The sequence below is a fragment of the Erythranthe guttata genome, chromosome 3 (genome assembly GCF_056151865.1).
Source record: "Erythranthe guttata isolate IM_541 chromosome 3, IM_541, whole genome shotgun sequence".
NCBI lineage: Eukaryota > Viridiplantae > Streptophyta > Magnoliopsida > Lamiales > Phrymaceae > Erythranthe > Erythranthe guttata.
Genome location: NC_142535.1, coordinates 14,935,715 through 15,211,940, shown reverse-complemented (window position 1 = coordinate 15,211,940; position 276,226 = coordinate 14,935,715). Strand labels below are relative to the sequence as shown.

General features: G+C 35.8%; 38 protein-coding genes, 5 long non-coding RNA genes and 5 other non-coding genes across 75 annotated transcripts; 26 read left to right on the top strand and 22 right to left on the bottom strand.

Moving 5' to 3' along the window:
- Positions 1-3,850: 3,850 nt before the first annotated feature.
- On the top strand, positions 3,851-5,870 carry LOC105966012 (plasma membrane fusion protein). Its single transcript, XM_012990557.2, has 6 exons — positions 3,851-4,183; positions 4,275-4,382; positions 4,498-4,631; positions 5,122-5,222; positions 5,317-5,376; positions 5,505-5,870. The coding sequence occupies exons 1-6, from the start codon at positions 3,952-3,954 to the stop codon at positions 5,587-5,589; spliced, it is 720 nt and encodes a 239-aa protein (XP_012846011.2). The 5' UTR covers positions 3,851-3,951; the 3' UTR covers positions 5,590-5,870.
- Positions 5,871-6,524: 654 nt separating this feature from the next.
- Positions 6,525-8,541, bottom strand: LOC105966002 (Leucine carboxyl methyltransferase). Its single transcript, XM_012990548.2, has 2 exons — positions 7,757-8,541; positions 6,525-7,339 (listed from the first exon to the last, which is right to left on the bottom strand). The coding sequence occupies exons 1-2, from the start codon at positions 8,139-8,141 to the stop codon at positions 6,711-6,713; spliced, it is 1,014 nt and encodes a 337-aa protein (XP_012846002.1). The 5' UTR covers positions 8,142-8,541; the 3' UTR covers positions 6,525-6,710.
- Positions 8,542-10,802: 2,261 nt separating this feature from the next.
- On the top strand, positions 10,803-14,632 carry LOC105966348 (methyltransferase, putative (DUF21)). Of its 2 annotated transcripts, none has more exons than XM_088815627.1 (12): positions 10,803-11,188; positions 12,075-12,151; positions 12,258-12,341; positions 12,453-12,566; positions 12,661-12,747; positions 12,827-12,966; positions 13,074-13,161; positions 13,264-13,337; positions 13,556-13,677; positions 13,828-14,042; positions 14,137-14,183; positions 14,299-14,632. In XM_088815627.1, exons 1-12 carry the CDS (start codon positions 11,011-11,013, stop codon positions 14,411-14,413), a joined length of 1,341 nt encoding a protein of 446 aa, XP_088671753.1. In that variant the 5' UTR covers positions 10,803-11,010; the 3' UTR covers positions 14,414-14,632. The 2 variants fall into 2 exon arrangements, with proteins under 2 accessions (XP_088671753.1, XP_088671754.1); XM_088815628.1 differs by having other exon boundaries at positions 10,861-11,193.
- A 917-nt stretch (positions 14,633-15,549) lies between these two features.
- LOC148771904 (S-adenosyl-L-methionine-dependent methyltransferases superfamily protein) lies at positions 15,550-20,216 on the top strand. 3 transcript variants are annotated; one of them, XM_088815625.1, is made up of 9 exons: positions 15,576-15,963; positions 16,066-16,988; positions 17,071-17,220; positions 17,371-17,641; positions 17,717-17,809; positions 17,922-18,096; positions 18,730-18,972; positions 19,081-19,275; positions 19,772-20,216. In XM_088815625.1, the coding sequence occupies exons 2-9, from the start codon at positions 16,128-16,130 to the stop codon at positions 19,968-19,970; spliced, it is 2,187 nt and encodes a 728-aa protein (XP_088671751.1). In that variant the 5' UTR covers positions 15,576-15,963; positions 16,066-16,127; the 3' UTR covers positions 19,971-20,216. The 3 variants fall into 3 exon arrangements, with proteins under 3 accessions (XP_088671750.1, XP_088671751.1, XP_088671752.1); XM_088815626.1 differs by having other exon boundaries at positions 15,620-15,959; XM_088815624.1 differs by having other exon boundaries at positions 15,550-16,988.
- Positions 20,217-20,508: 292 nt separating this feature from the next.
- Positions 20,509-22,959, top strand: DIM1A (Ribosomal RNA adenine dimethylase family protein). Its single transcript, XM_088815630.1, has 3 exons — positions 20,509-21,176; positions 21,489-21,816; positions 22,022-22,959. Exons 2-3 carry the CDS (start codon positions 21,514-21,516, stop codon positions 22,769-22,771), a joined length of 1,053 nt encoding a protein of 350 aa, XP_088671756.1. The 5' UTR covers positions 20,509-21,176; positions 21,489-21,513; the 3' UTR covers positions 22,772-22,959.
- A 48-nt stretch (positions 22,960-23,007) lies between these two features.
- On the bottom strand, positions 23,008-27,285 carry LOC105966337 (Peptide chain release factor 2). Its single transcript, XM_088815629.1, has 7 exons — positions 26,769-27,285; positions 25,947-26,159; positions 25,259-25,360; positions 24,929-25,066; positions 23,700-24,004; positions 23,451-23,604; positions 23,008-23,368 (listed from the first exon to the last, which is right to left on the bottom strand). Exons 1-7 carry the CDS (start codon positions 27,159-27,161, stop codon positions 23,240-23,242), a joined length of 1,434 nt encoding a protein of 477 aa, XP_088671755.1. The 5' UTR covers positions 27,162-27,285; the 3' UTR covers positions 23,008-23,239.
- A 1,069-nt stretch (positions 27,286-28,354) lies between these two features.
- Positions 28,355-33,988, top strand: LOC105965981 (flavodoxin family protein / radical SAM domain-containing protein). The gene is made up of 8 exons (XM_012990527.2): positions 28,355-29,791; positions 30,239-30,354; positions 30,741-30,916; positions 31,077-31,267; positions 31,379-31,465; positions 32,356-32,513; positions 32,613-32,823; positions 33,539-33,988. Exons 1-8 carry the CDS (start codon positions 28,889-28,891, stop codon positions 33,683-33,685), a joined length of 1,989 nt encoding a protein of 662 aa, XP_012845981.2. The 5' UTR covers positions 28,355-28,888; the 3' UTR covers positions 33,686-33,988.
- A 2,654-nt stretch (positions 33,989-36,642) lies between these two features.
- Positions 36,643-40,781, top strand: LOC105965965 (Erythronate-4-phosphate dehydrogenase family protein). Of its 4 annotated transcripts, none has more exons than XM_088815633.1 (3): positions 36,643-36,816; positions 38,057-38,832; positions 40,293-40,781. In XM_088815633.1, the coding sequence occupies exons 2-3, from the start codon at positions 38,128-38,130 to the stop codon at positions 40,524-40,526; spliced, it is 939 nt and encodes a 312-aa protein (XP_088671759.1). In that variant the 5' UTR covers positions 36,643-36,816; positions 38,057-38,127; the 3' UTR covers positions 40,527-40,781. The 4 variants fall into 4 exon arrangements, with proteins under 4 accessions (XP_088671759.1, XP_012845964.2, XP_088671760.1 ...); XM_012990510.2 differs by having other exon boundaries at positions 36,767-37,286; XM_088815634.1 differs by lacking the exon at positions 36,643-36,816 and adding an exon at positions 36,926-37,248.
- Positions 40,782-42,729: 1,948 nt separating this feature from the next.
- LOC148771903 (uncharacterized) lies at positions 42,730-49,180 on the bottom strand. 9 transcript variants are annotated; one of them, XR_016030348.1, is made up of 8 exons: positions 48,862-49,180; positions 48,667-48,751; positions 47,736-48,545; positions 46,453-47,585; positions 45,537-45,720; positions 44,902-45,385; positions 43,327-43,509; positions 42,730-43,175 (listed from the first exon to the last, which is right to left on the bottom strand). It is a non-coding gene; the product is annotated as an uncharacterized LOC148771903 (long non-coding RNA). The 9 variants fall into 9 exon arrangements; XR_016030352.1 differs by lacking the exon at positions 44,902-45,385; XR_016030353.1 differs by lacking the exon at positions 44,902-45,385 and having other exon boundaries at positions 47,492-47,585; positions 48,862-49,177.
- A 2,323-nt stretch (positions 49,181-51,503) lies between these two features.
- Positions 51,504-53,428, bottom strand: LOC105965958 (uncharacterized). The gene is made up of 4 exons (XR_001173504.2): positions 53,194-53,428; positions 52,999-53,083; positions 52,064-52,866; positions 51,504-51,913 (listed from the first exon to the last, which is right to left on the bottom strand). It is a non-coding gene; the product is annotated as an uncharacterized LOC105965958 (long non-coding RNA).
- Positions 53,429-54,773: 1,345 nt separating this feature from the next.
- Positions 54,774-56,650, bottom strand: LOC105965927 (uncharacterized). The gene is made up of 2 exons (XR_016030357.1): positions 56,035-56,650; positions 54,774-55,924 (listed from the first exon to the last, which is right to left on the bottom strand). It is a non-coding gene; the product is annotated as an uncharacterized LOC105965927 (long non-coding RNA).
- Positions 56,651-63,465: 6,815 nt separating this feature from the next.
- Positions 63,466-63,538, top strand: TRNAK-UUU (transfer RNA lysine (anticodon UUU)). The gene has a single exon. It is a non-coding gene; the product is annotated as a tRNA-Lys (tRNA).
- Positions 63,539-65,703: 2,165 nt separating this feature from the next.
- On the top strand, positions 65,704-68,666 carry LOC105965919 (glucan endo-1,3-beta-glucosidase 7). The gene is made up of 5 exons (XM_012990472.2): positions 65,704-65,928; positions 66,048-66,712; positions 67,396-67,719; positions 67,966-68,263; positions 68,351-68,666. Exons 1-5 carry the CDS (start codon positions 65,868-65,870, stop codon positions 68,386-68,388), a joined length of 1,386 nt encoding a protein of 461 aa, XP_012845926.2. The 5' UTR covers positions 65,704-65,867; the 3' UTR covers positions 68,389-68,666.
- Positions 68,667-69,695: 1,029 nt separating this feature from the next.
- LOC148771901 (uncharacterized) lies at positions 69,696-70,901 on the bottom strand. Its single transcript, XR_016030548.1, has 3 exons — positions 70,861-70,901; positions 70,665-70,742; positions 69,696-70,258 (listed from the first exon to the last, which is right to left on the bottom strand). It is a non-coding gene; the product is annotated as an uncharacterized LOC148771901 (long non-coding RNA).
- A 9,132-nt stretch (positions 70,902-80,033) lies between these two features.
- On the top strand, positions 80,034-87,374 carry LOC105965910 (Sugar isomerase (SIS) family protein). 2 transcript variants are annotated; one of them, XM_012990460.2, is made up of 24 exons: positions 80,034-80,283; positions 80,757-80,807; positions 80,897-80,973; positions 81,068-81,149; positions 81,235-81,282; positions 81,854-82,009; positions 82,089-82,185; positions 82,312-82,354; positions 82,982-83,049; positions 83,156-83,240; positions 83,388-83,436; positions 83,898-83,970; positions 84,050-84,110; positions 84,540-84,606; positions 84,964-85,020; positions 85,119-85,172; positions 85,276-85,404; positions 85,702-85,765; positions 85,876-85,949; positions 86,088-86,141; positions 86,228-86,296; positions 86,583-86,672; positions 86,800-86,907; positions 87,097-87,374. In XM_012990460.2, the coding sequence occupies exons 2-24, from the start codon at positions 80,757-80,759 to the stop codon at positions 87,145-87,147; spliced, it is 1,707 nt and encodes a 568-aa protein (XP_012845914.2). In that variant the 5' UTR covers positions 80,034-80,283; the 3' UTR covers positions 87,148-87,374. The 2 variants fall into 2 exon arrangements, with proteins under 2 accessions (XP_012845914.2, XP_088671749.1); XM_088815623.1 differs by having other exon boundaries at positions 80,141-80,283; positions 80,740-80,807.
- Positions 87,375-89,697: 2,323 nt separating this feature from the next.
- LOC105965902 (GYF domain-containing protein) lies at positions 89,698-98,558 on the top strand. Its single transcript, XM_012990450.2, has 11 exons — positions 89,698-89,908; positions 91,068-91,156; positions 91,318-92,217; positions 92,295-92,412; positions 92,520-92,696; positions 93,072-93,220; positions 93,312-93,822; positions 93,946-96,604; positions 97,441-97,631; positions 97,728-97,787; positions 97,968-98,558. The coding sequence occupies exons 1-11, from the start codon at positions 89,860-89,862 to the stop codon at positions 98,342-98,344; spliced, it is 5,280 nt and encodes a 1,759-aa protein (XP_012845904.2). The 5' UTR covers positions 89,698-89,859; the 3' UTR covers positions 98,345-98,558.
- A 249-nt stretch (positions 98,559-98,807) lies between these two features.
- Positions 98,808-100,355, bottom strand: LOC105965893 (uncharacterized). Its single transcript, XM_012990441.2, has 3 exons — positions 99,875-100,355; positions 99,367-99,590; positions 98,808-99,106 (listed from the first exon to the last, which is right to left on the bottom strand). The coding sequence occupies exons 1-3, from the start codon at positions 100,310-100,312 to the stop codon at positions 99,046-99,048; spliced, it is 723 nt and encodes a 240-aa protein (XP_012845895.2). The 5' UTR covers positions 100,313-100,355; the 3' UTR covers positions 98,808-99,045.
- A 4,250-nt stretch (positions 100,356-104,605) lies between these two features.
- Positions 104,606-105,232, top strand: LOC148771900 (uncharacterized). The gene has a single exon (XM_088815281.1). The coding sequence runs from the start codon at positions 104,606-104,608 to the stop codon at positions 105,230-105,232; it is 627 nt and encodes a 208-aa protein (XP_088671407.1).
- A 1,437-nt stretch (positions 105,233-106,669) lies between these two features.
- On the bottom strand, positions 106,670-106,755 carry LOC148771899 (small nucleolar RNA R38). The gene has a single exon (XR_016030581.1). It is a non-coding gene; the product is annotated as a small nucleolar RNA R38 (small nucleolar RNA).
- A 275-nt stretch (positions 106,756-107,030) lies between these two features.
- Positions 107,031-107,114, bottom strand: LOC148771898 (small nucleolar RNA R41). The gene has a single exon (XR_016030580.1). It is a non-coding gene; the product is annotated as a small nucleolar RNA R41 (small nucleolar RNA).
- A 339-nt stretch (positions 107,115-107,453) lies between these two features.
- On the bottom strand, positions 107,454-107,539 carry LOC148771897 (small nucleolar RNA R16). The gene has a single exon (XR_016030586.1). It is a non-coding gene; the product is annotated as a small nucleolar RNA R16 (small nucleolar RNA).
- A 60-nt stretch (positions 107,540-107,599) lies between these two features.
- On the bottom strand, positions 107,600-107,680 carry LOC148771896 (small nucleolar RNA R16). The gene has a single exon (XR_016030585.1). It is a non-coding gene; the product is annotated as a small nucleolar RNA R16 (small nucleolar RNA).
- Positions 107,681-108,836: 1,156 nt separating this feature from the next.
- On the bottom strand, positions 108,837-111,600 carry LOC105965876 (DUF620 family protein (DUF620)). The gene is made up of 3 exons (XM_012990423.2): positions 110,919-111,600; positions 110,047-110,385; positions 108,837-109,515 (listed from the first exon to the last, which is right to left on the bottom strand). The coding sequence occupies exons 1-3, from the start codon at positions 111,276-111,278 to the stop codon at positions 109,009-109,011; spliced, it is 1,206 nt and encodes a 401-aa protein (XP_012845877.1). The 5' UTR covers positions 111,279-111,600; the 3' UTR covers positions 108,837-109,008.
- A 5,302-nt stretch (positions 111,601-116,902) lies between these two features.
- On the bottom strand, positions 116,903-123,674 carry LOC148771895 (uncharacterized). Its single transcript, XR_016030344.1, has 4 exons — positions 123,419-123,674; positions 117,428-117,510; positions 117,262-117,346; positions 116,903-117,163 (listed from the first exon to the last, which is right to left on the bottom strand). It is a non-coding gene; the product is annotated as an uncharacterized LOC148771895 (long non-coding RNA).
- Positions 123,675-124,348: 674 nt separating this feature from the next.
- Positions 124,349-125,374, top strand: LOC105966624 (uncharacterized). The gene has a single exon (XM_012991221.2). It carries the CDS (start codon positions 124,399-124,401, stop codon positions 125,167-125,169), a length of 771 nt encoding a protein of 256 aa, XP_012846675.2. The 5' UTR covers positions 124,349-124,398; the 3' UTR covers positions 125,170-125,374.
- Positions 125,375-125,406: 32 nt separating this feature from the next.
- On the bottom strand, positions 125,407-130,385 carry LOC105965867 (uncharacterized). 3 transcript variants are annotated; one of them, XM_012990416.2, is made up of 6 exons: positions 129,737-130,385; positions 127,179-128,701; positions 127,011-127,089; positions 126,193-126,605; positions 125,894-125,992; positions 125,407-125,756 (listed from the first exon to the last, which is right to left on the bottom strand). In XM_012990416.2, exons 2-6 carry the CDS (start codon positions 128,634-128,636, stop codon positions 125,595-125,597), a joined length of 2,211 nt encoding a protein of 736 aa, XP_012845870.2. In that variant the 5' UTR covers positions 128,637-128,701; positions 129,737-130,385; the 3' UTR covers positions 125,407-125,594. The 3 variants fall into 3 exon arrangements, with proteins under 3 accessions (XP_012845870.2, XP_088671747.1, XP_088671748.1); XM_088815621.1 differs by having other exon boundaries at positions 127,179-128,691; positions 129,737-130,152; XM_088815622.1 differs by having other exon boundaries at positions 129,667-129,810.
- Positions 130,320-132,465, top strand: LOC105965857 (outer envelope pore 24B-like protein). The gene is made up of 3 exons (XM_012990407.2): positions 130,320-130,620; positions 130,897-131,256; positions 132,183-132,465. Exons 1-3 carry the CDS (start codon positions 130,420-130,422, stop codon positions 132,261-132,263), a joined length of 642 nt encoding a protein of 213 aa, XP_012845861.1. The 5' UTR covers positions 130,320-130,419; the 3' UTR covers positions 132,264-132,465.
- An 859-nt stretch (positions 132,466-133,324) lies between these two features.
- LOC105965850 (DNA ligase-like protein) lies at positions 133,325-137,126 on the top strand. Its single transcript, XM_012990400.2, has 11 exons — positions 133,325-134,062; positions 134,184-134,238; positions 134,351-134,450; positions 134,555-134,783; positions 135,017-135,070; positions 135,167-135,309; positions 135,556-136,129; positions 136,229-136,343; positions 136,425-136,474; positions 136,555-136,695; positions 136,783-137,126. The coding sequence occupies exons 1-11, from the start codon at positions 133,493-133,495 to the stop codon at positions 137,029-137,031; spliced, it is 2,280 nt and encodes a 759-aa protein (XP_012845854.2). The 5' UTR covers positions 133,325-133,492; the 3' UTR covers positions 137,032-137,126.
- Positions 137,127-145,437: 8,311 nt separating this feature from the next.
- Positions 145,438-155,770, top strand: LOC105966318 (Protein kinase superfamily protein). 3 transcript variants are annotated; one of them, XM_088815616.1, is made up of 17 exons: positions 145,438-145,992; positions 147,314-147,405; positions 147,501-147,710; positions 147,895-149,127; positions 150,076-150,248; positions 150,335-150,578; positions 151,253-151,345; positions 151,576-151,716; positions 151,797-151,889; positions 152,624-152,813; positions 152,951-153,036; positions 153,702-153,790; positions 154,195-154,246; positions 154,344-154,400; positions 154,574-154,717; positions 154,985-155,059; positions 155,504-155,770. In XM_088815616.1, the coding sequence occupies exons 1-17, from the start codon at positions 145,773-145,775 to the stop codon at positions 155,609-155,611; spliced, it is 3,300 nt and encodes a 1,099-aa protein (XP_088671742.1). In that variant the 5' UTR covers positions 145,438-145,772; the 3' UTR covers positions 155,612-155,770. The 3 variants fall into 3 exon arrangements, with proteins under 3 accessions (XP_088671742.1, XP_088671741.1, XP_088671743.1); XM_088815615.1 differs by having other exon boundaries at positions 154,982-155,059; XM_088815617.1 differs by lacking the exon at positions 145,438-145,992 and adding an exon at positions 146,271-146,317 and having other exon boundaries at positions 154,982-155,059.
- A 221-nt stretch (positions 155,771-155,991) lies between these two features.
- Positions 155,992-158,415, bottom strand: SIC (hydroxyproline-rich glycoprotein family protein). 3 transcript variants are annotated; one of them, XM_088815618.1, is made up of 3 exons: positions 158,225-158,415; positions 157,309-157,613; positions 155,992-157,115 (listed from the first exon to the last, which is right to left on the bottom strand). In XM_088815618.1, the coding sequence occupies exons 2-3, from the start codon at positions 157,574-157,576 to the stop codon at positions 156,349-156,351; spliced, it is 1,035 nt and encodes a 344-aa protein (XP_088671744.1). In that variant the 5' UTR covers positions 157,577-157,613; positions 158,225-158,415; the 3' UTR covers positions 155,992-156,348. The 3 variants fall into 3 exon arrangements, with proteins under 3 accessions (XP_088671744.1, XP_088671746.1, XP_012846656.2); XM_088815620.1 differs by having other exon boundaries at positions 155,992-157,100; positions 158,225-158,385; XM_012991202.2 differs by lacking the exon at positions 158,225-158,415 and having other exon boundaries at positions 157,309-158,185.
- Positions 158,416-159,058: 643 nt separating this feature from the next.
- Positions 159,059-165,872, top strand: LOC105965838 (alpha-1,6-mannosyl-glycoprotein 2-beta-N-acetylglucosaminyltransferase). The gene is made up of 16 exons (XM_012990391.2): positions 159,059-159,315; positions 159,742-159,953; positions 160,356-160,492; positions 160,583-160,693; positions 160,806-160,907; positions 161,063-161,171; positions 161,344-161,544; positions 161,920-162,088; positions 162,473-162,554; positions 162,649-162,742; positions 163,256-163,352; positions 164,239-164,332; positions 164,534-164,606; positions 164,770-164,943; positions 165,091-165,213; positions 165,574-165,872. The coding sequence occupies exons 1-16, from the start codon at positions 159,303-159,305 to the stop codon at positions 165,745-165,747; spliced, it is 1,965 nt and encodes a 654-aa protein (XP_012845845.2). The 5' UTR covers positions 159,059-159,302; the 3' UTR covers positions 165,748-165,872.
- A 5,821-nt stretch (positions 165,873-171,693) lies between these two features.
- Positions 171,694-174,978, top strand: LOC105965830 (zinc finger protein GAI-ASSOCIATED FACTOR 1). Its single transcript, XM_012990384.2, has 3 exons — positions 171,694-172,713; positions 172,821-172,981; positions 173,997-174,978. The coding sequence occupies exons 1-3, from the start codon at positions 172,175-172,177 to the stop codon at positions 174,737-174,739; spliced, it is 1,443 nt and encodes a 480-aa protein (XP_012845838.2). The 5' UTR covers positions 171,694-172,174; the 3' UTR covers positions 174,740-174,978.
- Positions 174,979-176,827: 1,849 nt separating this feature from the next.
- LOC105965800 (inositol-pentakisphosphate 2-kinase) lies at positions 176,828-182,225 on the top strand. Of its 3 annotated transcripts, none has more exons than XM_088815612.1 (10): positions 176,828-177,041; positions 177,755-177,922; positions 178,185-178,289; positions 178,944-179,080; positions 179,424-179,571; positions 180,053-180,099; positions 180,229-180,339; positions 180,483-181,085; positions 181,430-181,609; positions 181,875-182,225. In XM_088815612.1, the coding sequence occupies exons 4-9, from the start codon at positions 179,042-179,044 to the stop codon at positions 181,601-181,603; spliced, it is 1,122 nt and encodes a 373-aa protein (XP_088671738.1). In that variant the 5' UTR covers positions 176,828-177,041; positions 177,755-177,922; positions 178,185-178,289; positions 178,944-179,041; the 3' UTR covers positions 181,604-181,609; positions 181,875-182,225. The 3 variants fall into 3 exon arrangements, with proteins under 3 accessions (XP_088671738.1, XP_012845812.1, XP_012845819.1); XM_012990358.2 differs by having other exon boundaries at positions 176,844-177,041; positions 178,877-179,080; XM_012990365.2 differs by lacking the exon at positions 176,828-177,041 and adding an exon at positions 177,220-177,463 and having other exon boundaries at positions 178,877-179,080.
- A 1,795-nt stretch (positions 182,226-184,020) lies between these two features.
- LOC105965791 (Protein phosphatase 2C family protein) lies at positions 184,021-188,479 on the top strand. Its single transcript, XM_012990350.2, has 5 exons — positions 184,021-184,416; positions 185,389-186,239; positions 186,516-186,840; positions 186,973-187,122; positions 188,008-188,479. Exons 2-5 carry the CDS (start codon positions 185,512-185,514, stop codon positions 188,308-188,310), a joined length of 1,506 nt encoding a protein of 501 aa, XP_012845804.2. The 5' UTR covers positions 184,021-184,416; positions 185,389-185,511; the 3' UTR covers positions 188,311-188,479.
- Positions 188,480-189,372: 893 nt separating this feature from the next.
- LOC105965772 (arabinosyltransferase RRA3) lies at positions 189,373-191,465 on the top strand. Its single transcript, XM_012990334.2, has 2 exons — positions 189,373-189,754; positions 190,134-191,465. The coding sequence occupies exons 1-2, from the start codon at positions 189,593-189,595 to the stop codon at positions 191,244-191,246; spliced, it is 1,275 nt and encodes a 424-aa protein (XP_012845788.2). The 5' UTR covers positions 189,373-189,592; the 3' UTR covers positions 191,247-191,465.
- A 3,259-nt stretch (positions 191,466-194,724) lies between these two features.
- Positions 194,725-197,136, top strand: LOC105966308 (ricin B-like lectin R40G3). The gene is made up of 4 exons (XM_088815614.1): positions 194,725-195,427; positions 195,517-195,639; positions 196,495-196,723; positions 196,838-197,136. Coding segments are annotated over exons 1-4 (789 nt in total). The 5' UTR covers positions 194,725-194,992; the 3' UTR covers positions 196,840-197,136.
- Positions 197,137-198,315: 1,179 nt separating this feature from the next.
- LOC105965756 (uncharacterized) lies at positions 198,316-204,657 on the top strand. 2 transcript variants are annotated; one of them, XM_012990326.2, is made up of 14 exons: positions 198,316-198,626; positions 199,657-199,790; positions 199,907-200,034; positions 200,841-200,879; positions 201,073-201,165; positions 201,280-201,396; positions 201,596-201,691; positions 202,512-202,625; positions 202,731-202,784; positions 203,084-203,131; positions 203,393-203,543; positions 203,706-203,871; positions 204,018-204,087; positions 204,183-204,657. In XM_012990326.2, the coding sequence occupies exons 2-14, from the start codon at positions 199,709-199,711 to the stop codon at positions 204,432-204,434; spliced, it is 1,410 nt and encodes a 469-aa protein (XP_012845780.2). In that variant the 5' UTR covers positions 198,316-198,626; positions 199,657-199,708; the 3' UTR covers positions 204,435-204,657. The 2 variants fall into 2 exon arrangements, with proteins under 2 accessions (XP_012845780.2, XP_012845776.2); XM_012990322.2 differs by having other exon boundaries at positions 199,901-200,034.
- A 667-nt stretch (positions 204,658-205,324) lies between these two features.
- Positions 205,325-209,536, top strand: JAC1 (J-domain protein required for chloroplast accumulation response 1). Its single transcript, XM_012990316.2, has 9 exons — positions 205,325-206,392; positions 206,546-207,108; positions 207,209-207,528; positions 207,606-207,717; positions 207,801-207,868; positions 208,045-208,107; positions 208,204-208,281; positions 208,391-208,567; positions 209,196-209,536. The coding sequence occupies exons 1-9, from the start codon at positions 205,926-205,928 to the stop codon at positions 209,238-209,240; spliced, it is 1,893 nt and encodes a 630-aa protein (XP_012845770.2). The 5' UTR covers positions 205,325-205,925; the 3' UTR covers positions 209,241-209,536.
- Positions 209,537-214,461: 4,925 nt separating this feature from the next.
- On the top strand, positions 214,462-218,128 carry LOC105965738 (PPPDE putative thiol peptidase family protein). The gene is made up of 4 exons (XM_012990309.2): positions 214,462-215,128; positions 216,788-217,069; positions 217,226-217,513; positions 217,629-218,128. The coding sequence occupies exons 2-4, from the start codon at positions 216,847-216,849 to the stop codon at positions 217,877-217,879; spliced, it is 762 nt and encodes a 253-aa protein (XP_012845763.1). The 5' UTR covers positions 214,462-215,128; positions 216,788-216,846; the 3' UTR covers positions 217,880-218,128.
- Positions 218,129-218,373: 245 nt separating this feature from the next.
- Positions 218,374-222,173, bottom strand: LOC105965725 (lysophospholipid acyltransferase LPEAT1). 3 transcript variants are annotated; one of them, XM_012990303.2, is made up of 10 exons: positions 221,432-222,098; positions 220,761-220,886; positions 220,595-220,632; positions 220,306-220,370; positions 220,033-220,101; positions 219,514-219,647; positions 219,236-219,376; positions 218,873-218,936; positions 218,483-218,551; positions 218,374-218,436 (listed from the first exon to the last, which is right to left on the bottom strand). In XM_012990303.2, exons 1-9 carry the CDS (start codon positions 221,939-221,941, stop codon positions 218,532-218,534), a joined length of 1,167 nt encoding a protein of 388 aa, XP_012845757.2. In that variant the 5' UTR covers positions 221,942-222,098; the 3' UTR covers positions 218,374-218,436; positions 218,483-218,531. The 3 variants fall into 3 exon arrangements, with proteins under 3 accessions (XP_012845757.2, XP_088671739.1, XP_012845752.2); XM_088815613.1 differs by having other exon boundaries at positions 218,379-218,440; XM_012990298.2 differs by lacking the exons at positions 218,374-218,436; positions 218,483-218,551 and having other exon boundaries at positions 218,624-218,936; positions 221,432-222,173.
- A 2,250-nt stretch (positions 222,174-224,423) lies between these two features.
- Positions 224,424-225,603, bottom strand: LOC148771894 (putative late blight resistance protein homolog R1A-4). The gene is made up of 3 exons (XM_088815279.1): positions 225,481-225,603; positions 225,285-225,340; positions 224,424-225,204 (listed from the first exon to the last, which is right to left on the bottom strand). Exons 1-3 carry the CDS (start codon positions 225,601-225,603, stop codon positions 224,424-224,426), a joined length of 960 nt encoding a protein of 319 aa, XP_088671405.1.
- A 3,180-nt stretch (positions 225,604-228,783) lies between these two features.
- On the bottom strand, positions 228,784-230,056 carry PEX11A (peroxin 11A). Its single transcript, XM_088815611.1, has one exon. It carries the CDS (start codon positions 229,899-229,901, stop codon positions 229,119-229,121), a length of 783 nt encoding a protein of 260 aa, XP_088671737.1. The 5' UTR covers positions 229,902-230,056; the 3' UTR covers positions 228,784-229,118.
- Positions 230,057-231,185: 1,129 nt separating this feature from the next.
- LOC105966597 (uncharacterized) lies at positions 231,186-232,605 on the bottom strand. Its single transcript, XM_088815610.1, has 2 exons — positions 232,379-232,605; positions 231,186-232,161 (listed from the first exon to the last, which is right to left on the bottom strand). Exon 2 carries the CDS (start codon positions 232,128-232,130, stop codon positions 231,357-231,359), a length of 774 nt encoding a protein of 257 aa, XP_088671736.1. The 5' UTR covers positions 232,131-232,161; positions 232,379-232,605; the 3' UTR covers positions 231,186-231,356.
- Positions 232,606-235,443: 2,838 nt separating this feature from the next.
- LOC105965714 (DNA glycosylase superfamily protein) lies at positions 235,444-237,767 on the top strand. The gene is made up of 4 exons (XM_012990289.2): positions 235,444-235,982; positions 236,423-236,564; positions 236,673-236,814; positions 237,460-237,767. Exons 1-4 carry the CDS (start codon positions 235,571-235,573, stop codon positions 237,730-237,732), a joined length of 969 nt encoding a protein of 322 aa, XP_012845743.2. The 5' UTR covers positions 235,444-235,570; the 3' UTR covers positions 237,733-237,767.
- Positions 237,768-239,597: 1,830 nt separating this feature from the next.
- LOC105965704 (protein BRASSINAZOLE-RESISTANT 1) lies at positions 239,598-241,793 on the bottom strand. Its single transcript, XM_012990278.2, has 2 exons — positions 241,234-241,793; positions 239,598-240,578 (listed from the first exon to the last, which is right to left on the bottom strand). The coding sequence occupies exons 1-2, from the start codon at positions 241,525-241,527 to the stop codon at positions 239,865-239,867; spliced, it is 1,008 nt and encodes a 335-aa protein (XP_012845732.2). The 5' UTR covers positions 241,528-241,793; the 3' UTR covers positions 239,598-239,864.
- Positions 241,794-243,830: 2,037 nt separating this feature from the next.
- Positions 243,831-247,074, bottom strand: LOC105965696 (NEDD8-conjugating enzyme Ubc12). Of its 2 annotated transcripts, none has more exons than XM_012990268.2 (6): positions 246,795-247,074; positions 245,543-245,656; positions 244,686-244,794; positions 244,514-244,592; positions 244,287-244,403; positions 243,831-244,205 (listed from the first exon to the last, which is right to left on the bottom strand). In XM_012990268.2, exons 2-6 carry the CDS (start codon positions 245,649-245,651, stop codon positions 244,068-244,070), a joined length of 552 nt encoding a protein of 183 aa, XP_012845722.1. In that variant the 5' UTR covers positions 245,652-245,656; positions 246,795-247,074; the 3' UTR covers positions 243,831-244,067. The 2 variants fall into 2 exon arrangements, with proteins under 2 accessions (XP_012845722.1, XP_088671735.1); XM_088815609.1 differs by lacking the exon at positions 246,795-247,074 and adding an exon at positions 246,448-246,697.
- A 4,593-nt stretch (positions 247,075-251,667) lies between these two features.
- Positions 251,668-252,661, top strand: LOC105965676 (pathogenesis-related thaumatin-like protein 3.5). The gene is made up of 2 exons (XM_012990248.2): positions 251,668-251,775; positions 251,857-252,661. Exons 1-2 carry the CDS (start codon positions 251,724-251,726, stop codon positions 252,549-252,551), a joined length of 747 nt encoding a protein of 248 aa, XP_012845702.2. The 5' UTR covers positions 251,668-251,723; the 3' UTR covers positions 252,552-252,661.
- Positions 252,662-252,869: 208 nt separating this feature from the next.
- Positions 252,870-259,483, bottom strand: LOC105965686 (metalloendopeptidase / zinc ion binding protein). Its single transcript, XM_088815608.1, has 16 exons — positions 258,822-259,483; positions 257,903-258,268; positions 257,658-257,798; positions 257,411-257,543; positions 257,105-257,292; positions 256,870-256,944; positions 256,608-256,700; positions 256,267-256,327; positions 255,789-256,121; positions 255,207-255,333; positions 255,015-255,114; positions 254,858-254,927; positions 254,603-254,755; positions 254,417-254,512; positions 253,534-253,853; positions 252,870-253,388 (listed from the first exon to the last, which is right to left on the bottom strand). The coding sequence occupies exons 1-16, from the start codon at positions 258,906-258,908 to the stop codon at positions 253,206-253,208; spliced, it is 2,526 nt and encodes an 841-aa protein (XP_088671734.1). The 5' UTR covers positions 258,909-259,483; the 3' UTR covers positions 252,870-253,205.
- Between the last annotated feature and the right edge of the window lie 16,743 nt (positions 259,484-276,226).

The window sequence follows — 276,226 nt, the reverse complement described above, 5'->3', positions numbered from 1 at the left end:
AAGCTTTCGATGTAATTGTATACGAAAGTGAGGGTGTAGGGTTCCTGAGAAGCTACCTAGTTACCTGGATGGGTATCAGGCTACAGGAATACTGGATTATCTCCGAGGAAGAAATCGAATCTATGCTTCAGGGGGCAATTGATTTCGCCATACGGTGGGCGGCTGATAATCCCGAAGAATTCTTTTTTCCGGTGGTGGTGGATTTGGACATTTGCACGGTGCAGCTAGAGAGAGAAACAGCTGAAGAGGCGTACGATAGGGCGATTAGGGCGGAGTTCATGTATCCGGTTTACCTCTGGGCGAACCATTCCGGTAGGAACGATGAGCTGCACAAGAGTATCCACCCTAGGCTTAGGGATTTTTTGATGTTTTATTTAGCAAAGATTAGGGTTGAAGGTGTTGATCAAGGGTTGAGTCTTATGGAGATGTGTTCGATTTGCTTGCGGAATCCCACCGTGGGATCTCGGGTTTCTGTTCTTCCTTGCGGTCATGCTTTTCATTACCATTGCATTGTTCGGTGGTTTATCAAGAGCAATTCGTGCCCCTTTTGCCGTTTCCGGGGACATGATTTCCCTGTTTGTAATAATTTACCTTGTCTTGGTTAGTGTGCCGACTTTCAATATGCTAAGTTTCGATTGTGCTGGTTAGTGTGCCGACTGTCAAGCTAAGTTTCGATTGTGCTGTTCTCCAATGCTAAACTCAATCCCCTAATACTGTCATTTATGATTGATTTGTGATTTTAGAGATTCTTAAAATGACACTCTGTAATCTCCCAACTCATCATTTAATACAATTTTTTCTTTTAATTTCTATTACAAAAATTGAGATAATTAATTTATTTTCAAACTCTAAATGAATTTCACCATAGCTAAATGAACATATATTATTGGAGTTCTATGTTTCTTTTAACATTCGACCTAAAATAAATGAATTATACGCGTGATCTATAAAAATTGCTAGTTTGTATACAATATATGTTTGCTAGTTTGTATACAATATATGTTCATGATTTAACGAAAAGGAAAAATATAAATTTAAAATTTGTTCATAAAAAATGTCACTGTTAATGTTCATAAAAAAATAAATCTCTCTCTAAAATAAATCTAAATAAAATCAAGAATGAATTCGAAAATGATTTTTTTTTTCCTCTTTTTGACGGAATATTTATTTTAATAATTTAATAGTTTTAATTTTAATTTTAAAACCCAATAATAAATTACACCTAAGAATTTTTTTTAGTCATTGGAGAAGACTATACACTGAATACAGTGTCGGATCGCGTACACATGATTTCTAGTTTTTCTAGAGAAAAACAAGACTGGGAGAAAGTAGTGGTCCGATTTCCGATAATCATACTTAGATTTATGTTCTTCGTATTCGTAGAACTTCTTCGCCATATTCATATTCATTTCTATGATTTCTAGTTTTTCTAGAGAAAAACAAGACTGGGAGAAAGTAGTGGTCCGATTTCCAATAAGCATACTTGGATTTTTTGGATGGTTACAAAAGAACTGGCTACTCCTATTTCTACTACGTCACCTCCTCAATGAATGGTGGATGTTTATTTGTTATAAGAGCTAAGAGTTGTTCACTATAACATTTCAAAAAGTTCACTATAACATTTCAAAAAAATCCTACAAAATATCTACTAAGGCAAGTATTATAGAATCTAAGAGTTGTTCACTAGAGCATTTCAAATAATTCCTACAAAATATCTACTAAGGAAAGTATTATAGAATCCTCTAAGGATCTCTACTAGACCTATTTACATTTGGGCCTAGATACGACTACAGATGGGTCGAGTTCGGGTCCGAGTCCTACATTTGAGGGACCCAAAACATACCCGTGGGGATCGGCGGCGGATCCGGGTCTAGGTCGGGTTCAAAATTAAAAAAAAAAAAACAAAATTAATTGGGGTGGCCCGACCTCGGGTCGGTTCCTCAGGTCCGGATCCTCAGGTCGACCTGCCGGGCAGGCATGTCGGGTCTCGGGTCCCCAAATACAAGAATCGAAACCGACCCATGCAATTTCGGGTTCGATTTCGGGTCCTCGGTCAACGAGGTGGGTTCGGGCCGATTCCAGATTAGATCCAACCGGTGGTCGAGTCTATTTGAGACAAACAGTTGAGCCAAAAATGACGGACGGTGGGTTCGATCCCAGCGATATTTTATTTCCGTTTGGGCAAATTACGGTCACGCCCCTAAGGTAAGGTCAAATTACGAAAAAATCTCTATTGTTTGCTTACTTACAACCATTCCTCTCAGCTATATTTTCTTACACGTTCAGCCTTACATTATCAAATTTACATAGGGTGTTCATTTGATCGGTTTATTGACCGAATCGAACCGAACGAAAATTTGTACATGCCGATTACCGAACCGTTAACTCGGTGTGATATTCGATTTTATCTTATATATATATATATATATATATATATATATATATATATATATATATATATATATATATATATATATATATATATATATATATATATATATATATATATATATATATATATATATATATATATATATATATATATATATATATTTAAAATTAATTAAAAATAAATAAAAAATAATCAAAATTTTAAATATTTTTAATAAAATTTGGTTTATTCGAACTAAAATGGCATACCACAATTTTTTGAATAATTTTATCGAATAAACTCCCATAGATTTATCAACTAGAAGGATATTTTTGTAAAAAAATACATAGTTAAAGAGTGCTCGTAATTATGCAAAGGCAACTAATATATGCAAGACGAAAATTACTAAGTGCAAGACATTACTTCATGCAAGACCAAAATATAAATAAACTTACTAAGATCAAGACTGAAAATTACAAATATAACCCCAATATTAATTTAGATATTATTAATTCAAATTAGGCTAATTGCTATTGCAAGACAAAAAAAACAAAAAAAAAAAGGAATAAAAAAAAAGGAAAAAACGGGAGGGAACTCACTCCCCCAACAAAACCCCAACATCTTCTTCTCCACACTCATTTTACACACCTTTTTCCACAAAAAAATATTCCATATTCCCCAAAACCCTCATCACACAAAACCCTCAAATCTTACTAAAACTTGAAAAGAATGACATTATGGATACACAAGACATAAATATGGAGGATTCCAAGGTCGAAGAACACAAAGAGGTAAGAAATATTGTACTTTGTGATCGTTTTTCTCGTTTTTCGCACCTCATTTCACGTACAAAAAATTCGACGTGTACAGGTCGAAATATGCTCCGAATATCGACACACTATCGTCGAAAATTTCAACATAAATCGACACTCTTTTACTGTCGATTTTATTGAATTTTTCGACATTCTGGTGTCGATATTCGGTGCATATTTCGACACTAGTGTGTCGATATTCGGAGCATATTTCAACCTGTACACGTCGAATTTTTTGTACGTGAAATGAGGTGTGAAAAACGAGAAAAAACGATCAACGGTGACGACTGCAACGGCGACATTGGATATTTCTAGTGTTTGTCGACTGCAACGGCAACGGGGGAGGTGGCGACGGCGACGGCGGCGGGGCGACGACGAAGGGCGGCGGCGAGAGTGCTGCAATTGAATTTTTTTTTTCTTCCCTTCTTCCCTCCTCCTCGTTTTTCAATTCTCGTTTTTCGATTTGCTTTTTCATTCTTTTTTATTAATTTTTCTTTTTTAAATTGGTCTTGCAAACGTAAATATTTAATAAAAGAATTTTTATTTTGTTTGTATTTTATTAAGGTTATTATAGTCTTTTTATACTAATTTGATAAAAAAAATTAATTTGGTCTTGCCCTAAGTAAATTTGTAATTGCAAATAGTCGCTGCCTTATGCAAATCTCGCAATTTGAATTGGTTGTAATTTTCCCTTTTCTTTTTAATGATTTTCAATTGCAATTCGGATTCTGATACCCATCATCTTTACCGTTAAGCCACACAACCACCATGTCGAAATTCCTCACCTCCCTAATCTCCTCCACCCCCGCCCCGTCTTCCGCCGCTCAGCCGCCGCTAAATTCTCGTAGTTCACCGCCGTCTCACTATCCCCACAGCTCGTCCTACGATATAAACCCAATCTCCCGCCGAAACGCAGCCGTTTTGCTCTCGTCAATCATCACCCCGCTCCTCCCTTCTCTCCTCCAGCCACCGCTCGCCTCCGCATTCTCAATCGGAATCTGTACTCAATTTCCTCTCATCTCCTTCGTTTCAATCTGCCCTAATTTGTGTAACTGAATTTTCTCATTATTTGCTTCTGAAATTTGATTTAGCAGGACCGAAGGAATGGCTGAAAGAGCAAAAGAAGAAGACCTACAAATTTCTCTTAGCTCCGGTCGATGGATCTCGCAACATACTTCAATCTGCTTATCTCGTACTAAGTAACTTTTTTTCGCCTTTTTTTTTCGCTTCGATTATTTTGACAATTGGTTATTTGTTCAGGAGTTAGTACTTTAATTTTAATTTAGTACAAAGCGAATGCAATTTGTGGTGTAGTGAAGAAAAGTGAGGCCGAGTTTGGCGAAGATGACTTGGCGGAAGTTCAAAAGTTGTTAGTGTCTGCCGCTAGAGATTGTGTTCCTCTCGATAGGAATTCTTTCGTCGAGTTCCAATCCACCACCGGAGTGGAGGTAATCAGCTAATCATACTAATATAATAGCGATGAGATTGCATTTGCACAACTATTTATAAGCTAATTAAATTTCTTTGTTATCCGGCATTATGTTACGTCTGTAACATTTCGTAGGACTAATTACAGACGTTCTAACTTCTGTGTACTCTTCAATCTGTTATGTTAATCAAGTTGATCTTAGTTATAATAATACCAAGAGATTGATTATGATCTATAATTCTATGTGTGATGTGTTAAAGTGAAATATGTTCTTGATCTGTTTGTGTAAAGTAGAATTTGAAATTGATCTGCATGCTAAGAAGTAACGAGGTTTAGTTTAACTGAAGCTGCAGTAGAATTTGAGATTTTATTAGATTTTGAATCACAATATTAGTCAAGAAAAAGCGGATGAATAAAAGACAATGGAGAAAGTCGAAACTTATTCATGAATTGTATCGGCTCCCGAATGAGTTACTTTTGTCATCTGACTTTCGTATACTATCTTTTAGGTCTGCACATTCCGTTTGATTGTAAAAAATGCATCGTCTTTGCTTGATGAAAAAGATCCAATCAAGTTAGAAGCTGAAGCCAAGCTCGATGATCTCATAAGGTACTTTTCTAGCTTGCTGTTGCTATTAGATACTTTAAATCGTGTCACTGGCCCATTATATTCAATGGCTAATTTATTTGATTTTGAATTGCAGATCATTTTCTTCTCTCAACGGCATGGTAAGGGAAAGAGGTATCGAACTTACTTCAAACAGGTATATTAAGCCTACCCGAGTAGCTTTCTAATTCAAATAACTAACCAAGTAGTTTGTGTTTTTTTTTTTTGTATATCCATATGCTATTTTTGACTCTCGATTTTGTTCTCTTGTCGTTTGTGATGCAGGCAAAGAGTTGCGGATGCACTTAATGATACAATATCTTCACTGAACAACTTGGAGCAGGGAATCAAGGACTGCCTCCAAATTTGATCTCTATAATTCCGGCATAAAGGTTTTAACCACAATCTTTTTGGAGATGTAAACGAACGAGTCGTAAAATAGATGCCGTTTTCGTAATTAATATATACCAACGTTGTTGATTGCCATTCTTGTGCATTGTTTCGAGAGATGGGAGACATCTATGGCAGTACTAGACATTAGTTCTCTAAGGTAAACAGCCTCGATCATGTGATGATGTAAGCGACTTAAAAAATAGTGTTGACTTCACCATTTTTTTATCATATATGTCAATTATTTTGGTTGTACTAAAATTTCGAGTCGTTAGTTTCTCTTTCTGCTTCATCTGCTAATTGCTTAATATTTCGTGTCTGTGAATTAAGAATGAGAAATATCATTTTTTTGTACATTTTCCACAAACATTACTTTTAACTTCCTGGAAATGCAGTTGATTTAAAAATGATATACAAGCTGCTTTGTAATAACAAAGAAGCTGAATCTTCGTCGATATTTCTTGCACGCATAAATGAGGTAAGAAGATTGCGTTTAATTTGCCTATGCAATGCTGAAAATTATTTCTATTACATCTTCGATTGAAAAATTCATACATACCAAGACCATCAAACTATCACCATCCACTTTTTAGAGGTTGTCTAATAAACATTGCACTTAGATAATTGAATGCGACGGGCTTCTGAATTGCAGGAAAGGTCATGTATATCGTGAAAAACATTTAAAAGTATTCCTGCAAGCTGAATAATGACTGTTTATTTTAGTATCATTTACGAGATTTAACGATGAAATGGTGTCTTTGTACTTTGAAGTGTATTCGTAAATCTTTTTTCAGCTAGCCGTTTCTTTTGGTTCTTTTTTATAGTAAGGATTTTTTTAAGATGCAATAGCAAAAGAAATTTATATGTGAAATAAGGAATCTGCATAAAGAATTCTATATGTACCCCGAAAGAATATTTACAGCTGAAAACACCAAGGTAAGGTATCTGATGTTTTCCCCCCTCATATTTGATCTCGTAATGGAATTATAAACTTTATTATTGTGTTGTCACACGAAACAATACCTAACGCCTATAAAATGTAAAAAAAAGCCGGAAGTTGATATGTATATAGCATATATATGCACTATCCGCTACCTGGCCTCATGAAGCAGTTTGATTGGGCGAACCAGAAGCCTGCAACAAATACAACCGCCCGCAAGGCGTCCCGTCGTCCGGGTGAATCTGTACCGTTCGAGGCAAGTTCCTCAGCTTATTGAACAAATTCATCGGATCTTGTAACAACCCAAAATGCGCATCGGGATCTCCAATCTGCGAAAGAGTAACATCTGCGAATCCAATCGAAGGCAGCAGTTGGTCCGGCCAATCACAGTAGAATCGAAAAGTGGAGCTCGATAACGTGGTGGCTTGCTTGTTCATGAAGTCAGCCAAGAGCACTGTTTTGGTGAGGTTGCATTTCTCTGCAATGATGTTGAGTACTTCAGCTGCGTGCGCGTGGGAGAGGTAGTACAGGATTCCTTCCAATATCCAGACTGTGCTCTTCTTGGGCTCGAATCCCGACGTTTGGAGCTTTTCGAGCCAATCGTCTTCTGCCAGGTCAGCTGCCACTCTTGTCAGCGATTTTGCCGTCATGATTGGGTGGTGGTGCTCCTCGCTCGAATTTGCTGCTGCTTCTAGAATGGTGGCTTTTGCTTGCAGTACTTCGGGGAAATCGACCTCGAATACGCTGCTTTCTTTCAAGCAGCTTAAGCGGTACGATCTTGCATCCATTCCTGTATGTGTGAGATAAATTCTTAAATATCTATCTATTTATATATCTGTTTTTGTTTTTCTTTTCCTAAATAAATTAAGAATATTTGATTTTTTGTTGTAAATATAGCTAGTATACTTGATAGTTAGGATTTCGGGTCGAATTTGAGTCCGTAGAAAATGGACACTATGCAATTTTTATGTCTGCTCCACATTTTCTAACCGGGAAGTAGAAGTAGAGGATCGATAGGTAGGGCCTTGGAAAAAAATATTTGTTTCTATTTTTTTTTTATTATTTCGGGATTAGTGACTATAATCGTGCTTAAATTATTTGGACGTGTTTTTCGCAATTTTTCAAAATTGTAGACATGTAATTGTTATTATAGAAAGCATATTTAAATGTTGCTTAATTAACACTCGAAAAATTGAATTATACTTACCTGCACCTAGCAGAACAACCTGAGATCCTCCACCATCGACGGAGCTCAGAGCCGCCTCGAGTTTCGAATCGAACCAAAGTGTCCGAACAGCTAAAATCACCCCAGAAATTTCCTTGGCATTGTTAAGCTTATCTTTCTTAATCTTCTCGTAAATATTCTTCAGGTACGTCTCCCCGGCAAAAAGCTCAGCCAGCGGGTCCCGGATCACCTGCCTCCACAATGCTCTCCCGGCAGCAGTCTGGCAGGCCGACCGCCGGAGTAAATCCCAGTCGCTCTCGATGGCCGCATGAAGATCTCTTAAGGTGTCGCTGCTCAGCAACTCAGGTAACTTAAACTCCGGCCAAGGCTGGTGATTTTCCGGGACGCCATTTTCGTGTTTAGACATTATTATATGATCAGATATGCAACGAATATGCTGAGGGAACGAAATGAATAGTTGAATCTATTGAACACATATGTAGCTAAAGAGGGGGGGTGGGGAGGGGGTTGGAATTGTTGTTAGTTAAGGATAAGGAAAGAGAGCCACACACAAAAGCAAATGCTCAGGTGCAATATCTTCTTACAAGAGGGGGGAAAAAGAGAAGGTGATGAGAGAGTCCACGATTACCAACAATTCATACCCTTTCGTTGCGATGGAATTAAAAAAAAGGTGGCTGAAAAAAATTGGATCCCACATCGAAAATAATATATGTCTTGTTCATATCGTGGTTCCCACTGCACTTTTCGAAGCGAACCCTTTCGACTTGTACTATACCAAGTACTTATTTTGAATTCTTGTGCTATCTATCTGTCACATGATTCTGTTGCTTGCATGATATCTTGATGCAGCGAGATTTCTCCAGGGGTAATTTAGTCATTTCACATTTCATTTAGTTTTTTTTTTTTTTTTTTTTTTTTTACTTACCTAGTTTATAATTGGACCTTAAAATTTTGAACATGTTATGTTATAATTGGTATGTAGTCAGATGCTCTGCATGTTTTGTCCATCTCAATTAGGGTATTCACTTGGTCACAAACAGACGGAACTTTACCGAATCGAAAATTTGGTACGTGTCAAACACCAAACTGAAAATTCGGTTCTTTATTGGGTTAATATTTTTGGAATTCCGGTATACGGTATTGATATTCGGTATACCAAACCGTGTCGAATACGGAAATATATAATAAATATATTTTTTTTCTTTTATTTTAAATTATGTAAGGTTATAACAAATTGTAAAATACTTTTACATTGATAATTTTTTTTTAATTATATACAAATTAGCCTCTATTGATAATCACCTTTTGTTATGACGACCGATTATTTAAATCTGAATGTCAAATTCAAGAAATTAATTTGTTTAAATATATTCTTTTTACATTTTTTAAAATACTAAATTATAAGTTTGGTTTCACCGGTACCGTACCGAAAAAAAACTGAATTGATCGGTAAAAAAGGGTACCAAACGGAATAGTTCGATACGATAAACGGTACAAATATCCGAAGTACCGAAAATTCCAATACGGTTATATGCACATATCATTTTTGTTATATTTATATAATTTATATACATACATATATCATTTTTGTATAAATAAAACTCTGAATTGTTGTCCAATGGCTATTGGCTATCACTTCAAAATTGGTATCAAAGCTTTCATATGAACCAATGAGAAACGACTATTTGGGAAATTGCAGCCACATACAAATATGTGGCCCACGTAAGGCCGACGTCATTGGTCGGTGATACAAATATGGGCATTTGATTTGAATTTTTGGATTATTTTTGTAAGATTAGTTTTAAAATAAAATAATTTAAAACCCATTAAAGACTAGTGAATTCAATGTGGAATTGTCTGAGTTGAGTTTCAACTGGGGTTGCACCAATTGCAAGTGGGGTCCGACACAGCATATTCCACCCCACGACCCATATTCTCCACATGCACTGCAATGCAATATATACACACCCACTCATATTTCCAAATCAAGAAAATTAATTATCCCAATTCCCAACCACCATTAATTTCTGAAACAATCAATAAAAAAAAAACAAAATTGGTAAATATTATTCAAGGGTGTAAATGAGCCAAGTCGGCTTAATAAAAGCTCAAACTTTCTGACGAGTCGAACATGAACTCATTTTTAGTTATTCGTGAGTTTGCGGGCCGGTTCGCATTTTATATCATGTACTTAGTTTTTAGCAGGGGTAAATTACAAACACCCCCCTGTGGTATGGTCAAATTACAAAAACACCCCTCTTGTTTGGATAATTACAATCACCCCTTTTTTTTTTTTTTGATAATTTACAACCACCCCTCAACTCCTCAAATTTAGTGGAATCTTCGAGATTATATGCAATATTATCACTTTTGTGCCCGTTTTATCCCATTCAAACTCTACATTATGAAGCAAGATGATCATAATATGTGATTTTTAGCTTGTATATATCAGTTTGTGATGAATCGGAAACTGTATTTTTACACAAAACGAGTACAAACAAGAGCACATTTCACGGAATCTAGATGATTATGTTGAATTTGTCACCATAAGGGTGGCGGTGTAAGAAAAAATCATAGTTGAAGGGTAGATGTAATTATCCAAACAAGAGGTGAGTTTTTGTAATTTGACCATACCTCAGGGGGAGTATTTGTAATTTACCCTTTTTGACACACTAGTACAGTAATAAGCATATATGCTATCTACATTCATTTATTATATTAATAATTAATCAAGAAAAGAAATAATGCATCATCCAACGGAGGGGCATAATTACAGTATCCAAAATGGACGGTTTAAAATCTCAGAACTAAATAATTCATGATAATCAAATAAATAACTAAATTCAGCACAGTGGCAAATTTTGTAATAATAACCTAACAAAGTGGTCATATGGGCTTCTGACCAAAACCAATGCTTATCAACAAAAACGAATAATAAAAAATTAATAATTCAAATTCGATTTCCTCTTTCTCTTTTCTTCTTTTTGGATTTGTTGGCTATTATTTAATTTTGACATAAAAAATAATAATAATGGAATTAAAAGATTTGAAATTAAATATTAATTTTATAATAATAAATATCAAATTATAATTACAAAAAAGAAATCCACAAGATTTTCCACTGTGAGTCCAAAATGTGGGCAGCCAAATAGGATACAGACAGGCGCATCCGCACAAACTGCGAGATTTTCCTGAATAAACCTCCTTCCTTTTCAGGAAGCCACTGTGTGTGTGTGTGTGATTGTGTGTGAGAGAGAGAGAGGAGAGAGAGAGAGATGGCGGATGATATACCGTGTTGCGAGACAAAGTTTTTTCTGTTTGTGATAGTAATCATATGTCTGGTAATCTTCGCCGGTCTGATGGCCGGTCTAACTCTCGGTTTGATGTCTCTCGGCCTCGTCGACCTCGAAGTTCTCAGTAAATCCGGCCGCCCCCAAGATCGTATACATGCCTGTACTGTATTACTCTCTCTCTCTCTCTCTCTCTCTCTCTCTCTCTCTCTCTCTCTCTCTCTCTCTCTCTGTATTTGTGTGTGTTTTGAGTTTCTGAGCTTGTTACTTTAATCACTCAGTAGGAAAAATTTCTGATCATTTGGGTTTTTTTCTAGCATTTTTTTTTTCTGTTTAATCACTTAATTGGGATTTGGGAGTGTGTAATAATTATGTTGTGGTTTTTATTGATTAGATGTTTTTGTTTGATTTTTTTTCAATTTTTCTCGAATTTTTTCGAATTAGAATGTGTGAGGTACATTTGATGTTTGCCCCTTTCTTGGAATTGTTGTTGATTGTAATTTATTGCATGCTTGTAATTTTTGATTTGATTCACTTTTAGGAATGTTTTTTTTTTTTTGCAGCTTCTGTCATGAAATTAGGATATAATTAATTTGACTAATTTGTTTTAAGTATTTGGGATTAATAATTTTCTTAAGGCCCCGTTTGGTTGGGGAGATTAGCCATGATTAACTAAATAATAGGCCTTTGTTTGATGTTTGGTATCCCCAATAACTTGCTGGTTGACCCGCAAATATTATGTTTCAATAATATAATTGGGTTTCATTAGATTATTTAATCGTATATTGGCTAATCTTATCTTGGCAACCAAACGAGGCCTTAAGGGATTAGCGGTAAGTGCTAATCTAGTTGCTGCTGACAATTCGAGCATAATGTGTTTTACAATTCCATAAAAGCATTCGACATGTTTATCCAGCTCTAATCGTTTTACTTTGGATCCTTCATTAGTATAGTTGTACTTCCATTGACATTACCGCCGCACACGTTTCCGATTCTCTCTATTTGCGTTTGTCTTAGAGTGATATTCATTTTTTTTTTTTTTCGAACAGCTAAAATACTTCCGGTGGTGAAAAATCAACATCTTTTGCTATGCACACTCTTGATCGGCAACTCTCTAGCGATGGAGGTTTGTCGAATATCACTTACACGAGACTAATTTATTTCCTCGAACAAACAATTATATGTTCATTAAGTTTACGAGGCTTTTACGACTGTCTTTATTTTGCTTGTAGTCATTACCCATATTCTTGGACAAGCTCGTCCCTCCATGGGCAGCAGTTCTGCTATCGGTCACACTCATCCTCCTGTTTGGTGAGGTTGGTTAAATCCGACAACAACTGAAACGAAACAGTGTTCGATTTTATTACGGGTTTCTTGTTTTTTTAATGTAGTAACTTAATTTTCATCTCACAATTTCTTAATTGAAGATATTGCCTCAAGCAATCTGCACTCGCTACGGATTAACCGTGGGAGCAACTGTGGCGCCCTTTGTCCGCCTTCTCCTTTGGCTGTTCTACCCTATTGCTTTTCCGATTAGTAAGGTAATACAAAAAAAAAAAATTGATTTTTACTATGTTATTTCTTGATTGTACGAAAAAAAAAATGTTGTCTTAAAAGGACTTTTTTTGCTTGTAGTTTCTCGATTGGATGCTAGGTAAAGGGCATGCTGCATTACTTCGTAGAGCCGAGTTGAAAACTTTCGTTGATTTCCATGGAAACGAGGTGAAGTATTGAGTCTACGAGTTTTGTAAATTAGTCCAATCCTATGAATTTAATTTAATATATTTATTTCCGGTAGTAGGCTGGAAAAGGTGGTGATTTGACGCACGACGAAACAACGATAATTGCTGGGGCATTGGAGTTGACCGAGAAGACTGCAAAAGACGCAATGACCCCTATTACGAAGGCATTTTCCCTCGATTTGGATGGAACTCTTACTTTGTGGGTTTTTATCATTTTTACTATAAGTATTAATTTTTACGCATTACTATAATTATTTCTAATTTCCCGTCTCAGAATTTACTTCCTCGTATGTAATCATTTTACAGGGAGACGTTAAACGCTATAATGACAATGGGGCACAGTAGAGTTCCCGTTTACTACAAAAATCCGAATAATATCATCGGACTCATATTGGTAAGTTATAGTTCTTCTTGCTCAAAATATTCGATTTTTTTTGGAATCATTTCAGAAATGCTGATGATTTTATCGCTTTTTTTTTCCATTTAATGTGTGCAGGTAAAGAATCTTCTGGCAGTTGACCCTGATGATCCGGTTCCTCTAAGAAAAATGTTAATTAGAAAAATTCCTCGGTGAGTACAAACTTTACTCTTTGTCCTAATTATAAATTCTTGATATTTCAAGATACCGAAATGGTTTTCTTCGACTGAGAAAAAAAAATTATTCTAAATATAACAAGGCAGTATTTGATTCTGCTATTATATGCTGCTCTTTATTGTGCATAGATTTAAGGAGAATCTATATTCGTTCCCCGTTTTTTTATATCTATTTTATCTTGTATAATTCTCAGGGTGTCGGAAAACTTGCCCCTTTACGATATCTTGAACGAATTTCAAAAGGGTCACAGCCACCTTGCCGTTGTGTATAAGGATTCGAAAGAAACGAAGGACACTTTGCAGAAAGCCAAAGAAGGTATAGATGTTGTCGAGAATCTGCCGAATGATTCTATCTTCTTTTTTTTTTTTTTTTTTTTTTTTTTTTTTTTTTTTTTTTGCATTTTTGCATGAAATTCGTGCTTACTATCTCTAACGAGGACGTGATATATTTATTATCTTATCGCAGATTATCAGAATTTTTCGGTCTCACATGACGCTGACTCGATCTTGAAAAAGGCCGACGAACAAGTGAAGAAAAGCTCCCCTGCTTTCAAGAAAAGACATAGGGGCTGTTCTTTTTGCATTTTAGATCTCGATTTATCTCCGATTCCCGAATTTTCACCCGATCAAGTAGTAGTTGGTGTCATTACCATGGAAGATGTTATTGAGGAACTTCTTCAGGTATTCTTATAAATTTACAATTTAATCCTTAAATAGTAAAGTAATTATTTTTTTCGATTTTCATTAAGAACATTGCCTCTGTTTCTTTTGCTAGGAGGAGATACTCGACGAAACTGATGAATATGTGAACATACACAATAGGTAAAAAAAAAAAAAGTTATAATTAATACTTTGATGCAAAAGTCAACTACGCGGCTGAAATTTAAATTCCGTAATCGGAAATTGGAAAATTCATCGTTCGGGTTCTTGATTGCAGGATAAAGATAAACATGAACGCTTCTCAGGATCAGACAAATTCTTTGCAACCATTACCTACAGTTTCAAGTCCTCCAGTTCATACAGTTGCTTCAGCACTCCACAGTAGCAACTAATTGGTACTGTGAATAGAGTCTCGTGATATCTCGTACTGTTATTTCGTAGAAACTATGATATTCGAAACAAAATCGAGAGAGCAAAACTTGGTTTTATAGTTACGGTATAGAGGTAAATAGTGGCCGTTTGAGTTTGTCGAGCAGCCAAGATGTGCTTATTATTATTTATCAAGAATCTGCCTTCAACTTCATTCTGTTATAGCATGAATTATTAGATCATCTCCCAGTATTTAGGTTGTGTTTGCAAGATTTTTTGGTTAGACGCATGGAATTGGCTAAGCATTTTCTTCGAACCAATATAGAACCAGAATGGATGGTTTTGTGTCTATTACCAGTTCTTCCTCCTGAGTTAAGTATTTAGGTTGTGTTTGCAAAAGATTATTTAAAAACAAAAATTAGTAATTTTGAGTTTAAGCTGCTATTAAGTGCTTATTGAGTTATTTCTAAAAGTTGGGGTGTTTGCTTATATTCTAAAACAACTTAAATAGAGAAAGCACATTTAAAGAAATTTTGGAAAGTAAATAGTTCAAAGCAACTTGTTTTATGGGCGAATTATAGCCAATCCCCTAAGGTAAGGTTAAATTACGAAAAAATCATTTTATTTGCATAATTGCAACCACCTCCTTAACTATATTGTTTTACGAATAAACCCTTTCAGTTGGTAAATTTACAGGTGTTCATTCGGTAAAATCTTAATGAAATTTCGGTACGTCAAATTTTCATTCCATTATCGTACTGTTCGATAAATAACTGAATTATCGAAATTTAATTAAAACTATTTAAAATTTTGTTTTTTTTTAATATTATTTTTTAATTAATTTTAGTTTAAATACTAATATTTAATATATATATATATATATATATATATATATATATATATATATATATATATATATATATATATATATATATATATATATATATATATATATATATATATATATATGAAATAAAAAACTGAATATCAAACTGAATTACCGGTTCGGTAATCGGCATGTACCGAATTTTCAGTCGGTTCGGTTCGGCAAGTTTACCAACCGGATGAACACCCTTTGACAACATAAGGGTAAACGTTTAAGAAAAAATACATAGTTGAGAGGTGGTTATAATTACGCAATCAAGAAGAGTTTTTTTCGTAATTTGACAAAACCAAATGAAATTCACACAGTAAACACACGTTTGTGTGTGTGAAATGCCGACCAATTTGAGCATATTAGTTAATCCAAAAACCGAAAATACTTTCCCAAATTGGTCTGATCGGCGATGACAGAATCCGACCATTATAAGCAGCTTTTGCAGTAATCTAGATTGAATTTTTTTTTTTTTTTTTTTTTAAATAAAAGTATTCTTACTTAATTTCTACTTCTTTCAAGAAAACTTCAGATTAGGTGGAGTTGGGGCTGAATTACAACAAAACCCTCACAAAAAAAAAATAATCACTTTTCCTCAACTTAAATCCAACATGGGTTTGATTGAATTATTTCCATTATTTCGTGGGGTTGATTGAATCTGATTCAAACATCATTTAAATTCAAATTAAAAATCAGTGAGTAAGTTCCTTCACTTCTACTCTCTCTGTTCTTTCACAATTATTACATTCATTAATTTGTTCAGCTAATCTTTTTTTTATTAACTGAAAATCGATTTTGAAGTTGCTATTTTGGAAGGAAGATTTGTGGGATATAGAGATAGATAGATACATATAGATACAGATATGGCAATATCAAGATTAGGGCGCCAAGTGAAGCGCTCTTATCAATCATATGGGTTCTGTGTGAAGCTATCAGCAGTTGTAGTATTAGGCCTTTGTTTTATATTTGTATGGTCAATCTTTTCGAGTTTCTCCGTAAATTCTCGAAGGGAGAGCTTCGACGATATATTAGCTAAGTCGGTATCCGATTTGCCAGTTCATCCCAGCAAGAAAGAACCCAGAGATAAAGATCAAGAAAGGGAGCTTGAACACAGATTCAACTCTAGATTGGGCGATAAAGACGATAATGCCCTTAACGTTTCCGCCCCGATGAAACCCGAAAAAGGGCAAGAAAATGATGGGGATTCGAAGTTGTCGAAAAGGGGTGGTGGTGGAGAGAAAAATCAAGAAAATGATGGGGATTCGAAGTTGTCGAAAAAGGGTAGTGGAGAAAAAAATCGAGAAAACGGTGGATCGGAGGAGAGAGAGGACAACGATAAAGAAGGCGAAGAAGCTGATGAGGAAAATAGTGACGGCAAATCGGATGAGTCTTTGGAAGAAGATTCCGATTCGATTAATACGGAAGATTCGAATATTGAGGCTGATGAACAAGAAGAAGGAGATAATGGAGGTGGTTTACGAAAGGCGAATAAGAAGAAATTGGGTCCGGTTTTCGATCCGAAAAGGCGCTACATTTGGAAATCGTGCAACACGAGAAGTAAGCATAACTATATTCCTTGCATCGACATTGAAATTGCTACGACTAAGTTGCATAGTTATAGGCACCGTGAAAGGAGTTGCCCTAAATTGGATTTTACGTGTCTTGTTCCTCTTCCTCGTGATGGTTACGGCGGTCCAGTCGCTTGGCCCGAAAGCAAAACGAAGGTATATACATATATAACGACGAAGAATTTTTATTTTGTAATACGATTTTTTTGAAAGATGTTGATATCGTTAATTTTTGCAGATAATGTACAGAAATGTGGCGCATCCGAAATTAGCTGCGTATGTTAAAACGCAAGATTGGTTAGTTGAATCTGGAGAGTATCTCGTTTTTCCGCAGAATCAATCTTTATTCAAAGGTGGAATTCAACACTATTTAGAATCCATAGAAGAGGTGAGTTGTTCTTTCTATTTTCTCGTCGTATAATAAATTTGTCAAATTTGATTTCATTGTTATTCGGTTATAAGTTGCATCGCAATGCTGCAATTTTAACGCAGAATTATTAGTACATGGTATATTTATTTTAAACATTTGATTGTTTAGATGGCGCCCGACATTGAATGGGGAAAAAACATACGGATTGTTCTAGATATCGGATGTAAAGATTCGAGCTTTAGTGCGTATCTACTCGAGAAGGATGTTTTGACTCTCACTCTCGGATTGAAAGATGACCTAGTTGACCTAGCTCAACTAGCCCTCGAGCGTGGTTACCCTACACTAGTTACCCCTTTCGCAAATCGGAGGCTCCCTTTTCCGAGTGGAGTCTTCGATGCAATTCATTGCGGCGAATGCAGTATTTCTTGGCATTCAAACGGTTCGTCCGGTTTTTTTTTTTTTTTTTGCCTTTTTCGTTTATTAAAGATTTTAACTTTTAATTAATTGATTTCAGGTGGTAAACTTATACTCGAGATGAATAGGATATTGAGGCCCGGAGGGTACTTCATTATGTCGACTAAGCATAACAGTATCGAAGGTGAAGAAGGTTAGATATCTTCTTGATTTTTCGCGTGTGCGAAACACTTGCCTTAGAACCTTTGACCAATTTTCGACACTTTTTGATGATGTTTTTTTTTCTTTTTCTTTTTTATTGCCAGCTTTGTCGACGTTGACGTCATCGATTTGTTGGAACATACTGGCGGATAAAACCGATGATGTCAGCGACATAGGTGTCAAGATATACCAAAAGCCGGAAAGTAACAGCATATATAATTTGAGACGAAAAAAGTTCCCACCTCTATGCAAGGAAAACGAGAACCCCGATGCTACTTGGTAAGTGTGACATCGAGAATTTTACATTCAAACTGCACTTGTGCAAAATAAATTGGATGATGCTGAAATATTTACTCGAGGGAGGTCTCGTTAGCAATATTTCAAAATATTGCTTCGATTGATTTAAGCTGCTCAGCCACTCGATAAATTCCCTAATTTATTGAAAAAAAAAACTATGATCTCTAAATGACTAAATGTAGATATATTATTGATATAATAGCAGCTTCAATGGGGTTCGTTTGGTTCATAAGATACGATTAGTCAACATAAGATTAAATAATCCAATTAAATTGTTGGACGATGGGCGATCCAATAAATAATCTCACAGTTAGCTACGATTAGAGCCATTTTTTCGACAATTGTGGCCCGGCCCGGCCCGAAAATTTATTGGACTAACAAAACGTCCAATAAATCAAATTATTTAATTAATCATAGCTAATCTTACCGACCAAACGAGGCCAATAAATTGCCTAGTGATTTCATATCTTAGATAGTGGTCAAGTCTTGTATCAATCTTTAGCTGCGAAATTAAGTAAAAACCCGATTTTGTTTCTTATATGGCATTTTAAACATAAGATAAAATCATAAATACCACATTAAAGTTTTCAATTTTTTTTTTTTTTTAATTTGCAGGTATGTTTCGATGAAGACTTGCCTTCACCCAATTCCCGAGGCTATCGAGCAACACGGGACTGAGTGGCCCGCAGAATGGCCCAAAAGGCTTCATACATTTCCCGATTGGACAAATAATCGAGAAAAATTGATTGCCGATAGTGAACATTGGAAAGCTATTGTCAACAATTCGTATCTCGAAGGAATCGGCATTGACTGGTCAACTATCAGGAATGTTATGGACATGAAAGCCGTAAACGGAGGGTGAGCTGTACTTGAATAATTTAAATAAAATTTTAATTATCGTAATAAGTAATCATCCAAAACAAAATGTAATAAAAGACTGCTAATATCCGATTGATATTTTTACAGATTTGCAGCTGCGCTTTCGGAGCAGAAGGTTTGGGTAATGAATGTGGTACCTGTACATGCACCAGATACACTCCCGATAATTTTCGAGCGCGGCCTTATCGGCGTTTACCATGATTGGTGTGAATCTATTGGCTCTTATCCAAGATCTTACGACCTTCTGCATGCCGATCATCTCTTCTCAAGGCTTAAGAACAGGTTCGAAAAAAAATTCTAACTTCATTTTTTTTTTTTTTTTTTCTTTTTTTGGAATTAAATACCTGTTTTAGGTGGTTGATTTATCGCTACTATTGGAAATATCAAAATTGGTGTAGCGCGCCAATGTTTTTATTCCGATTATTTTTATATATTGAGGCCTCGTTTGGTTAGGGAAATTAGCCCATAATTAATTAAAGTAATTGGAATATGTTTAATGTTTAGTAAACCCAATAAATTTCCGGGTCGACCCGAAAATAATATTATTTTATCATGGTCCAATCGTATAATTGGGTTAATATTATCTTGGAAACCAAACGAGGACTGAAATAATTATCAAGGTACATTTTGTTGTTATATTATTGTGAATTAGACCATGATAAAATTGCAAGTATCTTATTCTTGGCTAATCTCATCGTGGCAACCAAAAATCATTCAAAAAGAAGCTCGTTTTTTTTTTCGTGTGTGTATTAACTCGATATTATATATATATTTTCAGATGTAAGCAGGCAATAGTAATTGTTGTGGAGATGGATCGGATACTAAGGCCTAACGGATGGGCAATTATTCGCGACAAAGTCGAAATTCTAAATCCTCTTGAAGAGATTCTGAGAAGCCTTCATTGGGAGATTCGTATGACTTTTGCGCAGAATCGAGAGGGTATTCTCTGTGCACAGAAGACCGTGTGGCGGCCTTGATTTGCCTTTCGTTAATCCCCACCATTTGTACATTTTTTTAGAGCCCTTTTAGCACATCTTTTTTTCTCATCCAGCCTCAACAAAATTTGTTCATTAGAGCTTTTTTTTTTCTTCTTTTTTTTGTATCCTCATTTTTTTTTTCCTGAATTCGGAGAAGATGAATACTCGATACACATTCAACATTGTATACTAAATTTCTTGAATCACACTCGACACTATTGAGGGGTGAATTGATTTTTTTTTTTTTTTTTTTTTTTTGTGTATAGAAAGGTTTATGTATCTCTTTTATTTTCATGAATCTGCATAATTTAAAAAAAAATAGGGTAAAGTACGACCACCTCTGAGAAAATGTCAAAATTATGAAAAAATCTCTAATATTTTGGATAATTATAACCACCTCTTCAACCATGAATTTTTTTATACGTCCACCCTTATGGTATCAAATTTAGTGGAATCTTCTAATTTCGTGGAATATTCTCAAGATTGTACTCGTTTTGTGTAAAAATGCAGTTTCTGAGCACTACAATCTGATATTTACAAGCCAAAAGACATCTTATGATCATCTTGTTTCAAAATGTGGAACTCGAATGGGGTAAAACGGGTACAAACTGGAGAATATTCCACATAATCTAGAATTTTCTACTGCAAGGGTGGACGTTAAGAAAATTCATAATTGAAGGGGATGAGTGCGATTGATTAAACATGAGAGATTTTTTCATAATTTGACTTTTACCTCAGGGGTGGCCGTAATTTACCTCTATTAAAAGGACAAGGGGGCCATGTGCACAAAATTCAAACTACATGTGTTTATATTGAAAAATCAAACCACATTGGGTAAATTGCTATTTACCCTTTTCTTTAATGGGCTTGTATTGGACCTACTCATTACTATATGATTTAATTTTGGATCAAAATATAAAAAATAAGCCCATTATGAAAAAATATACAAAACCCTTGCAAAAACTATAAACACCATTAATTTTGTCACAAAATCCCCATTATACCCTCAAACAAAATATATACAGGATTCTAAAATCTGGGCTGTTGATTCACTTTCAAGGTTTATAAGAAAATCAACTAGTACTGCGGCGAGCGGCGGCGGCTTAGGTGGCGGTGGTCTGCAGGAAGAAGAAACACAAGAGATTTAGGGTTTCGGATTTTCTGGTTAATTTTTCCGTTTGCTACTCAGCTTTCGACACAAAAAAGGTACCTTTTTTTTTTCCTCACCTTATGACAGATTTTGTTGTGTTTTTTCATGTATTTTGATTGATTAGATGCAGCCATGTAACTTAATTTAATTTTCATTATTTGATTTTTCAGAATGTTTTATGTTTTTCAATAATTTCAATTTTTCTTCAGAAATTGCTTGTTTCGAGATGCATGTGTAGTTAATTCGGTTGATTAATCTTACGCGAGTAATCGGAATTTGAAGAATTTTCAGTTATTCGGAGAATTATTTGAAATCATGTGTTGGAATTTAGAACTCATATTAGCTTTTCTTGCCCTAATACTATCAAGGTTGTGATTGTGCGGCTGTGTTACTATGGCTGGAGGCAAATTTAAGAAGGAGAAGCCGCCCGGCGGCGCTCATTTTCAGGGAGGAATTCCATTCCACAAGTCGAAAGGCCAACACATACTGAAAAATCCACTCTTGGTTGACTCGATTGTTCAGAAATCCGGCATTAAATCTACTGATATTATTCTCGAGATCGGTCCGGGTACTGGTAATCTCACGAAGAAGCTTCTAGAAGCTGGAAAATCCGTGATTGCTGTGGAGCTCGATCCACGTATGGTGCTCGAGCTGCAACGCCGTTTCCAAGGAACTCCCTTCTCCAGTCGGTTGAAGGTGATTAACATTTTTATTTATTTATTTTGCTGAAATTTTTTGTTGATTAAGGTTTGATGGTCTATAGGTGTGTTTAACTGAATTGAATTTATAGAAATTCAAGTGTTGTTCTGTGAAAGTTACGAGAGCCCGATTCTGCGTAAAGGATTCGATTTTATTGAAATTGGATGAATAATCATTTTACTGAAAAAAAATCCTTCCACAGGTTATACAAGGAGATGTCCTAAAATGCGATCTCCCGTACTTCGACATTTGCGTAGCAAACATCCCGTACCAAATCTCCTCCCCGCTCACATTCAAATTATTAGCCCACCGCCCTTTATTCAGATGCGCAGTAATCATGTTCCAACGCGAATTCGCCATGAGGCTGGTGGCTCAGCCGGGCGATTCCCTCTACTGCCGCCTCTCGGTCAACACTCAGCTACTATCTCGAGTCAACCATCTCTTGAAAGTGGGGCGGAACAATTTCAGGCCCCCACCGAAAGTCGACTCCTCTGTGGTCAGAATCGAGCCACGCAAGCCGCTCCCTCCGGTCAACTTCAAGGAGTGGGATGGCTTGGTTCGTATATGCTTCAACCGTAAGAACAAGACTCTGGGCGCTCTGTTCAGGCAAAAGACCGTTCTTAATATGCTGGAGAAGAATTACAAGACTTTGCAGGCTTTACAGCTCACGCCTGAAGATTTTTCGGCCGACGCAGAAATGGCCGTTTGTGTGTCTGCTTTAGGCGACACACTTGGCGACATGAATATGGATAAAGATGAAGACGAAGATGATGATGAAGATGAAGAAATGGAGATTGATGATAAAGATGCGAAGTCGAATGCTTTTAAAGAGAAGGTTTTGAGCGTACTCAAGCTAGGAGGTTTTGAAGATAAACGGTCTTCGAAGCTCGCACAGGCGGATTTTATGCACCTTCTTTCTTTATTTAATAAGGCTGGTATTCATTTTTCTTAGTGAGTTTCACCAAATTGTTTGGTATTATCCTTTTTTTTTTTTTTTTCCCTCCTCAATATAATGACTTATGTTTTTTACTTTCTTTTTTGAAGTATTTATTCCTTAATTTAATGTATTTGAAGTGTTCTATGATTTGATGTTGTTGCAAATAGTTATTTTCTTAGAAATGCAACCAGCTTTTGAAGAAATTTTCATTTTCTTGATGGGGTTGCGGTTTTGGTTGCGGCTCGTAGAACTGGATAATGTTTACGCAATGTATAAATGTTGTCGTAAAATTTGAAGCAATAACACAAAAAAGCACAAAATACGAAATAAAACGAAATTATAAAAAAATTAACCAGTATAATTGGTTGCTATTTCATAATATTAACTTCACCCTGTTAACTGAGAGAGAGTTCATATTGCTATTAGAACAAGATCTAGTTATTCCAAACATGATCAATGTTAGATTAAGAGGTGGTCTTGATCTTAATCTTCGTGTTTGTCCAAAGCGGCAGATAGAAAACTCAAGATAAAGCCATCAAGATCACCTTCAAGGACAGAATCGGGATCAGAAACCTCATAGTCGGTTCGATGATCCTTCACCATTCTGTAAGGCTGCCAACAAAAAATACGTAAATTAAATAACGGCATTTGTAAAGTATTTTAATAATAACTAGAGGTCGAATGCAATACATACATGAAGCACATAAGACCGTATTTGGCTGCCGAAATTTATATCTGTGAGGGACTGATTGTGCTCTGCGTTTATCTTGGCTTGTCTTTCCATTTCAAGTTGGTCCAAACGAGACTGAAGCACAGCCATTGCAGAAGACCTGTTCTGATGCTGTGACCTGTTAAAAACCAAAAACTGGTGAGTTTGACCTATTAAATATTAATGGTTTTTTAATTAAAAAAACGAAGAAAAAAAAATAAGGATTCGGTTTACCTTTCATTTTGACAAGAGGCAGTGACTCCAGTAGGAATGTGAGTGATCCTGATAGCACTCTCGGTACAATTGACACTCTGACCCCCAGCCCCACCTGACCGAAAGCGGTCGATCCTTAAATCAGACTCGTTTATTTGAACATGGGAAAATTCATCTCCAAGAATTGGAATTACTGCTACAGAAGCAAATGAAGTGTGCCTGCGCTTATTGCTGTCGAATGGAGAGATACGTACTAAACGGTGTGCACCAACTTCTGCTTTCGCATATCCAAATGCATACTCCCCGTCAACTCTTATTGTAGCTCTCTAATACACCAAAAATGAACATCATAACATAGGAAATAGGTAAAATGGTTCAATAATTTTCAAAAACAGGTCAAGGTATGTAATAATGAAGTGATTCACCTCAATTTTTTTAAATGCACATCTTGTAACATTGTCCAGCAGTGTATGTCTATTTAGCAATGAAGATATACGACATGTATATCGTATCGTGTATAAATTTATCATATGATAATTTTTGTATAACGACTAATACTAAGGCCTCGTTTGGTTGTCACTTGTCAAGATAAAATTAGCCAAGATAATATTAAATAATCTAATGAAAACCCAACTGTTTTATTGGAAGGTCCAACAAAAAAGCTCACTAAAAGGCATGATAAGACATGATAACATAATATTTATGGGTCAACCCGGGAAGTTATTGGGTTTACCAAACATCAAACAAAGTTCAATTATTTAGTTAATCATGGCTAATCTCCCCAACCAAACGAAGCCTAAAGCCTTGTTTGAGAATTATGATTATGCTGATAAACAATATAATCAAGTTTTGTCGATATTTGGGGTTTAGGTTTCAGCCCATGATTAAACAAAACGGGCCTGGGTTTTGATCGAGCGTATTAAGGATATCTAGTCCAAACTCAACCCCTATTATTAAACAACCCTGTGAAGGATATTACCCAATATAAGGATTGTATAATCACAAATTCCAAACATGAGGTAGTTACATAATAAAATTATCACGGTCTTAACAAATTCAATCAATCTTATCAATCCCATCAACATTCTCAAACGAGGACAAAGGATAACAAGAATCGAGAGCTGATACTAAGGAGACTTATTGGTTGGGCAGAAGCATGTATATGTGTTCACACACACACTTCTCATGATCGAAATTATCAGTAAAAAACAAAAGAAAAAAAAAAGAAACGGGCTTTTAAGAACATGTACCTTGATTCCTGCCAACTCACCAGGCATTTCATCTACAATGGTAACCCGAAAGCCACGACCTTCAGCCCACTTTTTGTACATCTGCATGACCATTGAAGCCCAGTCCATACTCTCAGTACCACCAGCTCCAGCTTGAACCTATAGTTGGTCGCAAAAAAGTGGTATGAACAAATAGGTAGACTGAAATGAAACCCCATCAAGAATTTGTAGTTTTTATCCAACGCTAAGCAAAGGATAAATACAATATATATATATATATATATATATATATATATATATATATATATATATATATATATAGTGGACTGAGATTTGTAATGTATAATTCACCTCTATGAAGCAGGAGCAAGGGTCTTGCTCCCCAGATAACAACGCTTCGAGCTCTTTTTCTTTGAGGTGTCTTCTTAGTGTAAGTAAAGCTTCCAACGATTCCTGAAATTTGACGAAAGTTTAGATTATCCCATATAAAAACAAAACACATGTAAACATATTATAGAGATTGCGGATCAAAGAGATGTTTCCTTGTCTCCCGTCAACTTGAAACTCACAAGATCAACGGCTTAGAATGTTACTTCCATATGTGACTGTATTTAAGAAAAAAAAATAGATCATGACGGAAGTTTTAAAGCTTCATAACCATGAAGAACGCAATTTTGCTCATTTGTGACAAGCATTACCATTACCATATATCATATACTTTACTGCACATTAGATTGCTACCAAAACATATTAACAATGTATACCCTTCTTAAGAAATATCTCCATACATTCAGGCCTTATTATTAACGAAACCCTCATCAGAAGGTGGAAACTCTATTTTAGAAATAACACATTTCCATTTCAACAGTTGTTTTCGAGATTTTACCAAACATAGGGGAAAAGTCTAGAAATTCCATTATTAGAAGTCAAGAAATATATATAAATAGAACAGCATCACACTATCCTGGAGTAGGACTAATGCAAAAGCACTTGAAAATAGGAAGACGTGCCTAGAAAGAGAAAATTTTGGGGGGCCCACCGATTCCAATTCAGCGTCGTTCTCTTCACGAGAAAGCTTTATCATATCAATATGTTCAAATAGCTGTTGCTCGAAAGCATTGACCTCCTTCATTTTCCCCATAATTGAACCGTGCTCGCGGCTTATCTTTCCAGCATGTGCGGGGTCGTTCCATAGGTCAGGCTTATTCAACTGCTCTGATAATATCTCCAGCTTAGGAATCAACTTTTTCCACTGCACCCAAAAAATAAAGAGAAAATCAATTGTCATTAAGAACCTATACTTAACTGATAACATTAACTTAGATCAGTACAAAACCACACAGAAAACCAATGTCAAATACTTAAACTACTTAAATATCTTTAGTGTTTCATTTTCCACCACGCCACTCTAACAAGCAAAGCAGAAGTTTCTGCCATAACACGGTGAAATTTCAAACCTACATCTATTAGGAGCCGTAAAGCTCTTATACCCTACTCTTCCATTGCATCCATTCATTCATTCATAATTACGTACAATTAGAAAATTCTATAGATGTATATAAAGCAAATCGTACTTTTTTTATTAAGAGAGGAAGAACACGACAACAGCTTGGCATTCCAAGAAAATTAAACTCCACTAATCAAAAAACCACAAAAGCACTGCAACAACTTACACATTCCCAAATAATTAAACTTTTAATCGTCAACAAAGACAGATGGGGCATTGCGGCAAATATCGTACACGCATATATACAACACCAATAACAATTATGATCCATAACATTTTGTGAAACTAAAAATCTACGAAACATCAATTAAATCCGATCACACAGGGTAAGATATTCGAATCAGGAAAACGTACTCGAAGACGTTTCTTGATCAAGTGAATTGACTGAGCAATGGAAGAGGCGTGGCTCTTCCAATCACTCTCTTCTTCTTCATAAATAACCCAACCATTTGCAATAATTCCTTCCACCGTCAGCCCATCGGAATTGGATGCCTCAACAGCAGCTTGTGAGCTCCATAAACGTAATCCACATCGAAACCTCCAATTTTCATCGTAATACGAAGGAAAACCCTTGTGTTTCTCGACCAAAGATGTATCTGAAACTGATTGATTATGAATTGGAATCGAGAACTTGCGAAAATGGGGATTGGAGAAAGATGGGAATAATCGGTTGAATAAACGGATTCGGAGGGTGGGATTGTGGATTGAATTGCTACTGCGTAATCTTTTCAGAATCAGAGATGACATTTTTTCGAATGATTTTTATGCAATTGATCATGAAATCATTTTGGGTGTGGAATTTGGGATGGTTTGAGGTTCAGGAAGGGTTTATGGCAGTTGCAGAATTGGGCAGAATAGGGCAAAATGTTGTAATGGAATTTAAATTCGGGAACAAATTCAATTTTCATCCCTCAAGTTTGCACTGATTTCACATACGGTCCCATATGCTTATAAAAACACATTTGGTCCCTCGTGTTTCAAAAATTCAACACTTTTAACCCTTTTCGTTAATTTTCTGTTAATCAAGTTTGTGCCATTTACTGCCTTAACTGACGGACTAACGGTAAATTGACGGAAATGACAAAAAATGTTGAACTATTGATACATGAAGAACAAAATGTGTTTTTCGTGAATATGGAGAACCAAATGCGAAATCGATGCAAAATTAAGGGATGCAAAACTGTATTTTTTTTGTTTAAATTCCGATATATATTCGCAAATTGAATGACAAATTGATTTTTCTATTTGCCAAGGAATTGTAAATCGTAAAAAAACAAATATATTCAAGATTATTAAAATAGAAATACACACACATACATAGACAATGATATTATTATAAGTAACAAAACATCTTTTTTCTCATTAAAAAAAAAAAAAAAAAAAACATCAAAATTTTATATTTTGTATTTGAATTATGTAAGGAAATATTTATATATTAAGACTCTAATCTAATATATAAATTTATATACATACATATATATGTTTTAATAATTTCCAAGAACTATAATTGCGATGAGTGGCAGTTCAATTATTACTTGGTGAGTTTCATTTATGTAATTATTTGGTTAGTGGAAATTATGTAATTACTTGGTGCGTGACAATTATATAATTACTGTAAAATGCAGTCGTATAATTATTTGTTGAGTGACGGTTTTGTAATTACTTATTGAGTGTCAATTCTGTGTTATGCCATTGTTAGTGCCAAGACCCTAGAATAGTGAACATCAAGTGAAGAGCCACCCTCCGGGAACGTCGAATTACTTAATGAGTGTCAGATATGTAATTATTGTCTGTGTGTATATGTGTATACATATATGTGTGTTAAAAATGTGAGTATGAGTTGTGTGAAAAGTGTGTGAGCGTGAAAAGTGTCTTAGAGTGTGCGCGTCAAAAGTGTGTATGAGTGTATATGTGTGTCAAATGTGTGGGTGGGTATGTTTGTGAAAATGTGTTGGAATGTGTATGTGAGCGGCCCTAAATATGTGTTAGTGTGCAAGTTAAATATAATAGAATTAGAATTACATAAATTAAGATATTATGAAATGTATCAATGTGGATCATATCTAAAACGGTCCAAATCCGATTCACTTTGAATTCGTTCATTGATTTTTGTTACAATTCTTTTTTAATTCGATCCACATGGATCCGCACCGGATCCAGTCCAAGTTGAGTAAAATTGCCTCCCCTAAATACGATGGAGTAACTCTTTTTTTTACGAACATGGACAACCAAATGTAAAATCTAGGTAAACTTCAGGGACGAAAATGTAATTTTCACAAACAATTTCAGAAAACAATCAAAAGAAAAAACAGCAGCAGCTAAAACGGGAAGCGCAAACGGCAAAACCCCAACGCCGCCAGCGATTGAAGAACAATCAAAAACCTCCCCACCTTCATCACTCACTGCAAATGCCGGCGACGATTTTCTCCTAATTCCCGCCGGAATAAAAAGAAAATCGGAATCAATTTCCAATCATGCCCCTACCCACCCCACCCTCCCGCCTCACTATCTTCACCCTCCTCTCCGCCACAGCCACCATCTACTTCCTCTACAAGTCGCGCCACCGCCAGCGCAAGCTCCTCACGCGCCTCCGTCAGGTCCTCACAAAGCCGCAGTCGGGAAACCCTAACCCCGCCACTCCTCCGAAGAGAGGCAAACTGTTCTTCCTATCCGAAACCAACACCTCCAAACGTCTGGCGCAGCGCCTCCACGAGCTCCTAACCCTCAACGGCCTGTCGTTCGATCTCGTCGATCCTAAAGACTACGAGCCGGAGGATTTATGCAGAGAAACCCTTGTTTTGATCGTTGCTTCCACCTGGGAAAACGGTGGCGCCCCTGGAAATGGGGCATTTCTGGTGAATTGGTTGGCCGAGAGCGCGGAAGATTTTAGGGTTGGGGCGCTTGTGCTGAAGGAATGCAGATACGCTGTTTTTGGGGTTGGGAGTAGGAGTTATGGGGAGACTTACAATGCCGTGGCGAGGGGCGTTTCGGTAAAGTTGCGGAAGCTTGGGGCTGGTGAGCTGGTGGAGTTGGGGGAGGGGGATGTGGATGAAGGAGATTTGGATGAGATTTTTGATCAATGGAGTAAGAAAGTTGTTGGGGTTTTGAATGGTAATTTAGGCGAAAATGAGGGGCCTTCTGATAATTGTGAGGTTGCGAGTGAAAGTGAAGGTGAAGAAGGTGAGTATAGTGAGGAAGATGATGAAGATGAGGAGGTTGAAGAGAATGGCGTTGTTGATCTCGAGGACATTGCTGGAAAAGGGCCTTCTAGAAAATCAGGGGCCGTAGTTAAGGCTAATGGAAAAGTGAATGGACAGGTGTCAAATGGGGTGAAAGAAATGGTGACGCCAGTCATACGGGCGAATTTAGAGAAACAGGTACAACGTGTTGACTAATTCAGATAGCTTAGCAACTCTATGTTCTTTTTATATGTCATTTATATTGAATTGGAGTTGATGGTGTAAATGCAATAAGGTTTGTGTGTAATGGTGATCGTAAAAATAATTAGCGGTTAGCATATTATTGCCTTGATATCTTATTGAACTCTAAAGTGTAATCTTCTTATATTCCTCTATGCGAGATCATTGAAATTATGTCATGTTCTGTTTGTTCCCTTCTTTATTTTTCTCGTGTCAGGAAAAATCAGATAGTTTAATGCCAAAAAAAATTACGGGGAACTGAATGGGATTTAACTTAGAAACCAGACAACTTAGTAGTTTTTAGTTCCCTATTTCTATGCCGACGCTTTATGTATTATGGTTGTTTCTTGCACCGTACTTATATTCCATAGGCAATTTTTGTTAACTAGCTGATGTTTTTGACAGGGCTATAAAATCATTGGCTCTCACAGTGGGGTTAAAATCTGTAGATGGACCAAGTCTCAGCTTAGAGGGCGTGGAGGTTGTTATAAGCACTCATTTTATGGCATTGAGAGCCACAGGTATAAGTTATCTTGCTTGTGTTATAGGCTTATATCATAAAACATCGAGTAACTCTGTAATTTTGGTGAGTATTTGTATGTTCTGATGTTAAGTTCTTTATCGTTACTATTGATCACCAGTAAGGTTACAGCTATTTGATTTGCAAATGTACTTTTATTTGTTCATTCTTTCAGTCGAAAAAAAATTTAGTTAATAGGTCTATTTACTCTGGAAAAGAGTTGTGGCATTACATACAGCTCTTATTTAAGTCAGAGTAGTTGTACAAATAGGTGGCACCTGTATCTTTGTCTGATATATAACCCTCTTGGCTTTTTATTATTTTAACAATAAAATTAAAATATCTTTTTTCTCCATTTTCAACCTGGATTACCTTGCACTTCTGTAGGTGCATGGAGGCAACCCCAAGTTTAGCATGTGCCAACAAATGTGTGTTTTGTTGGAGACATCACACAAATCCAGTGGGGAAAAATTGGCAGTGGAAGATGGATGATCCACTGGTCATCGTCGACACTGCAATTGATTTACATACAAAAATGATTAAGCAGATGAAAGGAGTTCCAGGTATTTTTGATAAGTTCGTTTTGAAGCACCAATTGCTTTCAACAAAATCTTTCAATTTCGTATTATACTTTTCAACTGAAATTAGTTTTTTTTTTTTTTTTTTTTTTTTTTAATATTTATTTTTTCTGCTCATTATTCATGTTTTTTCACAATTATGCAGGGGTAAAAGCAGAGCTTTTAGCAGAGGGTCTTTCTCCTAGACATTGTGCCTTGTCACTTGTCGGTGAACCTATCATGTACCCGGAGATCAATTCTCTTGTAGATGAGCTACACAAGAGGCGAATCTCAACTTTTCTCGTGACAAATGCACAGTTCCCTGATAAAATTAAGTTGCTAAGACCTATTACACAGGTCTGCACTTTCTTTCTTTCTGTTGCAATTAAATGTGTATTAAGAACATAAATGTGAACAGCATGAAAGCCTGGAGACTAGTTCTAACACATCTCTTTGTGGATCATGCAGTTGTATGTTAGTGTAGATGCTGCAACCAAGGATAGCTTGAAAGCAATTGATAGACCTCTGTTTGGGGACTTTTGGGAGAGATTTGTCGTAAGTAACTCTCTTAAAACAGGCACAATTATCTCATTTACAGTTGTCTTACTATGATGAATTCTGGTCTGGCCTTTTAGACTGCGAAGACACTATTTGGGATTTACATTTTCCACTTAACACTTAACTAGAAGTGGTAATTATTCCACGTAACACTCCCATCCTGGAACTATCTCGTTAACGTTCGATATCTGTTTCTTATATAGGATACTTGTATATGCAAATATATGAATAACATTAGTAGTTTCATATATCCATTAATGTAAACATTTGAAGAAAACTTTTTAGATTTTTTAAAAATCATAAATGGATCTACGGTTTAAGGCCCACACATGCTGGGTTTCGAATAATTACGGATATTGAGATTTGACCCACACCCATCGCCCTGTCTGCTTGAAACAAAAAGCGGAGGTTCTTTCGGATAGTAGTTATTGATAGTTAATTTTTTCTGTATAATGAAGTAAAAGTACAAAAAGATTCCGTTCACAAATTTTTGCTTTATACAATATGGTTTCAGCCTTTTGTCTTTATTTTGATTTATGTTGGTATCACATGAGTCAAAATGATTTAGAATAATAACCTTGCCTATCACGTGATTCTTCAGATGATAGATTTTGCAGCTTCTATTTCATAATCCACGTCATGTAATCAACCATTATTTTTTTTCCTTGCTGTGTGCACACACTCTTTTTGCAATAAGGAATATCTGTCTAGTATGTTTGTTCTCCCAACATTACTTGAAAGTTGCTATATGTCCATGGTTATAGATCGTCAAGTCATATTTATAGGCAATGGGCCTTATATTTATAATATTCTTACTTTGCTACGTTTTACTTTATTCAATCGTATTTTGGTTGGCCTAGCATGTCTAAGTTGAGGTACTTAATCAGGACTCTTTGAAAGCCCTAAAAGATAAACAACAGCGAACTGTCTATCGCTTGACATTGGTCAAAGGATGGAATACAGAAGATCTAGATGCCTATTCCAGCTTATTCGATGTCGGAGTTCCTGATTTTATCGAAATCAAAGGTGTTACATACTGTGGATCGTAAGATTTCTTGCCTGCTATTCATCTTTCATGTGTCTTTTCTTTTCTGTTTTCTAAATTTGTGATGCACTGGTTAAACCATGGTTAACTCTGTCACAGGTCAGCAACTTCAAAATTAACCATGGAGAATGTACCATGGCATGCTGATGTAAAAGAATTTTCCGAAGCGTTGGCTCAGAAGAGCAATGGGGCTTATGAGGTTGCTTGTGAGCACGTACACTCATGCTGTGTTCTTCTGGCTAAAGTTGAGAAATTTAAAGTCGATGGTGAATGGTATACATGGATAGACTATGACAAGTTCCATGACCTGGTTTGTGATTTTCCTCTCTTCTTTTTTCCTTTTAATGTTATTTAACGTCAATGTAGTTAAAATCGAGATCTAAATCGTAAAATCGTAAGACTTTAAGATTTTAGACACTGAAAGGGAGTAAGATCGCACTAAAATCGCAGGTGCCTTAAAATCGTGAGAAATCGCTTCAAAATCGTTAAAATCGTTAAAAACGCGATTTTAGTGCGATTTTGGCGATTTTGGTTTTTGTCAACAATTGGGCCGAAATTTTGGATTTTGGCCTCAGAAATTCAGTTTTTTAACTAAAATTTTTTAGCCGATTACCAAATAATCCAAAATATATAAAGCCCAGCCCTGCCCTAAAATAACAATCTATCACGACGAGAAGAAAATACTTCTCTTCTGCTAAAAAAACATCCAGCGGTTGTGAGTGTCCAGTTTCAGTTATCTTATGTTAGACTATGTTTAATTAATGTTGGAATGTTTTATATTCTTTAGGACATTTTATGTATATTATGACTTATTTTATTTGTGTTACGGGTGTTTTCTAAGTAGTAAGTACTAAATATATTTATTTTACAATACATGTAAAATCTTACGATTTTACGATCCGATTTTACGTTTCCGATTTTACTACCCCTCTCCGATTTCACTTAAAATCTCGATTTTGACTACCTTGTTTAACGTTACTCGTCGTTTGTTGATTTTATTTTATTTTTCGATTTTGAAACTGAAGGTGGCAGCTGGAGAACCTTTTACGAGTAAGGACTACATGGCTCGTACACCATCATGGGCAGTGTATGGAGCAGAAGAAGGTGGATTCGATCCACAGCAATCTCGTTTTAGAAAAGAGCGTCGTCATCCTAATAAAACTGCAAACTGAGCAGGTGTGTTTTTTTTAATTTTGCCTAGATGAGATATTTTTTTAATGGCTCAAGTGGCTAAAACCATTTTATCTTATACGCGAGATTTTGCTATTTTATCTACTAGGCATAGTTGTTGGTGCTTAATTTTTCTTCTCTTTACCTGTTGACCCCGAAGGAATTTTGTTATTTTTATATGTTGCTGTATATTGGTATTTCTATGTTATATCTACTTGGAAAACCATGAATTATGTATCGGCTATTTCTGCTCCTTTTCAGAAGGACAGTTTCGAACTTATATAGAAAAATGATGCTTAGTATAATCGAATATGCAACACTTGTCTGTTTATTTTTATGTTTTAGATGAGGTGATAAGAGAGAGTTAATGTTTGAGATGGTTGAAATAGTGAACTCATACTTTTTTGTATCAGTACTTATTTTTTATATTTATTAAATATTTGATTACTAGTGTGGTTTTTTTAGAATGAAAAATGCCGCACATACAGAAATACCAACAACATACAGAAAATACCTTTAGGCCTTGTTTGGTTGGGGAGATTAGTCATTATTAACTAAATAATTGGACTTTGTTTGATGTTTGGTATCCCAATAATATGCCAGGTCGACCCACAAATATTATGTTATCACGACTTATCTTGCCTATCAGGGAGTTCTTTTGTTGGACTTCTCGGGATTCAATAAAACAATTGGGTTTCCATTAGATTATTTATCTTAGCTATTCTTATCTTACCAACCAAACGAGGCTTTAGAGTTGTTTCCCCCCTCCTTTTCTAATTGCAAGAGTCAATCATTGACATCAATCCTAGAACCCATACCACTATTCATTTACAATATATACAATAGATATTAAAGAGAAAAAACAGATAAGAAACCATATATAGTACAAAATTACAGTATTACAAGATGATAGTTAACCTATATCAGCTGCTTTTTGTGGGCTTGCTTTTCCTCCTAGTTCTGCTTCTCCTTTGTGCAAACTGCTTCTGCTTTGTTGATACTTTATCTTCTAATTTAAAATTCTCTTGTTTATCTAATTTTGATGATGGGCCCACCATTTCTTCTGTTTTCTTCTCTTTATTATCTCCTTCTTCTCCACAATCACTAATAGGTTTTGCTGCTTTCTTGGAATTAGGGCTAACAAAATCTTGAAACTGATCAATCTGTGTTATTTGCTCTTCATCTTTTTCATCTTCACTTTTTTCTGTGTTTATTATTTTACGGGGTCTCCCTCTTTTTCGTGGAGTCTGTGCTTCTGTTGCTGTTGTTGTTGATGGTGATTCTGCTAATAATACCTCTTCCTTTATCTTCTTCACACCCTTCTTCTTCCCCATCATATTTTTCTTTCACCTGTGCATAAAGTTTTTGGCAAACAGAATTGCCAAGCTCTGTATATGAAAACAACTAATCACTGATACAGTTGTAATAATCTGTTTTATCGAAAAACACTTCTATTTAGGTTCTTGTGTGTTTTTGTGAGTGTTTATGAGAGAGAGAGAGAGAGAGAGAGAGAGAGAGAGAGAGAGAGAGAGAGAGAGAGAGAGAGAGAAGGGGTGGCCGAGACTTTTCATCTAACTCATATGGTTAACTAAGAATATTTTTGTACTGTGTGTGTGTGTGTGTGTGTGTGTGTGTGTATAATTTGTGTTTATATATTTAAAGTGTAGAATATGGAATTTGGTGAAGAGGAAAAATGTGGGATTATCGAAAAAAATTTTACTGGTTTTTACGTGTGGTGATGATGAATGGTTAGGTTATGAGAAGTGGGGTATGGATTTTTCCAGTGTGCAGCGTCGCAGTCTGACCCACTTGTGTCTTCTTCGCAAGCTCTAGCTCTTCTCTGTTGTGTGTATATAATTTATTATGTATCTATATATATACACACACACATACATTTCTCTTTATTTTTTCTTCTGTTACTTGGTGGTTCAAACCTCAACCCCGAGTTTATTAACTTAAACCTTGATTAATAATTACATTTCCGGAACTTCCTCCGGTCCGAATGAGCTTGTCGGCGGACCACTACAGTATTCTGTTGGCTTTGGTGCCTCAATATTATGGTGGGAATCGAACCGATTGCATCAGAATTGGCATTTTCCGGAAATTTCAAAAAACAAAATTGCAAGTGCGAGACTATTTCCAATTTCGTTCCAGAAAAAGGTAGGGAATTAGGATGATTTTTTTTTATAATAATATTAGAGAGTCGAATTTTCGGATCGAAATGGTGAAAATTTGAAATTTTATTTTGACAATCCATTATTAAATTTGTATTGGTAATTATGTTCCTTTACAATGTCAATCCAACAAGCTTAGATAATTAAAACTCGACTTATTTGACTACGCGCTATCTTACTCCATCAACAACCAGTTCACTTCTACGACTTCTTTCATCTTAACTTCTATAAAAAAGGCGATAAGTCAATACCTACGACTTGTTTGGTCGGCACTATTAAGTAATATAAGTTATATTGACTAAATAGTTGAAGATAATAACATTTCGATTGACAAGATTCATAGTTAGGCCAACAATAAAAATAGAAACTCAAGTCTATAGGCTATCAATGAATAAATTTAGTAACTACCTTACCCTCTACAATTATTTTCGTTTTACAAAGAACCTTAATAAATTAATATTCGATAAATTAATAACCTCGCTTAAATAATAATTTCTTTCAGTCCCAATTCAGTAAAAATGTATTAACTTGTTAGTACAATAATTTAATATTTCGCCAAATTAACAGAATTTTGTTAGTCTCCGCTGTATCAATTTATAAAGGTTTAACTATAATTACTAAAAGGAAAAGAAAATTATCCTTGACATACTTCAAATCATTGTATATTATTGCTAAAAATAGGAGTTGTTGAAAATTCAAATTTAGTACATATATTATTAACTTGGTCTACAAAACCAAAACCTTGGGCTATGTTTGGCCCAATTTAAAAGTTCTCCCATTTCCTTGTCTAAAATATAAATATGTTTACCAATCTTTTTAAATTGGATATTAATATATTTTGTGAAATAAAAAGCAGTTGTTCATAATTTCTGCTAATTAATCTCAAGTCTTGAACATCACTTTCATTGTAATGAAAAATACACGCCGACCTCGTAATCTGCAAATATTTTTCGGATAAGGTCAGATTAACCCACCCCCAATCTCCATCAGAAGTTTTACAGGCCAACAAAATTAATCTATTATTTGCATGTATGTATATATATATACATACATAATTAGGAGCAATTCTTGTGTACGTATTCTTGTTAGAATAGTCAACCCACCCCTAATAAACAATTCCAGATTTTTACTAATTCTGGAATCTTCTTCCCAGATATATTGCAATTGCTCTGCAACCCCAAAAAGAAAAATCCAATCTTTTTTCTTTTTTTTATTTTATTTTTATTAATCTGTGTTGATTGTGATATTTTACCCAGAGAATTTGAAGGGGTTATTTGTATTTAATTTTGGGCCACAAAAAAAACTGCGTGGGGGAGATCAAAGATCCGATTTTTTTTTTTTTTTTTTTTTTTTTTTAATTCTGCAAGAAAGCGATTTTCAGGAATCATAAGGTGATTGGACTCTGATTCTTGAAGAGAGTGATTTCTTAGTAAGTTATTTATCAATAATTATTGTTAAACCCCCCTTTGGCATTTTAATTTTGATTTTCATTTTTTTCAATTAGGTTTTTGTCCTTTTCTTTCTCTGAGTGTTTTAAGTTGGCTTGCTGGATTCTTTGACATGTGTATATATTTCTCTCTCCCCCTCTCTCTCTCCTCTCTCTCTCTCTGAGTCAGAGAGTCTGTGACTGTTGTTCATATACTGTATTTATAATCAGTTAGTTCTTTTGCTTCTGAGATGGATTTTGGTATAAATTTCTACTCTCTTCTTTTTTAATGATTGTTTTGCCTATCCATTTAGGACTGTGTTTTAGGGTTCTTGATAACTTCACCAGATTTATTTTTTTGTTGGGATTTTGATTCTAATGCTGAAATACTATTCTTCCCTTTATAATTTTGATTCTGTTCTACTTTTCAGGGGCAAAAACCCCCCTTGGGTTGATTTTTTTTTTTTTTTTCTTTTTTTGGGTGAAAAGATTAATTAGTAAATGGAATTATTTGATCAACACCCTTGTAATTAGGATCCCCTTTCCTTACAAAATGGCAACATTAACTAATATTTCTATTACAGATGTAACTGTATGCACAATTTTCTGCTGTAGTAATAATCTGTTGGAAAATATTCATGTCTGCTTTTTAAGGCTTTTATATAATAATTATTAATTACTCAGTTTCTTATCAAGATGTTGTTAAAATGATTCTTGATACAGCACACTTATGTGATAATTCTAACACGAATATTACCTCGTATTTTGTTCAGCTTCGTTAATCTCAGCAAATTGATGTCCTTAAAGAGAATCCATTTCGAAAAATTAGGTTTCTTTTTCAAGAATGGATAATTCTCATCAATATCATAGTAACGGGCATGTAACCGATCCAGGCCTGCAAATTATCAGACATCCTAAATTCGTTGTGTCCTGGTTCGACATAAGAGTGTTCTACGTCAGAATCAGCAATTTCACCGTGGACGATTCTACCCCCGAATGCCTCACGCTCAGCCACATCCCCGTGGGGCCCGACACAGTTCTCGAAGTGAACGGGGCAAGGTGCTCGATGAATTCACAAGGGATCTCATCCACTCTCAGACGTGACAGAGTGGACAGGAAATCCGAGGAGGCCACTTTTGTCAGCACGGATAGCGTGAGGTTAACGGACAGTGTGAGATTCGAGGTTTTCGATAAGGGCGATCTCGTAATTTCCGGTGTTCTAGAGAGTTCCAGTAGCAATGGATGCGTTGGTGGCGGTGAGTCGTATAATAATGGTGCGGCTAGGAGATGGAGTATGAGTTGCGAATCGGTGATTAGTGCTGGCTCGGGATTTTTGAAGGGGAAGCAAATAGTGGGGCCCGATTCTTCTTCTTCTTCGCCTACGATTGAAGTCTATGTGGCAGGTTGTTTTTCGGGTACTCCGATTATACTGACCAAGACTTTGCAAATTAATCCAAGAAAGAAGCATAGGAAGGGTATGCTGAATCCGATTCCAGAGTACGATGCTAACGGGTCCCACGAAGAAGTTGCACCGGGGCATGATCTGCAGGTAATAATATTCTTATGTTGATTTATTTTTCTTGCATGCTTCCATTTTGTTTGTAAAAAACCCTGCATTTTATGAATTTAAATTTAGATTTTATTTAAGCCTGAATAATAGTTAGATGTATCGATATCCCTTTAATCCCGTCTGAGTTATGTTGAAGATAAAATTTTGAAACGAATGTTCGTCGTTATAGAAGTGAAGCTACTTCTTTAGTTCGAGATCCTAAAATTAAAAAAACCCTTCTTGGATCAAGAAAAAGGATTGTCCATTTTTTAATGAATGCTAACAAATTAAAGTTGTCTTTTTTTTTTTTTGCCGACTACTACTAGTTAAATCGATTAATGAATGCACTTGGTTCGTCGGAATAAGTTTCCCATTCCTCCACGGAACAAAATCTTGAATAATGGGAAATGGCAATCACACAGGATAAATAATCTTATCCAATGGGTTGTGTCTCATATGCATGCTTCCTCATGTGAAACATGTGTTGTTATTTGGGACTGAATCCTAGGCTAGCAGTCGAATCTTATCCAGGATATGTAATGAAGGTATGGGGCAGAGGCACAGATATTAAAGAGATGGGCTAATTATATTGTATATTGTCTTCTCCCTTTCTCTCTTATATATTATCCATATCCTGCTTTCCAAACAGACAACATTGGACCATCATCACTGAATATATATATATAATATACTATATATATATATACAGGTAGGTAGATTGCAAATGTGGGGCCCTTTTTGCAACTTTTTGAGGATAATAATTATATCTTTAAGGATAGGAATTAGGATAGGGTGTGACCATAACTCTTAAAAGTTTTCTTGAAATAAAAATAAAAAATAAAAAGAATATGATTTATGATTGTGCTTCTTGTAATAAATAATATCGGCTCTTCAACTTGTCTGGTAATATATAATCAGTTTTGTGTCCCGTTTTGATTTGCATTGTTTGGAAAAGTGTGTGCATGCGTGCATTTAAATTTTGAAACGATACCCCATGTTATATTTATCCTTTTTTTACCTTAGAAATTATGGAACTCAACCAATTGACGTAGTTAGTTGTATCTCGTAATGTATGATAAATCAACCATTGATTCGTAGAATTAAGATACGAGTCTAGGTAAGTTTAAAGATAAACTCGAGGGCAGAGGCAGATTGTAATTTTCCCTAAAATTACTTTCTGCCAGTACAGAATTTGTTTAAATAAGTTTAAAAAAAATCGGGTTTTTTATCAGAAATTTTCTTGCAGTTATTTCTACACTTGTGAAAGGTGACAATCACTACATATGAGTGATGTCACGCTCTTATAATTTCATTTAGAGATCTCGTTTTTTCTAGAAATTGATTTGCGTAAGTTTCGACGAGAATAACTACCTCGATTTTGTATTTTATGTGTGCGTTATGTGTTAATGGTTATAAAATAAACTTATTTTACGAGTACCCTTTTTTTTTCTGTTTAATAGGTTGCGGAATACAAAAATTATAAACCAGAAAGTGAAGAAGAATACGACAGTTTATACTGGAGACAAACGGAATATGTAGAAGGTGAAGACGGTGAGCTGTCGTGGTTCAATGCCGGAGTTAGAGTGGGCGTCGGAATAGGGCTCGGCATTTGCCTTGGCGTCGGAATTGGTGTAGGTTTGCTCGTCCGTACTTACCAGACAACCACACGCACCTTTAAGAGACGCCTTATATAGTTGTTGTTTGTAAACGTCTCGTTTTTTTTTTCTTCTTTCGTAGTGTTTACATTTCAATTGAGAGAGAGTTTTGATGCATTTTGTTGTTTATAGGAGAGTGAGTGATGGAAAAATAATTGCATTTTGTGCACATATGTTCTTGACTGCATCTCTCTGTGAATAACATTTTTTTGTTTTTGTTTTTTGTATTTAGAAAAATCGAATAAGGTGTTTTTACGTATATCGTAGAAATTGGACGTGTGTTTCTTCTCGTAATCTGTTTTTTAGGTGTTTGCAGAATTATTTGTTCGTCTTAAATTAGTTGTTTTAAGCTATAAAGTTGAAAAGCACCTCTGTATAAGTTGATTTCCAACGTATTTGCAAATACTCGTTAACTTTTTGGAATAAGTACTTAGTACTAACTTAACGCACAAATATTAACTTCTGTTTTTAAATGTATTTTTACAAACACCACCTTAAGCAATAAAGAGTTGGTGAATTGTCATTTGACAATATATTTGCAGTTTTGCACATTCATCATATTTTGCATAATTCCTCTTTGAGCATCTCTTGTTCTTTAATCAATAAAATTCAAGAACTTACCGTATTTCGGAACTTCGAAACAACACGAATTTCATTTAATTATAACTTGATAGTAAAAAAAATTCGTCTCAGAAATAATGTATTAAGTTTAACAATTACTTTCAATATTCTCCAGATATATACATATAATAAAAATTAATAAATAAATAAAAAGTATCATGCTAAACAATGTTCTAAAAGAATTTACATTCTCTACTATTACAAACAACATGCCTTTGGCTCCAAACTAAGTGTACACAACACCAATTCCCTCAAACTAAGGGTGAAACCCATTGGGTTTTCCGATATCCGATTTGATCACATTACGACGAAATATATTAAAAAAAAAATTATAATAAATAGGGTAAATTACAAACACCCCCCCGAGGTATGGTGCAATTACAAAAACACCCCTCTTGTTTGAATAATTACAACCACCCCCCTCAACTCATCAAATTTAGTGGAATCTTCGAGATTATATGGAATATTATCACTTTTGTACCCGTTTTATCCCATTCAAACTCTACATTATGAAGCAAGATGATCATATTATGTGATTTTTAGCTTGTATATATCAGTTTGTGTGCATCAGAAACTGTATTTTTTACACAAAAAGAGTACAAACTAGACCACATTTCACGGAATCTAGATGACTATGTTGAATTTGGCACCATAAAGGTGGAGGTTTAAGAAAAAATCATAGTTGAGGGGGGTAGATGTAATTATCCAAACAAGAGGGGGTTTTTTGTAATTTGACCATACCTCAGGGGGGTATTTGTAATTTAACCTAATAAATAAATGTAAGATGAATACATCCATAGTAGTTAAACTCGCGAGATACCGCGATATATATCGCGAGACGGTACGGTCCCAATCAAAACGATACAACTCATAATATGTATCGGCTATGCATAAATACCGTTAAATATCGCGAGATATCGTATCGTATCGCCATATCACGATACGATACGATATTTACGATATTAGTCAAAATATTAAAAAAAAAATTAAAAAATTTAAAAAAATTTAAAAAAATTTAAAAATTAAAAAATAAAAGAAAAAAAGAAGAAAACGATATATTCACATTATCAGGGTCTGAAAACGAACTTCAATATTATTTAATATTTTTTCAATATATTAGATCCTAGAAATTTACACGCCAAGTTTTATATTGATAAGAGAAAATAGGAAAATGCCAAAGTTGGAGTTGATGAAGTTAAAGAGATTGATGACCATGAGGAAGAAGACACTCATTTGAAATTGGTGGGTGAAAAAAATTAAGTTACATTGATCTTGAAGATTATGAGTGATAGATTAGTTTTTTACAAATTAGGGATCAAAATTTGAACTTTGTTGATGTTATTTTTATGAGTAGTTATGACTTATGTCCCATTTTATGATATATTTTATGATAGATTATTTTTTTAAGAAATTAGGAATGAGTGGTTTGATTTTAAAATATTAAATTTTACATTTTTATAGTATTTTTATTATGTTGATATATATATTTTATTATTTTTAATAGTTAGTTAAATATCGTACGATACGATACGATAACGATACGATACGATACACGGAGGAAAACGATACGCCGATATTTTCCGATTCGATAACCATGAATACATCTGCTCCAACAGAGTCGAAGGAAGAGTAACCAGTCTAATTTTTATTTTATAGATTCCATCGAAATAAATTACAATTGAAGTGCCGCCATTAACATAAGACGGAGCGAAAAAAATAAAAAAAGGGAACGACACACTCAGGAGAGAGCCGAGCAAATCGCCTGTGCCATCTCCCCTCCGACACAAAAAATAATATTTTATTAATGCGGTGACCTGCCATGCGAGTTCATGGCAAAGGTCGATCGTAGAGACAACCATACGAGTCTCTCTCTCTCTATCTCTCTCTCTCTCTCCCCAAACTTCTCTATCTCTCTATCGGTCTCTCTCTCTCTCTCTCTTCTCGTTAAAATTATACAAGAAAAATACCTAGTTACATGCTCTAGAAGCTTCTTCAACCATTGTCGAGACTTCGCTTCAACAACCATCGCCATCAGCTAATAATACTTTAATTGAACACGTACCACACCTGAACCAAAACTTAATTAATAATTAGTCAGCTCGTGAACTCATAATCGAACATCTTATATGCAATTTCAAATACGCAGTCAAAGCTTCAACTTCGAGGACAATGCACATGCGAAAATTCAAAAATCTAACACTCCGGATTGAGAACATACCTCTGAAAACAACTACCGAACAGAATCTCTTCTCCAGCATAATGGCATAGCAGAATCTTCAATCGCCACCAGCACACGTAAGCACAAGCTGCCACATCATCAGGCTCTCGATCGGAAACCACGAGCACGGGCTTCAATCTAACACTAAATAGGTCCGGCTCCAATGATATAATTAACCAGAGTCTACATTAGAAAAAAAAATTACAATAAATAAATGTAGTCGAACGAAGAATAACCAGTCTAAATTTTTATTTTATAGATTCCATCGAAATAAATTAAATAAATTATAATTGAAGTGCCGCCAATAACACAAGACAGAGTGGGGAAAAAAAAAAGGAAAAGAAGGGAAACGACACACTCAGAGGATAGAGCCGAGCAATCGCCTGTGCCATCTCCCCACCGACACAAAATAATGTTTTATTAATGCGGGGACCTGCCATGCGAGCGCACCCTTCATGGCAAAGCTCGATCGGTAGAGACAACCATAAGAGTCTCTCTCTCTCTCTCTCTCTCTCTCTCTCTCTCTCTCTCTCTCTCTCTCTCTCTCTCTCTCTCTCTCTCTCTCTCTCTCGTTAAAATTATACAAGAAAATACCTAGTTACATGCTCTAAAAGCTTCTTCAACCATTGTCGAGACTTCACTTCAACAACCATCGCCATCAGCTAAAAATATTTTTATTGATGCGGTGACCTGCCATGCGAGCGCACCCTTCATGGCAAAGGTCGATCGGTAGAGACAACCATACGAGTCTCTCTCTCTCTATAAAAAATTATACAAGAAAATACCTAGTTACATGCTCTAGAAGCTTCTTCAACCATTGTCGAGACTTCACTTCAACAACCATCGCCATCAGCTAATAATATTTTTATTTTTATTGATGCGGTGACCTGCCATGCGAGCGCACCCTTCATGGCAAAGGTCGATCGGTAGAGACAACAATAAGAGTCTCTCTCTCTCTCTCTCTCTCTAAAAAATTATACAAGAAAATACCTAGTTACATGCTCTAAAAGCTTCTTCAACCATTGTCGAGACTTCACTTCAACAACCATCGCCATCAGCTAATAAAATTTTTATTGATGCAGTGACCTGCCATGCGAGCGCACCCTTCATGGCAAAGGTCGATCGGTAGAGACAACAATAAGAGTCTCTCTCTCTCTCTCGTTAAAATTATAAAAGAAAATACCTAGTTACATGCTCTAGAAACTTCTTCAACCATTGTCGAGACTTCACTTCAACAACCATCGCCATCAGCTAATAATATTTTTATTTTTATTGATGCGGTGATCTGCCATGCGAGCGCACCCTTCATGGCAAAGGTCGATCGGTAGAGACAACCATAAGAGTCTCTCTCTCTCTCGTTGAAATTATACAAGAAAATACCTAGTTACATGCTCTAGAAGCTTCTTCAACCATTGTCGAGACTCCACTTCAACAACCATCGCCATCAGCTAAAAATATTTTTATTGATGCGGTGACCTGCCATGCGAGCGCACCCTTCATGGCAAAGGTCGATCGGTAGAGACAACTATAAGAGTCTTTCTCTCTCTCTCTCTCTAAAATAATACAAGAAAATACCTAGTTACATGCTCTAGAAGCTTCTTCAACCATTGTCGAGACTTCACTTCAAAAACCATCGCCATCAGCTAATAATATTTTTATTGATGCGGTGACCTGCCATGCGAGCGCACCCTTCATGGCAAAGGTCGATTGGTAGAGACAACCATAAGAGTCTCTCTCTCTCTCGTTAAAATTATACAAGAAAATACCTAGTTACATGCTCTAGAAGCTTCTTCAACCATTGTCGAGACTTCACTTCAACAACCATCGCCATCAGCTAAAAATATTTTTATTGATGCGGTGACCTGCCATGCGAGCGCACCCTTCATGGCAAAGGTCGGTCGGTAGAGACAACTATAAGAGACACTCTCTCTCTCTAGTTAAAATTATACAAGAAAATACCTAGTTACATGCTCTAGAAGCTTCTTCAACCATTGTCGAGACTTCACTTCAAAAACCATCGCCATCAGCTAATAATACTTTAATTGAACACGTACCACACCTGAACCAAAACTTAATTAATAATTAGTCAGCTCGTGAACTCATAATCGAACATCTTATATGCAATTTCAAATACGCAGTCAAAGCTTCAACTTCGAGGACAATGCACATGCGAAAGTTCAAAAATCTAACACTCCGGATTGAGAACATACCTCTGAAAACAACTACCGAACAGAATCTCTTCTCCAGCATAATAGCATAGCAGAATCTTCAATCGCCACCAGCACACATAAGCACAAGCTGCCACATCATCAGGCTCTTGATCGGAAACCACGAGCACGGGCTTCAATCTAACACTAAATAGGTCCGGCTTCCAATGATATAATTAACTAGAGTCTACATTAAAAAAAAAATTACAATAAATAAATGTAGTCGAACGAAGAATAACCAGTCTAAATTTTTATTTTATGGATTCCATCGAAATAAATTAAATAAATTACTATTGAAGTGCCGCAAATAACACAAGACAGAGTGGGGAAAAAAAAGAAGGAAAAAAAGGGAAACGACACACTCAGAGGATAGATCCGAGCAATCGCCTGTGCCATCTCCCAACCGACACAAAATAATATTTTATTAATGCGGGGACCTGCCATGCGAGCGCACCCTTCATGGCAAAGGTCGATCGGTAGAGACAACCATAAGAGTCTCTCTCTCTCTCTCTCTCTCTCTCTCTCTCTCTCTCTAAGAAAATACCTAGTTAAATGCTCTAGAAGCTTCTTCAACCATTGTCGAGACTTCACTTCAACAACCATCGCCATCAGCTAATAATATTTTTATTGATGCCGTGACCTGCCATGCGAGCGCACCCTTCATGGCAAAGGTCGATCGTTAGAGACAAGCATAAGACTCTCTCTCGTTAAAATTATACAAGAAAATACCTAGTTACATGCTCTAAAAGCTTCTTCAACCATTGTCGAAACTTCACTTCAACAACCATCGCCATCAGCTAAAAATATTTTTATTGATGCGGTGACCTGCCATGCGAGCGCACCCTTCATGGCAAAGGTCGATCGGTAGAGACAACGATAAGAGTCTCTCTCTCTCTATAAAAAAATATACAAGAAATACCTAGTTACATGCTCTAGAAGCTTCTTCAACCATTGTCGAGACTTCACTTCAACAACCATCGCCATCAGCTAATAAAATTTTTATTGATGCAGTGACCTGCCATGCGAGCGCACCCTTCATGGCAAAGGTCGATCTGTAGGGGCAACAATACGAGTCTCTCTCTCTCTCGTTAAAATTATACAAGAAAATACCTAGTTACATGCTCTAGAAGCTTCTTCAACCATTGTCGAGACTTCACTTCAACAACCATCGCCATCAGCTAATTAATAATATTTTTATTTTTATTGATGCGGTGACCTGCCATGCGAGCGCACCCTTCATGGCAAAGGTCGATCGTTAGAGACAAGCATAAGACACTCTCTCTCTCTCTCTCTCTCTCTCTCTCTCTCTCTCTTTAAAATTATACAAGAAAATACCTAGTTACATGCTCTAAAAGCTTCTTCAACCATTGTCGAGACTTCACTTCAACAACCATCGCCATCAGCTAAAAATATTTTTATTGATGCGGTGACCTGCCATGCGAGCGCACCCTTCATGGCAAAGGTCGATCGGTAGAGACAACCATAAGAGTCTCTCTCTCTCTCTCTAAAAAATTATACAAGAAAATACCTAGTTACATGCTCTAAAAGCTTCTTCGACCATTGTCGAGACTTCACTTCAACAACCATCGCCATCAGCTAATAAAATTTTTATTGATCCAGTGACCTGCCATGCGAGCGCACCCTTCATGGCAAAGGTCGATCGGTAGAGACAACTATAAGAGTCTCTCTCTCTCTCTCTCTCTCTCTCTCTCTCTCTCTCTCTCTCTCTCTCTCTCTCTAAAATTATACAAGAAAATACCTAGTTACATGCTCTAGAAGCTTCTTCAACCATTGTCGAGACTTCACTTCAACAACCATCGACATCAGCTAATAATAATTTTATTTTTATTGATGCGGTGACCTGCCATGCGAGCGCACCCATCATGGCAAAGGTCGATCGGTAGAGACTACCATAAGAGTCTCTCTCTCTCTCTCGTTAAAATTATACAAGAAAATACCTAGTTACATGCTCTAGAAGCTTCTTCAACCATTGCCGAGACTTCACTTCAACAACCATCGCCATCAGCTAATAATACTTCAATTGAACACGCCCTGAACCAAAAAGTAGTTAATAATTAGCCAGCTCGTTAACTCATAATCGAACATCTGTATGCAATTCAAATATGCAGTTAAAGCTTCAACTTCGAGGACAATGCACATGCGAAAGTTAAAAAATTCTAACACTCTGGATTGAGAACATACCTCTGAAAACAGCTACCGGACAGAATCTTCTTCTCCAACATTATAGCATAGGCATAGCAGAATCTTCGATCGTCAGCAGCATGTAATTAGAACAAGCTGCCACATCATCAAGCTCTCGATCGGAAACCACGAGCACGGGCTCCAAACTAACACTAAATACAATCAGAATCTACGTCTCTCTACTATTACAAACACCATCATGCCTTTTGGCTCCAAACTAGGTAATCATACAACCACAAAGTTTCCGTCAAACAACGAACTGGAAATTTGAATCTTGCTTGTTTAACAAAATGTATAATAAGTCGGTTGCTCTGTCGTTGATCAAACGAATATTCAAACTTGGGGTGGAATGTGTTGGTTAAGACTCCATCACACTGAATTAACTCAGCAGACATTTGTTTGGGTACTATTTTTTTACTTTTTTACGATTGAATTCTGAGAAGTGTTGCCATGGCGGTAAGAAGAAAGGGAAGGAAAGAAGACAACACACACACACACCCGGAGGGGAGAGCCGGGCCATGTATCCCCTCCAACACCAAAAATGATACTTTTATTGATTCGGTGACCTGCCATGCGAGCGCACCCTTCATGGCAAAGGTCGATAGGGTAGACAAACTGAATCATCAGCATGATTAATCATATATTCTATTTTATCAAGAATCTCGTGACTCACTCTCTTTCCTTTACATAACTATCAAGACTATACAATCTCGCCTGTGAATAATGCAACGCAACACAAGCATTCCGCATTCGGAAACTACTAACGAACAATCACCATCGGCTAATCCGATTAACTGGATATATATATACCTGAATGACGATCGATCGAGGATTATTAAAAGTTTACCAATCATGTCAACATATAATCCAACAACTATAAGAACCAAACCAATATATAAGATAAAAATAAGTATATCATATGACAAATCACCTCAAGAACTGGGAAGATTCTTAGCTTCTATTAAACGTACGGAATCCATATATTCTGATTTCATCCTCTTCCATAGATCAGTACTCTTTCAGAACAAACATAGATCAAAATCAGATATGCATGGAACGCGCAATTAATATATAATAATAATAACGCAAACTACCGATCGAGGAGATGTATTAATTAAAAATATACCTCAATCCGATGAAAAATCGAAAGCGATCAACAGCGTCGATCCGAAACCACGTCGGAGAATTGGATGATGATCCAACATCAAATCAGATGTACGGCCAAAACCTAATTAATTAATTCGGGAGCCAAAATCGTAGAATCCATAGCCACAAACAAATAAAAAGCAGATGAATCAAATCTCAGAATGAATGAATCTAAGATGGATGAAGAAGGAGTTGAAGAACCCTAGAGGGAGGGAGACAGAAATTATTTATTATTTATAGTTTGATCATTGATGTAGAGAGTTGCAGTCGAAATAGAATTGTAAATAAGGTACAACTGTTTGTTAATCACACGCCTCTTTTTAAATCCTTTTATGGGGAACGTTCCGGATTAGTGTTTGACCTTATTACCCTTGGGTGTTAATCCCCCTTATATTTTGGATTAAAATTAATTTAATTATCTTCTGAGTAATATCGGAAATTGGAATTCAATAACCGAAATTTTATGGATCTCAATCGAAAACCAGAAATATCAAAAAAAAAAAATTCTGTTTTTGCATTCACCAAATAATATCAAATATATAGTAATATTTATAATAGATATATCTTCTCTTCTTTATAAAAAAAATTGAATTGGATAAGAAATAAAAAATAAAACCATATATATTTTAATTCCGATCTAGAAATTTTGGAAAAAAATGAATATTAGAGTATTTTAGAATTATGAAAAAAAGGTTGCTACAAAATTGAAAAAAAAAAATCAAATCATAATTGGAGAATTAAAAAAAAGAAATCGAGAATACACTTGGTGTTATACACCATGTGTAATACACTCTTAGATTTTGAACCATAGATATACACGCACACATTGGAGTGTGTATTATTATATGTTAATCAATGATTTAAGATCGCTTCTAACGGGTTAGCATCTATAAAACCCTCGTAAACATCTCTCCGCCCCTTGTGTCGATGAGCTAATCGCCTCCAACAAGGCCGCATATCACTGGACCAGCCAACTTTCAAGCGCACTTAAAGCTTGACAGCCTTTCTCCGAGCAATGAATAAGCGGCCCTCTCGATGGTTCAAGATCAACTCCGACTGTACATTCATTATGTCGTCTAAGCACATTCATCGAACTACGCCACTGCCAAGACTCGCTACATCAATCAAAGCTAAAATCAAGAATGATCGTCCATATGATGTTTATTTCAAATTGAATTAAAATCATATACAGTTATGATATGCCTAATTGGGTTGCCTACTATTTCTTTACGTAATGGGCCACGAGCCCGATTTAGAAGAATACTATTACGAAAGTCCAATCACCTTCAAATAAAGTTTGGGCCCACAAATTAACCGCAACCCAATCGTCAATGTATAAGTAACGATATAATTCATTTATTAAAGGTATGTCCTATTATCTGAGCAATACAAAAATTTGTATTCTCTCAATTACCTCTATTATCCGCACGTCTGACTTGAGCGTCGGAGGGGTTTCCGTCGGATCAACTCCCAACCTAGTTCACGTGTTCTCTGTTCGCAGGTATCTCAGGACCATCTAGCACGTGAGTAGTGATCCACTTCATCGTCTCAAACTCAAACGAAGTGATTGAGCGCTCTCCCATTTCTGAGCTTTTGGATCCTATTCATTCAACAAACGAAACATCCTAAATTACTATAATGTCCCTACTTGGTTCACTTTTTTACTAGGGTTCTACTCTTCTTACAACTTCCAAACATCATGAATTAATTTAAAATTTAATCATCAACCCATTTAATTTATTAAAATACTAATTGATCAAAGTTTACAGGTAGGTACCTAATTACTGCATTTCTTATCAAAGGCGCAGTAGAAACATCATGAATAAATCTTCCCACGCAGTAATACAAAAATAATCCTCAAAGATATCAGAAAATTAGTTTTACCACAACATTCGACACGAATACACGTAAAATTAGTTTTACCACAACATTCGACACGAATAACTGATTGCAGCAGATTTAATATAGAAAAGTTTTTGTCAACAAGAAATTATAGCCACCATGAGATGCAACAATACGACATTGTATCCGTATGTCGTGAACAAATTGGCATGTTTGTCATACTAAATCATAACTTGGTTGCTATGTTGAATAAAACGAGAATTTAACTTAGTACATCCAATTATGTAATGAAGAGTTGGTGAATTGTATGTGATTTGTCATTTGACAATATATTTGCACATTCCTCAAGTTTTGAATCTCTCTTTGAGCATCTCTTCTTCTTTAATCAATAAAATTCAAGAATTTACCGTACTTCGAATTTCATTTGATTATAACTTGATAATAAAAAAAAAATATCGTCTCCGAAATAATGTATTAACATTATTTTCAATATAGATATATATATATATATAATAAAAAAATAATAAATAAATTAAAAAAAATATCATGCTAAACAATGTTCTACCAGAATTTACATTCTCTACTGTTACAAATAACATGCCTTTGGCAGTTGGCTCCAAACTAAGTACACACAACACCAATTCCCTCAAACTTGGGGTGTTAAACCCATTGGTTTTTCCGATATTCCATTTGATCACAGTCCGACGAAATATATATATTTAAAAAAATTACAATAAATAAATGTAAGATAAATACATCTTGTTCCAACAGAGTCGAACGAACGTAACCAGTCTAAAATTTTATTTTATAGATTCCATCGCAATAAATTAAATATAAATTACATTGAAGTGCCGCCGTTAACATAAGACGGAGAGAAGAAAAAAAAAAACAAACAAACGGGCACGACACACTCAGAGGAGAGAGCCGAGCAAATCGCCTGTGCCATCTCCCCTCCGACACACAAAATAATATTTTATTGATGCGGTGACCTGCCATGCGAGCGCACCCTTCATGGCAAAGGTCGATTGTAGAGACAACCATACGACTCTCTCTCTCTCTCTCTCCTCGCTAAAATTATACAAGAAAATACCTAGTTACATGCTCTAGAAGCTTCTTCAACCATTGTCGAGACTTCGCTTCAACAACCATCGCCATCAGCTAATAATACTTTGATTGAACACGTACCACACCTGAACTAAAAAGTAGTTAATAATTAGCCAGCTCGTTAACACATAATCGAACATCTTGTATGCAATTCAAATACGCAGTTAAAGCTTCAACTTCGAGGACAATGCACATGCGAAAATTCAAAAATCTGAGACTCTGGATTGAGAACATACCTCTCAAGACAGCTACCGGACAGAATCTTCTTCTCCAGCATAATAGCATAGCAGAATCATCGATCGCCACCAGCACACGTAAGCACAAGCTGCCACATCATCAAGCTCTCGATCGGAAACTACGAGCACGGGCTTCAAACTAACACTAAATAGGTCCGGCTCCAATGATCTATACAACCAGAATCTACATCTCTCTACTATTACAAACACCATCATGCCTTTTGGCTCCGAACTAGATCATAATCATTATACAACACAAAGTTTCCGACAAACAACGAACTGGAAATTTGAACCTTGCTTGTTTAACAAAATGTATAATAAGTCGGTTGCTCTGTCCTTGATCAAACAAATATTCAAACTTGGGGTGGAATGTGTTGGTTAAGACTCCATCACACTGAATTAACTCAGCAGACATTTGTTTGGGTACTATTTTTTTACTTTTTTACGATTGAATTCTGAGAAGTGTTGCCATGGCGGTAAGAAGAAAGGGAAGGAAAGAAGACAACACACACACACACCCGGAGGGGAGAGCCGGGCCGGGCCAAATAGCCGCGCCATGTCTCCCCTCCAAACACCAAAAATGATACTTTTATTGATTCGGTAACCTGCCATGCGAGCGCACCCTTCATGGCAAAGGTCGATAGGGTAGACAACTTTATCGGCATCATCATATTCTATCATCTCATGAATCACATGACTAACTCTCTTTCTCTTACATAACTATGTCAAGACTAAAATCTTGAAACAAGTAGACGAAGACGAACAATCACCGTCGGCCAATCGGATTAACTGGATATACACACCTGAATGACAATCGATCGAGGATTATAAAAAGTTGACCATCCGGTTAACACACAATCCAAAAATAGCTATAGAGAATTCAAGAACCAAATCAATATATAAGATAAAAATAAGTATATCATATGACAAATCACCTCAAGAACTGGGAAGATTCTTAGCTTCTATTAAACGTACGAAATCCATATATTCCGATTTCATCCTCTTGCATAGATCAGTACTCTTTCAGAGCGAACAAAGATCAAAATCAGATATGCATGGAACGCGCAATTAATATATAATTTTAATAACACAAACTACCGATCGAGGAGATGTATTAATTAAAAATATACCTCAATCCGATGAAAAATCGAAAGCGATCAACGGCATCGATCCGAAACCACGGCGGCGAATTGGATGACGATTGACGATCCAACATCAGATCAGATGGACGGACAAAACCTAATTAATTGGGGGAACCAAAATTGTAGAATCCAAAGGAGTTGAAGAACCCTAGAGGGAGACAGAAATAAGGGGAGATGATGTTTGCACCCCGAGGGGTGGACATAATTTATAGATGGACATTATTTTTTTTGGCATTCGCCAATAATATAAAATATATAGTAATATTTATAGTAAATATATTTTTTTGAGAAAAACTTTTTTTAATGAAAATTAATATCGGATCAAAAATCAAGATTCCATATATATATCATCCAGAAAGTTCTTGAAAAAAATTTGAATATTAGAGTATTTTGGAATTATGAAAAAAATTTATAAAAAAAAAAATCAAACAACAATTGGCGAAATTAAAAAAATAATAATAATAATAATAAATTTAAATTTCCATTCCATCGTATAGGTTGGCAACGTATTTGATATTTTCAACATTGACTTTTTTTCTTTCTTTTTTGAAGTTATATGCTGAATTTATTAATTAGAAAATAATGACATCAAACATAAACTCGTAAAAGGCCTAAGATGCTATACACCTATTACGCCGGGAGATTTTGAACTATAATCACCCGCTAAGCACGTATACACATGGGTGAGTGGGTGGGTATGTTTTATTATATGTAAACCAATGGTTCAATGTCGCCGGGTGTATTCCACCGGGTGGAGCATCTAAAAAACCCTCGTAAACATTCTCTCTGCCCCTTGCGTTGATGAGGTAAACAATCGGAGCCCTTTTTGCCGGAAGGATCTGCTCCCAATCACCTCCAGGCTCCAACAAGGCTGTATCTCTCACTAGACCAGCCAACTTTCAAGTGCACTCAAAGCTTGACAGCCTTTCTCCGAGCAATGGAACAAGCCCCCCTCTCAATGGTTCAAGATCGACTCCGACTGTTCATTCATTACTAGTATTGCTTCAGCAGCCTTCATCAATCGAGGCAAAATCAAGAATGCAATTTTTTAAGCTGATTGCCTTAATCAGCTTCTCTTCATCAACGATCGTTCATCAGATATTGTTTAATTCGAAATTGAATGAAAATCATACATCAGATATTGTTTAATTCGAAATTGAATGAAAATCATATACAGTTAATATCATAAGGAGACCCAGGTGGAATCGAACCACCATCCTCTCAAATTCACACAAGTGATTGAGCGCTCTCCCATTTCTGAGCTTTTGGATCTATTCATCGAACAAACGCACATCCTAAACTATAATATCCCTACTTGGTTCACTTTTTCACTAGGGTTCTATTCTTCAACTTCCAAACAGAAAGAATTAATTTTAAAGTTAATCATCAACACATTTCATTCTTTTAAAATACCTAGTGATAAAATCTGACAGGTAAGCACACAAGAAATATAGCTAACCCTCAAGATATCAGACACTCAATTTTAACAAACATTCAACAAAAATAAACACCGTAAACTAATAAACTAAATTAAAATTATATATATTGCTAGTATCAAGAGTCGAAACTTGAAAATATTTCAATCATATAGACACTAGGAAGGTGACAAGTTCAGAAATGACAACAATAACCTGCAGACATTGCCGGAAAAAAATATTCTCTTCAATCTAAACAAAGTTCGGTTCTTTGAATGAGATTATACCATTTAAAACAAGAAGTCGTCGGCAAAATCTTCCACCATCAGCATCAAGGAACATAAACAGTTTTAACAGAGCAGAATCCAGAGCAGAATCCAGAGCAGATCTTCTTCCTCGCCACGAGCATATAACCACCAAATGCCACGTCATCGAATATATTATTGCTCCAACATCCAATACAGCAAGTTCTCAGCTCCGACTATACACCAGAATTTACATCTCTATCTACGAATATTACATACAAGATGCCTTGTCTCCAAACTAGATAATCACAACGGAACTTGCCTCAAACAACCACAAATTTAAGTTAAAAAATAAATTGATAACTGATTTCAATAGATTTAGTACAGAAAACTTTATGCCAACAAGAAATAGCAACCATGAGATACAACAGTACAACATTGTATTCGTAAGTCGTTAAAAAATTGGCTTGTTTGTCATACTAAATCATAACTCTGTTGCTATGTTGAATAAACAGCAAGAACTAAGCTTAGGACATCCAATTATCAATGAAAATAAATTTGTACCTCGTTATTGGTTGATTGTCGAGCTCAAATGGATGAATACGCCTGCCGGTCGAATTTTGGATGATTTATGGTGATGTTTGGCAATTGCTATGGGTTTAGAATTTGCTAATATAATAGTTGTAACCAACCCCAATAAAAACCAAATGTACTTGTCGAGTTGCTGAGTTGATAATCGGGTGCCGCGCGTGCTTGTGAGACTAAGGAGGAAGGCAAATAAAAAAACCGAACCACACACGGAGGGGAGAGCCGGGCCAAAACGCCGTGCCATCTCCCCTCCAACACAAAAAATATTTTTTTATTGAGTGGGTGACCTGCCATGCGAGCGCACCCTTCATGGCAAAAGTCGATTAGAGACTACCATACCTATTTCCTCTCTATCTCTCTATTTTTTTCAATAACTATCCTACCAAAAAAACAAAAAAAATCGGCATTGAAGAATCTCAGGCCAACAAGCAATCATCTTCCACTGTATTGCATCAATTGCGTACACCACATCTGCAATTACATAATTATCCAGCTCCGTAACACACAATTCAACAACTACAGAAAATTCGCGAAAAAAATAAAAATCATCAATTTCGAGATGGTATTTCTCTGTAAATTACCTTAAATGCCGGGTAGATGATTCCGTTAAACAGAATCCAACTTTAGTGATCCGCCGCCGCCGTAGAGCAACAACGCCCGGCCGTATCAGATCCGCCGCCATACAGCAACGCCCGGCCGTATCAGATCCGCCGCCGTTGAGAAACGCCCGGCCGTACCAGATCTGTAAATTACCTCATAATCGAATCTGATCTACCCGAAACTCATCGATCCGAAACCTAAATTCAGCTGCACAAAAGTTATTTCGGGGACCAAAACCCTAAAATCCATAGCCAAGAAGTAGATCATCTCACGATTTACAGGAATTAATAACAAAAGAAATTGAAAAAAGGAATAAAATACAAAGTGTAGATGGGAGGAGAAGAGAGATTGAGCCGAGGCGGCGATAGAATTAAGATGACGATTAGTTTAATGTAGCGGGATGCAGACATTATATAGTAAGGGGGTGAGATGATCCAACGGCCACAAACGAGTGTTTGAGGATATTTTCTACGGCTGGATGTGTTTTGAATGGTGTGGGGTTACACGGAGACAGAATTATAGACAAGGTAGGCCGGTTAAATCGGACGGCTTAATAGCTGGGCAACGTGTTTCAACATGCTACGCACGTTTGTTTTATAATTGTCAACTGGCCCTCTACCTTTGAATAAATTCTTCTGCAACCCATGGAAGTTTTTCTTATTGTCATCTAGCCCTCTACCTTTGATGAAATTGTTCTGCAGCCCTTGGAAGGTATGGTATATCACGTAATAATCAATTATTAATCCTTGCAATACAATTTTTAAAAAAATAGATATTTAAGAATTTTAAGTTTCTTTCGAATAAAAAAGGAGAACAATATATAATCATTCATATTGTATTCCAATTTTGAACTTTCAAATTCAAATAAAACTTTTTTTTTCCAACGTAAATGACATAAAATGTTTGCTTTTTCCTGCTTTTTCCTATATTATCATTTGAAATCAAATACCCCCTAAAACTGACTGAAGGCAACAATACCAAAAAGTTTGTGTGTGTGCTCACAATAGTATATATAATGCATAAGAAGACCAAAAAATAATAATAATTACGGAATTTTAACTATGCAAGTAATAAACAACATGGTATCACTTAAACTGACTTTGATTCATTCAAATTGACAGACAAACATAAAGAAATGCAGATCAATAAAACTACAACGGCATCGTACAATTAAAAGGGGACCCAGGCGGAATCGAACCCCCATCCTCTCAATGCACAAAAGTGATTGAGCGCTCTTCCATTACTGAGCTTATGGATCCATTCGTCGAACAAGCACACACAGTAGCAGGGTAAATATATTTTCAGTAAGACCTGGCCAAAATTTTAAACTCTTCCGACTCTTTTTCCAAAGTAAAAAATCATATTTGTTAGAACAACTTTTCAATCCAAATATTTCACATTTGAACTTCAATTGTATTACCGATAGAATGAATATAACCTTAAATATGTTTAGGGGTCGATAAAAATTCTTCGCGTAAGAGATAATACTAACCACAATTTCAGAAGCTTGTTAGGGTTCATGTTTAACACATAATTTGAGCTCTTGTATTCTCCTACAAAGCTTCTTCACACCCTCAACTTCTTGATTAGAGAACACTACAGTAATCCAACAAAAAATTCTACGTGCCAAACGTCTTCGCAGTTTAAACTCAGTTTTGCCAAAACAATGAGCCGCCCTGTAGATGTAAGAGAATCAAATAAAACCAGATAATTAGACACACAAGCCGTTTTTCCCAATAAATCAAACCAAAATCTAAATATCATTACAGCCAATAGTAAAAAAAAAAACTGCATTTGAACTTTCCTCTTTGAAGACAAGGCACAGACGAAAATATCTAGTCAATATTGCAAGACATGATTTAAATCGAGCCGATAACCGGGGGAAGTTCAAAAATAAAACCATGTACATATACAAGCAGACATAGCAGAAAAGGGAAGTGTACAATCTAAACAAAATTCCTCGTCGCTCGACTAAGATTATACCATTTATTTAAGAGCACAAAGTGAAGCAAAACTTTTTTCTCTATTATCACAAATCATAAAAATCAGCAGAATTTCTTATTGCTCGTCATCTTCCATCTGCCCCAGCACCAACTTCAACCAATCATGTAAGGACGAGCAACAGCAGCTTTGAAGCGTCCATTACAATTAAGAGAATTTGCAACTTTGTTAATCAGAACATACAATTACAAGACTGGCTTCTGAGTAACCAGAAATTTAACTAATAGAATAAAGTTTATAATTACTACAAGTACAAAATTTATAAGAACACAATATGATAGAAAAAATGGAACAATATGAGAATACACACCTTCAAAAATTACACAGCTTCGAAAATAAACCACGTTGTGAGTTGATTTGATTAAATTCCCATAAAATATACTGAAATCTATATAAACTACATAATAGAGATCGACTTGTACGGATTCGAACAAGATTTAGTGGATGGAAAAAGGGCACATGATTTAATTAATAAAAGAACATGGAATTTCAATTGTCTGATGAAAATAGAATTTGTACCTCTGAGGGCGGTTAACGTCCACAAGACCGAATCCATTGAATATGCCTGTCGATTGAATACGCCTGATTGCTGAATTTACTCGCAATTGTTGCAATTGTTTTTGGTGATTATTGGGTATATAGTTTTTGTTAAAGATAAAAGTTATAACCAAAATCCATGAGTTGATGAATATTGAAGTGTCGGCGAGGCTGTATGCGTATGCGTGACCGTTGAACTGAGACGGAAGGGAAAGGGAAACGAAAAACAAAAAAAAAAAAAAAAAAAACAAGGGAACCACACAAGGAGCGGAGAGCCGGGCCAAATCGCCGTGCCATCTCCCCTCCGACACAAAAAATAATATTTTATTGAGTGGTGACCTGCCATGCGAGCGCACCCTTCATGGCAAAGGTCGATATACCAGACTCCTCTCGATTTTTCGAGATTCATCGCTCTCTCTCTCTTTTTTTCTCTTTTTTTTTTAACAGAACTATACAGACTTTAGAATTTTCAAGTAAAATAGCAACACAGATCATAAGAACCTTGTTCCGTAATACGAGATTGATCTTCACATGCCAAAATAGCTCACGAACAATCATCGTCAGTTAAATCCGCATCAACTGTGTACATAAATAATTAATCAGCTCGTTGATTACTAATCCAAAAGCTAAGATAACTCACGAACAAACAAAAGTAATCAATTACGAGATGATAACGTTTAAGAGATTAGTAAATTACCGCAAGTGCCCCGGGTAGATGATTCCGTTAAACAAAATACACCTTTCTGGAATCAGATTGAAGATTCCACGCACAAATCACTGCTACAGATCAAACAACATACCAATATCATATTACGGAACACAAAATTATATTTAAAAAAAATTAGAACATGTTATGAGCAGATCTGTAAAATACCAGCAGCAATCGGTTCATTTACCGAAACTCGTCGATCCGCAACTGCAATCGGTTCACAACCGAAACTCGTCGATCCGGATCCGAAACCGCAATCGGATCATAACCGAAACTCGTCGATCCGAAACCGCTATCGGTTCATAAACGAAGCAGATCTACCCGAAACTCATCGATCCAAAACCGCGTTCGCCAATTGGATGACGATCGAAGAACATAATATCAGAATTACGCTGAAATAGATGGGCGAAAAATTATTTCGGGAATCAAAATCCTAAAATCCATAGCCAAAAAGAAGGTGATATCACGATCTACAAGAATTAGCAGAAATTAGAAGAAAAAAAAATTGACACCGGTGCATAGCTGAAACATAGAAAAAGAAGAATACGCGCCTTCATAACAAAATGTATGACAGTATTTATTAAGGGGGTGAGGTGATCCAATGGCTACAAATGAGTGTTGTGCGGATATTTCGACGGCTGGATAGGTGTGATGATGTGGGGTTTGACGGGAACAGAATTATAGGCAAAGTCAAAAAGGTGGGCGGTTTATATAGTAGGTCGAGATATCTATGGGCAACGTGTTTCAGTATGCTACGCACGCTAGGCGATATTTTTAACAATTATCATCTTAGACCTCCAGCTTTACTGAAATTCCTCTGTAACCCCAAAGAAGGTGTGGTATATTACATAATTATCCTTCTGATTACGAATATTGAATTCCTTGGTATTTGTAAAAGGGCAAATTACGGCCACACTATCGTAAGGTCAAATTACGAAAAAACTGCTCTTATTTGGGTAGTTACAATTATCCCTCTTTTAAATATTTTTGATAAAATTTACGTAATTCGGGAACGTCCCTAAATTTATACATAGTTGGCCCTAAATTTATACATAGTTGGGGTGGTTGTAATTAGTAATTACTCAAACAGAAGAAGATTTTCGTAATTTGACCTTAACTCAGGGGTGACCGTAATTTGCCCTACAAATTCCATTAAACTCTATCTTCATCCAGAAATCTTTATTGTTTTAGACCTTTCGTAATAATATATTTCCAACTTCTTTAATGGTGCCGCTCGTAGTTAAGAAGAAAGTCGAAAATCAAAATTTTGAAAATTGGATTAACATTTTTTTGTTCCAACATCTTAATTTTCTGAATCAAAATCGATTATTCACCTATAATATAAACTACATCAAGTATTGATATTATTAATGTAATTATCAACGGAATAATAGAATTTTTGAACTTATTTTTGAAAATTGGAATCGAATCAAAAAGCAATATCTTACATATATATATTTCTCTTCCGATCCAAATAAATTCCGAAACACATTTTCAATAGTAGAACATGCATTACAAGTTCCAGCACAGCTTTTCTCAACCTCTTCACCTAAGGCAAGGGAGCCTTCGTTTTAATGAAACCGAGTCCGTTAATATATAGCTCCCGTAGTGCAACCGATCACCAAATACATCCTCGTCCGCTCGGAAATCGGTTTTACTTTTACCCACATTTGAGAGACTCTGTATAATGTATCAGAAATCAAGAAAACTACAAACATTAGACAGATTCCAACGGATAATCATTTGAAAAATATATGCAGCAAAGATGTGTAACTAAACATTGCAAGCCAAAATACACGATGCGACATTAAAAAGCTCCCGTTTATTAGAAAATTCCGCTAAAATAAAGCAAACAACGAAAGTTTTATTCGAGCCGGTAACCACTAAAAGTCCGATCCGGTATACAAACAGAACTAAACTAGAAAATAAATATAGTGCATAAACTAAACTAAATTGCTGAACTATAGAAACATGAACAAATTGAACTGGTAGAATAAATTAATAAATTACTATAGAAACATGAACAAATTGAACTGGTAGAATAAATTAATAAATTAACTGCAGTTGAATCGAAATTTAGATAAGAGTACAAAACAACTCAGAAACACCACAATAAAGCTTGTTTGTTTAAAATGCTATATCTTGCAACGAACAATCATTCGTTCTGCTAGTTAAAATTACTTTGATATAAGATCATGCTAGAAAAAATGTACCTCTGTGAGCAGTTGATGTCGAGAAGAAATACGCCTGCTCGTTGAATTTACTCGCGAATGTTTTGGTGATTTTTGGGTATGGTATTGGTTAAGATAGTTGTACCCAAACTCAATCGATACCGGACGTGTGTGATGAGTTGCTCGTGTTTGCGGGACTGATTGTATATAACTACATATGACTGAAGCGAAAAGAAAAAAAAAAGAGAACACACACACACGGAGGGGAGAGCCGGGCCAAATCGCCGTGCCATCTCCCCTCCGACACAAAAAATAATATTTTATTGAGTGGGTGACCTGCCATGCGAGCGCACCCTTCATGGCAAAGGTCGATTAGAGAGACGGACAACCATACGAGTCTCTCTCTATCTCTCTATTTTCTCGCTAAAATATATGAATTTATGTGTAAGGCATCAACGAATTATAGGCCGAGAAACAATCTTCGTCGGATAAATCGCATCAATTGCACAAGGTTCGTATCCCCTTTCCCTTGCCAAGGGTCGCTAGGTCGAACTTGTCACACACGGTTAGCCTAGTGTGGTTTACGTCTCCCGTATAGTTTGCAAGCTATTGTACGAGATCAGGGCACATATATGATTGGCTACGGGTTCCTTCATTATCAAAATAAAAAAAAAAAAAAATTAATCAGATTGTTAACATAATCCAACAATCACCGGAAAAAAAAATCGGAAAATCATCAATCGACGAGAGTAGCAAACAAAAACCAGATCTGTGATATTACCAGCATCAAATCGTTGAAAACCAAACCCGACCAACCCGAAAATCGTCGATCCGAATTCCGAAACCACGCTCGCCGGCCAATTAGATGACAATTTGTGAAATCATCTCGGCCGTCGAATCGAAAATTATTTCGAGATCCAACATCCTAAAATCCATAACAAAAAATTAGATGAAAAATAAGTAGTGAAGTATAGATCGGAGGAGGAGAGAGCTGAACCCTAAGCGGCGATAGAACTAAACAACTAATAATAATTAGATAACAACATGCAACGTAGAGATTATATATTAAGGAGCTGAGATGATCCGACGGCTGTAAACGAGTGTTGGGTTATTATTTTCAACGGCTGGATGAAAGAGAATGATATATGAGGGATTTTTGCGTAAGGTATGCCGGTTTAATCGGACGGCTCTTGTTAGATCATTGTATATTTCAACGGTTGGAGTAGGTTGTTTGATTTGTAGGGATACCTGGGCAACGTCTTTCAACATGCTACGCATGCTTGGTGGTATTTTGATAAATGATAATTGCCATCTAGTCCTCTAGCTTTGTTGAAATTCTTGTATTGAATAAAAATATATCGTAAAATTACTTTCCACCACCCTTTAACCTAGTTCCGAATGCAAAATATGAAATCAAAATATTACCTTGCTACACCCTATAATATGGTAAAATAAATATTTTGTGGAATTTAAGAAAATATATTTTCCAAATAATATGGTGAGAGTGGTTGAAGAAAAAATAAATTTTGTAAGGAAGATATATGTATTGAAAAGATGAAAATACCAAATCAAATACACCTTATATAAGATTTTTCAATTTAAATTTTCAAGTAATCTAATAAGATTTTTATTTTTAATTTGCACTTTGTACTTTGTAGAACAATTGAGCAAAATAAAACAAAAATGAATTGAAAATTTGCACCCTAAAAATATATCACTACAAAGATGAAAGTATTCCATATATGCGTATAGTAAGATATAATTCGATGAAGTTGGTCGAGTGTAGCACATAACAACCCGTCGTATTATATACATGTCCAAATTATAAGAGACTTAAATCGAAAGCTTATAGGATTTTGAATGAGTTACTTGACTGAAGTTTATATGTTTAAGAGAGCCACCACAAATCATCTTGAGGAAAAAGAATAAACATTTTATTATGTAAAATTTAAACTATATTATATATTATTAAACCGAAAAAAGTTTACCACTAAGCCGTCTTAGCTCAGCTGGTAGAGCGCATGGCTTTTAACCATGTGGTCGTGGGTTCGATTCCCACAGACGGCGCTCACAATTTATTAATGTTTTTTGCACTGCTTTTCACATTCTATTATTTCACTTATAATGTAAAAATATTTTTAATCTTATTTTATTTTTTATTGGAAATTTTTAATCTTATTTTTATGTTGCACATATGATAGAACAAAGAGGAAAATATATTAGATGATATAATATATGTTAATTTTATTTAAGAAAATGAATTGAAGCCGGTTTTGAAACTATTTAATTTACTTATGTGAAAATATAAGTATAACTACTTGCATATAGAGGCATCATAAAATATATTTTTTTTTTGCTTACACAAAAAAAATCATGCATTATTAATCTTCAAATATTTTATTTGGAGTATTTGTATCCGACATGTATCCTGTATATCGATCACTAGAGTAAGAGCCACCATTTGGCGAAAAGAAAACGAAAATCGAATCGAAAATTGTTTTGCGAAAATTTTAAATCACATATCGTAAGGTTTTTAGTTTTATTAAAACTTACTACGAATATAAATGTATATGCATATTTAATGATATAATAAACGATGTAGCAATGTCTAATGAGTTGTGGATGAAAGAAATTATTCGTGTTTATGGTTTATTTGATGCTACCCGGTAAAACACGTCAGGCGATTATTAACCGTTAATATATACATAATTACTCACACCCATGTGTATGTGTGTTTAGTGTGAAACAGTTATTTAAAAAGTTGAAAACTCGAATCAAATCGATGAATCGTAAATTGGGAACATATATTCCTAAATAATATTGTTGTTTAAGCTTACTTGCTAAGGAATTATGCTGTCCAGCCAAAAGTTGGAACACCTTTATGCTATAATTCTTCAAAGCAACCATTTATTCTTACCATCATGTAATAAGAACTAGATGCTTTACATAATAATTGCTCAAGTTTGAACACACTTTATTTTTGTCAATCGTAAAGAAAAAAAAAAAAAAAGGTGGTTTCTGCACATGTAAAGGAACAATTATTGGGGAATATTTATCCAACATCTGAAAAGTAAATAAATAATGGTAATGATTTGTTATAAGAATTTAGGCCGACAATGGAATAGTACGAACTATAATTAGGTCGTCGTGCATGTATTCGATCGAATAAAAAAAAAATTGTAAAAATCGGAAGTTGAAATATTCGGAAATTCACAATAAGAAATATTTTTCCATTATGCATAAATTTACGAAACTAGAAAGAAAACCGATCGTTCCCTTGAAAAATTAAAAAAAAAAAAAAAATGTTCCAAATCTCACCCTTAGTTTTGATCCACATTTGAGCTTACTAACTCGCGTTATCCGTAAGTTTATGGATATGGTTGGCAATTGAGTCTGGTTTAACTGAAGTCTGATGGCTCGACCCGATTATATTTGAGCGGAATGATTTTTTTAGTGAGTCGAACCGAATTTGAGTCATTACTAAATCCGATTTATTTATGGTCGAGTTTGACCTTACAATAGCTCAACAAGAACGAGGCCCGATCAATTAATTTAGTAATAAAATACATAATATACTTTTTATTTTAATAATATGGCTTAACATACAAGTTACTAACATATAAGATTGTTTAGTTTCAAAAAAAACAAGAGTAAAAAATAAGAATCAAATGCAATATACTCACCCAAACCGAGCTGCTAAAATTTATCACCGATATTTGAGAATTTAAGACGTTTTCAATAATAAGAGATACTAATCTTTTCTTTTTTATTTCTGTTTGTCTTGTTTCTAACTTTGTCCATCAATTTACAAAGATCGTGTATGGTTTATTTGGATTGACTTCAATGATTATATGTGAACTAGAGTTTATAGGAACGAGCTCGAGTGTATGGTTTATTTGGATTGACTTCAATGATAATATGTGAACTAGAGTTTATAGGAACGAGCTCGAATGATATGTAGACTTGAGTCAACTCAAATTCAACTTGCATGTCCCGATTGTAAACCATATTTACGAAATATATAAAAAAATAAATATAAATATAAAAAACGCCACTAAGCTAAGACCGGAGTCCACGGCAGTCGACACAGAATCTACTCATCTAGGACCAGTGTACCTAACGGCTACTATGGAGGTTATTTTGGTATTTACACAGCAAGCCTCCAAATCAACCGTAATTCCATATCTACCCCTTCAAATTCCAGCAAAAAGGACAATAATACCCTTTCCCACACAGTTTCCAGTAATTGATGATAAAACGGTAGAATCACACACACACACACGTTCTTCTTCCTCCGTACAAATTTCTGCAAAACTTTTTTCGCCTTTCTTCCTTCTCCCATCAAATCGTTATTCCCAATTCTCTGTCGAAGAAGAGAACAGAGAGTAGTTCATCCATGGCGGTCCCGATTCTACTGTACTATTCCTTCCTTTTCTTCAGTTTCACTCCACTCTCCAGTAAGGTTTTTTTTTTTTTTTTTTTTTTTTTTTTTTTTTTTTTTAATTCAAACTCACTACTTGTATATAATTTATTTCTGTAACTTAATTCGTGATCTGAATTTTCGTTTCGTTGTCAGAATCGCAGTCGTTTATCGGAGTGAACTACGGCCAGGTCGCCGACAATCTCCCGCCGCCGGAGGCGACGGCGAAGCTCCTCCAGTCCACCGCAGTCGAGAAGGTGCGTCTCTACGGTTCGGATCCTGCGGTAATCAAGGCATTCGCCAACACCGGAATCGGAATCGCAATCGGAGTATCCAACTCCGACATACCGGCTATGGCGGCGGATCCGAACTTCGCCAAAAACTGGATCGGCGCCAACGTCGCCCCCTTCTACCCGGCCAGCAAAATCATACTCATCAACGTCGGCAATGAAGTGATGTCGTACAACGATCGGAATCTGATGGCTCAGCTGCTGCCGGCGATGCAGAATCTCCAAAATGCCCTCGATTCCGCCGATTTAGGCGGGAAAATCAAGGTCTCGACCGTCCATTCCATGGCGGTGCTGCGGCAGTCCGATCCTCCCTCCTCCGGGAGCTTTGATCCAAGTATTGGGGATTTGTTGAAGGGGTTGTTGGAGTTTAATAAAGCCACTGGATCGCCTTTTGCGATTAACCCGTACCCGTATTTTGCTTACAGGAGCGACCCGAGGCCCGAGACTCTTGCGTTCTGCTTGTTCCAGCCTAATTCGGGCCGGGTTGATTCTGGCTCCAAGATTAAGTATACTAACATGTTTGATGCTCAGGTTAGTTCTAGTTCATTGTTTATCATATCAAGCATTCTTCCAATTTAGCGTATTTTGTTTAGTGCTTTTCTATCAATAATCAATATTAAGTATAAAATCTTGACCTTTTACTTGAAAAAATTGCACTGTGTTTAAATAGTAAATACTCCATTTGTGGCTTCAAACAACTTTTTTTATTCCAAATTATTTATCATTTTAAAATTTCGATGATGCATTAATTATAATTTTCTAAAGTTTGCCTTCATCGCTTTTAATTAGTCAAAAGAGAATCAATTGAAATTAATGGTATTTTAGTCACCTTTATATGTTTCTATGTGTAATTTATGCATATCTATTAGTTTTCGCAACGACCCTAAACGAAGTCAATGAAGGAGTTGTACACAATGGAAATAATTGAGTGGAGTTACTAGGAAAAAATAGGGGAAATAAAACTAATTCTTGCAGGCACTAACCTTGTTTCGATTTTATTCCTCCATCAAGAAGTTTCTTTAACATAGTTTGGATTTGAATAGAAGGATTTGAGTTAATGATTTCAATGGACTCGTAAATCAACTAGCTTTCAAATCCACTACAGCAACTAAAAAACGAGTTCAATTTTACAACTAAGAATATATTCTCATCGTAAAATAAATTTATCCGAACAAAATTTACCGAGTAAATGAACTATTCATTTTTTTTTGCAGGTGGATGCTATTAGATCTGCATTAGACGCAATGGGATTCAATAGCGTCGAAATTGTGGTCGCTGAAACAGGGTGGCCGTACAAGGGGGATAGCAATGAGGTTGGCCCGAGCGTCGAGAATGCAAAGGCTTATAATGGGAATTTGATTGCACACTTGAGATCTATGGTGGGAACTCCATTGATGCCTGGAAAATCGGTGGATACTTACCTCTTTGCAGTGTATGACGAAGACCAAAAGCCCGGCCCAACTTCCGAGAGATCATTCGGGCTTTTCAAGCCCGACTTAACCATGACCTATGATGTCGGGCTTTCCAAGACTAGCCAGGTAATAAGATTAATTTAAAATTTAGTTAGATGGGGCTGGCTATAATCCTCGCTTTTCGATAAAAAGTAACAAAATGGTAATCATGTGAATAAACGGGAACATTTTTTACTAGAACTTCAATTGAGCAAGTATGACATGCTTGCAAAATCCCTTTTCTTGATGTATGAGATTAAGGTAATGTGTATATTTTTATGCAATTTTGTTACATGCGAGTAAAAACGAGTTTTCTTGATTCCTATTATGAAGACGACTCCATCAACACCAAAAACACCGACGATTAATCCTGCCCCAAAGCCCGAGAAGGAAGCTAAGTGGTGTGTGCCAAAGGGAGGTGTATCGGATGCACAACTACAAGCGAATTTGGATTACGTTTGTGGACAAGGCTTAGACTGTAGCCCAATCCAACCAGGTGGAGCTTGTTTCGAACCATCCACGGTTGCTTCTCATGCAAGTTACGCTATGAACGTCTTGTATCAATCTTCGGAGAAGAAACCGTGGAACTGTGATTTCTCACAGACTGCCACTCTCACTTCCACAAATCCTAGTAAGATAAAGATTTTTGGTTCGATGATATATGCTTATATATATTTAGATATATATGTATTGAATTTTGTGAATTTTGTTTATGCAGGTTATGATAAGTGTATTTATCCTGGTGGAAGCTCATGAGAGTGGATAGGTAAATTTGGTGAAGGCATATATATAAAAGGTAGATATGTATTATTAATTTATTATTAATGTGGAGAAGGAATATATTCATTCTCACTCCTCACTCAACTTCTGTGTAAAAGGTAGAGATATGTATTATTATTATTCTTATTTTGCTCTTGCAGTTGCAGAGTTATATATACTTTGTATTTAGCTTCAATTGTTCATATAATAAGTCACGTGTAATTGTAAACTTTTTGTTCTTTGTTACTTAATCTTCATTATACTTTGGCCGAAAATTTCGGAAATTATTTCGTTCGAAGTTCAAGAATACGACGTTTTTGCTTGCCGTTTTGCACCTCCTCAAGGAGTCGGCAAATGGCCTCGTTTGCATAATTTTGTTTGGTGATTTACTTACGGGATGGATGTGTTAAGCGGCCATACTGAAATTAATAGGTGAGAAATTAAGGGCTCGTTCGGTTATCTATATTGGATTAGATGGATTAGATGAGATTGGATTAACTCCGTACTGTCTAATTAATTATTGAGGTCTTAGGATATAGACACCTGGTGACAAAACTTATTAGAACTAACTAAACATTTGCTTCACATCCTTCATAAATTTTATTCAAAAAATGCCATCCACACACAAAATATGAAATTTGCACCAAGTAATATTTAAACTGCGTTTATCATTTTTTTATTATGCATTTAACATTTACATTTTGCATCGAACACTTTTTTATTATTTTTTTTACGTACAACACATTACTCTTTTTTTTTCTATTCATTTTCATATTTTTTCAGTATTTTAGGAATCTATTTTTTCCATTATTTTCTACGTAATATTGACAATTATGAATTTGAAAAAAAAAAAAAACGGTTTCAGTCATGTATAGACACCCATAGGGCCCTTTTGGTTCGGTAGTTTGGATAGATAGCTATTGATGAGATATGTAATATTGTGACTAAATTGTTGATTCACAGTGATTAATACTTTCTTTGGTTGGAGTTATACACACGAGACTAATAATCCCTGACAAAAAAAAAAACATGTTTTGTTCGGCTGATTTTAGGGATTAATGTGTGTTAATTAGTAAAATTACTGCATTGCCCCTAAAATATCATATTTTATATCATCTTCTTCATCTTCTTTACTTTAGAGAATCTCCCCCTTTTTAGTTGGAGACAGGTAATATCCATGGAATTTATGCTTACGAAATGTTTATGAGATAGCTATTTACGGAAACAATCGATGTCAACGTTCAATGAAGTGTAGGATTTTTTTAGTAACACAGATTAAACAAAGCCACACATAATCATACATATAAACATAAGTAAACCAAATTGGGAACTTAGAAAATTAGGGAACACTGGCCCTTCAATTTGTTCGAAACAACACTTGAAAGTAGTAACCAATACGAGTCTTTAAACATGACCACAACGACAGTGAACAACAAAACAAAACAACATTACACCACATAATAAAACTCTAAACAACAAAACATCGAACACAAACGAGCCTTTGAACAGTACCACAGGGACAAACAAACTTTCAAACACCGTCGGAGTCATCTGCTTCTTCAATGTCGTCACTGAAACTCACGGCTGGTTCATTAGCCTCATTCCCCCCACCTTGATTCGCGTTGTTGTTGTTAGCAACGTTCCCACCACATTCGTTTCGGATTCCCACAACTTGGGCTGGATTTGGCTGAGGAGCAACAACTTGGTCGTCAGCCACGTCATTACCGATGACGAGCGGAAGTTCTGGATCATATCCCACGAGTCCGCGAAAGTCGACTGTCGGGGCCTGTTTCACGTCAAACACGAAGTGGCAGTCTTCGTATAATGGAAACCGGTTGATTCTAAAGATCCTCTCTTCCTCCGTCTTCTACACATCAATACCATCGAATAATACGATCGAGTACTAATAAAAATATTAAAAATCACAAAATAAGATTTTTATAAATTCAAGAACAGTACAACCAATCTGTAATGAAACATAACATTCCATATGCAGAATTTGAAAAGACATGATAAGTCCACATACACTTTGAGGGCAACAAAGAATCAATTGGGTATACACGAACCAAACAATCTGAAAAGACATGATAAGTCCACAATCCACGAGTCTACATGAACCAAACAAATCCAGAAAGTTGGAGGGCAACAAAGAATCAATTGGGTATTGTAAGCATCTGTTGGTGAGGAGTTGTTGCAAAAAAAGAAGCCCTAATTTCTCATTTCAAGTTCGACGGAATTTAAAAAAGATTTTAAAATCAAAGACAAAGAGGAACCTGCGACAATCACGGTCACCGGAAAATGTCAAAACTTCGAACGGAAGTTTGGAGTCGGACCCGTCTTCTTCTTCGATTCTATTTGCCAAAGTACAAATATTTTTTGGGCATTTTAAGAAGTTATTGAACGGATTAAACACTAAAACAAACAACAAATCTAAAAATTGAAAAGACGATGTAAGATCAGATTTCTCACCTGGGAGGATTTCTCACCTGGGAGGCTAGGGTTGCATCTGCGAGGGGAAACAACATTTTTAGTGAGTATTTATATCGATTATTTTCGTAATTTAAGAATTAATGAGGGACATTTTCGTCAATTCACATCGGTCAAAAAGTGGGATTGTATAAATGATATACTATCAAGTCAAATTTGGGTGGATAATTAATAATTCAATTGGTTGATTAAAATGGTGGGACCATTAGTCAAGGACGGAAAATCAACCGAACCAAACATTGTACCCGGGAGTAAAATTCATCCCATCCCTGCTAATAATGCAAACCAAAGATGCCCATAGGAAACTGTAGTAATCCGTAGTAACCCATAGTAATCCATAGACATCTGTGATAGCATATTCTTGAAATCCTCTAGCTTCTCCTTTTAACCCTAGCCGCCAGACACCCATAGTAACCCATAGACATCAAATTGAAAATCTTCGATTCATCCCACCAAACCCTAGATCCACCCACCAAACCCTAGATCCGCGACGCCAAAGGCCACCCACCCCCATCCACGCCTCTAAGGATACCACCCACCCCACCCACGCCGCCATCACCTACCCCAGCATCACCGCACCACCAACACCATTCTAGAACTCCGAGTGCCGCCGCTGGGCCAGCGTCACCCTCGAAGTCGCCTCCGCTACGTATTCCATTGCCGCTTCAGATCTACCGCCGCCACCATAAATCCGACGCGCCACCGCTACCCACTCTGTCGGCGCCTTCAGATACATCGTCACCATAGATTCACCGTAGCCGCCGCCTTAAGATTCAGTTCCGCCCACTCCGCCGCCGCCTTCTCATCCGTCGCCACCCCTGTTTGCTTCTCCAAATAAAAAACTTGTCCAGAGAGAGAGAGAGAGAGGGGGGACAGAGAGAAATAATGAGGGAATAAGAAATAGAAATAAATTTAATTCAAAAAACGTGAATGAATATGTAGATTAAAAGATTTAGGTTATAAGGGTAATTTAGGGATAAAAAACAATTAAGGATGTATGTCATATATTGTTTCAAATTAAGGATTTAATTAAAATATTGGATTTCAACTTGTTATTTAGTTCAAATTAAGTTTCATTTGAGGGGCTCCTAGCATATTACCCATTAATTATTTAGTTAGTAATACGTTCGGTTTCTTAGATTAGATCTTCTATTAAATTTGTTAAATTCAGTTATTATTTAAACCACTTTGTTTAAAGGGGCTCTTTAATATAACCCCTCAATACTTCTTTTAATAGAGGAAGGTCCAAATTATTTTGCACCATTTCAAAAAAACCCACTCCAAATTTCACTCACCATTTTTTTTCCTTTTATATCCCTCCACCTTACACATCTCCATGACCCATCAACCCACTATCCTCATGACCCATCAGCCCACTATACCCATGACCCATAGCCGTGTATTTCTCTCTTTTTTATTTTTAATTTTTTTATTTTTTTATATTATTATTATTATTATTTATTTATTTTTAATTTTTTTTTTAATTTTAATTTTTTTTTCGTTTTTTAACTTTTTTTCTCTATCAGGGGTGTTAATCGACTATGAAGCATATTAAATCGACTATGATGAACAATAGTCGATTAAGGAACGGACTACTAAAAATAACAAATCACAACTACAAAAATGCAAATTCAACTATATTTTACAAAAACAAACAATATACAAACATTATAATTGATTTATCAATTGAAATCAATAAACAAAAAATCCAAAAAAAAATAAAAAATTGGAGTCAATGAAGCATATTAATCGACTATGATGTGAAGCATAGTCGATTAAGAATTTGCTACTAAAAATAACAAATCACAATAGCAAAAAAAGGCAAAACCAACTACATATTACAAAAACAAAAAATATACAAAAATTATAAACGACTTATACAATTGAAATCAATAAAACAAAAAATCCAAAAAAAAAATAAAAAAAACCGGAGTCGATCAACCTTAATCGACTACCAGAACATAGTCGATTAGCTTAATCGACTATGAACATGTACATAGTCGATTAAGGTTTCAGTCTGCGCAAAATTCTCTACACGCGTTGTCCTCCGTCCGATCCACAAAAAAACCCAAAATCAGCCTCCCCATCGTCACCACACCACTCAGAGCTCTTACCATGGCCGAACCTGTCAGGTTCTTGAGCATGTTCAGCTCCACCAATGAAGCAAAATCAGTCTTGAGCACCTTCTTTACAATCTCCTCCTTGATGATGGCCTCACGCACAACCGAAAAACATAATTAAAAAAAAAATGAAAAACATAATTAAAATCAATCCACTTTGAAAAAAAATCTTGTCACTAAAACACAAGAGTTTTTCATACACGTTGAACGTCCGGCGATGATTGTCCGAGAATGGATCTACAAACTCACGACGATGGATCTATAAAGATTATCCAATGATAGATCTAGGATGGTCAATAATTTTCTAGATGCGAACGGAGCCGGTGAAGAGTCCGATCTTCTTTTCTGGCGATATCTTTTTTTTTCGTCGAATTTTGGTCGAGGATTTTTTAGTTTTGGAGGTTTGTAAGAGCGGCGTGAATGAGAGCAGAAAACGACGGGAGAGCGGCGTGAATAAGAAGAGGAGTCGACACTGAAAAAAGAGAGAGAAAATAATTATAAGACTAGGTTTATGGAAGGGTATATTGGGTAATTAAAATTGTGATGAGACTTATATTAAAAGTAAAGGAGTTTTCTCTAATTATTTTTGGGTGGGAGGTTTTCCTTAACAACATTTCCTAGATGAGGAGGGTCTTGCTAATAATCCCATGTTTAAAATAATACGATATGATTTTAAGGATAAAATTGTCTTTTTCCTTTTCAATCATCCCCTATTAAATTAATCTCTGGGGGATGTTACTAATTTAATACAAGAGTAGAAATTAATAGCGGACTTTGATTTTAGTAGTGGGTTTGAAAAAGTGTGTCAACCGTGTTATCAGCCACTACTATTTAGAACCCGTTCGGTTACCGCTATAAGGTTCTACTGACTAAATAGTATGAGCTAATAACATGTCCGGTTGGCAAGATTCACACTTTTTCAAACCCGCTACTAAAATCAAAGCCCGCTATTAAATGCTACTATTTCATTAAATTAGTAGCACCCCTCCCCCGTGAGATTAATTTTATAGGGGGTGACTAAAAAGGAAAAATACAATCCTTAAAATCATATTTTATTATTGTAAACTAAGTGGTTTTATAGACAATTCATATATAATAACCGATGTTAACAAATTTAATAGAAAATCTAATCTAAGAAACCGAACATGCTACTAACTAAATAATTAATTAGTCAGTAGGGAGTTAATCGAATCTCATGTAATCCAATCTAATCCAGTATAGGTAACCGAACAAGCCCTTAGTCAGTAAAACCTTATAACGCTAACCGAACGAGATAAAGAAAATAGTAATTTTAATATATTAAAATTAATACAATAATGACATATGAAAAAAGGGTAATTTACAACCACCCCTGAGGTATGATCAATTTACGAAAAAACCCCTCTTGTTTGGATAATTACATCTACTCATCAACTATGATCTTTTCTTACACATCCACCTTATGGTGTCAAATTCAACATAATCATCTATATTTCGTGGAATGTGCTCTAGTTTGTACTCGTTTTGTGTAAAAGTACAGTTTCTGATATATACAAGCCAAAAAACAAATATTATGATCATCTTGTTTCAGAATGTAGAGTTATAATGGGATAAAACGGATACAAAAGTGATAATATAATATTACATATAATCTATATGATTCCACGAAACTTGAAACCGCAAGAGTGGATGTATAAGAAGATTTATAGTTGGGGGTGGTTGTAATTACCAAAACATGAGAGACTTTCGGAATTTGACCATACCTCAGGGGTATATGTAATTTGCCCCAAAAAAATCAAAAATCCATAACCAATTCCATTCTTACAACATTGATATAAACTTAATGTTTACCATAATTTTAGTATATTTTATTCCAAAATATTGATTATGAATCCGATTTTAAGTAATAATATTTTTAACTATTCAAAAAGAAAAAAAAATCAAAAAAGAAAATATTTTTTCAAAAAATAATGAAAACGAGGTTAATGTAATATATTTGTTCAAATCAGAGTTAATGTGCAATATTTATAAAATTAGTAATTATCCCCCTATTTGCATTGAATTCCCCATATGCATTTGTATCTTAAAATAAATATGTCAATAAGTCAACAAAAAGCCCCACGCACACACCCTAAAATAAATTTTGGGAAAAGAATGCGCTAGTGGTTAACATTGAACCCCTATAATTTCCTTAAATATTCGAATACTTATAAATGGTAATTAATTGGTAAAATTAGTTATTTATGGTTTTATAAATTATACTTAAATAGAAATGTACATTTTCTGATTTTTCTAATATTAATTATTTCTTTAATGTTTTTTTAAATGATAATTAATTGTAATAAATATTAGAAAATTATAAATACATTAAGCATGATTTTTATCGTTCTTGGAATGAACATTAATGTATAGTTTTTTATTTTAATTTGTAAATTATTGAAAATCTTTAATCTAAAAAAATGTGCTTGATTTTTTTAATTTGTCTCATTAATTTTTTTTTAAATTAAAATCAATTATTTGATACTTTAAGTATATTATATGTATGTTATCTCCAATTTTTTTATTAATTAATGCAAATACTAAATAGATGTTATAATAATGTTTTCTTGTTAAAATATTAAAGTTTTCTCGATGCCGGAAATATATCGGGGTGCATTTTGCCAATCATATACTAATTGGAGGGTGCAAAGTGCTAAATTTACAATTTAAGAGTGCAATATGACAAATCGGTGTATTTGGAGGGTGCAAAGTGCCAAATTACCCTTAAAAATATTACGCTCTTAAGTACTAAAGTTGAATTTACTCAAAAAAAAAAGTACTTAAGTTAAGTTTCATCTCCCGAGCATAATTCAAATCCTCTGTCGAGCGCAAACAATCATTTCTCCCAAAATCTATCTAAGCCCTAATTTTTTTCTCCCATCTTCTACAATTCATCGTTCTCTTTCCTAATTTCGAATCAACGCATCTTTCTTCGGCGATCGATGGATTTGATGATAGATAATCAATGGGTGGCTCCAACGTTCGGAGTGGACTTGAGCGAAGCAGAAGCAATATTCTGGGAGAATCAGGACTTGACACAATTGGTATTATTCCGCGCTAATTTCAAAGAAATATGCACGATCTCTCTTGTCTGTAAATCGTGGCAGGCCACTTGCAGCCCATTTCTGAGAATATATTCGCCGGTGATGGGGATGATGAGGCACTTGGGCCACAGAATGCTGGCGGCGGGGTTAGGAGATGAGGAAGTTCTGCATGGATAAACCAAGAAGAAAAGAGTTGGGAGAATCACTATATAATCCTGGAGCTTAGAATTTCTGTTTTTTTTGTTTTTTTGTGTTTTTAACCATGTTAGGATTCGCATTAAAAACTTGTTATTGAGATATTTATCTTTCTATAGAAGATACTGAAATTCAAAGTCTGAATGGTGAAAATTTAGCAATTGGGAAATCATGTATTTCTCTTTAGCTTGGTGAATCGAGTGGAAGATAATAACTCACGACTAGTTTCCGCCGCAAGAAGGGCATTGTGTAAAATCAAACGATTTTTCCAACGCTACATTTATATGAACATGGAGGGTTGGCCAGTCATGAGATTCCAAAACACCATGATTAGAGAAATGACCATTTCACATAATTCTTTTTATTTTGATATACTGAACCTACTCATATTATAGTTCTAAATCTCTTTTGTTGATGGTGAGATTTATTAAATATTGGTGGTTGAGAGTGGCTTTATGAAACATTTCATATTGTAGGTACATTCTAAAATGTAAGTATAATCAAGAAGTTTGTAGCGAACTCTTAGAAATATTTATAACTTGGTGACAATATACTATCTACAAGTTGTCTACTCGGGCCTTTGTCTAATAGGTTATTTTTCTTTTTCTTTTTTTTTTTTCTTTTTTTATAATATTCTACTAAAAAATGTTTTAGCCAAATATCTTTTTTTCAAAATAGGTGGATCGTTACACCTCGACCTTCTTTGTTATTTAAACTTATTAATTATTATGTTATTTTTATAAATGCCTTATTAAATCTATTAAACTAACAATGTTACTTTAAAACACGTCAAGTATTGGTGTAAAATTTTTGGACTTTGTGAGAATTTTATATGATGTATAAATAGTTCAATTACTAAGAGATAATAAAATAGGCGGCGGTTATATGCAAGCCCATTTTTTTATTAGTTCAAGACCTCCAACATAAAAATACTAATTTACCCTTAATGAAATTTAATATCAAATAAAAAACACAAAGCATTAAACAATAAAAAATAAACATTTCCTTTGTGCAAGACCAAATAAAATACATAAATCCAAAAACCTCTCTTCCTTATTTCACGACTTAAAACTCTTCTCATTCTTCCCCTTCTTCTTCACGAACTCACCAAGAAATCCTACACACCAAAATTATCAAATACATATCAAACATTCACGATGGAACCAGAAAACAATGATATGTTGGTTTACGAGGGTAGAGAACACAATGAAATATGTTATAACCGTTTATTTTTGCTTTTGGGTCGTTTTTTTTTGTTGCGAAAAAAATTCGACGATACCAAAAATCGGTCTGCAAATACCGATTTTTGTTACAAAAGTCGGTAACCACATTCCGATTATTTTAATAAAAATCGGTACTTAGAAACCGATTTTTGTAGTAAAAATCGGCATGACAACACCGATTTGTTTTTGTATTATCTGTATTGTCATGCCGACTTGTATTACAAAATTCGGTTTTTAAATACCGATTTTATTATCTGTGTTTTTTTAAGACCGTTTTCTCATACTTTCGTGCATCAACCTAGGGGATTGATGGAGGATTATTCAAATGAATTATCTAACGAATAAATATTTGAGATACGGAAAGCTCTACTCGATTGGGTTAAATGAGTGGTAGACGCCACCGAATGGTGATAAACATTTTCGTTTCAAATATTTAAAAAATATCAATTAACCAAATATATAATGTATTATTTAAAAAAAAAATCAAAAAATATCGGTATTCGAAAACTGATTTTGTACTCAATAATCGACATTAGAACGCCGATTTTGACTTGTAAAGTCGACGTTGTGTCGCCAATTTGGTTAACAAAAATCGGTATTATGACGCCGATTTTCGTGTACAAAATCGGTCTGGATAAACCGATTTGGAAAACCAACGAAAAAAAATAAAAAAACCAATTTCAATCTCAATTTTTTTTCCAAAATCGACCAAATCATTGCAACCCAACAAGAAATAAGCATAGATTAATGTTCATTCATACATATTTAGCATAGATTAATATTTGGCAGTCGTGATATTTCTTTTTTGTTTTGTTTTGTTTACTTTTTTTTTTTTTTTGATTTTTGGTCTTGAACAAATTAAAAATAAGATTTATTTGTATTTGAGTATTATTTGTGGATAAGGGTATATTTGTCATCTTTGGTCTTGATGTAATAAAATTAGATTAATTTACGGGCTTGAACTAATAAACTCCTTTATGTGGTTTTGAACTAATAAAAAAATGGACTTGCATATAACGGCCGCCAATAAAATATGCTACCTCAAAACAATATTATTTGAACAATGTTCTATCAAAATTTTCTTATTTTTTTTATTAATTAATTATACTTAAAAAATGTGTTTTAAGGGTATATAAATATAACAAATTTGAAAAATCAACTTTTGTAAGAACAAATTGTTAAAGTTACTTTTTGTTTTCGGAAATTAAGATTGGAGTCTGACGGATTTTCTGAAGATTTCAAAGATAATTTAATTATTTGAACTTATACGTGTGTGTGTATATATATATATATATATATATATATATATATATATATATATATATATATATATAGATATAGATGATGATACTAATTACTTAGATCACTTGGGATAGTGTGGTAAACGAGTTGGGAGAGCAAAGTGGATCAGTAGCTTGCCAAATTGATGGTTCTGAGGTCTCTGCGAAATGAACACACGTGAACTAAGTCGGGGGGTTGATCTGGCGGAAACCCCTCTGACAATCAAGTCAGATGCACGGATCGTGGAGATGGTAGAGAGAATATGTGCTCTAGAATATTTGTGAATAATATACCGTACCTTAAGGAATGAATTCAAACTTTTATTTATACCTCATTGATTGGGCTGAAGTTTAGTTAGTTGAGACTGTTGGACCAAAACCTTATTTGAAGGTGATTGAGCCTCGATAGTAGTGACTTTCAATATTGGGCTCGTGGCCCAGTAGGTAAAGAAATTGTAGGTCTATTAGGTTGATCCAATTAGACATATCATTAAGTCCCCACTCTCGAGTCGATGTGGGGGACATGTTGAAATGGGTTCCCTATCGTGTCGAGAGTAAAAATTGTAGTGGTCCCGCGTTGGCTTATGGTCTAGTGGTGCATGAAAATGTGTTGGGGCGTGGGTCCAAGGGATGCGAAGGCGCATTGGCGCGTGGCCGGAGTTTTACGACGGTAACGCGGGTGCGACCAAGTTGTCACGATGCAAGTTACTTGAGTTATCGGAGTTGTTTTGCGACGATGTAGTAGCATGGAACGATTATCTCCTCGTGGGAGTTGTCTCATCGCGGGGTAATAGTGTTGACCGAGTTATCTCCTCATGGGAGTTGTCTCGCGACAATATAGCATACGCTCCACATCCGCCTTCGTGGTTTTTTTTTTTAATAATTATTTAAATTGTGAGTGGTGGTTTTTTTGTAATTTTCAAACTTAGATCAAATGGTGGTAAGGTCAAATGTCTGAAAACTAACGGCGAGGGCCACATTGAGATATTTTTTCAAGTAAATGGGGGGAAATCGATACAATTGAGAGTAGAATGGGGTAAAGTGACATCGAACCAAAGTATAAGGGGGCAAATCGATGAATTGAGAGTAGAAGGGGGTAAAGTGATATCGAACCAAAGTACAAGGGTGCAAATCGATGCAATTGAGAGTACAAGGGGGTAAAATGATATCCAGCCAAAGTACAAGGGGTAAAGTGGCATTTACCCTATTTTTTAATCTAATCTCTCACCGAATCTCAGCCGTTTGCTTTAAAGAAATCACCGGCCAAAAAGTCACAGAGCATAAGATCCGAATCGCGCGTGAGATATACCGGGGGCCTATCGCATCACGTGATCTATCAACAGTGTTTTCCTAGTCCGCACGTGACATCTTCGTCTCTTTCCTTTTTTCAAGTTTTTTAATTACAATAATTTCCATCTCCACTCAGCAATAATATTCACAATCCACTGTTTTCTGTTCTGTGGCGGCCCGAGATTGCTCTATTTCCAGTTCCACACTTAGCTAAAATCTCATTACCGATTTCTAGGTATTGTTCTTCGCGTTTTTCGTTTAATTTTGCATCTTTTTATTTGAGGATCTTCTGTAAATTATGCGAAACATTAGTTGGAAAAGTGAAAAGATCATTGCAGATTCATCGTTAGTGGTGGATGTATTGAATTGATGATTTACAATCGCCTGATTTTAATTGTATTAGCTCCATTTGAGGATCTTCTGTAAATTATGTGAAACATTAGTTGGAAAAGCAAAAAAGATTGTTGCATATGATTCCGAATCACCTGATTATAGTTTTATTGTATTTGGCTCCACTCATATTAAATCACGAACTTTAAATTAGGATATTCGAGTGTTCGAGGAAACGTAAACCTGAAAGGGAAGCAATTAAAGTAGTCGTCAGTTCGTCACGATTTTTTTTTTAATTACACGAGCTAGTTTGTGATTTTTTGTATTGAATTTAAAAAAATGGGATGTGAACTGTGGATAGTATTGGAATTTATGCAGATGGCACCATCAGCTCTGATCTGCGAAACCCAGCCATGGAAGGATTTGAAGGTAAAAAAAAATCATTTTTTCATGTTCTTAGCGTTTGGTGGGAACTTTTCAATCATGAATCTTGATGTGGCTTGTGCATCCATTTCCAGGCCCATGTTGACGACATTAAGAAAACTCATTTGCGTGAGTTGATGAGCGACACAGAACGATGCCAGTCCATGATGATGTATGATATTCTGTCTTCATATATGTGGTTTTAGAATGAAGTACGGGATTTTTGTGCATAATGGTTTAGATTTTCATTTTTTCCCCATTAACAGTGAGTTTGATGGGATGTTGCTGGACTATTCGAGGCAACGTGCTACTTCTGATACATTGAATAAGCTCAAGAATTTAGCAGAGGTATGTTAGAGGTGAACCTCTGTTTTGTGGGAGACGTACAATATGTAATCTGATTTGTGGTACCTTGTTTGGTTTGGTTGTCTAGGCAGCTCATTTGAAAGAAAAGATCAACAAGATGTTCAATGGAGAGCGTGTAAGTTCATGTTTTCTTGCTAAGATGTTTTTCAGGATTGTCATACATTATGTTACTTTTTGCCACTGAACTTACATCACTTTGGGTATAGATACCTTTCCATGTATGGTAGACATGAAACCTCTAAATTTTGATAGATGAACAAGGAAAAATACTACTTGGATATTTCTTTCCTTTCCCGGTCTTGTAAATAATGACTTTGAATATAACCAAAGCAGGAAAAGATGTTTGTTTTAGATTTATTTGATTAATCTTAGAATGATCTTAGTGTCTTTATACTACTAAAGGCATATTCATTGCAAAAACGATCCTCTATACAGGACTTTGACAGCGGTTATCCATATTATCAGTTAATAAGACCGTCTGATTGTTGTATCATGTTCCTTTTTATTTTTGAGATCTTAGAAATATTCCGAAAACTAAAACCATAGTTTGACCCTTTCTTTTCATACATAACCTTTCAACTCTTCCAAAATCATCACTTGAGGTTCCCACAGTTGTTCAAATACAGTCATCTAATGCTTGCTCTAACATTTGCCATCCAATTCATACTCTTCCTATTTGGTATCAGATAAACAGCACAGAGGATAGATCCGTTCTTCACGTAGCACTTCGTGCACCTAGGGATTCAGTCATAAATAGTGATGGGAAGAATGTGGTCCCAGATGTTTGGCAAGTTCTTGACAAGATCAAGGATTTCTCGGAGAGGATCCGAAGTGGTGCCTGGGTAATTCTTACAGTCAAACATGTGTTAAATTTTATTTGTTGTCACGTCCTTTTTATGTTGTGGTTGTGAAAATCGACAGATTGGAGCCACGGGGAAAGCGTTGACAAATGTTATTGCCGTTGGAATTGGAGGCAGTTTTCTAGGCCCTCTTTTTGTTCATACAGCACTTCAAACAGGTCGGTTTGGTGCTACCGAATCATTTCACTTGTTCTTCTTTGTTTGCTAATCATTTGTCTCCAACAAACTATATATGTCTGCAATATTAACGCGGATAGCATTTCACATAATCTTGTAACTTGTAGACTCGGAAGCTTCTGAATTTGCAAAAGGTCGCCAGCTGCGGTTGTAAGTATAACATATTCCTTGATTATCACTTCATTTTGTTTAAGTGTCCCATTCTTCCCTAAATGATATTTTTGAGCTCTTATTTAAGTGGCATAGTTCAGCTCCTACTTTTAGAGTTTATAGACATTGAACTAGGATGTGCCCGCCCTCAAGCCTGTATAGAAACCCAAAATAATTATTATTTCAGGAGAGTATAACACCGGGTCTGAGGAACGAACAATATGTTTTGGATTGATTGATAAAAGTGATATTTTTTTCTTTATCTCTTCTTTGACCATATCTTTCTATCCTGTTTTTTTTGTTCTCTTTCTGGGGTTGGTTGGATATGCTTCAACTAAATTTGAATAAGCATAGATTTCAGGTTTATGGCATGTGCTCTATTCATTTTGTTTAGAAAATGTTAAGAAGTATTCAGGTTTATGGTTTAAGGTCCAATGAGATTTTTGTAATGATCAGATGTATGCCATCTGAGTCTGGTCTGTGCTTCTCCAAGATATCTGGCTTTTGAAGTACTTGTCATTTCATCTCTCTTGCTCTCTTGCATACTGAAATATCCATACATAACAATATTTATGCAAGATGAATGCTGCTCTTACCTAATTTTCAATTTTGCCTTTTCTGTTGAAGCCTTGCAAATGTCGATCCAGTTGATGTTGCAAGAAACATTACTGGGCTGGATCCTGAAACAACATTAGGTATTTCTCTGTTATAATTTGAAAGATATGATTTACAAAATCCATGTTTGAGAAAGGTTGAATTTCCAGGCAGTTAACAGTTTTCTTATTGTTTGATGTATTGTAGTTGTTGTGGTATCAAAAACTTTCACCACTGCTGAGACTATGCTGAATGCCCGGACTATAAGGGAGTGGATCTCTGCTGCCTTGGGGTGAGAATATTACAGAATTAGTAATCAGTCACTGGTATCTAACACAGCTATATGGCTGACTAGATGATTTGTTTTTAGCGTAGGTATATTTACGTTGTACTATTATCGCTATGTCTAACTTGTCTCTTTTCACCCAATAATTTCCAGGCCTGAAGCAGTGGCGAAGCACATGGTTGCTGTCAGCACTAACCTCACGGTGAACTGCCTTCACTTTTCTTCTTTGGTTCTAGAAATTTCCTGTAGCATAGTAATCAGCATATGTTCAGTTTCCATATATATTGAATTTTCAGGGGTCATTTTCTTGCTCTTTCTTTACATCACAGTACACAACTCTTTAACTCTGGTCCAATATTCCCATGAACACATTCTGGGAAATAAAAGTTGAAAGACACGTATTGCTGGAAATTTGGCTATGCATTGGCAAAGTATGTTAGCATTTTCTTTTGATTAGGCACCTATATAGCTCGTTAATTCGACCTATATATAGTTGTAACATGGTTTTGGTATGGTGAACTCCGGCAATAATGTTCTTGCTAAATATTTAAATTGCTTAATCTTGTCAGTTATTGCTGCAAAAGCTGGCATAGATTAATCTAGTTAGTGTATAATTAATTATTTAGTCTTAGTGATTAGACTTTCTGTTATTATCCAATGCAGCTTGTAGAAAAGTTTGGCATTGATCCAAATAATGCCTTTGCATTCTGGGATTGGGTGGGAGGACGCTACAGTGGTAAGTACTGTATGTACAGTTTTATGTGCAATTTCTTAGTTGGATGACTCCTAATTGGTCTCTGAACCTCTGGTTTCAGTTTGCAGTGCTGTTGGAGTGTTGCCTCTTTCTCTTCAATATGGTTTTGCGGTTGTCGAGAAGTACGGTATCCTGCAACTTTCATTTTATTTAAAGCATTGGCGTCACATGCAACTGGAGATATGATATGCAACAACTGTTTGGAGTTGATACAAACATATTATAATTTTTTTTTTGTTCCTTCACTTCAAGTGATTAAGGATGATTTTTAGGAGAATAAATAATTACCTTTGAGCTACCATGAGACCACCATTTTGTTTTATTAAATTCACTTTACCAATACAATGAACACATGTATACGTGAGCTTGTGATAATTGTCCACTTTTTATCTTCTGGTACGAAATATAATATGGGGAATGTACCTCTGATCTTGTACACCTTCTATTTGTTGATTTTTGAACAAATTAGGTGGTCTTTGTTATCCTGTTCTGATAAAGTTGATTTCTTTCTTGCTTCCTGAAATTTATGTTGTTTTTCCTTTTCGGTGAAGGTTCCTGAAGGGAGCTTCAAGTATCGATCAACATTTCCATTCAGCGCCTATTGAGAAAAATCTACCTGTATGTTCCTTTTCAGAATGCTTAGTCTAACACTTTATTTTGCTAATTCTTACATTTATCATCATATTTTTTTTCTTATTCAATAAAGCTAATTCATTCTGAAAATATCCAGCTAGCATGATTGATATTATTTTATTATAATCTTCATCTCAATATATTAGGGAAAAAAACATTAATTTTTTCTTTTACGCCCAAAGTAATTTATCATCTGTTTGAATGCCCTTTCATTCCCCGTTTCATGATTCAATTCTGTTTTACGAAAGTGTCTTTCTCACAGTCTACCTTTCAGTGTCTCCTTCATAGATATCTCATTTATCTGTTCTTTTTTTTTTTTTTTTTGCAAAACTAATCCTTCAGGTGCTATTAGGCTTGTTGAGTGTTTGGAATGTTTCATTCCTTGGATATCCTGCTAGAGTAAGTATATCAGCTGCTGAAGCCAATTTGAACTACCCCACCCCTCAATTTAATGTTTCTCGTTTAGGGTATATGAGAGAGCTTTTCCTTATTTTCAGGCCATTTTACCTTACACTCAAGCACTGGAAAAATTTGCTCCTCATATTCAGCAGGCATGTTTCCATGACTCCGTCTTACTAATTACTACTGCTAGCACGTTGCGTCTATCTTATTTTGTGATTAACACTAATGCTCTTTCTAATGTTGTTCAATCAGGTTAGCATGGAGAGTAATGGGAAAGGGGTGTCAATTGATGGTGTGCCCCTTCCCTTTGAGGCAGGTGAGATTGATTTTGGTGAACCAGGAACAAACGGGCAACACAGCTTTTACCAACTAATTCACCAGGTATGAATATTTCTGAATTTATTTAAACAAAAAATAGCATCAGTTTAAATGGATTTGTGTGGTTCACATATGTTTTCGTTTTGTTGTGGACAATCATTTCCATGTGTATCGAAATTCAAAACTCTATACAGTCTTTGACCTTAAAATTTCTCAAATTATAAAATGGAATGTTATGTTGTTGTTAGCCCGATATTCTATGTGAAATCTGAGACGACTTCTCTTGGAATGCGTTTGATTTTTAATTTACTGTACAATAACCTGTAAATCCAATGCATTTGACTGCTGGTAAATTTCCAGGGTCGTGTTATTCCATGCGATTTTATTGGTGTGGTGAAGACTCAGCAGCCTGTTTACCTTAAAGGTATCAATTTTTTTTATCTCCGTTTTATATTCTTTTTGAGGATATAAAGATATCTAATGTTCATACAAGACGGGGAATGAAAAGAACACTGACGCAACTTGTTTTTACAGGTGAAGTTGTTAGCAACCACGATGAGCTCATGTCTAACTTCTTTGCCCAGCCAGATGCACTCGCTTATGGGAAGGTAATCACGATTTATTTTTTTATGATATTATTTCAGGTCGTGTGTCACGATTAAATTGGACAGCGCATATTTGATAATCCATACTCGTGTTTCTTACCCTGAATATTAGCATTTTAATTACGCTTAATTTTCCTCCAGACTCCAGAACAGTTATTAAAGGAGAATGTCCCTCACCATCTTGTTACTCACAAGGTAATTTCCTTACAGTTCTCCGTTTATGGGAATGTAGCTCTGCCTAAGTTTGAATTACGATCTCAATTTATGTTTCTCGTTTGCAGACTTTCTCTGGTGACCGGCCATCTGTCAGCCTTCTACTTCCTTCCCTGAACGCTTACAACATTGGACAGGTAATCGATTTTGTTATCGATTTTCGGGTAATTTATAAGAACTACCGTCTACCGTGGAGGTTTGGCCAATTTATACAAAACCCAGCTAAGTTTGTAAATTGTACCTGCTTGCTGGGATATTTGTAAAATAAATACAAAACTTCAAGGGAGCAGTTGTGATATTGAAAGTTGGCTGGGGGTTTATTTGTAATTGGACCAAACATCAAGGATAGTTTTGGTAATTCATCCTTGATTCAATTCAAAGCGTACGAGTACCTTGCCTAATCTTGCAAATACTTATGTGCAGTTATTGGCAATCTACGAACATAGAGTTGCTGTAGAAGGATTCCTATGGGGTATAAATTCCTTTGACCAATGGGGAGTAGAATTGGGAAAGGTATAAATCATTTTTGTCACAATTTCCCTTATCATTTGCCATTATCTTATATATATATATATATATATATATATGATAAATTAATTTGTTTTTTCTGTTTCCGTTCGGCTTTGTTACAACAAATCAGTCACTGGCTACTCAAGTCAGAAAGCAGCTTAATGCATCTCGTAAGAAAGCCGAACCAGTTGAAGGGTTCAACTTCAGCACTACAGCACTGCTAACAAGATATCTAGAGGTATGAAATCACACTTCCTATTAATTGAATATTTTAATCAATTCATTAACCACTTTCTACCCGAACATATAATCAAATTTGTACATTTCAATCCGACTTTATGGATGTTTATGAACTATAATATGGCTACGATTTCTGGTCCATCGAACAATTTTAGAGCGGTTCTAAATGGCTTGTTATTTTCGACAGGCAAGCACAGACATTTCAAAGGAGGACTGCACAGTTTTACCGAAGATGTAATCATCAGCTTGGTTTTTACTGCTGTCATATAATAGCAGCTTCAACGAGCTCACTTGTGGCCAATTTTTCCTCTAAGCTTCCTTTCGTTTCGTTAGACATGGAATATTCCTCGTCTGAGCTCCCATAATTGTTGACATGTACTGATGAAAATAATCTTCAACTCGATCTGAATGCTGCATGGGTACCAATAAAAGTTTTTCGAGTGAAGGCTATATATACTTTTTATCCGTATATTCTACTTTGTGCTATTTTTCTTTAAATAGATGTTATGTGGCGCCAGAAAGAAGGGCCAGTCGGTAACACCTTAAGTAAGTCGTAAACGTCGAAATTAAAAAAAAATCGTTGATCCTAACATTGATTGTCCATCTTACAAGAAATAAACATGTGACGGTGGATTCTATTGCCAGTAATGTGCAAGAAGTCCACCCCAAGTGTTCTTTTTCTGGTTGTTGCTGCTGGTAAAAGAATTGTCAACTCATTCGATCTTAATTAAGTTTTAATCACAAAGATGGATTATTATAATAATTCTACTCCGTTGATACGAGCTTTGCTTGTTAAATCCGCCAAAAAAAAAGGAATCAAAATGAAAAACCCGAAAACATATACAAGCAACGCTCCCAATTATATATGCGTCTGATTCTAACAAACACTTCTTCCTCGAATATTTTGACAAAAAAGAAGAAGAAAAAAAATGTTCTATTCGTTACGAGATTTACCTCCCCCTATCTCCTTCCTCTGCATCATCGCGATCCTTATAGTCTACGTTTCATGCTGCTATCTAGTCATCGATTTCATTAGCCAAGACGAAGAAGAAGAAGAAACAACAATTGCCGACGATCGCAGTTCGTTTCTCCATTTATCTGTTGAGGAGCTACAAGAGATCACTTGTTTGTACCGTAACAAAGACGTCGGAATTTGTGTCATCTGCTTGGAAAATCTCCGGCAGGCGGAAGTTTGCCGAGTCATGCCGGCTTGCCGCCACGAGTTTCACGCTCAGTGCATCGATCCTTGGCTATCGAAGAGGCCCACTTGTCCCACTTGCCGTGGGCCTTTTAGATCTACGCAAAGTGTTCGTCGTTGAAATTAGTTTTTTCGATCGGACGGTGATTTTATCGGTTAGTTGTAAATGCATGTACATATGTATAGCTATTGACAGGTTTTCGGAGAATATTATTTCGAAGTCCACATCGGAATGGTTGAACGGAATCGCTCCGATCGGCCCACTGTAATCAGCGTCGATCACGCCTGCGCCCAACATCAATCGAATTCTTCCATGTCATGATAATTTTGGGAGTTCACTTGTGCATTAAAAACTCATAGTCACATTCTCATTTTTTTTTTCTTCATGTAATAAAATAATATTTTATAATATTATTTGGCTCCCTATGTTAAATTTAAAATTTTCAAAAGAATATTAGTTGCTATTTCAAAAGAATATTATTTGCAAAGCTTATTGGAATAATTATAAGGGTTAAATACAATTTGCACCCCGTAACTATTATTACCGTCGCATGTACCCCATGTACTATGAAATGCGACAAAACAATCCATGCCGTCCATCTCTGTTACAAAAATGTCCCTTTCAATTGTTGACTGATCGTTGCACTAGCTGTTGGTAAATTTCAGAACAAAATGCCCCTGTGATTGTGTAGAAAAAGGTGTGCATCATTCTTCACGCATTTATACTCATTTTATTCCCAATTTCTTCCTAATTTTCATTCCCAACCCCTTTTAACCCAAAATTTAGGAACAACTTTTATATTCTAGAAATTAGTTTTAATTTCTTTTTTAAATTTATAAATAATTATTCGGTTTAAAAATGTCTTCCGGTGGTTCAAATTCTCAAAATTAATGTTTTAGATCAAAATACTACGTGTCATATTTATCTGAAATCACTTTTGATCTACTGTACATGTTCCAATTGTTTTTGCGTAAGTTACAAAGTCAAAGAATGGTTATTTCTATCAAATAAAAGTAAGGGTAAAAAGGTAATTACACTGCAAAAACTAACACCGTAGAGATGTGAGAGTTGAGTTCGAATTGTTTTTGCATAAGTTACAAAGTCAAAGAATGACTATTTCTATCAAATAGAAGTAAGGGTAAAAAGGTAACTACGCTGCAAGAACTAACGCCGTAAAGATGTGAGAGTTGACTGGTAAGATGAGGGGCTGTTTTATCGGGTTTCATAGTACAATGAGGTATATGCGACAGTGATAATTGTACATGGATGCAAACTGTATTTAATCATAATTATAATTTATAAGAGAAGACAGGGTGTTTTGTAATTAAATAAAATTTTAGGGGTCATAGTCGTAAATTCATAATTGGAAAATCCACGCGCAAATAAAATCGAAGGGAAAAAAGGTATCACACCACGGAGTCGTGAGTTGTACGATCATGGTTACGCGCGTGTGGATAGAGTATTTCTATAATCTTCCACGGCGAGTGAAAATGTGGAGAAAATATCACAAGGACTAATGCTAACATGAGCCGTAGCCTTGGCCTTTTTTTATTTTTATTTTTTATTTATTTTTAATAGTTTTAATTTCTGAGATTTATTATTATCTTCTGCCCTTTCTTTTGGTTGCCCTATATTTTGCCCCCGCCTTGGCTATTTTGTGCACCTTCAACAAGCAGTCATTCCAAAGGGTTTTCTCTCTCTAGCTCACTTTCTCTCTCTAAACAGTTTTCCGTCTCTCACTTCGATCATCAATGGCCGACAACACCGAGTTCGATTCTCGCCCTAATCAGATCCCAAAAGGTTTATATTTCTCTCGCATTCATCTCTCTCCCCGGCCTACTTGTTCGTTTTTTTTGATTAATTTCATTTTTTCAGTAAAACCCTAAAACCGGGGCCACTTGCTTTGCGGCTTATTGTGGTTTTAGGTCAAATAAATAAACTTTTTCTCTTCCGTTCTGTGATTAATTTTCCAAATGTGAGTGTGAAGACTATTTCTTCCTCTATTTGCTTGTGTTTTTGCGAAGTTTTCTCGCCCAGGCAAAATATAATTAACTGATGCGGGGCTTGTAAACAAAAATTCTGTATTTAACTGTTATTTTGATGGAAGAAAGGTGTTATTTTTGAGGCAGATGAGCGCTTTACCGAACAGTTTTGGATGTAGTTAATTTGAGAATACAGATGCTAGGTCTGGTGCCTGATTTTCGGTGTAGGGTTATGTTCTGGACTATATTTAGATTAAATAATCTGAAAATTTGAAAAGCTTTGTTATTTAGTGAAATTCGTTTGTTATTTTTTTTTCCTTCATGTGAGTGCAAAGGCTATCCTGGCTTTTGACATTCAGAATGATCAAGAAATAGAAAAAAAGAAGAGATCTTGTTTCTCAATTTGATGTTGCATGTTGTGGTTATCCAGTGTAGCATGTTTATCTTTAGATTTTTTTCTTTGTAAGATCCCCAATATTGTTTGTTGCATGTGTTTTGGTACGAGTGAACTTATGCCTGAATTAGTGGTCACTTGGTTATGCATGTGTCTTACAAATTATGGCATTGTGTCATGATGAATTGTTTCCTTTTGGTGAAACTGCCACAGTAAATATTTCATGTCAAGATTTTTTGTTGGTGAAGTATGGGTTCATCAATGTTAGATCTGTTTGCCTCTCGAAAAAAGTTTCAAATGTAACTAATAATAAGAATGAAAAAGTTAAGACTCTTTCTCCTTTACATATTACTTCAATAATATACTGAAACAAGGCACCTTTTCAGTTAAATTGGAGCTTTTAAAAATAACTTTATTGAACACGTCTTTCAAAGTGTAACAATGTCTTACTTGTAGAAACTTTGTATATTAACGTTCCTTTTGATAATTGTAAGAAATATATTAGTTGCTGTAATTTATTTTCACTTTCTCTTGAAATTTCATTTGCTCTGTCTTATCTCTTATATCTTTGTAATTTATGCAGAAATTCAAGGATCTGACAGCTCCATTCCGCTTTCACCTCAGTGGCTTTTGCCAAAACCAGGGGAGAATAAGACTGGAGTGGTTTCTGGGGTTTGTCCTGATTTACTTCGTCCTTTTTCTGGCTAGTTTTTTATCTCCTTCCATTATTATAAAGAAATGTGTAATAGAATATGAAAAGGGATTTCTAGTGAAGTTGACTGGACCTCACAGCCCACATGTCTTTATTTAGCGATTTCACCCTTTTTGTGCAGGAGAACTATGTTACTCCGCATCCAGGTCAAGAAAATCGCCCTGATGCTATGAAACTAGTTGGAACAGGAGATGAATTCAAGAAAAAAGATGTCTTCCGTCCTTCTGTGCTAGACATGGAATCTGGTCGTCCAGACCGCTGGCGTGATGAAGAAAGGGACACTAATTCATCTGTCCGCAAAGACAGATGGAGGGAGGGGGAGAGAGAGCATAGTGATAACCGCAAGGTGGATAGAAAGGTTGATTCATCTGTCAGGCACTATGGGGAAGCACGTCGTGCCCCAGGAGAGCGATGGACTGATTCAGGAAATGGAGATAACCATGATCAAAGGCGCGAGAGCAAATGGAACACTCGGTGGGGGCCAGATGACAAGAGGACTGATGTTGTGCATGAGAGGTGGGGTGACTCGAGTAAGGAAGATGACGTTCTTCTTGATAAAGGGTCTTCCCATATTCCTCTTCATGGGAAGGATGAGAGGGAGGGGGGTCATTATCGACCATGGAGACCTAACTCTTCCTACAGCCGAGGTAGAGCTGATCCTCATCACCAAACTTCATCCCTAAACAAACAGGGTCCTATGTTTCCACATGGCCGGGGACGTGGAGAAAACCCGGCTTCTAGCTTTACACCTGGTAGGGGAAGGGTTACCTCTGGGGGAAGCTCAGTTACCCATACAGCCACTAGCCTGCAATCACATGGACCTATTGTAGAAAAAGGTGAAAGTGGCAATGGAGAGCCATATCATCTAAATTATAGCCGGACAAAGTTAATAGATATATATAGGACAGTTGATATGATAAGTTATGCAAAGTATTTAGAAGGCATTGTCGAAGTACCTTCACTCACAAGTGAAGAACCCGTACAACCTCTGGCTTTTTGTGCACCTACTCCTGAAGAACTGGTAATCCAGCTTTCCATAATAATCGATAATCATATAGTTCGATGGTCCCTAGATTGACTGTGAAGGTTAATTTGTAGGTTACCCTGAAGGGAATTGACAAAGGGGAAATCATTACTGGTGCTCCACAGGCTAGTAAGGAAGGATCGGCTGGTCGACCCACAACTGATTTTATGCATTCGAGAAAAAACAGGCCTGGTAATCTTATATTTTAATTAGATTTGTTCCATGTTTTGCATTTTGGCCCATTTACGTGGACGAACAATTCACCCCTCAATATCTGTTGTCTTGATTGGCCTGAACAGGAAGTAAGGATGATATTCCGGTTTCTCTTGATGATTCTAAACATGAAACACTGGGATATCAGGATGGCTATTCAGATGGTCGTTCCCATGAAAAGCAGCCTTATGGTTGGCTTAATGCAAAAGCGGAGAAGATGCAGGACTATCAGGCCTTTCGCGATCAAAAGTTGAATGCTGAAGGTAAATTCGAGTAGTTCAAATGTGATTGCTTGAGATAATGCAAGATAGGTTGATCATAGATGGAAAGTTGTAGAAATGACTTCTTAAGTTAGCATTTGATTTACAAATCAATAAAAATGCCTGTCAGATATTCTGCAGGACATAGAATGTCAAAGTCAGAATTCTGTTGATTATTGCTCACGGGATCATATGATATCATTCTATTTTGTAGATATTCCAATTCTAGTTTGCATCTCATGGCCTGATTGATGAAATATTTTTACATATTGTCCTCTGGGTTTTGCTTTATTTGATACACTTACAGTTGATGTAACTCGCTTCTTATGCATATATATTTGAAAGCTTAGATGTAAACATTATATTCTTTGTGGTCAGCTTCAAAAGAAGATAGTGTTCATAAGAAGAATGACGATGTTTCCGCCCCTAGGGAAAGTTCACGAAGTAATTCCTCAGTTCTTCACTCTGGTGCATGGAGATCTTCATCTTTTGCAGAACGCTCACGTTTAACTTCTGATTGGAGAGAGGTACCTACAGATAATCAGAAGATTTTAACAATATCTGTGACACCAGTATGATGAATTCACCTAACATTAACAAGGAGTTTCAAAATGGCAGGTTAGTGATGATCCAGCTATGAGAAGGCAGCCAGCTGAAGCAATGGACAGGGAGATAGAACCACACAAGGTTTCTCAGCCGGCTCCAGAAGATCTTGTTCTTTACTATAAAGACCCACAAGGTGAAATTCAAGGCCCTTTTGCTGGGAGTGATATCATTACCTGGTTCGAGTCTGGATATTTTGGCATAGAATTGCTAGTCCGTTTGGCCAGTGCACCAGCCGACTCGCCCTTCTCTGTACTTGGAGATGTGATGCCCCATTTGCGTGCCAAGGCTCGGCCACCTCCTGGATTTAGTACACCCAAGACAAATGATGTCCAAGATGTATCTGGTAAACTAAGCCATGGCGCTTTTGGGAAGCTTCACGTAGGTTCAAGTGAGAATGATATGTTGAAAAATGATCCAAGATTTAAACACGGTAACGCAACAGAAGCTGAAAATAGGTTTCTGGAATCGTTGATGGCTGGCAGGATGAGTGCTGCATCCCTTGACAAGTTTGCTATCCCTGAAGGTTCGTCTATTTCTATCTAAAGAAAAGCGTAAACAAGTGGTTGCTTTTCTGTACCTCTGGGCTCTGTTCACTTACGTTTGCTTGTTTCTGATAGTAGGGGTTTTATGCCATTTTGTTATACAGGTATGCAGGGATATGGTGGAAATAGTTCGTTTGCAACACCTCCCTTGGGATCTAATTCTGGAGATGACCCATATTTATTGGCCAAAAAAATGGCACTGGAGAAGCAGGGATCTCTACCAAATCCATACTCACTTTGGCCTGGGAGAGATGCAGCTTCTGCTGCTGCAAAGACAGATGCCCTGAATGAGACTTCGCTGGCTCAGTTGAAGCTTCTATCGTCTCTCACAGATAATTCTCGGGCACAGCATCATTCTCAGACTGTGGAGTCAATGCCTATGCATCAAGGCTTATCTGACCGATCTACCGCCAATTTGAACAATGGAACCAGTGGTTGGTTGAATTTCCCTATTCAAGGAGGGTTCAGCCCACATCAAGATAAGTTGGACATTCATCAAAGTCAGAATCTTCCTCCACAATCTGCATTTGGGATTAACCAGCAGAGGCTGCAGCCTCAGAATACATCTTTAACTAATATGTTAGCACAATCTATGGGTAATCAAACTCATATGTTAACTCCAGAGAAGCTCCTCGCTTCTGGTATCCCTCAAGATCCACAACTGCTAAGTTTGTTGCAACAGCAGTATCTGCTTCAGTTGCAATCACCGACCCCTGTTGCATCTCAGCAACTGTCACTCTTGGATATGTTGTTGCGTCAGCAGCAACAGCAGCAACAGCAGCAGGAAGAACAGCAGCAGTTAATGCGTCAGCAGCAACAGTTGCTTTCACGAGTGCTCCCTGACCATCACCTAAACCAAAGATTGAATGAGGGGTCGTTGGCTCAACTGCAAAGTGGTGGATTTGCTGCTGGAAATGCTAATGTGGACCACACCCCTTTCCAGCAAACACAAAATTCATTTCAGATTGGCACGCATCTTCAAGTTCCCAGTTTACGAGGAGAAAATGCAAATGTTGCCGACTTTATTTTGCCTCGTGAATCGCAGGATATTGGCCCAAATATTAATTCAGAAACTTCGATGCATCTGCCACATCAATTTTTTGCAAATAATGCGAAGCAAACAAAATGGGACACTACTCTGCCGGAGGAAATTGTTGAGCAGCAGAAGAGTTCTTATAGCAAAACAGATGGCATAGATTCGGATTTGTTGTCCGAAAGAGCAACCAAACATGCTGGAGAACAGACGTCAAACTGTGATGAATCTTTCAGAGTTTCAACCACCAAAAATTTTCCAGCCGGTGAGTATTTGGGAGAATCAGTTTCACACCAGCAACCTACTTTTGGTCATGAAAACGAGCTATTTTTTGATACCGTGGAGGGATTGGCTGAGACTTCTGTTGGAGCATTTGAAGAACCTAAAGATGTGGAACTGCACACTGGTGATTCCTCTCTGGTAAAGGAAGTGAAAAATCTTGAAGCACGGGAAGTAAAAAAATCCTCAGAGAAGAAGTCAAAAAAGCAGAAGGCTACAAAGGTTTCTACCGACTCAGTAAGGAGTGTCTCTAAGTCCCAACTGTCAAAGTCATCAGAAGTTGAAGAAACAAACTCTGGTAATACAAAATTTGAGAGGCATTCTTCCCAAGGAGAGGCACTTGCAGCATCTTTGACTAGTAAGGAGAAAAAGAACAAGACCGACAAAGTTGCCGATGATGTGGGTTTTGTGCAAGGACAAAACTCGTCGCCTGACCTAGCTTATGCTGATGCCGGTCTGCATGTTGAAACAAAAGATCAGCCAGGACAAGTTTCATACGCATCACAGATGAACATACAAAGACAAGCTGTACAACGGGCATGGAAGCCTGCTCCTGGTTTCAAGCCAAAATCATTACTGGAAATACAACAGGAAGAGCAGAGAAGAGCACGAGAAGAGGTGGCGGTTGCTGAGATTTCAACTTCTGTGAGCTCCATGAATGTCTCCACTCCTTGGGCTGGTGTTGTGAATGCAGATCACATGGCATTCAGTGAAATTCTGCAGGATGCTGGCAGCACCGACTTAAAGTCTGCAAAGGCAGACAGTTCATCAATTCTGAAGAACAAGAATAGCCAAAAGGAAGAGCTATTCTGGGATTATACTGCTCCCAAGTTGGGTGACAGAGAGATGGAGATTTCCAACACTGTACCTGCGATATCTTTAACATCAATTATGAGTTCCCAAACTGATTCTGTTGTGGATGACTTTATTGATGCTAAAGATACTAAAAAGAACCGCAAGAAGGCTGCTAAGGCTAAAAATGCTGGAGCCAAGGCTGCTCCTGTAGCTTCTGTTGAAACGTCTTTTGGATCAAGTCCCATTGAAAAGGGCAAAAATGCTCGCCAAATGCAGCAGCAGAAGGAAGTGTTACCTGCTGTCCCATCTGGCCCTTCATTTGGAGATTTTGTTACATGGAAGGGAGAGCCTGCAAGTCCTCCTGCCCCTGCTTGGTCCACTGACTCTGGGAAACCGTACAAGGCAACATCGTTGAGGGACATCCTCAAGGAACAGGAAAGAAAGGTGTCTTCGCCAGCACAGCTTCCAACTCCCCAGAAACCTGCAGCTAATCAACCTGCCCATGGAAGTGGTCCATTATGGTCATCCTCCTCATCTACTGCAAAGGCTGCATCTCCAATCCCAATTATCTCGCAAGCTGCTTCTCAAGTCAAACATAAAGTTGAGGATGATCTGTTCTGGGGACCATTAGAGCAACCAAAGTCTGAAAATAAGCAGTATGTCTCTATCTACATTTATTCTCATCTAACATATCAGATATTTAGTCCAAATGCTTGCATAAAAAATGAGTCTCAAGTTCCACTTTATATTCAAATTTTTAGATCAACTATTTATTATGGCTTTTTCCCGTTTACTATATCAGATATTTGTTCCCAGTGCTTGCATCAATGATATAGTTTCATGTGTCATTTTCTATCCAAATTTCAAATCTACCCTTTATTATAGTTTGACTAGCGTCCAAATGTCTGCCTGTTGTGCTCATTAATTTTGAGTTTTGTGCTCATTAATTTTGAGTTTTTGCCTAATGTTGATTAGAAAATGTTTTGGCTTTGGGCTTTCTGCACCAGTGTTTGCAAGTATCTCCAGTTAGAGCAGCTAAGATATTGTGTCAGTTGGTTCCCAAGTGGATGATTATTTTAGTGAATAGATATATCTTTGTGGGTTGCTTAAGTGGTTACGAAGATGTTTAGAGAGATTTGGTGCTGGAGGCAGATCATATGTGTTCGCCTATTAAAGAAGCAAAAGGTGGGTGGGGTTGAGGGTTGGGGATGGATGTGGTAGGTTGCCAGTTTTAAGTTTGTATTTCTTGGTGGAGGGAAGGTAGTTCTAAGGTTTTATAATTCATTGGTTGATGCCAATAATTATATCGAATATTGCTTATGGTGACAAACGTTTGGTACTTTGGGACAATTATGTCAGTTGGTATGCTCCTTGAGCTACTTTTGCCATTGAGCATAATAATGTTGTTTTTTCGTAATTCTTTTATTGTATATTTCTGATATCGTTATTTCGGGGAAGAATATCATCCTAAGATGCTTCTGTATGTCTGTAGGCACGATTTCCCTGAACTCGGAAAACAGAATAGTTGGGGAAGCAAAACCACACCTGTGAAAGGAGCCCTTGGAGGGTCATTGAAGAAGTCCTCCGTTGGCAGCAGGCCAGTTGATTATTCGCTCTCGGCTTCAGCTTCTTCCGGTCAGTCATCCTTGAAAGGGAAGAAGAATGCCCCGCCCAAGCATTCAGGTAGTTTGCTTCGATTGCTTTCATTTTCCCTGTATTCCCCTCCAGAAAGAAAAAAATAGACATGCTGAATTTACTGTTACTCTGTTAATGTTACAGATGCTTTGGATTTCAAGGAATGGTGCGAGAGTGAGTGCGTCCGACTTCTTGGATCAAAAGGTATTGTCTATTTGCAACCATTGTTCTTTATGCAGTGACCTTTCCATGAAGTTACTTGTCTTATAGTTCTTTACCGTTCATCTACACACAAATGTGTGTTTTTGTATGTGAATGAATAAACCGTCCCACGCGATTTCCGGCCTTTACTGTCCTTTCTTATGGTTGTTATTTCCTTTGTAGATACAAGTATCTTGGAATATTGTTTAAAGATATCAAGATCAGAGGCAGAAACACTACTGACAGAGAATCTCGGTTCCTTTGACCCTAACCACGAGTTCATCGACAAGTTCCTGAATTACAAAGATTTTTTGCCTTCGAATGTTCTCGACATTGCCTTCAAGAATCAGAACGAACGTAAATCAACTGCCTCAGGTGCTGGTAATATGACCTCCGGCCATGTGGATGTTGGGGGCTCTGAGCCAAATGATGGTGATGCTGCAACAAAAGGAGGAAAAAAGAAGGGCAAAAAGGGCAAGAAAATGAGTCCGCTGGTTTTGGGATTTAATGTCGTTAGCAACCGGATTATGATGGGAGAGATTCAGACAGTTGATGACTAGATGATTAGGAGATTGTGAATACATTTGTCTCAGACTGTAAATGTTTTTCGGTTTTTTTATGGCAGCGAGGATTTTTAGCTCCTCTCTATAGAGAGAAACTGCAGGCAGCTAATATAACCTGCTGAAGCAATTTTGTTAAGTTATCGTTTAACTGTAGGTTTTGTTATACTTACTGTAACTTGTTAAGGTTTAATTATTATGTATTGGCACTAAATCTAGTTTTCTTGCTTCATGCTCTTGGTATTGTTGAGTGTTCAGACATTAGATACTTGTATGCCTTTGTTCGTCGGGTATTTTACGATTCATGGTTCAGTTTCGTCACTTATCGAAGTGCTTTCCTTTGTCCCTTCTTTGATAGTAATTTGGAGAATTTGTTACTTGTTCTTCGAAAATAAGCGTATGCTAGGAGACATATATAAAGAAAATAGCAACTTACAGCCAAACGGAGATCATAAATACCTTCTTTACTACGAGAAAACCAAATATTTATTACTATTTTACCAGTTGGATAAATGTTTACTAGTATATAATTCGCTTAGAAATGTAAACGGAACATGGATGCATCTCGTCACTTTGCAACAACGACGCAAATGTCATGCCCTAAGATATTAAAATGTCGTATTATAGCAATAAGTGCACGCAAAATTACATAATACTCCAAGGACGATGCATTATTTTGCAGTTGCTCTTAGCATATACGGTCATTTGATCTGTTTCCTCGTCTTCCTTGCCTTGGTTCTTAGTGGAACTTCCTCGGATACTCTGAGCAGCATCAAATGCAATTATTGTTAGAATTCGACGTGCAATAAAAAATAATTCTTGATGAATAGTAAATAGAAAGAGCCATATGAAATACGAGTATCGTTTAACAGTCCTCGCATGAATTTATCACGAATAATACGAGCCCTGATTACAATCAATCAATATGCATCCTGATCTAATTTTTTAAGTTTCAACAAAGCTTATAAAACAGAAAAATCTAGCCACAGATAAAACGAAGTTCGTAATCCCGTCTTGCGTACCTAGGGGTCGATTCGACAGGAGGTGGATCATACACAACGCCGGAGCCGAACGACATCTTAGCAATCTCAAGAAGGGCCGAATTTCTGACAGTTGAAACCTCACTGATCAAGTCTTGATAAGCAGCACCAAAAGCATCTCTCCAGAAACTAGGCAGCCTTACAATACTGTTGTGTTTGTACACATTCCACATCTGCCTCACCATCTTTTCCCTTTCATCCACATCCTACATTTTTCCAACAAACACCAAAAAAAAAAAAAAAAAAAAAACCCATTAAAATTCACTCACAAGAATATGCTAGAAAATAGCAATTAACATAGATCACCTACTAATGTGTGTATAAAGATTTGATCTTTAGTCTTTACCAGTTGTTTTCTAGCTAATAGATCCGGTTTTATCCATTAAATTTTTTTTTTTTTTTTCTCCCAACTGTCAGCTTTTACATAATAATTTATTAGATCTCAAACATTAAAAAAAAACCAGAAAAAAAAAACAAGAACTTTATATACCAGAACATCAAGATCGCCATGGATGGATTGATCTAAGTCAAGAGAGGAGTGTTTAAGATAAACAGAAGACCATTTGAGTGTGACCGAGCCAGTGAACATGGACCAAACTGCAAGCAAAATAATTACAGTCAGAGCCCACAACTTGTACTTTCCTTTGCCAAACAGTCCCTCAAAACCAGACCCCCCACCATCTTTCTTGACGCTGAAGCTTCCTGCTAAGTTTGTGCTGCTGCTGCTACTAGGGTTTGTTTGGGTTTCTTCGTCTCTCATTTTCTGTAAAGTGGGCTTGTCACCAAATTTATGATAATGGAGATCTTCTTGATGAATTGAAAAAAAAAAGCTATTTTTTTTTTGGATTGTGAAAAGTGGCAAAGTGTGTGTTGTTCTTAATGGGGAAGGAGAGTTACTGAAATGGAGGGTACAATTATGACACTGCATGGTTTGATTGTACCTTGAAATTACCACCACCCCCACCGACGGTGGTGGGCCCCACCTACGGCAGTGGATTTTTGTGAACTGTGTAATTATTTTTATGGGTAGTGGGATTTTGACTCTGTTTACTTTATAAATTGTTTGTCTTTCTTTCAGATAATATTATTTTATCCTCTCTTTCATATATTAAATTAAACTATTGAGATAAAGATTATTCCTCTCCCATATTTTATTTTTCATTTTAGAAGTTTTTTTTATTTTATTTTTCTTATATTTGTGAAGTTGATGAGATAGAAATAGTATTTTTATTTTTATTTTTATTTTGGCAAAATTACGGTCATCCCATGAAGTAAGGTCAAATTACGAAAAAACTCCCTCATGTTTGGGTAATTACAACCACCCCTTAACTATGAGTCTGCTTACGCGTCCACTCTTATGGTGTCAAGTTCAACAGAATCTTCTAGATTCCGTGGAATGTTCTCTAGCTTGTACTCGTTTTGTGCGAAAATGCAGTTTCTGATGCGTCACATTCTGATATTTACAAGCCAAGAGACACATTTTATTACCCTCTTGTTTCGAAACGTGGAGCTCGAATGAGTTAAAACACATACAAATATAAGAATATTCCACATAATTTAGAAGATTCCACTGAAATTGACATTGCAAGAATGAACATGTAAGAAAATTCATAGTTAATGGAGTGATTGCAATCACCAAATGAGAACGTTTTTCGTCATTTAACCTTACATCAGGGAGATAGCCGTAATTTACCCTTTTATTTCTATCATGCGGGTGAATTTGCGTAGAATTAGAATTAAGACATCCCCACTCCTACGCAATTATTAAAATAGGGCAATATATAACAAAACTTTTTATGGTACGTTACAGCTAGGCTAAGAATATTGTACGCGTAATTCAACATTATTTTGTTACAAACCTAAGATTCTAATTGGGTCAATTTAAATATTTATTATTGTGAAATGGGCCTATTTCACACTTGTTTAGTCAAATATTTCGTTCAATTGTTCAACCTAAGTCCATTTAAAAATATATATGACTTTGACTTGATTAATATGCGCCTCAAATTTAGCCCTACGTGACAAGGTTCTATTAACTCGTCTCATGAAATTATGTAAGAGTGTTGACTTATACACTTCATTATTATTTTTTATATTTAGATCCCGTTTGGTTGGCAAGATAAGATTAGACAAGATAAGATTAAATAATCTAATGAAACCCAATTATTTTACTGGAGTTTGAAACGTCCAACAAAAAAAACTCATTAGAAGGCAAGATAAACCATGATTATATAATTTTGACGGTTCGACCGGACAATTTATTGAGGATACCAAATATCAAATTAAATCAAACTATTTAGTAAATCATGACTTATTTTCGCAACCAAACATGACCTTATATAACTATTTGGTATATATGTAATCATTTTACAGTGGGACTCATCCAATAGGAATAAAATTAGAATGTTGAAATTTGGTCGAGATAGTCAATGAGTCCAAACATATCTAGAACCAATATATTGGATTTATTGGAATATTATTCACAGTGCGAGTTTCACTGGGCGACTTTATTTTATTTGCAACGTTCCGACATAAACTAACTATTTCAAACTATTATCGAAAAATGGGCATTTCGTGCTAGGGAGTACGAAATGACTTGAAGCATTTCGTATAAAGAAACACGAAATAGTGAGGTTTTATAGTACGAAATAGTGTGTGTGTCTTTTTTGCCTTCCGCGTAGATTTACAAGACCTTTTAAGTATAAATAGTTAATGTAATTATTACGTCAACACTTTCTCCTTCTAAAATACTACTAAATCAAGTATTGAAAGAAAATCACAATATAATATTTTGCTTCTACTACTCATCTATTATGTAATGCTGCTACTTTGTATTAAAAGTGTCATTATATCTTGAAGGCGATTGCCACGAATCGTGAGCGCTAGTATAGGAAATTTCATATTGAAAGAAAAGAAACGCGTTCTTGCCTCAACTTCCAATTTATGTCTCATTTTCTAGCCATTATGAACACTATATCATATTTTTATAACAAAATTAAGTTATAAATTACTATATTAATGGACAAATAAGTTTTACTATGTTCATAAAAAAGACAGAAAAGAAGAGGGTAAAGAAAAATGTACTACTAAAAGCCATGCTTAAACAATCTCCTGGTCCTGATGGACTCCCCGTTATCTTTTACACCAAATATTGGCACATTCTCGGTTCTAGTGTTATCTCTTGTGTTCTTGAATTTTTAAACAAACATAATCTGCCTGCCCCTTTGAACTTTACCTATATTGTCCTCATCCCAAAAGTCAAAAAACCGGAAAAAATCTCAGAATATAGGCCGATTAGCCTTTGTAATGTGATCTACAAATTGGGATCCAAAGTATTGGCTAATCGTCTGAAACTTGTGCTTAATGATTTGATCTCTCCTTGTCAATCTGCATTTGTGCCCAAACGGTTAATAACTGATAATGTCCTTGTTGCTTACGAGATCAATCATTTTATTAAGTTGAATTCTAGGGTGAGAACTAATTATATGACTCTTAAACTTGATATTAGTAAGGCATACGATCGAATTGAATGGCCTTTTCTTGGGAAGATTCTTTCTCGTTTTGGTATTCCGGATCGGTTGGTGAACCTAATTATGTTATGTATTTCTACGGTCTCATTCTTTTTTCTTTTCAATGGCTCGCAGTATGGATCGGTGACTCCTTCTCGAGGGTTAAGGCAGGGGGATCCCTTATCCCCTTACCTATTTATTTGTTGTGCGGAGGCGTTGTTCGCTCTCCTGACTAGAGCTACAGACTCAGGGGAATTTAAGGGTGTTAAGGTGGCACCGGAGGCCCCGGAGATTGTAAATTTGAGTTTCGCTGACGATACTTTGATTTTTGGGGAAGCTTCTACCGATTATGCGAGAAAACTGAAGGAGATTTTAGACTTATATGCGAGGGTGTCGGGTCAACTTATTAACTACGACAAGTTTACTATTACCTTTTGTCCGATGACGCCTCAAGATAAGCGGGACATGATTGGTCAGATCCTCGGGTTCCAAGTCGTGGAGAAACACGAGAAGTATCTCGGTTTGCCAGCAATGATGGGGCGCTCCAAGAAGGAAATATTTTCGTATTTACGTGATAGGGTTTGGGCGAAGATAAAAGGGTGGGGTGAAAAACAGCTGTCAAAGGCAGGAAAGGAAATTCTTATTAAATCTGTTCTTCAAGCGATCCCATCGTACATCATGGGATGTTTCATGTTACCAAATGGAATCATTTTAAGTGTGGAAGCGGCTATAAGGCGGTATTGGTGGGGGTCGGAGGCTAGTAGAGGGGTGGCGTGGTTAGGATGGCGGGATCTGTGTCAGTCTAAAGCACAAGGAGGTCTGGGGTTCCGGGATCTCCAGCAGTTCAATGTTGCGATGCTTGTTAAACAGGCATGGCGAATTCTCACATGTCCGGATCTTCTTCTCTCGAGAGTGTTGAAAGCTAAATATTTTCCGAGCTCCAATATTCTCGAGGCAGCAGGAGGGTCCCGCCCATCAGCCACGTGGAAGAGTATATGCAATGTCTTGCCAGTTCTTAAGTTGGGTCTTCGACGTCGGATTGGAAATGGGCGGGAAACATCCATTTGGGCAGATGCATGGCTCCATGATGCTGGCTCCAATAAAATTATCACGCGCCGCCCCTCTCATACGGCATTTCCAAATATAGTGGCAGACCTTATTGATTTTGATACGCGTTCTTGGAAATCCAAGCTCCTCGCAGATACCTTTTGGAGAGTGGATGTGGACCGCATTGTCGATGTGCCGTTCGGAGGACCGGAGACAGGAGACCGTTGGGTTTGGAGATTTGCAAAGGATGGCCGCTTCTCTGTTCGGTCATGCTATCATGCATTATTTGATTTTCCGGAGAAACTTAGTGGGAAAGCGGTGGAGGATACGGGATCGAGTGGCAAGTGTGATCAAGATCGGTGGAAACACATATGGAAACTTCGAATTCCCCCCAAAATTAAAATATTCGTTTGGGGCGACTTGTAAACAATTTTATCCCTACAAATGAAATCCTCTTCCGACGTCGGATTGTGTCGTCACCGACCTGCCCAATTTGCCAGGGACCATGCGAATCTTCCATTTATATGATTCTTGATTGTTCATCCTCGTGGAAAATTTGGAGAGATACTCCATTCAAGGGACTGTACAATTTGTACCGTACCTCAGTGGGGGCTTGGTTGGATCAATTTCAGGAAAAAAACTCGATTGAGGTTTTTGAGCTAGCCATGGTCGTAATTTGGAAGCTTTGGGAGAATAGGAATAAGAGCATACATGGCGGAGACGTGGTGGCGGCGGAAGACATCGTGGCATGGAGTAAACACTATATGTGGATTTTCAAGGCAGCAACTCTCCGACCAAGTGGTGTTATAGCAGCGGCGATCCACCCAACGGTATGGCTTCCTCCAGCGGCAGGCTTCATCAAAATAAACTTTGATGCTGGGTTTAACCATAATCAGCGTTGTTTTACACTCGGAGTGGCAGCCCGGAATCACGATGGTACGTGCATGGGGTGGCGAGTGGCGAAATTTCCTGGTGGTCCGCGGCCCATAGATGCAGAAGCCATGGCGGCAGTTATGGCTATCAAGATGGCGAAAGATCGAGGTTGGGGTGATGTCATATTCGAAGGAGATTGTCTTCCAATTATCCAAGCTTTCAACAGAGGAGAAGCGAAATATATGTCTTTTGGAGCTATTATTGAAGACGGGATTAACACAGCTAAATGTTTTCATTCTTGTTTCTTTCAATTTGTGAAACGTTCGGGTAATTGTCTTGTCCATGCCATTGCGAAGCTTGATTGTACCGAATATTTGGAAGGAATTATTTTTCCCCCGGTATTGGCTAATGTAGCCTAATAATATGCTTCTGTTTAAAAAAAAAAAAAAAAAAAAAAAAAGCCAAGCTTAAACGTTTTTTTCAGTTTCAAATTTTAAGAATATTGTTTCAATTATAAAATTGTTTCTCTCCCTCAAAAGTCTCAATCCTCACAAAAACATTCAAATCCTCTCAAAATCAAATTTCATTGAAGATAACATGGTAATTTCTAGAACCCAACTACTTGAATTTCAATTTTTTTTGTGTTTTGTTTCGTTAATTATATGCTAAATAAACCCTAGAAATCGAGTTCTAGGGCTTTTTCGCATATGCTTTGTTTCGACACCCAAAATGGGCGAGCAAGTACCGTTCTCATGCCCATTTTGAGTGTACGGATGCGGATTAGACACCTGTTTTTGGCGTGGAATGCTTGAACCGGTGTTTTGGCCATTTAAGAAACCAAGATTTTTCTTCATGATTTGGGCATGTAAACCCCGGTTTCTCGCCCGAGAAATGGAGGAAAATTGGTAAATTAGGGCTTAGGATATTGAATCACATCTGCAAAGCGCCCGTGTTTAATTCCAGTCGGTTATCAAAAAATGCATCACGGAATCGAAGTTATTTTTTGAGACACTAATCCACAAAAATTGACAAAGTTTAGATGATTTATTAGTATTTACCATATCCATATTTCATATTTGAGATATATAGCGATCACACACCAACATTTGATATGTACACTTTCTATTTGTATAAATACTTGGGAGTTTGTAGTTTGAATTTGTTTTAGTCATATTATTACCAATATTCTAAAAATCGGCCGAGACGGTCCAAAACCTTTACAATTTTAGTGTAAATGTTTGAAAAATCGGTTTTTTAGCTTGTAAGGCAGTCCAAGGCGGTCTGAGGCGGTGAAACCTTTAAGGCAGATCAAACTTCAGTAGCAAAAATCGGCAAAAATCAATTTTTTTTTTTTATAAATCAAAATAGAAGTTGAAATTTTAATAAAAAAATATGAGTTTATGTTTTATTTTGTTAATGTTAATTATTATTGTTAAAGAACTAATGATGTATGCCAAGAGTGTATGTAAATTCAAAAAATTGCATTTTTATTTATATTTTATAAGGTTACTTATGTATTATGAATTTATTATTATTATTAAACTTAAATTATATTATTAAAATATAACATGATGTAGTTATGTTTAAAGATTTTTTATCTATTTATAAATAATATCTACAAATATGTTATATTAAATTTTAAAAATAAATTTATTTCCAATTTATCACTGCCGCACCAATTAATCATGAGTCGATCACAGACTCCAAACCGATTATTGCTCATTACATCATCTGAAAAATTACAAAATATATGCGCCAATAAAAAGAAAATCAGAAAATATAAAATACATTCTAATCCAAATGCTTTTTATAGCTTGCTTTTAAATCTGCAGAAAAACATAATACAAAAAATATGCACATCCCTCAGAAAATAAGTTTATCAACAGTTGTAATTCAGACAAGGCTGAAACTATAATAAATATTGAGTTCATCATCGGGAGATTGAACAATTTAATAAATAAAAAACATTAACAACTCATCTCAAAAAAAAAACATTAACTAAATAAAACTTTATTCTCAAATTATTTAAAACTTTGAAAACTTGAAAAAATAGAATAATAAATCGATCAGATAATTGTAGTCTGGAAGAATTTTTTCAATCGTCATTCAAAATGTCCGATTCTCCAATCCTCACCTCGATTTTTCATTAATTAAAAATAAATTTCCCATAAAATTTAAAAATAAAATAAAAATAAAAATAATTAATGAGTGGAAAAATGCTCAGAAGGATCCATTGGTTTCTTTAATCAAAGAGAGTTAACTCCCTTTTCATAAAATAGGTAGTTTTCAGCATCACAGCAAACCACTCAAGAATCAAAAATTAAATTAAAAATATTTACTTTTGTTATTTTTATAAATAAATTTCCTGCTCAGATAAAATATAAATAATCAAGAACTAATTTCATACGTCCAGACATAATATAAAATAATCATCACTGCAGATTTATTTATTTATTATATAAAAAATTTAAAAATCTCAGATAAATTTCCAATAAAGGAATTACACAGACAAATCAACACGGCATCAGTTCAGTCCGCCCGTCTGCTTTTTTCATCATTGACTACTAATTATATCACAATTAACACGTAATTAACAATAAACCCCCAAATTAAAAACAATTTTGAAACCCTAATTTTGAGAGAGGCATCAGACAATAAGCGGAGTTTTTTTCTCCACACGAAAATTCAGTGAAAAAGCATAAAGTGATTTTACATCATTTACCTCCTCATAAAATCATTAAACCAAATATTAATTAATTAACACAAAAAAAAGAAACTGAAATTGCAATGGAATCAGACAATAAGCGGAGATATTAATCAACACGGATATTCAGCGTGTAGGATAAATCTATTCATCATTTCCCAATCGCAGTTCTAATTCTTCAAAAAAAAAAAAAAAAAAAAAGATCTTATTTTTTCGAAAAAATAAAATTGAATTTGGGAATGTTCATTTGACACCAAGGCAATACAAACAGAGTTTGTGTGCTATGGGCTGGTAAGCGTTCCTAAATCGATTTATGCATCAGTTATAACTCCAAGAACAATTTTAATTTTTTCAGAAAAGGAGTGGGTAAAACAGATGCAATCAATCAAATTTCTGATTTTCAAAAATCAGATCTTTATTTGATAATTGAGAAAAAAAAAATTAGAAATTAATTTACCCGCGATTTCGAAAGAACAGATCGGCATCGGCGGAGAAATCAGAGAAGAGAGATTGAATTGGGGAAGAAGTGTTTGATGTTTGTGAGGCGGCTATTGGGTTCACTTATATAAAGAATTTCCGAAGCTAGGGTTTAATATGATACAACGGTATGGGCCGCGTTCACGGATTAGGGCTTTACATTTCTCCCTTTCTTATTTTTTTTTTTTTTTTTAATTAACAATATTATATTTATTTATTTTATATATATATATATTTTTTTTTTTTTTTTTACCGTTATTTACTTATTTCTAATGCATCGTAAGATGAATTTAACTATGGATGAGGTTTTTTTCTTATGGTTTGGAAGCTATTATACGAGAGTGTAGCTTTATTCAGTGCGCTTATATTGTTGGTTCCTTCATTACAAAAATAAAATAAAAAACTATAAATGAGATTATTGGCATTGCTATGGTTTGGAAATCAACCATAACTATTAGTGGTCATTGGTTTTAACTTTATTTGTTAACGTTGTAAATCAAACTTGAACATGTTTTTTTTTTTTTTAAAGTAAGATATGAAACTCGGTTAGAGCTCGAGTTCAATTAGAAGAAATAAATAATAATAAAAAATATGTACAAATAGATTAATGTACTCGATCTCGACTCGATTAAAGCTTGTCCGAGCACGACTCGATTGCTTATCAAACCATACTCAACTCAGTTTTGGAGACTCAACAAGAAATACATATATATATATATATATATATATATATATATATATATATATATATATATATATATATATATATATATATATTTTTTTTTTTTTTTTTATTTTATTTACTAATACTCCTTTTTTATTAGTAAATACTCTAACAACGATAATACTAAAATCTCCATTCTTCCCCTTTTCAATGTTCCAAATGTTGGAAAAAGGAAAAACATGTTGTATCCAAAAGGAAAAACAAGTGAAGTTACACTTTTGCCCTTAGCCTCTATATTTACAAAAAAACCAATTTCATCTAAACAAATAATAAAAGAAAAATTCCAAGCATCAAATACCATTCTCATAAGGTTCATTCCCCTTCTTGACAGCCTCTGCAGGTGGCAAAAAATAATCAAAAGAAAGGCCACAAATATTGAAATCAACCTCTTCAATCTTCCAAGTCTCCTCCAACTTCCACTTCCTCTTCAACGTCTTTCCGTATCTATACAACGAGGCGCTCGTTTTCCCACCGTGCGCTATATTTATCCCGTCCACTATTCTATAGTCCTCGAGCACCGACTCCATGCTCGTCTCGTAAAACACGCTCTCGTCCCCTACGGGCGTCTTCATTCGTATTAGCTTCGTGTCCTCGAATTGGATCAAGAGCCCCGTTCTTTGACTGAAATACCCCCATATCGTGTGGTGGACGACTTCCGTATTCGGGGTGCTTTGTGCCTTGAGAATCTCCGAGCACGTGTCGAGCTTGAGTATGAAACAATCCTCGTTTTGTATGGTCTTTTCGCCTATGCACACCGTGTTCAAGAAAAGGTTGGCCGTTGATCTCGGGTCTAATCCCTTTAAGAAAATCCACGATTCGAGAATTTATAATTTGATCGACATTTCCCACCAAGGGAGTAACTGATTTTCTTGAGTTGTTACTAGTTTCTTTTATTGGGTTTAGCACCCCTGTATTTACTCTAATTGTCAAAGAAAACTCCATATATTATAAATATTAGCAAGACCCCCTGAGATTCAAATTTATCGACAAACTACCCCTAAAAACGCATCATACGAAAAATGCATTATAGGGTGTGTATTTTGCTAATATCTATGACACGGTGCATTTTTTAGCAATTCGTAATAACGTATGGGTATTAAATGCAATACACTCTTCTTTTATTTATCATCAAATTATAAATGATCAGATTTGTCTCTACACATTAAACCTGTAATATTCATTACTTCAACATAGTTAGAAGTTATTAGACCAGAACGAAGACGGACTATTTGGGAGCAAAGTATAATAAGCATGAACACAAACCTACTTATGCATAAACACAATAATTTTGATCAAGAGTTATAAATAAATAAATAAACAAATTGCACCTGAAAAAATCTTCGAAGGGGCCTAGGGGGGCCTCTAGTAGCATTCGAATTCGACGAAGATTGGCTCCACGCAATTTTCCCATCACTCCCCGCACTTATCTTGTGCCCCGAAACAACGAGCTCAAGGTACCATAAATCGGGATTTTTCTGCCAAAGCACAAAACCACCCGCCTCGCAACTTCTTTTAGCGGGCTCGTTATTTTGTTGTTGAACTCCGTCCGATGCCACCTCCATCTTCACTTGACCAACCGCGTACATGCTATTTATAGAATTTAATGCCGATAGTCCACCCGTCGCCGCTAGATATTGTTGCACTATGTACTTTGCCGTGGAGGCTTCCTATTTAAGTTTAAGACAATGGATTAAATATTTGAAATGCACACAAAATTTACAGGGTAAATTACAACCACCTCTGAGGTAAGATCAAATTATGAAAAAACCCCTCATGTTTGGGTAATTACAACTTAAATACAATATAATCTTCTAGATTTCGTAGAATGTTCTCTAGTTTGAACTCTAGTTTGAACTAGTTTTGTGCAAAAATGCAGTTTCTGATGCACAACAATCTGGTATATACAAGCCAAAAAACACATCTAACGGTCATCTTGCTTCAAAATATGGAGCTCGAATGGGATAAAACGGGTACAAACTTGAGAATATTCCATATAATCTAGAAGATTCCACTAAATTTAACGAGGTCAAGAAGATTCATCGTTGAGGGGTAATTGTAATTACTTAAAACAGGAGGAGGTTTTTAGTAATTTAACATTACCTCAGGGGTGGTCGTAATTTACCCTAAATTATATGATAAAAATGGATTAAAATTAATTTTAATTAAAGGGTGGGAAAAATAGAGAATGATGGATGCTTACAATGGAGCCATCCTTAATGGGCTTTGTGATGGCCCGATCCAGCTGGACCCGATAAGGTATGAAGGCCGACCCCACAAGCTTCAACAGAAGCATGAACTGATCAATATTGTTGGTGGTGGTGCCGGAGGAGGAGGAGGAGCCGGAAGACAATGGGTTGGTCACCGACGCCCACTTATCGGCGGCGGAGCTGCGGTGGTGGTGCTGGGCGCGCATGAGGTTGCGCATGTTGTGCCACCGGAGGACGGCGTTGCTGCCCATCTTGTTGAACATCTCCTCCGGTATGGGGACCTCTAGCACCGTCTCCAGACCGCCTTCTTTGTCAAGATTCGGACATAGCTTCCTCATTGAATGGTTAACCATGCATGCACCGTGCCACCAACGCCGCCGCCGCTGACTCGCCGGAATCTTGATTTTTTTTTTTTTTTTTCTTTTCGTTGGAAATTAATAATTCGAAGGGGCGAATAATTGATTATTATTACGAAGGAAGAGTTTTTTGGGAAGGAAGAATTGATTGTAGAGAGAGGGCCTTCCCACTTTCCTCTTCCTCTCTTGTTTTATTTATTTTGTTCTTAATTTATTTATTATTTTGATTTTTTATTTTTTTTGTGTGTGTTCTTATAATTTCATTTCAATATTTTATTCTGACGTTTGGGATTTTTTTTTTCTTTTTTGTTTTTGGAGCAAAGAGAATTAGGGAGGTGAAGGGGTGTTAGTTTAAGGTAATCCTTAGTCGTAGGTTGTCGTGTGGGCACGATTTGGCGGGGGTTATACATTACATTGTTTTTTTTTTGTTAAAATTATGAAAATTACAAAACCCTCCATGAACTTAGGCTAAATTACGAAAAGTACCCTCACCTATCCGTAATTACTAAAATCCCCCTGATGTTTGTTTTTGTCTTACATCGACCCCTTTACCATGTAATTTTTCACGGAAATCTTTTTGTTTCGAGAGAGTAGTGCCCAAAAAATGTCGATTCTACCATCGTGGGATTTGTCTATGCTAATTTTTAAACACAAAATTTATTATATTGGGGTATTTATATGTAATTCTTCAATAACATACACACAACTTTTTAGTATTACTATCACCCCCACTGAGGCTAATTTTTATCTTCAGACAGTAGCATAAAGAAATGTCACGTTTACAAGGATTGACATTTTGCAGGAAATATTCATGAAAAATCACATAGTAAATAGGTTGGTGTAAGACAAAAACAAACGTTGAGGTGATTATGATAATTACTAATAAGTGGGGATATTTTTCGAAATGTACCTTTTTTTTTCTCTCTTTTTCTTTTTTCCTTGTATTGTTTCAACTAAAAAGGAGAAATGTTCCTTGAAATTGGTATTAGGTGATTTTCATAAAAAGTTATAGATGTAATAGTAAACTAATCATATGAATTCACAGAAGAATCCTGGAAACTTGGAGCAATAAATAAATAAATAAATAAAAGAGAGCAGATTTAGGAATATTCTTTGAAGTAATATCAGCTTTGATTGTGTTCTTCACAACCTCCTAACAACTAAAAAACCAACCCATAACTGCCACACAATCCGTACGAAAAAAATTCAATTCTACTTATTTTTGTCATTTTCAGCTTTTAATCATAAAAGACAAATACTAAAATTTGCATTTCGAAATGGACTTCTAAAAACAGGATAACAGTTCAGGACAGACTATATCTATATATAATACACACACTGATGATGCTAGAGTATAGCTCACCTAGGATGATGTAGAAAACAAGCACGGAGAGCAAAGCTGATCAATAGCTATTCAACTCGATGATCCTGAGGTCCCTACAAAATGAGCACACGTGAACTAAGCCGGGGGTTGATCCGGCGGAAACCCCTCCGACGCTCAAGTCAGATGTACGGATCGTAGAGAAAAGTAGAGAGAATAAACTTGTGGTCGATTATCAATAAAAATGAGAACGTACCTTAATCAATGAATAAAACATCTATTTATATGTTGTTAAATGGATTGGGCTTCCTTTGTTGGGTCCAAGCCTTACTTTGAAGAAGCTTGGGCTTTCGTGTAATGGGCCCACTCGTATATGACTGGGCTATCATGTAGTGGGCCTAATTAGTAGATAAATTTGAGGGCCCGTTGGGCCAGCCCATTTAGGTATATCATTAAGCCCCCCAACTCTCGATTCGAGATGGGGACTTGTGCAGAGGGATCCGGGTCGTGTCGAGAGTTAATTGCGTCGTTGATTGAATTGTTTCCGTTGGCGGTGAATTAATTTCCTTAATTTAAATAAGGAATGATTGTATTTATTTGGCAGTGAGGTATATATTTAAAGGATTTAAATATTATACCAGGGCCAGATAAATAATCTCTTTTTGCGGTGGAAAGAATTTAACTTCAACTCTTGCGTAATAAATATGGGTATGTACTTTTAACTCTCAGTCTTCTTCTGTGCTGTTCTTCTCTTGGAATTTTTTTTTTTTTTTTTTTTTTTTTTTTTTGCGGTAGAGTAGAAATTTTTTGTTTTCTTGATTGCTTCTCTGGAGAAAAATTTTTCTCATGTCGAACCCGGATAATTCGAAACCGCTGCGAATTAAACTTCGAGATCCGGTTGAAAGAGGCGAGAAAACTTTTGGCACGGTGGGTATGGGGCGCGAGAAGCCAGTAGTATCTGGAGTGGAAACCGGATTCGCAGTGGGCGTTGCACGAAATTCTGTGCAGATGGGGGTGGTAGATGGCTCGGAGGAAGAAGGCGGCTTGAGCCGCGTGGCAAGCCGGCTAGCTGCTGGTGAGGGAAATCTTCTCTTGGAAGGTGTGGAGCCGAGCCGGTGTCAGGAGCCGTCGGCTTGCCTCGGGAAGGAGGAGGTTAAAGGCGGGGCTGCCATCCCACGTGGTCCAATGGGGGATGGACGCGCGCGCGCGTCGGGCACGGTGGCCGAGGCACGCGCGCGCGCGTCGGGGCTGGGGGGAGAAGGACGCGCGCGCGCGTCGGGTGTGGGGGGACGCGCGCGCGCGGTTGGTGAGTGTGCGGCCGATGCGCGTGGGGCGCGGGAAGGAACGGACGCGCGCGCGCTGCCCATTAGGGGCGCGCGTGCGCGCGCGCTGCCCATTAGGGGCGCGCGTGCGCGCGCGTCGGCGGCTGGGCGGGGAGCTGGTGAGTGCGCGTTTGAAGTGGGTTCTAGTGCGCGTGGAGGCGCGCGTCTGGAGACGACGTGCGCGCGTGCGGGTGCGTCCGGATCTGGTTTTCGGCTCCGTTCGCGCGAGCGGGTCGGGCAAAATGAGGAGGGAATTTCCGTTGAAGGTGATGTGAGTGTTAGCAGTTCCGTAAGGCGAGAAATTATCGAATCTTGGAGTGACGATGTAGAAGCGAATATTCGCGTTAGTGAGCAAGTGGATGGAGTTGTGGCTAGTCGGCGTTATTCTCGACGTCAAATCGTGGATTTTGGGAGCGATAGTGATGATTCGAATGAAGCTCCTTTGGCGAGTGACGAAGCGGTGCCAAGTAGTGAAGAGGGGGAGGAAGATGACGAGGAGGAGGAAGATGATATTCCGCCGGGTGATGTTGAGGTTGATAAAAGGAAGCAAAAGAGAATTAAACCAATTAATTTGGACTTAGTTGATTTTGATAGTGTGTTGACGGAAGAGCATCTGCACTCTATTCGTCGTTTATCTGGAGCGCCAAGTAACGTTGAGTTGTTGTTACCTCAGAAGGGTGACCGTTTGTATTCGCCACCTGATGGATTTCATACGGTGTTTTTAGGTTACTTGACGTGTACATCTCAGATTACACCGCATCCGACCTTGTTGAAGGTTTGCGAGGAATTCAAGATTGGGTATAGTCAGCTAACGCCCAGTGCTGTTCTGATTTTCCAGGCGTTTCATTTTAGGGTGGCTCGAGTAGGTCTGCCTGTGTCTGTGAGTTTATTTAAGGCGTTATTTACGTTACATCGGCCCAATCAGATGCCTTTCTTTTGCTTTCATCCTCGCGTTCATTACCAATTCGTGAAGAGTGTGAAGTTATCTTTGGGGAAATGGAAGACCTATTTTTTTTACGTGAGGGCTCCCACTTTTGATGTTCCCGTAGTTTGGAATCCTACGTGTGAGAGTTTCGCAATGACTGCAAATATGGCGAAGAGGATTGAGGAATCTGGGTTGTGTGATGTGGAATTTGATCCGAGGAGTTTGATACCGACGGTGAAGGGTCAGCATCGTATATCCTTTTGCTGCCTTGACTTGTGTTCCTTCTTTGTTGTTTTTTTTTTTTTTTTTTTTTTTTTTTTTTTGTAGTGTATATCCCATGTTTCTTATGTGTTCGTTATCTCTTGTAGATGGGGGTATCACCTTTGCAGCGCTTCAAGCTAAGGCGAATGGGTCGTCGAAGAAGGCATCGAAGAAGGCATCGAAGAAGGTACCCTCTACCTTGGGAGGTTCTTCAAATGGTTTGCCTCGTGGGGAGGTCCATGTAGAAGCTGCTCGAGTAGTCGCAGATGATCGTAGCAGTGCTGGTGAAGTGGAGGGGCGTCTACCGACGAGGGATCGTGGCAAGGGGAAGAGGGTGGATACCGAGTATGTGGCTGTGCCTAAGCGTCCACGGGTAGACCCAGAGGAGACTTATGCTTTCCATGGTGGAGGAGGGAAACAGCTGTTTACTTATGGAGTAAACCGCGATGGTAAGGAGTCGTACTGGGATGTGTCGGACTATGATTTGCCGATGTTGAGTACCGAGGGTTTCGTTCGAGAGTATGATCGTGCTCGGATGTCTGGTAAGGGTCCTTCTCATATGCTAGAGTTAGCTGGTGGAGACATATGTCGGGTGAGTACTTGCCTATTTAAAACGAGGCTAGATGTTATTCCCTCTCTTCCTTGTGTAATTCTTTTTTTTTTTTTTTTTTTTTTTTTAGTTGGTAGCGACTTGGAGATATCTCGTGGAGCACGGTAGGAATGTGGAAGCTAGTAAGGAAGAGGATCGGGCTCGAAGTCAAGCGCGTGAGGATGAGCTTCTAAGCCAGTTGGAGGAAGCGCGGTCCGATCTCACTCTACGCTCTGAAGAGCTTGCTCGGAGGACAGAGGAGCTTGCTGAGAGGACCGAGGAGCTCGAGGTTATCCGGGGTGATGCGAAAGCGTATAAGGATGATGTGCATAAGTTGAACGAGTGCTACGATCAGCTGAAAGAGAAATATGAAGCTGAGAAGGCGACGGGGAAGAGGTTCCTCACGACATCAGGTGGTGTGGCTTATAAGGAGTCTATTGTGGAGGAGACTAAAGCTAGTTTCCGAGGTAGTGATGAGTGTGCTGCTATGATTGAGGAGCATGCGTTGGCTGTGGTTTATAAGCCATTAGTGCGTGCTTGTCGCAAATATCTGCGCGATGCGGGTGGGATCAGCGAGGAAGTGATTCGTGGGATGGAAGCTGGCATATCCGATGAAGAGGAGGAAGAGGTAGATGTCAATGGGACGGGCACAGAGCTCGTGAATGACATGGTTGCGGGTGACTCTACTGCGGGTACGTCTTCCGCTCGCGGTAGGGGAGCTTAGACTTATCTGTTAGGATAGCTAACTTTTTTATTGCTATTATTTTTTTTATGGATTTCGTATTTTATTTTTATCGCTGATGTAGTTGGGTATGTCCACTGCTATTTTATTTTAATTTCTTCCTCGTTTGACTTTGAAGTATAAGATTTCGATTTATTTATTTTGACATTGTCAAGAATTAATGCGTTGCTTTTATGTGTTTACATTAGCATTATACGCGATGTACTTGAGGAGGGGATCAGTCTCCCAAGGTTTTTGTTAGGGGTCGTGCCCTTTGTTTTTGACCACTTGGGTCTATAATATTTTTGTCCGTGGCCACGTTTTAAAAGTAGCACCTCGTGAAACAGTTAAAGGGACTTAGCTAATCCAGCTGGCCAGGCTATACGGATTATCCAAATCACTCTAAGTGTTTGTAGGGTGGTATTGATTTGAACTCATGGTAAGAGGTTATTTGTATAGACGTAAAGGCGTAGATAGTAAAGCGAAAAATATATATTCAACGATAGCATAGGAGAATTGTTACATGCCTATGTGAGGCGAATGTAAGTAAATGACTAATGCGATGGGCCTACGTGAGGCAAAGGTAAATAACTACTGGTGGAGCGAAAAAGAAAAAAAAATTGACTTGATAAAAATTGATCTAAGTGATTGTACTACACTTGTTCTTCTTCTTCCACGTCTTGCTTGTACTCGTTCGTTTTGCTGCGTTGATGGTAAAATGAATTCCTTTGGCGTTTCTATGCCTGTCAAATATAATTGAGAAAAAAGAATTTTGTCTAAGCATTTGTATTGAAGACTTAGTAATTGAAGCTGAGGGGATGCGTATTGCGCTTTCACGTACCCTACTACGGATTTGATTTTTCTTTCTCGCACTCCAAGACATGAAATGAAGTCGTGAGTTGTCGCGAGTTGCTATGCGATCGTGCCTGCTAGTGGGATTATTTTGTCACGTTAGTAATCGTAAATGAGATTATCTGTGTGTTGAGTTCTAGTAGAAGTATAGTTACCCTTGACGATGTGGTATGGAGTGTCGTCGAGCAAGCAGCGCATTGATTGCTTAATATACATCCTCACGTAGTAGGTTCTCGACCTGTAAGGAGACGATGGGATGTGATTATGAATTTCTGATGTAAGTAGCAATTACTAGCCCCCCAGTTTAGGAGGGACATTAACGCACCTTGTTATGTGGTGCGGAATTACCAACCATGTCTAAGCAGCTTTACAAGACGAGTGACGTGGAAGGTTGTGGAGCCTGCATGGGTGAAAATTTGTAAGTAATTTTTCTTTAGTAGAGGTATGGGTGATGATCTCAAATGATCAGAAGTAAGGTAGATGTATACCTTAGGCGTAGAACCGTTTGAGGTTCCCTATATTCCATGTTCTGGGTATAGGGTGTCCGTCAATGTTCTCGAGGCGATATGCTCCAGTGTTGACCACCTTTGTGATTTTATACGGTCCTTCCCACTTTGGGTCGAGCTTTCCGATGGGGTGGGAGGCTTCAGCTTTTCGGAGGACTAAATCTCCGACTTGAAAGGAGCGAGGGCGGACCTTTGAGTTATATGCCTTGGCCATGCGTGATTTATACATCTGTTGTCGGATGTATGCGATCTCACGTAACTCATCTATGAGGTCTAGGCTTCCCCGCATAGCCTCTTCATTAGCTGTTGGGTCATAGTTGGTGACTCGCAAAGATGGTTCTCCGATTTCGACGGGTGCGATAGCCTCCGTGCCAAAAGCTAGATTGAAAGGCGACTCTCCGGTTGCTGCGCGTGGGGTTGTGCGATAGGCCCATAGGGCGTTAGGCAATTCTTCCACCCATTTTCCTTTGGCACTTCCCAGCCTTGTCTTAAGGTGTTGGAGGATAGTGCGATTTGTAACCTCCGTCTGGCCGTTAGCTTGTGGATTTGCTACTGATGTGAAGAACTGCTTGATGTTCAAGCCGAGGCACCAATTTTTTACCTTGTCCCCGCAAAATTGAGTTCCATTATCCGAGATGATGGAACGCGGGATTCCGAAGCGGCACACGATGTTCTTCCATAGAAATTGGATGACTTCTTCTTCTCGGATGCGTGCCAAGGGTTCAGCCTCCACCCATTTGGTGAAGTAGTCCACTGCTACAATGAGGTATTTGCGTCCTCCTGTGGCGGGCGGGAATGGTCCAACCAAATCCATCCCCCATTGGGCGAAAGGGATGGGGCTGTCAATTGGTTGCATTAACGCTGCTGGCATGTGAGTGATATTGGCATGCTCTTGGCAGGGCTTACACCTCCGGACTAACCTTTTCGCATCTTCATGCATCGTTGGCCAATAGTAGCCCTGCCTCAGTAGTTTGAGAGCTAAGGTTCTCCCGCTCAAGTGATTGCCGCAGATGCCTTCGTGTACTTCTCTAAGTACATAATCCGCCGTGGTTGGGTCGAGGCACTTAAGGTAGGGGAATGAGAACCCTCGTTTGTACAACTCTTCTCCCACTATGACGAATCGTGCGGCTCTCGTTTTTAACTTTCGTGCTTCGGCGGGATCCGTTGGAAGTTCTCCTTTTTTGAGATACTTCAGGATTGGAGTGAACCAGCATGGTTCATCCTCCTCGGTGTATTGTACTTCAGTGGGTGAAGTTATCTCCGGCTGAGGTGATGTGAGGAGCGTCACCTTCCGACTTCCGATGCTAGCCATGGAGCTTCCTAGTCTAGCTAACTTGTCAGCGTGGATATTGTTGGAGCGGGGTACTTGTATTATCTCGTAGCTCTCGAATTTGGATAGGAGAGTGTGTGCGAGAGCTAAATATTTCGCCATGGTGTCTTCTTTGGCCTCGTAAACTCCGAGTACTTGGTTAACGACGAGTTGAGAGTCGCTTTGGATTAGGAGCTTGCGCGCTCCAGCTGCTAGGGCGAGGCGGATTCCCGCTATCAAGGCCTCGTACTCAGCGACGTTGTTTGAGGCTGTGAATTCGAATCGTTGAGCATATTCGAACTCATCTCCATCAGGGTTCGTTAGGACGATACCCGCTCCCCCTCCTGTGGCAGTGGACGATCCATCGACGCTGACGGACCAAGTTGGAAGAGAGGTACTTTCTTCTACGGAGGTCATTTCAACTAGAAAATCTGCCAATACTTGCGCTTTGATAGCCGGGCGGGGTTTGAATTCGACCCCGTATTCGCTTAGCTCTATCGCCCATTTTGCTAATCGCCCGGATGTCTCAGGACTTCTTAGTATTTGCTTCAGAGGATAATTGGTGAGAACCACCACTTGATGCGACTGGAAGTAAGGTCGAAGCTTCCGAGCTGCGTTGATGAGGGCGAGAGCGAGTTTCTCCATGTTGGTGTAGCGTTGTTCGGCTCCTTGGAGGGCGCGACTTATGTAGTATATGGGTTGGTGGCCTTTTCCTCCATCTCGGATGAGGACTGCGCTGATGGCATTAGCTGAGGTAGATAAGTACAGTAGGAGGGTGTCTCCTGGGTGAGGTTTTGTGAGTAGGGGTGGGGATGCTAGGTATGACTTTAGCTCTGTGAATGCCTTTTGACATGCCTCATCCCACTCAAATTTCTTTCCTCCCCTTAAGATTTTGAAGAAGGGTAGGGCCTTGTCCGCTGATCGAGAAATGAATCTATTCAAAGATGCCAAACAACCGTTAAGCTGTTGGACTTTTTTGATGGATGTTGGTGGAGGCATGGAGGTAATTGCTTCGATTTTTGCGGGATTAGCTTCGATTCCTCGCTGTGAAATCATGTATCCCAAAAATTTACCACCTCGAACTCCGAACGAGCATTTGAGGGGGTTGAGTTTCATTTTGTATTTTCGCAAGGTAGCGAAGCACTGATCCAGATCGGTTAAGTGATCTGAGGTTTTGACACTTTTGACGAGCATGTCGTCGATGTACACCTCCATATTTTTACCGATCTGATCTGCGAACATTGTGTTCACTAGACGTTGGTATGTGGCTCCTGCGTTTTTTAATCCAAAGGGCATGACTTGATAGCAGTAGATGCCTTGGTCAGTGATGAAACTAGCCCTCTCTTGATCCTCTGGCGCGAGTAAGATCTGGTTATATCCTTGGTATGCATCGAGGAAGCTGAGGAGCTCACACCCCGAGGTCGAATCGATGAGTTGATCGATTCTGGGTAGAGGAAATGGGTCCTTGGGACAAGCTTTGTTGAGGTCAGTGAAATCCACGCATAACCTCCACTTTCCCCCAGGTTTGGGAACGAGTACCACGTTCGACAACCATTCAGGATACTGAACTGGTCGTATATGACCCGCGTCTAGAAGTTTAGCCACTTCTGCCTTGATATGCTTGTTGCGTTCGGGTCCAAACGTTCGTTTCCTCTGTTTGACTGGCTTCATCCTCTTGTCGACGTTAAGCCGATGTAGGGCTACCTGAGGGGGAATGCCCGACAAATCTTGGGCTTTCCATGCGAACACATCTCCATTGTGTCGCAGGAAGTTGATTAGCTGCTGCTCCGTCTCAGGATCTAAATCAGATCCGATGCGCAGGAGTTTGGAATCATCTCCAGGTGTGAGCTCTATGAACTTAAGCTCTTCGACAGCCGCTAGCTTGATGCTATCGTCTGGTACACTGATGAGGATTTCTTTATTGTCCTCAATGATTGCATTGACCCACTTCCGTTTGTCGGATTTTTGGGTATCGTCTCCCTTTCCGGGCGGTTTAGGCTTCTTTGAGGGTTCTCGTAGGGCCCTTGCATAGCATTCTCGAGCGAGACGTCTATCTCCAAGCACTTCTCCCATTCCATAGGGAGTAGGGAACTTCCACTTCTGATGGTAGGAGGAAGGTACTGACTTGAATGTGTGGATGGCTGGCCTCCCTAGAATGATGTTGTAGGGTGATGGCCTGTCGACGACGAGGAACTTGATTAGTTTCGTGATTCGACAGGGGTCTTCCCCTAAAGAGACAGGCAGCTCCACTTCTCCCATGGATAAGATGCCTTCTCCTGTGAATCCTTTCAGGGGTGTGGAGACGGGACTAAATCGGGCATTATCTATACCCAGCTGCTTAAAAGCGTGAAGGTACATGATGTCAGCCGAACTTCCGCCGTCCACTAATATCTTCTTGACCAAGAAGTTGGCCACCGTTGTTGTTACGACCAATGCATCGACATGGTCTTCATCTGGACCTTCGAGGTCGGAGGAGTTGAAGACTATGCTGTGATCAGGTCTTCGTATTTGATATATGCGTTCGGATGGAGAAGCGCGTTCTTGATTCATGCGCGCTGATCGAGCGAGTGTGCGTCTTGCATTCTGTGAATCGCCTCCCGCTGGTCCTCCGGAGATGAAGGAGATGATTCCCCGGGTAGGCTGGTTATCATTGTTATCTATGTCACGTCGGTGACCCCCATCTTCTCGTCTTTGTTGTTGATCTCGATTGCTATCTCGGCGTGGAGGATCATCACGGCGTTTATTTCGCGGCTTATCGACGTATTCGCCTAAATGGCCTTGTTTGATCAGCCTCTCAATCGCCATTTTAAGTTGTGCGCATTCCTCCGTAGTATGCCCTTTGTCTTTATGGAATCGACAATAGCGATCCGATTTTTCTCGCTTTGCATTAGGCTGCATAGGACGTGGAGGCTCCGCTAAACCTCTCTGTTCTATCACGTGAAGGATTTCAGTGAGGCGAGCGTTTAACGGAGTGAACCTATTGTAGGAAGAGGAGGGTTGGCTTGGAGGTGGAAGTGGTGGACGTCGGTCATCACGCCTCCTATTGTCCTGACGGTCATCTTCCCTTTTCCTTTTAGGGGGAGCGTGGGTGGAAGCTTCCTCTATCCTGACGTACTTTTCGGCTCGGTTTAACAACTCCTCTAGGTTGCCTGGTGGTCTTCCGGCAATAGATTCCTTGAATCTACCCGGTTTCAAGTTCTGTTGCATAATCCCTGAGAGCATGTCTTGCCCCACACTGGGGACTTCATGGACGGCTTCTACGAAGCGTTTGATGTAGTTGCGGAGTGTTTCGTTGTCTCTCTGCACTACAGAGAAAAGATGAGCTGGGGTCTTGGCGTATTGTTTGTTGATGGCGAATTGGTTGGTGAATCGGGTCGACAACCGAGCGAAGGTGTCAATGGACCCTATGGGTAGGGAGTTGAACCAATTCATTGCCCTCTTGGAGAGAGTGGTGCGGAACATCTTGCACATCGCCGCATCCGTCGGGCCGTATAAATCCGCCATGGCACTGAATTTCTCAATATGTTCCTGTGGGTCGGTGGTCCCTTCAAATTGAGGTAACCCCGAGATCTTTACTCCTTGAGGTAATACCTCGTTGAGGATCTCTATGGTGAAGGGACTGCGTCTTGCTGGGAGAGGCATCCTCTCACCCATTTGATTATTTGGTTGGGAGAAAAGGTTTTGGCGAGACACTCGGCTGTTTACCTCGCCTTCTCCCTCATTAAAGAGAGGGATTCTTGGTGGCGATGCATTCCCCCGTAGGGGTGAGCGCCGACGTTGTTGTCTAGGCTGTGCTCCTCTGTGATTAGTAGATAGCTGCACTCGGGACCGTGGGTCCGACGTAGAGGAAGAGACGCTTATTTGATTCTGGATCGGCGGTGGGGCCACTGGTGGTGCTATAGGTGGAGCTTGTGCTGGTATCGCATTGGGAGCGTTTGCTCCCATCGTGGCGATATATTGAGTTACGGCCTCCGTGGCGGCGCGAGTAGAAGCTTCCGCTATCATACGTTGGAGTGCGTCCTCGGTTATCTGAACCGTTCGAGGAGCAGGGAGTGGTGGATCGGCGAGTGGTGGGTCCCGAGGGGGGATCACCTGAACCTCGCGAGGTGGATCTGCAGTACGTGGGGGAGCTGGCTCCGCGGCACGTGGAGGAAGTTGCTCCGCGGCGCGTGGAGGAGGTGGGATGCCAGATCCTCCACGGGCGGGGAGGTTATTAGCTGTGTCGTTTTCTCTCCGAGCTGATGCCTCAGGAGGATCTTGTTGGCTACGTGATCTGGTTTGCATCGTTCCCACAGACGGCGCCAAAATGATGATGCTAGAGTATAGCTCACCTAGGATGATGTAGAAAACAAGCAGGGAGAGCAAAGCTGATCAATAGCTATTCAACTCGATGATCCTGAGGTCCCTACAAAATGAGCACACGTGAACTAAGCCGGGGGTTGATCCGGCGGAAACCCCTCCGACGCTCAAGTCAGATGTACGGATCGTAGAGAAAAGTAGAGAGAATAAACTTGTGGTCGATTATCAATAAAAATGAGAACGTACCTTAATCAATGAATAAAACATCTATTTATATGTTGTTAAATGGATTGGGCTTCCTTTGTTGGGTCCAAGCCTTACTTTGAAGAAGCTTGGGCTTTCGTGTAATGGGCCCACTCGTATATGACTGGGCTATCATGTAGTGGGCCTAATTAGTAGATAAATTTGAGGGCCCGTTGGGCCAGCCCATTTAGGTATATCACACACACACACAATAATGATGTAAATAAAAGTTGACCCCTTCAACTAAAAACAACTGTGTGCAGCTAATGAAGTATATATATATATATATATATATATATATATATATATATATATATATATATATATGAAGTTAATAATAAGACTTTTTCTTACAAAAAATGACATCAAAAGAATTAACACTGTAGCTTTCAGGTATAAACCTCATTTCAATTTCATCACTAAGATTTGGCAGTTTCAACTACCCTTCTTTTATTACATACTGCCGGCCTCTCCATTTTTTTTTTCTTTTCTCTAAACGTGTGATATATGTGTGTATATTTGTGTGTGTGTGTGTCAATGTGTGAGAGAGAGAGTGAACTCTCTCTCTCTCTCTCTCTCTCTCTCTCTCTCTCTCTCTCTCTCTCTCTCTCTCTCTCTCTCTCTCTCTCTCTCTCTCTCTCTCTCTCTCTCTCTCTCTCTCTCTCTCTCTCTCACTCTATATATATAGAGAAGCAAGAACATGCTTAGTATCGATCATATGATAAAAGCTCTGAGCCTTTCCTCAATCTTGTCTGAGAAATAATTAGTAATGTCCAAAGCCAAAAATCCTAAACTTAGGCTCTCGTTTCTCGATTCTTTCCAAATATGTCGCCCGAAGAATCCTTCTTCGATGATTCAAACCGCAAATTATTTGCCTAAAAACACCACTAAATATAGCATTTTATCCCATCACAAATCCAAATCATTCGACATCTCCTTCCCGAGTTTCCCTTCCCCTCCACCATCCACACCGTCAAATAATACGACAGCCCGATTTTGCAGTACTCAAGATCCATCAAAACCATGCACAATACTCCAAAATAAGGAAAAAAACACATGCAACTTGCCTAATAATATAATTCCCCCAAGTGATCCACAAAGTTCAAGAACTGCAAAGAAAAATGACAAGAACAAGACGAAAACAATTATTTCTTCCGAGGAAACTATTTATGAAGAGGAGCTACTTATCAACGGAGGCGAGAAATTACCGGTACTTAAGCAGAAGAACGTCAGAGAGAGGAGATTTAAGCGGTACGGTTCGAAAGAATGGAAAGAAAGTGTGGGTTGTTGTTGTTCTTCTTCTTCTTCTTCGTCGGGGGAGGGGTATAATGGTCATAGTTTTGTTGTGGTGAAGAGGTCTGCGGACCCGTACGAGGATTTCAAGAATTCGATGTGTGAAATGATACTCGAGAAACAGATTTTTGAGCCTGCGGAACTGGAGCAGCTCTTGATGAGTTTCCTTTCGCTCAACTCGAGAATGCACCACAAAGTCATCATCGAGGCTTTCACCGAGATTCTCAAGGAAATTTTCTGTGGGTGAAACCAAAACCGAGTCTCGAAAGTGAAGAGTGCATCAAATACACGGAGTGCCTTCGATTAATTTATTTTCTTTTGTTATTTGATTTTTTTTATTTAATTCAGTGTTGTGTCTGTAAGTGTATGATATGAGGTTTGAGCTGCTAATAAAACTATTCGTTGTAATATACTTTTTTTTTGTTGTAATAATACATGTTCTTTAAAAACAATTGACCTTCATCTGAACATAAAAATACCATGGTTGCAAGTTTTAATCCCATAGTAAATAATAATGAAGATTAACAAGAAAAATAAGTATTCAATTTGTTGTGTCCTGTGAGAAATATAAGGAACAATACAATGAGACTTACATTACAAGAAACTCTCAGGGGAAAGAGGTTTAACGAGTTTATGACGAGCTAGATACAGCAGATAAAGTTGAATGATTTCTCACTGTTGTTCAGCATCAGACAGTACTGGAGAAGAAATCGAGTCATTTTCGAAAAATTTGACGTGACAGAGCTTTTCACCAGCTTCGTCGGCAAACATAATCTTCCTCCCCTCTCTGGGGACAGTATCGTTTGAAATAGCAGTTTTGTTTGGAGTCAATTCCTGATAGTTAACAGATAAAGAAGATTAAATCGGATGTGATTTCAGAGGTCAAGAAATGCTATAACTTGCTTAACTGTTCTTTGTCAGTAATTTGTTCTCAATATTTTTAGATATGTAGTATGGAAGAGGGAACTCACCATTATTTTACAGAAACGGTTGCAGTCCCTTGCCATTATCGACAGCCATTTTTTTGCTGTGCCCTCGACTTTTGTGGCATTACTGATGGCCATTTTTACCTGTCGAGAAAAAGAAACATATCTAAGCTAGGGAGTACTCTATCTATCCTCGTGCAAATGCGGTTTATACATATTGAGAGATCTAACACGTTCGTGTCAAGAAGCCCAAGAACAAATACGGTAGAGTGTTAACTTTGGGTTTATTTGCAGTACAAACCTATTTTAATTTCAAGAACCAAAAAAAAAGGCAGGATAAGTACCTCATCAGCATCATTCTTCAACGAAACACTGCGATACGCTTCAAAGAGCAATTTTTGTTCGACAATGTCCTTCATCGACTTCAACTCGCTCATCAGCTTCATTGAAAGAGACTCCATGTCGTGCATCTGCCGCTGTGAGAATGCAATAGCACTTTCGGAGCAACCTTCAACGGAGGTACACCCAGTACTGAGGTTAGGCAAGGTGCGCGAGAACCTAGAACTTTCGAAATTGCCTTTTGCAACCTGTGATTTCTTTATGGTACTTCTCGGACTTCTAACGAATTTCCGCTGGCTAATCTGCCCAGATCGTCTACTATTGACAGCTGTTTCATCATGCTGTTTATCTGATCCCAGAGGCGAAGAATTCTTTTCGGTTTGTTTGTCCAAGTGCTTCTTCTTGCATTCTGAACCAGCTGCAAATATTGAACATGATGTCAACAGAGAAATGTGGAGATAATAATTTTAAAAAATGAAAACAAACAGCATATAAATAAGACAGGACATTACAATAACCTTATTGGAGAGCCTTTATAAGTCATTTACCCATACTATACCCACAAGGCACAACAAAATGCTAATTCAGCAAATATTTTTCAGGCGCAAGATGGTAAGAGCAAGATTTTAAGTTCACCTTTGTTTCAAACAAGTCTATCAAACACGATCATTTACATATATCAAGAACATGAAAGACCTTTCCACAAGCAAACTAGCTTCATCTTAAGAGTGTTGCGGGGTGCCAGATTAGGCTTTTCAATCCCGTTAGTGAATGAAAAATGCATATCTAAAATCATCAGACAAATTCATGCAACTTGACTTACTATTTTGATCGGCGTAATTCACAATTTCAACAGAATTCATCACCAAGCATAGTCGCTCTTCAGAAGATGGAGAGATGGCCTGCAAATGACGAAATGCGTTAAACTTAAAATGGTTTCAGCAAACATATATATACAAAATTAAAATACTGTGCAGAAAACTGCAGCTACCTTTCTTGTTGAATGGAGCCTTTCGGGAGTTTGATGTGGCTCCGATGTTGAGATTTCATCAGCACTATCACAAGTTTGGTTCTTTGACAAGTACTCGCTTTCTGCATCGGCGATGGGAGATGCTGAAATCTGCATCTTCTCAGTTTTCAACAACTCATTCTCGAAATTCAAAACATTCCTATCCGCGGGATCAAAGGAACATGTCGGAGGTTGCTCCACATCTGTATCTTCCATGGGGACCAAGTTCTCATTGGTCGTCAATGAAATAACCGAATCCGGGTTTGAGTGATAGTTCTTTGTAGGACTACTCAGATAGCCATCTAACTCATTTGGAAACTCTGCCTCGGCTTTATTCTGAAGTAGGGCAGTGTTAGATTCCTGATCAAGTTCCTTGCAGCCATCAATACAGTCAATATCCATATCAGGAACTTGGATGATTGAACTACTTCTTTGCTCCGATGTATCTTCCATAATGAAAGAACTTCTGGAAGGACTACACATATCTGAATTGGGATCTTCAGACAGAGACCTCATGTAAGAATCTGCATCTGTAGTCTCTTCTTGCTCCTCGGTGGCTGAAGGAGGCAACTCTGCAAACTCTTCAAAAACCAATTCTACGGATTCTAATTTTACACACATTTCCACCCAAGGTACAATCATGGAAATAGGCTCGATATCCTCCAAATGATCGTATTGTATCTCATCAGTAACACAATTTTGATGTTCGTCTGCACACAGTAGTGTTTCTCTATATTCATCTTGAACCATCTCCTGGAATTCATTTGATGCTAGCCCACCAAGATTTAGTCCCTCGTAGTTGGATGAGGGATCACCGCAAGAGGTTTTAATTTGACTTCCTAATTGCTCAGTATCTGGAACCTCAACTTTGACACAAATAGGTTCAGAGACCAAATTCTCTTGGGATTTAACAGCAAAGTCAATGGCTGGTGAGGAAGCAACACTCAGATTCATGCGTTTTTTTTTGGCCTTGGATGCCTTTGAACGCTTCGGTTTCAAATTGATTATGAGCACATCAAGATCTGACTCATCTTCCACTGGCTCAAAATCTGCACTGTCCTTTTTAGAGCACTCGTCGCTAAGAATGTGTTTTCTTTTCTTTGTTAAGAACCTGTTTCTGAGCTGTTTCAATGTGATTTCATCGTCCGACCCACTGTCCCCATTATCATCAGCACAGGGAACAAATTCATCAATTTTAGGCTTTACATCCTGTAGTGTTCTATCAGCCCATGGATTCTCACGTTTCACCTGTTCGTGGTCGATGGCCAAGCTTGAAGGAGGCCTTTGTGGTGTTTTGGCATCTTCGTGCTTATATATATCCTTTAAACTCTTGGTTCTAATAACTGGCCTGCCATTGGAATTTATATTTTGAACTTTCATCACCACACCACCTCTAATAGTCTGGATATAATGTGAAGCCCCACAGACCCTTAGTTCCATTCTTGCAGGACAGAGAAGCAAGTGGTTCCCCTAGCTGTCACCGTACAAACAGCAGCTGCAAAAATCTGATAGATCGACAAAACGGGCGAATTCAGCTAATCACCAATTTGAAAGAATGTGCTACCAAACCAAGCTATAAAGCAAGACATAAGTTAATTCTGTTTTGAATGAGGAAACGATATAAATATTGAAGGAGACAAATCAACTCTTATCTCCAAACCATTGGAGCAGGCAAAGCAACTTTTATCTCCAAGAAAAGACTCAAACATATAAGCGAAATATTAGAGATGTGAGAGGACTGTTACAATAACATGTGACAATTCAACTTCAGACGATTTATACCATTTGAGTAGAAGAAAACCCACACAACAAATTGATCAACACAATCAAGAAGGAGAGGCCCACAAACTTAATTCAGATAACCCAACGAGCATTCGAGCACCAAATTCCAGAGAAAACACCGCAAAAAATAACATAGACCAATCAAGAAGGAGAGGCCCACAAACTTAATTCAGATAACCTAACGAGCATTCGAGCACCAAATTCCAGAGAAAACACCGCAAAAAATAACATAGACTAGCACGAAACTCTTGAAATTACAATTTTTTTCAATTTCCAAATTACCAAATAACCGATAATCAGTCAATTTGAAATGGATACGCAATTTGTATGACAAGAAAGAAGAAAAAAAATCCGTTACTATCGAAAACTCTATTTTCAATAACAATTAATTGGACCATAAACCCAGAATAAAAAAGGGGAAACAACAACTCGACGGGTTATTTCTTCAGATCTAAAGCAGGCCAAATGTGTTAAGGTCAAATCCGTTGTTAAAATGTCTCCCAAATTAAACAAAAACAGATCCAAACATCAGAATGGAGAAAATCGCAGCAGCTTTACTCACGAAATAGCAAACAGATCCATAAAATTCCCAATCGAATTAAGCACTGCAATTCAGATGCGTAAAACGTAGCGGGAAAATGTTAACCCTAACATTTCGCAACCAAAATAAATAAATAAATAGACAGACCTAATAAATCTGAAATGAGACGCAGAAAAAAATGCTAATCATCAGATCTCGGCGTGTCGGAAAAGCTCACCTTGCTCTGGGGCAGCGGAAATCACCGAGAAAATTGAAAAATCTGAAGGGGCGGAGGAATGGAAGGAAGGGTTCAGCCGAGTTGTTTTATACATTCTATACTGTATAAGATGTAAAATCTCGCGGGAAATGGTTTTGGCGGGAAATGGGTTTTTTTCCTTTTTGGGTCGTCAAATGAATATGAAATAACCCCAATTTGTTCCCTATGGGCCCAAGCCAATGATATCCGAACTTTAAGGCCCAATTGGGTCCAATTTCGAAATGATTTATGCAGGCGCAAAATAAAATTTGCAGGCACTTTTTTCAAATAAAAACCACAATTCTCTTAAACTTCCTCAAGCTTTTGGAGTTTCTTTGTTAAATCCCGACCGAGATGACAACAGATCGGAAGTAATTTTATTTTATAATTGTTTCGTTACGTAAATTATGAATGTGCAATATATAAATAAGTAAAAGGGCAAGGAAATAAATTAAAAAAAAAGGGAAGAGAAATAATACAATGCAGCCGGCACTAGCGGAGTTGCTGTGTGCCGGATCAGTAACAAAATGGAATTTCGGTAAATCCAAAGACGTTTGCACCTCGTGCATATATAATAGTACCATCCCCTCTTATCAGTAAAAAAAAAAAACCTACACCAAAAAAAAAAAAAGAGGAAAAATTCACTCTCACCAAACCACCGAAAAATGATGAAGGCGTCGTTCAAAGCTAGATACGAGCCAGACAAAGCGGCGGCCGGCGCCACCGTCGCTTTCAACGCCGGAGATTTCAAGCTCCGCGCCTCCATGACCGATGCCACCGTCGTCAACGGCCCCTGTTTGAACGGCTTAGCTTTAGCAGTCGAGAAACCCGGCTTCTTCATCATCGATTACAACGTCCCCAAAAAAGTGAGTCCTAATTACTTCAAAAAATTATTGAGTTTTAAAACTTAAAAAATTTATTCCGTATTAATTATTTTAGGCATAAAGTTATCATTTTTCGGTTCTGAAATTCATAAGTTGACTGAAAAATTAAAACTCCAGATACACGGATTTGAAATGTAATCGTCGTCTCGGAATTCTGTGATGTGTTTTGTATTGTATTATGTGTGCTCGTCTAGTGTATATTGAATTAGTGTAGTTTGTATATTCTGTTTGTTTGATTATTATGTTTTTAAATTGCAGGATTTTAGGTTTCAGTTCATGAATTCGATTAGGGTTGCAGAGAAACCGTTGAATTTAACTTACATCCACAGCAAAGGGGATTCACGGACGATATTAGATGGGAATTTGGTGATTGATTCGGCGAATAAGGTTTCTGCAAATCATGTGTTCGGCACCGGGAATACAAAGTTTAAATATACTTATTTACACGGTGGATTGGTAACTTTTGAGCCCAGCTATGATTTGGGGAAAAATGCATGGGATTTTGCTGTTTCACGCAAGGCTTATGGGGATGATATGTTCAGGGCCACCTATCAGACATCTAGCAAGAATTTGGGGCTTGAGTGGTCACGGAATTCGAAGGTCAATGGGTCGTTTAAGGTAAATACAATTATTTTGACCCCTTATTTTATCTTTTAATTGTATTGGATTATGAAATTTCTCGAAGCATTAACCATTAAATCTGTCAAATGAGGGCCTCTTAGTTCTTCGTAATCGTTTGTCTACGAGGATTTAGTGGCTGACCTACCCTAAGAAAAGAAATTACAGTAGATTATGTTTAGTGATTATAACTGTAAATGCTTGTCGAGGATCTTTCAGAATTTGTCGAGAATCCGTGGCTGAGTGCACTCTTATTGGAGAAATGATTATATTAGTTACTATTTTTAGTTATCGTAACTCTCGAGACGTGTTGAAAACATGGTAAACTTTGACTTGGAGTGAATTTAATCACGATGACACAATTCATTTTTGTGATGTTTTAAAACTTGTAGCTCTCATACTACTGCATAATCGAAAGCAAGGCAGGAGTTGGTTACCGCTTTGACTTGCAGAATTGATAAGCTATACCATGAACTTATATAAGTGAAGCCAATACAGATTCGTTTATTAATCACATTATTTGCTGCCTTTTATATACATATTTGGAATTTCTTCATCTGTTAGTAGCAACTCGTGTATAAAATTGACAATAACGTGTTTTGTGTTCCTATGATTCGCCCACTATGTGTTCTCATCAAGACGTTATAATTAAATTATAACATTGCTATTATCGAATGTTGTCCTAGTATCTACCGATGTAGTTAAATGCATCTGTTGTTTGTTACTAGTGATGGATCAAATATGTAAATACTGTGGCTGAGTGCACTCTTAGATAGTCGAGAAGTTTGTGTGTTTTGCTGTAAATTGTTAGAAGTACTTCTCCACTGTCGCTTTCGTTTCAAAATTTAGTCACATCACTTTTTGAATATCTTAGTACTGCAAGCATGACGAGCTCTTAATTAATTTATACTTAATCGTCCGTGCAGATTTCAACATCCGTCAACTTGGCAGAGGAACGCAAAATTCCAAAATTATGTGCCGAGACTACCTGGGACTTCGAAATGTGATCTCTCTCCACTTCTTTTTTCAGCAATGCAAAGATTCAATCTGTATGAAGATGATACATTTTCTTTTCTTGCCTTTAATCATGGCTGTTTATACTGTTCCATTTCCCAATGAGCTAGCTGACATTTTGCAGCAACTTTTAGCTATTATTTGAATTTCAATTTATAATTTATGAAAATGCCATGAGAGAGTTTCACTTGTGCAGCAGTGTGCTATATGCTTATTCAGTCAACACGGATAGAGATTTGGATTCGTACATCTCGATGGTTATGAACCGACCCGGACCCAATTAGCTCTCGAAAGTCGAAAGAAGCCAATAGGTTTCAACTTTCAACTTCCCACCCTTACTTTTGGTTCTTCAAGAATGCCGATTCGTAATTTCTTGTAGCAATTGTCAAATGGGTTTTTGACGGGCTCGAGCCCAACTAGCACTTTGCGCAGAGACATGCTTCGTATCGGATTTTTACGGTTTACGACCTCGTAAGCTCCAAATATAAATTATCTGATTGCTAATTAGAATGTTCTAATCAAAACTTTAGAGAGTAAACGTCGGATCAAGCCCGTCACTTTCCATAATATGTATGACGGTGATTTTTGAAGTTGATGCCCTACTCCAGTCAATCAACTCCGTATGCGATATACACTACTTCGTGTCAACTCTCTAACTCGATAACTGTCAAACTACTCCCTACCTCGAGTGATTCGAAATCTATTTAATAGTGTCGTATATCCAAGATTAAATCTAGAATGTGTTGGAGTGATGAATCCTATGAACTTGTTGGAGTTGTCTTCAAAAAACTATATGAAAATAACAAAATTATATAGATACTCCATTAATATTTTTATTGCATATAATTTACAATTTACATATTAAGAGAAGATTTGGAGAAAATAAAAATAAACATCAAACGGCATCTATTATATCTTAAGGGACCTATTTGTAATTTCAAAGAACAACAATTTCAGGGGCAACAGAATGAATTACACTAATAATAAGGGGTTAAAATGCAACCAACCTAAAAAATTGTTCGTAAAAATGGATGAAAACTTTTCGCGGTTAAACATTGCGCTATTTCCTCAAAATTTGAACCATTTGCCGCCTAAAACCCTACCCCCAAAGTGTCTTTCAGACCGCAATTTGATAAACTCATTCCAGAATTCAGATCCACATCTAATATCGATCCAATAGTTTTCTCCTCGGATTCCGATCAGGCAGCGAAGATCCGCCGTTATGGATAGCGACGACGATTATCAGTCATTCTCACCACCGAAGGAGCTTTCGCCGGAAGTCCACAACCGGCGGTTCAAGCGTTTGAAGAAATCCGATTCGAAACCCTCGAAGGATCCGTTGCCCGAGTCAGTGGACGATCCCCTTTTGTTTCCCGAAGTTGATTTCGCGAAACTAGAAGCTTTGGAGAATGGTTCGAAAATCCCAGATCTGGACGACTCGAATTCATCTCAAGAGTTGATTTTATCTCCGGAATCACTTTCACAAGGCGCTGATGCTGAGAATGCAACGGAGAGTGTGGATGAAATGGATTTTTCGTTCGGAGAAGAGGTTAGGAAAACTAAGAGGGTTTTGGAGTTCGATGCTGATGTGGCTGATGGAGTTGGTGCAAACGGAATATCGATTGTGGACGAAAGCAAGGGTCTGGATCTGGAAACGGAGAATGTGAAGATAGGCGAAGACAATTCGGTTAAGGAAACAGAAGACAAGAAGAAGAAGAAGAAATTGAAGAGTGGCAATGGTGATGAATCGAAGACCAAACCGCGAGTTTCTAATAAAAGGAGAGAGGAGAAGGTATCATAATCTGTTGTTTTTCTTCTTTCGATTTGATATTCATAATTTATTTTTGTTTTAATACGGTTAGAGAAAGTAAAGTTCAATTGAATTTTGATCTGTTGATTTTTGCGATTTACAGGAAAGACAAGCTTACCTGAAGGAGCTTCATGCTGAATCTCAGAGACTATTAAGAGGTTTCTCCTTTTTACATTTTTAAATTTCCCGAGTTTGTTGATGTTTTTTTAAATCTGCGGCTTTCTTGATCGTTTCTGAAAGTGGTTTTTTGGTTGACATTTTGCTGATTAGAAACAAGAGACGCTTCTTTTAAACCAATACCCGTGGTGCAGAAACCTATATCATCAGTCCTGGCGAAGATCCGGAAGCGAAAGCTTGAAATCTCGAAAAAGTGGGTAAACTGGCTATCTTCTGTTGTGTCTGTGTTTACATCCATAAATGATTGATGATTTTGCAGAGGTATCGTGAGCTTATATTGATTTTGTTCGGTGGCAGAAATACGATGGCAAAGGAAAGGAGTTACAGTTATGAAGGAAGCAGTTTTTCAACAGACAGACTGATGAACCTTGATTACGCTAACGAAGAGCCGGAAGAAGACAATGTGGAAATAGTTTTGGAAAAGGAGATAGTTGCTCCTTCACTGGACGGAGTCGCTTCTCCCAATGTGGATGAACACTACGATTCTGATAAACAGACAGTTAACGAGAATGATCAAAATCAAGTGGTTTGTGTTCTGTATAATCTTGTTATGTTTCCTTCGTCTAGATTCTTATATTTCAAGATTGATCGTAGGGTGCTCTACTTGTTCTCTGGTTCGAGTTAGAAAAGTACTTTGATATTGCAGGGAATAATAAAATGAATTTTGGGAATTATCTGACTCTTAGGAGAAATATCTTCCACTTGGATTACATTATTGCTGAATAAGTAACCTTTTTTTTTCCTATCACTATGCTGCAGTCAGGAAATGAAGACCCTACACCTGCATTTCGAGCACCAGCAAATGATACTCAGGTTTCCTTCAAAATTATTTTGTTTGAATTAGCTTGTGATATCTGCTGGTGTTATGGTTTCGAAATGTTTAAAATGCTTATCAAGTTTTATATACAGGATCTTTTTGATGACTCAGAACCAAACGTCGCTACAGCTACACAGAACGATGACCAACTAAATAGTGATTCGGAAGAAGATTTTGCTCCATCTTTACCTTCTATGAACTTGAAGTTCGATTCAGCTCTTGTGGATGACGACAGGTTAGTGTGTTTGCGACTTCTCTTTACTTTTTGCATGTTCCGGAGTCCTGTGATTGGTAAAATAATTGTCTAATTTTCTCCACAATTGTCGCATCTAATTAGCTCTTATTGTCTCATGCTTGTTTTGTTACCCTTTTTATTTACCATCTTTTATCGATCAGCTCAATTACTATGATGCTCGTATTTACTTTCTAAGAACTGGCCTTTGTTTCTCAATGTTAAATAACCGAGGCGTTCAATTTCCAGTTCTTCAGATGAAGAGGAGGATAATGACAAAGAGAATGTTAACCCTCGTCCCGGTAGAATCACTGATGTTAACTTATCTCCAAATGGCGATCCTATGAAAAAATTCATCGACGAGGAAGCCGAAGAAGAAGATGACAGTGACAATGACCTAAGTCGTTTTCAAGAAAATGAAGAAACTGAAGATATTGACGATTTCGAAGAACTTAATGATATGATAGCAACTGGGTATGAAGAAAGACCCGATGATAAAGACAGGCGCAATGAACTTCATCAAAAGTGGCTTGAGCAACAAGATGCAGCTGGAACAGATAATCTTATGCAGAGACTAAAACGTGGTTTGGGAATTAGAGAATCATTTTTGCCAGATAAAGAACCTGAAACCGACGAGGAGGATGAAGAATTTGACGATGAAGCCAAAGAAGAAGAATCTCTGCCGCAGAATTCTGGTCGAGTAAATATTAAAAAGGCCAAGCAGATAATTCTACAGCTGTTTTCTGAAAAAGAAGATGCTTATTTATCGGATGATGACGATGACACACTTAGGAGGCATGCGCAGCGTCTACTCATCAGAAGAGTGAGATTCTTTATTTAAATTATTTAATATGGTGATATTGTTTTAATTTATTTATTTTTTATTTTTTTTTGTTGCTAAATGTTTATTAACTTTGAGCAGGAAGAACAGGCTACGATAGTGTCGCCAGCTGACGACGAAAATTCAAAGGAATTGTTTGGTCTTATCAAGAAGCTGAACATCGTCTCTGAAAATAAGAGAAAACCGAAAGCATTGTGTAAGATATTTTTCTCTTAGAGTGCAATTTACATACGTCCCTTTATTATTTCGTCACTCATCTGTTAGTTACGATTTGCAGCATTCTTCGACTCGGTGCTTAAAGTGGGAAACGGCGACACCTCTTCAAAGGTAAACTATACATACACACACACTCGAAATACAAACGAGTAATGTACATTAGTTTCTTATTATCGTTTTTGTCACTACAGTCATCTTTCCTCGGACGAGTATCGAACCATTCAATTCCATCATCTCACAAGCAAGTGAGATCAGTTCGATCGTTTATTTTTGGACGGGACGACAGTAATAGCCGAAGTTCCATTTCAATATCAGAGGATTCTTCAGATACAGTAAGTGTTCTTCGATTGCATTAGCGTACTATTCATTCTTCGACTAAAACTTTCATTCATAATATCATATTTTCTCTTAATACGCAGGTTTTAAGAGAAAATCACCCGACCAAGAACCCTACTACCGCTAAATACAGTAGCTCGCAATCCAAAATCAGAAGCCAAACGAGAAATGGTGCTAGCGAAAAAATATCGAAAACTTCGTTGCTCGAGATTCTGAAGCGATCTTCGTCACATTCGCAAGCCAAAAGTCAAGGCAATACGGTAGACCTTACGAAGAGCATGTTTGCGTCTAGAGCTCCAAAAAAGCAAGTGAAGATAGAAGGAAGAAGCTAAACTATATAAAGGCAACTTGTAATACTTTTTAATTCATCATAATATTGTTTATTTTGTATGAATATTAAATTAATTAACACAATATTATTTCAATATACAGTAGGCATCAACTTGTTAAGAATTTGAGAAACTATCAACAACAAGTGGTATGTGATGTGAGTCAGCGTGTCAGTATTGTACTCAAATTAAATACAAATTATATATATAGTCAAATTTCTATATAAATTAATAATTCGGAATTAACATAATTCTATTATTTAGCAAAATATTAAATTATCGAACTAATAATTCAATAAATTTTTAGCACCGAAATAAATTATTATTTATGCGAATTATTAATTTATTGAGTTTATACTGTTGTAGAACCTCGACAAATTAATAAAATCACTTGAATAATAATTTCTTTCAGTCATAACTCGGGGTTTTGTAGAACCTACACCTAATATAGTTTTACACAATTAATCTACACATAATAACACACACACACACCCAAGTGTATGTGTGCTTAGTGTGTAGTTATCTACGTAGATCTACGGTTTAAAATCACATAATACATTTTACTAGGTGTAACATCTCATAAGCGAACTCGGGAATAACGTGCTAAATTATTAACTCGATAAATTAATATTCTGCTGAATTAATAGAATTTTCCTCGTTCCAACTGTATTAATTTATAAAGTTCTAATTGTATTTTTATATATAGATAATACTCTTCCATTATTTGCCTACAATCAATTTGGAATTTATGTCACTACCAATGCCTACCAAGGAAAAAGTCACAAGTCCACTATTAACAAAGTCTCACACTTGAATTTGATTTGATTTAATTTTTTTAATACACACCTTAAAACATATAGGTAGAGTAAGTACTAAATTATTGCTTGGTGTATCTAGTTGATACTATTTTAACATCCTACATACTTTAAACAAAACCTAAATATCCAATTATAAATAGTTGGTTGCAAAATAATATTTTATTGGTGAAAATTACACCGCTTATATACACATTCCATGTATTAATCTATATATAATATAAAAAGAGAATCTATGCCCTCAATGATTGACATGTGGCAAATGATGATGTCATTTGTCAAAATTGCTTAGTTGGAGTTCAATTGATTAGGTGGATTCTGCAATTGATTAGGTGGCATTTTTATTTATGGATGTTTTTAAGTTTTTTCCTATTTTACATTTACACAATCATTTAATAATTACCACATGTATATATATTATTTCCAAAGATAATATTTTACAAATTCGAAAAAAAAAAAAAATCCTATTTATATTTTCAGTATTTCAAAATATATTTATTCAAATAAATTCATGAAACTCAATTGTTTTACGAATATTCAAATAATTTTCATAAATTTTTTTTTTTAAATACTAAAATATTAAAATAAAGGAATATGTTTTTTTTTTAATTTTCAATATTTTAGAATATTCGAATATCCATTCCATTAAAAATAATAATAAAAAATATTTTAGTTTTTAATTGAAGTATTTAATAAATATATTTTTAAATTTTCAGTATTTCAAAATACATTTATTGAAAAAATTCATGATACTCAATTTTTTAAGAATATTCAAATAATTTTCAGAAAAAAATATTTTTTTAATATTCAAATATCAAAATAAAGGAATACGTTTGTATCTTTTTTTTTTTTTTTAATTTTCGATATTTTGGAATATTCGAATATCCATTCAATAATAAAAATTATTGACAAAAATGTTTTATTTTTATATTGTACTGTTTAATAAATATATAATATTTTTGTTAATAATAATTTAAAAATTGCGTATATTTTCCGCCTATATTTTTAAGAAAAACCATAACACTCAATTTTTAATGTTTGAATATTCAATTTTTTTATATTATATATATATATATATATATATATATATATATATATATATATATATATATATATATATATATATATATATATATATATATAGTATTAATTCCTTGAAATATTTTATATTTATAGAATTAGATATTTAATTTTTTTTATTTAAATTATATCCGTGTCAATATATTATTAAGATTTATATTTTTTATTGAAAAAAACGTGTGTAATAAAATATTTATAAATTTATATTTTTTTTATTAAAAAAAACATGAGTTTAGATTTTTTCAAATAATTCAGAATCTCCATAATATATTTTTAATTAGGATGGTAAATATTGGAATGGTAAGAATATATACTAAAAGATGTGTTTTATAGTATAATAATATTCACTTCTTTACATGTATGATATATATTCCTAGAATATATATCTGCAATATTTCTTCTCTATAAAAAATATATCATCCTTTTATTGCATTTAATGTTTTTGATATTATTATCATATTTAATTGATTCTTTTTTTTTTTCCTAGACAAGTATATAAACCCACCACATATTGACTTTACTTCACCATCATTTTATTTTTATTATGCATTAGTTCTTTCGTCATTTTGTATTGAGGTTTTGTTTTTCATTATTGACATCTTTTGTTATTTTCATATAATGATTTTAATTATTTTGTGTACAATTCAGCTATTTAATCGTAATTTTTAAATGTTAATAAATAGTAAATTTATATTATTAATGATTAATTGTTATTCAAAAATATTTAAACTCATAAGAAATATCATTTATGGCATAAAATCATAAATCATATTCGTCTATCCTGCCTTATAAATGATAACTTTATTTTATTTTTTCATTAGTAATATATATTTGTTATTAGGGAAATTCGAAAAAATCGTTTAGACCGATAATTAATACTAAGTTTCCTAATATTTGTTTGATTTTTACCTTTTTACATTATTTTCCACCAATATAAATATGGGGTAAAAATATGGATATCCATCACTTCAAATTATGTAGCACAGGATACAAGTTTGATCTTTTTTTTTTTTTTTTTTTTTTTTTTTTGTATCTTTCATGTCCATTATTATACAATTAAATTTAAGATATGTTTTTTAATTAATTATGCACACCTAATAATTATTTTTGCATACATATCATTCTAACAATTATTGGCTTTGTTTATGTTTTGCAGATATGAGTGCCGATAATTGTAAAGACAAGTACTTTCGGACGATCAATTGAATGGTATAGGCCATTCTATCACTTCATGATTTCGGTTGGACTTTTATTAATTTATTATGCATATTTCGTACTTTTGTAATCATATATTATAAATTTTGGTTACGTTGTACATGATTATAACAATCATTGTCTTTTATACAGATGTTTGTGTATTATCATCGAAAATTGATTTATTCACAGTAACTTAATCTTTTATGTTAACATATAACTCCACTTTAACATCTGATTGCAGCAACAAATTTCTTTCGTTAAAATTATAGTGCAGGATTTGCTATCATTATCTGAACTAATAACAATATTGGGAATTGTTGCCTAACTTTTCGCTCTCCTCCTTCTAAGAGTGGAGATTGGATTTTTCATACATTGTTCTTAATGTCGAAACCTCATCCACAAAATTGTTGAAGAAATTAAGCAAGAAAAATGAAGATTTTGTTTTTTCTTGATTTTATTTCCTCTTCCGTGATGTAACTTTCATTTTAGTAGATTTTTGTAATGTTGTTTTCCATAACAACGCTTCGTCTTAAATTATTTATACACGCTTTTTTAAATAAAATTTCGTAAGTATATTTCAAAATTAGGTTATACCGTAAACAACGAGTTATTCTCAATTCTCTATTCTACCCCTTATAGGAATTAATTAATTCAAACAAAAATTTCATTCCGCAATCTTCATTTCTCTTTGCTAAACTAAATTATGTATCTTCTCTCTCGATACTTTCATAATTCTCTTATCTCTATATTCTCCATTTTCCCATATATTTCTTCTTTTTTCATCTCACGTATCTATTCTCTCTAATTTCTTTCATTTTCTCTTATTATCTATTTTCAGTACCATTTTCTCTAGCCCCCTTTTCCAATTTCTTAAATAGTTTTCCTTTATCCTCTCAATATATATATATATATATATATATATATATATATATATATATATATATATGAATTACACTCCACAATTTCGAATTTACGTTAAATGATTAATGTGATATTATTTAAAACAATGTTTCAATACATTAAGAATTAACTAATCAAACCAAATTAAAGCAAAATTTATATATTATGAAGGAAATCAAGATGTATATTGCAATCTTAATGATCGTTCGTTAAGTTGTGTAATGTTATGTTCAAGTCCTTTATGTATGAAGATTCCATAAAGCAATATAAATCATTATATATATATATATATATATATATATATATATATATATATATATATATATATATATATATATATATATAATATATATAGTGTTAAATACAAAAACACTCTTATACTATGGACTTTGTATCATATACCATCTGTATTACATATAAATAAAAGAAACCCCTCACATTAATTTTGTCCCCAAAATATAACGAAAATACCCCTACTCAAGCATATATATATATATATATATATATATATATATATATATATATATATATATATATATATATATATATATTTACTTGAGCCTTTTTTACTATATATTTTACCATTTTTAATCATATATACGTGCAAATTTTTGGTATTTATATTTTTTTCTCCAAAACATCTAATTCTTAGATTTTTTTAATTTTTGGAATAAAACCTTTTATTTTTGTCATTTTGAGTTTCTTCATTTTTTTTCTTAAATTTCTTCCGGTAGTTTAAACATCTTTACAATCATATTATTGTTGTGAATTTGAACTACCGGAAGACATTAAAGAAAAAAAGAAGAAATTCAAAATGACAAAAATAAAATGTTTTGTTCAGAAAAAAAAAATCTAAGTAATTAAATGTTTTGATGAAAAAAATAAAAATATCAAAATTTTCCAAGTAAAATTGATAAAAAAATGTCAAAAAATATAATGGAAAATGGATCAAACAAACCTTTTATTTATAGGCTTAGTTGGGGTATATTCGTCAGATTTTGCAAAAAAAATATAACAACAAGGGGATTTTGTATTTATGTGTAGTACAGGGGGTAAATGATACAAAGTCCATAGTTCATGGGTTTTTTTGTATTTAACCCAATATATATCTACATCTATATATTATATATTTATAAAAACGATTTGCAAAAAAGTTGGCCAAAACAGTGATGGATATCACGTTTTTCCTCTTTAATGCGAGGGAGATACTAAATAATTGCAATAACATATCTGGCACTCTTTTAATCTTTATTATGGGGTTTTAGTGATTTTTTTGAACACAAACATCTTGATATACAGGGATGGAAGGAATATTTGTAGGTAATAGCAGAAAATAAGTATATATTTATAAACCTTAATCAAAACAATGTAAGTTGAAGTATAGCATATCGAGAATATATGAGGATGAGTAGCATACTAAAAAAATATTAGTTTTGAAAGAGAAATTTATAGACTACGAATCAAATATCATTGAAAAACATCATTAAAAAACAAGTAATGCTAATGTTAAACGAATCTTAAACATAGTGGAAAAGATGTTTAGTCATGTGGTAATTCCTAGCAACTAATACTCGGTACTTAGTGTAACGAAGAAATAATAAGACTTTGATTAATAGTAATAGTATTAGTATAAAATTTTTTTTTTATTAATACATTATTATATTAAGACGACGATTGTATGAATACATTATTATATTTTGAATTTTTTTAATTTTTCAGATTTCAAATTAAAATCGATTATTTTAATCTGAAATTGAATTTTTTCGGAATACATTATTATATTTTGAATTTTTTTTATTTTCAGATTTCAATTTAAAATTGATTATCTATATCTATATCTATATAATATATAAATGGGAATAGACAATTGAAGTTTTTACATCTTCAAATTTGATCCTACTTTTATTTACTTTCTTTTATTTTGGTTTACTTGCCTTTTGTATTATATATTCCATTTAATTTAATTATCATCTCCACAAAACCGAATCTTCTTTGTTTTTTCCATATATTTTAATGCTCAATATATTACACATTTTATTACATAATTTATATAGATACTTCCACCAAATTTGATTAACTTTACATTTTTACAAATTTCTGATTTTATGTTATTTTTTATGCTTTTATTTCAATAAATTGTATTATATTTATTTATTTATTTTCACTATTTTGTAAATAAAACTCGATTTATCACTCTTTTGTATTTGATTTTATTTTCATTTTTTATTTCCATTTTTGCCCCACATTTTTCTAATATATATTTATATAATATATAAAAGATGAATTTTACTATCAATTTATTGACATTTGTCAATTTTATTATGTTATATATCCCGAATTTCATCCCATTTGTCAATTTGATTGGTGGGAAAAATAGCAAAAAACATGTCATCAATACATTTCATTTACATTCCACATCATTTTTGGAAATTAGTAGTATTACCATTAATTCAGCTCTATTAATCCAACTCTGCTTAATTATACAAATGATCATTCAAATCTTACCAATAAGGAAACCATATATCCATTTCTCTCTCTCTTTTTTTTTCTCCGAGTAAATATGGTCATTTCTCATTTTCATTTATTTTAAATTACCAGCCAAGATATCAAACAATTATATCTATTTATATTGGTATAGTTAAAGAAAATCTTTGAATTTTATTTACCATTAACCACATAATACATGGGATAACATAACAAATAAATTTATCTATTTTTGAAATTCAAATTCCTTCCTTCCTTTACAGCAATCTTGCATTAATTATAATATTATTTTCCTTATATATAATTTCCACTCGAGCTATAAAATGGGCATCCGACGCCTTCACTTTCATATCCGTTCCGTTTTATATTTGTTTATTCGTGTAATGTTATTTTTTTCTTTATTCTACATTCGTTACTTTGTTATTTCCCGTATTATGTATTTTACTTGACCATATACTTTAAAAAGGTGTTATTTTGATGAAGATTTGATCATGTTTCACCCTTGCAGATAAATGATCGAGGTCGAGAAACTAATAGGATCGTCTCACACTTGGGGAATGTTAATTCAATGTATGATATAAAAAGTGATTTTTTTTTTTACGCGTTGACTTATTTTTTTGTACTCCTTTGTCTTAGTTCGCTTCATTACTTTTTAATTATTGTTTTATCATTTTTTTTACTGTTTTGCAAATACCGAGATGAGATTTGAATTTTTTTTGCATCATCATCACATTACTACTACGGTGGTTGATTCACCTTTGCCATTTTTCTTAATATATGTTTAAAAAAAAATAATTTGATTTATTTTTTCAATTCTCTTTGTAGCATTTGAGTAACTCTTTTGTTAAAACTGCTGAATAGTAATTCTTTGTAGCATTTTTTTAATATATGTTGAAATTAGGTTTTAGTTTTTTTTTCCTTTTTTCATTTTTATTTTCAGTATTGGTATTAGTATTATCAATGTTGGTTTTAGTATTAGTAGTAGTAGTATTATCAATGTTGGTTTTAGTATTAGTGTCAATATTAGGGTGGCATGGGCAATTGTACGCCGCAATGTCCAGAGTTAAAAGTAGATTTCAGATAAAGATATTTATCAATTCAGAATCGGGCGATATAACTAACTTTACGATCAATGTTGCGTTCACAAAAAGATTTTCAGCGAATATGAAGGTAAATTACAAACAAATGTATATTTTGATTCAATAAAACATTTTTTTTTTATATTATTTAAATGTATGTCAATTGTTCAAAGTTTTCGTTCGTTTTATTTTATCCAAAATAATTTTAAAAAAAAAATTGATCCCGTGCATCGCACGGGTGAATTACTAGTATAATAGTACATGATTAAATTATAAAAACCATTTTATGACAATTAATTGATTGATGGATTAATTATCCACAACAATATTATTTTTAATAAATAGAAGAAAAAGAAAATCAGATAATATCCCTCACTAGGTTATATAATTAGAGGTAAGGACGAACCCTAATTTTAATTTTGATTAAAAAAAAAAATAGGTTTCAATTTCTAATTATCATTTAAGCTTAGTTCTTTTTATGTATTTTTAAATTATTGTGCCAAATTTACCCATATAAATCACTTGACCTTCAATTTTTGAATTTTCGGATTTCGAGTTTTGAGTTTCGAATTTTCGACTTTTCGAGTTTAGGGTTTGAGGTTTTCTTATTTTCTTTCTTCCTCTCAAGTCATATATGATTTCAATAATTATTGTTTCGACTTTCATCAAATAGTAAACTAAATAAAATTTATATGGCTGTCGTTATTTTGAAGTAGTCTCCTATCACCACGCAGCATAAATCCAGAAAAAATAAAAAACATGTTTTTACAAATCAATTAAAAAATAAATAATAAAAAAAGTTAAAATAAACAAATAAATAAATAAAATCATCCCTTCCTACAGTGCTACCTAATTACTCCATAACCACTGTTTTATCACTAATTAATTATTGCGTTTTACCCTAACGGACTTGTTTGAAAGTTTGAACTCATAAAGCAAAAACACCAACTGTAGAGAAAAAACCCAATTCCCCTGTTTTCTTTTTCCGCGCACTCCCAATTTTTTTTCTTTTTTCAAACACCTTCATCCACTCTTCTTCTTCTTCGTCGTTGCGTCGAAGAATCAGCTGTTTTCGTTGCGCGTTTTTTTGATGTGCTTTCGTTTCGCTATACGGTCTGCCAAAAAGCGCAGCTGATTGAAGGGAGCAGCTCGTGTGTGTGTGTGTGTGTATTACTGGCGGAGGTCAGAAATGGCGGAACCGAGTCGAAACGGCGGCGCCTCCGCGTTCTTTTCCGGCGTCGGGATTCCGTCCGGGTTGAACCGGATCAAGACTCGACCGGCTGATGGGAATTCGGGAGCTGAAGACGCCGATCAGTTTAACGAGGGGTATTCGATTTCGGGAACTCATATGAAGCAGAAATTCAAGGCTCCCAATAAAGGACATGCGAAATTCGGGCATTCTAAAGAAGGTTTGGATTTTTTTTCACCTGTATGGGAAAATTATATTTTATTTTAATTCCACATGTTTTATTTTCAGACTTATTGGCATGTTTTATTTGGAATTTGCCTTTTAATCCTTAATTTTGGCCTTTTGGGATGGGATAATCATGCTGTTTTTGCTTTGTCAGTAAAATATTAGGAGTATATGTAGTTGATCAACGGTTTAAGCTCGAATGGTTGTTGAGGAATTTAAATTCAGGAAATCAGCCCAACAATCTTATCTAGTTCTCCCTGTTTGGCAGGTGATCTGTATAGTTCGAGGACTCGTGATAACGGCGACATAGGAAAAAAAGGGTAGATAATCTGGTGTTTAAGTTATTTAATTGGAATTGCAATAGGAATTGTTCATTAAGGTGTGGTTCTCTTGTGGATTCATGGCAATAAATAACCTTGACTAATAATTTATGATTATTAGCATTAGAACTCGGATGTGCTGGAAAATCACCGTTTCTTGATTTTGAGATATTGATGGTGGAGTGTTTTTACTCATCTTTTCTTACTTCTGTGGATTATATAAATTCTCTCAGTGATTCAATGAATTTTGGAGTTTGGGTATTTTGGAGTGGGTTATATACGTGTCAACAGCATGCAAGAAGATAGCGTAGGTAATAATAGGGTTGTCGTCCTACTGATCGGTGGGTAGAAGAAGTATGTGAAGTAAGCCTCGCGACTGAGTGATCTCAGAATTTTACTTGGCATTTAATTACTTTGCCTTTTATGAATCTGGCCTTTCTCCGGATTGAATTGCTTTTTCATCACCCTCTCCACAAAAAAAAAAAAAAAAAAAGAAAAAAAAAAAGATGGAAAACACAAAATGAACAGAAATGTTCATGAGAACGTTTTTCTCGCACTGAACCTCTTTGCACATCCAACCCTTTTAACATTTCTAGCAGAAACCATGTTTGTATAAACAGATATCTTCCTTTTAGATTCACATTTAATGAGACTTCATGGCATAGGATATTTTATTCGAATGCAAGAAAGGTTCAAAATCCCATTCCGTATTTTAAGCTTCTGAATTTACTGAGAATTGTCGAGAAGTTAACTTTAAAGACTGGAGGATCAATCGGTGCAGAAACTGACCCTTTAACACGCTCTCTATCACTCTCTCTCTCTCTCTCTACGACTGCGCGCACACACACACACACACACACGCAAACATATAGCTCTATACCCATATCTTTTCATCTAGCAATTTGGTAAAATCTATTAGGATATCCTATTAATAATTCTTCATCTGTTACAAAGAAAATGGTATTAACAATTTTTCTAAAATTGCTTATGAGGCAGGATTTCGCAAAGGGAGGAAGATAGCTCGGTGGTTAACTTCATCCCTTTTTAAGGATTCTGATCAATCATTAGAAGATTTCCCCTGTACACAGGTGAGACTTCTTTAGCGAATCTCAGTTGTTTGTATTAAAATGCTTGTTCTCTACCCTTTCTAGATGGTATTGAACTCATGCAAGTAATATGACAGTCTAGTGCCTTGGAGCTCAACAGGCCTGGCAAGGAGGAGGACTGCGGAAGAAAATTGCGCAGGATGGGAAAGAATTCATCTGTAGATTCAACAAAAAATTCACCTACATATAAAGTGCCGAAATGTGTAAAAAGTTTTTCACATGAACTGGGTCCGAAAGGTGGTATCCAATCTGATCATCACAGGGCTCACAGTTATAATGATTTGAAGGTATAACTGATTTATTGCACAAATTTTTGGTTGTTCTATTAGTTTTTTGTTGAATTAAATCTTGTTGCTTGGTGTTTCAAGTTGCTACATTTAAGAATCTTCTCTCAAAATCAGTTCGAGTTTATTTTTCATGTTCTTGTTTATATCGATAAACAGTGGCATTAACCTATAACATGCCATTTAGGAGCTCTTGGGGTCGCTTCGTTTGAAGTTCGATGCTGCAAAAGAAGTTGTGGACATAGAGCTTGGTTCTTTTTCGCGGGACATGCTGCAAGTTTTGCAGAACGATGATTCCCTAACACCAAATGAATGCAAGATGGCAGAGGGACTTTTTGATCTTGCTCAACACTGTATTGACATGACTTCTCTAGACTTCCGCAGGAAATGTGAAACAATCGTCCAAGATTTGACAGTGAAGAGACAGACATGTGAGGCTGGACTGCTGAAATTATTATTCACACGAGTCCTATTCATATTGACTCGGTGCACAAGATTGCTGCATTTTGAGAAGGACAGTGGGATTGTGAATGAGCAATCAATCGACAAGTTCAGAGAATGTTTACAAAGGATTCCTTCAGTGGACATGAATTGGGTTGTGAAAAAGGGGTTTGGAGATTCTGATGCAGGTTATACTAAGAAGCAAAAAGGAGATGTCAAGCAAAAGTTGCAGGGTAAAGATCATAGAGGTGCTCCTTCTCGGGCAACTGAAAGCAGGTCTAAGGAGTCTGCTCACGAGCAGCACACTGGAATCAGAACGAGACACATGTCTATTGAGCAAACAAGATCTCAAAATGCATCTACCGATCTTTTAGATAGCAAGCAGTTTCATATAATTGATGACATATTTCAGATGGAATCTATGAACGGGGATAAAGAGAACTATTTGGATGATTCTACTTTAGTAATTTGTCGGATATGTGAAGAACAAGTTCCTGCTGTTCATTTGGAGCCACATTCTTATATATGTGCTTTTGCAGATAAATGTGTTTCAAAACATTTAGATGTGAATGAAAGTCTCCTTAAACTTGCAGAGTTACTGGAACACCTGTTAGAGTTGCTCAGTTCAAGCAGTCATGAAACTTACGTAAACCCTGAAATTTTGAGGGTACGGACCACTGATTCTACACTAACTACAGAAAGTTGTTCACCTAAATGTAGTGAGTGGAGGAGTAAGGGGATGGATGGAATGCTGGAGGATCTCCATGAGATGGATACTGCATGCATTGAAGATTCCCCTCTTGCAAACTTGATGAACTTGAAAAGTCATTTGCTAACAAAAGTAAACCAATATGGCTCACCATCCACCTCTAATGGAAGCATGACATCAACATCATCCACAAATAGTCCTCGTGCAGGAAATTTCGACATCTTTTGGTTAGATCAAAATAATTTATCTGATCAAGAAGACATACAACAGGTTTGACTTCCTCGACCCTTTCATGTAGTTACATCGAAACAAGTAAATGATCACATCGAATTGATTTTTATATGAAATCCTATTTTATGGTTGAATTTACCAGGGTATTAATGATAAATATTTCACAGAATAAGATGAAGTGAAGAGTTTCCATTAAGTATGATCTACATTGGACCACCAATTTAGATATAGTGTATGTAGATATAGAAAGATGAAAGGAAACATAAGGCATAAAATATAGAAGTTGAACTCCTAGTATTTTGAATGTCAACCTCATCAGTTCTAAGAGTTAATCTTCATGACTGCTTACGAGAAACCATAGTTAGTGTCATGTAGATAAGCATAGATATTAGCACTTCAGAAATGGGAGAGAGTTTTGAATTATGTTGTGGCAATTTTGGTTAACCATGGGCCCAGACTGTAAGAAGTTATTATGACTCTTTGATGTATGTACACATGATCTTTGAGTGGTACTTCATGAAACTAATAATAAGGGTATAAATTCTGATTTATTAGGGAACCTCATCCAAGAATACATTGTACTAACCTTGAAAAACTCCAGCTCCAAATAAAGGGGCGAGGCTTTGGATCCAACATAGGTTCCAAGTGTAGACAATCCTCTCAAAGCTGACTTAAACTGGATTAGACGATGTTGATCTCATTTAACCTTTTCCGAGCAGAACACTGTGCTGCTATGCTATTGAGTGATGTGGAAGGATCCTTGACCAGCCTTATTGGATTCATGGTGCATCTTATGATTTCTATATTTTTCTAAGGGATTATTGGCTTTTATGCTACTTCATTAGCAAATTAGAATTGCATGTGATGATCATTCCCTTCCTTTATGAGTTTTAACATGCAGAAATATACAAATTTGACTGTGCATTTTATTTGCATAGCATTAAAAAGTTAATTTACAAAGTGTTATTCTTTGAATTTGATTTGCAGATCAATGACCTGGCTGATATTGCCCGCTGCGTGGCAGGGACTGATCTTTTAGAAGAAGGTTCCCATGAGTTGTTACTTGCTTGTTTGCATGACCTGCAAGAGATTTTGCAACATAGCAAGTATAAAGCACTACTAGTGGATACCTTCGGTGGTCGAATTGGTAGCCTCCTGAGGTAATTGTTTAAAAGGACAAGAAAAGGTACATAATTGCGTAATGATTCTTTAGTAAAGCAATCAACATTCTTCCATTGATGTGCAGAGAGAAATATATACTTGCTTGCGATCAAGTGGATAAAATTGATGATATTGGATGTCCAGAAAGCGCCAGATCCTTGCTGGACAGTGCATCTCAGAGTAGCACGACATCAACTCCTTCACATCCTGCACATAAAGAACGTACAAGCATTGATGACTTTGACATTATCAAACCAATCAGCAGAGGAGCCTATGGGAAAGTCTTTCTTGCTAGAAAACGAGCTACAGGGGATCTGTTTGCGATTAAGGTATGTGTTAGAGTGTTTAAGCTCCTGTTATATATTCTAGGATCTGGTAAAATTATATTAACCTTTACACATTTTGGAAGCCAAGAGGGAGAAGGGATATCTTACAATTACAATTTTATATGTCTGTGACCCTAATTTGTTGTCGGTTACATATGAATATGTAGGAATGTCAGACAGATTTCTGTTGTTGAAATGACTTAAAAGCTGCTGAACATAGATTTTTCGGCTATTTGTACTTGTAATTATAGATGCACGAATGATTCATATTACGTCTCAAATAGTACTATACTTGGCATGGATGTTAAATATGAACTGAAGATATCTTTTAATTTTCATCTAATAGCCAGTGTTTACTTCCTCCTTGTATAAAAATAGCATGTAGCTGTTAACACTCTCTGGACAGTACTCTTTAGAGCTCACTATACAGTTCCAGGGTTGTAGATATTTTTTTCTAGTGTCGTGCACCTTTTTCTGTCCTATGTAATTATGGTGAAAAGGAGTACTTCTAAATCACCTTAAGGGTCCATGTCGATTATTATACAGACCATAACAATCTCATTCAAATATTGCCTTATAATACTTGATCTCAAGTTTTCATTTTCTGGCTTTTGTACGAAGTTACCTCTTACCTCTAATGTTCAATTTAGAGATGATATGATCTGCTGGAAGTGCAGGTACTCAAGAAATTGGATATGTTAAGGAAGAATGATATCGATCGGATATTAGCCGAGCGCAATATATTAATCGCTGTTCGGAACCCTTTTGTGGTAATTTACTTTACTAATTTAATTCACCAAAACCAACATTATTTTGGAATCTGCAAGTTGAGTAAATTCTTTGTCTATACCAACTATGTTATGAAAGTTATTCAACAACCGAAACGACTATCCTATCAAATAAATCAGTTGAAAGTAACTTCTGTTGTCAAACTAGAAAACATGTGAGTTTTATCATGCTTGATCATGTATTAACGTAGACTGTGATATTTGCTTCACAGGTTCGATTTTTTTACTCATTTACCAGTACAGACAACCTCTATTTGGTCATGGAATATCTCAACGGTGGAGATTTATTTTCTCTGCTAAAAAAGGTCGGTTGCCTTGAGGAAGCTGTTGCTCGTACCTACATTGCTGAATTGGTAAAATTTTCAAATTATATCTGCAAATAAGCTCTTTATTTTCTGTTAGCAGTTTGTAAGTATAGTTCGGCATCCTGCAGGTACTTGCATTGGAATACCTTCATTCTCTTGGAATAATACATCGTGATCTGAAACCAGACAACATATTAATTGCCCATGATGGGCATATTAAGGTATTTTCCACATTGAATATGTTCTTCTTTGCTGATTAAGGATTCTTTTATGGTTCAAAAGGCAAATAGAAGTTATGTCAGGAGAGTCCCGCATAGTTTTTTTTTTGGCTTCTTGTGGTAAATTTATTTTAGCTGAGGATATGACTATGTTTATTATGCTTCCCAAATCGTTTTCGCTTTTATCATTTCCAAAACATGTGTTTGTTCAGTTTTTCAATTAACTTTTTAAGAATTGGGAACTCTTAAAACGTGTGTCCACAGATCATTTGACTTGCCATAGTAGAAAATGTGTCAACTAAAATACAAACATATTTCTTCCAAAATATGATTTGACCTCTACATTAAAATTGGCTCTCTCTCAATGTACAACTCAATACACAAATAAACATTACTTATTTTTAGAATCATTTTCCGAAAACACCTCAACTCCCAAAACAAAATGGTGATGGCCCTTGGAAGTCTTTCCAAACATAGAAGCCGGAATTTCACTGTGGGTTTCTTAGAGAAGTTGGTTATGAAAGGACAAAGAGGTGATACAATCTTCTGACACACCAAGAATCTTGTAAATGCTAAAGTTATGCCATATTTATTTGGTCTACCCTGATAAAAAAAATAATTAGAATATTAGTTGTAAGGTTGTATAGTTGGCACAAAAGACATGTCCATCCATTTATCTGTTAGAAGGTTTTCATTATGATCATGAGTTACTAACAAGTCTTGCGTAACTTTATCAGCTTACCGACTTTGGATTGTCAAAAATTGGCCTGATGAATTGCACCACTGAGCTGTCCACCCAAGAGACACAAAAAAATTACTTTTTAGATACAAATGGTCAGCTCAATACTGATACAGCGGACAGTCACCGGTCAGCTGTTGGTACCCCAGACTACTTGGCACCTGAAATTCTTCTTGGATCAGAGCATGGTTAGGCATTTATGTAGTTTATTTTCAATGCGTGTTAAACACTCTTCTCATTCTCTAATTCTTTTCCATATTCGAAATCTACCAAAATGCTGGGGAAACAAGACATATTGATTACAGCCTTCTGGATGCACCTGTAGGTTATGCTGCAGATTGGTGGTCCGTGGGGATAATCTTATTTGAATTTATAACTGGAGTCCCTCCATTCAATGCAGAACATCCGGAGGTAATTTGATAAAATTTAGATCTCAAAGATAAACTATTTGCTACAAATAATTGTATCACATAACAACTTTCTGTAACCTGTTCTGCATGGGGCATAAGAGTGGGAGGGGAAACCCTGATTTAGAAATTTCTAAGCGCAGGAGTTGCCTTAAAAAAATTGAAATACTTGATATATACATCTCATGCTAGGTTAGCTTTTGATATAATTATACTGTCTTTGGTAATTTCTGATTGTTGGTCCTATGGGTATCAGCTACTTAGATATGTAGCTCTATATCTTGCTGGGGTGTTTCTAAATGATTTTCCCTGCCAAGGTTTTTGAGAACTCAGTCCTACCTCTGTTCAGGCCGTGACGGTTTGGACTCTTTTAACCTGTTTTACATTTAAAAAAAGCTAGACAATGGTTGATATCGACTATTCTTAAGTACTTTTGGTCCGGAGTTTATAGAAAATGGTTGATATCGACTATTCTAAAGTTAGTTCAGGCACTTTATGCCTTGTTTGACACACTTAAGTGCTTCCCTATGATTGATGAAATGTTAACTTGTTACTATGTGGTTAAGAGACAGTTCTGATGTTCTTTGTGATGATTAGATCACCTTGTTCTTTTATTTATTAATCCAAAAAAAAAAGTCCCTAACATTTTGCCTTTTCTTGGTTTGACAGAACATTTTTGACAACATTCTTAACAGAAAAATTCCGTGGCCATCCGTTCCTACTGAAATGTCTTATGACACCCAAAATCTGATTGACAGGTTTGTAATATTCAAAATGATCAACAAGAAAAAGATATAACGATGTTCGCACTGTGAGTCAATGATTGTCAAATGACTAGTGTGCTTATAGCATAGGACAATTCCAATGTAAATAACGGTTATCCAGAATAATTTCACTGCAGATCCATATAATTCTTATGCTAGCAAGAACAATTTAAAAAACTAAGAAGATAGTTTAATGTTACAATCAATCGAGTCCCATAGTCGTCAATCACCTTTGAAAGAGATAATAAATTCTAGCTCTTTGATGCTTTGCGAATTTAAAAATACCTCAACCCTGTTGTTGTTAATCATCTCTCTTGTGTAAATTAGTCGACCCTTATCGTCTTTTCTATTTTGTCTTTTTGGTGTGCATTAGCTGAATTATATCGAATTTGGCACAGGCTTCTTGTTCACGATCCAGATGGGCGCCTAGGAGCAAAAGGAGCGTCAGAGGTGACATACACTTATTTCAATTTAGCTACTCACTTGTGTAATCTGAAGATTTACTATTACCATCTGAACTGTATTTCTCCTTTATATTTCGACCCAGGTAAAAGCACATTCCTTTTTCTCGGGAGTGGATTGGGACAATCTTACCTTACAAAAGGTGCGAGATCATTATGCTATAACTTGACAGTTTTATTGCACATTGCAAATCACGTGCGTCACATTGTTCATTCTTTCGTAGCAAAGTTCTTAATTGTCATATGACGCCACTGTGCCAAAACCCGATTTGGCAACTATGTGCTGAATGTCAATTTGTGGTAAATGTTTATGTAGGCTGCATTTGTACCACAACCTGAGAGTATTGATGACACAAGCTATTTTGTATCCCGATATAATTCAGCTGGAATGGAAGTTGACGAAGCTTCTGTTAGTTCAGATTCTCATAGTTCAGAGTTGCACATAAATTCTGGACCAGAAGTAAGTTTTCTTGCTCATAGTTCGCTATAATTCATTAGCAATGGTGAGAACATTCATGCTGAGTGGAGGCACAACATAGTATTTAAGAAAACCATCACATGAATATTTCACTTTCTTTCTTGCTTTACGAGAAATTGAAGCTGTATAGTTGAGATACATTACGACATTCAAAACTGTGAAGATGATCCCATTTCATGGAAATATTTACATTGCGTTTGTCATTATTGCCATATGAAGGCATTCTGATTTTCTTTCTCGTTTCAGAAGATGGATGAATGTGGTGATCTTGCCGAGTTTGATTCTTCACCTATTGATCTTTCGTTGATAAATTTCTCTTTCAAGGTATGTGTGGCAAGGTCCCTTTTCACATTGCAGTTCTGAAGTTAAATTTGTTTTCTTTGGTCATACACTTACTTTTCACTTTTACGTTCAAAGACTGATCACCTTCCGTTTTTCTATGTCCATGTTTGGCATTAATTCTTCTAAAAATCTTTCAACTCGCATTAAGAATTACTTCGCCTTGTGCGCAGATAAAATGTACATGTTGCTAGCTGGCTGCTAGTGTGCAGTAGTCTCTACTAATATACTAGCCATTCTATTCCTTTTATAACATACTCATCATTATTCAAATTCTTGTAATATCACTTCAACACTTTAAACCAGTTCAATTGCACCATTTCAAATCCCAGTATTCTCATCAAGCTGATTATTTTTTCTTCTGCAGTGTATTCTTTCGTCGACGTATATTTAACTGATACGGACTTGTCTATAAAAATTAAATTGCAGAATTTATCACAGCTGGCATCGATCAATCAGGACGTGCTCTTGCAGAGTGGCAAGGAGTCGTCAAAATGCTCGTCTCCGTGCAGAGGTCTAAATCACCCTGGCTCTTGATTTTCTTTCCCCTTCTCTGTCGAGTCATTCAGAAAGAAAAAAAGAAAAAGAAATGCAGTGTATTTTATAAAAGAACTAGTGGGGAATGAGAAGCATATATATGTTGCCCCCTTAAAATGCATCTTCCATAATTTATCTATGTTTTCTCCTTTTTTTCTATTTGTCAATTTTTTTTTGTTTGTTGCAGTTAATATTGATTAAAGCATTTTCTCACTCGAGTAATTTCGAAAATCAAAACTCTATATACAAATGACTTCGGGCTCGAGTCATACTTATAGAGTACATAATCAATATTTAAAATGTGTTTTCCAATTTACGAAGGGCATCTAAAACTAAGATCACTCCACCTACGTGAATCGCGAGATAACGATCAGAATTCCTTTGTCTGAAAATTGCAATATTCTATCAGGCACAAATTGTTATTACATGCAATTTTGAGCATGAAGAGAAATACGATACATACTGATTCAGAGTACATATACTGTGAATAAGAAACATACAACAGCAGCCCAAGAATCAAAGGTACCCCTACAAAATCACTACATGAAACAGGTAATAAACCTCGAACTGATCCATAAATCCCCTCATTCTAATTTTGTATATCATTTTTTTCAAAAGCTAATTTCTCATCCTGCTAAAAGTTAAAGCTTTTCGTCATAGGTCTCTCCTATATGCATACACACATTATAATTCGGGGAGATAGAGAGAGAGAATGAGAGAGAGTCTCACTTTATCCTTCACAAAACTGGCTGCTCATCAACAGCTTCATCGGTCGAGTCGTTGAAAGAGGCAGCAAGATACTCAGCAAGGCTCTGCTGAGAAATCGACGTCTTTGCAGCTTCTGGAGAAACTTTAGCTCTCTTCACAGTTATGGATTTTGGAAGCCATGATTGATCAGAACCGAGGGCATCAACTCCCTTCCAAATAACAGGTGTCAACATCTTCCATGGATCTTCCACCATTTCTTTTCTGTAATACAAATCCGGCCGTTGATCTGCCGAGACTGAATTGTGAGAACCTGCCCCTCTATTGCCTTGTGATCGACCCCTGCCTCCTCTTCCAGAATTGTTGTGGGAATTACTATTGTACTCACCTCTGCCTCGACCATAATTAGTATGGGAAGAATCCCCTTGTCGGAAACTAGGGCTGGTGAAATTATTACCACCTCGAGGGAAATTGGGCGGAGTGGCATAGTTAACGTGATTTTGATTGAAATTGGGTCGCGGGCTCTGATTGAAATGGGGTCGTGGGCTCTGATGGAAATTGGTTCGCGGGCTTTGATTGAAATGGGGTGGCGGGGCCTGATTGAAATGTGGCGGCGGGGCCTGATTGAAATGTGGCGGCGGGGCCTGATTGAAATGTGGCGGCGGGGCCTGATTGAAATGGGGTGGCGGGCCCTCACTGAAATGGGGTTCCGGTGCATGGGATATTCTCTGACCTGGAGCGTTGACATGTGTATTCTGATAAAGCGGCGGCGGTGGTAACATACCTTCGTAAAGAGGTCCTGTTATAGCCATTGAAAACCATTAATAAATTCTTCTCAAAAAAGAAAAAAGAAAGAAAGAAAATGTATTTTCATACTGTGGACATGCAGCAATCGAATATATTTATACAGAGTTAAAACAAGAAGCCATAAAGATTCAATTAGTAAACTAAAATTGTGGATCAGTGCGATTTCAGTAAAATAAGTAAATTACTCTGAGGGGGTGTGTTGTAATGTGTTTGCGGGAACTGAGGGGAGACGTTGTTCCTCCTTTTGCTTCCGGAAAATGCTGCCATGGGGTCCGTGTAAAAATCAAATCTTGAAGAAGTATTGTGAAGTGGAGCCGTAGAGGCAGATTCACTTTCAATTAAAGGGTTGGAAAGGCCACCCAATGAATTGTGAGGGTGGGTCGTTTCTCGTGTTTGGGCAGCTTCTGTTCGCATTGCGTTTAGCCTTTCTCTTCTTTTCTCAGATTCCTCCATTTTCACTTAAGTGCTTAAACACAGTTTATGACAACCTCTGCAATACAGCAACACAGACATTTCTATCAAACCACAAGTATTCAGACGACAAATAAATAAATAAACTATCTACATGAAACGACCATCAATTGGAGTTACAAAAATACGAGATTATCAGAGGCTAAGTACTGTGGGAGGTCGATTTAATGTCTAATGATTCCAATTTGATGCCAAAGGGATCAATACTCAAAGATTGGACGAACAACGAATCAGTTTTTATCGGAAAATAAGAAAAGCTACTGGAATTATAGCATGTTACTGTTTATGGTTTGTGCGCACAGAGAGCGTAAATACGAAACCACCATTACAGTAATTGGTGTGTATTCAGTAAAACCATATCATACCGTATTGGCATTTCGGTACAAAAAGAATTCGTTTACCCAACAAAATTCAGTTCTACCAATTCTGTAAATAATTCATAAACAACAAGAAATCAAGCCTATTGCAAGAAGTGAACGAAATTCAGCAAGGCGTATTGAACTATAATAGTATGATTTTTTAGCAGCAACCCAAATACCCAATCTGGAATTAGGGTTCTTAACTTAATAAAAGATCAAATATACACAAACAACAACAAATTTAATAAATAATCAAACAATAGGAATATACCTAATTCAAAATAAGGCGTTTCTTTCAGATGTGAGCTGGGCCGGCTCTACTGGGGGAAGGGTGGAGAGGCGTCGCCGCGGCGGCGGCCGATGGCAAATAGAGAGACGTTCGGCCGGAAGGCGGCGGGGTGAAATCTGAAAAGGCGGTGAAGATGAATTCTTAAACGTATCGGTGGAAATTGGATTCTTATATGGCCCTGAAATTACACTTTGCAACCTTAAACAATAATAATAGTACTTTGCAACCTCAAAATACAATAAATCATTCGGAATGCACCCTGAATTCAATAATAACACAATTTCATTTTATATTGGTTTTTCAAAATTTTATTTCCAGGGTGTAAAATAACAAATTAAAATTTTATTTTATTCAAGCTCTAACCTAATTTCGAGCGCACCAAATGCAAAAAATAAAAATCACACAGGATTAATGAAAAAACTATATTTTCTCGCAAAATAAAATAAAATAAACTTTTATCACTAAAATTATTCCATTCATGGATCTTATATTGTGATTGGTGAAAATAATGATCAATCTTATATTGTAATTGGTGAAAATATAAGGTAGAAATTTTGGAAGAAAATATGATTTTGAAATAACTTGATAACGAAACAACTGAGTGATCTTTTATTTTATTTTTGGTAAAATAATTTATTTTGTGATAAAATATAATTTTTAAAAATTCATTCAGGGTGCATTCATTGTACATGATTTATTGTGTCTCGAGGGTGCAAAGTGCTATTAATTTTATTTCAAGGGAGCAAAGTGTCAAACTGCCTTATTTATTAAAAGCCAAATGAAATGAAATGCAAAGTTATTAGGATATATATACATACCCAAACAAGGCTTTAATCTCAAGGAGTGGAATTAGCAATTTCAGGAGTGTCAATATCAAATCTATGTCACGTTCTTCATCCACCCGGTTAATGCCACCCCACTGTTCCTGACTCATTCCTCTTCATCAGTACACTCAATTTAAGCCCTGATCGTTTCTTCAAATTTGCTCTCCTTTACATGAAAACCGCCCCACACGTAAAAATTTCGTGATTTTGTTGTTATCACCACCGGAACTGTACCAATGGAGAACTCCGGTCAGTGCCATTCTGAATCAATCTCTTTTTTTTTTTCTAAGTTTTTTTATTGCTGTTGATGTTAAATATATTTTTGGAATTTACGGAATTCATGTTATTTGGTTGTTTTTTTGAACAAAATATGTTTGCGGATGGTTCAATTGTATACATGTAATATGTTTTCTGTTGATTGCTTACAATTGTTTGCTTTTAGGGATTTTTTTGCTGTTGAGTGATTAATTTTGAATTTGAGCACAGTTTTTGTTATAATTGAGAGTTATTCTAGTGAAAAGTATTTGTTTAGGGAAAAAGGTGATTTTCCCTCTTCCTTGAATTGCTTACTTGAGATTGTGATTTTCATGATAAAACCAGTTCTGACTAATGAATTTGTTAATTTATGATGGGGCTGAAGTAAAGAGTAGAGGTGTTTATTTGTGGTCTGTGCAGGGAGCCATCCAGAGGTGGTGGTACCGCCAGTCGAGGGTGTTGCTGGCGGTGGAACGGCATATGGATGGAGTGAAACTGGTACACGGGATTCAAATTTACCTGCCGGTTCAATTGATCCCCTGAAAGTTCATTCTTCAGAATTAGTGCATGTATGGTGCATGCCTAGCTCGGCTAATGTTGGGCCGCAGGATATGCCTCGTACGTTGGAGCCTGTAAGTTGCGGAGGATGTAATACTAAATATTATTTCTATATTTAGTTGTTGTTCTTGCTATTATTCCTTTGGTTGATGTGATGTTTAGTCCATATTTGAGGTTCCATTTGGATGTGAATCTGAATACTGTGTTAAATCAACTGTGTTATAGCAAATGTTTACATTTGTCAAGCTGTACCTATTATGCTCTTTTTCCTGCTTTTAATATATGCCTCTTACTTCTATCTAGCGTTTGGTTCCATATTAGGTACTTACTTTTTGAGGCAACAATGCTCTTATGTACTTTTTATTTGTGACTGCTTCATACTAGCTACGATCATCATCTCAGGGATGAGTTCTGAAAAGTCATATATTATCCGTAAGATAGTATCCTGACTTCTATCTGACATTGTTTCCTTGAAGATATCTCTTCTAGCAGCGAGAAATGAGAGGGAAAATGTCCAGATAGCTATACGTCCAAAAGTTTCTTGGGCTGAATCTAGTATTGCCGGAACAGTGCAGATTCAATGTGCTGATCTTTGCTCCACTTCTGGTGATAGGTTTGTCTCAAATATTAAAATCTGTTTCTCTTTGGTGCGGAAGGGGGAAAATGAAATAAAAATGATGATGGTGATTTTGGATATATGCAGATTGGTAGTTGGTGAGTCATTGAAGGTGAGGCGCGTGGTGCCTATTTTAGGTATTCCAGATGCTCTTGTACCTCTTGAAGTGCCACTGTCTCAACTGACCCTTTTTCCTGGGTATTGATTTATTGCATCTGAAAACAAGCAGTTTTCAGTTTATTTAAGAGTGAATTCTGAAAATGAGTGTACAATCATAAAATGACTCATAAAATGATTATATTTTTTCCAGGGAAACAACTGCGATTTGGGTTTCAATTGATGTCCCAAACACACAGCCCCCTGGTCAATATGAAGGAGAATTCATAATTACTGCTACCAGAGCTGACACAGAGTGATAGTCTATCCTCTTTACTTCAATTAAATATTAATTCGTGGCAGTGGAATTTAGCATTAGTTGTCTCATCTTCTGATGTTTAGAAAATGTTAATGTGAACTGATTAATAGCAGCATATACTTACCTGCATACCTGATTCTGACTTGTCACAGATTTACAGCACAATGCCTGGGTAAAGCTGAAAGGAATCAACTGTACCAAGAATTAAGGAGTTGTCTTGATGTTGTGGAGCCCATTGATGGAAAATCATTGGACGAAGTGGTGAGTCTTGTGGACATTTTGACATGATCTCAAGTTGTTGCACTCAATTTTGGATTACTACCAGATGTTCCTACAGGATTTTGACATGATCTTCAGTGTTTGTGGTCAATCTTGGTTCGTACCAGATTCTTCTATCGTCTTCTAATTGGTCCTCTTTCTTTTACTATATTAGCTAGAGAGAGTGAAATCTGCATCTTCGTCCTTGAGAAGAGTGCTTCTATCCCCACCGTTTTCGGACTTATATTCAGATGATGGATCAGTAGATATGATGGACGAGGATGCCATTTCGAACCTTTCTGTCCGGGTGAAGATAAGTTTAACTGTCTGGGATTTTGTTCTTCCAGCTACGCCTTCTCTTCCAGCCGTTATTGGTGTATCCTGCAATCATGCTTAATATAAAGTTAAATTCATGTTCTTGTGGTAACTGTTATGTTCCCAAAGTTATGGGTGGGTTCTCTTTTAAATGTCTACCAATTTTATCCTTTTTTTCTAATCATAAATTGTAGGTTGTGATTTTAATATTTCATATTTTCTTGGTAAGTTACTCCAGAAAATGCTAAGTTTAGCATGCAACATTAAATCAGTATTCACATTACATTTGGGGTTTCTGAAATGTGATGCAAGTAATTTTTGTTCCACATCATTTTCTGCCAGTATCTTTTTTTTTTTTTTCCGGATAGTTTGGTGACTGCTTTATCCTTATTGTAAATAAGAGTGGATGACTGTGAGCTTCCTTAACTATGAAAAGATATCTGATACAGTAATTGAAGACCGTTTTGGTGTTGAGCATGGAAGTAGCAAGTGGTATGAGGCATTGGATCAGCATTTCAAGTGGCTGCTTCAATACAAAATCAGCCCATTCTTTTGCAGGTGGCGTGAAAATATGCGAGTTCTGACTTACACATGTCCATGGCCAGGTAACACACTGTAACATGCTGAGATGCTAATATGATTGATTTCATTTATTTGGATGAGTAATCTATCCAGCGAAGTTTCTTTTCTCTGCGGATTGTAGTGTGTGGGTTATTCATTATTTAAAATATTTTTTTGTTGGATATTCATGTACTACTAATTACACTACTATGATTCTCTATATATTTGGCCCAAATGTACAACTTATCCAACACTACATTCAAGATTTGATTTGCCTCGTACTATAATACTTCTCTGACCTGCGCATATTGTAACTCCTGAATCGCCCAAAACTATGACTTTTCCAACACCAAAATCAAGATTTGATTTCCCTACTTTTATACTTCTTTAACTTGCGCGTACGGTAACACTTTCCCATATTGGTGCAGCTGATCATCCAAAATCAGATGAGTACTATTCTGATCCCAGGCTCGCAGCATATGCTGTACCATATAGTCCCATTGTCTCCTGGTGCGTTTACAGTTGCCCTTAGTCTAGCTAATTTTATTTAACATTTCTTTAAGTTTATTGGATTGTTTCATATTTTCCTCTTAATGTGCGTCAGTGGCGATACAGCGGAGGGATTTCTGCAAAAAGAAGTTGAGATATTAAGAACAAAGAATCATTGGAGAAAAGCGTACTTCTATTTATGGGATGAGGTAAGAACAGGAGATGAAAAGTTCTCGACTCAGTTGTCTAGGATTTGATAGGTCTAAATGTGCATTTGTTTTGGAGAATTTCGTTAACTATTTGTCTGGGTAAAAGAATAACTGAAAGGACAGACATGGAATCAAATTCAAAGAATGGAATTGGAGGAAATGAGGATAATGATCTATTCCATTAGAAGGTGAACCAGGAAAGGGAATGGGTAACTGCAAGATAAATCCGCACCAGTTATGAAAAAAAAACCTGAGTATCATCATCTAGAAATGCAAGAATGTTCACATTTCTAAAAGAACAGTTGTATTTGGGTTCCTTCCTTCTCCCACCAATTTTTTTTTCTTGTACTGAATATTGTCCAAAACTTATCAGTACTTCTTTCTAATTTCTATTAATTTTATGCTCTGCACTTATTTTGACTCTTAGAAGTGTGTATGTTTCTCTGTTATAACCACTGTCTTAATTACTTGTTTCTGCTGCTTCTAACTGGGCTATCACTCTGTCATATCCAGCCCCTGAACCTTGAACATTATCAAGCTATCCGTAACATGGCCAGTGAGGTTCATGCTTACGCACCTGATGCCCGTATTATGACGACTTATTATTGCGGTGAGCAATTTTATCCCTTTTAACTTCTTAAATCTTGTTAAAGATCTGTCAACTTTCTCTATGTGCTTTTCTTTTTTCTTTCTGAACTAGATATTGAATTTGAAAGTGCACTTGGAAAAATGAATTTGAGGAATTTGTTGTCTCTTAATTCTATAATGCATTGCGAATCATGACATTTACACCACTGAATTCAAGAACAGAATCAGCAGAAATCTACTTTGCAATTCATACATCTAATCTGGTTACATCCTTGGTTTATTCCAATCATAACAGATCGGTAATTAACTAATACTTCCTGAACATTCTATCATGCACTCTTGATCATTACTAGACTGTAATTTGACCTTGGGAATGAAGAACATGAACAGATAGGGCTCTGTGAAAGTTAAAATTCTCGTCGACCAGGTAATATTGGTCAATAAGGTGCAGAAAAATAATATCTGCATTCAAAAATTGGGTTATACTATGAGATATTGTCCTTCCTATTGAGTTCACTACGTATACTGTTTTTGCCATATCAATAGATGTATATTTTGAGTTATTCTTTTCTGTCGAGTCAAGTGTAGATTAATATAATTTGTGTTAGTTGAGCTTCATTTCTCACAGATAAGTATGCCAAGCTTTCTTTCTCTTTAGCCAGCACATGTAATAATTTTTCTCCAAATTTCTGTCTGTCTCGTTTGAGTACTCAGTTAAGTAATTCAGTGATGATGGTTGGAGGCATCAGAACTTGGTAAAATTAACTAGCCAGCTTAGGTTCATTTGCCCAAGTATCTGCTTAGTGTGTAGCCCTGTTTATCGATTGTATTACTACCTGAGGAGAACTCTTCTATACTAGCTACAACATTACACAAGATGTGTACTGATAGGTCTATAACTAGTGCAGGTCCAAGTGATGCACCCCTGGCTTCTAACAACTTTGAGGCCTTTCTTAAAGTTCCAGAGTTTCTTCGCCCTCACACCCAATTATATTGCACAAGGTGTTGTGTCTTAAACTTGTCCCTTCAAGTGCTTAAGTAACGTATAGTAACATCTCACCGCATACACGGATGCTACTGAATCTTAGCATATTCCAGAATCACGCATTACCACTCGCGCATTATTTGTACGCTCTCAATATTTTATTTTGGAGATTATAGCATCATCAGAATAATGAACTTTTGTTTCGTTTTCCCTTACAGTGAATGGGTGATTGGCAACCGTGAAGATCTGGCGAAGGATATAATAGCAGAAATTCAGCCTGAAAATGGTGAGGTAATGTGTTTTTAGTGTGCCCTCAGATATATTTTTGATTCTGTTCAGAGGCTTATAATATTATAAACATTTTTTTCTACTTGAGGTTAAACTTCCTATCTGAGAACCCGTCAACTAAATATTCATTTCAGCACTAGTGGTGATTTAATGCATTTTTATATAGGAGTGGTGGACGTATGTTTGCATGGGACCATCCGACCCTCAGCCTAATTGGCACTTGGGTATGCGAGGCACACAACACCGTGCGGTGATGTGGCGTGTATGGAAAGAAGGTGGGACCGGTTTCCTCTATTGGGGTGCCAATTGCTATGAACGGGCAACAGTTCCTAGTGCTGAGGTAAAATTTGATCCTTCTTGGAGGCCTTGTTTGAGAATTACGGTATCAAATGTTTCTTTTTCTTTTGGGATATTACCAATCACGAATTTCAAATTATCATGGACAATATAATCCTAACTAATCCCATCAATATTATTATTTTTCCAGATTAAGTTTAGGCGTGGACTTCCACCAGGTGATGGAGTGTTGTATTACCCTGGACAGGTGTTCTCATCTTCACATGAACCTGTTGCTTCGTTACGATTGGAGCGCCTTTTAAGTGGTCTACAGGTAGTTTTTTTTAATGTTCAGTTATTTGCTTCCATATTTTTATCTGTTCTATACGAAGTTTTAAAACTATTTGAATACCAAGTGGAGATTTGTGAAATACACACTATTTGAACACTTCCCTCTTCCCTTATTTTTTTCAAGTAACTTCTGTTATAATTTTCAAATATATCCTTATCAAACTGTAAGTATTGTACGACGTTTTCGAGCTCTTTGAGAGCAATATGACCTTGCAAATTTATTTATCAGACTATTTTTTCAGTACCCATATATATTTCTCCACACGCGCTAAAATAATCTCAATTTATTAAATTTCTTTTAATGGTTAATTGTTGACGAGACTTTTGCAATGTTGCATTACAGGATATCGAATATCTCAAGCATTACTCTTCGAGATTCGGTAGAGAAGAAGGGCTTAAACTTTTGGAAAAGACGGGCATGTATCTAGGTCCCGAGAGGTACACTCATGACCACATGCCGATCGATATTATGCGGGGCGAAGTTTTCAGGACATGCCAATCTCAAAGTAACTTCTAATTCTATCTTTTATTTCTCCAACTTAAAAACCATTTTTTTTTTCCAGCATGTTTTTAGTTTTGACACACTCTGAAATCCTGCATGTACTGCTTCAGTAGAGATGATATATAATATATATATATATATATATATAATATATATGTGTGCGTGTGGGCACCCCAATATGTATCCACATATGAACGAGTAGAGACCAAACCTATATCTGATTCAAAACCACCACCGTAGGATATATGTGAGTCTCATTTCCACCGTAGATATATTTAAATGATTTACTTTTTTAATTATATATATAATCAACAAAAATGGCAATTATACTTTCTTTAATATGGGTTGAATTTAGTCAATACCTGAAATATGATAGACACCACACTATACCCAAAAATGGTCTGATTGTTATAACTCTCATTTTGTACTTGCTTTCAGTAGTTTTTGTACTCTATTATTTCCAGTCCTGTCTGTATAAAACACCAAGGTAAAATTAATTGAGGTTGTATAATACACCTCCACTTATCCGTAATTACCAAAATCTCCCTGACGTTTGTTTTCGTCTTACACTGACCCCATTATGGTGTAATTTTTCACGAAATCTTTTTGGTTCGATGGATTATTCCCGAAAAGATGCTGATTTTACCCCTTTAGACATGACATTGTTTTATGGTATTTTTTTAAACACAAAAATTAACCTTGTGGGGGTTTGGTAATTACGAATAGGTAGGGGTGTTTTCGTAATTTACCTTATATATAATATGGTATAGGAAGAAAAAAAAAATGATGACTGACAAGATTAAAAATGTTGCGAAGTCATAAAATAATAGTGGGGAGGCACTGAGAAAATAGGTATAGGCAACAATAATACCCTACAATCTAATCACACAGCCTAATAAGATCATAATAATATATCCAACTTATAAGTTGCCAATGATGGCTCTTTCTCTAGATATAAAAAGCAATTTTCTTTTTTTAATATATAAAAGGTGATGATGGCAGAATTAAATATTGGGTTAAAGATTCAAGGCATGCATTTGATGTTCAATTTGGAATCGTGAAAACACTTAAAAGGCAAAAAGATAATCAAAATAGTGATGATTGCTAGCTATAGATTCACTTGTGTAATTATTATCTCTTTATTGACATTTTAGCTCAACTTTTTTCTTTTCTTTCTTTACCCCTTACAGCTGTATATATCTATATGCTCTGCAACTAGACCATCCCTTTTCTCTTAGATTTCTCTGTGTGTGTTTGTGTGTGTTTTTGTGTGTGTGTGTGTGTGTGTGTGTGTGTGTGTGAGAGAGAGAGAGAGAGAGAGAGAGAGAGAGAGAGTGTTCTTTCTTTGTGGTGCTGCACATGTATATGTATGTGCATGAATGGGATTTAAGGGAATGATGATTTTGTTTGTTAGTGTTGTAAAACTACTTTGGCATCAAATCTAGATTGTAAATTATTAAGATTATAGTTGTACTTTTAGGGTAAGTTATAGAAAATGTGTATTATAAATTCAATACTATAATCTAAATAAGTTATAGGAAATGTATTATAAATTTTAACCCCTTTTAGGGTAAGTTATGGAAAATGATTATTAAAATATAGGTGAAAAGATAGATTTTGTAATACAAAATATACTACACAATCATGAATATTTATTTGTGAATTAGCATTGTCTATTAAGATTCTAGTAGATCTTTAATTGGTATTCAATTATAAAAAAAAATGGGGTGATTTATAAAATAAATTAATTACAATGACACTAGGGTTGTTGAAAAAATGGAGTCATTGGTTAAAAAAAATACAAAAATATAGTCAGGATGGGTTATGATTTGGGTTATGATTGTTTAGCGTCTCTTTTTTTTATATATAAAAATAATTAATTTATTTTCCGTATTTACTAAAAATAGATTATGAACCCAAAAAAAGGGTAAATTACAATTGTTCCCCTGAGGTAAGTTCTATTTACGAAAAAAAATCCCTTACATCCACCCCTACAATTTGTAGATTACTTACGTTAACACCCTTTTATAGGGAGTGAATGTAAGAAATTTACAAACTTTAGGGAGCTGGATGCAATTAACTCCAAAAAAAATTATTACTCTTTTTATTAATTAAAATTTAGCAAGCACCATCTTAGTTAGAAGTTAGAACTCGCGTGAGCCGCATGCTTTCCTCTCACTCTCACAATTTTCACACACAAACACACACGTTTGTGTGTGTCTTATGTGTGTAGTGAGTCAATAATAATGGCGCACACACACACACACATATATATATATATATATATATATATATATATATATATATATATATATATATATATATATATAGTAGTGAAATGGTGTGAAGGCAAGGGGGGGTCTAAATGGCTAAAAAAAAGTAGCATGTTTGGTACCAAATTCTTGTCACGGATTTTTTACCGAATTCTGATTTGACCATTGAATTTGACCCACAGCTGTTTTCCAAAACACCCCTCTCTCTCTCCTCTCTCTCTCTCTCTCTCTCTCTCTCTCTCTCTCCTCTGTTTTCACACAGTACCACCACCCGACAGTTTTTCACGTCATTTCTTTGTCCTTATCGTTTTCGCACAATCTCAGGGGCGTTTCTGGTATTTCACCTCTCAATACTATTTGGCTTTCAATGCTTAGCACATGAAATTGTCCAACGAATATACAAATACTACTCGTTTTTTTATTTTTCTTCACCCACTTCCCTACTACAGATATATAATAAATGTAACACATTATTGATTTTGGGTATGAAACTAATATTATAATATACAAATATTTATAAATATATATATATTTGAAATTTGGTGAAGATTTTGTAAATTATTCATAATTCAATAATGGTGGAACTACTAGAACAAATTTTGCTAGGTTGAAAAATTGAATTTGATAAAGTAATTTCTTTTCGAATTCTAAAAATTACTATCATTTTTTCGATTATATCTATTATGTTTCTGGTTCAATTTTAATTCTCAAAAATAATTTCAAAAATTCTGATTTTTTTTGCTGATAATTACACTTACATTAATTAGGGATAATTAGTGAAAACCCCCCAATACATTTACTTAAATTAAGGTAGATATAACATCATTTTCATTATTAGTGAAACCCCCCTTATTTAATAATTTAAATCAATATTTAAAATATTAATATGTGTTATATCTATATTACCCTTCAGTTATCTTAAACTTATTCTTAATCAGATCTCAATCGTGTCGTTCTTTTTCACTCACCCATATCTGCCGCTGCTTATCTCTCCCCCAACCCTAAAAAATTCTCCATTACCTCCGACGAGTTTGACGAAACGAATCCATTTTCGTCTGTTAGTGTTCTTATTTCTCCGCCGCGCCAACTCTCTCGCTTCCCGTATCTCTATTTTTCCTGTCACAGAGTCGCGAACTCGGCCTTCATGGCCGCCACAAATCATCGTCTCCGCCTTAGAGTAGGCGTTGAATAAACGACATCAAAAAATTTGTTCGATTTATGTAAGCGTCGATTGGTGGAAGATTGGTTGAAGCGGGGCCTTTTGTTCTTAAAGAAAGTACGCAGGTTGCCTTGTGAGAGATGATGAGTTCTTGAAAATGAATCGGGTTAGTAGAGAAGGGGTCCTATGAGATTTTTGGATATGGAAATTAGGGGATCTATGCAAGGTTAAAATTAATTATTATTATTATCCTTTTGGTTTTTTTCTCTACCTAAAACAATGAAATTGTGTCGTCCAGGAGGAGCGGGTGTAGATTCATAAACGCCGTCGCAAATTAAAAAAAATTCGTTGGAATCTGGGTGTTGATTTTGAAGCTAATTTTAATAATTTATAGTTGATTTTGTAATTTTTTAGTAGGTTTCGGTAACTATGTAGTTGATTTTCGATTATTATGTAGTTGATTTCAATTTTTTGTAGTGATTTTGATATTCTTAGTACCTGATTTCGATAATTCGTGGTTGATTTCAATTTTGGTAAATCTGTGTTTAAAAATCACAATTTTTTCGTTCTTTATGGTGATTTTATAGTTGGTTTTGAAAAAAAAAAAAGTAAAATAAAAATCGGAAAAAAATAGTTGTTTTCGGAAATTTATAGATGATTTTGGGGAAAAAATAGCTGTTTTCGGAAATTTATAGATGATTTTGGGAAAAAAATAGTTGATTTCGAAAATATTATAGTTGTTTGCGGAAATATTTTAGTTGATTATGGGGAAAAAATAGTTGATTTTCGATTATTATGTAGTTGATTTCAATTTTTTGTAGTGATTTCGATATTCTTTGTACCTGATTTCGATAATTTGTGGTTGATTTTAATTTTGGTAAATCTATGTTTAAAAATCACATTTTTTTCGTTGTTTATGGTGATTTTATAGTTGGTTTTGAAAAAAAAAGTAAAATAAAAATCGGAAAAAAATAGTTTGTTTTCGAAAATTTATAGATGATTTTGGGAAAAAAATAGTTGTTTTCGGAAATTTATAGTTGTTTGCGGAAATATTTTAGTTAATTATGGAAAAAAATAGTTGATTTTCGAAAATTATGAAGTTGATAAAAAAAATTCAAAAAAATAATATCTTTCAATATTATTTAAAAATAATAATATTTTTTTTAAAAATAATAATTTTTAAATAAATAAACGAAAATTTGAATTAAGAAAAAAAAAAGAAAAGAAAAAAATATCAAGTAATTGGTAATGGGTGGTGAATAGTAGGAGGGTAAATTTGGAATAAAATAATAACTGGATCTACAACTAAGAAGGAAAATGTGGGTGGATCCACTCTCATTAAAAAAATGCTAGAGGGGGTTCTCGCTAATAGTCCCCATTAATTATTGATGAACAACAAAATTAATTTTCTTTTTACTTCCGATTCCAAAATTTCTGATTTTGAAACAAATCCTTTTCATTCTAATTTGTAAATTTTGGTTTTTCGATTTGGCTGATTTTCTTTTTAATGAAGATGGAATTAGTTTTTTACTTCCAAAGATTGAGTTTTTTTTTCTTTTCCAAAAGTTCTAATTTCGATCGGATCAGTTCAACATGTAAAAATATCAATAGAAATGTGGCTTAAAAGAAAAGTAAACCTCTTTACATTAACATAATTTGATCATTTATTATAGTCTAAACTCTAATGTCAACTCGTGTTTAAATAGTCAATATTAAGTATTTACTATGATACTTTTTTATAGATTATTGGTTTAAATGTTGTGTATTCTACACGTGCAAAACGAGGTGAAAGCTCTTATCCAAAATTCCTAATTTGAAACATTTCAAATTGGTTAACTACTATCTTTGAAATCCAATTTTCATTTTCTACTATCAATTAAAATCTCATATTGTGTACAAAAAATCTATATTAATTTATATAAAAATATAACAAACATTGTGTAAAATACAGTTAATGCTTACCTCAAATTTTCTTTAATGCATTCGGTTCTTCAAATTTAAACTTCTGGCTCAGCTGACGCACAACTCGATTTTAAAACAAGTCTTGTTTCGAATTGGTGCACGTCTCAAGAAAATTAATAAACATGGTGGAACTTGGAAGTTATATAGTGTGAGTAAAATATACATTTAATTAATTATATTTACATTAGTTAATTAGTAATCTTCCAACTAATTAGAGAAACAAGGGTAAAATTGTAAAAAAGAAAGGGAATATTATTCATTTGAACTATACTAATAATTATCCGAAAAATATATATAAATCGTGTTTGAATATAATAATACTATTTTAATAGTAAACCTTGGTTGAAAAATTGAAATGCTCAACTCCCAAGATGCACAGTAAACGACAAACACAATGCAACGGAGGTAGTGAGTTCCTCCGACAAGTGTCCCATGAGTGCAGATTCCTCCACGTGGACGGTCGGATTCAAACTGCCCATATCTTCATCCCGAAGAAGAAGAACGGCTTAACCACAGCTAAATAAACCATGGTTAATTATCTGCCGCCGCTTCATGATTAATCACACAGAGCTAGAGAGAGAAAGTAGAGAGAGAGAGAGAGAGAGATTTTTATCAGAATTATTTTGACTACTGCGGCAGTGCAGCAAAACTAGTTTTTTTTTTATTTTTTTTTATCATAATAATAATAATAGAGTCCAAATCTCTCTTTTTGTTTTCTTTTTCTCTCTCTCTCTCTCTAGAGAAGATACCAACAAACCCAAATTCTAGTACAAAACAAAATTAATTGTTTTCTTCTTCTAGCTTAGTTTCTTGCAGCAAAACTGGTATTGATCGTCGACTGAAACAACCACCGCCGCCGTCGCCGCCGTCGAGTGAGCTTTACGGCTACTGAGTTGAACCGGCGTCGAGTGAACTCAGTTTCGAAGACATGTACAAAATATAATTTCTCTCTTTAATTAGGTTATATCATCAAGTTATAATTTGATCGGTTCAATACGGAAGAAGGTATATATAGATAGATATATACATATATATATTTATATATAGCATGCAAAAAACCATGGTGGAAATTGATGGTTCCCCACCTCCATCGTCACTTTCCGGCGAAAATCAAATAAAATCCGATCAACCGGCGACGGAAGCAGCACCCTTCCCCACGAAGAAGCGGCGGAATCTCCCGGGAATGCCAGATCCAGATGCGGAAGTGATTGCGCTATCGCCGAAAACGCTGATGGCGACGAACAGATTCGTGTGCGAGATCTGCAACAAGGGTTTCCAGCGGGACCAGAATCTTCAGCTCCACCGGCGAGGCCACAACCTGCCGTGGAAGCTCCGGCAGCGGACGAGCAAGGAGCCCCGGAAGCGGGTGTACGTGTGCCCGGAGGCGAGCTGCGTCCACCACGACCCGACGAGGGCCCTCGGCGACCTCACCGGAATAAAGAAACACTTCTGCCGGAAACACGGCGAGAAGAAGCACAAGTGCGAGCGGTGCTCCAAAAAGTACGCCGTCCACTCCGACTGGAAAGCCCACATGAAAACCTGCGGCACCCGAGAATACCCTTGCGACTGCGGCACCGTCTTTTCCAGGTCATTATTATATTATTAAATCAATTAATTAATTAATTAATAAATACTACTTTCATTTAATTTCATTGCCTGCATTTATGCTGAATTTCATTAATTAATATTTTCAGGAGGGATAGCTTTATTACGCATAGAGCTTTTTGCGATGCGTTAGCGCAAGAGAGTGCGAGGAATCAGACGGCGGCGCCGCCGCCGGTTTCAAGTCCGCCGCCGCCACCGCTGACACCGTCCACCGGAGTGCTGTCGCCGGTGCTGTCAATTCAGAGTTCGGGTAAGTTATTCTTTACTATTGTTATTATTATATGTGATTTGACTGACTGCATTTGTATAATTTGCTAAAACGAGGGTTAACATGTACAATTATTTTTTATTAATTATTTATTATTTTTTTTTTTTTTTTTGAGGATAAGTATATATAGTAAGATTCACAATGTGTGACGACACTAACTAACTAATATAGAATTTTTGTAATATTTTTCACCATCATCCTAAATTAGATGCTACACATGGTTAATCTTTGAACAGTTCAAATTTTGTTAATATAAGTACCCAAATTATTTATAAATAACTAGGTGTAGTATTTAATTTCTCCTACTATATGTATTAGTACTTTCTTCGTTTCGTTTTACAATATCTGTAGTTTTTTTTCGCACATATTGAGAAATAATATGGTGTAATTAATGTTTGGAAAAACACATTAGAAATACTAAAATAAACTGTATAGTTTAATGGGAAATTAAATGGGTTGATAATATGATAGACTTGGATTAATAAGGTAAACTATTAAAAAATGCACTACTAGAACTAGAGTGGCAAATAATATGAAGAAAAAAAATAATAATAATCATTTAAAGCAAGAAATAATTTGAAATAGATGAAGTAAAATAGTTTCCGGTATACACTCATTGCAACTAGTTTCTGCTGTTTAATTTTGTGTGTGTGTGTGTGTGTGTGTGTGAGAGAGAGAGAGAGAGAGAGAGAGAGAGAGAGAGAGAGAGAGAGATTTAAAAAAGAGATGAAAAGAGTGTATGATTGTTGCATGGGCTTTTTCTCTACCCAAAAAAAAAAGAAAAAAGAAGAGAAAAAAAAGGTTTCTTTTTGAGTTGAAGTAGTTTTGCATATTGGGATTCAGTATATTTTTTATTTGAAAAAGCTAAATCTTTTTTTCTGCTTTTCTTTATCTCAAAGCACTCCTTTCTTCCTTTTTGATCCTGATCATGTGCCCATTCTTTTTTTCTCGTGTTTGTTGTCTTCTCTCTTTTTCCTCGTACGCCACGCCATCACAGAACCGCCGGAAAATCATCAGATTCCTCAACTGCAACCGCCGCCTCCGCCTGCGGTCACCACCCCCAGCAGCTCCTCCACCTCCAGCGGCAAAGCCGGAGCCTCCGTCTTCGCCGGCATTTTCAGCTCGTCAACAACATCCGAACTTCCCCAGCATCATCAACCACCACCTCCGCCGCCGCCCTACTCCGGCAGCCTACTCTGCCCAATGCCGCCGCCACCTTTCGACCCCATGTCACTCTCTCTTTCATCCTCCCTCTACGGGGCCCACCCATCCCTATTCCCGCCTCCAACCCACCAAAACACTCAGCCGCCGCACCCGTCACTCTCCGCCACCGCACTTCTCCAGAAAGCCGCGCAAATGGGGTCCACGTCATCGTCCAACTCATCATTCCTCCGCGGGCTGGGGCTTTCTCTCCCCTCCTCTTCGGGCCCACACCACGCCACAACTAACGTGAAGCTCGAGAGCAACTCGTTGGCGTTCGGGCTCGGGCTTGGAGTGGGGCCCGCTATATCTAATTCGGGCTTCAACGAGATAATGTTTGGGAACAAGCCCGCCGCCGCCACCACCCTTGATTTTCTCGGGCTTGGAGTGGGGCCCGGAGATCAACCCTCCTCCGACGGCGGCGGTTTCTCGGCTTTTCTGAGCTCGATTGGCGGCGGTGGTGGTGGTGGAACTACGTTTGTCGGCGGAGGAGACATGTGGGATGATTCGGATAATGATCGGAAGCCAACGATGCTATAGTTTAATCGAACGAGGTTTTCTAATATTGAAGAATTTAAAAAAAAAAAAAAAAAAAAAGGAAGAAGATGCAATTAGCTTTAATTTATGCATACATCTCTCTCTTGGTTTTGATTTGGAGGGGGGTTATATAAGTGCTTGTGATGACACCTTTTGGATTTATGCTCTTGTAATTTGAGGTGAAGAGTTTTTGTATATGAGAGAAGTGTTCTTAGTTTTTTGTTATTTTTAGTTTTAATGCATGGTTGTTAGTGTTACTTTAATTTGTAGTTTAGTGTGTATAATGGTGCATTATTTTATACTTTGAGTTGTTGTCATTGTGCTTTAAACAATAATTTGAATTTTCAAGTAGACGAGGGTTTACTTTGTGATATAACAATAACTATCTAGGGTAAATAAGTAAATAGTTAAATGGAATGCAACATAATTTGTCTCGAACACTTTCTAAGTCGATCTCGTCATATTTTGTTAGAGACAGTTTGCGAATTATTGTACGATTGTGAGTTTATTCAGTACACTTTAAGTAGATGTGGGTTCTATTAGTTTATCGCGTGCGAGTGCATGTATTGACTTTTGTCAATTAAAAAATAAGTGAGTGAGAAAAGTGAGGTACGCTGTTGATTTTATATTATCAAAGAAACTTCAATTCAGAACTGCCAAATGAGTTATCAAATATTCATTTGATGTTACTACGTACAATATTAGTTGTAAATTAAATTTAAGAAAACAATGTACGACAAGTTGGACTTAAAATGCGATAACAAAAGGGGATTGGATTTATGCCATTAAACATGCATCATGATTTCTCACAAGTGAAGAGAGTGATTAATAAACAAGAATTTGTCGGAATGGTAATTTAGTTTTATCACACAAATTTGATTTTCTTTAAATTTAGGGATGTCAATAGGACCATGTGAACTGATGATAGGCTTATACTCCAACGTCGTAAGTTTCACGACTAGAAATTTAAACTCGCATGTCATCGGATCTTATAGTTGGAGATTCACTCAGCTCACATATTATTTCGACTTTTCGTTTAAATCGGGCTCAGATTGAACTCATAAGTAGTTATAACATTAAAACTCAGCTCAAATGGACTATCATATTGATTAAAATTATTATTTCTTAAATTTTGCCTTATAAATGGCAATTTATATAATCGAACCTTAAGAGAATTCAAAACTAATTTAAGAGAATCCCTTTGCGGTGGATTGATTTCAAAAAGGGCAAAATCTCAATAAAGCTATATATATATATATATATTTCCCAAATAAAAGAGGGGTCTAAGTGTAGTTATAACTAACTTTATTGCACATAGCCTAGGTGTAATTTATACTAATATCCAAGTGTGACATAATAATATTCAATTTTCTATTTATTGGTCTAAGAGTTGTTATATCATCATATATTAAATTATTAATGTTTGAGCAATTATTAAGAATTTAAGATGGTGATAGCGTCGGGTGAGTACTGTGAATAGTCAAATCTTCAGTCAATTAAGACAACTGTTGGGTCTGAATTCCTATATTTAATGCATCCATGTTATTTTTCCAGACATATTTGTCCCTCCACTAGTCCACTGCATTACATTTTCAAAATAAATAAATAAATAATCTGCTTAAATTATATTTTTTCTCCATTTCAATTTTCAATTTAAAATAATATTTTAAAAAATATTTTCCTAAATTAATATTTTATTAACTGACTTGAATTTGTCAAGTGCCAACTGTATTATTCAATTTATACAAAAAAAGGAACTTAAGTGAGAAAACTTATTCCAAAATCAAAATTTTGTGTGTCGAAATCGACGAACTTTGAAAATTTTGTTTTTCATTCGCGTATGTATTTTAAAGTACATAACAATAATAATAATGTTACGAAGTGATTTTCACAAAAATGAATATTTTTTGGAAATTAAAATTGGAATAAAAAATACACATCCAATTAAAAAAAAAAAGAAAGAAAAAATATCCCTTTTGAATTAAACTCATATTTTTAAATAATAGTGTTTTAAATTTGTTAAACAAGCAAATTGCTAAAAATATTTACTAATAAATAAATAAACAAAGAAGGAAAAATATATATATATATATAATGATAATAAAGTACAATTAGGGCAGGTTTCACGCTACTAAACTCACTCACCTCGCAATTCTCACCCAATCTGCCATCGGTATTCACCAGCCACCACCAGTCGACCACCGCCGGCCGTTGCTCGTCGCCGGCCGTTGCTCGTTTCCGCCGCCGCTGCTCGTAGCCGGCCGCTCACAAGTTGGCCGCTCACTGTAGACGTCATCATCAATAGGTCCCCTTTTTCAATTTTCAATTTTCATTTTTTATAATTTTTATTGGTGTGCGCGTGTGTGCTCTGACTTCTGTGTGTGTGATTAAAAAAGAAAGAAAATGCGATTAGAAAGAAAGGGAAGATGTTGGACAGTTGCTGAAAGATTATAAAATAAGAAAGGTTCGATTTTTTTTAATTCAAGTTGACGCAATTGAAAAGAGAGCAGCACTTTTCCACATCAAAAGATTTCTTCGTAAACACTTTTGAAAGCAGCCAAAAATGTTGACAGATACAATTAACATGGTTGTTGCAGCCAATTCGAATCCAACTACCCAAGATATCAATTTTTTTTGTAACTCCATTAACAAGTCATATAAACTCTCTACTTTCTTCTCCCTAACTGTGTGAATTAACACAATTAATCTTCAGTATCCTTTTTGAAAGTAGGTATTGGAGAATAACAGTTCATCTCTGCTTTTAACGTAACTTAATATTTCTCAGTAGAGTTCTTTAATCTGTGATGAATGTTATGACTTTTAGGAGTTTTTATTTTTTTATTTTTTGGTAATTGTGTTTTTTTTGTGGGATAGTATTTTCTATTTTTAGAGAATGGAAGATTTCCCGGTTCCCATCCCGAATTCCCGAAATATTTAGGGATTCCCGATACACCGGGATCTTAAAGTTCTATCCCAAAATCCCGATTAACAAAGATTATACTTTCTTTTTGTCACTAGGAATTGGAACACCTTGGCGAAATTTCTGAATTCGCCACTGCCTCAAATACCTCTGAATCCAATTCGACGAATGTTTAGCATCGAAACGTGATAATATTTCGTCGAAACTATAATATTGGCGGATCGTTTTGTCTTCCTTTGAGCTGTCGCCATTGTTTAATTCTGAAGGTGCGATTTTTGTTTCCTTTCGTAAGTTGTACTTGATGATTTTGGTTTGCCTGTCAAATTTGGGTATCGGGCTTGTATGCGGGCGGGGTCTGAATTTTTTCCAAGACTTTATAGAGCTCAAAGGGTGATCATGTCTTGAAATGTTATGTAAACTGAGTTGAATTAATATTACGAGCTTGTCAAAGTTTTGAGTTTTCACAGTCCAAATTTGAGCGAACGTAGTGCCATATTCAGCCTTAAGTTTTCTTTTGTTTGCGTGTAGTGGATGGCGGAGGTTTTACAGGCGAAAGATGCGGATGAATGGGCTTATAGAGGAGAAGGAGCTGTGAACTTGGTTCTTTCCTATTGTGGAACCTCTCCTAAATTTGTAAATTCTCTCTCTCTCTCTCTCTGTTTTTTTTTAATGAATTTGAAATTATTTTAATGTTGTTTCTTTGAGAGGGTAATTGAGACTGAAAATGAATTTTTATAGCATTGGAAATTAACCATCCATTTGGTTTTTATTTCTTCACTAATTTAGTTAGGGAGAAAATTGACAAAGTTGCTATAAATATTTTTGCCCTTTTGCATGTCTTCAGAAAATTAGTTCTGAACCTAGGTTGGCATGTGGTTTTATTGGGTTTGCCTCATTGTAGATCACCGTCGTGCATTATTCCATATTTTTTGTGAGAAAAAAATAAAGTTAAAATAGTTAATAGTTAATACATGTTTCAATTGATCAATGTATTAATTTCAAAAATTGATTGACGAACCAAGTGCGTGAAAAGAGGGACTAATAAGTTTTTTTGGAACTACTTATTCTGTCCAAGACTGACTAATTTCAAAAAATAAATACCAGCTGAAAAATTGTAAATTTAGTAGTTCAAGATTGAAGAGTGCCTTCAATTCGTCCACTAACTGTACAACTAGATAATTAGATGTAACGAACTTCTTAAATATCTTTATTGCATCTAGGTTGGGAAGGTGTTACGGATACAAAAAGTTTCAAATAAAGTATCTAAATATGAGAATGGTCATTCAGCTCTAACCAAGGATGAACGAGTCTTGTGGGGACAATTTGAAGGCATTGTTGCTGCCCGGACAAGGGAAATTGCAGAGCAACTGTATGTGCAAAAAGTAATGTGCCCATTGTTGGGTTCTGAACATGTTGATGCAGGTGTAAGCTATTATTTCCTTCTCTTTTTTTTTTGTTTTCTTTTTGAAGTTGTATTGGGTCCTTTTGTAACCAACCATTTTTTTTTTCTGTCTGTTTGTAACGTGTAATCCTCATGATCATTGATTTCCCTCAACAAAAAAACATTCAAATGAAACTTACTGCACCGTTTTATTCTTGGTTACTATCCAGCAGATACTTTCTTTGTCTTGTAGTCACAAATTGTAATTACTTGTTGATATACTCTTTCATCATTTAATTGTAATTACTGAACCTATGTTTGTAAAATTATCATGAGTCTCCAGAACAATTGAGCTATTGGATCTTGTCATGTGATTTTTTTGACAGATTCGCATTCTTGTGTCAAGAGAGTTTTTAAAGGCAGTTGAAAACAAAGTTCTTCTTCAGCGTCCTACGTTGCGTGTTGATGCTGCCAAAGTCAACCCCCTGTGTGATTCAGTTCTTGTCATTGCTGATCATTCAATATTTCCTTCTGGTATGAGCTACTTACCGACATTGATTCGATCTTGCATGTGCACTTGTTACTTACCAAATCTATGTTTTGTAACTATTTTAGATTCTTCAGTACGTTTCAACTTATCCCTCATTTTCTATTTTTTACTAAGAGGGTGCAAGAGTTCTGATTGTTGCCAATGACAGTGTTATACCCATTCACCCCACCTAATATACGGACACGATTTTTAAACAACCATTTTCAAATTGGAGATAGTAGTTAATTGGACTATGAAGACCTATTTTTGTCATGTATTTGGTACAGTGAATGGGTATAGCATTGCCACTGGCAACAAATAACTCAACAACCAGAACCCTTGCACCCCCTAAATGCAATTGAAGAATCTAAAATAATAACAAAACATGGATTTGGTAAGTAAGGAGATCAAAGATTAGCTATGTATTTTCATGTTTGCATTCTTATATTTGGATCTACAATCTGCTAATTTTGGTCAATTTTACAGTTAGAGGTATTCTGAAAGAGGACTTTTGTCTGTCGGTTGAGATAAAGGTGCATTTCTTGAAATCCACACCGCTTGCTTCTCTTCGCATATATGCTAATTCTTATAATGTAAACCTTCAACAATTTTCTGGCAGTATATAACGCCTTTCATTTTATTCTCGTCTTCTGCAAAAACAGCCCAAAGGTGGATTTCTTCCTACTTCAGACTTTATAGATGAAGAAAATGCAGTCAAAAAGAGAATTACTCGCTTTAAAATGCACCAAGCTCTGAAATTGCATGATGGAGTGGTAATATTTTGACCTTATCTAAGCTTCTCCTTGAATGGAAATGAGCATCATTATGGATGTTCGGTTGTCTGTCATCTTATATCTAAATATTTATTGTTTGAGTTTTTGTTAGCATGTAACCGATGGAGATTCTTTAAATGCAGATATCAAAAATAAGTAAATATGACCCACTGGATTTGTTTTCCGGATCCAAGGATGGAGTACAAAATGCAATTAAGTGTCTGTTTCTTACACCCCAGAATAACTTCCGAGTTTTCTTAAACGGTTCGCTTATTTTTGGAGGCATGGACGGTGGTGCGGCAGAGTGTGTGAGTTATACGGTCGATCAAGCATTCCAAGACGGAATTAAACGTGTTATTGTGGCAAAAGATGGGATGCACTCAAAATATTTTCTGGAACTCGTTACTGAAACTGTTATGAAGTCCGGTTTGTTGAATCAGCTTCTTGAAGTACAGAAGCTTGATTCTATAGATATTGAAGGGGCCATCCATGCCTATTACGACTTTGTTTCTCTCCCTTGTATGGTCTGTCGTAAAAAAGGTGAAAACAAATTTTCGGGAAGATATTCATCAATACATTCAATGTCAAAGGATGAAAAATTAAAACTTGTGAGGAATTACTTGATATCTGCCACCGGAAAGGACCTAAGTATGATGATTAGTTTTAGGCCCAGAAAAAGTATGGATGTGGAGTCTCCGCATAGGTCTGTACTCCTGAAAGAAATCAATCAAACTTTTGATTACAAGGTGAAGTCTTTATATATCCTTCCAAGTATTATTATGATTAACTTCTGATCTGTAGTAAAGAAGGCTCGATCCTAAGAAGATATAAAATCGTTGGCAACTTAGATGAACTAAATTCATTGGCATATATTTGTTTTTCTCTACCATTTATTATTGAAATGTCACACCGTTAGATCCATGTATTCATTACAACATTCACTTTTATTTCATCTTCTTGCCGCCTTCTTTAGAAATTATTAGAGAATTATTCGCCCATTGTTAAACAATATAATTTTTTTACTTTTTTTTTTTTGCATGTTGGTCTAATTGCCTTCTGACTAAAGTTCATTATCCGTAAAATATAATAGGCATCTTTCATTGACCTGGATATGAAACCACTGAAGAAAATGGAGTATTACTACGAGTTAGATCAGCAGATAGTTAGCTGCTATGTCCAGATGGTAAAAGACGATGAAGCAATTCAAAATGGTGTGGTGGGCATCGACGGTTCTTTAAACTCTTACATAGCCAAGTGGAAATAAATTCTCGTAAGTCATATTATTTCTTGCTTTCTTTCATCTAATTTATAGTTTAAAAATACATATAATTCAATTTTGCATTGCATTTCAGTTCATCTTTAGAATAACTGTCTGAAGCTGTAGATCAGGAACCGGCTTTGATCATTCGTTGTGGGTTTTATTTATAGCTGTCCAAAGAACTTGTAATGATTTTTAAGTTGCAGCCTTAACGTAGGTGTGTGATTAACAAATCATTTGCCGTTATGTAAACATGTAGTATTTCATGCTTGTGCAGAAATGGAAGGTTAATTGAGGAGCTCAATGAAAGAGGCATGCCGGCTTTTTTAATCCTATGAAGACAGCGATGTATCTATTAGTTTGGTGCCGTTTGTTTCCAACCCATACGAGCAATGATTTTTTTATAAAGCTAGATTTTTTGGACTTAGTGTTGCTGGAAATGGTATGCTGGGAGATGGATTAGATTACCGTTCATCCATCAACTCTAGGAGATTTAGGACAAAAAGTTAGTTGAATCAGCGACAAGTTAGTTGTCTATGGTTTTATGTAGTTTGTATCAGTATCTATCTATCTATCTTGTATACTCTCCGCCTTTTTCTTAATAAAATGTAAATTTTCGCACTTGTAATTTTCTGTACATTTAGCTGTACTGGCTACGAATTTTGTTCATGTGTATCTGGTGGAGATTTATTGACATAAGGACGGCATTTTAGCAGCCGAGTTTACGAGTGTATCTTGTGCTTGAAAATTTCGACGAGCCTGCTTGTTTTCATCCCAGCTTCGAAGTTTCTTTGAGTTCGGCTGATAGAATCTCATCCCGTTTCCAGGTGGAATCCTTCAACAACTTAGTGGCTCTACCGGGTGTGCTAATCCGCTCGATAGGAAATTCTTCGGGAAGGGTTCTAGACGAAGAAGAAGAGGTCCCGTATGTAGTAAGATTGATTATCGTTAAACTATTTTTAGTATATCGGTTTGTTTATGAGTTGAACTTAGGTTGGGGTTTGACAATTTTGGATATGGAGTTATTGGTTTGAAGGTTTCTGCACTTACATAATTGAGTTTCGGTTTTTCGTTAGTTAAGCTTTAAGGTCTTGGGGGTTTGTGGGATTATTCCATGGGTTCACAACCATTGTCATTCTCTAGGACCATATTTAGGGTTTGGGGCATGACAAACAGTCCGCCCGAATATTTTGAATTTGTTAAAAGTCACTTGGGCAGTTCAGTTAGACAGAAAGTAGACAGTTTAAATTGTTAATAGACAGTTAAGACTGAAAATGGGCAGTTAGCTTAGTTGGAGAATATGAACTGAAAATAAACATCTTAGATGAAAATAACATTTTTTCAATGAGAGGACGAATGAGTTGGAAGATAATAATGTATTTTGATGACCATATGTCTGTTTAAGCTCTCTAATTAAATTTTTCGAGGGACTTTTAGCAAAATGTCAAAATATAGTTATCGTGATATGAAAGGGTACTAATGTTCAATAATGTTCAGCAAATTGCCCCTAGATGCAAATATATAATATAATGCAATAATTAATAATACAAGGAGGGTAAAATCTACTTTACCAACACCAAATTGGCACGAGATACACGAGTAATGATCATAGAATCTAGGCTTAATTCCACCTTGCACCTTTGAAATGTAGGATTTTGGTGTTTGGGGTCATCAAAAAAGATAGATGGTATTTTGCACCCTTAAAATACAATAAAACATTCACAATGCACCATAAATTGAGTTTTTAAAATTTAATGAGCGCAACTTTTTTACTTTTATTGATTTTTTTTTTCCAGAGTGCAAAATAACAAATTAAATTGTTATTTTCTTCTAACTTCTAAAGCGTACAAAGTGTGGAAAAAAAACTTCACACAAAATTACCTACAAAATTATATTTTCTCTAAAAGAAAAGAACATAAACTTATCAATAAGTTATTCGATTGATGAATCTTTTATTATAATTATGAAAATATTTGAGAGTAATACAATATGAAGATATAATTTTCAAATAACTTAATAACAAAATAGCTGAAAGAATTTTATCTTTCTATAAAATACTTTTTGGTGATAAAAAATTATATTTTTTAAATACGTTGATGAGATGTTTTATTTTTTATTTTGCACTTTACATTTACAGTTTTGAGATTGGCTTGAAGAATTGATGAATGTAAAATTTTGGATTTGATAATTGACATCTTAAAAAATACCTCTAAAATTATTAAATTATCTTTATTATCTTAAAATAATCACTCAAAGTGCATTCTGCATGATTTATTATGTTTCGAGGGTGTAAAATGATATTAAATTTTTCAAGGGTACAAAATACCTAAAAACTATATTTGAAGGGTGCAAATTGCAAAATGAGATTAATCATAGGATCTACCTACCCTGCGAATGTTGAAACGTCACTTTTTCCACGTGACAAATTATGTGAACTTGAAGATATCTAAGAAAGGGACATAATAGTCATTACACAACCAGTGGCGAGTATTTATTTGTTGACATTTGATAATTAAATCCCCAAAATCAGTCAAAAGCTAATTAGGGTTTGTTGGTGGCGGTGGATTATTGGATCAGAAGATTAATGCCCATCTCCCAATCCATTCTCTCCTTACGTAGCTTCTGAACTCACCGTTTCGGAAACCCCAACAGCCACATAGATCGTCGGCGCGTGGATTTCACGACCCGGCCCCTCGAATACCTCTGAATCCAATTCAACGAACCTTTAGCATCGAACCCTGATAATATTTCGTCGAAACTATAATATTGGCGGATCGTTTCGTCTTCCTCTGAGCTGTCACCATTGTTTAATTCTAAAGGTGCGATTTTTTTATTTTTTATTTTCCTTTCGTAAGGTGTGCCTGATGATTTTTGTTTGCCTGACAAATTTGGGTATCGGGCTTGTATGCGGGCCGGGTCTGATTGTCTGAATTTGTCCAATACTTTGTAGAGCTCAAAGGATGATCATGTCTTTGAAATGTTATGTAAACTGATTGTGTTAATACTATGAGCTTGTCAAATTTATGAGTTTTCGCAGTCCAAATTTTGGCGAATATAGTGTCGTATTCAGCGTTATATAGCTTCTCTCAGTTGGGATTGATTGATCTTATAGATTGCAATTAGCACCTCTGCAGAGCGAATTATAGAGATTGTCAAATCTTTTGATCTTTATTTTGAGTATGGTTTTATGTTCTTAAGATAGGGTAGTGACATTTACGAAAAATACTCCAAACAATATGGCTTATCTTAACCGTGTATCGTATTATTTCTTAACTTGTTTGTTCCGGCAAGCTCAAATATGTAGAACAAGGATTTTTCCTTTTTCTTGAATTTCCTAAGAGATTTTCATGTGATGGCTAATCTAGTTAATGTCAGGTTTGAATTAAAACTATAGTTCTTGGTGAGTCAAAATCTACTTTTGTTGTGATACATTTTAGTCGTATTTTATTAATTTTAAGGAAGTGAAACCAGAGCTTGGGAAAGCAATAATCTTGGGTGTATGAGTTGTGTTAAGTAGTAGAGATAGTAATTATTAAGCGTACAGCTGCTTTCATGAACACGAAGCTTTCTTTTAATCTTGTGCCCATGAACTTTTAAGTTGAACTTGTTGTATAGCAAAGTGATTTTTTGGCGCAAAGAAAAGGCTGCTGATACAGAAGAGGAATTCATGTCTTTAATATAATGAAAGTTTTTTCTTTTACTATATATTGCCGGTCTATGCAAGTATGAAACAATTTTGTTTGGATTTGCATTCTCATGTTTGCTCCTCACAGTCTGTATTAATTCGTCAGGTTTCTCTTAACATTTACTGGAGAGAAAGAGGCTACTGGTTGCACAGTTGTGAATACATGCATTCAGAGTGATGATAATTATCTTTGTTTGTTGTACTTGTGACTCTTATCTCTGTGACGAAAATGCCGTCTAGTTATTTCTCAAGACTTCAGAGTGCAATACTGCAAAAAGCCTGCAGATCAGCCTCGGTGAAAGGAAGTGGAATCCAAGAAAATTCAGATGCTTTGATTGGACAAGGGAAGGCTTTGGTGGGCCAATCGAGGCTCGTTCATTCATTACCTTCTAGAACATTAACAGACCTGCATGAATTTGTCAGGCCCGGTACTGTTGCTTCTGCACAAGCGAATTTGCATATAGCCAATCGAAGAAAGAATCTTTCAGTCGCTGGAGCATTCTCTCGTGCGATTTCCTTACCTTCTGTAACAGGGCCTTCGTTTCAAGTCTGTGGCTATCACGTTGATTGCATTAGCTCCGAAAAGGCAGATATGGCAGTCTGTGGTTCTCGATCTGCTATTTCCGATTGCTCTGTCAGTAATTTGGCTTCTTCTAGGCCTGTACGACCTGGTGTGGCAGCGTATCACTCTTATAGCAGAAGGAGCTTTAGTAATTGTAGAAGAGCTAGCATGAGTTTGGGAAATAAAGAACAGCCTAATAATTTCTTGTTGTACGGGTTTTTCATGTACAATGTAGCGAAGAGGAAAGGGAATGGTAATCCGTTTGTTGGACTTGGATTTGAAGGTTTCCATATATCGTCTTCGGCATGTTCCTCTACTGGCACTGCTCGTGACGTGTCGTTCGGTAACTCTGTGAGGGAGGAGCATGAATCAAGTTCTGCTGATGAATCGAAGCAGTATGTTGTTTTCAGTTTTTTTTCAAACTTAATATTTGCATGAAATTTATCTAACATCATTGTCACTTGTTTTGCATCTCCTTGTTGCCTTGTGTATGCACCATTAAATTTTGTCCAACGTTCATAAGCACCTTAATTGACTACTTGTATTAGTCAATTATGTCCGACGTGTTTCAAACCAGGCGACCTTCACCACTATGGAAGTCCATCATAGAATGTTTACAAGTAGTTTTTTTGAAACAATTTCTAATTATTATGAATTGATGTTAATTGCAGAAATGCCCCAACCGACAGAACCCTGAAACTAAATTCCGGATCATGTTACCTGCCCCATCCGGACAAAGAAGAAACAGGTGGAGAAGATGCTCATTTCATTTGCACGAGTGAACAAGCCATTGGCGTGGCAGATGGTGTAGGCGGATGGGCTGATGTCGGCATTGATGCCGGTAAATACGCTCGTGAGCTAATGTCCAATTCGGTCAATGCCATTCAAGAAGAACCAAAGGGCTCCATTGACCCAGCCCGAGTACTCGAGAAAGCCCACACTGGCACTAAAGCTAAAGGCTCTTCAACCGCCTGTATTATTGCTCTCGCAGAACAGGTTTGTTGTGTGTGCGCTGTGCGCTATTATTGTCGACACATTTGTGTTATTAGATTTTGGTGCTTCTGGTTTTGCAGGGATTTATTAATCAATTAATTATTTAATCCTTCTTTTTTTTTTGTGTGTGTGTAGAGTCTGCATGCGATTAATTTAGGAGACAGCGGGTTTATAGTGGTGAGAGACGGGTGTACGGTATTCAGATCGCCTGTACAGCAGCACGATTTCAATTTTACTTATCAGCTGGAGTGTGGTAATTCTGGGGATATGCCTAGCTCTGGACAGGTTGCTTTAGCTTCTTCTTGCGTTCTACTTGCTTTCGACTTAATGTTATGTGATTATTTGATTCCTTCATTTCTTAGAGAAATCTCTGTTTCGATCGAGGAAAATGCTAAGTAAAAAGATGAAATGATTAACTGAAAAGGATTTCTTGTTTTGTAGGAAGGTAAAATGATTTGGGGAAAAGGGGGAATATTTCGTGACTAAAAGAAGGAAAATATATTTCCTCAAAAGAAGTTGAGGAAAAAAACTACACCTAAAACTAGGGGTGAAAATTGGAGCATGATATATCCGATTTCCTCCGATTATGATTCGGTTTTTTTCGATTTTGGAATTCCGATAACCCAATTCTGATTTTTTTTTCTTCGAATTTTTATATGAGATTCTGATTTTAATTTCCGGAAATAATTCAAAAAATTCCGATTCTTTTAAAAATTTACACCGATAATATGAATATTATTATGCATTTTATATTTTAGATGACAAAATTGGAATTTTCCGAACCGCAAATTCGGTTCCAAATTTCTGTTTTTTGATTTTTCCAATTTTTTAGAATTGGAATTAGTTTCACTTCCGGAAAAAAAAATTGAGATTTTTCCGAAAAATGCTTATTCCGATCCAATCTGTCCGATTTCCACCCCACATAAAACACTAGCAGGTTTTCTACCTTCTTCAGTTCCAATTCCTCTCTGTCCGATGAAACACTCAATTGTGGTAGAAGAAAACGACTTTCCACAAAATCAATTTCGTCCCCATTTTCGTTTGGAACCAAAAATGCTTGAATTGTTTCTCAAATTATTTGTTTTCATTTGCTTTTGCATTTTTCATTTTCCCCGTTTTTCAAAATCGAAAAACCAAACACAGCTCTAAAAGTGGTTGGGTGTGGTGCAGGTGTTTACAATCCCTGTAGCTCCAGGAGATGTAATAATAGCTGGAACCGACGGTCTGTTCGACAATTTATATAACAGCGACATAACAGCTGTTGTGGTTCACGCTGTGAGAGCAGGCTTAGGCCCTCAGGTGACAGCACAGAAGATCGCAGCTCTTGCGCGGCAACGGGCCCTGGACAAGAACAGGCAGACTCCGTTCTCTACGGCAGCTCAAGAAGCTGGATTCCGTTATTACGGTGGAAAGCTTGATGACATCACCGTTGTTGTTTCTTATATTGCCAGTGACCACAATGCTAATGTATGATGACTCTTTTACCCCCCTCTCTCTCGCACACACACAATGCACTCAAACGAAATCGTCCTTCTTCTACCTTTTTTTTTTTTTTTTTTTTTTTCTGTATGCATCAATTCATTACTTTACGAGTTCATTGCAATTAGTACCACTGTTATTTCTTATTTCGAACGACACAAAAGTTTCCCGTGTTATATTATTTAGCAAATACCATCTATAAAATGTGTCACACTGTAGGTTGCATACAATCTAATTTAACGAATTTAAGGGTGGAAATCGGATATCAGTTTGGAATTAGCATTTTCGGAGGAATTCTATATTTCTTTTTTGAAGTGAAAAATTAGTTACAATTCTGTTATAAAAAAAAAAAAAAATTCGAAATGAAAAAACTTGTTCCAAAATTCGAATTTTTTTGGATCCGAAAAGGGTGAAATTTGGAAAATTTCAATTTTTATTAGCCTAAAATCAAAAAGTTTAACACATAATAATTGTGATATTATTAGTGTAATTTTTAGACAAAAATCGGAACTTTTGGGATCGAAATTGACGAAAATAATTCTTTTTTGCTCTAATTCTACCTTGGTATGAACGGGTGTAGCCGAATAGAGTAAGGTTATCCACACTAGTATGTAGGTTATTTCTATGCTACATCCGATGAATACTACACCGAGTGAATTTTTATACACTTGAGTAGCATATAATAGACCGTAGATGTAATGTAATAACCGCCATGCCACCATTAAAATTATTAAAATCGATTGGTTTGATTAAACCAAAAGGATTGTTCTTTATTTATTTATTTATTTCCAAAAATTTCATTTTGTATTTTGTTTGTGCAAATTATTAGCAATAATTTTGGAATATTATTAAAAAATGCAATTAAAATGGAATCACTTAATTAATATTTAATAGTCATAATGAGTAATGACAAATAAAAATACCTTATTGTGGTATGAAGTCAATACAATTAGGTAACCCTACGACCTCAGGCACGTAGACACACGCGCCAGCCATTTATTATCAATTATCATTTATCAATAGTCAACTCTCAAATCCTAATTTTAAGATATAATAATAGTTGCCAACTTTTATAGAAAGAAAACAATAATTCAAAAGTTGAGTAATTACAAAAACACCGTTCATCACGTACGATCGGAATCCTCCGCCTCAATAAAAACGACGACGACGACGAAAAACAGAAAAATTCCATGTTCGTGTAGTTTTTCGAGGTCGAATGCTTTCCAATTCCTGCTGTTTTTTGAATTTCCCCTTTCTGATTTAACGTAATTGGAAAATGGCGGTGGGCCGGAGAGAGAAGAACTACCAATCGCGAATCGCGGTGGCAATCGGGATCGGAGTGGTGGCTGGCTGCATCTTCGCTTTCGCGTTCCCCCATGGATTCTTCTCCGCCAATCCGCCTGCTCAAAATCGCCTCCGCTCCAAGTCTAATTTTGAGGTGCCTTATTTTTTTTTTCTTTTGATTTTTCGCATTCTACGTTTATTTGGATGTAATGTGGTTTCTTAAAAATAAGGAAATTGATTTTTTTTTTTTTGCTCCCGAGCTCTGTTTTACTTCAAATTAATGAAATAATTGAATACCAGTTGATACATGCCTGAGTTATTATGTTCTTCCTTAACTGCTGTTTTGCTTGATTTTCAGAAGATGCTCTTAGAATCAAACAAAGCTATAAAATGTTTTAGTATTAAATTTAGTATACATGCATGTGGAAGATGATTTTATAGTACTAGATTTTCTGCTCAACTTTTCCATAAATTCCATTCAATACTATGATTCTGTAGAATTTTACTTAATTATTCAGTGGATTGGTGCATAGGTTGGTTCGTCATCATGTGAATCTACGGAAAAAATAGATCTATTGAAGTCAGATATTATGAGGTTATCCGACAAGAACGTCGAGTTGAAGAAGCAAGTCAGGGAGTTGAAGGAAAATATACGCCTCGTCGAGCAAGGAAAAGACCGTGCACGGGACCAGCTTACGGTCTCCAGCAAACCAACCAAGGCTGGGCCTTTCGGTACTGTCAAGGGGTCAAGAACAAACCCTCCCGTAATTCCCGACGAAACTGTAAACCCTAGACTCGCAAAGATCTTGTCCGAAGTCGCAGTCGGAAAAGAGCTTATAGTGTGCCTAGCCAATTCAAACGTGAGAGCCATGCTCGAGATCTGGTTCACAAGCATCAAGAAAGTGGGCATACCTAACTACCTTGTAGTGGCATTAGACGATCCGATTGTAGACTTCTGCGAATCGAACGATGTTCCTGTGTACAAGCGGGACCCAGACGAGGCTATTGATACAGTGGGAAAAACGGGCGGCAACCACGCTGTGTCAGCTTTGAAATTCCGAATCTTGAGGGAGTTTTTGCAGCTTGGTTATAGTGTTCTTTTATCGGATGTTGATATAGTTTACCTGCAGAATCCATTTCATCATTTGTATAGAGATTCCGACGTGGAATCCATGTCAGACGGGCATAATAACATGACAGCTTACGGGTTTATTGATGTTTTTGACGAGCCTGCAATGGGTTGGTCTCGATACGTACACACAACGAGGATTTGGGTTTATAATTCGGGTTTCTTTTATATAAGGCCAACTGTGCCTTCCATTGAGCTATTGGATCGGATTGCTGACAGGCTGGCAAAAGAAGATGCTTGGGATCAAGCTGTTTTTAACGAAGAGCTATTTTTTCCGTCGCACCCTGGTTATGACGGGCTTTACGCTGCTAAGAGGACTATGGATATTTACATGTTTATGAATAGCAAGGTCCTTTTCAAGACGGTTAGAAAAGATGCTCGTTTGAGACAACTTAAACCGGTTATTGTTCATGTGAATTACCATCCTGATAAATATCCGAGGATGAAAGCCGTGTTTGATTATTATGTCCTTGGCATGAAAGATGCTCTTGATCCGTTTCCAGACGGGTCCGAGTAGGCGAATATAATTTTTTTTTTAATTTATTAGTCTTTTTTTCACTTTAATTCGCAGTTTTACGGAAAATCTTGACAGGGTTGCCCTCTTTTTGGAGTTGTTTTGTGCTAACGACACTTAGAGCTTATACGATGCAGTAACCTTCCCCACCATCTTGTCAGTTTAACACAGTCTTTGTATCTGAATGATTCAATTACAATATACTCAAATTCTTATTTCGTATTTTACTACAAAGTCCCGTTATTCATTGTTCAGACAGTCTTTTACTGCTCCTTTACAGTCTTCTATCCGGGTTTATCTAACAGAACTACGTAAGAGTCCAATTCTATCCAGATGGATTCTTTTTGTGTTCTTTCAATCAAAAGAAGTTGTGATATGGATATTCTTGATATTTTGTTTCTGAGTATCGCAGTTTCGTTTCTAATTTTCTTCAAAGAGGCGTTATAATAGTACATTCGACATTTCACGAGCAGCATGCAGGTCCGAAAATGCAGAAGAAGAACTCGAAGCAGCTTATCAAGAAATGGTGCCAAAAATGCAGGTAATTAAAAATAGGCAATTGTATTATATACTTCCAAAAAAAAAAATCGATTTTTTCGCTAAACATTATTTATCACACACTGCGCTTATCAGGAGGGATTTGAGTATATCCGAATCGACCAAAGAAGGCCTCATCAGGTAAACCTTCTCCAGTGGGTGTAATAAAAACATAGATATGTGAGCCATCTTTAACACCATGCTCTTTGAGACCAACTTCGACTTGTTCGAGCAAGATTTGCCGTTGAGCATTGTCTAGTAATAGAATGAGTTGATCGATCGGGAGATTTTCTTGATCTGCGATCTGTCTCTTTAAGTCTCCAACTGTGGCATCTTCTTTCACTTCCACGTAGAATAGAGTTCCGGTTAGTATCTCTGCTATTAGCTTCATTTTCTTCTTCCGAGTTTTCGGCTCTTCCTTTAGTGGATTTTTGTGTGTTGCCCTGTGTTGAGAGAGAGAGAGAGAGAGAGAGAGAGAGAGAGAGAGATAGTTAGTTAGTTTTGCAGCAATTCTTGGCTTGTTTACCGTTGTTAGTTATGAATTTCAAACAATGTAAAAAGATGTAATATTTGAACGAGTAGATGAATTCTAGTTCCTTGAGAAACGGGTGCAGTAACAACTTCGGTTTTCCACTACATCTTGATCCTACTAATCTCTCTCTCCCCTACTAATATTTCTCTCTCTCCCCTACTAATCTCTCTCTCTCTCTCTCTCTCTCTCTCTCTCTCTCTCTCTCTCTCTCTCTCTCTCCAACTAATCTCTCTCTTTCTCTCCTACTAAATCTTGTTATATTCAATAACTTGTCTTATTGCATTAAAACAAAAACACAATACAATTATACAAATATGCAATACACACACGAGTAACACCATGCAAATTGCTATAGAACATGCATACTCGGATAAACTAAACATTACTAGATTATACTTAAAACAAATAAACAAAACAAACAATATTAATTATTTAAAAGTTACTATTGTTCTATATTGCTGTGGTTTCAGTGTGCTACGTTAGGTTAAGTTTAGATTAATTAATGATAATTTAGTGCTGATTTATTTATTTATGGTTTAGATTTCAAGAATTTAAACAAGTTTAGGGTTCCTGAGTTGTTAGATTCCTTCATGTGAGTTTATTAATTAGTAACTTATTACGTGGAAATAAAACTTAGAAAAATAGGTGAAACAAATACAATCATGGTACGACCAAAATCGACAGTTTCGTAAATTTTCGGGTTGGAATGAAATTTCTTGTTCCTAATCAGAATTTTTCTCATTGGAATCGGCTGAATTTGGAATTTTTATTTTTTATTTACCCAATTATATAAAATACAATATACTTATGATATTATAAGTGTAAATTTTCGAAAAACAATTCAAGATTATTTTTTAAAATTAAAATGGGAAAATTAATATCTCATGTATAATCCAAATTCGATTAATTCAGATTCGGAAAATTGTAAATCAGAATTCTCGGAATTTGGAATGGAAGAATTGGTATAAAATCGAAAATTTTCAAATTTCAATTGAGAGAATTCAAAAATTTTATTGCAATTTTCATCATTTATAATAGGATAACCATTTCCCCAAGGTAAAGTATAATCACAACAAAACCACTTCATTTTGAGAAATTACATCCATCCCGTGCTGTTTGTATATTTCCTACAAAAAGATGTTAATATAAGATATCTACAAATTTTAAGGGTATATGTAATTATGCAAAAAATAGGGAATGTTTTGTAAATAAATCTTATTTCAGGGGCGGTTGTAATTTACCCATAATAATACAATGTCCGACCTGTAATTGGCATTTTGCACCCACAAATTGCATGAATTTCGCACTTTACACCCTGAAATTGAAATAATAACACTTTGCATTCTTCAACTACAAAGTTCTTGGCACTCCGCACCCTCCATCATGTTTTAGCCAATGTTGTAAAAAGCGGTAATCGGGTCCGAGTCGGTCAGACACCGACTCACGATTAATCGGTGCGGCGGTGATTAATCGGAAATAAATCGGGTTTTAAAATTTAATATAATATATTTCTAAATATTATTTATAAATACTCCAAACATATATAAAAAGATATTTAAACATAGTTATATCTCCATCATGTATATATCCCAATAACATAATGCATAAATATCCTTATAAAATATAAATAAAAAAATAATTTTTTTTGAATTTACATTTATTCTTGAGCATTCTTTGCATACATCATTAGTTCTTTAACAATAACAATTAACATAAACAAAATAAGGCATAAACTCATTTCTTTTATTAAAATCCAATTTTTATTTTGAATTATAAAAAGAAAAAAGAAAAAGAAAACCAAATTTTAACCGATTTTTGACCGATTTTTGCCACCGAGTTTGACCCGCTTTAAAGGTTTGACCGCCTCAGACCGCCTAAAACCGCCTCATAGGCAAAAAACCGATTTTTCAAACATTTACACTAAAATCGTAAAGGTTTTAGATCGTCTCCGTCTCGGAGACCGATTAATTGGCCGCCTCGGCAGATTTTTAGAACACTTTTAGCTCGAAAGTGAAGGGCAACCGATTCTATGAAATTTGCAAAAGACCGGACTTGTCCTTTTCTATTCTCATAAAGTTATAAACGTTCACGACTCTTTTCTTCGTTTTACACTAAGAAAATGAGGATGACTAATCTGCCCTTTTTTCTTTTAACAAACAACAACAAACAAAACAAAATAAAAAAATAAAAAAATAAATAAAAAAGAAGAAGGACAGATTTGTCATCCTTACAAAAACCGGTTTCCCATCAGTTTTCAGGCCAAAAGATGATGAAGGTGCAAATTGCCGAGGAATTTGTAATTAGAGGGTGCAAAGTACTATTATTTTAATTTGAGGGTCCAAAGTGCCAAACTCATGTAATTTGAGGGGTGGAAAGTGGCAATTACCCGATGTCGACACACCTAATTAAAATATCTAAAGAGAAGAAGAAATATCCAACTCTGCAAATAGTGTCTGCAAACAAGAAGCATCCCCGAAGCCATCACTTGACAAATTTGATCACCCTCTCCGCCAATTAATTAATAAACAATCTTAGCTCCTAATCGCAATTAATTAACTAACAATCTTAACCCTTAAGTCTTGCTCCTTTATATATATATATATATAATTATATATATACACACACACCCACACTCACTACTTCATCAAACACCTAGTGCCGTGTTCAATCAGCAAAGCTCATGGATCACCACCACCACCATCACCATGGCCGGAGAGAAGAGGAACAACACCGACCTCCGCCGCCGCGACCATCCCCTCCTCCCTTCTACGGCGTAAACCAACCCCCGCCGCCGTTTCCTCCGCCTCCGCAAGTCCACCACACCTCCCACACCGGCCCCGGGCCTCAATCATACCCTCCACCACCTCCCCCTTCCGCCTTCGCCGGCCACCCCCCACCACCACCACCCGGCGGCGGAAACCACCAGCACCACCATCCCCATATGCCCCACTTTCCTCCGGTCATAAATCACCACACCGACCACCACAAAGACGACGACGAATTTGCCAACAAACCCTCATTCAGAATGTACAGCAAGGCCGAACCTAATTACTCGCTAACCATACGAGATGGGAAAGTTGTTCTCGCCCGATCCAATTCATCGGATCCTTGTCAGGTGTGTGTGCTGCTGCTAAATAAAAATAATTAATTATATTCATTTTGAAAATGGGGATTTTTGATTTGTGGTTGATGAAAATGTTTTAGCACTGGATAAAAGATACGAAATCCAGCACGAGGGTGAAGGATGAAGAAGGGTATCCAAGCTTTGCTTTGATCAACAAAGCCACCAAACAGGCCATCAAACACTCCATCGCTGCTACACAACCGGTAATTAACCTCGTAACCGCTCGCTTTCGTCTTTTACGGAGACGGATCAATTTATTAATGTGTGTTTGTTGATTTGTATTAGGGTTTTATGTTTGATCTGAATTAGCTTCTTGAACTGTTTGATCCGCACACCTTGTTTTCGTCGGGATACGGATCAATTTATTTATGTGTGTTTCTTGATTTTTATATTAGGGTTTATGTTTGATCTGAATTAGCTTCTTGAACTGTTTGATCCGCACACCTTGTTTTCGCCGGGAACCACCGAAGTTTATATTCATGGGTATTTTGTATTTACAAGATTTATGTTCACTACTGTTTGTCTTCGTAGCTCTGTTTTATCGTGTAAAATCTGATGCCTTTCATGATTGGGCTAGAGGTTTTCGATTTTCTTTACTGGAGCAAAAACCGCCCGATTTTTATAAATTCACATTCGGAAGTTGGAAATAAATCTAAAGTGGAGTCGCTTGTGTTCTATTGGAATACTATTTTGATTCGAAAAATCTCAAGTTTATGATCGTATGTCTGTACGGATAAAAATACGGGAGAAAGATTCGTAGTTTTGTTAGTCGTCTTGCAAACCAACATTTCCCATCTAAGTATAAAAAATCCTGTTTTTTTATCTGCTGTCATCTCGAACAAATTTCAAGATTCATGCTTTTATAATGAAAAAAGGTTAGAGAGTTAGGTGCCTAAATATCGACTATTTTGTGGTTGTTATAGTTCTTAAAATTTTATTAAGACAAGAAATGGCTGTAACTTGTTACATGTCGCGTGATTCTTACAATGATTTGTGAAAAATACTTTGCATCAGAATATTTGATTAGATTAAATTTTTTTTTTTTTATAATGTGACAGGTCCAGTTGACTGCTTACAACCCTAAGACACTGGATGAATCGATATTATGGACGGAGAGCAAAGACTTGGGCGATAGTTATCGAACGATAAGGATGGTTAATAACATAAAGCTAAACATAGATGCTTTTAATGGCGATAAAAATCACGGTGGGGTCCACGATGGCACCACAGTTGTTCTCTGGGAGTGGAAGAAGGGAGATAATCAACGCTGGAAGATCGTTCCTTACTGTAAGTCCCTTCTGCACTATAAGAAGTCGAATTATAGGTTTTACATCCAAATATTTTGAATTTTTAATAGTTGACTAATATCTACTAATTTAATCTTTCTTGTATACTCTCTAGGATATACGAAGGGAGAACAGAAGCCTTCTGTGTTCACAGGTGTTTCTATGGCTTCGATTATTAATGTAAAACACGGTTTATAATTTATATATGTGTGCCTTTCGGCTCTTGTTGTGGTAACCTTAAAATTGTGTATGTAGTTACGTTTAAATAAATAATGCAGCCGGACTATGGGGGCTTACATCCGCTTCGTTCGTGCAGGCTTGTAGTTGTATGTATATGTATGTATCGAGTATATTGATGATGTACTATGAATAAGATCTATTTATGGACTTCTGATCCTATTATGTTTCCTTAAATAAGATTTGTTCTAGAGTTTCTACGGTGTTGTAGGTGTTACACCCGGTGAAATACAACGAGCAATTTTGTTGATCGTACACAGGGGTGGCTGGGGCGCCCCCCCCCCCCCGCCCCCCCCCCCCCCCCCCCCAAAGAATTTTTTTAATAGAGTTTTCTGTTATTTATGTATTAGTTAATGCATTTTCGCCCCCAAACTTTTAATTTTGAATTTTGTACACTTTAGTCCATAAAAACAAAAAAAAAATCTTCTCTTAAATTACCCGATATTTCAGCTCCCTTTAGAAAACCCCCCTGGGTCCGCCCCTGATCGCGCACACACACGTGTGGATGTGTGTAAATAAGTTGTTATTTCATGCTTGTGCACTTTTGGACTTCTCTATTTTGTGTGTAGTAAGGAAGTAGAGATAATATGTCATCAAATAATTAGCAACCTATTTGGATTGCAAATTCTAAACCTGATGAATTAGAATTTGCAAAATAATCTTAGATTATTCTATATTAATAGTTTTAATATGATTTTAAATTGATAATTGAGGAAATGTCTTTGAAACCAAATAAAACATATATCGGAAAAAGCGCAAATAATCAATCGTGTGTGTACAATCGAGATGAGTGCTCTCGTGCTGTGACATTCTAGAGCTTTATGATAGCACAATTGAGATAATGACGAGTTTTGCCCCTGCGAGATGGAGCGAGAAAATGTCAGAACGGAACGAAGATTCTCATCCCAAACTTGTATTATTCGACAATGCCATGTGAATCGCTGGAAATATGTAAAGTATATGGCTAACACAATAACGAAAGGGGGTTGGAGCAGACTATCGTAAGAAAAAAAATTCATTATAAAAAGATTTGATTCAAAAGAAATTTCATTTAATAAAAGTATGCGATCGCGGATTATTAATTCGTTGAATAGTCGTCAATTCGATTATTTTAGAAAAGTTCGTAGGCTTTGGCATCATGTCTAAGAAATTCATCTTTTTCGTACCGAAGAAGCAATGTAACTCAATCGTTCGCAAGCGGACTAATTGATTGGAATAACTTTTTACTAATATTTTAGATATTAATGGAATATTATAACCAAATTCTTATTAATCGTGCATTCAAAATAATGATATATAACATGTGTATAAGTCAAAAATTGATATTTTTAATTAATTTCGTTTATCATCCACATAATAATATTCTATTTGAATATTTGAAATATTGTAGGAATATTTAAAAATAATATCCAAGAAAAAACAATTTGATAATCACAATTCATAAATGTGTGCCCTAAAAAATCAATGAATTAGGCAAATAATGGATTCACCGGACTTTCCTTTGAACGCACACTAACAAGTGTACTAATTATTTCCTTCATTCTCACACAAAATCCCCCCAAAAAATAACCAGATCGGATCTTGCCTTCTTCAAACAGTCATCTCTATCGCCGGCGGCGATTCCGAGAAACCCGATCAATGCGCACAAGTACAATCGGACTGGGGAGGTGAATCATTCTATCTCAATTTTTAATTTTTTTTTTCATCTGCTTGAAGTGCATTATTGATTTCATTTTTTCAATTTTGCTTTGTTGCTGGGATCTATTAAAATGGCCGTGGAAACTGGGTCGGTTTTGTTTATTCCGATTGGTGGTTTTGTGTATTATTTTTTTTTTTGGAGTGTTAATTTTCTGCATTATTGAGTCGGCGTGCCGTCTCAAATGGCTTGGATTGTCGTAAATTCTAAGTGCGTCGAAATTTGATGATTAGGGAAAACTGTCACTATAATCGTAGCTGCTATTTATTTGGCATGAAGTGGCTGTTGTTTGATGTTAAGGACTAGAAAATAAATTTGAAATTTAGGTTATTGGGTTCTGGATATATGTTTGAATGAAGAATGCAGTATCGACGCCCTTTTGTGATTCTTTTGTTTTGTCAACTTTAGTGGATACTCTAGAATCATCTAGAGACATTACTTCGAGTGGACTTAGCATCCAAATAAGCAGCACTAGCTCATTTGATTAGTATATAATTTTTTTCTGGTCCATATACTGATGTATATTTTTCAACCATCTTGATTTTGCTTGGATCCCGGATTGGACGCTGTGAAAAAAAATTAAAAAATGCACGATTTAGATAGGTGATACTAGAACCAAGAACCTATTTTTGGGAACATATTGCACCTGAAAAGTATCGTTACCTATATGTAGCCTTTTGTTGCATTCTCTCTCTCCTTCCTCGTCAAAGAAAAAGAAAAAGGCATCAGTAAGAAAAACATAATAAGCAGAAGAGACGTTCAAAATTATGGTCTTGATGCACACATGCTTCAGTTTATCTCATTCCTAAAGCATGCAATGATTTGGATACTACTTCATTATCTCTAACCTATTGCCGAAAAGAAACATTCATTAAAATTTGACTAGCATTGCTACCTCTTTATTACATATTTGAGGCAGTGCCATATGTTACTGATATAATCATTAATGCATATGTTCTTAAAATCTCATTGTGATGTCTTTTTTCTTTTTCTTTTTCCAGACGCTTTCAAGTACTCACTTGATTAAAACCGTACATTTTATCACCTCCATCTATGTTTGGAGGTGCCGTGTCTATCCCCAACAATAGTCCTCATTTACGCAAGTCCGGAAGCCGACCTGTGGTGTTTGATATTGGTAATTGAACATTTACCTTCAAGTTCCTAGTACTATCTGCGTGCCATCAGTTTTCGTTTTTCCTCAACGGATGTATGTCATGTTTGTCATAATATACTATCATCTGCTAGGTACAGGTGATCTGGGAAATAGTTCTGAAGAAGATTTTTCACATTCTTTAGAGTCGGATGAAATGAAGGGTGGGGCCATACCATTAAACAGCGTGGCAATTACGCCTTCTCCACTTCTGCTATGGAGATTTAAGGTATTCCAGTGAGTTGATTACAGAGTGTCAGAGTGGCTATTATTCCTTATGTTCGCTGGTAAAAGCTCATTATGAAGAGTACCTTATCTTCTGTGTATTTTTATTTTTCTCCTTTTGCATTTTATGTATAGTAAACAATAATTGGGTGACAGTCGATAGATAAGAAACATTGGTCCACTCTTATGAATGGCCTGAACCATAAAAGAGTATCTTATGATGTTGGTGAATTTAATTAGTACAGTTTCTTTAGGAGGATTTAAGAGTTTAGTGTATAGAAATGACATCAAATGATTGAGTGACTGGATTTAACATAAATAATTTGTAGTGAACGTGTTGTTTTTGTTCGAAAGTTTCTCAAAAAATGTTTAAGGAGTTGTAATCTTGCCCAAGTGCATTATTATCAACAAAAACAATGTTTCATACTTTTTATATCCAGGTTTTGGTAATTTATCCTCTCCAGTACTTCCTTATTCCATTTCTCTTGTTTGTGGAAATGATGATCGATTTTAATGCTTATTATATTTTTCCATTATGCTTAGTAAAAAGGTCTTCCATATAGCATTCCCAGTTCATTATTTCCTATTGGAAGAGTTGTTCTAAATTGGATCTGTGATTTTTCGGTTCTTCCGAATTATGCTCTATGGTTTATGACAGAGCTCAAGAAAACTCTTATAGTGAGCTGCTACGTCTGTGTTATTACATGTTTTCAGTTAGCTTGTCAATTTAATTACATGCTGTAAGTTAGCATGTCAAATTAATTACATGTTTTTAGTTAGCTTATCAATTTAATCCAACTTAATGTACAGGTGCTACTGTTTATTATCTGGGGATTCTGTTGTTGCAAGGTCAGTTTCACATCTTTCATTGATACAGATACACTCATATGTATACTAATCCATTTTATATCCCTAGACTCGAGCTTACAACTTACGATGGCGTAGCTATTGTTGCCTACTTTGTGGGTTGGATGTGGAAATATCAGAATTTATACTTGATTCTGGTCATCAAATGATCAATGTTTTTGTCTGCAATTTGCAGATTGGATGGGATTCAGTCATGAGAATGAGCGTAGACCTGCGGGATTTATTTTTATACGAGGCTTTCTTGTATTACAATCCATTCCTTCTAGTGGTCAGTGAACTCATATCACTGACTTTTTAGTATATACAAGGATAACTAGTATTAAATTTATATGTATTATCAATTTGGGCATCTTTTTTACCATGCATTTGCTTGTTATTGCAGACTATGATGGTCTGGTTATGGGGAATAAATTTATGGGTTTTTGCCCAAGCTAATGTCGGTTATGCTAAAATGTTTGACCTAGATCAGAGTCATCTCACTCACCGAGAGATATGGAAGGTATGCATAATTTGAACAATACAGTATGTTTAGCTTGTAGTCAAGCTTTTACTCTTAAATGTGTTTATTGTCTGCTGTTACTTCGCTTTACTGTCCAAACACAAGTTAGTTCTTCACGTTTTTTTTTTCTTTCTGTTTTTTGTTTTTCCTGTTGCTGACATTTGATTACTTTTTACTTACTATCCATTTAATTTCTCAGTGTGCTACATGGATGACGATCATAGTACCAACTAGCATGACAGCATATCTTTATCTTTATTCCCATGGAGAAGTTTCGTTGGCTGCATCTCAACCAGTGTAATAGATGCTTCCTCTCCTAGAATCTTTTGTTGCTATATATTTTGTGTGTTCTGTAAATGCTATTTCTCTTGTTTTCAGTTGCAACTATAATGTGCTTCAGCTTCAAAAGACACAATGATATTATTCTTCTTGCATTTTCTAGTTGAATCTGATGAACTTGATTAGAAATCTATTTGTAGAAACTTGTAATGTTGGTTGAAGATTCTCTTTCAGTGAGGTTTTACTTTTCCAATAAAAATGTAACATGTGCATTGAAGTCATAAAGTTATGCAAGTTGAAGTTGGCATAAACTTGTAACGTGGGTCGAAGATTCTACCAATTAGGTTTCTTTTTTCTAATAAAAATGTAACTTGTGCGTAGAAGTCGTTAAATTGTGCAAGTTAAAATTGGCATTGGCATTGACATTCGTAATGTTAGAAAAAACATGCTTTTGATTATATGCCACTTATCGCAGATAACAATTCGTTGTTCTTGCAAGGCAACTTTTAACTTTGGAACACACCTTGTATTTTCCTATAGAAAAATATAAGCCTTTATTGCTATTTTTTGAATAAAATAAATAAATAAACTGATGCTCTAGCGTTTATATTATGCTAAGTCACCTGAGGTGATTGATTGATTAGAGAAATAATTTTAAATTAATGCTATCATGTATTGCTTACATGTGTGATGCTTGATTGAACTCTTAAACTCTCTCAAGATCATTCTAGACGTTTCCTGGTTTGCTGGCTAACCTCTTTGTTTGGACCAGCATGCGTAATAAAAGGTGCTTTTGTACTAAGATATTGTTGTAACATTTGTGTTGGCAACTGCAGGTGCTCTTATATGCTGCTGCTGCAATGACCCTTATTTTTCCTTTTGATATCTTCTATCTTTCATCTCGTTTCTTTTTATTGAGGACTGTATGGCGAATAGTCTTCCCATTACAGGCAAGTATTTGTGTCATAATATTTACAAAGCAGAGGATCCAGTATGTCATTATACTTGAACATTGTACCCGTATTTTCTCTCTTACAATTTACTTTCCAATGCAGGCGATATCATTTGCTGACTTCTTCTTGGCTGATATATTTACGTCTATGTCGAAGGTATGTAACCTATTTTTTTTTTTTGTAATTCTGCTACTAAGTTGTAAAATGCCTGTAGTTCATTTAATCCTCTCCAAAAAAGGTCCTTTTTTGAAATGGTTAATGCAGCAATTCTAGAGAATAACTCTCTTGTATAAGATTCAATGAATTTGCTCCGTAGTTTTAAGGTGCTATGCCCACTGAGATGTAGTCTCATTTTGAAGAAATATTAGCTTCTGCTACTTATTTTTGCTCTGAGAGACATGGGGTATGACCATCAATACTTGTTTTTTTTTTCTTTCTTTTGTCTACCCATGCAGGTTTTCTCGGATTTGGAGCGTTCAGTTTGTCGAATGGTCCATCGTCAGGTAAACATCATAATTATCGAAGTTTTACTTACTATGTTGATGCCGGTCAAGATAGTTATTTTTTATTTATCTTCTCGGAACCATGTCGAGCTCTGGGATTCTAGTTTTTCCTTTTGTTTTATTATCGTCGGATCGGAATTTTCTGGTAAAACTCGGATGAAATATTCTTAGTTATGTTGTTTGCATAATGTCTTATGAGAATTCATTAGATTCTCTTTAAAGCCTGCCCTTACATTCCTACGAGTGTCTATAAATGTGCAGGTTGCTACTATCGCATGGTTTGAGGCGGACTCTGTTTGTGGTAGTCACGCTGTTGCAATACCCATAGTTCTCGTTTTGCCTTATATTTTTCGTTTTTTCCAATGTCTTCGTCAATACAGGGATACTCGAGAAAAGACAGCTCTTTTGAATGGTAAAGTTTTTTGCGAGATTTACTTGCCTTATATATTCGTTTTCTTTATGATGTTTAGCTCTTATATGTTTCCAAATTCTTGATCGTTACTGTCGTTCTCTATAATGCTACACCAGTTCGGTAAAATCCCGTAAATAACTTGATCTTCGTACTGTTTTTCAGCCTTAAAGTATTCAACGGCCGTACCAGTTATTTTTCTTTCCGCCCTCAAATATCACGTTATTCCTGAAAAATGGACGAATATTTATCGGCCTTTGTGGCTATTTTCGAGTGTGCTAAACTCCTTGTACTCATTCTACTGGGATATCACGCGTGATTGGGACTTGAGGTACAAATACATAGAAACTGTTCTTGAAAATATATTCTCAATTACTTTAGTAAGATAATTGTCGTTTCTTCGTTTTTTTTAATTACTTTTTTGCCCTTTTTGGAAGGGGTGAAACTTATACCTGCTCTTTTCTTTTCCCCCAACAGCTGTTTCACTCGGATTTTCAAGTTCACCAAACCGCATATCTTGACACACATTTTATACGGAAGGAAATGGGTAAACCAACACTTCTTGCGTATTAATACCGTTAACCAAAAAACACGAAAAAAATAAAATAAAAAATGATGTTCGCTTGTTCTTTCTATCTGCAGGTTTATCTTTGGGTAGTCGGAAGCAATCTAATACTTCGATGCACATGGACTTACAAGCTTTCAGCCCATCTTCGCCACAACTACATCACCTTATTCGCAATAACTGCATTGGAGATGCTGCGTCGTTTTCAGTGGGTTTTCTTTCGTGTGGAGAACGAGTGGAACAAAACGAACTCGAAAGCAAATATTCAGCTAGTTGATAATCCCGAAGAAGAACAGATATTGCTTAATAACAATGGTCATAATGTATAGAGATGGATACTCGAAAGTATTAGACTCTGTTTTTTAGCTCCGATTTTTGAGGTGATCTGACTGAACTATACACATCCTCGTTAGGCGACACAAAATCGACACCACATATCATATTTTTTCTCTTTTCTCATTATTCTTGATATTGAGGCAAAAAGAAAGTCCCGTTTTGGTATTATACAATAGTCGAAAATATGAACTTATTACTCGATTTTCTTTTACAAAATGATGTGTTTTTTTCTATTGGCATTTTTATTCACCCAATTTTGACCAAACTATGTAGATTTTCACCACCACAAAGGTGGTGCCGCTGCCGTTTGCCGATGCAAGGAAAAAGGCAAACATTTGAAGAAGCGGATGTAACGGCTATAAACAATTCTAACTACCATTCACGATGTTTGGGAACTTGGCGAACTAGATTGGCGACGACACCGTTTAGTAAAAGGCGTGGGGCTGTCACTAATAGAAAAACTTGCACTTACACTAAGAACATGCACCAAATTATATATGTGTACAGTGTATGTACACTGTGTAAACCTTCACTGTCGTACAATATGTTGTAAACCACACCAGAGATACATGTTTAACCTGGAAAGCGTTCATAGGGATGGAAATCGGACATACTAGATTGAATTTTCACGTTAGAAAAAAGAATTGGACTTGAAAAACTAATTCAAATTTCGTTCCAGAAAAATTAAGAAAAAAAAAAAAAACAAAAAAATTAAAATTTCAAAAATTGGCACGAAAAAACTTATTCGAGAATCGGGTCAAAAATCGAAATCTAATATCATGGTTACCGATTTTGTTCCAGAAAAAATAAAAATTGAAAATTTCGTTCCAAATTTCACGACTTTCGGCCAACTAGACCACTTTGAGGGGGCATTATTTGATTTGAATAAAGCTGAGAAAAAAATGGCTGCCCCAAGCCGAACCTATTGTCGTTTGGCATTCTCTCTCTCTCTCTCTCTAATTTCATTTTTCTTTCATTCTTTCTCTCTCTTCTTATCTTGATCTTAATCAAAAGAAGAACATGATGGTATTAGAATCCGATTTATGTGGCTTCAGTTTCTCTCACTAGGATCTTCTTATTCCCCTCCAAAATTCCTCCTAACCCCACTTCTTACCTGTCTCTGTCTTCTTCCTCCTCTCTCTCTCTCTAATCTAATCTTTCATGCAAAATTAAAATATAAAGAATTTCTCCAAAATTAGTACAGCCATATGCTTGTTTTTAGCATGTTCTCAGGATTTTGTGAAACCCCTCCCCCCCCCCCCCCCCCCCCCCCCCCCAAACATTACAGCCTCTGTTCTTTCTTTTTCCAGCTGTCTTCTTCTCCTCGCCAATTCTTCTTCTTCACCACGTCTGCAATTTTATTTATTTATTTTTAGTTTCACTTCTTCTGAAGAAAGAAATCTTGAGGAACCATCAAGGGATTTCCCGCCAAATCCTAGTTTTCTTGTTTTGAAATATTCCTCAATTTTGGTGCGCCGCCGCCGATGGAGAAGTTCGTGTACCGCGGGAATAATTTTCCGGCGAATTCGCCGGCGGCTCAGTCCAGAAGCTCGGAGGATTTGGACTTCGACGACGTCTTCGGCGGCCCGCCGCGGCGGTTCTCGATGCAGGAGGTGAAAGTGAGGTACAGTTTCGGCGGCGGAGCCACCGCCGCCGAATCGGAGGAGGATGAGGAGGAGGAGGAAGGCGGAGCTTCCGCTTCTTCGTCGTCGCCGTGGAGCTCTCGGAAGGAGAAGCCCGTCTTCGGAGAAGAGAGCGCGTCGCAGAGAAAGCGAAATCCGGGCGGCGATTTCTTCGACGATATATTCAAAGGCGGCGGCGGCGATTCTTACCCCTCCCCAAGGAGATCCGATACATTCGGGTCGAATCCGGGCTCGAGAATCATGAGCCCGGCCCGCCCTTTGCCCCCTAAACCCGACCCTTTTGGCTCTTCTCCATCTGCTCCGTTCAGGTAATTCTGTAATTTATGTTCCGGATTAGTTAATTAATTAATTAATTGCAGTCGAAATTCGCAGTTTGATATTGCTCGTAGATTTTAGCCCGTGTTCTTGATACAAATAGCAAGCACATCTTGAATAAATAATTCGTATATATCATGTTCCAGTTTGCCGGGCAAATCGACGAAAGGCGTGGAGCTCCCGGCATTTTCGTCCCGTAATTATTACAGCAGCGTAAATGGATTGAACAGCCCACGCTCTTCGAGTTCTTTATCAAGATTCTCGAATCAAGCAGTTCATCCTCAGCGCGCATTGTCTCGTGAAGCGTCTTTCACCAGTGAAGATTCTGTCAAATCCGATCAAAAGGAATCTTTCGACAACTCGAAGAAGGAGTCGGCGAAAAACGGCGATCAGTTTCACTTCTCGATTTATAAATGGGCGGGGAGAGGTGTCCCTATGCTAATGACGTTTGTCGGAGGCGGCGGTAACAATTTGACGAAAAGTAATTCGAAATCGAATGACAACGTTAAATACGAACGGAGTGCGAGTTACAACGGGAGATTGATGGAGAACGAGTTCTTGAAAATGGAAAACGAACCGAAAGATTCTATTGGAAGTGTTCGTGTTGTTGATATAAAAGAAGAACAAGTTGGATCAAAGAAGATTGAAAAACGAGTCTACACGAATGTAGAAGACTCTCTCGAGTCCGAAGTGAAACCTCTTCGTGCAGGTGCGATTTAAATTTTGAGAATTGTGAATTGATACGAAAAACGAAGCAAATCTATTTTTTTTTAGTTTATATAACATGAAATTCTATTGAAATTTTCCAGGAAATGTGACTAATGCGCGTGAGAGCAAACACGTGACGAAAAACGAGGGAACAAGAACTGATTCAAGAAACGATTCGGGGGTGACTTCTCGGAGAAGTAAGGTCAAAGGAAAGGTGAGAGATTTTGTTCAGATTTTCAACCAGGAAACCGAGTCAACTCCTAAAGCCGATGTTCAGACGAAAAGTCAAAGTTCTAGGTGGAAAAACGACGTAGGCGTTGACCAACAAAAAGAGAGTGAAGTAATTCCGAATGAAGCTAGAATTAAAACGGTAGATGATTTGCGTAATGTTGTAGATAGGAAAAAAAATGTTCCGGATAAGGTACTATTTTGCCTCCTCCGATTAAAGTTGAAATTAAACGATTTTGTTGTTAATTACGTTTATCTTGGAATTTTCAGGTGGATGAAAAACCGAGCAAAATCGAAACGGAGCAATACTCAACTACGAAGACTCCGATGCATAATAAACCCGAGAGCTCTTCTATTAATCAGGAGAAAGCATTTTCATCAGGTAGTTACTAATTGATATTTACGAGCAAAAAAAAAAGACTCGAAAATAAAATATTCTAAGATATGGTTTGTAATTTTTTACAGAGACGTTACACACGGATCCGAAGATTTCAGTGGAAAACTCGGACGATGCTTTTGAAGTCAACTTTATGGTAATTGACTTCTTTGATCGCTCGTTAATTACATACGGAATCTGTTGTATTATTGGTGTACTTAAACAACTGTGTGTGTTACTTAGAACATTTTCTTCGTTAATTACGTTGTTAAATGAAGTCTTAATAAATCAGGCACACGTTAATTGACTTAGAGCTTGCATTTGTTTAAACAGGTTCAGGAATTATCGGAGGATCACGATAAAGTTGCAGAGAGCGAAATTTCCGATGACACAAAAGTAAGTTTCGGATTTCAAATAAAAATAACTGTATTTGTGAAATAAAGTTTATTCACTTAAAAATGTAATATTAACTGTTTCGAAACTTAAATGCAGGCTATTGATGCGAAAATTCGACAATGGTCATCTGGGAAGAAAGGGAATATCCGCTCGTTGCTATCGACTTTGCAATACGTAAATCTTATTTAATTAATCTTCCGATTTTCCATTTTTAATGATTTTTTTTTTCAAAAAAAACAAAAACGGAAAATTTCGAGCAGTTACTAACATATAGTATTTGTAGGTTCTTTGGCCGGAGAGTGGATGGAAATCGGTACCCCTTGTTGACCTAATCGAAGCAAATTCAGTAAAGAGAGCTTATCAAAAAGCTTTGCTTCGTTTACACCCTGATAAGCTTCAGCAGAAAGGCGCGGCTTTTCATCAGAAATACACTGCCGAAAAAGTTTTCGATATTCTGCAGGTATTTTTTAGAGTTCATTTATATGTTCATTTTTTACATATTTTATCATTTTTTTTTATCTAATCGAGCTTTTAAAGAACGACGATTTCGAATTGAGTATTTAAATAGTTCATCAAATTGATGCCTATAAGGGAAAATTACGGCCACTTCCTGATTTGAGGTCAAATAACAAAAAAAAAACCCTCATATTTGTGTAATTACAACAACTCCCCTCAACTATGAATCTTCTTACACGTCCATCCTTTTTGCGATGTTAAATTTAATAGAATCTTCTAGATTATGTGGAATATTCTTCAGTTTGTGACCGTTTTATCTCATTCGAGCTCCACATTTTGAAACAAGGCGATCAAAAGATGTGTGTCTTGGCTTGTAAATATCAAAATTGTGGTGCATCAGAAACTGCGTTTTTGCACAAAACGAGTACAAACTAAAGAACATTCCACGGAATCTAGAAGATTATGTTGAAGGTGGCACCATAAGGGTGTATGTGTAAGAATACTCATAGTTGTGGGGTGGTTGTAATTACCCAAATAGGAGGGGGGGTTTTCGTAATTTGACCTTACCGCAGGGGATGACCGTAATTTTTCCTAAATACAAGGACTTAAATAAATCTTTATCTTAAATGCAGGAGGCATGGGACCATTTCAACACTTCCTCTTCTTTGAACTTGTGAAGAAACAAGGGCAATTCCTAGTTGTGCAGATATGTAAATATCATTTTGACAGATAAAAAAAAATAAAAATGGTATAGATTGGATTTTCATAGAGATTATGAGTATAATGATTATAATCATACTTGTTTTGTAAGAATATTTATTTATTTATTATTTTTTTTTTACAGAAAAGTGTTGTAGTAAATGAAAAAAGAAAAGAGACGAGAATCATATAATAGTGTCTTTATAGTGTACTAAGAGAAAACTTGTTGAGAAATGATCTCAAGTCAAAATGTATAATAGCTTTTCTTGCGCAATCTTCAAAGGCGAAATACTTATATAAATAGTATTACAAGACTACACAAGAAATGAAGTAAATAATTTTTCTTACTGTGAATTTTTTTACACAGATCCTTCGTACAGTCAGGTCTAACTTCTTCAATACATACTATATGATTTCTAGACTTGCAAACAATATATACTCATAATGAGTACTTACAACAGACTTTAAGAGAGATGAAATAAATCGAATCTATTTTCTTCTTCTCTAAAATACGTAATGGAAACTGACTGTGTGGATTGGTATTTATAGAGTTTAGAATGCGTTCACTGCCTGCACAAGTTAAACAAGAAAACAAACATTAAGATAATGTGTTAGTGAGTTACCGAGATATAATAAACAATCAACCGCTAATTCATTATTAATAACTTTCTAACCCATGATTTAATTTAAGTTTTAGAAAAAGTTAAAACGTGTGGAGTAAATCGTCCACTATTAAGTGTGTGTTTTAAACGCAAAGCAGAAGTTGATGATTGTAAATAAAAAAAAAAAAAAAAAAAAGACATATTCGTAAAAACTAAGGGCGTTTATAAATATCATTAAAAATTAACTTTAAGCAGTTAATGTATAAATTGATGTATTTAGACAATAGACTTTAAGTCTCTGTTTTTATTAGTGATTCAAATTTATGACGAAAAGAACATTTTAAAATAATATTTATTTAAGAAAACTAATAAATATGTATTAATTTAAAAAAGGAATATATGGAGCATGACTAAATTGCCCTTCCAATTCATTATTTTAAATTTGACTTTTGCTATGTTGCAACTTCATCTCCACCATTATTACATAAACTTGTACACGTGTATCATTTCTCCATCATTGTACTGTGAAAAAGACCTTTCTATCCTTAAAAAAACATTAGGCAAGATTTTCATGAAGGCTTTTGAGTTTTAAAGACAACAAACACAACCATAGTCTATGGCTAGCTGTACCTCTTCATCAGAGAGCTGTCACTTATTCTTCTTTTATTTTTTTATTTTTTTATTATTTTATTTATTATTCTGGGGTCAAAATAAATAAATTAATTTCAAGTCCACTTCTATTATTGTAGTGTCACCTTTAACCGAGTCGTACGGTTCATTATTTAGTTAAATTTTTATTATTTTTTAGAGTAAATTACGTCCACACCCCTGTAGTAATGTTGAATTACGAAAAATCCCTATTTTCCTGTAATTACAATTACCCATCAGTTTTGAATCTTCTTACACATCCACCTCTGCGGTGTCAAATTCAGTTGGATCTTCTAGATTATGTGGAATATTCTCCAATTTATACCCGTTTTACCCCGTTCGAGCTCAACATTTTAAAACAACATGATCATAAAATGTGTCTATTGGCTTGTACATATCAGACTGTGGTGCATTAGAAACTACATTTCTGCACAAAATGAGTACAAACTAGAGAACATTCCACGGTATCTAGAAAATTATGTTGAATTTGACACTATAAGGATGAATATGTAAGAAGATTCATAGTGGTGGGGCTGTTGTAATACCCAAACATGAGGGGGTTTTTGGTAATTTAACCTTACCTTAGAGAGTAGCCGTAATTTATTAATTTTAACTTTAATTTCGAAAAAAAATCTTCCGTCGAAAAACACTAGCTAGCTATTCTAGTTAATTTTATTTATTTATTGATAATTTATTCAACATTGATTTAATTTATAACATATATATGAATATGTTGATAAGATATTAATTGTAGGAGAAAATAGCATGTGACTTTGGGACCCTTTGAAGGCACGTGGTGTAACTTTATTATAGTACTGTACCTGTGATAGTTGATTTTCTGATTGTCTTGTTCATTTGTGGAATACACAAATATTATTAATATATTATTATATCCTTGTTAATTAATTTTCAATAATATCATTGTTCCGTACAATTCTTCGGTAAATTAAAGCCACTTTCCTAAGGTAAAATGCTATTACAAAAAAATCTTTTTTTTGAAAAATTACATCCAGGTCCCTGAAGTTTGTAAATTTATTACATTCACCCTAAAAATAATGTTAGTGTAAGAAATCTACTAATTATAAGGGGTGGATGCAATTATGAAAATATGAGAGGGGTTTTTTGTAAATAAATCTTATCCCAGGGGTGGTTGTAATTTACCTCAAATTTTTAAATCATTTCCTAAGAAGCAATTGGCCAAATATCACTTGCCAAATGAAAGTTTCTTTAGACCAGACAACACTAATTAATCTAAAAGTATAAGATAGAAAAAATATAAGGGACAATTTCATTCGAATTTTACTTCAAAATCTTTTGGAAAGTCGAAAAATTGTAATCCCAAATATTAGAATATAAAAAAAGTTATTCCAAAATCGACCTTATTGCGTGTTTGATATGTGTACACTTTAAAGAATAAATTGACCTTATAATACATTCTTAAGATACAAGGAATCTAAAAAAAATGTTCCGCAAGGGATTGCCAAGCGGTTCAAGCAAGATAATTTGTGCCCAATGACCAAATTTGTATTCTATTATTAACGGTCGCTAGGTCGAGTTTGTCACACATGATTAGCCTAGTGTTTGCTCCGATAAATCATTTTTTTCTCGTCCACTCAGGGGTGCAGACACACCTGCGCGGATTGGTTTACGTATCTCGTATGATTTGTAAGCTATTATACGTGAGTGTATGTTTATCCAGTGCACCTATATGATTGGCTGAAGCGTAGTTCATTACCAAAATAAATAAATAGGAATCTAAATTTTTTTAATACCTATTTATTAAAAGAAAAAAAGAAAGTTGCAAAACTTTTGGAGCTTATTCTTAAAATATTATTGAAAAATAATAAGATTCCAAAACACTCTCTATTAATATTATTAAAAGATAATAAATAAGATAAGTTAGTTGAATACTAAAAACATATTCCCTTTTGTCTTGTAGCAAGCATGAGCAATAATTTGGGTTATAATGTATATATTTATATACTAGGACTATATATAGTTTATAAGTAAGCTATGAGTTTTTTGCTTAAAAAACGAGTTGAACAAATGTTCATTATAATTTTATTTTTAAAATGCTTCTACCTAATCTTTTTTATTTAAAATTTTATAATGAATAAAATTATTTTTAAATTTATTATCCAAACATCTTTAAAAATTAATTGTAAATATAAGACGTAACAATTTATCAATTAAATAGATTATTAGATGTATGAACTTATCAAATTTTTAAAATAAGTTTAGCCAAACGAGCTCCAAAAGTTCATTTCACTACGAATAAGAATTAATAGCATATCCGATTTGGTATATATCAAACTAAGTAAAATCTAAAACTAGAGTTGAAGCCGATAATCAAATGCTAATATCCAATAAAAGAAAAAATAGTAGTTATCCTACACCTACAATTATTTTTAAGATAGTTACTAAAAATTGAATATTTTTTTGATTTTATCTTTAAAATAATACAAACTAGTACATACCTATTGTTAATTATTGAACTATCGAAAAAAAAAAACACATTTAATATTCCCTAAATTTGGAAAATTTACGGCCACCCGTCGAGATAAGGTCAAATTACGAAAGCCCCTCTAATTTGGTAATTACAACCATCCTTCTTAATTATTTATTGTCTTAGACATCAACTCTTATGGTATCAAATTTACCTACTGAAAGAAGGGCTTTTTCGTGAAACATTACATAGTTGATGTGGTGGTTGTAATTACCGAAACATGATGAGTTTTTTTTTGGGTTAAATACAAAAACACCCCTGTACTATGAACTTTGTATCATTTACCCCCCTGTACTACACATAAATACAAAAACCCCCCTCACATTATATTTTTTCCAAAATATGACCAAAATACCCCTACTCTCAAGCACACACACACACACAAACATATATATATATATATATATATATATATATATATATATATATATATATATATATATATATATATATATATATATATATATATATATATATATATATATATATATATATATAATGGTTTGTTTGAGCTATTTTCCACTATATATTTTACCATTTTCAGTTAATTTTACGTGGAAAATTTTGGTATTTATATTTTTTTTTCTCCAAAACATCCAATTGCTTATATTTTTTAATTTTCTGAATAAAAACTTTTGTTTATGTTATTTTGAGTTTCTTCATTTTTGTTTTGTTAAATGTCTTCTAGTAGTTCAAACGTCCTAAGATTACAAACATCTTTACAATCCTATGAATGTTGAGAATTTGAACTACCGTAAGATTTAACAAAAAAGGAAGAAATTCAAAATGACAAAAAATAAAAGGTTTTATTCAGAAAATTAAACAAAAAAAAAAAACTCTTAGTAATTAAATGTTTTGGAGAAAAAAAATAAAAATATCTAAATTTTCCAATTAAAATTGACCGAAAATGTTAATAAATATAGTGGAAAATGGCTCAAACAAATATATTTATAGGCTTAACGGGGGTATTTTCGTCATATTTTGGAAAAAATGTAATGTGAGGGGGGTTTTTGTATTTTGGTGTAGTACAGGGGGGTAAATGATACAAACTCCATAGTACAGGGGTATTTTTGTATTTAACCCTTTTTTTTTCTTCGTAATTTAACCTTACTTTAGGGTAGCCGTAATTTTCCCTAAATTTTAATAGTTTTGATTCTACTATAACACAAGGAATCGAGACATTTTACTCACAAACTAATTAGTCAGTCGGAAATTAATTCAATTCAATTTAAATTAATACGATCCATGTAACCGACAAATTTAAGAAGACATAAAATTCAAATTCATTTATCTCCATTTCTTTGTATAGTCATTTATAAAGTTAATTTCAAGAATAATATATATAATTTGGTAAATAGAAATAAAATAAAAAGAAAAAAGTATCCGAAAAAGTAGCTGAAAACTGCATATATTGTTGTTTTTCCTAGTGTTCTTTCATTCAGTGCTTTCATCTGCCTTGTCATTTACTCTCTTTGTTTCACTCCTTTTGTTACTTTTTTTTATTCCCCAAAGACCAGTTAACAGATTATAATTCATTCAATCAAGATAAATTTATAAATGTGACAAAAAAAAAGTAAAAGAAATATCAAAATTAATTTTGTGTGTGTGTGTGTGAGAGAGAGAGAGAGAGTTTGTGTTGTGTAGTGTCAGTATCAAAAAATATCATCTTTAACTTCCAAAACTTGGGGTGTCTTCATTCAGACACATCTCTCTCTCTCTCTCTCTCTTAGATTAAGTAAATAGGCTAATAATAAGCTAATAAGCAGAGCTAACCATAATCTTTGCTTTTCAGCTCATACAACAAATCATTTCACAAATCTGTTTGATACTTGGCCGTGTTTTATTTACCTGGGATTTTGTCAGAAAAAAAAAAAACCCATGAATTTGTGTAGGGAGAAGAAAGTGACACTTCTTAATTAACCCCATCTTCTGGTCCTCCCTCTCTCTCTCTCTCTCTCTCTCTCTCTCACACACACACACACACACACACAGTGAGAAGAGAGAAGCGCAATTTAGCAGCGAAATTGCTTCTGTAAAGTAATAATGTTGTGCAGAAGCTCAAAGATGGAATCTTTATCCCTACCCACAAATTCTATTCACACCCAAATCTGTGAGTTTCTCTCTCTACTCTTTTTTTTTTTTTTTTTTTTTTTTTTTAAATAATGTCGGCAGTAATTTTATCTTTCTTGGTTGTATAATTTGCTGGAATTTAATTCTAATTAGGTAAGTTCTGATCTGTTTGTGCTTTCTTGTTTTGTTCATTTCTGTTTCTTGATTTCATATATTCTCTGCTGTCCTAAATTGAAAACAAGATCTGGCATAACTATGGCTTCTGTTCTAAATCTGAAGCTCAATTCTTTACTTTTGGTCGGCTTTTGAAGTTGTCTTAACTCAATATTCACTTAGTTTCTGCATATTTTTTTGAATTGGGGTTTCTTTTTTGTGTATTTGTGTTGATGAATGAAGGCTTTTTTGCCCGTCGAAGGCCGGCGTAAAATTTTTCGAGTATTTCTTTCGTAAATGTAATTTTTCGAAAAAAAAAATGTTGTAGTTCAAATCTCCAACCAAAGCTGATAAAAGTTTGCTGCTTTAACAAAATTTTTATGTGGTTATAGATTCTTGATTTTGTTAATCGAAATTCAACTCATCGGACCTTATTCGAGATTTGCGTTTCTCGTTTTACTTGCCTTAACCGCAAAATGAACTTAGTAAGAACAAATTTTTCTTTGTGGGCTGAAATGTTTCGATTTTCAGACAGGAATTTAAGTTTATAATGATGAGGTAAGAGCGGTCGAAAAAAGCAACAGTGATTAATAATCAACAATTTTAAATCAAATGATTAGTGGCCTCCCACTCCTATTAATTTAGACTTTTTTTTTTTTTAATTCTTGTTGAGTTCTTCTTCTCTTCGTAGTCGTTGAAACTCAGAAAAACCTACTCTTTGTCATTGTCCAACCAATTCGATTTTATTTTCTTGTAATATTTATCGGATAAGATAAAGTCTTAGTTCGCAAGTGGAAATAGGATTTTGTTTCTGTACAGCTGACGATAAATAGATTATTATTTCAATAAACATTCTCCCACCAGCTAACTACCAAACATAGGTCAACAAATATCCGAAAAAGAACTTAGTTGTACATATGTCTTATTACTTGAAGAAGCCAGCTTATAACTTATAAGTTGTCTGCATGATAATACTCTTAACAAATGTGCCCCCATTACACCGTATTTCGATCAATTAAACATGAACATACTTTTCATTTCGTGGGAGCATACGCTGTCTGAAAGAAAATAGAATATCGGTACAACTTTTACAACTTTTACGATATTGAAGATTCGTCCAAGAATGCAATAATACTTTTGATTTGGATATGAGAGGTTCGTTGTCGGTTTTGCTTCTTTACTTTTTCCCTGTTTTTTTTTTAATTCTTGAAATTCATTTTAATCTCTAATAATACATCGATTTTATTTCGTTTGTTTCTCTATCTTTGATTATTTTGAACTTGCCCACTTTTAAGTTTTTTGAAGATCCCTTAATTGAGGGGGTGTAATTGTAAATTTCGCAAACAAGAGAGACATTTTCGTAGTTTAGGTATACATTAGGGGTTGTTTTGTAATTTACTCTTAAAACATTAACGTATAACGAAAATGTATAACATTGTTATTTGTTATACACTAATGCTATTTATTGATTTATAGTTTGTATTTTCTTTTCAAAGAATGTCGTTTCTTTTGTTTCTTAGATTTATCCTCTTTTGTTTTACTCCAGAAGCACAAAGATTCGATTAGGTGTTGACTAAAATTGAGTTGACTTACGAAAAGCACAGCATGACAGTTGGATCATCGAAGAAGAAGAAAAGTTGTTGGAAGTCAATAGTGCCTCTTAGCTTCACCGAAAAATCGGCACGCCGTTTCTGTTTATTCTCGAAAGTGAAATCGGATAGTGATAGTGCAAAAAGCGCTCCTGTTTTTCTCAATGTGTACGACTTGACAACAATCAACGGCTATGTCTATTGGGCTGGCCTAGGTATATTTCACTCCGGTGTAGAAGGTAAATCTTTCGATTCATTCGTAAAATTATTAATTTTTTTTTTGTTAATATTTATAATACTGGATTTTTTTTAGCAAGTCGGGCATTAAATGCAATAACCTCCTTTTTAATTCTAAAATAGCATTTTAATTGAAATGCGGTAAATTCTACGAACAGTTCATGGAGTAGAATACGCATTCGGAGCTCACGATTATTCATCAAGCGGTGTCTTTGAAGTAGAGCCGCGTCAATGCCCGGGATTTAAATTCAGAAAATCGATATTCATTGGGACTACTTCAATGGACCCCACTCAGGTTCGGGAGTTTATGGAACGACAAGCCGCCTTTTACAACGGCGACACTTATCACTTGATCGTGAAAAACTGCAACCATTTCTGCAAAGACATTTGTTACAAATTGACCGGAAAACGAATTCCCAAATGGGTCAATCGCCTCGCTAAATTAGGTATTTTTTTCTCTCCACATATATTATTTCTTGTGATACCTATTATACCCCTGTCACCAAGCTAAAATATTGATTTCTTTTTTTCTTTTTTTTTCTGTTTATCGAAAAAAACTAGGTTCGATGTTCAACTGCGTAATGCCCGAAGCACTCAAAATCACGGCCGTTCAACAACACGATCCGAAAACACAACCGTACAACGACAGCGAAAAGACGAGGCTGAGAAGTACTTTCAGTTGTCTCTCGTCAATCTCTTACAGACAAAAACAGCTGTCGACTTCTTCTTTGCTGCTACAGTCTCCGTTGAAGGGCTGCCTAATGCCATGGGAGTTGAAAAGATCGGCCAATGGCTCCCTCAAGGAACGATGATCATAAATAAATATAAAAAAAAAAAAAAAAAAACCCGATTTGTTTGTACGAGGAAATTGCGAATGCTGATGGAGGCAATAGTGTGTGAATTTTTTTAAGGTTGCTCCTCTTTTTATATTTGGTAATTTTTTTTTCCCATAAATTGTTGTAGAAGCTGTGTATTCTTCTTATGTTAGTATGTCAGATGATTTGTAAATCAACCTAAGTTGTTTCCTGCATAAAGTATCAAAGGTTCTTGTCCTGTTAAAATTAGTTGTTTTTTTTGTTTTTTTTTTTTTTTTTGCACAGGACAGAAAATCAAGAAAATCCCAAATACCCAACAATGTATATATATATATTGAAAAAAATCTATTTTTGTGTAGCAAGAATCAAATAATAGATGTTTAAAGCTAAAGGGAGACAGCCTAAATTAGTTCCTCTCTCTCTACAAACATATTACAATCAGAAAATCTGAACAAACAAACAGTTGCTTAGGTTCAGACTAACAAAAATGTAAATTCTTCCTGCATATTACTTTTACTTTCTATGGGTTCAAAAAGTGTATGTATATATATATATATATATATATATATATATATATATATATATATATATATATAGATAGATAGATATAGATATATACAATGGGGATATACACACTGCCAACCAGGGACTATCTTTGAGAAAACAAACCTGCATGAACACCAAAGAGATCATTCAATATTTTCAATGCAGAAAAAAAAAAACAAATATATGCAGAGCACGAATATCGAACATCGCAACATTTTATTCAATAGCCACCCACGCCGCCACATAGTTACAGAAGTTTTTAATATAAACGTTAAATATATTGGGTGCGTATTAAAACCACCCACAATCCAATCCACATTGCGCTTCGTATTTAGAAAGAAAAAAAAAATTGTGTTTAATAATAATAACATCCCAAAAGACTTCACGAAGGGGCAATTTATCAATCGGCTTTCTGATGCAAAACAGTAGGCATGCTAATATTACCATTGAGGGCAGCGTGATATATTCTCTTCTCTGGCAATCCAATATCCGAACGTATCAAATTACCCTGCATCACAATATTATTCCCGTATTTAGTAATATCCCAAAATGTCGTCTCGAGTTTTATTATATATGGAAGTTATTACGGATTTTCTAGGATTCGTAATAATTTACAAGCAAGCGATAAATACTATGTTTAACGCCCTTAGGCCTCGTTTGGTTTGGTAAACCCAATAATTTTTAGGTCGACCCGGAAATATTATTTTATCATATGGTCGTAGGAACCAAACGAGGCCTTAGTTGAATCCAACCTAAGTTTGGCCACAAACATGTTGAACGAAATTAAGTATCGGTAATTAAAAATACCTCATGAGACATCAACTTTCTGACGTTTTCTGCGTAAAGCTTTGGGTCTTCTCGTTCTTGTTCCGAGGGGTGATAAACAGGTAATCGTGTCACTTCGATGTGATTTACGAACTGACTGAGAAGAAGAACCACATGCCTTACCTGCAAAATACAAATGTTTAATAAGCGCAGTAACAAGGCTAGAAAAAAGTTTATAGTTCATCATTAACTTAAAAGTGTAATCACGTTCTTCTGCTAATGTAGAATCAAGAATTGAAGTTGCAAAAAAAAAAACTCACCCCAGAAATCGAGTCCCATGCAGGACTAAATCTATGGTAGGGATATCTTAAAATAACGGGAAGTACGGGAGCCTTTGCTAAAAATGCACCAGTCTTGAATGGAAGAAGGTAGTCTCCGTTTGTGGTCGTGCCTTCTGTTAAAAGGATCATAAAAGAAGAACTATATTAATAATCTAAAATAATAACATGTGAATTTGAGCTGGTTTGGTTTCATTCTTGGACTCACTTTTTCATGTTTCTAGAATTTCCGGGGTCAAAAATAATTTTCATTAAGTTTTTATGTAAAAGAAAAAAGTTCGTGTTCGATTTAGTATTCGTGGTGTTTTCTGCATAAAAATACGAATAAGTTGAAAAAAACAAGTTCCAACAAGTTTCAGAGCCTAACGAATTTCACAGTAGAGATTTGTCGAGAAGTTAAAACGAAGCAACACATACGAAAAGTAGAAAAATAAACTATTAAAATTCATTACATTTTGCAGAAGTACCGAAAGAAGAAAAGCCGAGTATAAGAAAAATAACCTGGGAAAAGCATCATCTTTGGAGCAAACGGACTTTGATGAGCTTCTCGTATTCTATCATTGACAACACCTTCAAACAAGAACGGTCAAATAACAATTAGTATTAATTGAATAACAAAATTCCTAACATTGTATGGAAAATCGGTTGCATAAAAAAAGTGTCTGCGTGTCAAATCGAGTTTTTTTCTGTTCTTATCTTCAGCTACCCAAAATGAATACTGTTTTACAAAACGAAACAAATCTAACTTTACGTAAAAAAATTGTAACAAAATACCTGAAACGCCCTTGAAGTTCGACGCTTTTAACTCCCGTTGTACATAGACACATCCGAGACACTTGCTGCAATGTGCAAATAATTAAAAATTTTAAAAGGTAAACGAATAATTTGCAAATGTAATATGCATGCCGGAAAACGGTTCAACATCAATTAAAAGTGAATGCAAATAACCATCATACATGTGCAACCAATATGCTTATCTCGATAATTTCTAATAGGATTGTCATAATTGGTCGGTTTTCTAAATGCAACAAACACACACACACCTAAAAGATAGTGAACGAACCTTATGAGACCAACGAGAGGAAGTTTAGCCACGGACCTCTTCAGTAACGAAATTACAAAGTATAATCGACAAAAGGGAGAATAAATTGTCAGTCAAATTTCAATAGTGTAATAAACGGAAAACTAACAGATTATACAAACAAAGTTTACTTTGAGAATTAACTAACCTTGGCAACAAAGCTCGGAAAAGACGAAGACATATGGTAGAGAATATCCAAATAAGATACATGATTCGATATGATAGCACCGGGTCTTTCCAAATCTTCGGTTTGGGACTGATCACCGGATGTTGTCTGAAAAGTTTGTAAAAATCATACGACAGACGCAAATATATATTAAATAGAATTAAATAATGCAACTATTATCTCATTCATCCAATTGAATCTTGATGAAGCATCAACCAAGTTTTTTATATTGATTTTTTTTATGTGGAATAACATCGGCAACTATTTTTCAAGAACGATACTGCAGTTAGCTTAAATTCCAACTAGATAGAGTTGTGTCAAAAATGTCACGCGACCTGCGATTTCAACGACATACGAATTTAAACAAAAATGTGAACTCTTCTTTAGCAATGTGCGATTTCAAGCCCATATGAATTTAAAAAAAACGAAGGATTGAATAACTAGTGACATCACTATTCACTACACGAACTATACTAGGTATCATTCAAACACAGAACTTTCGACAGCGTTTGTTTGATTCCATTGACAAACAATTTATCAACTCTCTTGCCAACAATCCAAGCCAAACATAGTTTTTTAAGCGAATCGACGACAAGAACTTCGAAAAAGCACACTACATCATCAAATTGTTAGACAAAGAACAGAAAGAATACCTCATTATCCAACTGCTCTTCAATCTCATTATTCCGACGGGTTTCGACTATCCAGTAGAATCCGAAAACAAATAGCAAAACCCTAGATAAAAACCTGCCGCTCTGAATAATGACCGCCCTCCGCCACCCGCCCATGTGGGCGTAGTCCTCCTGCTCGTCCTCCGTGTTGGGCGCTAGAAACGCCGTGCAAACCCTACAAATCAGGTAGTAAGACACCAGAACAATCGTACCCGCCACCACTCTTATCGGCAGCAGGAGCACCAATCCCAGCCCGAGCAGGATTTTCTCGGTCAACGGCAATTCAGCCCGGCCCATTGTGCCGTACACGTCGTGCCGCACGTACGCCGCGTATTTCTGCTCCATCTCCTCGATGGTTTGGCTGGATACCGGGATTTGGGTTTCGGGTTCTGGGGTTTTCGGGTCCGATTTGAGGAGCGGGCTATCGTCGGGTTCGGGTTCGGGTTGCCGGTCGGCGGGCTGTGGATTTATTGATTTAAGCTCCGACTCCATTGATAATTTGACTAGCAAGAAAGCAACAATGTTTTTTTTTTTTTTGTTTTATTTACTTATAAATTTATGTACAATTAGGTGTGGGGTGTTTTTAGTGGGCAGCCATTGTTGTATTTGTTCGTGCTGCGGTGTGGAAGAAGGGAAGAAGAGTTGCGATTGGATTGGAAGAGATCTGGTGGGGGAGATGGAGCTCACGCGCTGGACCAGGTTTCTGGGCGCGTGAGAATGCCACTAACAGAACATCATGGGGTTTTGTCAGGTGTTAGTTGGTGCACTGTAAGTTAAGTTGAGAACTCGGATACGGGTTGCTTAGATCGAGTCAGCCGGATGTAAAAGTTGCTTCCGGTTCATTCGACTTTGGTACTAAATTTTATTTTCTACGATTTTCTAAAATAAAATATTTGTTGTTCGGTAAAAATATAATTATCTCTCGCGTATTTTAATAAAATTATAACATAAAACGGAATATATAACTTTTGAAGTGGTGTTGAGTTACGAATTTTGATTGAGCAAAATTAAACAATTGACAGAGAAATACAAGAGCTAATTAAACAAGATACATTGGAAACAAATTATGCTTGGAATTTGATTGAGCAAAATCAAACAATTTATAGAAAAATACAAGAGCTAATAGGGTACTGAAAAAATTTCTAGGTTATATATATATTTGTACTTGTGAGTTCAAATAATTAAATTATTCATTGAAATCTTCAGAAAACCCGTTAGACTCCAATCTTAATTCCCGAAAACAAAAAGTAACTTTAACAATTTAAAGTTGATTTTTCATATTTGTTATATTTATATACCCTTAAAACACGTTTTTTAAGTGCAATTGATTAATAAAAAATCAGAAATTTTTTAAAGAATAATTTTCAAATAACATTGTTTTGAGGGTTTTAGCATAGTTTAGTATCCCTCAGTAATTGAACTATTTATACACCATATAAAATTGTCACAAAGTCCAAACATTTTACACCAATACTTGATGTGTTTTAAAGTAACATTGTTAGTTTAAATAACAAAGAAGGTCGAGATGTCACGATCCACGTATTTCGGAAATAAGGTATTTGGCTAAAACATTTTTAGTAGAATATTAAAAAAAAAAAAAAAAAAAAAGGAACAAAGAAAAAAACCTATTAGCCTGAGTAGACCGACAACTTGTAGATAGTATATTGTCACTAAGTTATAAATATTTCTAAGAGTTCGCTACAAACTTCTTGATTATACTTACATTTAATAGAATGTACCTACAATATGAAATGTTTCGTAGAGCAACTCTCAACCACAATATTTAATAAATCCCACCATCAACAAAAGTGATTGAGAACTATAATATGAGTAGGTTCAGTATATCAAAATAAAAAAATTTATGTCAAATGGCCATTTCTCTAATCATGGTCTTTTGAAACCCGTCGGATGAGATTGAAGAGCAGTTGGATAATGAGGTATTCTTTCTGTTCTTCGTTTGACAATGTGATGATGACGTGTGCTTTTTCGAAGTGCTTGTCATTGATTTGCTTAAAAAACTATGCTTGGCTTGGATTGTTGGCAAAGAGAATTAATAAATTGTTTGTCGTTGTAATCAAGCGAAAGCAGTCGAAAGTTCGATGAACAATGGAATGATACCGTGTATAGTTGGTGTAATGAATAGTGATGTCACTAGTTATTCAATTCCGAGACGAGGCTATCATCTAGGTCCACTCTTTAGTTCTTCGTTTTTCTAAAATTCATATGGGGTTGAAATCACATATGGCTAAAGAAAAGTTCATGTTTTCGTTAATTTCGTACGTCGTTAGTCGATTTCGGTAATTAAGACATCATAATCACTATTTTTTTACTGGCATTGATGGATCTTCCCTATCTTGTCTTCTTGTGGCGCTCATGTTGAGGAAACTATTGTCATCCTTATTATCCTATAGAAACCTAATTGGGAGTTCTTCTTTTCTACTCATTCGCTAGAGAGAAACACATGATTTCCAATTGCTAAATTTTCACCATTCAGAGTTTCAGTTTTAGTTTCAGTATCTTCTATAGAATTGACTGAAGTTATTGAGTTTTTATTTATACTATATGGTCATCTCAAGGTTTACATATTTTAATATATACTTCAATTTCGAAACTTATGCTCGTTGTTCATCTGAATTTCCACAAATATAGACAGACCAACTTCAATCAACTTTACGTTCAAGCTTGCATTTGAATTCAACAAAAAACTTCAGCCACCTCTTCAATAAGCAAACACTATGAACGCTCCTGAAAAACAAAAATCCAAACTGACAATTTAGATATTTTCAGCACAATTCATGAATCACCACCCATAACAAGAACTACTTACGGTCGAGTAATAAAAAAGAAACACTTCTAAACAAGAAGAAAACACAACAAAGTTGTGCGGCGGAGATCGGAGCTAAAAGGCATGAGTTTGATGTTTCTCGTGGCAGAAATTCAGATCCGGCGAATGGACCTGATCAATTGATGGGATTCATGTTGGAAGTAGTACCTTTGAAATTTTCTCGTATGCATCAAAGAAAACATAATTTTGTTTCTCAGCTACCTTGTTCCAGTACTTTACAGTCTTTTCGGATTTGGACAGGATATTAGCAACAACGACGATTGTAAGAGGAAGATCTTCACGTTTCTCTGCAATCTTCTTTTCTGCTTTCTCAAGTTCGTACGAGCATGATTCTTCATCACCAAACACCTTCTCACGAAGAAGATCCCAACTTTGTTCTTTCTTCATAAAGGATTTTTTAAAAGTATTAACAAAGCTAGCAGAGTGAGCGACTTCCTGTAGCCGAGTCGTCAGCAAAACTCGGTTTCCGATTCTTTTTTTCGGTAATAACTTTTCCAACTCATCCCAAACTACCCTCTTCCACACATCATCCAACACAATAAGGTATCTCCTACCCATTGAACTCTTTCTCATCACCCTTTTCAAGTCGGCTAATTCACCATCTCCTTCTCCATCTTCTTCCACAAGCGTTTTATGATCATAGCCAAGATTCACTTGTGCTACAATGCTACGAAGGATATCTTTGAGTTGATACTTTGGCACTACTTTCACCCACGCACGATGATTGAAATGTTGAAGAATCGCTGGATCAAAGATTTCAATAGCAAGAGTAGTCTTACCAATTCCCGCCATCCCGACTAGCGAGACGATTTCGAGTTCCTTTGACAACTGATGCACAATCGTGTATACGCAAGAGATAATTTCATCGGATAATCCAACCAAAGTTGACTTTTTTCCACCAAACTCTGTTCTTGAGAAACATAATCATCATCATCATCATCTTCTTCTTCTTCTTCTGCCAACGAGTCGTTGCTTAACTCTTTAACGTACTCATCTTTCAGTTTCGTCGTCTTTCGGGTGTAGAAATCGATATCTTGTTTTACTTCCTGCAAATCCAAGGAGAACAACAATTGCGGGCCATCAAATTGTGAGAGAAGAAACTGATTCAAAACATGTGATTCAATTTTATCCTCCAATTTATATATTGTTTCTCTGATATGTACATCGAGGGAATATATCATTTGACTAGTGTTGTTGCTGGTGCTTCATCCAATCTTCGAAGACATTCTTGTAAAGAATCGAACTCGAGGATTTCCGGTAAGAACTTCTTTCGGGATCCTCTTTCATGGCTGCTGTCCACACCCAGCATTTCGTAAAGAACTTCAGACAACGATCTTGTGCTGCTATCAAACCATCGGAACAAGTAACATGAATCCCGTGTGAAACAAGAGTTTGCCGAGTAAGAACCTCCCGACGTCGTGTAAAAGAAATTCTTAAAATAAATTTAGTATAATAAAAAAATTGTTGTGAAAATTAAGTGTATTTGTTACAAAAAGACATGTGCAAATGAGTGAAATGTACGGAAAATTGGATGAAATGTGCGCATGTCTATATATACCATATAGAGGATATATCCCATATATAGGATACATACCATATAGAGGGATATTTTTGTCCACAATTCAATGATTATATTTTTCCTGGTAACTACAACCATCCAAGAGGTATGCTCAAATTACGAAAACCTCCTCATGTTTGGATAATTATAACTATTCATTAATTATAAATCTTATTACATGTCCACCCTTACGGTTTTAAATTTAGTGAAATTTTCTAGGTGTACCCGTTTTGTCTCATTCGAACTCCATATTTTGAAGCAAGATGATCATAATGTGTTTTTTGGCTTGTATATATATATATATATATATTAGATTGTGGTGCATCAGAAACTGTAGTTTTACACAAAACGAGTACAAACTAGAGCACATTCCACGAAAGCTAGATGATTATGTTGAATTTGACACCATAAGGGTGAAGGTGTAAGGAAAAATCATAGTTGAGGCGTAGATGTAATTATACAAACAAGAGGAGTTTTTTCGTAAATTGACCATACCTCAGGGGTGGTTGTAATTTTACGCTTATATTTTTCCGGATAAATTCCACTTTTCGCCCTTGTACTTTGGCTCGATATCACTTTACCCGCTTCTAATATCAATTGCATCGATTTGCCCCCTTGTACTTTAACTTGATATCACTTTACCCCATTCTACTCTCAATAACATCGATTTGCCCCCCATGTACTTGAAAAAAATGTCTCAATGTAGCCCTCGCTGTTAGTTTTCACACATTTGACCTTAACACTGTTTGATAATGAATTTGAAAATTACAAAAAACCACCCCTCCCGGTTTAAATAATTATTTAAAAAATTAAAAAAATAAAAAAATAAATTGTGGCTGGCGTCGTGGACTATGTTTTCTCGTTGTCTTGAAATTTTTAATTTTTTTAATTTTTTAATTTTTTAATTTTTATTTTTTTTAATAATTATTTAAATTGGGAGGGGTGCCTTTTTAGTAATTTTTAGACTTGGATCAAACGGTGTTAAGGTCAAAGGTCTGAAAACTAACGGCGAGAGTCACATTGACACAATTCTAACGGCGAGAGTCACATTGACAGTCACATTGACACAATTCTTCAAGTACAGAGGATAGATAAATCGATGCAATTAAGAGTAAAAGGAAGTAAAGTGATATAGAACCAAAGTACAAAGATAAAATGGAATTTACCCTATTTTTCCCCGCATATATGCAGTGCCAAGTCAGCATTTTTAAACGGCAACCAACACAGTTGATGGATGGAGAGGTATAAGTAATTATTCCTTTGCAAACTCAAGCAATTCTGGTCCATTCCAAATTGGAATCCCCCAATTTCCCATCGCGTGGAACCCTAATTTTTTCCAATTCAAATTTCGAAATCGTGCGTTTTACTGAAATATTCTCTGGTAAAACTCGAGGGATATGGGTACAAGACATGGATACGAATATCGTTATGAATTTCGTGAGAACAAGGAGCTAACTCCCGCCGAAATCCGCTATATTCATAAGTTCGGTAAAACTAAACTCTTCTTCTTCGAGATTAGAACCAGTTTTACACTCAAGAGAGGGCCCGATTCCGACGAAGAAGAAGATGCGTTGGGGTCAGAGCGTTTCGACATGAGTTTGGAGGAAGAATATCCGGAGGATATTCTTCAACTTATGTTGAGCCCCAGGCTTGATGCGTACTGGATGCTAACCGAAGAATCTCTACTTTTGGCTTCTAGGGCATTGGATTTCGGCAGATGGCTAGCGGCGAATTCACCCCACACGTGCGTGATCCCTGTGGTGGTGGATCTAGTTGTTTGCACGGTGAAGCTAGAGAGAGAAACAATCGACGAGGCCCGTGCTAGGGCGATTAGGGAAGAGTGTTTGCCCCCAATTTATCTATGGCCGGATCATTCGCGGAGGATCGACAAGCTCAGTCTCGCTATTGACTTTGACCTTAGGGATTTTTTAAGGATTTTAGCCAAGGTTAGAGTCCGAGATGTACATCAAGGGTTGAGTCTCATGGAGATGTGTCCTATTTGCTTGCATAGAACCACTGTTGGTGCTCAGGTATCGTTGCTTCCTTGCGGCCATCCTTTTCATTATCATTGCATTGTTCTATGGTTGATGAAGACCAATTTGTGCCCCTCCTGCAGTTTCCCCGCGCATAATTTCCCAACTAATAAATGTTAACCCAACTCACTATTTGTTTTGTTCTTAGTGAGTTGTTGATTTGGTGCAAGTTATCTTCTATAGAATTGATTCAAATTGATTCAAGTTATTGAGTTTTATTTGTTTTATACTTGACATTGTGATGTGCCTTTTTTCATTTTCGTTTATGTCGCTCTGGGATGTGAAAACTCTCCCTGATGATTTTGATTTCAGAGTGCATATACACATGTAATCTAGGTTTACATGTGTTCCCAATCTTTCAATTGAATTCATATTACAACTACTATTAATTGCAATGAAAATGCCGTATGAAACCGGCAAGGCAACAATACACTTCGTCTAAAAACGGTTGTATAGAAAGACATTCTTGACGTTTTTAATTTAACTACTGACGCATATAATTTGCTAAAAGATCATAAAAATAATAATTTACCCTACTTCACTCCGTACATGTTCGGCGAGACTTCATAGGCACTATTCACTATTCTGAAATATTTTTCAATCCTTGCGGTGAATAATCCACCGGATTTGGAGGATACGCAAAGATTTTGGTTCGCGCATTCAAATTTGTGAATAGGGAGGACGAATTTATTGGGTGCAGGGCGTTTGGAAGGCTTCATATTGGAAATAACCTAGATTTTGCAGGCTGAATGACTGGGCATGGAATTGGGATTCTTAATTGTCGTTATTTTGTGGATATGTTTAGTATAGTGTTTAGTGTTTAGAAGATAGGTTTTGCTCGGCTTCTGCACGTTACGATAATTGGAGGTTCGGTTGAGTTAAAGAGCACGAGCGTTCGTAGATTCAAATTTCATCGTAATCAAATTTCATCATCTCAAGAAACTAATAAAAACAGCACGAAAAGCAAGTTGCAAATACATCTTCTTCCTATTACAAATCCTCTCTTCTGTTCTTGCCCTTTTTTCTCTTCCATTTCGACAGAAGTACTATCTTATTATTCACAAAAAGCACCAGCAATTTATTTCAAAAATGATTTGAAAGGCAAATAAATAATCATTGTTGATAATATTAAGTTTCAAAATTAACCCCTAATTCTACATTTGGATGACTCTAATTAATTATACTTGGCTAACATTCCGCCATTAACGAAAACCAATACCTCAGAAAAAAGCTTCAGCAAGAGATCCAGTTCTTATGAGTGCTGATAACCGCCGACAGCATCCCCGCCGAAGACAACACCAGCGGCGACGAAAGGCTTCCTCCGCCATCTCTGATGTCAGCAAATGCCATTAACCCATCGGCCAGATCCTGAACCACCGAAAGCCTCTTCATCGTCTTCTTCTCCTTCAATTTCCTCAATTTCTCCATTTCATCTCCACCGTTGATCCCTCTCAGTAGGGTTAAATCGACGGTGGAAGCTAAACACCGCTCCTCTTCGTCGATTTTTCGCAGTTCAATTACTTTCAAACTCACGCTCCCGAAATAGCCGATGAATTCGAACCAGGCGCTCAGTTTCTGCAGCGCCGGAAGATGCCGCTTGTCGATTAATCCGGATTTTCCGAGCCACACGAACTGTTCGAGGAAAAAGTAGAGCCCCTCGCCGCCGTAGGCGACGGCGGAGAGGAGGAGATTCAGGTGCGAGTGGGGAGTGGAGTGGGCGGCGGCGGCGGCGCGTAGGGCGTTCACGTCCTGGATGAATTTGCCCAATCGAAAGGCCTTGCGGCTGACGCCGACGCTCGATTCGAAGGATTTGAGGCGGGCGGTGAGCGGCGGCGACTGGTCGAGAACGGCGGAGGCGATGACGATCTTGGTGGCGTACCGCGAGATTTTCAGCAGCTTGTCGACGCCGTCGCGCTTGGCTAGGTAGATTTCGAGGTGAGTTAAGAAATCCTTGCTTTTCGCCGGAGATAAGGAGTTTTCCGGTGGGGGATCGGCGGGTGGGGATTTGGAATCCATTACAGTAGAGAAAAGTAGAAGAAATAATCAATCAATTTGAATTTTTTGAAGATTGATTTCAGGGAAATAGGAATTTTCCGATCGGCGGAGGGAGATATATTTTGACATGCGTGCCAAAACTGTTTCTTTTCGGGTGCAACAATAATATAAAATGGGAAAATCATATTTTTCACCCTCAAGTTTGCATTGATTTCATATTTGACCCCTTATGTTTCAATAACATAACGCTTTTGGTCATCTCCGTCAATTTACCGTTAGTCCGTCAGTTAAGGCAATGATGGGCACACGCTGGACTCCGTTAATTTTAACGGAAAATTGACGGAAATGACTAAAAACGTTGCATTTTTGAAACATGAGGGACTGAATGTGTTTTTTGTGAACATGAGGGACCAAATGTGAAATCAATGCAAACTTGAGGGATGAAAACTGTATTTTTCCCAAAATAAAATCTCTGAATTTCTAATAATAATGTTAACAAGAAATCATTTAATTTGTATGAACAATTACATAATTTATATCAAAGATGTTACGTAGTTACTGCATTGTCTGATTTTTTGGTGGAATAACACCTGATGAAACACACCATATGAAAATGCTTATGATTATACTTGAAATTATTCCCCACTAAATCGTTATTATGTTTGTTCGGCCTAACTTATCATGTCTCGTTTGGTTGCGTTGCCACTATTAATTTCTATGGACTAACAGTAAGGTTTAACAACATGTTTAGTTGACAAGATTCAATATAATTAAATAGTGCGAAATCAAAACTTGTCTCGTGACTCGTAGCAACTACCTCATGAGGGCCCACGAGTATCTCATGAGAGCTCACTCCACCCTCGGGAAAAGCTAACGTGGAAAGAATTAGGGCTAGCTCAGTTCGAGTAAATGTATACACTCAACGGCTGAGGGCTAAGATCTACATGTGGAGGGTTGATCGAGAATTTCGAGCTTTGGCTCTTCAAGAACCGAAAGCAGCAGTCGCGGAGACTGGAGCATCGGATGGTGAAATACTAAAGTGTTGGACCGTTGGTCATGTGCTAGACAAACCGTTCAATGGGTCGTTTTCTAACGGTTTAATTTCTATTGTCGTTGAGTACTTTCCGAGTTCGAAATAAAAAAAAAAATCGTCTTCGAGATCTCTCAACTGTTCTCTCTCTCTCTTACTATTTTCCTTGAATTTTTCGTTATTGGTTGCCTCGTAATTCGCAAATATTTTATCTCTGCATTCGAAATGCACGAAACACCACAAAAAAATTATATAGTTTATCTATAGCAGCAATATAAAGATTCAGCATAGAACACTGATTCCAAACACCAAAACAACACAAACTTATATACAATATTTTTGCAGCTCAATATACAACTCAATATACGGTAAAAAAAGATAAAGAAAAAAAAATTCGTTTCGATTTTATACAACTCAATATACGGTAAAAAAAATGATATCACCAACTAAGCAGCAAAAAATGTACTCACCACAGCGTTATCGACTTTGGAGCTAAGCTGTCCATGCCGACCAACGAACGCATGCATAGATTTCTCCACTTCATTCAAAAGATTCCCCAATTTCTCGATTTCAGCAAGCAAAACTTTGTCATCGACAATTGGAACCTCTCCAGCAGAATTTCCAGCACGGCTATTAGCATTGTCATCAGAAAAAGCACCTCTTCGCATAGCGGCACCGCCATTATCAAACGCGCCCGCGAAAGAGGTAGGCTGTACTAAATCCGCCGGCTGAGAATCAGCAACAAAAACAGAATCGTCAGAGAGAGAAGCTATCGTGTCATCTTGGTCAAGAGTCAACGTTTTCAACAGAGAATTGAGACCGTCGATAACTTTTCTATAATCCCGAATTAACGACATCATAATTCGCCGAGTATTATCCCCCAAATTAGGAACATTAACAGGATTATTATCTGCAGGAGTGAGGGTTTTAAGATCAAGCATCACAGTGGTTTCGAGACCACCACCACCACCAACAGACGAAGGAATATTCTCCGGTACAAACGAAGGAATATTCTCCGGTATAACGGTGTCGACGACATCGAACTTGACCGGGTTATTATCGGGAACGAGGTCCTGAGTCTGCACATGCTCGTGTGGCCAATCGTTGTCTTCAATCAGCAGGTGCAAAACTCCATTATCAAATAGTTTGGGATACAGCTGATCTTGATTAACAAAAACCCCTGATTGATTCTCGTTATCCCGATTTTCACCGTCTTCCATTCTTGCAAAGTTTACAGAAATTCAACTAAACCTGGAACTCGAAAACCCAAAAGAAGAAGGCATATATCAGAAGTCAATATCACAAACAGGTGGTGGGCACACATTCACAAAAAAAAAAAAAAAAAAAAAAAAAAATCATTACGAAAAATACAAGGGCTAAATATTCCCACACTTATCTTGCATAAATAGCATCAAGAAACCAAACCAGAAATCGTATCATGTTCGGAGAATATCGAAGAAATCATCACCTGTTCTAGAAAGATTCTTGGAGAAAACTTCAGAATACCATGTGCAGAAAGAATCTCGGCGGGAAAAAAAAGTTTACTTGTGATTGTGAATACAGATAATTCTTTTGGGATTGGTTGCAGTTACACCCTTTTATATTCTTGTTAAACCGAATGGCGCGGGAAACTTTTTTTTTTTTTCTCATTTTAATTTGAATCAGTTTGTCACTTGTAAATCAGCGCCATCAAACAGTTGAAATAGAGAGAACGAATTGTATTTAAAAGGTGGGGAAAAAGCGTTTAGCACTTTTAATGAGTTAATTTACTAATAGCACTTTTAGTTAAACCAAATATACTTTTGTTTCTGAAGGCCGTGTCGATTGGGCGCTTCGAGATCACCTTAAAGTTTCGCACCAACGAGCCACGGATCACCCCATAGCGATTGTGAGAAGACGAGAATTCAAAGAAGGAGAGAGTTAGTTATGTCTCACGTTTATTTCAAAAGATATATTGCATGTGTGAAACTCTAATCGCTTACACAAGAAAACTACAAGAAACATATGTCAACATTATAAAATATTTATCTATAGAATATATATAGCAATAGGATCGGGTAATACAACCCTGCATTCGAAACAGGAGAGGAGCGAACGTGCAAACTTGAGACAAATTTGCGAAAGAGAGGGGCTGGAAGCCCTTTGGTGAAGACGTTAAGGAACTGATGTGTGGACGAAAATGGAGGACACGGACGTGTCCCAACGCGACTTTGTCTCGAACAAAGTGTATGTCAAGTTCCACGTGTTTGGTGTGCGCATGTTGAATCGGGTTGCTGGACAGGTAGACGGCATTGATATTGTCGCAATAGACAATAGTTGCTTTCGTAGGTGGACATAGTAGTTTGGCCAAGAGGTGACGCATCTATGTCGTTTCAGAAATGCGTTGGCTACAACTCGATATTCAGCCTCTGCACTTTAGCGGGATATAGTCACTAACCGTTTGGAGGGTCAGGAGATAATATTGTCGTGTAGAAAGGTATAATAGCCCAAAGTGGATTGGCGAGTGTCAGGGCCTAACCCCTAATCGACATCAAAGTACATAATGAGAGATATGCTTCGAGAGTGATATAGATGAGGGTTGTACTTCATCCGATCCCTATAACAAGGGTTTGGGCTATATTGATGAGGTTAAGTCTGGTCTATTTCCTAAATAGTATATTTAGTGGAAATTTGCTGCTGGAAATGGACAAGAAATCTAGGACACGCAAAGTGAGGAGCAAATAATGTTTCTCTTTAAAGACAAATTTCATGACCACTTCTTAAAGTGGTGCATAAATGTCTCTCAATCGTGTCATTTATGAAATACAATAGTTCTGTTTATCTCTTTGTGTAAATTTACTGGATACTAGACTTTTAAGTGAAATATAAATTTGCACCCGACACTACTTACAAAGGCTCAAAATTATAAAGATGATTATGAGGCATCATAGGTGACTCCTTTTATAGGTGTAAAATGGTGGCATGAATTTGAAAGGTTGATTTTGTAAATCCAAAAAAATGCATGGAACTTTTAAAGAGTGGATAATTCTTTTAAGTACAATGGCTCCGCATTTGAATTTGAAATAATTCAAACTCTAGAGTATGAGGGAGTAGTCGATATGGACCACGACGGCCAAATGTCTTTTCTACATGGCTCGATTGATGAAGAAAAAAACGAGGCCAACTTAGAAGTCCCATATCGGTTATGAAAGACCCAAATTTGATTTAGACGGCAGAAAAAGAGATTTAAGGTGGATCAGAAGGTTCAATTATCGGTTATGCACCTGCACTCTCGGTGTGCAGGTTCGATGACGATCAACGTTCGAGGTGAAGATTCCACCGTAAATCAAGGTCCAAGGGGACGTGACGTACAAGATTGTAGATTTAACAGATTTGATCCGATTAGAGCTAAAATGATTTTTAATCGAGTCAAATATGAATCAAGTTCAAGTACTTCATTTGTAATTATGTCATTTTTCTTCCAACATAATCGAACTCAAAGCGAGTTTCATATCTTTCGAACGACAAAATTTATTCAACGTCACTCTAACTAAGTTAATCAATGTAGCTAATTAAATGAATCTTTAATGATCAAATAACTTGATTTTCGATCATATACATTAACAAGTTGTAATATATTTTTCTGAATCGATATATTATATGCAACTCGGACCCAACCCACGGGTTAGATGTGAAGACCGGGTCATAGTAGCCGTTGTTTGGGCGCTTTATAAGCTGGTGAAGTGGTGGTGGGTTTGGAATTCCTTTTCGTAACGGTAAAAGTAATCGCTGCTGCCAAACAACTCCTCTCTACCCAATTTGAATATGACTTTTAGCCTACAAAAGTAAAGACTCTTCAACGGGCACTTGTGCCACTCTGCCTTTTCTAAGTTCAATCCAATCCAATTTTCTAATTTATATTAAAATACGAACTTATTATTAATAAAAGAAATGTATATACATGTTAGTTGATACACACACACACACACATATATATATATATATATTTATTGCATCTCCTATTTGCAGCCATTTTTTTCTAATTAATATTACACCAAATCTCGGCTAGCACAATGCTAAGTCACTATTTTTGTATTTTTTAAGTGTTATTATTATTTTTATCTCTTGTTTTTCAGCATATTTTCTCTAATTCTTTTGTGCTTCATTTATGACAATTAAATTTATATATTTTTTCAGAATGAGTTTGTATTATTAAATTTGTGTAAATATTAATGTTGTTTACCGATATCATGTATTAAACTAATCATTTTCACTTTTAAAAATGCTAGTAAAACATTTAAAATAGTAAATAATTGTAACACTAGAAAAATATTAATTTCTATTTTTTTATATGTAAATCTTTTGTTTGAACAATATATATATTAGAATTTTGAGAGAACAATTCTAAAAAAAAAAAAAAAAAAAAAGAAAAAAATCCTCCTTTTCAAGAGTGAAGACACGTCATCATGATAGTTACCGGCTACCACCAGTCACCGTAACAATACAGTTCGCAAACTATTTAAACCGTTTGTTTTCTCCTCACTTCTTCGTCTCTCCCTCTTCTTCTACTGTACACTCTCTCTCTCTGCAACAATTTTTCTTGCATTTATACCCTCCTCACCTTCTCTAATTGCAATAAACCACCCTAAATTCCAACCAATCGCACTTTCAAACCACCAAAATGTCTGTAGCCACGGAACCACCCGCCGCAGAAACCCGGCCCATACTCGCTCCGACGGGTAACCGAGTTCCGATTTTCGAAGATCGGAGGCGAAAAAAAGAGATGGTGAAAAAGCCGGCGGAGAAGGCTAAAAATGTAATTTCGCAGTCGCCGGCGAAACCAGCCGCGGCTGCTGCAGCTGTTGTACGGAGCAGCGTTTCAGCGGACAGCTCTTCGGACTCTTCTTCCGCTGCTTCTTCGTCCAGTGGCTCAATTGTAAATTCTGTTAAGAGTTTGAGCTCGAGGAGAACAAAAATTCGTAACGGCGTTGCTAAATCTGTGAAAATTGGGCCTGAAGGAGTTGTAGCTCTAACCCTCTCCCCTGCGGTTCCGCTTCCTGTTAAACGATGCGATTGGATCACGCCAAATTCTGGTAAAAAAAAAAAATTGGTTTACGTCGAATTCTCACGTTTCGAAACAAATTTCCGAGAATTTTCTGTCATGCTTAGAACTTAGGATTGCAAAATCATCATGCATTTATTTTATTATTTACGTTGTTGTCGAAAATCGAAAAATTTAAACGACGAAATGCTTGGGCAGCTCTTTAATTTGGGGATTTTTCATTATTTTTTGTCAGAGTAATCCTATTTTTGAAAGATAAATTCAGTCAATATTCCGAAATATTGATAATAAATTGTCATCACCTTTTGAATTATAAAATTTCGAAAGGCCTATGTATAGTTTTATCTCGTACGATTTAATTTTGGATTATACCGTTGCACCTGAAGAAGATTAAGTGAAAGGTGCAATAATCTAAATAAACGCAGTTAATGTGCTTGTTGAAATGCCTCTGAGAAGATTCTCCTTACGCAGAACCACTTTATACTCGTTTCCACGACGAGGAATGGGGAACACCGGTGCATGACGATGTCAAGCTATTTGAGCTGTTGGTATTATCACTAGCATTGTCAGAACTATCGTGGCCGTTGATTCTTAGCAAGAGACCAGTATTTAGGTTTCGATCATATTTCGTTAGTATTCACGTCTAATTTTACCTTTAAACTCCTCTGCCCATGTTTTGACGTTTTTTTTTTTGTTGGTATTTTGATGAACTGCTTTTCAGAAAGCTTTTTGATGAATTTAATCCAAAGTCAGTTGCAAATCTTGAACCCGAAAGATTGATATCAATGAGAGTGCACGGCAGCAAATTGCTCTCCGAACCGAAACTTCGTGCGATCGTGGAGAATGCTAAGCAGCTGATCAAGGTACGAGTCTATGCATTTTTCCCATTTCTTCAAGTCTTACTAATTAGTTGATCAATTTCTTTTTCTTTTTTTTTTTTTGAATCTGTTCCTCTTCTTATACACACACTTATGACTCCTGACAAATAGTTCTAAAATCGAATTCGACACAGAATCAGATTGCCATCGAAATCACTGTTTGACTAGTTCAACTAGATTCAAGTAGATAATTTTTTTTCTTTACATTATAAGTAATCAATTCTATAGGAGGAATCGTCTTTCATTCGAAGCATAACTTGTGTCCCAAAAGGAAAAAAGTTATTTTTGAAAGTTGTTTAAATACGAATTTCTTAATGAACAAGTAACTTGGACGAAAAAAATAAGTGATTTGGACAAAAATAATATATTCATCATTAAACATTAAACACCATCGGTTTCATCTAGTTCGACCCATTTTGTTTTTAAATCGATTTATCCGGTTTTTCACGAAGCCTATCTGATGTTGACAATCTCGGTCCCACATACCAAACGAGCCAATGAATGCATCTTAAAGAAATAAGCCTGTTTCCTTATCCGATTCTTGAAAATAGTTTCTACTTTCTACTCAAACCGAGCAATCATTTTATACTATGTTTGCAATATTTGTCATATTTTTTTTTCAATTTGTAGATCCAGCAAGAGTTCGGCTCGTTCAGCAACTACCTGTGGCGTTTCGTAAGCAACAAACCAATAAAAACCGAATTTCGCTATGCTCGTCAAGTACCAGCCAAAACACCGAAATCGGAACTGATAAGCAAAGATCTCATGCAGAGAGGCTTCTGCTGCGTGGGCCCCACAGTCGTGTACTCATTCATGCAAGTGTCTGGTGTAGTAAATGATCACCTCATAACGTGCTTCAGATACAACGAATCCGAAAAACAAGGGAGCAGAACAAACACCTGACCAGGCTGTGGAGGATTAAGACAATGCATATATATATATATATATATATATATATATATATATATATATATATATATATATATATATATATATATATATATATATATATATATATATATATATATGATGGATCTATGTCCTAAAATCAAATCTTATTTACTCATATCTAATATAATTAATTACTAATATTAGTGTCACCGTTATCTTTTGCATTTATTGTGGTTCAACTACTGTCATCCTGTTTGCTGATTTGTTTTTAGGGTAAATTACGGCCACCACTGGGGTAAGATTAAGTTCCGAAAAAATCATCATTATCTAAACTCTGAACCTTCTTATACGTTTATTCTTGCGGTTTCAAATTTAATAGAACCTTCTAGATTATGTGGGATATTCTCCAGTTTGTACTCGTTTTATCCTATTTCAGCTCCACATTTTGAAACAAGATGATCATAAGATATGTCTCTCTTGGCTTGTAAATATCAGATTGTGGTGCATCAGAAACTGCATTTTTGCACAAAATGAGTACAAACTAGAGAAGATTTCACGGAATCTAGAAGATTGTATTGAATTTAACACCATAAGGATAAACGTGAAGAAGACTCATTGTTGAGTGATGTGGTTTTTTCGTAATTTGACATTAATTATCTCAGGTGTGACCGTAATTGAAACTTTTTTTAACATGTTTGTTGTATGTAATGTTTGAAGAGTTTGTTCTTTTTTTATTGTTGTATGTAAATATCAATATTTTTAATGTTTGACCGGAAAATGATAATAATGCACATTTCATTTTTATTTTTTGTTGACAAGTAGACCACAGGTTAATCATTCATCAAGCACTACATGTGACAAAGGCCATATATTACGCTGTAATAATCTGACCTTTTGGTTTCTACAAAGCCAAATCTCTCCCTTAATCTTTTTTGTCCAAATATTATTATTATCATTTTTATTTATTCATTTTTTGTATCCCATAATATTTGATGTATGTTGTCAATAATTTCAGGAAAATCAGTTGATATCTTTTCATTCTAGTGGCCAGCTTGAGAGGGGCCATGCATTATTATTCATGCATTTATGAAAGCCTTTTATTTTATCTTATTATATGATCATAAATCAAATAATTGACCAACCACATTTTAATTTTTATTTTATTCTGTCCTTGTTGGATTTGATTGAATTATTTGTTTGGAGCACGAATTTTGCATGATCAACTAAATATCTTCTTTAAGAAGAAATAAGAAATCAATCAAGCTTCTAATAGTGGTTTAGTTTTTTTCGGGTAAACTGAGTAAATATGGACTCTCGTATAATAGTTTGCAAATTATACGAGAAACATAAACTATATTAGGTTAACCATATGTGATAAACTCAACATAACGAGTAAACCTACACTCTCGTATAATAGTTTGCAAATTATACGAGAAACGTAAACCATATTAGGTTAACCATATGTGATAAACTCAATCTAACGGGTAAACCTACACTCTCGTATAATAGCTTGCAAACTATACGAGAGACGTTATGTGACAACGCAACCCAGTGAATAAACTTGCACTCTCGTATAATAGTTTGCTAACTATACGAGAAACGTAAATCACACTAGACTAACTATATATGTGTAACAAACTCGACCTAACGACTAACGACTAACGACCGTTACCAAGAGGCTAAGTGAAAAACATTTACTTAAATATAGGACCTATAATCTGACCAAATGTTAGTACAACCTTCTGAGAACATTTCTCTGTCTGAAAATCTTTTCTTTTTATTCCTTTCTTGAATAAATGGGTGGATATTGTTCAAATAATTTAAAAATAGCAGCTTTATTTATATATTTCAGCAGAATCTGCTGCAGCAATGTATGATGGCTATAATAGAAGGTGCACTCTCAAAATCAAAAGACAAATCATTACAATGAATAAAAATAATAACAAAAAATTCTAATAATAATTTTGCTAACAACTGAAAAAAACCAATTTTCAACCTAATAAAGAAAACAAATCCATATAAAAAACTCCTAATAATATTGTGTAAGGGCCAATATATTTTTTTTTCTTTTTCTTTTTTTAAATCTCCCAATCACTCTTACAACGAATCTTGAAAATAAAAACGAAAATAAAATAAAATAATAATCACCGATTATTCCCGTTACCTAGCGTGAGCTCGAGATCATCGACTCCCATCTCGTGAATTTTCTCGCCTTGCCATGGCTTAACCGCCATGCTCTCGAAATCGAACAACTCCTTACCCTTCCCCTTATCCGACATTATTGCGTCCTTGGACTTTGCGGCCGCGGGCAACTTCACAAGGTTAAAAGTCGGAGAATTCGGAAAAACCATGTTGTTGTTGTTCGCATTCGCGTTCGCGTACGCCTGGAAATTCATCCATTGCCCGGAATCGATAGTTGAAGTGTCCGACTCGTCGCACTCCGGTATAGTCGCGGGAGTGAACCGCCGCCCACGGGTGGGGCTTGTCGGAGCGGAGGCGGCGAAGAAGGGCATGTTCATCATGTTCATGGCGGAGATGGATTCTAAGGTGAAGATTTGCTGCTGCTGCTTGGTTCGTTTTTGTTGTTGCTGCTGTTCATGTCTTGTTGGAGATGACATAGGCGGGGTGATGGGGGCGGAGTTTGATATTCGGAGGGGCGGCAGTGAGGCGGGGATGGAGTTTAGGAGGAAGGCGAAAGGGTTGGCGGCATTGTTTCGAGGCGGAGACGAATTCGGGCTCGGTTGGTACGAAGGGATTGGAGAGGCGAAATACGAAGATGGCGGGCTCGGATTTCTTGATGAGCTTGGTGTTATGTTTGTTGATGTTCCTCCTATTTCCATTGGAGATGGCCTGCATCCCTATATGTATATATACATATATATATGATTATATATATAAATTTCAAGAATTAGTGAAATAAAAAGTGTCTGCTAAAGTTTATAAACACTAAATTTTCTTGCAAAATTTCAAGAATTAGTGAAATAACAGTAACAACTGTCTGCTAAAGTTTTAAAAAACTAAATTTTCTAGCAAAATTTCAAGAATTAGTGAAATAACAACTGCCTGCTAAACTTTTAAGACACTAAATTTTCTTGCAAGATTTCAAGAATTAGTGAGATAAACACTGTCTGCTAAACTTTTCAAACACTAAATTTTCTTGCAAAATTTCAAGAATTAGTGAAATAACAACTGTCTACTAAACTTTTAAGACACTAAATTTTCTTGCAAAATTTCAAGAATTAGTGAGATATACCAGCTGTATAAAATTCAACAGCTAGATCCACAGTATGAAGCAGAAGATGAAGAAAAAAGCTAGAAATAACTAAAATTCAAACCAAAAAAAAATTAAATTAAATAAATCAAAGAACAAATTTCAGAAACAGGAGATCAAAGAACAGAAAATCCCAATTCAATTGAGGCAAAACCCACACCAAAAACCAAACCCACAGATCCAAACAACAAGGAAACAAGCTCACAGTAAATTTTTAGAGAGAGAAAGTAAAAGAAGAAAACCTTGCGATAAGTAGTGCCGTCTGGTTCGACGATCCAACCGGCTTCATTACAGAGAGCTTTGAGGACTTCATTGTTGTCGCAGTGCTTGGGCAGATTGTAGTTACCTTGAGCTCTTAACCCAGCATATATCTTCGCTGCTATTGCTCTCCTTCTCCTCTCTCTCCTCCTGTTGTTCTCTCTCTCTCTCCACGACGGCTTCCTCCTCCCTCCTCCTCCGCCTCCTCCGCCTCCGCCGCCGTCAGCTCCTCCGGCCGCAGAAGACGAAGCTGTTGATCCTCCAGCTTCCCACATCATCTTTTTTTCCTTCCTCCGCTTCCCCTTTCTCCAAACACTACCTTTCCCCTTCTCTCTCTCTCTCTCTCTCTCTCTCTCTCTCTCTCTATGTATATATATATATGTGTGTGTATGTATATATGGGGTGGGTGTTTTGGCGTTGCAAAAATCTGGAGTACTCACGAGGAATACGCTTCCCCACCCTTCTGCTTTCCCAAGTGTAGAAGAATCTCTCTCTCTTCTGTGTGTTTTTTCTGTGTGTGTTCTGTTGTGTGTATATATATTTATATATATATATATATATATATATATATATATATATATTTATATTTATATGTGCATGTATTTTGAGAGATAAAGTTTTTAGACAGGGAGTATTAAGCTGTAATTGAGTATACTGAAACTTTGGGTATGAGTGTGTGACATTAAAGTATTTTGCTTTGGGCCCCACACCAAACAGAATTTCTATTACTCTAACTCGTATTTTAATTTTAAATATAGAATTATGCAGAAAGAGATCTATTAAAATATTATATATATTATATTCTTAATTTACTTTTAAATGCTCGAATTTAAAGGAAAGGAGAGAGATGGAGAATTCAAATTCTAACCTTGAGAATTGAGATTATAAATAAAAATTTAAAATTTAAAATTAAATCCTAACCTTGCATTTAAGCATGTGGAGGCTAATTTATGGTTGTTTAAGTTGGTTTGAATTCTTGTCTTACTTAAAAAGTTTTAACTTGTTTTGACAGGCAATTGAGTCGAGCTTGATTTTCAGTATCCATTTTATCGTATTTTCTTATCGAACTCGAGTTCTGTTCCAGTTTCATAGTTTATCTAACAAAAAGATGGATACAAGTTCGATTTACTTTATTCAAAAGACGAGTTTAAAATACGCCTTTAAATTGATTTCGAAAAAGTATGAAGTATTTTTTGGATTTATTTCAGCCCTAAGGCCAATAACTATTGAGAATAGATATCAATGTAGTTGAATGATTTTGTAATACATTTCAACACATTGTAGCAACAATTGTGATCCAATATTGTTAAACCTCTTAAATTAATATAGTCGGAACTATCTAAATGTTATTAATTTAGCAAAATATTATATCATCGAACTAATAATTTAGTACGTTTATACAAGCCAGAAACCAGAAAAAACTATTCTATATATAATATACAAATAATATGATAAAAATAAAGAAATAAAGCTGCTAGAATATATAATTAATGTTTACCATTTCTTAAAGAAAAAAAGAAAATAAAAGAGATTTTTAGGACAATATTTCCTTCTCTTTCATGTGTGTTTTTCTGGCAGATATGGGACCAGAATTGTCTCCTCGATAGTTGAACTGGTCAACAAACCAACCATATTTCGACACGTCATCAATGGTCCCGGGCATGCGATGCAGTGGATCCAAACTCTCTCTCAATCATTTTTTTTTTTTTTTTGCCATTTTCGTAATGTGTTGGTAGATTGGATAGGAAGAGAAATGGATCCAAACACATCGAATGTTAGTTTTAGTTGTCTCCTCAATCCTTAATTAATGTCACCACAGCAAACATTAAACATAGCATTTTATGAAAATGTATGCATTTATTGTCTTTAATAAAAAAAATGTTTGTTGTGCTTTTTATAAGCATCAAAAAGAATTAATAAATTGTTTTTAGACATCATTCAAATAAAAAGTGAATAGACAATCTAAATAGTAGAGATTGGTGATTTTTGCAAAACTTTTAAAAATCAGAAATACGTGATTATGAGTTGAGTTAATAATAAGTGTTTTATTTTTAAAAGCTAAGAGTGTTTTTAAATTCCATGAAAAAAAAAATTTAAGCAACTGATTTTAAGAGAAATTGGTTCAATTGCGCTTTTCTATATTTCACCTTAAAACAACTTATTTTAGAAATAAAAGTTAATATTACAAACACTTCAAAAATGATTATGAACCCACCAAAAATCTAGAATCACTTTTGGAAAGCTTTTGCCAAGACCACCATATCCCCGAACTTAATCGACCTTTATCTCGCTCGTTCTTGGTTAAAAGAACTTATTTCATCTGGTTAAAAAATATCATATGGTTGAACACACGAGTCGCAACGGTTACCTAATTGTAGCCACTCAACTCTATTCCGACCGTCCAATTCTTACCTAACAACCTATGAGTCGAACTCGATTTATTTTTCTTTTCATAACCGATTCTCCTACATACGATCTAATTCTAGTTGCGATCCAACAACTCAAAACTTCAGTTATTGCATTTCATTATCAAAGCAACCATAACCAAAGTATTAACCCTACTTACCAAATATCACACAAATTTTATGAACTTAGTAGTCATATTAAGACAATTCGTAATTCGTCTTTCCAAACAAAAATAAAGGTTTCAATCTTCGGAACGGTGCACACAATGAATAAGCCCAACAGAGAAAAAAGCATAAGTTATAGTAGTAGCAAAATACAAACATCCCTTTTATCTGCTTCTTAGTTACATCAAATCCCTGCGAAATTTCGAACGAGCTTCAAATCGGTCACTGATTCAATCTTTCTTCGGAAACTATAAGCAACGAGCGAAGAAAGTTTGCCCTACATAGCCACCCGACATTGCCCTCCGAACGTTAGATTCAAACATTTTCGGATTGTCTCTCAATACTGCAGCAGCTTCATGATTGAGAGGGTCCTCGTGATTTGGTTCCTGCGTAGAAATATCTTGTAAGAGAACTAACTAATAAAAAAACAGAATTTTAAAATCGAAAAGTGCATTAAAAATTAATACCGTGAAAAGATGGTACAGCCCATAGATAATGGTGTTTATGTTTAGCACGGGTTTCCAGTCTTCTCGAAGAATGTTTAGGCACACGTTTCCTTCCAAATCGATGTTCGGATGGTAGACCTGGAATAATTAGCAACGAGATCCACATCACAAATATTAACACGATTTTGAGCGAATCCGCTTTAATTAAGAAACAGAACATCATATTAAATAATTTAATGTCTCGTTACCTTTGTCTTGCATTTAACCTTTGGTGCCTCGTGCGGGTAGATGGGCGAAATTTGGAATGAGAAAAGAAATGTCCCACCCCTGAAACAAAAGTAAACACCGATATATAATATACTTCAATAAAATAAAATAAATTAAAAAAGAAAACGAAACTTAGCTGAATAAAATACTTACAGATAATAGCCTTCATCGGGCCGAATAGTAACTTCGAAATTCATAAGCTCATCCTTGCCGTTGGGGAATGCTATGTTGCATGTTTTTGGCAGGTTGAGTTCACTAATGTCTACATTATTAAGAGGCAAAGAAAGAAGTCAGTGCTAAACGGGTAATCGTTTAAAAGGCTCAAGGACAAAGGAAACACTACACTAAGGAAATAAGACGGAATTAAATACGTGGATATAGATACAGAAAGATGCATGTACATGACAATAGTGATTACTACGGGAACGAAAGAAGAATTGCTAACCAAATAAAGCATTTGCAGATGCAAGTTACACACTACTGCATATAACCATGTTTTGAGTTTTAATATGTGTATTTTAACAGGACACACAACAATAAGACATAGAAGTAATGTTGCAGGGGCCTCATTTACTATTCAAATAACATGTCGTTAAGCTGCAACATTAAGCGCTATAACATTTCTCGTCACAAATAAGCACTACAACATTTCTCGTCACAAATAAGCACTACAACATTTCTTGTCACAGATAAGGACTATAACATTTCTCATACAACAGATGAGTTGTACATTTCAATTTGGATTAGGAATTTCGTGTACAACTCTAAGCGAAGAGTGACATGGGAAAAGAGTAATAGCTGTTGTACATTAGCACATCGGAGAATGGATATAATGGCCCTTTTTATTCAAGGAGAATGAGTGATCAAATTCTAAGAACTGGAAATTAATTTACTACCCATACGCAAGTTCTAACAACACTAACTTCCTTATCCATACATCGATATTTCAAAAGCACTAATAAGAGAATTTCAAAAGCACTAAAATAATAATAATAAATAAATAAATAAACCTTTTTGAAGACGTAATTCTCCAGCACTTTGCTTCTTTACCGGAGGCTTCCCATTTGCACTTTCAGCAAGTTCTCTCTGTTTTTCCTTTACTTTGAACAACTTAATCATTATGCCTAGATACAAACAATCAGAGATAAACGATAATTAGAACAATCAAAAGAGGTACAGAGAAATACAACAAACATACATGGTTACCTTCTCGCACCAAAAGGAAAAGATACAAAGAAGTAATACTGTCAGATGATCAAGCAGTTTATTATCCCATGCAGATAAATTCAACCATCATATTCATAATACGTAAAGCAATAATAATGCATGTTTTGAGTGGGAGAGTGAACGAACTACATATAGACACATACACACACATACAGTTCCTATCAGGAGTTTCAGAAAGCATATCAAGAAACGGGCATCTTTCGTTTCCTGTAGGATCCTTCCTTTACTTTATTTCTATCTCACATTATCCTCGCGAAATTTTTCGTTCTTAGAATGACCTATGCAGATTAATTCTGCAAACTTAAAAGGAGTGAGATTCAACATATAAAATTTAGATACACATAATTTTGGAGAAATTATAGGAATTTGAAGAAAAGGTAACTCAATTCGCACCTACCAAATTCGACACGGAAAGATAGAATGTCATGCAGTGCATGCTAATCAAGAATCATGCATTCTAATTCATGTCAGCAAAAAAAATCCCATATGCACAAAACAAGCCAAAGTGGTATGCAGAAACCTAGGTTAAGTAAAGAAATCTCTATCAATCAATCATAAAAAAATTCGGGCCCGGTAATTCGAATAAAACGTCGACTATGTAGCTTAACAAGCTACAAGTCCTGCAAAAAACCAACCATAAACATGTCAAAAACCAGAGAACAAAAGAACTAAAGCCCTAATCACAAACCTAATATACATCTCTACCCATTAAGAAATCACCCAGGCTAAAATCAAACTATCTCGCCATCCACAAGCAACGGACGACCTCAATTCAACACAAACACAATAAAATTGCGAAATAAAGCAACAAAAAAAAAAAAGAATCGCAATCAAGAAAAAATCCAAAATTAAAACGGCAAAAAAAGGTCAAGATCAGAGTAGCTGATGGATGTAAAATCGAACGATCTGCCCCAAAAATACACAAGCGGCGTCTAAACACGTAATCAAATCTAACATCCGTACAGCACGCAAACATCTAAAAAAATAATGTATTCTTGCGGGAAAAAAAATTAACAGAACAAATCGAAACAATACCTGTTCGATGAAAAGCCTGAGAGAAAAAAAATCAAATTAAAAAAAAAAAAAGGGCTTCTATCTGGTTTTAGGGTGTTTTGGAATTTCAGAGAAGGGCACTCATTCTTATCAAAAACTATGAGAGAGAATATATATATATATATATATATATATATATATATATATAGAGAGAGAGAGAGAGAGAGAGAGAGAGAGAGAAGTAAAGGGAGGAGAATCTGAGAGAGAGAGAAGCTGAAAGGGAGTCTACTTTTGGGATTTTTATTTATTTATTTTATTTATTAATAATTTACTTATCACCTCTCAATTATTATTGGATAGAAGCTAAAATACATAATAATTCTCTTATTGGTTTATTATCTTTTTGCCTAATTCAATTTTTATTTATGTTTAATTAATAATTTGATAATAATTGATTAATTATATTATTTACGCCACTAAAGAAATATTATATATTGAAAAAAGTATATTGAAAAAGATGGTTCCGGTTTGCTTTGGAATTGGATGCTTAAGCAAATTGAAAAAAGGGTTAATGGCAACTTAAATGCTCATTCTAGGATCTTAAAGGTCATTATTCTGACTAGTTAAATCGAACGGATCAGATCGAAAGTTAAAAGCTAATTTTAATTCCGTTCCTACGATTTTGCAATTTAAAAAATTGGGATGAAAATACATATTCCAAAATTGCAAATTGTTGGACTGTATTTGGAGAAATTTGAAAATTATTTTTCTTTATCGTCTATAATATGAAACATAAAATAATATTGATATTATAACGTAAAATTTTGAAATTAAATCGGACTGGAAATCGAAATTTTGTAAATATTTCAATAATAACCTTAATTATTGGAAGAAAAAATAACTTCACTATTTATGGGAACAAAGGAGGGGTTCTTAGCAAAACTATTCGCATTTTGTTTAAGGGAATTAGTTATAGTGAATAGTGGTATTTGGGCCTATTTTGAACCAACCCAATATTTGACAAGTAGAGGTTTTAGAGCATCTCCGACCGGTCTCACTATTTTTTCACCAAATTCCATTTATGGTGGTAAAAAAATGGTTCATCTCTCACCGGTAGTTCTCCATTTTAATTTTTCACCATTTTTTGTGGAAAAATGGTGTTTTTGGTCTCCAATGGGTTTCACCAAAATTTAGACCAAATATTAAAATAATAATATTCAACCATTTCACCACTTATAGGAAATGGGATTTGGTTTGGTCTCCCATGGCATTTCACCATATATATCCAAAAAATGTAAATCTAATGTTAATCGTAATTTTAATATTTTATAATATTTTATTTCATAAATATTAATTATAGATCCAATGCTAAGTCATAAATTTTCTTTAACTATATAATTTAAAAATTATGTTATCAGTTTTAAAAAACTGTCTAAACATGAAATAACATGAACTCAAATTATTTTAAAAGATGTTTATGTCCCGGAATCTCCGAACCACAACAACTATGACAACAGAGACTATTAAGTACGACTTGAGAATTTAAATAAGCAGTTCATGATGATTTAAATTTATATAATTTGTGTTATTGTTTATCATGTTATGTTGTTTGTTATTTTATGAGTTATGTATTTCAATTTAAATGTCTCGTCATGTATTTCATCAATTAAAGAGTGTTTCGTTAATCATTCTATTGTTGCTTATTATATTTTATTAATAGCAATTAGCGTATTAGTTATGTAAAGAAATGAACTAATAAACATTGATACCAACAAAATATACAAATTAATTAAAAATAAGCATATTTATATTTTTAGAATTAATGTTTTGTTAATAATAACAAATGTATTTATATTTTAAAAACTAATTTAATAATTAATATCAATGTATTTATGATAAATATTCTAATAAGTTGGTAATCGGGTGCAATTAGTTAAAATAGTCATTTTATATAGTACTTAATAAAATGGTTTTAATTACGGTCTCTGTTAAGCTCTACGGGTGCAATTAGTTAAAATAGTCATTTTATATGGTACTTAATTAAATGGTGTTAATTACGCCAAATCCTATTTTCACCTCTATATTTGGTAGGAAAAATAGGATTTGGTGGAAAAAATAGGAAAATGGTGGACCGGTGGGAGATGAAAATTCCTTCACAAAAAAATTTGGTGGAAAAATAGGATTTGAGTATTTGGTGATATGAGGGTTGACCACGGTGGGATGCTAAAACTAAATCTCTATAATTTTAGGTGTAATGGTGATATAGGAATTTTGGGTGGGAGGCTAAAAACACCTAAATTAGATGAAAAAATGGCGTTACGGTGTCCGGTCGGAGATGCCCTTAGAGCATCTTCCAACGTCATCACTATTTTTTCACCAAATCCTATTTTTTGTGGTGAAAAAATGGGTTTATCTCCCACCCTTAGCACACCATTCTACGATTTCACTACTTTTGGTGAAAAAGTAGTGTATTTAGTCTCCCACCAATTCCATCAAATTTTACACCAAATAATAAAATAATAATATTTCACCATTTTCCTATTTGTAGAGAATAGCATTTGGCTTGGTCTCCCATGGTATTTCACCAAATATATCACAAAATTATAAATTTAATGTTAATCATAATTTTAGTCTATTTTAATTTAAAAAATGTTGATTATAGGTCCGATTATAAGTAATAATTTTATTAATTATATAATCTTAAAATTGTGATAAATTTCAAAAAAAACTATTGAAACATGAATGAAAATCAACGTAAATTATTATACATATAATAAAATCACACATAAACATAATTTCATAACTTAATGCATACAAATATTACAACAAAATTAATAAAAAATATTTCATAACTTAATGCTAACTAAGTAGTTTATGTGTATTTCATTTATATAATTTGTCTTGTATTTGTGACGTTATAATGTTATGTTTTAATTATTTTCTGATAATAAATATTTTTTTATTTAATAATAATAATAATAATAATAATAATAATAATAATAATAATAATAATAATAATAATAATAATAATAATAATAATAATAATAATAATAATAATAATTTATTATTATTATTATTATTATTATTATTATTATTATTATTATTATTATTATTATTATTATTATTATTATTATTATTATTATTATTATTATTATTATTATTATTATTATTATTATTATTATTATTATTATTATTGTTATTATTATTATTATTATTATTATATTTTCTATTAATATACTAATATATTTTCTATAAATATATTTATATACTAATATACTAATATATTTATATATTATCATATTCATTAATCAACACTAATATATTTTCTATAAATATGTTTATAAATTGGTAATCACATGAAATTAGTTAATATAATAATTTTATATGCTAATTATAAAATGGTGTTAATTACACCAAATCCTATTTTAATTTCTATATTTGATAGGAAAAATAGGATTTGGTGGAAAAAATGGTAAAATGGTGGAAGGGTGGGAGATGCAAATTTCTTCACCAAAAAATTTGGTGAAAATATAGGATTTGGTAATATGGTGATATAGGTTTTGACCACAATGGGAGACTAAAACCAAATCATCATAATTTTAGGTGTAATGACGATTTAGTGATTTAGGTTGGGAGGTTAAAAACACCTAAATTAGGTGTTAAAAATAGGAAATGGTGTAGGGTGGAAGATGCCCTTAGACTTGACATGTCACTATTGTGATTAGAAATACCCAACGAATTAAAATAAAATAAAATAAAATACAGTTAAACCTTTGTAATTTAATACAGTTGGGATTAGAGAAATTTTATTAATTTAGTGAATTATTAAATTACCGAGTTAATAATTTAACACGTTTTCACCGAGTCTGGATCGGGAGAAATTATTATTTAATCGAGGTTGTTAATTTATCGAATATTAATTTATCGAGGTTCTAATGCATTTAGTTAATTAGTTGATGTCTTCCTAACTCAATATTTAGTTAATTAGTTGAGATTTAGGTGGTGTTTGCAAAATCTTATTAAAAAAAATAAAAATTTGTTGGTGATTGTGTGTTAAGTTGATATTAAGTGTTTATTTTCAAAAGTTATGAGTTTTTGCAAATGTTCAGTGGTGCTTTTATTATAATTTAAATCAGCTTATTTTAAGATAAGCAAAAGTACAAGCCGATCTTGCAAACACCTAAAATTATGAGGGAAAAAAAAAACTCATAATTTATTTCTAAAAGCTAAGTCAAAAATCCGATATAAATGTACTAATTAGTAATTATAGACATAGTAGCTTGTACACACAATTAATTATTTTCCAATTTATAAATGAAGTAAGAATTATAATTTTTTAGACGATTTTACCAATTAGTAGGGAACAAGATCAAGAATCAAAAGGTTTAACCAAACCAAACTTTTTCTTCCTTTGTTTTGTCATTCAATTGGGTTGGGTGAACTAAAGAACAATGATTTTATTAAATAAAATAATTTCGGAACAATAATTAAATAAAAATAAGCAATTATATGATTGTTTATAGTCCACAAATTGTTGATTAAAAGAACAAGATCAAACTGTAACCTAACTACTAAGTGAACAAATCTTTGCGTGACACTAATTGATAAAATGTAAGAAACCTTTGTCATAACAATTACTCTCTCTCTCTCTCACACACACACACACACACACACAATTGTTTTTTTGTATAAAAGAGAAAATAAATAAATTTTAGGAGAATTTAATTGTCACGTAGTGAAAAACAAATTTAATTGTGTCACACGTCCTGAAACTAACCTTTTGACGTGCAATAGTGGTGGGTTCCTTCCTAAATAATTAACAAAATAATAATAGCAAAAAACAAGGTAAAAAAATCAAGAAATTTTTGGTAAGTGTGAAAAACCAACTTACCATATTTTGTCTATAAATAGCTACCTTAATTTCCACGAATCCCATAATCATTGCTCTCACAGAATTTGCTCTCTATAACCATGGCGGCTATGCAAAGAATCCCTCTTCTTCTTCCCCTATTTTTTCTCATAGGTAAGAACAAAACAAATATTGATTTTTAATATTTTTTTGATTCTTGATTTTTTACTTTTTTTTTGGAACAATTATTTGCAGGAATACTCTCGAATTATGTTTCGGCGACGGTTTTTACGCTCCAAAACAGCTGCAACTACACAATCTGGCCGGGGACACACTGCGGCAACGGCGCCTCGCTACTCGGCGAGGGCGGTTTCGCACTATCGCCAGGGGCCACCACGCAATTCCCGGCTCCGCCGGGCTGGTCGGGCCGCTTCTGGGCCCGAACCGGGTGCAACTTCGACTCCGCCGGCAACGGCAACTGCACGACCGGCGACTGCGGCGGCAAGCTCAATTGCGCTGGCGGCGGCGAGCCGCCGGTCAGTCTGGCGGAGTTCACCATCGGTGGCGGTAGCTCGACCATGGACTTCTACGACGTCAGCCTGGTCGACGGGTACAACGTGGGGCTCGGGGTGCGGCCGTCTGGCGGCTCCGGCGCCTGCCAGTACGCGGGCTGCGTGGCGGATGTGATCGCGGACTGCCCGAAGGAGCTGCAGGTGGTCGGCGCCGGCGGCAATGTGGTGGCGTGCAGGAGCGCGTGCGCGGCGTTCAACACGCCCGAGTACTGCTGCAGCGAGGACCACGCGACGCCGCAGACGTGCGGGCCCACGCCGTACTCGGAGGTGTTCAAGAAGGCGTGCCCGTCGGCGTATAGCTACGCGTACGACGATCTGTCGAGCACTTGCACTTGCACCGGTTCGGATTATCTCATTACATTTTGTCCCACAGCCTAAATTAGATTCATTGTTGATTAGTTTGTAGGTAGAATCACAAATCTTTTTATCCTTTTTTTTTTTTTTTTCCCCTTCTGATTTTGCAATTTTATTAGATTATTTGTTTTCTTGAATATTCATGACATTGTTGTTGGTCTTTATAGTTATAGTATTAGACCAATTGAACATTGCTTTAGTTAATTTTGATATATATGCAATGGCTTAATTGAAAAAAATTACAAGTCTTGATAATTATTTACCACCTAATAAATCATAGTAAATAAAATCAGCCAATATGTACTAAATCATAATAAAACACAAGATTATACAAATGTGGAATTGATACCATAAAATTAGAACTATATATTACATTTTTTTTTTTCAAGGCCTTAGGCCAATGTTTACACATCACCTTCTCTCTCATCCTTTCACTATTCATACATAATTTTCTCTCTCTACATCTTTGGCTTTTCCTCTTTGAAAAAGCCTTACAACCCCTCAACAAATCATTCCCAATAAATCTGGGCCTGGGAAATTGAAAATTTCTACACCTAATAAACCTTCAATATGTGCCAACCCTTTTCCCCTACAAAGCCCACCCGACAAAAACGGCAAGCCATCGAATCGTAAAAAAAAAAAAAAAAAAAAAAAACCCTACAATTTACATAGTATTCGTCACAACCAAGAACTTAACTCACCCCATCCAGTGCAAAGACCTTCGCCCTCGTCGTCATTGCTAAATAAAGTTTGGTCCGAACAATCGAGCGACGCTCCACAAGCTAAGTTGTACGATTGGCAAGCGGAGCGGCACACTCGTATTCTGTTGTCTCCGTCTTTATCGCACTTTTGAATCGATATCTGATTTCAAAATACATAATTCAGTACAAAAGTAACGAGTACTACTACTAGGTAAGTACATTAATGCTCGAATTTCAACATTTTAGAGGGAAATAAATCCTAAGAAATTGTAAGAAAAATAACTTAATTCCGGAAAAAAACTCACCCAACAGGCTAATCTCTTTGCAGCACCGTCACAGTCACGGCCTCGAATGTAATTTAGAAATTTCCGAGGACCCCCGGGGAAAAGTCTATGGTAATTGGGCATGACGACGACTTCTTCGAGCTGTTGCAAGATACTGAGTTCACTTGGTGCACAATGTTGTCCTAAAACATCTTTCTCGAGTACGTCTTTGCACACTGAAAGGCTCGGTAGAAGCATTGAACTGTTTTGGCAAGTGTAGCCTGCATAGTCGGAGCACCGAAACTCACATACACCATTGTCACATACTCCACCGTGAAGACTGCATTGTTCGTCGCATATAGCTGCATATATTACCAAATTAATTGATATTAATAATAAAATAACAACAACAATAATAATAATAATAATCATAGTAATAACAATAATTGTTACGGGTGGAAATTGGACTGAAATTTCCGTATTCTGCCGATTCCGAGTATTACCGAATTTGGAACAATATTTTTCGTTCCAAATTCTGAAAGTTCCGATATTTAGAAACCAAATTCAAATTCAAATTCCAATTCCAATTTCAATCTAATTTTAATTCAAAAATCTAAAGTTACACTTACAATATCAATATTGTTAAATATTATATATCAAAGGTGACTAAAAATATGGAAACTCCGAATTCCACGGATTTGATTCCGAATATTTCCTATCCTTGGAACATATTTATGTATTCCAATTTCGGAAATTCCGATTTCTGATTCTTTCAAATATTTTTTGAATGGAATAGGAATTGGTTTTTCACTCCCGGTAAAAAAACTGCATTTTTTTTACCGAAAATGCCAATTCCGATCCGTTCCATCCGATTTCCATCCCTAACTATAATAATTAATTAATAATGATATAAGATAGTAATTACCAGTGGAGCAATCAGCGCCGGTGAATCCTTTTTCACATTCACAAATACCATCTTTATGGCACTCACCATGACCCCCACAGTTGTTAGGACAAGAAGCTATAAAACAAATGACAGAAGGAAAATCAGACAAACATACTAAGATTCACAAATATCGATTTTTTGCCGAAAAAAATTGAATACACTCACGCTGGCTACAATCACGGCCCTCAAATCCAAGAAAGCAGTGACATTTTCCATCAATACAATCGCCATTAAAATGACATGAATTAAGACATTGACCAGATACAGGACCGGGGTCAACATTGCAGAGTTCGTGGTAAGCAGGGCAGATCAGTTCACCTACAGTTAATAAACGACACAAAAAGACCAATAAATTAGGAACTCAAATAGTGATTTATATTGAAGTTTCAGACATCAATAAACCATGAAACGGGATTTCACCATTGAAGCCAGGAAATTGAACGGGCCCGCCAGATTCAGGACACACTTTCCAAATCCCGTCCACGGCAATCTTGAAAAAAAACATTCAAAATATAATCATTAAAAAAAATCTTTAATACATTAGTAACTAAGCACGTTTTTATGCACGCAATTATACCTCAAGTGAATTATTCATACACCTATGCTGATAACAGCCGTTTCCTTGGGTAGTCGAACCCCTTACGAACCCACTTCGCACTAGTGACGAGGCCATGCACCTGCATCAATTCATAAATAATTAACCTCTTTTTTTCATTTTTTTTTTGTTTTTTGTGAAAAAATAAAATAAATAAATAAATAAACATCTCACCTTGAATTAGTTCCTCTTACTTCACCCAACATACTGTCGGGTGCCCTAGCACTATTAGTGTCCGTACACGAACCATCGGAGTAAGCTACAAAGTAAGTGCAATAATCAGCCAATGACGATTGGCCACCTGGAAAAGAAACGAGAAGAAAGAAAAACAGTCAGCATTATGTTTTAAGAACCTGGATATAGCAAAAACGAAGCCAACTTCCTCCATAAAATACTCTCTAAGGCGTTGTTTGGTTGAGGAGATTAGCCATCATTAATTAAAGAATTGCACTTTGTTTGACGTTCGTAAGCCGAATAATTTTCCACCGGAATTATTATCTTATCATGCCCCATCTTGCATTTTAGGGGGATTATGTTTTCATTAGATTATCTAATCTTATCTTAGCTAATAGCAACCAAACAAGGCCTTAAGAAGACGGCTAAACGGACTTAAAATCATGAGTTCGCTAGATCTTTCTTGAAAATAGATACGACGTCCAATAGATATTCATTTAAATACAAAAAGAATAATAAAATATAAAAATAAAGAGTTAAATTTCTTTGAAAAATAATTAATAAGCAAATCGAGAAACACACCTTTGTTAGGCTGTGGGAAATATCGGGACCACTGAGGAAGATCCCCACTGTAGCTTACGATGGGGCAGTACCCTTCCGCTTCCCTATTATAAGTACACCCTGAAAACTGAGTTGAGTTGCAACGATAGGCGCCTTTCCAATGGTTGCAAGGTGAGGTAACAAACTCGGTGCCCTGGTTCCTACCCCAGTCGAGTCGGTCAGCCACACTGTAGTTAGCACGGTACCACCCACTATCCTCCAGCAGAGCGAGTGTCATTTTCGAAACTACCGATCTTGTGTCGACAGAGCCTGTCATAATCTCGTTCATCAATAGTCTTTTCTCCCAGTGGGACCCTGTCGCCAAATTTTCATTGTTCGATACCAATTAGTATCATAAAATGCATTATATATATATATATATATATATATATATATATATATATATATATATAGAGAGAGAGAGAGAGAGAGAGAGAGAGGTGAATGGATAGAATTTTACCTGATGTGCCACGCCCACCACCATCTTCAAGCTCCAGTCCAGTGAAATTCTCGGAAAATGCCTGAGAATAATTTGTTTGTCACTACAAGATATCTTAACCGAAAGTACATTAGAGAGAGAGAGGGAGGGAGGAGGAGGGAGGGAGAGAGGGAGGGGGAGGGGGAGGGAGGGGGAGGGAGGGAGGGAGGGAGGGAGGGAGGGAGGGAGGGAGGGAGGGAGGGAGGGAGGGAGGGAGAGAGGGAGGGGGAGGGAGAGGAAGGGAGGGGGGGGGGGGGGGGGGGGGGGGGAGGGGGGGGGGGGGGAGAGAGAGAGAGAGAGAGAGAGAGAGAGAGAGAGTCTACCCCATAGTGATGGCGTGAGTGCATAATAACTCGAGGAAGGACCACTCTTGTTACTGTTCGACCGAGTTTTTCATCCATGGCTTGTTCTGTAACCTACGGGGAGGTATAAGTATAACCAATTAACTGGATTGCAACTCTTTGTATGTAAAGAAAAGTAAAAAAAGTCGACGAGTTGCATAAAATCAAATGCTGTTATAAACGAAAATATGTGTGTGTGCGTGTGTGTGTGTGTGTGTGTGTGTGTGTGCGTATTTATATTTACCCGGATACGCCTTCTTTTTCTCTCATCGCGAAAATGAGCAAAGGCATGGGGATCAAATCCAAGAACATGCATCACCTAACAAAGGCGAAAGAAACTTCACTACATTTAATACAAATAAGCATTTCGAAAAATTTCAAGAATATATATATATATATATATATATATATATATATATATATATATATATATATATATATATATATATATATATACAGCTCAATCTCAATTAACACACCTCGTGAATCAGTGTGGCAGAAAGTAAAGTTTCTGCTTCAGCAGTCAAGTGACGAGGTGCAACATTCACGTGCCCAGCTATAGCACGACCCCATTGGTCACGTTCGCACGCTACGGCCCACGCCAGAGTATTGCCAGTTGTCGGCCTCGTCGTAACCAAAAGAACCAAATCCGCATCAACAACACCCTCTAAAAAAAGACGAAAAAGATTAAATTATTAAATTGCAGAAACTTAATACGGGATGATAAAAAAGTTATATATAACTAATAACTTTAAAAATGTGAAGTATTTTTGCAATAACAATACCTTCGACATATTCCCTAGGAAGTTGCACACCTCCATCTTGACCGCACGCAGAATATCCACTCAACCGAAGATTCCCTTTGACTGGTTCGACGGATAAGGCTCTTTTGAACCAATCTGCCGTCTGTCCAAGAGCCTGAAGAACTAAAACGTTAGTTAACTATTAAAAAAAATAATCTTTAAAAAACCCGAAAAAAAAAATTTGATTCTTATAAGATTACACAATAGGAGATTTGAAGTAAAAATTAACCTTACGAAGGCGATACTTCTTGTCCTTCCCAGCTATATCATCAAATGTACAGTTATACCAACAATCACCGTAAATCGGAGGATCTCCATTAGGGTTACAAGAAGGAGTACCGGAAAACGAAGCACCGTTTGGTTCGCCCAGCTGGCAAATGAAATCCAATATTAATCCAAAAGTAAGACTCTATTGAAATTTAACCAAAAAATAAAAAGGAGTATCATTTTTATTTTTTTTCTGCATGTACTTGCCTTGACCATGTCACCCACAGTTCGGCAATCTCGATCCGAGGAATGGCCCACAGCATCGTAATTCAGAAAGATTCTAATGGGTTGCTTAGCATCGTTTTTCTGATTCCTTACAGATTCAGAAAGACCGAGCAATGACCTCCCCCTTTGTTGAAGGGTATTATTGGAAATATCGGGTTCGACGTAGACCTGAGCGGAGACGGAATATACCTTTCGACCGGGCCTTTTTCTTTGTTCGATAATTTGATCATGAATACAAGAATGTGTTATTACGTTCTCTTTGCTGTCTTGTTCGGGTCCGGCTCTCTGCACTCTAAATTCTTTGGGTTTCGCAAACGCAGCCTCCAAAAGCAGAAAAATCAATAAAACCTGGAAACACAGATATCGAAATTGTTATTACACAAATCCAAGTTCTTGAAAACTACTTCGATCAGATCACATTACATCGATGAAGAAAAATGCCGAGTTCGTGATCTTAGTATAGCAAAAGCCCGTCATACTAATCGATCAAGTACCTCCTACTATACCCACAATCATCAACACATAAAACAACAACAATAAATCATTATTCAACAAGCATTTAAAATAAAAAAAAAATACGGTAAAAACGAAAGCGGAAAATTAAATGACTTCTCATAGCAAGAGAGCTAATTGCTAAAACCCAGAAAGGAAAGTTTTCAAAGAAGATGGAAATGTAATAATTAGCTCAAGAATTGGTGAAATCCCAGTTCAGGAACATCAAGATTCACCAAAAATAGGAACACACAACTCTTTTAAGGAAATGGGCAACACTTCAGACAATCTTAAAACCCACAATTTTCTTACCGTTACAGCTCATTCAACATAAAAATTCAAACACCTTCAGACAAAAAAAAAATTAAAAATTGAAGGAAAAGAGCAATCAATAAGAGTGAGAAATAACCTTGATACAAACGATGGCAGAATTCAGACTAAATCTTCGGAGTAGAGAAAACCCGGCACACCGGTTGCACCGAATCCTAAACTCCATGAAACGGCGGCGTTTAGCACGAACAACCTCGTTCCCATCAAATCCCCCCCGCCGCCGCCGCCGCCACTTCTCCGATCGGCTCCCATCCGTTGAACAGCCCGAATGCACACCGCATTATGTGCGATAAGACACAAAAACCCTCGAATCGACGAAAACCCTCAAAAATAAAAAACCCAGAAGAGATTTTCAGCTTTCGAACAACAAGTCTTCTCAAAAAAAAATTGGGAGCTGTATTCCCTCCCTCGGTTAGTGTGAAGAAGCACACAGTTCACAGTTGTCTGAAGAAGAAGAAGAAATCCACTGTAAGCAAGCAAGCAGACTCTCGCAAAATCCTCAGTTCCACGAGATTTTACAAATTCACAACGCAAAAAATGGGGATGAATTTTTTTTTTTTTTTTTTTTTTTCTTTTTTTGCGCCGGTATTAATTAAGTAAATAAAGTAAAGTTGGAATTGGTGGGGTGGGTAGAGTTAGATTGAAATTTTCTGATTCAGAGTAGATTTCAATTTTTTATTTTTTTATTTTTTTTATTTTATTTTGTGTGTGTGTGTGTGTTGTGGAGATGTGTGTATACATACACATGTATGTATATGTTTGGACATAATAGGGGCAAATTAATGTATCATGGATTGGTTTTGTGTAATAAAGTTGGTATTAAGTTTGTTGTGAATTTACTATAATACCCCTACTCACTTTTGATTCTATTATTAGAAAAAGTTGGGCTGCGTTTGCCAATTTCAGAAAAAAAAATCAAGTCCTCATTCCATAAAATATATTGGTATTTACTCAACTTTATAAAGACTCGAATGCTTTTTTAGGAATAGTTTGAAAATATTTTCTTAGAAGAAACGGTGATTTACGGTCACAATGTGAGGTAAGATGAAATTACGAAAAAACTATTTATATTTGGGTAATTACAATCGTCCATTAACTATTAATTTTTTTACATGTTCATATTATGGTGACAAATTCAACATAGTTTTTTAAATTTCGTGGAATGTTATCTTATTTGTGCAAAATGCAGTTTCTGACGCACCACAATCTGATAATTAAAAGTCGAGAGTCACATCTTATGATTACCTTGTTTCAAAATGTGAAGCTGAAGTGCGATAAATGGGTACAAACTGGAGAATATTTCACATAATCTACAAGATTCTATTAAATTTGACACTGCAACAATGAACATATAAGAAGATTCATAATTGTTGTAGTAATTTTAATCACCAAAACATAAAGAGGTTTTTTGCAATTTGACACGATATCAAGAATGGTAATTTACCCTATTTTCTAACATTTTAAAACAAATTAAAATACCAGCCAAATTTGCCAAACATAGCCTTAACAACCGGGTATCATTATTTTTATATTATGGAATGCCGCAATCAGTGTTGACTAGGTAGTATAATATTTTATTTCACTTTGTGATAATGAAACACACATCAAACATAATAATAATTTATACGGCGGCTTATATTAATAATAACCAAAAATATATTAATATAAAGAAGAGATTAAAAATAAAAATAAACTAAAATAAAGAAGAGGTTGGATTTATACAATGATCAGGAAAATTAAGTATTTATTAAGGTGGTATGTGTAAAAAAAAATTTAAAGATGGTGATTGTGAGTAAAAATTATATATATATATATATATATATATATATATATATATATATATATATATATATATATACATGAATAAAAACATACAAGTATTCCTTCTGTTACGGCTTTTGATTTTCTTATATTATAAAAGAGGTATAAACAACACTGAACAAACGAGTTCGACTTAACTGAGAAAATATTTACAAGTACAATTGAAATCGGGTTGCGAAATGTTGTACTCTCGGTACTCCACCGATTAAAAAGTTTCTCGTTGGGCACCTAATTGAACTCTTTGGTTGGATGTGGAGTAGTTAGGGTTGGTTTTTAGATTAACCTAAAACAAATTAATTGTTCGATTTCTCCGATCTTTGACCGCTCTAGTCCAATTTCCCACCCAAATCCAACTCCATCTAGTACTATTCTATTCAATGTTTTAAGAAATGCTTTGCTTAACGACTATGTTTTACGCCTCGTTTGGTTAGAGAGATTAGTCGTAATTAACTAAATAATTAGACTTTATCTGAAATTTAGTAAACCCAATAACTTTTCGACTCGAAAAATATTATATTATACTGATTTATCTTACAGTTTACAAAGTTTTGTTTATGGAATCTATTATGGTCCAATACAATTGGCTTTTTCATTAAACTATTTAATTTTATCTTGTTTAATCATATCGTGTCAACCAATTTAGGCCTTAGAATACAGCTCAACTAACAATACATACATCGTTTCTCTAAATTGATTAATTAACATAGTTTAATCACCATTCTGTAACAAATCAAATGTCTAAGATCCCTAAATCCCCACAAAACGATTAATGTGAAAGCATTTATTATATTTACATGTATTTTTTTGAAAAACAAAATCATGATTATTTCGATGCAAACAACCCCATGAATCATGATTGAATCAAGAATTAGAGGTAGCATTATTTTACCTAATTAATATCTTTCAACATGTCTATTTTTATTGCCTAGTAGGAAGAAAAATTAAGTTTTAATCTGAAATCATGAATTAGTGGTTTATTCATTATTGCAATACGTTTTTTTTCATATACATAAATAAATACTAAAGTTTTAATCTGAAATCATGAATTAGACTTAAATTTTGTACTGTTTCAAAACCAGACACGACCTGAATAATATAATTTAGACAATTCAATGCAATAATTAATAATTTAATGACCAAAGTCAGAATTCAGAACCGTTTGATTTAAATTACTCTTATTCAATATTCAATTGAAATTTCATCAAATGCAGTTTTAAATAATTTTAAATTGAGTCTGCAGTTTTATGTCAATGTTTAATTACTTCACAAGACGATATTCCAATTCAAGGTGAGATCATTCTATTAATTGTCTTTAATTTCGTAAAAACATAATTGATGATCATGACGAATACAATTTATTTCTTTTTGGCTTTGTATGAGTTGTACGTTTGACTTCCGTTGAATATCACATGCATACAATGTATATATACGAGATTTCAAATTTTGATTTGGTTTAATTTTCAAAAATTGTGTGATATACCTAATCGGGCCAGTCCAATGGGCGTACAATTACTTAATATACTGGGTTACAAGCTCAAATTTGAAGTCCACTCTTACGAATGCCCAATTACCTTCAGATAATGTTTGGACCCGATAATCTGAGTTAATTAAAATTCAGCCTAATCAACAAGGTATAAATAAAAGTTTTAACTCATTTGTTAAGGTACGTTCTATTATCAAAGCAATTCAACTGCTTGTATGCTCTCAACTATTTATACTATTCGCACATCGGACTTGAGTGTCGGAGGGGTTTCTGCCGGATCAATACTCGACTTAGTTTAATTCTGATCGCAGGTGTCTCATGATCATCTAGCTCGTGAGCCAGTGACTTTCATGCTCTTCCAACTCATCCTATCACAACTAATCTAGGTGATCTATCTTTAGCATCATCATTGCGCTTATAATATCAATATTATTATATAGTTTTAGTTTATGTAACTAAAAATTAGAATTTTCTGAATTGCACCAATATTCCTTTTCGAAAATGTATGGTTTTGAAACTAGTTTTTCAATTACAAATGTTCCATTCTTTTTTTTTTTTTTAATTATTTGAATGAAAGTGGAATTAGTTTTCCACTATAAAGAATCATAACAATGCCGAAAGTGCTAGTTTCGATCCATCTAGCTTACACCTCTAGTTTAATGTCATATATATATAGTCTTTTTTTAATTATATACAATGAAATCATTATAAATTAATACAGTTGGGATTAGCAAAATTCAATTAATTTAGCGAAATATTAATTATTAAATTAATAATTTAGTACATTTTAACTAAGTCGGACCGAAAGAAATTATTACTTAAACGATATTATTAATTAACTGAAGTTCTAATGTATAAGCACAGTTGCCACTCATAAATATAAATGGCTCAATAACGTATCACCAAAATCAATTAATTATTTATCCATCCCTCGTGGATGAGAATTAAAAATACATGCATGCTTAAATCATATACATATATCCAATTACGTGACTAAATTACCTTCATATACTCTTATTACATGAAATCAAATTCAATTAACATGCGTTACTTGGATTAATTAATCCTATTTATAGAACAACACAATTCCAATAAAACGAATTAAACCACATATTCCCATCTCACAAACCAAACACGTCCTAAACTAGTGTTTTATCTTTATATTATTAAAATTAAAAAAAAAATGTATCCCAATCCTTATCCACTCACTAGAGAAGTATCTATGAGGCATATTTAAAACTGTAATATAATAAATTGATAAATGGAAGCCATGATTCAAACTTGTGCAGACAATATTAATAGATTATATAGCATGATGGACCTACATATATATATAATACCACTTGATTAGTATTATTACAAAATTATTAATATAAAATGTAACAAGTTGAAATATATATAGCCCTGATATGCCTAATTGGGCCAACCCAATGGGCCTACATATTATTTACCTACCGGGCCACGAGCCCAATATCGAAGACCATTATCACCGAGGCCCAATCACCTTCAAGTAAGGTTCGGGCCCGACAATCTCAACTAAGATATAAATAAAGGTTTGAACTCATTCCTCAAGGTAGGTCCTATTAACTGAGCAATACTATAATATGTATTCTCTGGACTATTTCTATGATCAGCACGTCTGACTTGAGCGTCGGAGGGGTTTCCGCCGGATCAACCCCCGGCCTAGTTCATGTGTTTTATGATCGCAGGTACCTCAGGATCATCAAGTTGTCAAGTTACTGATCTGCTTTGCTCTCCCAGTTCGTTTTCTACACCACCCTAGGTGAGCTACATATTAGCATCATCATTTTGGCGCCGTCTGTGGGAACGATGCAAACCAGATCACATAGCCAACAAGATCCTCCTGAGGCGTCTGCTCGGAGAGAAAATGACATAGCTAACGACCTCCCACCTCGTGGAGGCTCTGGCTTGCCACCTCCTCCACATCCCATGGATCCGCCTCGCGAGGTTCAGGTGATCCCCCATCGGGACCCACCACTCGCCGATCCACCACTCCCTGCTCCTCGAATGGTTCAAATAACCGAGGAGGCCCTTCAACACTAGAAAGGGTTATCGACTCCCTGGGGGCTTACATCTGCCCCCAAAATATTTCGCTCGCCAAGGGTTATCGACTCCCTGGGGCTTACATCGCCCCCAAAATATTTCGTTCGCCAAGGGTTATCGACTCCCTGGGGGCTTACATCTGCCCCCAAAATATTTCGTTCGCCAAGGGTTATCGACTCCCTGGGGGTTCACAGTGCCCCCAAAACATTTCATTCGCCATGGGTCATCGACTCTCTGGGGGTCTACTTCCGCCCCCTTCGAACGGTTCAGATAACAGAAGAGGACCTTCAGCGTATGATCGCCAAACCTTCAACAAGATCAATTTCTACTTACTTCTCGAACGGTTCAGATAATCGAAGAAGACCTTCAGCGTATGATCACGGAAGATTCAACTCGTGTTGCCACTGAATCAGTGGCACCATATATCGCCAAGGTTGGGCATCTCACCCCAGTGGTTCGTGATCGCCTCATCCTAAATGGGGCGCTATCCCATCCTAAAGTTGGGCATCTCATTTCAAGGGTGGTACATCCACTTACCTTTCAACCCCAAGGCGTTTCACATCCCATCAAGTGTTTCACGTCCCTACTTCAAAAAATAGAACATCCCCAAGGGGGTGCACATCCCATCTCAAGGAATGAGGATAATCTCTCTACTCAAAAAATAGAACATCCCCAAGGGGGTGCACATCCCATCTCAAGGAACGAGGATAATCTCCCTACTCAAAAAATAGAACATCCCCAAGGGGGTGCACATCCCATCTCAAGGAACGAGGATAATCTCTCAACTCAAAAAATAGAACATCCCTAAGGGGGTGAATATCAACCAAAAAAAAAAAAGATGAAAAAAGAGAAGAAGAAAAAATACAAGAACAAGAAGAAGAAAAAAGAGAGTAAAAGAAGAAGAAAGAAAGAAGAAAGAAGAAGAAGAAAAAAGAAAGAAGAAAGAAGAAAATAAGAAAAAAAAAAAAAATATATATATATATATATATATATATATATATATATATATATATATATATATATATATTATAAACAAAACAGAAGGGTCAAATCGGAAAAAAAAAAAAAAAAAAAAAAAAAAAATGCAAAAACTATGTCTGCACAGCAGGCGCGTGACGGCCACGTGCTGCTGTACTGCGCCCTTCCCAAGGCGTTACTGACGCGCCCCAGCCCTCTCCCGCGCGCAATTCACGCGCGCACATTCCCAGCACCGCGCGCGCGTCACCAGTTCTATCCAATCGCGCGCGGCTCCCCATGCCACCCATCAACTCGCGCGCGCTTCCACACACTCATCTCAAATCGCGTACAATTTTTACTTCTCTCCACCAAATTGCGCGTAGATTTTGACTCGCTTCACCAAATCGCACGAGAATTTCAACGCGCTCTACTAAATTGCGCGAGCTCTTTAACGCACCTACCAAATTGCGTTCGCTATCAAATGGGAAATTAAAAAAAAAAATTATTTCTCCACGCCATGCCAACGATTAACGCAAGACTACAGCACCGATCTACTCTCAATACGATCCGGTACCCCTTTCGACTTGGCTCCCACATCGTCACGAGAGTGGGGGTCTTACAAGACAACTCCCAAGAGGAGCCAACTCCATCGGGTCTACGAAACCATAGCGAGATAACTCCCACGAGGAGACCACTCGCTCCGCCCTATAACCCGTCGCTAGGTAACTCCCACGAGGAGCCAACTCCTTCGGGTCTCATAACCACAGCGAGATAACTCCCACGAGGAGACCACTCGCTCTGTCCCACAATTCGTAGCGAGACAACTCCCACGAGGAGCCAACTCGCCCGATACTACAACCCGTAGCGAGACAACTCCCACGAGGAGCCAACTCGCTCCGTCCTACAACCCGCAGTGAGACAACTCCCACGAGGAGCCTACTCGCTCGGTACTACAACCGGCAGCAAGACAACTCCCACGAGGAGATAACTTGCTCAGTCATATAACCCGTTGCGAGGCAACTCCCACGAGGAGTCAACTCCCTCGGTTCTACGAACCCACAACGAGATAACTCCTACAAGGAGACCACTCGCTCCATCCTACGACCCGCAGCGAGGCAACACCCACGAGGAGCCAACTCGCTCGGTACTACGAACTCGTAGCGAGACAACTCCCACGAGGAGCCAAATCGCTTGGTACCACAACCCGCAGCGAGACAACTCCCACGAGGAGCCAACTCGCTCGATACTACAAATCCGTTGCAAGGCAACTCCCACGTACAACCACCTCGCTCGATAATAAGACTCGCTGCGAAACAACTCCCACGAGGAGACAACTCGCTCAGAGCAACCTCAATCCGCACGCTCCTCAATCGCGCGTCATCCAATGCTCCTACAACTTCGCTGCAAGACAACTCTCTTGAAGAGACAACTCGCTCGCAATGCACTACATAATCGCAAGCTCAAGTTAGCACGATTACAACCCTATAAACACTTAGAGATATTATGAGAATCTATATAGCCTGGCCAGCTTGATTACTCAAAATTTATCTACTTGTTTTCGATGGGTCCTTCATTAAAACGTGGCCACGGTCCAAACATACTTACGACCCACGAGGTCTAACAAGGGGCACGATCCCCATAAAAAAAAACACTTGAGAGCCTGATCCCCTCCTCAAGTACATCACGCACAAGGCTATATGTAAACACATACAAGCAACGCGTCAAAACATTGACAATGTCGATAAATAACAACTCCCACGAGGAGAATACTAGCTCCGTGCTACTACATTTTCACGAGACAACTCCCACGAGGAGAATACTAGCTCCGTGCTACTACATTTTCACGAGACAACTCCCACGAGGAGATAACTCGATCAACTCTATTACCCCACGACGAGACAACTCCCACGAGGAGATTAGTTGATCCGTGCTACCACATTATCGCGAGACAACTCCCACGAGGAGATAACTCGATCAACTATATTACCTCGCGACGAGACAACTCCCACGAGGAGACAATTCGCCACTACATCGTCGCGGGACAACACCGACGACTCAAATAACTTACATAGCGACAACTTGGTCGCGCTACGCGCCAACGCGCATTCACACCCCTCCGACACACGCTCCAATGCATTTTCGCACACCATCAGGCCATATGCCATAGAACGAACACTACAATTTTCACTCTCGACACGATTGAGAACCCATTTCGACATGGCCCCCACATCGACTCGAGAGTGGGGGGCTTAATGATATGCCTAATTGGGCCAACCCAATGGGCCTACATATTATTTACCTACCGGGCCACGAGCCCAATATCGAAGACCATTATCACCGAGGCCCAATCACCTTCAAGTAAGGTTCGGGCCCGACAATCTCAACTAAGATATAAATAAAGGTTTGAACTCATTCCTCAAGGTAGGTCCTATTAACTGAGCAATACTATAATATGTATTCTCTGGACTATTTCTATGATCAGCACGTCTGACTTGAGCGTCGGAGGGGTTTCCGCCGGATCAACCCCCGGCCTAGTTCATGTGTTTTATGATCGCAGGTACCTCAGGATCATCAAGTTGTCAAGCTACTGATCTGCTTTGCTCTCCCAGTTCGTTTTCTACACCACCCTAGGTGAGCTACATATTAGCATCATCAAGCCCTACTCTATCTTAATATATGGTGTCACACTATTAATTTATTTAATTTTTTCACTCGCCGCATGCAAATTAAACTTGATTACATATAAGTAAATTCGCAGCCAAAAAGGTGATCATGAAAAATCAAAAGAAGAGTGAAAAAATGTTTGTTCAATAATATAACTCTTAATTAAATGAGAGGGACTCGAATGATTAAAATTTGAATTCCCACAAGTTGGAACTTTTTTTTTTAATGCAATATTTACACAAAATTGAAAAAAATAGACATATTAGTTTTTTTATTTATTTATTATTAAGGACTAATATTCACAGTATTATGCGGATATATATTTTAAGGGAATATGTTGAGATTAAAAGTAATGCTTGTTTATTATGTCAGATGACGCTTAATACATTGTAGCTAGGGCTGGAAAATAATTACCGCCTACTGAATACTACGGTATACCTACTAAACAATACCGAAAAATTACCGAAATTTCGGTAACCACTACATTTGGTACGGTATTGGTACCATACCACTATTATACGGTACGGTAGCGGTATTGTATTTTCAGTACCATGGTAATATATATTTATTTTATATTGGTTAGTAATTAACTAAAATTAAAATTACTACATAAAATAAATAGGTCAAAACTTAAAAAAGTTGAATTACAGTTCTTAAAAATTTATGAGACAATATTGAAGCTTAGTGCAACAACAAAACGTACATCCCATTTGGTTTTCACTGAAATAGTATGGCTGCAAATTGAGATTGAAATAAAATCATGACTCTAGTGATCTTATTCTGCAAGGTGTGGCTAAATCTATGAAGTTGAAGTTTGACAAATATTCAAGGAGCTTTAAAAAATTGAATATGATCATATAAATAGCCAATGTTCTTGTTTAAAGTGTTGTGTTTTTATAAAGATCGTCTTCAAAGTAACAAATTAAAATTAACGGTAGAGATACCATGTACCGATATACCATACCGAAAGTAACGGTATACCAAATAATGGTATACCGTACGGAATGATATCGAATTTTTCAATACCATATAATTTGGTAGGTACACGGTATTGATCAAAATAATTCGGTAACCGTACCGAAACCACCCATAATTGTAGCAGTCAAATTATTTTTAAAGGATGTTGGAAATTTGTATCTTAGAAGAATAATTTGAAAAATAAGATAAAGTTTGTTTGTTTCTTGGTGAATACCTTTTTTTTTTTTTTACCATAGCAGTCAAACATTTTTACTGTATTACTCAAATCATGTCCGAAGAAAAGAGAAACTTTAGAAATTGTGTTGAGAATTTCTTTTGGCAAACTTAACAAATACGAATTCATTCCGCAAAAAGATTAAATGCGAAATGAAAATAAAGACAAACATTGTCAGTCTATATTTTAATTTATGCAGCTATTTTATTTATTTTTTCGAAAACCCTAACCCCTAACATATAGTTCCCTCTTAACAATTCCCGACGTTAACCGAAAAGGATTAATATGGACACCTTTGCCCTCCAATTTTTTTATTTACTTTTGAATTTATGGTACGAATATTTATTTGTATTTATATATAATCATTGTAAAAATTGATTGAACTATATAATAAGTGAATTAATAGGGGTGTAAATGAGTAGAATAGATTTTGATTTTGTGATGGTTGAGAAAAGAGGGGATAGGATAAGGTTGCGTAGTCATGTCCACACAGGATAATTGATAGGTGGCCCATAATTAATTAAGAGCTGAATTTTGTTGCTAGCTGCTAACCAACACATGATATTGTGTTATTTATATGTGATTGTGATCGTTTTAGCTTCAATACAAGGAGACAGTCAACTGTTCAATCTCATAATTTATTTATTTTTTAATGTAATTTAGGTATTTGTTTGAAGCACTGTTTAAATTAGATGCATATTATACCAATTGAAAAATTGCTCTCCCCATTTCAAAATAACTGTCGATTCAAAAGGAAAATTATGTCCGTCATTTTAGAATTTCAGTACTTTTTTTTTTCTTTTTTTTTTCGGCCTCCTTGTTCATGGAGAGAAAAGTAAGAAAGTGTAGTTTCAGTACATTGAGTGCATTTTTCCCCCAAAAATTCAGATATATCTTATCAATTTTCTTAGTACTTGTGCCGAAACCTGAAACGACAATATATAATGTCACTTGGGGGTAGGGGTGGGCATTCGGGTCGGGTTATTCGGGTATAACCCGACCCGGTCGGGTATTACCCGACCGGGTCGGGTAATTTTTTACGTAACCGGGTTTTTCCCGGGTTCGGGTACCCGGTGCTCCCAAACCGGGTCGGGTCCGGGTATTAGAAATCCTACCCGGGTACCCGATCGGGTACCCGGTTGAATTTTTTTTTTTTTTTTTTTTTTTTAATATATATAAAGATATATATATATATATATATATATATATATATATATATATATATATATATATATATATATATATATATATATATATATATATATATGTATATCAGTGACAGTATATGTTACTATGTATATGTCTATACATATATATATATATATATATATATATATACATATACTGATATATATATATATATATATATATATATATATATATATATATATATATATATATATATATATATTAAGTAAATTTAGTTATTGTTTATTTAAAAAAAAAAAAAAAAAAAAAAAAAAAAAAAAAAAAGAGGAAAATAGCAAAACCCGAACCCGACCCGAACCCGACCCGAGATAACCGGGTACCCGGTTATTTCGGGTCGGGTTCGGGTAATTTTTTTTTTGCAAAAAACCCGAATAACCCGACCCGAATAACCCGACCCGACCCGAATGCCCACCCCTACTTGGGGGGCAATAAGTATTGGACAAAATCACCTATTTGTGAGTTTTTATATTATCTTTCTCAATTCAATAATTTGGTCATTAATGTTGTTTTATAATTGGATAAAATAAATTTATTTCATTTTATATTTAAATAAGAGTATATGAGATGGAGTGGATGTAAGATGTTTATGCAATAAAAGATAAAAAAAAAAATATTTGTAATAATAAGTAAAAAGTTGTGAGTAATTAGGTAATTAGATGTGGGATTAGTTAGAATTACCTGCCCATGAAAAGTTTCAATCACCACTGCTATTTCAACACTGAACGGTTGGTTGTACACCAGAAACACTTTTGTCTAACGTCTACATTATATTGAAATTCAAATAAAATTCTTCTACATAATATATGTATATTATAATCAAAATCTTAAAGACATTTTTATAATATTTTTTAATATAAAATAAATGTAATTTAAATTGTTTGTTAGTTCCTAATTTTCTTTTATATCAATCATATTATTGCTGTGATGGGTACATCTATACATACAGAATTAAGTGGTGTTTGCAAAAGTTTTTTGAAAGTGATTATAAGCTTTTTTTCTCTCATAATTTGTTTTCGGGTGTTTGCAAAATCAACTTTTATTTTTACTTCTCCTAAAATGATCTGGTTTAAGCTATTTTTTTGAAAGCACCCATAGCTCTGTTTTTTTTATTAAGTTCATTTTTCGAAATATTTGCAAACACCACAAACTTGTAGAAATAAACACTTAAAACTGACTTAACTCACAATCACTAACTTCTGATTTTGAATAATCATTTGCAAACACCACCTTAATGTGATTAATTAATGCAAATGATTAGTGTATAATGAAGAAGTCGTTAATTACTACACAGTCTACACAAACTGTGGTCTTTGGATAATTAAATTGTCATGATTAAGACATTTTATAAATGTAAAATAAATAAGATAATTAAATAAAAGTAGGGTACGTAGGGTAGGGTGGTGTAGGGTAAGGTAGGGCTCCCTCTCATATCTATGAAAGATTTATTGGCTATTTATTTGGCCCAATATCTATATATATGTAGCTGGTCTGGTCTCCTTTCTATAGTATATCAATTTGATCCTTTTTACTTATACCAATTATTGTACCGCTAATATTAATTAATTTGTTGAATATTAATTTATTTGGCTTCATTATTATTATTGTTATTTTTTCTCAATTATTTTTTTACATTATAAATAGAGACTATGAAATAATCATTGAATACATCAAATTTGTGATTCGAGTTTTAAACTAATCAAAAGATAAAATCATAGCAGTACTATAATTTAAGTTTGAATTACACCAATAAGCATAACGATTAATGGGGGCAGATTTAGCTATTGGGCCCAAATTGCATGGGCCGAAGTAAATACACATATGGGCTCTCAGAACACATATACGGGACACGAGAGACATAAGAAAAAAGAGCATACAATCGAATAAGAGAGAGAGAGAGAGAGAGAGAGTTGTTATTTGTGAGGTATATTTCGAAATTGATATTTGGACATAAATTTAGGACGGAAAAGAATTCAAGACAATAATTAGTTTCTTTCACCGTGAGATAAGTTGGCTCGTATATGTGCTTACGTTCTTAGCCAATTGTCCCCAAGATACAACGACTTAAGGATTTTGATTTATGCAGCGCAACAAAAATCAAACTACATGAACAAAATGTGAACTTTGGACTCTCTAGACTCGAAGGAAGAGATGAACAATATGCTTTATGAATGCAGAGAATGCTTTGATTCGAATGAGTGAATTTGCATTATGCAGGGGCTCTATTTATAGATTTGGAAAACTTGAACTTTTGGAAAGAAAAGGGGCTGAAAAGGTGATGTATCTTTTCGCAGAGACCATGCACCAATTCAACTTAGATAGCCACCTTTTCGAATGATGAGGCGCCACATGGCACGCGTGTGGACAGACTGTCCGCCTACTAGGACGATGATGTCACCTAGGACACATGTCACTTTCTGATTAGCTAAAAGTATTAAATTCGAATTAATTAATTGAACCCACAAAACTTAATTAATTTTGAGTCCAAATATGGCTCAACTCCAAAGCACGAGCCACAGGCCGGGCCGACGGCGGCTGCGCGCATGTGGCTTTGCACTTAGGGCTCGTTCGGTTATCGGGATTGAATTAATATGGATTGGATTGGATTGGGTTGGATTGGGTTACTCCCTAATGACTAATTAATTAGTAAATTAATAGGATGTTCGGTTGCTCGGATTAGACCTACAATTAAATCTATAAAATCTAGTAATAAATGTGATTTTGTCTATAATAACCCAAACATAACAATTATTCAATCATTTTCGAAAGCATGAAACCCACAAAAACTTATTAGGCTGCGGCTATATGCAATACTAATTCTACTTGTGCAAGACCAAATTAAAGAAATATTCCAAAAGATTCTATTTTATTAAGATGAAATGACAAATATACCCATAGATTAAATTGCTTTTTGTTTGCTCATGCAAGACCAAATAACAAATAATGAGAAAAAAAAAATCAAAAAAAGAGAGAAGAAAACGTGAAATTAAAAAATCCACCCCCCCCCCCCCCCCCCTCCCGTGTGAAACCCTACCCTATGCCCAAGCTCCGCCGCCGACCGCCGCTCTCGATGCGACGTTGTTGATGTCTTGTACATATTTTTGAATACTTGGATGAATTTGGACAATAAACTGCGTTTTCGCATTCGGCTTTTGCTATAAAAAGTAAATGAATATTGAAACAAAAAGTAATTGGAAAATAGAAAGTTAAAAAAAATATGCACAACTAAATTTCGACATTAAGGTGTCGAATATAAGTCCATAAATTCGACACCTTAATGCTGAAATTTAGTATATTTGGGCTAATTTGCTCACAGTTAAATTTCGACACTAAGGTTCCGATTTTGTATTCCAAAATCGACATCTCAATGTCGATTTTTACCTATAAAATTCGACATGTACTTGTCGACCGCGTCTACGCGGGATTTTTCTTAAAAAAAAAATATGAAACAACTAAATTTCGACATTAAGGTGTCGAATATATGTCCACAAATTCGACTCCTTGATATCGAAATTTAGTATATTTGGACTAATTTGCTAACAGTTAAATTTCGACACTAAGATGTCGATTTTGTACTCCAAAATCGACATCTCAATGTCGATTTTTACCTATAAAATTCGAGATGTACATGTCGACTGCGTCTACACGGAATTTTTTTTGGAAAAACAATATTTTAGCTAAAAAATACGTAAATGCATATCTTCTTGGACTCTTCCATCGTAGAATCTTCTATTTTGATGTCTGACTCCATACTTGCCATCTTTGTAAGATTTGTTGAGTTTTGATGATTTTGAATGTTTGGGTTATATGGGTTTATGGAGGAGGAAGGAGAAAAGTTTTGTGGGTTTTAGAAGATGTAGAAGATGAAAGTTGGTCTTGTGGTTTTGTGATAGGGGTTTTTATGTTTTTGAGTTTTTTGTATTGCACATTTGGAATTTTCTATTTCTTTAACAGGTAAGAGTATTATAGTATTTATACATTGAAAATTTTAATTTGGCCTTGCACAAGTGGAATTAGTCTTGCATATAGCCGCAACCAACTTATTATTAGACGTAAAGAAATGTAACTAAAAATGATATATTGGCAATAATTACTTGATATTGTTTTATTTTTCATTAATTAAAAAAAGCAGAGAAGAATACAGATAAAAAAAAAAGTTATTTTAGGGTAATATCGTCTTTTGCATTATTAGTAGGCATGTACTATTCTAATCGGAGTTTGTGGCGGGCTCATGCTTTTATAGCGGGCTTCCCTTGGTGCTAATCTTATCAACCGAATGTGCTACTATCACCTACTATTTAGTTATTATGGGGTAATAGTAGTAACCAAACGAGCCCTTAAGCTCACACTTGATACTAATTATACTATTAGCTATCCACGTTCTACTATTTGAAGTTTCTTATCAAGGTTCTTTTTCCATTGTGGGATAGTTACTTTTCACTTTCACATTTCACATTTTCCATGAATCATATTTAAGTGTCTATCTTAATGCATTAGTTTCTCATTCATACAAATTTGTATTTGAGAAATTAACTATATTAGATTCATCTACTCAAAACGTATATCATGAATTTATATTCAGTTTGCATTTTTCGATAAACGAAACTCACTTAAATATTTTTATTAAATTGAGTTTACACCCAATTTTCCAACAAGAATTCGTTCCTGAAGTGGTTATCCTTCTCCTTAACCCTGAAGTATCACTAAGGAACATCCTCTTAAAGGAGATCTTCTCTAGGGGATCTTCGCCAGATAGCTATCGAACAAGAACTTGACCGCATCTTGGGCGATCAACAATTACTTTATATCAATTATTAGTTTAGAACAAAATTAATTTGTGCGAAGGGAAAAAAAAATCCACCGGCATAGTTATAATGGTTAAATTAATATAGCTAAATTATTTTTAAACATATAATTGTTATATTATGTATTAAGTTCTAGAAATTGTTACCTTACGATAAACTACTAAATTATTAAGAACACAGGAATTGACATTTTATTTTGGAATTAATTAATATCCTAGAATAATAATAATAGTTTAGTACTTAACAATAATAATCTAGAATACAAAAATGGACATCATCAGATTACTGAAACTATTGATTGTGTGTAATCTTAATAGTGTTCTAGGAAGTCCTGAAAGCAATTTCAGATTGATTAGTAGTAGGGACCTGCACTTAACAATCACAATCGGTGGGCACATATATGTTCGCATGATCATACCAGAACGTAACAAATTAGTTTGATCTAAACTATTTGGGGGTAGGGACTTGCACTTAACAATCACAATCGGTGCGCATATATATGTTCGCATAATCATACCAGAACGTAACAAATTAGTTTGATCTAAACTATTTGGGGACAAGTTTATTTTAACTTCCAATTTACTTCTTCTGAATGGTGATTATTTCTATATTATTTGGTGAAATCCTAAACGAGAGAAACAAAATTAATAGAAAACCAAATTGATAGTTTATATGTAGCCACGTATACGACTACAAAATAAATTATATTCGAGCTCACTTTTAGCAGAGCACCCCCAAATATCCCATCATGCAACAACAACAGTTTATTTTTTATAATTCCATTTATTAATGCAGATGCTTATACATAATTGGATCCGGGATTATACGCCATCTACTATAGACACGGTCACATGCCGGTTCCGGGCCGGTTCAAACCGGTTCACGGTTCACATTTTCCGGAACCGGAACCGGCCCGTAGTATGGGTGGTTCAGTGGGCCGGTTCCGGGTCGGCCCGGAAATTTTGATTTTTTTTTTTTTTTTTGAAATATTTTATGAATAAGTAAATTAAAAGAAGTACTTTTAAATAGAAAAAGGAAAAAAAAAAAATTGGAGGGTGGGGGGAAATAAAAAAAAAAAGTAAATAACGGCCGGTTCACTAGCCGTTATTTTTTTTTTATTTTTTTTATTTTTTTTTATTTTTTTAAATCCGGGTGAACCGCCGGGCCGACCGGGCCCGTCCCGGGTAGGACGGGCCGGTTCACGGGTCCGGGCCGGTTCACTCGGTCAACGGGCCGGTTTGGGCCGTCAACGGACCGGTTTGGGCCGGTTCCGAGCCCAAAACCGGCCCGTG

Coding starts and splice junctions, on each gene's coding strand:
- LOC105965696 (XM_012990268.2), bottom strand. CDS start 245,651: ATGATTAAGTTGTTCAAAGTAAAGGAAAAACAGAGAGAACTTGCTGAA. Junction 244,593..244,685: donor CCCGATGAAGGCTATTATCT/GTAAGTATTTTA, acceptor CTTTTGTTTCAG/GGGTGGGACATTTCTTTTCT. Junction 244,404..244,513: donor AGGTTAAATGCAAGACAAAG/GTAACGAGACAT, acceptor TAATTATTCCAG/GTCTACCATCCGAACATCGA.
- LOC105965830 (XM_012990384.2), top strand. CDS start 172,175: ATGCAAAAAACCATGGTGGAAATTGATGGTTCCCCACCTCCATCGTCA. Junction 172,714..172,820: donor TGCGGCACCGTCTTTTCCAG/GTCATTATTATA, acceptor TAATATTTTCAG/GAGGGATAGCTTTATTACGC. Junction 172,982..173,996: donor GCTGTCAATTCAGAGTTCGG/GTAAGTTATTCT, acceptor ACGCCATCACAG/AACCGCCGGAAAATCATCAG.
- LOC105965876 (XM_012990423.2), bottom strand. CDS start 111,278: ATGGTTAACCATTCAATGAGGAAGCTATGTCCGAATCTTGACAAAGAA. Junction 110,386..110,918: donor CCATTAAGGATGGCTCCATT/GTAAGCATCCAT, acceptor AAACTTAAATAG/GAAGCCTCCACGGCAAAGTA. Junction 109,516..110,046: donor CCCTTCGAAGATTTTTTCAG/GTGCAATTTGTT, acceptor ATTTTCTTAAAG/GGATTAGACCCGAGATCAAC.
- LOC105965725 (XM_012990298.2), bottom strand. CDS start 221,941: ATGGAGTCGGAGCTTAAATCAATAAATCCACAGCCCGCCGACCGGCAA. Junction 220,371..220,594: donor CCTCTCGTTGGTCTCATAAG/GTTCGTTCACTA, acceptor TGCACATTGCAG/CAAGTGTCTCGGATGTGTCT. Junction 219,648..220,032: donor AAAGATGATGCTTTTCCCAG/GTTATTTTTCTT, acceptor TCCTTTTAACAG/AAGGCACGACCACAAACGGA.
- LOC105966012 (XM_012990557.2), top strand. CDS start 3,952: ATGTCGAAATTCCTCACCTCCCTAATCTCCTCCACCCCCGCCCCGTCT. Junction 4,383..4,497: donor ATCTGCTTATCTCGTACTAA/GTAACTTTTTTT, acceptor TTTGTGGTGTAG/TGAAGAAAAGTGAGGCCGAG. Junction 5,223..5,316: donor AAGCTCGATGATCTCATAAG/GTACTTTTCTAG, acceptor TTTGAATTGCAG/ATCATTTTCTTCTCTCAACG.
- LOC148771894 (XM_088815279.1), bottom strand. CDS start 225,603: ATGCTGGGTGTGGACAGCAGCCATGAAAGAGGATCCCGAAAGAAGTTC. Junction 225,341..225,480: donor AAGCACCAGCAACAACACTA/GTCAAATGATAT, acceptor TTGGATTTGCAG/GAAGTAAAACAAGATATCGA. Junction 225,205..225,284: donor ACGACGAAACTGAAAGATGA/GTACGTTAAAGA, acceptor ATGTTTCTCAAG/AACAGAGTTTGGTGGAAAAA.
- LOC105965800 (XM_012990358.2), top strand. CDS start 178,188: ATGGCGGAGGTTTTACAGGCGAAAGATGCGGATGAATGGGCTTATAGA. Junction 178,290..178,876: donor GTGGAACCTCTCCTAAATTT/GTAAATTCTCTC, acceptor TATTGCATCTAG/GTTGGGAAGGTGTTACGGAT. Junction 180,340..180,482: donor TGAAATTGCATGATGGAGTG/GTAATATTTTGA, acceptor CTTTAAATGCAG/ATATCAAAAATAAGTAAATA.
- LOC105965791 (XM_012990350.2), top strand. CDS start 185,512: ATGCCGTCTAGTTATTTCTCAAGACTTCAGAGTGCAATACTGCAAAAA. Junction 186,240..186,515: donor TCTGCTGATGAATCGAAGCA/GTATGTTGTTTT, acceptor TGTTAATTGCAG/AAATGCCCCAACCGACAGAA. Junction 187,123..188,007: donor ATATGCCTAGCTCTGGACAG/GTTGCTTTAGCT, acceptor GGTGTGGTGCAG/GTGTTTACAATCCCTGTAGC.
- LOC105965981 (XM_012990527.2), top strand. CDS start 28,889: ATGCCCCTACCCACCCCACCCTCCCGCCTCACTATCTTCACCCTCCTC. Junction 29,792..30,238: donor GGGCGAATTTAGAGAAACAG/GTACAACGTGTT, acceptor TGTTTTTGACAG/GGCTATAAAATCATTGGCTC. Junction 32,824..33,538: donor ATGACAAGTTCCATGACCTG/GTTTGTGATTTT, acceptor TTGAAACTGAAG/GTGGCAGCTGGAGAACCTTT.
- LOC105965893 (XM_012990441.2), bottom strand. CDS start 100,312: ATGCAGTGTCATAATTGTACCCTCCATTTCAGTAACTCTCCTTCCCCA. Junction 99,591..99,874: donor ATGGCGATCTTGATGTTCTG/GTATATAAAGTT, acceptor GGAAAAATGTAG/GATGTGGATGAAAGGGAAAA. Junction 99,107..99,366: donor CCTGTCGAATCGACCCCTAG/GTACGCAAGACG, acceptor GATGCTGCTCAG/AGTATCCGAGGAAGTTCCAC.
- LOC105965704 (XM_012990278.2), bottom strand. CDS start 241,527: ATGATGTGGGAAGCTGGAGGATCAACAGCTTCGTCTTCTGCGGCCGGA. Junction 240,579..241,233: donor ACGGCACTACTTATCGCAAG/GTTTTCTTCTTT, acceptor ATATACATATAG/GGATGCAGGCCATCTCCAAT.
- LOC105966337 (XM_088815629.1), bottom strand. CDS start 27,161: ATGTCATCTCTGATTCTGAAAAGATTACGCAGTAGCAATTCAATCCAC. Junction 24,005..24,928: donor GTGAGTTGGCAGGAATCAAG/GTACATGTTCTT, acceptor TTGGTGTATTAG/AGAGCTACAATAAGAGTTGA. Junction 23,605..23,699: donor GCCTCTTGTCAAAATGAAAG/GTAAACCGAATC, acceptor GGTTTTTAACAG/GTCACAGCATCAGAACAGGT.
- LOC105965756 (XM_012990322.2), top strand. CDS start 199,709: ATGTTTGGAGGTGCCGTGTCTATCCCCAACAATAGTCCTCATTTACGC. Junction 200,035..200,840: donor TTCTGCTATGGAGATTTAAG/GTATTCCAGTGA, acceptor CTTAATGTACAG/GTGCTACTGTTTATTATCTG. Junction 203,872..204,017: donor ACGCGTGATTGGGACTTGAG/GTACAAATACAT, acceptor TTCCCCCAACAG/CTGTTTCACTCGGATTTTCA.
- LOC105965867 (XM_012990416.2), bottom strand. CDS start 128,636: ATGGAACTAAGGGTCTGTGGGGCTTCACATTATATCCAGACTATTAGA. Junction 127,090..127,178: donor GGCTCCATTCAACAAGAAAG/GTAGCTGCAGTT, acceptor CGTCATTTGCAG/GCCATCTCTCCATCTTCTGA. Junction 125,993..126,192: donor TGAAGAATGATGCTGATGAG/GTACTTATCCTG, acceptor TTTTCTCGACAG/GTAAAAATGGCCATCAGTAA.
- LOC105965965 (XM_088815633.1), top strand. CDS start 38,128: ATGGATAATTCTCATCAATATCATAGTAACGGGCATGTAACCGATCCA. Junction 38,833..40,292: donor CACCGGGGCATGATCTGCAG/GTAATAATATTC, acceptor TCTGTTTAATAG/GTTGCGGAATACAAAAATTA.
- LOC105966597 (XM_088815610.1), bottom strand. CDS start 232,130: ATGGAAGACGGTGAAAATCGGGATAACGAGAATCAATCAGGGGTTTTT.
- LOC105965838 (XM_012990391.2), top strand. Junction 161,172..161,343: donor GAAAATCATTGGACGAAGTG/GTGAGTCTTGTG, acceptor TTACTATATTAG/CTAGAGAGAGTGAAATCTGC. Junction 162,555..162,648: donor TATAGTCCCATTGTCTCCTG/GTGCGTTTACAG, acceptor AATGTGCGTCAG/TGGCGATACAGCGGAGGGAT.
- LOC105965857 (XM_012990407.2), top strand. CDS start 130,420: ATGATGAAGGCGTCGTTCAAAGCTAGATACGAGCCAGACAAAGCGGCG. Junction 130,621..130,896: donor ATTACAACGTCCCCAAAAAA/GTGAGTCCTAAT, acceptor TTTAAATTGCAG/GATTTTAGGTTTCAGTTCAT. Junction 131,257..132,182: donor AGGTCAATGGGTCGTTTAAG/GTAAATACAATT, acceptor TCGTCCGTGCAG/ATTTCAACATCCGTCAACTT.
- LOC105966318 (XM_088815615.1), top strand. CDS start 145,773: ATGGCGGAACCGAGTCGAAACGGCGGCGCCTCCGCGTTCTTTTCCGGC. Junction 149,128..150,075: donor ATCAAGAAGACATACAACAG/GTTTGACTTCCT, acceptor TTTGATTTGCAG/ATCAATGACCTGGCTGATAT. Junction 153,037..153,701: donor TCAATGCAGAACATCCGGAG/GTAATTTGATAA, acceptor TTGGTTTGACAG/AACATTTTTGACAACATTCT.
- LOC105966348 (XM_088815627.1), top strand. CDS start 11,011: ATGGCGGATGATATACCGTGTTGCGAGACAAAGTTTTTTCTGTTTGTG. Junction 12,967..13,073: donor TTGGATGGAACTCTTACTTT/GTGGGTTTTTAT, acceptor ATCATTTTACAG/GGAGACGTTAAACGCTATAA. Junction 13,338..13,555: donor TTAATTAGAAAAATTCCTCG/GTGAGTACAAAC, acceptor TATAATTCTCAG/GGTGTCGGAAAACTTGCCCC.
- LOC105966002 (XM_012990548.2), bottom strand. CDS start 8,141: ATGTCTAAACACGAAAATGGCGTCCCGGAAAATCACCAGCCTTGGCCG. Junction 7,340..7,756: donor GGTTGTTCTGCTAGGTGCAG/GTAAGTATAATT, acceptor TCACACATACAG/GAATGGATGCAAGATCGTAC.
- LOC105965772 (XM_012990334.2), top strand. CDS start 189,593: ATGGCGGTGGGCCGGAGAGAGAAGAACTACCAATCGCGAATCGCGGTG. Junction 189,755..190,133: donor GCTCCAAGTCTAATTTTGAG/GTGCCTTATTTT, acceptor ATTGGTGCATAG/GTTGGTTCGTCATCATGTGA.
- LOC105966624 (XM_012991221.2), top strand. CDS start 124,399: ATGTCCAAAGCCAAAAATCCTAAACTTAGGCTCTCGTTTCTCGATTCT.
- LOC105965676 (XM_012990248.2), top strand. CDS start 251,724: ATGGCGGCTATGCAAAGAATCCCTCTTCTTCTTCCCCTATTTTTTCTC. Junction 251,776..251,856: donor TCCCCTATTTTTTCTCATAG/GTAAGAACAAAA, acceptor AATTATTTGCAG/GAATACTCTCGAATTATGTT.
- SIC (XM_088815618.1), bottom strand. CDS start 157,576: ATGGAGGAATCTGAGAAAAGAAGAGAAAGGCTAAACGCAATGCGAACA. Junction 157,116..157,308: donor TTACAACACACCCCCTCAGA/GTAATTTACTTA, acceptor TGGCTATAACAG/GACCTCTTTACGAAGGTATG.
- LOC105966308 (XM_088815614.1), top strand. CDS start 194,993: ATGGATCACCACCACCACCATCACCATGGCCGGAGAGAAGAGGAACAA. Junction 195,428..195,516: donor ATTCATCGGATCCTTGTCAG/GTGTGTGTGCTG, acceptor AAAATGTTTTAG/CACTGGATAAAAGATACGAA. Junction 195,640..196,494: donor CCATCGCTGCTACACAACCG/GTAATTAACCTC, acceptor ATAATGTGACAG/GTCCAGTTGACTGCTTACAA.
- LOC148771900 (XM_088815281.1), top strand. CDS start 104,606: ATGGTCGTAATTTGGAAGCTTTGGGAGAATAGGAATAAGAGCATACAT.
- LOC105965902 (XM_012990450.2), top strand. CDS start 89,860: ATGGCCGACAACACCGAGTTCGATTCTCGCCCTAATCAGATCCCAAAA. Junction 92,413..92,519: donor TTCGAGAAAAAACAGGCCTG/GTAATCTTATAT, acceptor TGGCCTGAACAG/GAAGTAAGGATGATATTCCG. Junction 92,697..93,071: donor TCAAAAGTTGAATGCTGAAG/GTAAATTCGAGT, acceptor CTTTGTGGTCAG/CTTCAAAAGAAGATAGTGTT.
- LOC105965686 (XM_088815608.1), bottom strand. CDS start 258,908: ATGGAGTTTAGGATTCGGTGCAACCGGTGTGCCGGGTTTTCTCTACTC. Junction 257,544..257,657: donor AGAAGTATCGCCTTCGTAAG/GTTAATTTTTAC, acceptor TTAGTTCTTCAG/GCTCTTGGACAGACGGCAGA. Junction 255,334..255,788: donor TTTCCCACAGCCTAACAAAG/GTGTGTTTCTCG, acceptor TTTCTTTTCCAG/GTGGCCAATCGTCATTGGCT.
- JAC1 (XM_012990316.2), top strand. CDS start 205,926: ATGGAGAAGTTCGTGTACCGCGGGAATAATTTTCCGGCGAATTCGCCG. Junction 207,869..208,044: donor CTTTTGAAGTCAACTTTATG/GTAATTGACTTC, acceptor TTGTTTAAACAG/GTTCAGGAATTATCGGAGGA. Junction 208,108..208,203: donor AAATTTCCGATGACACAAAA/GTAAGTTTCGGA, acceptor ACTTAAATGCAG/GCTATTGATGCGAAAATTCG.
- LOC105965919 (XM_012990472.2), top strand. CDS start 65,868: ATGGCGGTCCCGATTCTACTGTACTATTCCTTCCTTTTCTTCAGTTTC. Junction 65,929..66,047: donor CAGTTTCACTCCACTCTCCA/GTAAGGTTTTTT, acceptor TTTCGTTGTCAG/AATCGCAGTCGTTTATCGGA. Junction 66,713..67,395: donor CTAACATGTTTGATGCTCAG/GTTAGTTCTAGT, acceptor TTTTTTTTGCAG/GTGGATGCTATTAGATCTGC.
- LOC105965850 (XM_012990400.2), top strand. CDS start 133,493: ATGGATAGCGACGACGATTATCAGTCATTCTCACCACCGAAGGAGCTT. Junction 136,130..136,228: donor AGCGTCTACTCATCAGAAGA/GTGAGATTCTTT, acceptor AACTTTGAGCAG/GAAGAACAGGCTACGATAGT. Junction 136,475..136,554: donor ACGGCGACACCTCTTCAAAG/GTAAACTATACA, acceptor TTGTCACTACAG/TCATCTTTCCTCGGACGAGT.
- LOC148771904 (XM_088815624.1), top strand. CDS start 16,128: ATGGCAATATCAAGATTAGGGCGCCAAGTGAAGCGCTCTTATCAATCA. Junction 16,989..17,070: donor GGCCCGAAAGCAAAACGAAG/GTATATACATAT, acceptor TAATTTTTGCAG/ATAATGTACAGAAATGTGGC. Junction 19,276..19,771: donor TTCTCAAGGCTTAAGAACAG/GTTCGAAAAAAA, acceptor ATATATTTTCAG/ATGTAAGCAGGCAATAGTAA.
- LOC105965910 (XM_088815623.1), top strand. CDS start 80,751: ATGCAGATGGCACCATCAGCTCTGATCTGCGAAACCCAGCCATGGAAG. Junction 85,950..86,087: donor ATGCACTCGCTTATGGGAAG/GTAATCACGATT, acceptor ATTTTCCTCCAG/ACTCCAGAACAGTTATTAAA. Junction 86,297..86,582: donor ACGCTTACAACATTGGACAG/GTAATCGATTTT, acceptor ACTTATGTGCAG/TTATTGGCAATCTACGAACA.
- PEX11A (XM_088815611.1), bottom strand. CDS start 229,901: ATGGATTCCAAATCCCCACCCGCCGATCCCCCACCGGAAAACTCCTTA.
- DIM1A (XM_088815630.1), top strand. CDS start 21,514: ATGGCTGGAGGCAAATTTAAGAAGGAGAAGCCGCCCGGCGGCGCTCAT. Junction 21,817..22,021: donor CCTTCTCCAGTCGGTTGAAG/GTGATTAACATT, acceptor ATCCTTCCACAG/GTTATACAAGGAGATGTCCT.
- LOC105965738 (XM_012990309.2), top strand. CDS start 216,847: ATGACAGTTGGATCATCGAAGAAGAAGAAAAGTTGTTGGAAGTCAATA. Junction 217,070..217,225: donor ATTTCACTCCGGTGTAGAAG/GTAAATCTTTCG, acceptor TTCTACGAACAG/TTCATGGAGTAGAATACGCA. Junction 217,514..217,628: donor CAATCGCCTCGCTAAATTAG/GTATTTTTTTCT, acceptor GAAAAAAACTAG/GTTCGATGTTCAACTGCGTA.
- LOC105965714 (XM_012990289.2), top strand. CDS start 235,571: ATGTCTGTAGCCACGGAACCACCCGCCGCAGAAACCCGGCCCATACTC. Junction 235,983..236,422: donor TTGGATCACGCCAAATTCTG/GTAAAAAAAAAA, acceptor CTCCTTACGCAG/AACCACTTTATACTCGTTTC. Junction 236,815..237,459: donor ATGCTAAGCAGCTGATCAAG/GTACGAGTCTAT, acceptor TTCAATTTGTAG/ATCCAGCAAGAGTTCGGCTC.